This window comes from Anolis sagrei, chromosome 3, assembly GCF_037176765.1.
Source record: "Anolis sagrei isolate rAnoSag1 chromosome 3, rAnoSag1.mat, whole genome shotgun sequence".
Taxonomy (NCBI): Eukaryota; Metazoa; Chordata; class Lepidosauria; order Squamata; family Dactyloidae; genus Anolis; species Anolis sagrei.
The window spans coordinates 177,567,363-177,855,720 of NC_090023.1; the positions used below are offsets into that span (position 1 = coordinate 177,567,363).

Sequence of the window (288,358 nt, forward strand, 5' to 3'; positions counted from 1 at the left end):
TCCATATTAAAGGGAGCCCCCGGTGGCGCAGTGGGTTAAACCCCTGTGCCTGCAGGATTGAAGACCAACAGGTCGCAGGTTCGAATCCGGGGAGAGGCGGATGAGCTCCCACTAACAGCTCCAGCTCCTCATGCGGAGACATGAGAGAAGCCTCCCACAAGGATGATAAAAACATCAAATCATCCTGGCGTCCCCTGGGCAACGTCCTTGCAGACGGCCAATTCTCTCACAACAGGATGCTTCTGACACGACTAAAAAAAACATATTAAAGTTGTTTTGGACTAATTCCCATTTGTTAAGATGAGTATCATTGAAAAATTGAAAACGAAAGTCAGGCTTATGCATGCCATTGTATTTTCTGATTTCTATTGTGGCTGTATAAGTTGAACAGTGAAAAATAAAAAATAGGAAATAAATATTTTCACCTGATATGTGGTGCTAGAGGAGATTTCTGTAGATATCTAAATGAGTTCAAATCCCCAGGGCCAGATCAACTACACCCAAGAGTATTGAAGGAACCAACACTCATTTTGGAACCATTGCCAATCATCTTTGAGAGTTCTTGGAGAACGGGAGAAGTTCCAGCAGATTGGAGGAAGGCCAATATGGTCCCAATCTTCAAGAAGGGAAAAAAGGATGACCCAAACAATTACCATCCGGTCAGCCTCACATCGATACATGGCAAGATTCTGGAAAAGATTGTTAAGGAAGTGGTCTTCAAACACTTAGAAACAAATGCGGTCATCGCTAACAGTCAACATGAATTTATCAAAAACAAGTCATGCCAGACTAATCTGATCTCTTTTTTCGATAGAGTTACAAGCTGGGTAGATGCGGGCAATGCCATGGATGTAGCGTACCTGGATTTCAGTAAAGCCTTCGACAAGGTCCCCCATGACCTTCTGGCAAGGAAACTAGTCCAATGTGGGCTAGGCAAAACTACGGTGAGGTGGATCTGTAATTGGTTAAATGGACGAACCCAGAAGGTGCTCACCAATGCTTCCTCTTCATCTTGGAAAGAAGTGACGAGTGGAGTGCCGCAGTGTCCTGTTCAACAACTTTATTAATGACTTAGATGAAGGGCTAGAAGGCATGATCATCAAGTTTGCAGACGACACCAAATTGGGAGGGATAGCCAATACTCCAGAGGACAGGAGCAGAATTCAAAACGATCTTGACAGATTTGAGAGATGGGCCAAAACTAACAAAATGAAGTTCAACAGTGACAAATGCAAGATACTCCACTTTGGCAGAAAAAACAAATTGCAAAGATACAGAATGGGGGATGCCTGGCTCGAGAGCAGTATGTGTGAAAAAGAACTTGGAGTCCTCGTGGACAACAAGTTAAACATGAGCCAACAATGTGATGTGGCGGCAAAAAAGCCAATGGGATTTTGGCCTGCATGACTTCCAGTTAGGCTGTTAGAGAATCTTTGGCCTCACTTCTGGCTGGTGGAGCAGAGAGCAGCGCAATGCCGCAGGACATGCATCTCTGGGGACCCTGTGATCGCCATTACCAGCAACCACATAACCACAGCAACCATCATCCAATCTACTGTTCTGGGGTGTCGTGGATTTCTAATTGACCATCATTACTGAGATAAGTGAGGGGGAAGCTTGAAGAGGCAAGGGCCTGTGTTATGGGTGCCATTTCCCACCATTAGAAATAGCGGCAGCCATCTTAATTTACATAAACAACGCCATCTTGCAACATAGTACAGACTCCATTTCACCACTATTACTGTTGTGCATCCTTATGAACCCCTATTTCTGCTTATTAACCCTGCCCTTTCCTAAAAGACACTTACATGTGCCATCTTGTGGTCAGTTAGGCTAGGTATCCCCTAATTGCCTAAAGTTATACTATACTACTTTTAAATATTGTGAAATTATGGGGTTTTTTCTCAAAGTGACACACTACCCAAGTTATGCTCAGTTTTTGGGCAAATTTTGACACACCAAGCTCAAATGATTGCCCGTCACTGATCTAGACACTATGCATAGTGTCTAGATCTAGGGAAGTAATGCTACCCCTCTATTCCGCCTTGGTTAGACCACACCTGGAATATTGTGTCCAGTTCTGTGCACCACAATTGAAGAGAGATATTGACAAGCTGGAATGTGTCCAGAGGAGGGCGACTAAAATGATCAAGGGTCTGAAGAACAAGCCCTATGAGGAGTGGCTTAAGGAGCTGGGCATGCTTAGCCTGAAGAAGAGAAGGCTGAGAGGAGATATGATAGCCATGTATAAATATGTGAGAGGAAGCCACAGGGAGGAGGGAGCAAGCTTGTTCTCTGCTTCCCTGGAGACTAGGACATGGAACAATGGCTTCAAACTACAAGAAAGGAGATTCTATCTGAACATGAGGAAGAACTTCCTGACTGTGAGAGCCATTCAGCAGTGGAACTCTCTGCCCCGGAGTGTGGTGGAGGCTCCTTCTTTGGAAGCTTTTAAACAGAGGCTGGTTGGCCATCTGTCAGGGGTGATTTGAATGCAATATTCCTGCTTCTTGGCAGGAGGCTGGACTGGATGGCCCATGAGGTCTCTTCCAACTCTATGATTCTATGATTCTATGATATCGTGGACTGCCAAAAAGATAGATAATAGGCTTACGCACGGATTCAGAGTGGTCCCTTCCCTTAGGCCAATCCAGCTTGTTTGGTTTGGTCAGATGGCCTTTTTTTCATCCGCAACAGGACCATGTGGCAGGCAATCAAGGCTCCTCCCTTATTCGGCATCACACAACCACTAGTGGGTTTATTCCTTATCCTCAAAGCCCGATGGGATCCAGATCTCAATTTAGTTACATAGTAATAATACAAGTAATTTAATATAAGTCCTCTTCTATTGGTATAACTTCCTCCTTTTGTATAGGTTACTTTCTTGTCTTTAACTGGTCACACTATTTTGGTATATGTTAGTCCCATCCATCCTTGCTCTGACATTCCTGTATGTCATCAAACCCTGCTAAAATAAGTATGCTGAAATAATAGACAGCAAATAAATGAGTAGTGAGATGTGTGAGGCCAACCTTATATTGCCAAATGTAAGGATGGAGCATTGAGATATTTGGATTTTATTAGCCCATGGGTTCTCCCCTTTTCTCCAAAATGTTTATTTTGTCTATTTTTGCACTTTTGTGTTGGATTATTTTTATCTTTCCTGTCTGCATTTCATTCCAGTAGCAATTTTGTTTGTTTGTTTGTTGTTGATTTAACATTTCCTAGAGCATGATATGAACTCATGGATTTCTAGTGTAACTTGTTTACCAAAATGTGATCTTCCTAGTTCCTTGACCTCGAGCTATCAATCTTAGAAGCATGTCCAAGCTTATCTGGACTATGCAACCTCCAGTGAACTGCAGACCAGGACTTGCCATGTGTGGCAATTTCACATCATCCGTGATAAGTGTTATTTTTCTTCTTCCTATGTCCTGCATTTTGTCGAAACTATATTTGGTAGAAAAGATTACAGAAAATGAATGCACTCTATGGCTTCCCGTCAAATTGGTGAGTCAAAACAGGATTTGCAAACTTTTCCAATCACACTAGGAGGATTCACTCCAACAAATGACCCTATTTCTTCCAAAAGTGTGCACAGAAATTCAGTGCTTGGAATTACTTGTAATGGGGGTACTCTTATGAGACTAAATAAATCCTTTTTTGGTTACATTTAAAGGAAAATTTAAAGCATTTTGATGGAAAGTTTCAAATTTTATGGCATTCTCTTATCAATTATAACACTCCTTGGCAACTAACAAAAAGCAGTCTGAAGTTGCAAGCAAAACACAAGCAATAAATCCACTCTGTTTAAAGCATGTAGTGACTAAATCGGTGGTTCTCAACCTTTCTAATGCCATGACCCCTAAATGTAGTTCCTCATGTTGTGATGACCCCCAACATAAAATTATTTTCGTTGCTACTTTATAACTGTAATTTTGCTATTGTTATGAATCGTACTGTAAATATCTGACATGCAGGATATATTTTCATAGATACAAATGGAATCTAATTAAAACAGTGATTAATCAGAAAAACAATATGTTTGGGTCGGTATAAACAAGGGATGATAGGATTTGCAGTACCTTCAACAGATTCAGCTCTGACTTCCACAGACAGCTAAGACCCCCCACGAATTACAGACTTGGACCAAACTTGGCATACAGAACTCCCATGACCAAAAGAAAATACTGGAGAGGATTGGGGAAGATAAACCCAGATATTTGGGAGTTGCAGTTGTACCTGCAATCAAAGAGCATTACGAACTGCACCAACAATGGAATTCAATCAAACTTAGCACCTACCTGGCAGGCTGTCACTAAGCTTAGCACTAATCTGGGCCACTGTCTCTTGTATTCTATGAACTGTGGTGCAAATAAATAGGATCCCATGGGGTAAAGTGATTTTAACCTGGGCCCCTGTCTCTTGCATCCTATAGGCTGTGGTGCATACAGATAAATAGGATCCCATGGGGAAAAGTGATTTTAACTTGGACCCCTGTCTCTTTTATCCTATGGGCTGCGGTGTAGATCAATAGGATCCCATGGGGCAGGCATGTAGCTGGGGTGGGGCGCTTGAGGGGCTTCAGCCCCTCCCCCAAATTATCATGGTGGTCCGCGAGAAGGCCTTACTGGTGCATTATTTAAACTGTTATGTTTGTTTATATCATGATCTGATCACCATGCTCAATATATCCCATAAGCATGGGGGTATTGGGGTAACGATACAAAAGGTTTGCTAGGGTAGACCCTCTTTCACTCAGATTCACCCCCCCCCCCCCGAATCAAACTCAGCTCCCCCCAAATAAAAATCCTGGCTATGGGCCTGCCATGGGGAAAAGTTATTTTAACTTGGGTGGTGCATAAAAATAAGATCCCATTTAACCTGGGGCCCTGTCTCTTGCATCTTATGGGCTGTGGTGCAGATAAATAGGATCCCATGGGGAAAAGTGATTTTAACTTGGGCCACTGTCTCTTGCATCTAAGACTCCATCTACACTGCCATATAATGCAGTTTGAACTGCATCATATGGTCAGTGTAGATTCGTGTAATGCAGAGTGAATTATAAGTTAGAAAGTGGCACTGTGGAAACAGGAAATTTCTTGCAGGTTCCCCCCCCCCCCCCCCGCAGTATACTGTACGTCTCTGCTTATATAGACGCATTTCAAACGTTAATCCTTAATACAGAAAGACAAGTCACTGGAGGCTGGAAACTCTACAGTCTTGTGTAAGCTAACAACATATGATGAAGGGTAATGGCTTTGCACCAGTTTCTCTCTTCAGTGCAGACAGACATAAACAAGAGGCCATTGTGATTATCTGGTTTTAATGGATTCCCATTGATCAACCATAGAGGGAGCAACTAATGTCCAAATGAATAACACTAGGCAGCAAACATGAACTGAGCTTGGGAGGAGAAAAAGAAATGGCCAGGAAATATCTTTCTTATATGTCATTGTATTTCACATCAGAAATGGGAAGCTGAAACTTATCACTTTTTTATTTGATCCTGAATGGTGAAGTACACCAGCTTGTAAATAGACAGCACATTGCTTCCCTTGACTGGCTGTACTGTCAACCTTCAGTGGCAGTTTATATTTCGGAAGCACCAAAACCAGCTATTCTCTTTGATAGCTCTGCAGTAAGAGCATCGGTTTTTCATTTGTGTCTGCTATATATCGGTGTTTACTATTTGGCTTTTATTATGTAGCAGTGTGTCCTCTGCTTCATGTGCCAAATTTTAAGATGGGGCAAGGTTTAGGATGAATCTAGAACTCATTCGAACAAGTTTCTGGATTTCTCCCATGGCTTTTATAACATACTGCAAAGTTTCACTTGGCATGGTGTGTCAAAGGGACATTTTAGTTCTGGTCATTACATTGTATTTTTGCTGTCCTGTTCAGTGCAAAATACTTCAACTGCCCTACTTCTGACTACCAAGTTAGGACCAACACCTGACCATCATGCCAGCTTTCTGTACAGTACTTTAACCCATCCTAACTCTTGTTCTTTACCTGATTGAGTTGAGAAGGATATTCCTTATCTACTCCATTCCATATTATTATTATTATTATTATACTTTATTTGTACCTCGCTAGCATCTCCCAAAGGACTCGATGCGGCTTACAAAGGCCAAGGCCTCAACACACAATATAACAATACAAAACCTAAGGCAAATTAAAAACAATTAAAGCAATATAACAACAAGCAATAAACAATACACTAAGACACAATAAAACTGGGCCGGGCCAGAGTGATGGGTACAGGATTAAAAGTGCTGATGTGACAGGTGGTATATAAGGCTTATAGGGCAAGTGCAGTGTGCAGTGTGCGGCAATCTGAGTTTTAATAAAGTGCTTATGGGACTTGGAGATTTCTTATTCTGGGAAGGCACACCGGAACAGCCAGGTCTTCAAGTTCTTTCTAAAGACTGCCAGGGAAGGGGCCTGTCTAAGATCTTTGGGGAGGGTGTTCCAGAGTCAGGGGGCCACCACAGAAAAAGCCCTGTCTCGTGTCCCCACCAAACGCGGCTGCGACGCAGGCGGGATCACGAGCAGGGCCTCTCCAGATGACCGAAGTGAACGTGTGGGTTCGTAGACGGAGATGCGGTCACGCAGGTAGGATGGTCCCAACCGTTCAGGGCTTGTAGGTAAGCACTTGCACCTTAAATTGGGCTCGGAAAATGAACCGCAGCCAGTGGAGCTCCTTGAACAGGAGGGTTGACAACCTCTCTGTAAGGGCCCCAGTTAACATCCTGGCCGCTGCTCGTTGGACCAGTTGGAACTTCTGAGCCGTTTTCAAGGGCAGATCCATGTAGAGCGCATTGCAGTAGTCCAATCTGGAGGTGACCAAGGCATGGACCACCCCGGGCAGATCAGCCTTCGCAAGGTACGGTTGCAGTTGGCTCACGAGTCTCAATTGTGCGCCATTATACATTTATGTTCCCATTTGGAAACTTCAGGACTGAAACTTTGTTCCTTCATGTGCTGTTTCCTCAGAGCAAGAATCTCTCTGGTCACCTTTTCCTCTTTTAAGGAAATAGAATGGAGGGAAATTAAAATGGTGATAAAGATGACCCATCTTTCCTCCCCATCCCCGTTTGCACAGGATGTAGCCCTTTCTTGGTCACACTTTACAGATTAGATAGTAGAGGTGTCACTGGAAATCAAGAGAACAATTGGAGGATGGGTTTGAAAATATACCAAATGGGTGACATTTTTTTAAAAGTCTTTTTTGTCTCTAAAAGACAGAGTAGGTCAAGGCTACAAATGACCCCTCCGTATCCCCTCATCCTTTTCCTCTGATAAAACCCCTAGCATCCTGACTAGTCTTTCTCTGATCCACTCCGAGCTTGGTTCCACATTCAGACTGAAGACACATCACAGCAAATCAATTGAGTGCGTTTAACAGGATTATTCTGATACCACAAGTCGCCCTGGACAAGGAGGGATGTTTCTGCTTCTCCTTTTGTCCTTCTGCCTCCGGGCCAAAGCACAGCCTTTACAGGATAATACAGTGGGTGAGTAGATGCTAAACTATTTATTCAATGCCTGTACATGTCCTGTTAAGTCTCCTTGGCAAGTCAGCTTTTAGTGCAGTAAATACACAGGTGTTACGAAGGATGATGGAATCTTAAAGCAGATCTCGCAAAAATTACTTCTTCACAAGTGTTTTCCAGAGACCACTGTTGAAGCCTGAAAAAGAAACTTTTCCAAAATCGGATATAAAGTCAAGGTTGCAAACCTTATATTTTCACAGTAACACAGAATCCTGCCTGTGTTGGAAAGTATGATTCCCTCTCTCCAGGTATTAAGATTTCCGTGTAAATGTCACAAATATGTAAACCTTTGAATCAGTATCTCCTTACATTATATGCAGTAGGTTGACTTGACATCAGATCCTGTAAATTGATTCAAGTTGCCTCTCAACTGTAGAATTAATGGAGTTTGACCCTATTTTAACTTCTATGGCTCAATGCTATGGAAACCTGAGGTTTGTAGTTTGGTGAGGCACGAGTACAAGTTGGCAGAGAACGCTAAAAACCTCGAAGCTTACGATCCTCCGGGGAGGCCCTGCTCTCAATCCCACCTTTGTTGCAAACACGCTTGGCGGGGATGAGAGACAGGGCCTTCTTGGTGGTGGCCCCCCCACCCCACCTGTGGAACTTGCTCCCCAGCAAAACTGGGTCAACTGCTTCCCTCTTGTCCTTCAGGAAAAAGTTGAAAACCTGGCTATGGGACCAGTATTTGGATAGTAGGTTGATAAATGATGACCATGCTATGGTAAATGGACTGAGGTTTGTAGTTTGGTGAGGCACGAGTACAAGTTGGCAGAGAACGCTAAAAACCTCGAAGCTTATGATCCTCCGGGGAGGCCCTGCTCTCAATCCCACCTTTGTTGCAAACACGCTTGGCGGGGATGAGAGACAGGGCCTTCTTGGTGGTGGCCCCCCCACCCCACCTGTGGAACTTGCTCCCCAGCAAAACTGGGTCAACTGCTTCCCTCTTGTCCTTCATGAAAAAGTTGAAAACCTGTCAATGGGACCAGTATTTGGATAGTAGGTTGATAAATGACGACCATGCTATGGTAAATGGACTATGGACAGGCTTCGCACCAAGTTGTTGATTGTAGAACTCAGATTTACATGTGGCCAACTAATTGAATTTGCACTATTTTAAATGGTTTTAATTTAAATTCAAAAAACTGCCAGGCCATCAAATGCGAATCAAGGTGGTCAGTTGAAACATTCACACCTAGCTCCAGCAGACAAGAGTTCTTTGCCCCACCCTGGTCTTTCCATAGATATATAAACCCACTTTCCTAGTTCTAACAGGCCTCACTACCTCTGAGGATGCTTGCCATAAATGCAGGCGAAACGTCAGGAGAACATGGCCTTATAGCCCGAAAAAACCTACAACAACCCAGTGATTCCGGCCATGAAAGCCTTCGACAATATATTATATTATAGCTTACTTATTGCATACTATGGCTTCTCTCTGAAGTTTTTTTTAGTGTTTCTCAATACCTTCCTCTTGCATATGGATAGTACAGTTTTGGCTTCCTGAGCAAAGGTACTCACGCAGCTTGAACAGCTGAAATAGAATCATGCTGAATTGCAACCAGAATAACTATTGTAATCACAGGCAACCCTCGCCTCTCAAATAATAGGCAGCCAGCAGTCACTGTTCATTTCTGTCCAGGGTATTTTCTCATTAGTTCAGAATGCATCCTTGTTTCTCAACGGTGCTGCCAACAGTGTCTCACATTTCCTAAAATTTAGATTAAGTAATACAACAGTGGGAGAAGCGGCTTGGTGGGAATCCAATCTCAAAAAGAACGAAAAAGCTTTTTGCTCAGTTCGGATGTGCCTAATCAGAGCAATTGGGTATTTTAGTATAACTACGATCAAAAGTAATGAATTGGCCTTAGTCAAGAAAAACATTATCATAAATCCTTCCGCAATGGCAGACCCAGCCAGTTATGGCTAACTGATGCTTAATCAGGTGTTAAATATATGCAAAGATTAAGCTGCAAACTTTTGCTGCAGAAGCCGCTCACAGAAGATTAAGTACAACTCTGATGAGAAGTGAAATGAACATTTTTATTACATTTCTCTCTCTCTCTCTCGCCTCTTCCACTTGTAATGTTTTCAGAGTTTTCCGAAGTTCTGCTTGCTAGGAATAGCTCCGATGCTCTTCTCATCAGCACACAGTTCCTTCTGTTGGCACAGTGCTTCCTTCCTTGAGATCAATCAAGTCTTTTCCTTGAATGCATAATCTCCTCATTAATAGCAATTGGGAAAATGCCACTGTAGGGTGGTATACAGAAAGCACAGAGTTTCTATTGTGCGTTGCTGCATGGTAGGCGGTCGGACTGGATGGGCTTTGGAGTCCCTTCAAACTCTCTCTCTCTCTCTCTCTCTGTATATATATATATCTCTCTGTATATATATATATTGCTTTTACTTACTTACTTAGGCGATCCCTCATTGTCCGAGTAGGATAGTCTTCCAAGATCAGTGTACTGGTGGGTCCGTAGGTGACTGTGGAGCCCTATTTTTGATCTGCATCTTCTCCCGCAGTGAGGGCATCGGTAAAAGATGGTTCTGATCAAGGTTGGCTTGACGCGCCTTCCTCTTGGCACATTTCTCTCTTTCGCCCTCCATTCATGCCTCTTCAAATTCTACAGCACTGCTGGTCACAGCTGACCTCCAGCTGGAGTGCTCAAGGGCCAGGGCTTCCCAGTTCTCAGTGTCTATGCCAGAGTTTTTAAGGTTGGCTTTGAGCCCATCTTTCCAAGACCGTTGCCATCATGTCATCATGGAGGAACCGCAGGATGTTCACAAATCGAGCACCCAATTTTTTGGAGGATGGTCCAGAAAGCACTGCGATTCACTGTATATCCAATAGTTTCTTTGCAGGCTGTGATGATGGAGGTCTTCAGTTTGTTCCAATGTTCCTCAACATTTTTGGGGTGTTCTATGGGTAGATGGTTGTGCCGTTACACCCAGACGTTATAAAAATAAACTAAGATGTGCTGCTCTCTATGTCTGAGCGAACTGCGGCTTGAGGATAGTGGGATCCTAAACAAAGAGACTTAATCCAGTATAGTGGTCTGAGGCTGGATCTACACTGCCCTATATCCCAGGATGTGATCTATTTTGAACTGGATTATATGAGTCTACACTCCCAGATAATCTGGGATCAGATCTTGGAATATAAGGCAGTGCAGTTCCATCTTAAGTGTTGCAGTAGGACTCTGGGAGGCAAGCATTCAAATTTCTGGTAAAGCTTGAGCAGCTCGCAATCTCTCATACAGCCATATAACCCAGAATATCAAGGCAGAAAATCCCACAATATCTGCTTTAAACTGGGTTATCTGAGTCCACACTGCCATATATTCCACTTCAAAGCAGATAATGTGGGATTTTATTCCTCTGTATGGAGGGGACCTCAGTCTAACGGCCCCATTCACACTGGAAAATTATAACACCGTTATTCCACTTTAACTATCATGGCACATCCTATGGAATCCTGGGATTCACAGTTTAGAGCAGTGCTTCTTAAACTGTGTGTCCCAGTCCCAAATGGTGTTCCCATACCTCAATGTTAGTAAGGTAAATGTAAAGGTTTTCCCGTGACATTGAGTCCAGTCGTGTCCGACTCTGGGGGTTGGTGCTCATCTCCATTTCTAAATCGAAGAGCCAGAGTAGTCCACAGACACCTCAAGGTCATGTGGTCGGCATGACTGCATGGAGCGTGGTTATTTATTTATTTATTTATTTCACGCACTTCTACCCTGCCCTTCTCAACCCCCGAGGGGGGATTCAGGGCTGCTTACAAAAGGCACAATTCGATGCCAACATAAACATAAACAATGGATAAAACAAGTATATAGCAATTATAACAATTAAACAGTCACTTTATACAACAAAATCAATAAAATCAATAAAACCAGTCAGTACCAGTTCACCATCTCAGAGTCCATAAATTCATTCCATATTGTCTAGTCATCATTGTCCTTGTCTAATTGCCATATTGCCCGAAAGCCTGGCCCCACAACCATGTTTTTAATTTCCTTCTGAAGGAGAGGAGGGATGTCGATGACCTGATTTCCCCGGGGAGTGAATTCCACAGGTGGGGGGCCACTGCCGAGAAGGCCCTGCTCCTCATCACCACCAATCTCACTTGTGATAGAGGTGGGGTCGAGAGCAAGGCCTCCCCAGAAGATCTTAAACTTCTGGTAGGATGTAAAGGGAGATGCGTTTGGACAGATACGCTGGGCCGGAGCCGTATAGGGTTTTGTAGGTCAAAACCAGCACTTTGAATTGTGCTCGGAACTGGATCGGCAGCCAGTGGAGCTGACATAACAGAGGCGTGGTGTGCTCCCTGTATAACGCTCCGGTGAGTAATCTGGCTGCCGCCTGCTGGACTAATTGAAGTTTCCGAACAGTCTTCAAAGGCAACCCCACGTAGAGTGCGTTGCAGTAATCTATTCGGGATGTAACAAGAGCGTGGACCACTGTGGCCAGATCCGACTTCCCAAGGTACGGGCGCAACTGGTGCACAAGTTTTAATTGTGCAAAAGCTCTCCCGGCCACCGCTGAGACATGGGGTTCCAGACTCAGCGATGAGTCCAGGATCACTCCCAAGCTGCAAACCTGCATCTTCAGGGGGAGTGTAACCCCATCCAACACAGGCTGTAACCCTATGCCCTGTTCGGCCTTACGTCTGACCAGTAGGACCTCTGTCTTGCCTGGATTCAATTTCAATTTGCTAGCTCTCATCCAGTCCGACACAGCAGCCAAGCTGGTTCAAGGTTTGGACGGCCTCCTTGGTGACAGGTGAGAAGGAGTGACAGATTTGAACATCATCTGCATAGAGATAACACCTCATTCCGAAACTCCGGATGATCTCCCCCAGCAGCTTCATGTAGATGTTAAACAACATCGGGAACAGAATTGAACCCTGTGGGACTCCACACAACAACGGTACCTATTGATCTACTCACATTTGCATTTGAGTATGTTCAGTGTTAGGTTCATAAAAATTTGGCAACAATAAAACCTTTCTAAATACCACCCATTTACACAAATCTGTTAGCAGCAATGCGCAGTGTTTACAGTGGTCTTAAGCAATGCTTTTCCATAAAAAGGAAAATTGTCCTATTTAATTTAGCAAGCCTTGCAAATGCTGGTTCATTTTCCGTAAATATTTTTAAGCATTTAGAAAGCCCTGGTTTAGAGAAATCTGAGCTAAAAAGCTTTGTTGCCTCACTAAACTACAAGATCCATGATTCTACAGGATGGAGCCATGGCAATGAAAGTGGAAGCATGGCACTATAATTCTGTAATCTAAATGATCTGTAAGAGAAAGGCAATGACAAGTCCGCTTGCCAAGAAAACCCAATGAGAGAGTCACCAGATAGAGCTGACACAACAAAAGCCAAAATATCTGGCAAAGCAAGTTTCTGACTCTTGGCATGAAGCATAAAACTGGCCACATGAACACAACTGTCTCTCTGACTTTTCCTAATATTAATTTCTTTGATCCCTCTCTACAGATTCCTGGCGTATGTAATAGCATTGATTAACTAGTCGTTCTTTTTCCTTCTTCTGTGCTTTAGCTCTTGATCCCTGCTCTGCTTACATCAGTCTGAATGAACCTTGGAGGAACACTGAATACCAGTTCAATGGTTCGACCGACCAACCTGAATGCGACAGCCATGTTGATGGAGAATGGTACCGCTTCACAGGGATGGCTGGTGATGCCATGCCTACTTTCTGCATCCCAGAAAACCACTGTGGGACTCATGCCCCAATCTGGTTGAATGGCAGCCACCCTCAGGAGTCAGACGGCATTGTTCAAAGGCAGGCTTGTGCAACTTTCAATGGGAACTGCTGCCTCTGGAACACAACGGTTGAAGTCAAGGCATGCCCAGGGGGCTACTATGTCTACCGCTTAACCAAGCCCAGCGTCTGCTACCATGCCTACTGTGGACGTAAGTGACCCTGATGAAACTTTTCCTTACAATATTTTTTTGAACAAAGCTCACGGAGGGGAATGTGGTTGGTGTGTCATGATGTTTTAATGATTTGGGAATTACATTATTATTTATTGGCTGCACTGGGCAATTCTATGTAACGAAAATTTGAATTATATTGTCTTTCGTGTGCCCAGGGGCGGCTCAACCCATTACGCAAAGTAAGCATTTGCAGTATAGTTGATTTTTCCCAGGGGCACTCTTGAGGAGCTCTTGGGGGAAAATAGAACTTGACATATGCGAGTTGTATTTACTGGAATGTATAGTTCACCTACAATCAATGCGCATTCTGAACTCCACCAATGATGGAATTGAACCAAATATGGCACACAGAACTCCCACGGTGAACAGAAAATATATATCAGTGATGTGTTTGGGGGGGGGGGGGAATACTGCTTGTTTACCGTTGAAAATTACCTAGGGCCACCTCTGCGTGTGCCTCTCCTGTACATACATAACAAACGTAATATTCCCCCCCCCCCCAAAGTGTTTGCAATGTGTCTTTTGTTTGGACTTGAGACATTTCCATACAACACAATCATAGTGCTATAGCATACCATGGTTTTTTGCATTATTCTAGGGAAGTCATGCTATCCCACACCTGGAATACTGTGTCCAATTCTGGGCACTGTGATTTAAGGGAGATATTGGCAAGCTGGAATGTGTCTAGAGGAGAGCAACTAAAATGATCAAGGGTCTGAAGATCAAACCCTATGAGGAGCGGCTTAAAGAGCTGGGCATTTTTAGCCTGCAGAAGAGAAGGCTCAAAAGAGACACGACGGCCATGTATAAATATGTGAGGGGAAGTCATAGGGAGAAGGGAGCAATTTTTTTCCCCTGCCCTGGAGATTAGGACATGGAACAATGGCTTCAAACTCCGGGAAAGGAGATTCCACCTGAACATGAGAAAAAACTTCCTAATGGTGAGAGCTGTTCTGCTGTGGAACTCTTTTGTTGTTGTTACAGTTAACGCTTTGTTCCTAAGAAAACATGAAACAGTTACTGTTAAACTTTAAGACGTATCTTCTGCCACCTTAGTGTCTGTTATTTCCTTCCTTTAGAACTTAGTTTCTCTCTCAATCTCCTGAGTCATTTTAGTCTTATGGTTTCTTCACTTTACTTATAATTCAACTGAATATCTACTCCTTAAAGAGCACTTTTCACCCCTGTCCTTCTGATTGACATTAAACTCAAATTCCCACTTTTATTTCTTCAGACTTGACACTGAAGTCACAATAAAAATATCAAGAATCTCTTTTCTCTAGCACCCTAGCTAGCTTATACTTCAAAGTTAATTACTTTTACTATTAAAACACCAAGGCTGAAGATTGAACTGGTTATAACAAACTCCTGAGTCCTGCCCTTACTTATCAAGGACCAGTCTTCCCTTTTAGTGCACTGGCTACAGACTGAAGCCTCTCTTTTTTAAAAGCCCACTATTTCCTTGGCAGTTAGCTCTGCCCCTTCTTCTTCTGCCTGGAGGCCTACGTCACTATGGCAACGCAGCCAACAAACAGCTACATTTCAAACTGGCCTGCTTGCACTATATATCACTCAATAAAACACTAATAAAAACTCCTATAAAACTAACTAATTCGTTACAGAGGCACCTTCTTTGGAGGCTTTTAAACAGAGGCTGGATAGCCATCTGTCGGGGGTGCTTTGAATGTGATTTTCCTGCTTCTTGGTAGGGGGTTGGATTGGATGGTCCACGAAGTCTCTTCCAACTCTATTATTCTATGATTCCATGGAATCCTATGCAATCTGTAGCCAGTCACTTCAAGGATACCATCCATCCATCTTGCCCTTAGTCGGCTCTTCTTCCTTTTTCAGTTCTCAGCCTGATAGTAGGCAGGAAGGCAACCAGGCTGACACCAATGACAAGCCTGACCTTGATGAAGTGGGAATCTTAGATCGGGCTGATCTTTTGGTGTTGGAATTCAGAGTTCGAAGGAGTGTGAGAATAGCCAACAAGAAGGAGGTCAGAGGCCAAAGAAATGGTTTCATGTATTGCAAAGGGTATTAAGTAGTGTGTTTGAAAACAAACCTTTGTCAGAGCAACTTCTCGCTCAACCAAGCAGCTTGTGCTCATTTTCCTGTGTCCATGGTCTTGGGATTTTGTCATGTTCTCATGGGACTTTGTTTCGTTGGTGCCATTTGGAATTCTGCTTTACAGTGCTATGTTTATTAATCTTTGGAACATTATCTGCTTTGCAAACTTTTCATCTTTACTTTTTAATAAACTACAAAAACTTCAGTCTGTGTACAGTTCTGATGATTTTAGCAAGGTGAATCTATTCACTATCTTCCTTCACTCAGCCTTTCCTATGGTCCATATGCAATGCATAAATTTAAATATGCATAAATGCAATGGGTCCTTATGGCCCATGGCCTTTTGGGTCAGAAAATAGTGCAATAAGTGTATAGTTTGAACAGACTCCTTCTGTTGATTTTATAATATGGAGCGAAAGAGATTTTGCTCCAACAGGAGCAAAATGGCATTATGTCCAACCATAAGTCGGAACCACAACTGAAGAGCCTCTTTGGCAAAGGGAGGTTTCTCATAAGCTGCCTTGAGTCCTGCTTTTGGGAAAAAGCAAATACCCTACAATTGTTCTAATTGTAGGAACAATCCCAAATCATTCTCTATCATTATCAGTACTTTGAAAAATATCCCCATTTCTCCTACATGGCCTTGAATATTGGCAGCTTGGCTTTTCTGTCCAGAAAGAGTTTTAAACCACACAGTTGGGGTACAAGGGATGGATCACATACTATTACTCTTGACTGTTTAGTTCAATCCCAAGAGCAATGACTTTTTGAGCTTTGTCAATAGCGCAAGAACAAACCATGTTTTTCCAGGAGAGCTCCGTGGCATTTTTCTTCCACGAGGAGTAAGCAAAAGCCCGTTTTTGCATTTCTGTAATAGAGGTGTCAAAATCCACAGCGCCTCGAGCATAAATCCACTTTCCAAATGGCTCTGTCCTGCTTTCGTTCCCATTACAGTGCTCTAAGGTGCTTTTGGTGCAATGCATGACAAATGCCTTCAGTGAACTGCTGCGGTCGCAAAGGGGATTTTTCACATCTGGCCACCAACAAAGCAAAACATTCAGTACAAAAGAGCAAAGCTTGCTCTGACTTCCCCGAGAAATTTCAAGTTTAAATTTCCAGTTTAGTTCTGCGTCCCCAGGCAATCTAGTTAATGGCTTCCTGTTGGGTGACTCATTGATATTTATAGCTCATAATTGAGAAATCCTTTTAGTAATTTATTTCTTCTGGAAAGTGGTTCCTTCATGAGCATTGCAATCCGCTAAGGAGGCCTTGCTCAAGGTTTCTCGCTCAAGCCACCCCAAGTCCATCTGGGGAGATGGGAAGGGATACAAATAAAGTTGATTATTTATATAAATAAAAATGTAATGTTTGTTTGTGGGATTAACATAACCTAAAAACCACTGGATGAATTGACACCAAATTTGAACAGAATATGCCTAACAACCCAATGACCCAAAAACATTGATTTTGTCATTTGGGGGTTGTAGTTGCTGGGATTTATAGTTCACCTACAATCAAAGAGCATTATGAACTCTACTAACGATGGAATTGAACCAAATTTGGCACACAGGACTTCCAAGACCAACAGAAAACAGTAGAAGGGTTTGGTGGGCATTGTCCTTGAATTTTGGAGTTATAGTTTACCTACACCCAGAGAGCACTGTGGGCTCAAACAATGATGGATCTGGACCAAACTTGGCATGAATACTCCATATGTAAGCACTGGTGGAGCTTGGGGAAAATAGATCTTGACATTTGGGAGTTGTAGTTGCTGGGATTTATAGTTCACTTACAATCAAAGAGCATTCTGAACCCCACCAATGATAGAATTAAACCAAACTGTCCACACAGAACCCCCATTACCAAAAGAAAATACTGTGTTTTCCTATGGTTTTGGTGACCCCTCTGACACCCCTTTATGACCTCCGCTGGGGCCCCGACCCCCAGGTTGAGAAATGCTGCCTTAAGGCCATCCAGTCCAACTCCCTTCACCAGGGCAAGAAAACAAAACCAAAGCCCTCCTGACATAGATATAGAAAGATAGATATGATTCACACACACACACACACATATGTATATGACAGATATAGGATCATGGATTTGAAAGGGACCTCTAAAGAAGGACAATTCTATGTTGCATGTTCCAGAGTAGGCAAACCAGACAATCTCCACATCAACACTGGCAAAGAAACAAGAAGAAATACTGTTTACCCATAATCATAACAAATTACATATATTACAAACCAACACTTTCTCATTACTTTATTATCCAGATCACCAGACTGGGCCACAGCAATGCCTAGCAAGGGACGGCTAGTTGTTGTTGTTGTTGTTGTTGTTGTTGTTGTTGTTGTTATAGCATCATTTTTCAAAAGGCTGTGACTTCTAACAAAGTCAAGCCTTTCCAAAGATCAAAAACATCCCCAAAAGGTTATGGAGATTTCTATTTTCCAAAATATGCACACCGACAGGTCTTCCTTCTTTTTCTCCCTCTCTTTCAATCTCATATACAAAATTTTAAACACTGAGCAAGTGGACTACACTAATTGCTGTTTCCCTTCAATGCTTTTCTTGTTAATGTAACTGATTTAAACTGACACTAAAAAACAGAGGAGTGTGTTTGTTTGGAGCTGAATAAAAATCCCTTTCAATTCTCTTTGTCTATCCAATCCTTTTATTTTCTGTGTCATCTCTGTTTGCGTTCCTTCCATTTTCTCTTTAGAGGCTTTCAATTCTTTCACTTCTCCATCCAATTGTGTTACTTCTTTTCTTATCTGTCCGAATTCCTCTTTTATTTCTGTTTTCATTACTTTAAATTCTTCTGTCATTTTTGTAATTATTCCTTCTTGCTTCTTGTAATATTCTTCATGTTTAGTCTTCACTTCTTCCTTTAATTCTACTCTCAACGCATCTTGTTTTTCTGATATCTTTTTGATCTCTTTTAAAAGGTTATCCATTTTTGGATTTATATCCAGTGATCCTCTTCGTGGCTCTGCTTTACTTGGAGTTGTCATTTCCAGTTACTTCTTATTTTCCAAAAGTCTCTACTCTTATAGTATCTATTTCCAATTAACTTACTTAAGTTCCAAGACAGAGAGCCATTAATTAATTAATAAATTCCATAGTCAATAAAGATCTAAATTAATTTCCAACTTCTTCTATATCTTCAATTCAATTATTTGCAACTTATAAAATTAATTCATTTACTTATAGTATATTTACCCACTAAAATTTAAAATTTAATACTTTGAATACTAATATCAGACAGTCTCTTATTTAGCCCAAATATTATTTTTAATTAATTTTATGTGTTTAATTTGATTTTAATTTTTTCACCCTTATTTAAGAAAAGAGAGAAAAAAAATATGTACTTGATGAGATGACACTATTTTATATAAAATCAATTTCGTGTGGTAATATAATAACTTCACTTCGATTTATCAGTTTATCCAAAAAAGAAATATATAATTTCTAATATAAAATATTATTTTCTTCTTCTTTTCCTCCACTTGGGGACACCCAAAGATCAAATTAATCCTTTACTTATCCAGTTCTCTACTCCTCCGATGATCATTTATCGTCTATTTCTCCTCCTCGTTATAATAGCTTTCGTCTACTTCTCTTCCTTGTCCGATGTCGTATAGGTGGTACCTGACTCCGAGTAAACTCAGTCACATGTACCAAAATGTATCAGACAAATGTTGGAAATGTAGTGAGCAAGTAGGTACTTTTTACCACATGTGGTGGACATGTAAAGAGACATCTAAGTTCTGGTCTATTATTCATGAGGAGATGCAAAAAATATTAAAGAAAAGATTTAAAAAGAAACCCGAATATTACCTTCTTGGACTTACAGATTCTGATTTTAAATTGGAAGAGAATGAAGACAAACTATTCACTTATTGTACAACGGCGGCTAGGATGGTCTTTGCCAAATATTGGAAGAATGATGATGTTCCGAGTACTGAAGAATGGCGGAAAAAAATTAAAGAAATAAGAGATATGGATGAACTAACTTTTTTGTTGAGAAGGAACAATGGAAAAACTTTAAGGAGGACAGATTGGTCCCCTATATATGATTATGAAAAGAAAGTTGAAAAAACATAGGGATGAGAATAGACATCAAGGAGAAGAAATATTTTGAGAAGATCCTGAGGCTGGAGTGGAAGTCATTTTAGAATAGTTTAGGTATGTTTTTCTTTTTTTTTTGTTAGTATTAGGTGTTTGTTATGTATTGGATGTTTTTTCCCTTTTTTTTGTATATCTTTCCCTTTCCTACTGTTCTATCTTCTTGTTTACTGTTCCCCCTCTTTCATTGTGTGGATTTGTGGAAACTTTAATAAAAATTATTTAAAAAAAAATCCCTTTCAATTCACATAATCAAATACAGCTGGCCCTCCGTATCCACGGACTCTGCATCCATGGATTCCACCATCCATGGCTTGAAAATATTCAAACACAAATTCCAAAAAGGGACATCATTTTACTTCACCATTGTATATACAGTGTTCCCTCACTTATTGCGGGGGTTACGTTCCAGGACACCCGCAATAAGTGAAAATAGGGATGCTATATTAATTGTAATGTTTATACATTATTTATACATTAAATATTACATTAATTGTAATATTTCTACATTATTTATATTTATGTAATATTAGCCGTCCCCTGCCACGCGTTGCTGTGGCCCAGTCTGGTGATTTGGAAAAGTAAAAGAGGGCTTTGGTTATGTTTTCTTGCCCTGGTGAAGGGAGTTGGACTGGCTGGCCTTAAGGCAGCATTTCTCATCCTGAGGGTCGGGACCCCGGGGGGTATCGTGGGGGGTGTCAGAAGGGTCGTCAGAGACCACCAGAAAACACAGTATTTTGTGTTGGTCATGGGGGTTCTGTGTGGAAAGTTTGGTCCAATTCTATCATTGGTGGGATTCAGAATGCTCTTTGATTGTGGGTGAACTATAAATCCCAGTAACTACAACTCCCAAATGTCAAGGTCTATTTCCACCAAACTCCATCTGTGTTCATATTTGGGCATATGGAGTATTCTTGCCAATTTTTGTCTAGATCTTTCATTGTTTGAGTCCACAGTGCTCTCTGGGTGTAGGTAAACTATAACTCCAAACCTCAAGGTTAGTGCTCACCAAACCCTTCCAGTATTTTCTATTGGTCATGGGAGTTCTGCGTGCCAAGTTTGGTTCAATTCCATCATTAGTGGAGTTCGGAATGCTCTTTGATTGTAGGTGAACTATAAATCCCAGTAACTACAACTCCCAAATGACAAAATTAATTTTTTAGTGATGGTCACTCGTTGGCCTGATAGGTGTATTGTGTCCAAATTTGGTGTTAATTTGCCCAGTGGTTTTTGAGTTATGTTAATCCCACAAACGAACATTACATTTTTATTTATATAGATTTATACATTGGGTTGTTGTAGGTTTTTTCGGGCTATATGGCCATGGTCTAGAGGCATTCCCTCCTAACGTTTCGCCTGCATCTATGGCAAGCATCCTCAGAGATAGTGAGGTCTGTTGGAACTAGGAAAAAGGGTTTATATATGTGTGGAATGACCAGGGCGAGACAAAGGACTCTTGTCTGATTTATACATTATCTGTACATTAAGGAATGAGCAAAAAAGTGACAGGACATGAGGGGCCACACACCAGTCTCCCTTTCTGAGACCCATTGTAATGTAAATATTTTAATTTTTTTTAAAAATCTGCGAAACAGTGATTCCACGTAAACGAACTGCAAAATTGTGCGGGAACACTGTAATAGCACTTGAATATCCCTGGATTTTGGTATCCACAGGAGGGAGGGCAACTATCTTTCTATTGTATAACTGACAATTGCAACTTACTATTCTGGATCGTGTCTGAAGCAATACACATAGACACAAACATTGCTTCTGTTTGATTTATGCATCATGCAACATCATGGCATAGGATCATAAAATTTGCAAATTCTTCATTTACCCCAAGGCATAGACATTAACTGGGATTTTTTGTAAATAAAAAAAGCAAATAAATCTATATAAATAAAAATGTAATGTTCGTTTGTAGGATTAACATAACTCAAAAACCACTGGACAAATTGCTGCCAAATTTGGCCACAAGACACCTACTAACCCAAGGAGTGATCATCACTAAAAAATTGATTTTGTTATTTGGGAGTTGTAGTTGCTGGGATTTATAGTTTACCTACAATCAAAGAGCATTCTGAACTCCACCAATGATGGAATTGAACCAAACTTGACACACAGGACGTCCATGACCAACAGAAAATCCTAGAAAGGTTTGGTTGGCATTGACCTTGAGTTTGGGAGTTGTAGTTCACCTATATTCAGAGAGCACTGTGGACTCAAACAAATGATGGATCTGGACCAAACTTGGCATGAATATTTCATTTTCCCAAATATGGACACAGATTGAGTTTGGGGGAAATATATCTTGACATTTGGGAGTTGTAGTTACTGGGATTTATAGTTCACCTACAATCCAAGAGCGTTCTGAACCCCACCAACGAGAGCATTGGGCCAAAACTCTCACACAGAACCCCCATGACCAACAGAAAATACTGTGTTTTCTGGTGGTCTTCGAGACCCCTATAACTCCCCCCTTGTGACCCCCCTAGGGGTCCCAACCCCCGAATTGAGAAATACTGCCTTAAGACCACCCAGTCCAATTCCCTTCACCAGGGCAAGAAAACATAATCAAAGCCCTCCTGACAAAGAGCCATCCAGCCATAGATATAGATATATGATTCTCACACACATATATAGGTATATGACAAATATAATATCATAGATTTGAAAGGGATCCCTAAAGGACAATAATATGTTCCATGTTCCAGAGTAGGCAAACCTGACAATCTCCACATCAACACTGACAAAGAAACAGCAAGTAATACTGTTTACCCACAAGCATCAAGAAATTACATATATTAGAAACCAACACTTTCTCATTACTTTATTTTTGAGATCACCAGATTGGGCCACAGCAACGTGTGGTAGGGGATGGCTAGTACATATTAGCTGGAGAAGTTGTTCAGGTTTTCAGAAATCCTGCAGAGAAAGACACAAACTGTATGTCACCTTTAGATAAATGTTTGACCTTGGCAAATGCATTTTGCTCCTTTGCAAGATAAATGTATTGATTTCCTCCCTTCTTGCTCATAGAGTTATCAGACTGAGGTGGCTCAGATCAGGGGGGGTCTGGTGGTGCTGAAACGCAACAAATCAATAGAGTTAAAAATGCTCAGGAATGGCGGGGCTTTTTAGGACAGCTGCATTGTGAACACATAGCTGGGTAAAGGAATTTTATCTGGTACAGCCTTTCAAATCATAATCGTCTACTTCAGATATTCATTAAGGAAAAGGAGGGAGATATTTTCTGTCATTACCCTTTGGACTTCAATGTCCATAATTCCCTAGGATGGCCTTTTGGCTCAAGAATTTGAGCAACCACATCTTTAAAAAAAATCTTCACCTTCTCAGAATGAAAGTACCTATAAAACAACTGGGCGTATAAGACAACCCCCAACTTTTCCAATTAAAATATAGAGTTTGGGATATACGAGGGGTTTTTTTTTAAGTAAGGTCCGTTTGAACATAAGTACACAATGAAAGTTTATTTCAAAAAAGTAAATTTATTTTCAGAAAGTACATACTTCACTCTATTTTTCGACATAGTTGCCAAGTTTGTTCAAACACTTATCATGCCTCTGAACCAATTTTAAAATACCCTCTTCATAAAAACTTGCCGCCTGCTCCAATAACCAAAAGTTCACTGCCGTTTGTAATCAAAGAAGGTGCGGTCCTCATCATGGACGTTGTCACATGCCATCTTTGAATTGTCGTACCCACTTACGCACTTTGCTTTCACTCATAACAGTATCACTGTACACTTCACAAATCTGTCGATAAATTTCTGCAGCAGGCAGGTTCCTTGCTGACAAAAACCGTATCACTGATCGAACCTCACATGCAGAGGGTGAGTTGATAGTCTTAAACATTTTTAAAGCACAGAACAGAACCGTACAGGTTAGCTACAGAGCGGAAACTGAGCACAGTTGTTCCCAAGGCATGCCGCTACATGATGCACGTGCTCGTTGCGATATGCGAGCGAACTACTAGTGTCTACAACAAAACGGACCTTACTTAAAAAATACCCCTGATGCAGCAGATAGAGAAGGACTTCTTAAACCCTTTCAACTCATGACTCCTCTTCATCCAATACATTTTTACATGAACCCAGGTATCTAGATCTATAAAACAGGTGCAAAACTATGATAGTTGAATGAAAAGGAATGCCTCCACCTTCGTAACTCCTCAACAGATGTCAGTACTAGTATGCAGCAGGTAAGGGCTTGTTTAGTAGACTCTCCTCTACAGTTCTATTTTGGCGGAAAGCTTTAGCATTCAACAGTTGTGTTATTAAAGTGTGAAGTATGGAACTCTGCGCAGATGGTCGGTCAATGCGACTTAAGCAACATGCAGTCATTGAATTCTTGACAGCAGAAGGTGTCACCCCAAAGGAGATTCATCGGAGAATGCAAGCTGTTTATTGTGATTGTGTTGATGTGAGTACTGTGCGTCATTGGGCAAGTAAGTTTAAAGATGTTGAGGTGGGAACATCTGACTTGCATGACAAAAAAAGAGTTGGACGTCCTGTGACAGCAACCACCATGTTTCACAAGCAAAAGGTTGACAGATTGATTCGGGACAATCGTCGTATTATTCAGAAAGAAATTTCAAGCATAATAGGCATTTCACAAGAATGTGTGGGTCACATTATTGCTTTGCTTGGCTATCAGAAGATCTGTGCACGATGGGTTGTGGAAACAGTGTGTCGACTTCTTCCATGATGGCTTCAGAAAACATTCATCATTGGCAGAAATCTATCCAATTGTCTGGTGATTATGTTGAAAAGTGAATAGTGGTAGTTAGAGAGCACATTCTAAGGATTATTTCTGCGTTTGGTTTATTAAAATATTCCCATCCAAACCCAAGTAACGAAGGTGGAGGCATTGCTTTTCATTCAACCTTCGTAAAACGTTTGGCTTGGATGAAGTTCTGGAGGACATACTTACCAAGTTTGTTGATTACACCAAATTAGGAGGGATGGCTAATACTCCAGAGAACAGGATCAGAATTCAAAATGACCTTAACAGATTAGAGAGCCGGGTCAAAATGAACAAAATTATTTCCAACAAGGACAAGTGTAAGATACTACACTTAAGCAGGAAAAAAATGAAATGCAAAAATACAGGATGGGTGATGCCTGGCTCCAAAACACTCCATATGAAAAAGATCTTGGAGTCTTTCAACATGAGCCAACAGTGTGATGCCATAGCTAAAAAAGCCAATGGGATTTTGGGTTGCATCAAAAGGAGTATAATGACTAGATCGAGGGAAGTCATAGTGCCTCTTTATTCTGATTTGGTTAGACCACACCTGTCAAACTATGTCCAACTCTGGGCACTATAGTTTTAAAAAAATATTGATAACTTGGAAGATCTCTAGAGAATGGCAACGGTCTGGAGACCATGAATCCCTATGAGGAGCATCTTAAAGAACTGGGTATGTTTAGCGTGCAGAAGAGAAGGTTGAGAGGAGACATGATAGCCATGTATAAATATGTGAAGGGATGCCATAAGGAAGAGGGAGCAAGCAGGATTGTTTTCTGCTGCTCTGGAAACTAGGACTTGGAGTAATGGATCCAAATTACAGGAAAGGATATTTCACTTGAACATTGGGAAGAACTTCCTGACTGTAAGAACTATTCACTAGTGGAACTCTCTGTCTTGAAGTGTGGTGGAAGCTCCTTCCTTGGAAGCTTTTAAACAGAGGCTGAGTGGCCATCTGTCAAGGTTACTTTGATGGTGCTTTTCCTGCATGGCAGGGGGTTGGACTAGATGGCCCATGTGGTCTCTTCCAACTCTGTTATTCTATGATTATATTATTCTAAGTATTTGTTTATTTTTACATAAATAATGAATTATTGGCCGAATATTTGCTACTGCAGGATGTAGAATATCTTCACCATTTTTCACGCCATGCTTGGTTTGCAGCCTCAAGTGGAATATATTCTACTGTCTCTCCTTCCTTCTCCCAGATTCATGTAAATGTCTGAAGCAGCCACTAGGTGACAAGCTACACAAATCTTCCTGGCAGCAGAAGCCCAATTAATTGCATCTGCAAGGAGTTCCTTTCTTTGGTAGTGAGAGTATAATAAAAAGCTGTTTCAGATTGCAATGTAGCTTTGTACGTTTTGTCAGGTTTTCATGCTGTTGCCTCTGTGTTTTCTCATTCCAATTGTTTTGGGGACTATTTGTTGCAATGACTTGGAATAACACTAGGTTTGTCCAAATTCTTTTAAAACCACATAGTTATTTGAGTTGTTTTAGTTTTTTTCGGGCTATATTGCCATATTCTAGAGGCATTATCTCCTGATGTTTCACCTGCATCTATGGCAAGCATCCTCAGAGGTTATATGAGTCTACACTGCCAATATAATCCTGTTCAAAAGCAGATTTTGTATGGCAGTGTAGAAAGGACTTCTGTGGATAACAAAATCCATGCATATTCAAGTCCCATTATATACAATGGTGTAATAAAATGGTTTCCCTTAGATAAATTGGCAAAATCAAGGTTTTACTCTTTGAAGATTATTATTTTACTGACACAAAAGCACAGTATGTCACAGCGAACAAGATCTATGTGCTGGATTTCGTATCACAAAATCACAAGTCGAACACTTCCCAAGTGTCTAGGACTGTGTATTTTCGAATGATGCGCGCAGATCCAAGTAAGATGGCCTTTTGCAGTTGACAGCTCGTGATTTTTGTCAATGTTTATTGTTTCCAAATGTCGGCTGAGATCTTTTGGCACGGCACCCAGTGTGCCAGTGACCACTGGGACCACCTGTACTCAGAGGCGGCTCAAACCCATTACGCAAAGTAAGCATTTGCAGTATAGTTGATTTTGCCCAGGGGCACTCTTGAGGCGCTCTTGGAGGAAAATAGACCTTGACATATGCGAGTTGTAGTTACTGGGATGTATAGTTCACCTACAATCAAAGAGCATTCTGAACTCCACCAATGATGGAATTGAACCAAATTTGGCACACAGAACTTCCACGACGAACAGAATATATATATCAGTGATTGGTTGGGGGGGGGGGGGGATACTATTTGCTTACCGTTGAAAATTACCTAGGGCCGCCTCTGCCTGTGCTGGTTTATGCCAGAGCCGTTGCAGTTTGAGCCGGCGTTGTCCATAGACACCTCCAAGGTCATGTGGCCGCCATGACTGCATGGAGTGCCTTTACCTTTCCACCGGAATGGTAGCTATTGATCTACTCGCATATTTTCGAACTGCTAGATTGGCAGAAGCTGGGGGCTAATAGTGAGAGCTCATGCCACTCTCCAGATTCAAATCTGCAACCTTTCGGTCAACAAGTTCAGCAGTTCAGCGGTTTAACCCACTGTGCCACCAGGGGCTCCAACCCCTATATAGACACCATGAAAGTTCCCTTTTGTCTACTTACCGGGCAGCAGGCATTGTGAATAATGAGAGTATGTTCCTTTGTTGAACGGGCAGCAGTTTCCTCATATTCCCATCCCTCTCTGGTGTGAAGCGGCATTTGTGATGGAGGTCTTGCTACTGCCTGTCACACTGGAGATCACTCATGGGAAAGAGTGGAAATGTCAATAAGCTGCTTTCTGCGCAATAAAGAAACAGACCCCCATCAATCATATCACAGAATCATAGTTGGAAGAGGTCGACTCATCTTGTTGTGTTTCTAATAATAATAATAATAATAATAATAATAATAATAATGTAAATGATAGAAAAATTGCTCTGGTGGAGCAAGGACAGGTAAGGGAAACTTTCCAGTCCCATCTCCCCCCATTTCCACTCTATTACAGGCAGTCCTTAAGTTGCAAACATCCGATTTACAAATGACTCATAGTTAAGAACAGGGGTGAGACAACAGGAAGTGAGAGACATCTATCTCTAGGAAGGGAAATCCACTCTTGGAAGAGTTTTTTTTTTTTTAATAATTTTTTATTGTTTTATCACATTTATTACATATTATTACATTTTATACATCAACCTCTTTAACATGTTATTTTGTTGTTTTGCTCTGACTTTTCCACCCCTTTTCTCTTTTTTTTCCCCCCCTTTTTTCACCACAGTGCTCCCCTCCACCCGCCTCAAGCCACCATTCTTACATTTCATCTGTCCAAAATTTCATTTCTTCTTGTGACGGTAATTTTCCTTCCTTGTTTTTTAATCCATTTACCACAAATCTTCCCCATACAGCATCAAAATCGCTTTGTTTCCATATACCTTTTTTAACCTTTAATATACATGTCAATTTATCATTTATTGCTATTTTCCATGCTTCTTTATACCACTCCTCTATTTGTATATTCATTTCTTTTTTCCAATTCCTTGCTATAAGCAGTCTTGCTATAGTTAGTAAGTTTGTTATCGCTTCTTTATCCTCCTTTTTCAATTGCTTATCTTTATATATTGATAGTAAGGCTATACTAGGGCTTTTATCTAATTCTATATTCATTATAGTTTCTATTTCTCTAAATACTTTCTCCCAAAAATTATTTACATATTTACATTGCCACCACATGTGTATATATGTTCCTGGTTCTTGACACCCTCTCCAACAATTTGTTGAGTTATTTTTATTCATATATGCTATTCTTACCGGTGTCAAGTACCACTTCCATATTAACTTGTAATAGTTTTCTTTAACTCGTATCGATAAATTTTTTAAATGTCTTTGTCCCCATAATTGTTGCCACTCTATTTCACTTATTTTAATCCCTAGATCCTCCTCCCAAATCTTTTTAAGGGTGTACTTTTTTGTTTTTTCATCTTTCATTTCAATTAATATCTTATAAATTTTGCTAATTATACCTCTCAAGTTTTCGTGTTCTTCTACAGTCCTTCCCTTCTGTATTATTTGTTCGAATTGATTGGGTTGGCTTCCACTTCTATTAATTTTTTTCCAGTTTATTAACCATTGTTCTAATTGTATACAATGAAACCATGACAATTTTATTTCTTTAAACTCTTCCAGCATCATTTCCCTCTTCATTTCCACCTTCATCCAATCCCCTATCCTATCTAAGTTTATTTCCCTTACCTTTTTATCCATTACTTTTTTTAAATTTTTTGGGAACTTCTTTTCCATCACTATTGGGGTTATAATTGATCCCTCTTTTATTAACCTCCCCTTATATTTATTCCATACTTTCAGTATGTTGCTCAACATTGGGTTTCTAATTTCCCTCATTTCTTTTCTAGTAAACTGTTTAAAAAATATATTCCAAGTTTCGTCTTCCACTTTTCCTGAGTCATTACTAAGCCAATCTATTCCCTCTTTTTTGACCATTCCTTCTATAACCAAGCTTAATCTACTTGCTTCATAATATTTTTTTATATTAGGTAACGCCAGTCCACCCTCCTTTTGGAAGACTTGGAAGAGTTATCATGGAGAAAAAGTATCTCCACTAATGCTTTCTCACCAAACCTTGTTTCCACAACAAGACAGTTTTTTCAAAATCCAATTGTCACAGGCACAGAATGTGTGGTGTAATCTTTTGAACAGAGGCACAGACAGCAAAACGAACACCACGGGGGTGTTAATCCTTCCATAGGCTATCCAAAGCTTGCATAGACACACACACGCACACACACACACACACACACACACACACAGAAAGTTACACTTAAAATGTACCGGTTCCAACTTACAAACAAATTCAACTTAATAACAAACCTACAGAATCTACGTAACTTGTTTGTAACTTAGGGGCTGCCTATGTATAGGATTTTAGTGCAGGTAAAGTGATAAACTTGACAAGAGGCTTTAAATGAGCTATACTGCATGCTGATCCTATTTTGGATTTAGTATTCAATACTTTGCATGTTTTCCTTCAAGTTTTGAGTAAACCAAAGAAGCAAATTCACAGCCCCACTCATATGGAAGCTTCCAGCTACCATTGTTAGTGATCTGGTTTGGACACACAAGTGTGGTGCGGTTGTATCTACTCTTGTATGCCATTATCTTGACTGGAAATAGTGAATACTGTTATTTTACATTCTTAACCCGGTAAAAAGGGATCGCCAGCCCCAGGATCCATGGAGACAGACAGCAGCAGGAGGCAGCAGCCTATAAAGCTCTACATGGTTCTGGCCCAACTTACCTGTCCGAATGCATCTCCCTTTATGAACCATCTAGGACAGTGGTTCTCAACCTGTGGGTCCCCAGATGTTTTGGCCTTCGACTCCCAGAAATCCTAACAGCTGGTAAACTGGCTGGGATTTCTGGGAGTTGTAGGCCAAAACATCTGGGGACCCACAGGTTGAGAAACACTGATCTATGGCCTTAAGATCATCTGGGGAGACCCTGCTCTTGTTACCGCATTCGTCACAAGTACATTTGGCGGGGACAAGAGACAGGGCCTTCTCAGTGGTGGCCCCTCGGTTATGGAACACCCTTCCTGGGGACATCAGATTGTCCCCCTCCCTTCTAACATTCCGGAAAAAAGTCAAGACTTGGCTTTTTGAGCAAGCATTTGCAAATGCAGTGTAACAAATATAGGAAAATGGAATGACTGGATGATGAGACTGGACAATGTTTTTAACTAGGAGATGCTAACGATTGGTGCTTTTATTGATCTTGTTATGGTTTTACACTGTTTTTAAATGTATTTTATGTTGTTGTTGGGCATTGAATGGTTGCCTTTGTTAACCACCTTGAGTCGCCTCCGAGCTGAAAAGGGTAGTATATAAATACAGTAAATAAATTTATATAACTAAAAATGCAATGTTCGTTTGTGGGATTAACATAACTCAAAAACCACTGGATGAATTGACACCAAATTTGGACACAATACACGTATCAGGCCAACAAGTGACTATCAGTCATAAAAACACAGCAGAAGAGACTTAAAAATCTAAAAAATAAAAAATACATTACAACGTATGCGCAAAACCACATATATATACACAAACACACATATATACACATATACACAAATATATACACACACAAAGCTCATATACACAGGCTGGGCCACAGCAACGTGTGGCAGGGGATGGCTAGTGAATAATAAATTAACAAAACTACTTTATTGTCCTACAGATTTCTATGACATTTGTGATGATGTTGAATGCCAGGGCTCTTGTTTGGATACTGGAAACTGCCTGTGCTCTTTAGGAACAATCATGGGACCAGATGGACAGACCTGCCTGGGTAAGAAAAAATGACTGCATCTTTCACAGAGCACACATTACAATATTTTGATACAACTTTAATTGCTGTGGCCGCACCCAGCATAATCCTGAGATTTGTAGTTCAGAGAGGCACTGGAGCTCTTTGGTTGGAAATTTTAAATGCCAGGGAATGCCATAGGATGGACCTAGTGCAGTAAAAGTGGTCTCAAACTGATTTGTGTATTATGAAAGAGACCTATAAAAAGATGGAAAACAAGTAATAAAAGGGAACATACTGGGGGAGGAGTGGGTGGGAGGGCTGGACAAGATAGATTGCCTCCATCCTTGATCATTTCATAATTCACTTTAATCTCACTGCTTTTCCATTAGCCGTTATTATCAGAGCGGACAGTGGAGGTTGCTAAGGTTGTCCTTGTTCTTCACTGAGCAGAATCGGATAATAAAAGCATGAAAAAGAAGGGAGGGAAAATGATTGGAAAGAGGTAGATATAGGAAAAGGGAAGAGGGAGTTAAGAAAATGAAGATGGACAAAGTACAAAGAAATTGGCTTGAAGAAACACTACTTGCTACTAGGCTTGGTTGATGCAAAAAAAATGGTTCAAAGCTCGTTTCGGATGTAGGGGACGCTAGTGTTTCAATTCGGAATTGAATTCCGAATTTTTCTGAAAAAAATTAGGAACTTTCCGAAATTTCCGAATCGCTTCGTTAATGGCAGACGTGGTTGCGCAACACACAAAAACAGCAAATGGCACTGGGCAAACTTTAGAGGATTCTCTCCCCCTCATTTTTGGACCAATTCTGAGAACACTTGCCACAGTGGTAGAAAACATCCTCTTCTGCAGCATACCAAATTTCAACAATTCTGACTATATGTGATTTCTAGATTTCTAGTGTTTCCAAAGTGGCAACACAAAGCAACTAAGGACACAAATAGCAGAGAGAGGCCTTTTTGGCTTTTGAAGTTGATCTCACAACTTTAGGAAGGGTAATATTTTGACTATTTGGCAACGCAAGGCAGACTGAGGAAACAAATTGTATCCTCACACCCCAATATTGCCCACCTATGCGTCGGCCATCTGTCTCAAACCCCAACAGCAAAAATACACAAGCGGCTGCAAAGCAGCCAGGCAGGCAGGCAACAGCCCTTCTCCCTGCCCTAGTTCTCTGCTGCCCTGCTCTTCTTCCCCACCAACAGCAACAACACACAAGCAGCTGCAAGGCAGGCAGGCAACAACCCTCCTCCCAACCCTTCTCTGCTTGCCCTGCCCTGCTCTTCTTCCAACCGGTCTTCTTCCAACCTCCCTTTCTCTTTCCCTTTCCCTTCTCCCTTCCCTTCCCGGGCTCACAGTGAGCCTCTGAGCCATGTGCTGCCCTTTATATAGTGCAATGGCTGCCGTGCCGAAACCCTGCCCCTCCCCTCCCCAAAATGTCTCCCCTCATTGGCTGGGAGGCAAGCATCCCAGAATGCAAGCTGCTTGCTTCCAGATGCTGAGTCACTTCTAACTCACTTCCTGAGTTGGAAGAAAAATGACGAGAGAACCTTCGGAAGAGCAAATGGACTTCTAGTTTACTTAAATACTTCAACATTGCTTGAAAGGGGTAATTTTTCCAACTTTATTCCGGATTACGAAGTTTCTGATGGTACCTAACCATGCCTACTTGCTACCCTGTTGACCTGTGAAGCAAAATGGGAAGCTTGCTTAAATTCTTGAGATTCTTGATGCTGAGTTTCAAATGCCCTTTATCCCAGGATCTCATCCAAGGTTTTCTGCTTTAATCTGGATTATATCCGACAAGCATCTCGAGCTCTGAGGATTACCCGGGAAGGAATCCCACTGGAGCATTGCAGCGCACCCAAATCCCTGGGAGTCACTCTGGGCCATGCTCTGACCTACAAGAAGCACTGCCTGAACATCAAGCAAAAAGTGGGTGCTAGAAACAATATCATACGAAAGCTGACTGGCACAACCTGGAGATCACAGCCAGACACAGTGAAGACATCTGCCCTTGCGCTGTGCTACTCTGCTGCTGAGTACGTAAGCCCAGTGTGGAACACATCTCACCACACTAAAACTGTGGACGTGTCTCTTAATGAGACATGCAGCATTATCACGGGGTGTCTGCGCCCCACACCACTGGAGAAATTACACTGCTTAGCCGGTATTGCACCACCTGACATCCGCCGGGAAGTAGCAGCCAACAGTGAAAGGGCCAAGGCAGAGACATCTCCAGCTCATCCCCTGTTTGGGTATCAGCCAGCACGTCAACGACTAAAATCTAGAAATAGTTTTCTAAGATCTACAGAGACACTCGCTGGAACGCCTCAGCAAGCGAGAGTCCAAACTGGCAGGCTCAAACCCAGAACCTCAACCAATGGCTGATACCAAATAAGAGACTCCCCCCTGGGCACACAGAAAACTGGGCAACTTGGAAGGCACTGAACAGACTGCGCTCTGGCACCACAAGATGCAGAGCCAACCTCAGGAAAAGGGGCTACAAAGTGGAATCCACGACATACGAGTGTGGAGAAGAGCAAACCAATGACCACCTGCTGCAATGCAACTTGAGCCCTGCCACACGCACAATGGAGGACCTTCTTGCAGGAAAACCAGAGGCACTCCAAATGGCCAGCTACTGGTCAAAGGACATTTAATCAACTACCAAACTCACAAATTTTGTATTCTGTCTATTTGTTTACTTTGTTCTATTAGAAATGTAATATAATTGACTGGTTGCCCTGACACGACAAATAAATAAATAAATTTGGATTATGTTAGTCCACATTGCCAGGTAATCTGGGATAAACAGAAAACCTTGGATCAGGTCCTGGGATATAGGCCCTGTCTGGAAAGGGCCTCATATCTAGGCTGTGTGCCATCTTGGTTAAATATCTGACATTCCCCGTTGAAGCACAGCCATGGTGGGCTGAACAAGCTACAATTTACCCTGAACCAATACACTGAAATATACAAGATATATGATATCAAAACAGATTAATCACTGTTCGTGTATCTGCCCGCTCTACCATTATTCAGCTAGACAAATTCCAGCCTACTTCTGAAAATCGTATTAAAACTCCGTATCTTATGATCAAGACCAACAGGGATAGATAAAGCATTCAGCATGACTCGTGGCAGGATTCCAGCGGATTTAACCAAAGCAAGATATTCATTCAAAGAAGGGTGATAGAAGTCAGGCATTGGATAGCAAAAATGAGAAAATTCATTATAGCTAAGCTCTCTGATCATTTAGGGCATCACGTGGCACATTAGAAATAGTGTACCAATTATTTGTTCATTAGCAGTCCAGTTTCAAAATGTCTTGCTTAGTCCTGGCAAGAAAGGGGAAAACTTAGCAATGTGGCATCAGTTGATAACATGGATTGGATCAGTCACATAGTCGCAGGAACAAATTGGTTCCGCAATATTTAGCAGTCAATTGGAATGCATAATGCTTTACATCTTGAGAAGCTATTTGTTCCTGAAGATGCATTTTAGTAAAAACACCTCTGGGGGTCCGTCCAGGATTGTTTTTATGGTGGTGATTGACGGCAACTCAACATTGCTTAGCAGGTTTTAATTATTTTTGCCTACTTGCAGACAGAGAGCCAGTGGCTTCCCCTACACAATATCTCTGTAATATCCTTATATTCCAAGACTCTTGTAAGCACAGTGTGCACATAGAAGAACCCTCCATGTGTTCAGCGCACATTATTGCCAAGTAAGTGCCCATAAAATAGGCAGACTTTATTGTTCCTGAATGGGATCAATTATAATACTGCCCTTCATAATTTTGAGTGATTGATCATTGAATACACTTCTGGTCGTTCATTTCTGAAGCAGCTTGACTACATAGAAGTCTTCATGGTCCATTTTTGCCAGATCATTGCAAGAGAGAACAGAGTCCCTAAAGGTTTTCCTCTGACATTAAGTCCAGTTGTGTCCGACTCTGGGGGTTGGTGCTCATCTCCATTTCTAAGTCAAAGAGCTGGTGTTGCCCGTAGACACCTCCAAGGTCATGTGGCCGGCATGACAGCATGGAGCGCCGTTACCTTCCCGCCGGAGCGGTACCTATTGATCTACTCACATTTGCATGTTTTTGAACCGCTAGGTTGGCAGAAGCTGGGGCTGACAGCAGAAGCTCACGTTGCTCCCTGGATTCAAACCTGTGACCTTTTGGTCAACAACTTTAGCAACTCAGTGGTTTAACCAATGTACCCGGGGGCTCCCATAGCCTACTCTAAAAGGAATTTGGTAGAAGCCTCTGCATCAGCCCTGTTTTGCAAACTGTGCGACTGTGTGATTTTCAGTCGGAAAATGACTGAGTAGAAAAAGATTAAATCCCCTGCACCCCATAAACCACTATTCTTTTCGTTATTCTTTTTGTTGTGTGTCTTCAAATTGGTTCTGACTTACACTGCCTTTATCATGGAGTTTTCTGAACCCAAGAGTGTGTGACTTGTCCAAGTTCACGCAATGGATTTCCATGGCTAAGCAGGAAATTGAACCCTGGATACCAGAGTCATAGTGCAATGCACAAAACACTACACCACACACTTAGGCTGCATCAACACTGCCATTTACTGTAGTGTAGGAATTGTATTTGATTGCTGTACTCACACAATGCACATATGCTAATGCGATTTAATCTGGGGTAAAACAATCTATCAGGTACTGTTCCATTTTCCAGGCGGAGGCCACTAAAGGGCACTAGAGAGAGAAGGATAGTCCATTTCAAGGAAAGCCATTTTCCCCCTTTTCACTGGTTATTCCCCATCCCTACTTCCCATATCATAAACAAGGGATGTTTCTATGACATGGACATGGGTGGGGGGAATAATTTTTTTTATTAAGAGACGCAAATGGCCTATGTTTTAATATTCTTGTTATGGTTTTAATGTTTTTAAATGTTTTATGGTGTTTTATGGTGTTTTGGGGCATTAAATCATTGCCATCGTAAACCGCCCTGAGTCGCCCGAGACCTGAGAAGGACGGTATAGCAATACTTCCCATATCATGGTTTACTCATGAATTTATAAATAATAATAATTTATAAATAATAATAATAATTTATTATTATAAATTATTAATTACATTATTATTATAAATAATAATAATAATTTATAAATAAATAAATTTATAATAATTTATGAATAATAAATAATAACAGAAAAACATAAATGGTTTTATTCCTTCAACTCACCCTCCACCCCCATAAAATGAACTATCCCTCTCTCTCTAGCTCCCCCTAGTGGCCTCCGTCCAGATAATGAAACCGTACTATCTGTCTTAACCCCGGATTTTAAAAACACTGAGAAAATTCCAAATAATTCAAGGAGATTCAGACCTTTCCGAACCTTTTTGTAGTGGATACTGCCGTCTCGGATCCCAATGCAGGATCCATGATTGTGTTCCCGCAACCATCCCACATTCCCCAGGCTGGGGCAGCCTGAAGAGGTGGGATAGCAGTGAATTCTTGCCGCCCTGCAACCCCATTACACCCTCCCCCCCCCCCAAATAAACTGCAGGAAATTACCTCTTGCCATTGCTGCAAGGTCTGTACTTCCTGATTCTGTGTCATGCAAGACGCAATGCAGCTTTGAAGAAGGGGAGGGGGCTTACTCCTCCCATGCTCCATTGATTCCTGCATGATGTGGAATCAGGAAGTACTGACCCTGCTGCAATGAATTTTGTCATTCAGGGAGGGTGGGAAACCCAACCCATACGCAGCTCTGCCAAATCAACTTTGGCTCACTTACTTTACTTACTTACTTAGGTGATCCTAGTCATTGTCCGAGTAGGATAGTGTTCCAAGATTGATGTACTAGTGGTGGGTCCGTAGGTGACTGTGGAGCCCTATTCTTGATCTGGATCTTCTCCCGCAGTGAGGGCATTGGTTTCCTGGTGGAAAGTGGTCCCAGTCGGGGTTGGCTTGACCCACCTTCCTCTTAGCACGTTTCTCTCTTTTGCCCTCCATTCGTGCCTCTTGAAATTCTAAAGCACTGCTGGTCACAGCTGACCTCCAGCTGGAGCACTCAAGGGCCAAGGCTTCCCAGTTCTCAGTGTCTATGCCAGAGTTTTTAAGGTTCACTTTGAGCCCATATTTAAATCTCTTTTCCTGCCCACCAACATTCCATTTTCCGTTCTTGAGTTCGGAATAGAGCAACTGCTTTGGGAGACGGTGGTCGGGCATTTGAACAACATGGCCAGTCCAGCAGAGTTGATGGTGGAGGACCATCGCTTCAGTGCTGGTGTTCTTTGCTTCTTCCAGCACACTGACATTTGTCCACTTATCTTCCCAAGAGATTTGCAGGATTTTCCGGAGGCAGCGCTGATGGAATAGTTCCAGGAATTGCATGTGATGTCTGTAGGTAGTCCGCATTTCGCAGGCGTATAGCAGGGTTGGGAGAACAATAGCTTTATAAACAAACACCTTGGTATCGCTACGGATGTCCCAGTCCTCAAACACTCTCTGCTTCATTCAGAAAAATGCTGTACTTGCAGAGCTCAGGCGGTGTTGTATTTCGGTGTCAATGTTGACTTTGGTGGAGAGGTGGCTGCCAAGGCAGCGGAAATGATCAACATTTTCTAATGTTGATGGAATCATTCTAGGAGTTGCAGGTGACATCTGTAGATAGTCCACGTCTCGCAGGCATATTGGAAGGACATTAGCTTTATAAACAAACATCTTAGTATCCCTACGGATGTCCTGGTCCTCAAACACTCTCTGCTTCATTCGGAAAAATGCTGCACTCACAGAGCTCAGGTGGTGTCGTATTTCAGTGTCAATGCTGACTTTTGTGGAGAAGTGGCTGCCAAGGTTAAGCTGTATTTCTGGCATTGGAGAGGGATTGGCTGGTGACTGCTGGAAGAGCACTTGGGTTTTCTCAATGTTCAATGACAGGCCGAGCATCTCGTTTGCTTCTGTGAAGGTGTTTAGAGTGGCTTGTATGTCTTCTTCTGAATGTGCACATACGACGTTGTTATCAGCATACTGGAGTTCTGTGGTACAACTGTTCTTTGACACAGCTGAGCTGTCACAGAGGCAGCTTGGGACAGCCTAATGTAGACAACTATGTGGCTCAGAATTGGCATTTCTATGCCAGTTTCAAGTACATTTGTGCCTTTGTGAAAGGGTCCTAACTCAAAACAAAAAAAAGCTAAAAATTAGCCAAATTTCAAATGGTGCGCACTCGCAGTGGTGCCCATTGGATTGCCCTGCTGTTGTTGATCCCTGACATAGGCTTTCAAATATATCTTGAATATGTGAGCACTGCAACCCAACTCATATTCTTTGAATTGCTCGAGTCCCTTACAGTCTCCTTCCAAGACTAATATTCCTCATTCTTTTGCCTCCAAGGCTCATCCATCTTTCTAATTAATTCCCCAAGTTCCGAGCAATAACAACTTGAAATATAGTTCAAACGCAGTCACACTTGTCTTCCCCTTTCTCCCTATGCCAAGCGTTCTTTGCACGCTCCCTGTTCCGTAATTGAAGATCCTGGACAATCTAGTCCAGCTGGAAACTAGCAGTTCTACAGCAACACTAAATGCACCAGCATCTGGGAGGTCTTTCATCAATCATGTTAACTGGAGTAGCTTTTCATTCAGACTGCAGTTGGCTGGCTATATGTTATGAATCGTAATTCTAAGTGGTTATTTCTCCGTTTTTTACATCGCTGCAGTGAGCTTCAAGTTAATGGTGGCTTATAAAATTAGGATTTGCACCACCTGGCCCATTAAAATTGCCCCTGGTAAAATAATATGATTTCCTAATTTTTTTATGATAAGGATTTTAGGAGGTGTGAATTAAAGCTTCAGTCCTTAATTAACTCACTATGCAACCTATTTATAATTCTAAAAAATTAAGTCCCACTTATTTTTATGAACTTACTCCAGGGTAAATGTTCATGGGAGGACATACTCTATATTAGGGTGCATCTACACTATAGAATTAAAATGATATCAAATTTTAACGGCCATGGCTCAATGCTATGGATTCATGGGAATTCGAGTTTGGTGGTGCACCAACACTTTTTGGCTTAAAGAGAAGCTTAAAGACATTTATTTATTTATTTACTTACTATTCTTGTATACCGCTGTATCTCAAGCCCGAGGGCGACTCACAGCGGTTTCCAGACAGCAAACAACAAAGACAATAAAAACAGCAATAATTAATATACCATAACAGTTAAATTACACATTTCCATTACTAACTAATAAACAAACATCAATACACCGTTATCACAAACCCACTCCCGATCGCCTCATCATCCAAGCGTGATCCAAATTCGACATCATTGTTCCGTTCCTATGTTCAAATTACCAGAATTGCACTGAATTACTCAAACGCCTGCACAAACATCCAGGTCTTCAACTTTCTACGGAATGTCATGAGAGATGGTGCCAGCCTAACATCTACAGGAAGGGCGTTCCACAGCCGAGGAGCCACCACCGAGAAGGCCCTATCTCTCGTCCCCGCCAACCGTGCTTGAGAGGCTGGCGGGATCGAGAGCAGGGCCTCCCCGGAAGATCTCAAAGTCCGGGTGGGTTCATAGGCCGAGATGCGGTCAGCTAGGTATCTTGGGCCGGAACCGTTTAGGGCTTTATAGGCCAGTACCAACACCTTGAATTTGGCCCGGTAGCAAATCGGCAGCCAGTGGAGCTGGTGCAACAGGGGTGTTGTGTGCTCCCTGCGCTCCGCTCCTGTTAGAATCATGGCTGCCGCGCGTTGGACTAGTTGCAGCTTCCGGGCCGTCTTCAGGGGCAGCCCCACGTAGAGAGCATTGCAGTAGTCTAGGCGGGATGTGACAAGAGCGTGTATCACCGTGGCCAAGTCAGACTTCCCAAGATACGGGCGCAGCTGGCGCACAAGCCTGAGCTGTGCAAATGCTCCCCTGGTCACCACCGAGACCTGGGGCTCCAGGCTCAGCGACGAATCCAGGGTCACACCCAAGCTGCGAACCTGTAAAATTACAACTCCCATGATTCCATAGCATTGACCCATGACAGTCAAAGTGGTATCAAGCTGCATTAATTCTATAGTGTAGATCAGGTGTCCTCAAACTAAGGCCTGAGGACCAGATATGGCCCTCCAAGGTCATTTACCCGGCCCTCACTCAGGGTCAACCTGTCTGAAATGACTTGAAAGAACACAACAGCAGCAGCAGCAACAATCCTATCTCATCAGCCAAAAGCAGGCCCACACTTTTGAAATACTAATAAGGTTATATTTGTTAAAATTGTTCTTCATTTTAATTATTCTATTGTTTTTAAGTGTGTTTTTTTGCACTACAAATAAGATATGTGCGGTGTGTACAGGAATTTATTCATTTTTTTTTCAAATTATAATCTGGCCCTCCAACAGTTTGAGGGACTGTGACCTGGCCCTCTGTTTAAAAAGTTTGTGTACCCCTGGTGTAGATGCACCCTTAGTAAAAATCAACACAGTGGTCTAAATCCACTTGCTGGCCCCAATTTGAGAGAACCCATTGATTCAATACATGTTAACTAGTTCCTTAGCAAGTTCCCATTGATTCAACGGGCTTGTCCTAATTGGAATAACAACTGGATTTAGACCTACTATCAGAGGCGGCTCAACCTATTACGCAAAGTAAGCATTTGCAGTATAGTTGATTTTGCCAAGGGGCACTCTTGAGGCGCTCTTGGGGGAAAATAGACCTTGACATATGCGAGTTGTAGTTACTGGGATGTATAGTTCACCTACAATCAAAGAGCATTCTGAACTCCACCAATGATGGAATTGAACCAAATATGGCACACAGAAGTCCCACGACTAACAGAAAATATATATCAGTGATTGGTTGGGGGGGGGGGGGGCACCAAAATACTGTTCGCTTACCATTAAAAATTATCTAGGGCCGCCTCTGCGCTACTATTACAACCTATTAGGGGCCCCTGGTGGCGCAGCGGGTTAAACTGCTAAGCTGCTGAACTTGCTGACTGAAAGGTTGGCAGTTCGAATCCGGAGAGCGGGGTGAGCTTCTGCTGTTAGCCCCAGCTTCTGCCAACCTAGCAGTTCAAAAACATGCAAATGTGAGTAGATCAATAGGTACCACTCCTGCGGGAAGATAACGGTGCTCCATGCAGTCATGCCAGCCACATGACCTTGGAGGTGTCTACAGACAACTCTGGCTCTTCAGCTTAGAAATGGAGATGAGCACCCCCACCCCAGAGTCAGACTCGATTAGACTTAATTTCAGGGAAAACCTTTACCTTTACAACCTACTGCCCACTATCTGCCCAACAGTCTGGCAAATACACTTTACTATACAAAACTCAGAAACAGGGATAGCAAAGATAAGGAGCATTAAGATATCCTTGAAAAAATTGTTGCACTCCACATATAGACTTTTTAAGGATAATGCCTGAGGTAGAACATTAATTTGGGGTCCTTCCCCTGAGATCTGTGTGGTGCAGTGGTAAGTATTGGAGTGAGACTTGGAAAATGGAGATTCCCGGTCCTGCTAAACCATGCAGTTAACTATACAATTTTAGGCCGGCCACAGGCTCTCTATTCAACTTTCCACACTGGTTTGTGGTGATCATAAAATGAGGAGGAGGAGGAGGAGGAGGAATACGAGATGGTGGTAGTGGTAGGGTTAGCCATTTTTTCCTGCTTCCTTGAAATTTCCTTGGAATTGAATGCGATTTTCCTGCTTCTTGGCAGGGAGTTGGACTGGATGGCCCATGAGGTCTTTTCCACCTCTATGATTCTATGATTCATGAAAATGTTTTTTCTTGATTTATTTTCCAGAACTGTACGATTTGTGTTGCTTTAATCATTCCGGCAGTCCCATTTCAGTGCCGATATTAATTGAGTTTAGGGCTGGACAAGTTTTATTTAGCCAACAAATATTTCCAAAGCAGAAAATGTCATCCAAGCACCATTATATTTTTGCAGCTTTAGAGCTGCAGCCAAAGGTCTTGATGCATACTCTGCCATAAAACCTTCACCTGCACCATTAATGTTGCTCACAGAGAAACTTTTTTGGGTTCTAGTTCCCAGATTCCCCCAGCCTATAGACATTGGTTATGGTGCCTTGGGCAACCTGGGAAGCAGTCCTCTTTCTGAACACTGCATCAAATACAATGGTCCAGTGTGCATGCGTATTTTGTTGTGCTAAGCGTATTTCAGTCAAGTCCAATGCAGAAGACACAATAACATTTTCCTCTTGCACCCAGGCAAGAGGAAAAAGAACAGAAAAACTTTACTCTTATCAGCAGAGTTAAAACATAAACTTGAAATGTTACAAACAGTGCAACAAACTTACATAGTCTTTGTAAATAATACATAATAAGGCTTCTTCATCTTCATCCAAATGGGAGAGCAGTAGAAATGGTTGAGCAAAATGCCTGAGCAAAGGCTCCTCAGAGCAAAAGTTGAACTATATTCTAAAAACCATAGTTATACCCCACCATGTGTGGTCCAAACTTACTAGTTGACCTACATTAGCAGCTGCATGTAATTAACAGCATAATAATTCTCAGCTTGGGGGTTCTCCTGGATTCATCACTGAGCCTGGAATCCCAGGTTGCAGCGGTGGCCAGGGGAGCGTTTGCACAATTAAAACTTGTGTGCCAGCTGTGCCCGTACCTTGGGAAGTCACACTTGGCCATGGTGGTCCACGTTCTCGTTACATCTAGAACAGACTACTGCAAAGCACTCTACATGGGGTTGTCTTTGAAGACTGCTTGGAAGCTTCAAATAGTCCAACAAGAGGTAGCCAGGTTAATAACTGGGGCGGCATACAGGGAGCATACAACTCCCATGTTACGCCAGCTCCACTGGCTGCCAGTTTGCTACCAGGTACAATTCAAAGTGCTGGCTTTGGCCTATAAAGCCCTAAACGGCTCTGGCCCAAATTACCTGACTGAATGCATCTCCCCCTATGTACCATCACGGAGATTAAGATCCTCTGGGGAGGCCCTGCTTTCCGGCCTGCCATTGTCTCAGGCATGAATGGTGGGGACAAGAGACAGGGCCTTCTCGGTGATTGCTCCCCAGCTATGGAACTTCCTTCCTGGTGAGATCAGGTTGGCCCCCTCTCTTCTGTCCTTTAGAAGGATGGTCAAAACTTGGCTGTGGGACCAAGCTTTCGGGACAGGGCAATAAAGTGGCAATAGGAAAGATGAGCAGGCCAATTAGATTTGACGCAGATGATTAGGATCGTTTTAAAAGGTGTATTTTAATATTTTGATATTTTTTTAAATGTTTATGTATGGGTATGTGAATTTGTGTTTGAATGTTTGCCATGTATATGCTGTGCTCTGCCCTGAGTCCCCTTCGGGGTGAGAAGGGCGGAATAGAAATGTTATAAATAAATAAATAAGGTTTTCTTTAACACACACACATACTTGACCCTGTTACGAGTTACTGTAACATATTTATATCTGGAGTCTACTTGCAGCCAAAACCACATGTTCTTTGATAATGTCCAATAGAAAACAGATCCTTGCTAGCCCATGCCACCTAAAGAGAAATTAATCCTTGATTCCAGCTGCATGAATGGAGCCATTCGCATATGCAATGCAGGTGCTAGTTGCCAAAGGCAAGTTGCTAACTGGGAGATTTGTGACCCATTTCCTACAGATGAAAATGAATGGGAAAGAAACAATGGAAACCTATGTATTGCATGTGTTAGTTGCCAACTACATGTTGCTAAATGGTGAATTTGTGACCAATTTTGCTGCAGATGAAAATGAATGTGAAAGGAACAATGGAGGCTGCAGCGAGTTCTGCATAAACATGAAGAACTCCTACCGTTGTGAATGTGGCGTTGGACGTGTCCTGGGCAAAGATGGAAAAACATGTGAAGGTGAGTGAGAAGACATATGGATTGCTAGGCATATGTTTGGTGGGGACGAGGGACAGGGCCTTCTCTGTGGTGGCCCCCCGACTGGAACTCTCTCTCCAAGGACATCAGACAAGCCCCAACGGTGGCAATCTTTAGGAAGAGCCTGAAGACCTGGCTGTTCCAGTGTGTCTCTCCAGATTAGGAAACTCCTGGCATCATGTTCCAAATGCACTTTGTTAGAGACTAGGATTGTCTGCACATTGCACCTAATTCCAAAAAACCTCTACATACGTCCTGTCAAGTTCAGCACTTTTAAATTTTATCCATTACATTTGGCCCGGCCTTTAGGTTTTTACATGCGTCATCGTGTCATTGTTTTTAATGTTTTATTGTTTTGCTTGATGTTTTATTATTTGCTTATGAGTTTCACTGTTATATTGTATGTTGTTGTCTGTTGGCGGCCTTGGCCATTGTAAGCCGCATCGAGTCCTTCGGGAGATTTTGCGGGGTATAAATAAAGATAATAATAATAATAATAATAATAATAATAATAAGTGTGTAAAACATCTACTCTCAACTGACATGTAGATTCTAATCAATGCACCCATTGAATACAGTACTGTGATTCACTTTCTGTAGCCACACACAGCCTAGGATAGTGTCCAGCAATCTTACACAAATGATCTCTAGCTGTTCACAGAGGCTGTAAACAAAGAAAAGCAATGGTCAACTATGTATTTTCAAAGGCTTTCATGGCTCTGAGGATGCTTGCCATAGATGCAGGCGAAACATCAGGAGAGAATGCTTCTAGAACATGGCCATATAGCCCGAAAAACCTACAACAACCCAATGGTCAACTATTTTGACAATTTCTTATCTATTTTGTATGAAGCAGCCAGCAAATCCAGGAAGTTTATCAGCCCTCCATTGGTTTGCTGCATATGGCTGTTGGATCAAGAAATTGGTGTTGCGTACATCTAGATAATTGTAGAGATTGCACTTCATGGCTTTACAGAGATGGAGGCTGTAAAACAAATTGTATTACTTCCATTCTGAAGTACATAACAAAATCTTGCTTTCTTCTTCCCAGTGTACAACCATTCTATGCTTTAGTTTACAACTGCTTCTAAGTGACATATTTGCTTTCTGATGATTCAATATATACAACCTTTGTGTCATGCACAAAATTGTGACTTCTCACTCAATGCCAGACATCCAGTCCATGTAGAAAAGTCCCTTGAAAAACCAGGATTGGGACTACTGGATTTCCACAAGCCTCACCTTTGCATAGAAGTGAATATTGAAACCAGGCCTCTTCCAAACTGCCATATAATCCAGAGTATCAAAGAAGATAATCCATATTATCTGATTTGAACTGGATTATAAAACTCTACATTGCTATATAAAAGGTAGAGGTTTTCCCCTGATGTTAAGTACAGTCGTGTCCGACTCTGGGGTGTGGTGCTTATCTCCATTTCTAAGCCGAAGAGCTGGCGTTATCCATAGATATCTCCAAGGTCATGTAGTCGGCATGACTGCATAGAGCGCCGTTACCTACTCACATTTGCATGTTTTCGAACTGCTAGGTTGGCAGAAGCTGGGGCTGACAGCAGACGCTCACGCCGCTTCCTGGATTCGAACCTGCAACTTCTCACTGCTATACACCGCTATATACACTGCTATATAAGTCAGCTCAAAGCTGATAATCTGGATTTTGGGTTGTTGTAGGTTTTTTCGGGCTATATGGCCATGGTCTAAAGGCATTCTCTCCTGACGTTTCGCCCGCATCTATGGCAAGCATCCTCAGAGGTACTGAGGATGCTTGCCATAGATGCAGGCGAAACGTCAGGAGAGAATGCCTCTAGATCATGGCCATATAGTCCAAAAAAACCTACAGCAACCGAGCAATTCCGGCCATGAAAGCCTTCGACAATACATTCTGGATTTTATATGGCAGTGTAGAAGGGGCCTTAAACTAGAGCCATCTCCCCATTGTCAACTCCTCCACCTACCAACAAGCCACAGACACAACCCAAAATGATGGATTTCATTTCCACTTTGGCTTTTTTGGCCAAAAAAATATAAGTATTTCCTGGACTTTTGAAAGGTACAAGAAGTTAAACAATCCCAGTTAAATAGTCCATAATTGCCACATTTATCATGGCGTTTTGGAGATTGGGATAAACTTGGTGACTGAAAAGTTGATTGAAAATGGCATATTTTGGGAGATTTGGGGGACTGTAAGAATGGAAGACCAGAACAATGTGAACAATGGGCTGATTTTTAATGTGTCTGGTTGTTATTTCTCCCTTAGAGAATGAAGGCTGTCACAATAACAATGGGGGCTGCAGCCATACTTGCACTACTGTGGGCGACACCTATCAATGTGAGTGCCCACGGGGTCTGGTTCTGTCAGAAGACAAACACACCTGTCAAGGTAAGATAATAAGGATCTTTGCTGTTGACCCAGGACAATGCTACCACGAAGCAAATGCATTGTTTTTCCTACTCTAGGAGAGCTGCAAGGCTTTTTAAGAACAGTTTCCATACAGCTGAAGTCACTCTCTTTTCTGCAGATCAACTCTGTCGCTTCCAGGTCTGGTATGAGTTTCGGGGCAAGACCCCACTTGGGTCTTAGCCGTGGTCCTTCACTTTTTTTGACTGTGTTTCCCTCCCTTTATAAAACAATTCTCCTCTGTCATATTGACCCTCACAACCACACTTCATGTTAGCTGGCTCAGAAGGTGGAATTTGGGATCATCAACAAGAATCCACATTAAATGAAGAGAAACCTTTATTAGTGACAATTGACTATTTAGAGGGGAAAGGGGCTTTGCTATCATGGGCTACCTGACACGGGCATTGAGAAAGTGATGTATGGGGAGAAACGAAGCCAAGCCACAGCCATCTGTCTCATAAGTCAGAAAGCAACAGAGCACACAATACAAAAAGGAAACTCACAAGGAAACTCTAAAATGCCTTTTTCTATATCTTTCACCCTAATGCGAAATACCATATATTCTGGTGTATAAGACTACTATTTAACCCAAGAAAATCTTCTCAAAAGTCAGGGGTCGTCTTATACACGGGAGTCGTCTTATACGCAGAAGTAGCCTTATGCATGGGAGTAGTCTTAGATGTGGGAGTAGTCTTATACGCCAGGAGTCATCTTATAGAGCAGGTTCTGAAACTTCCAGTTCAGATTGGAGAATCTGTGGTTGCTGCATATCGTGGGGGGAGCTCAAAAATGGCAGTGGCCGCGTCCCTCCCGTATGCAGTGACTGTATGAAAGCATTAAGGGTGACGCTGTACAAGTACAGTAGAAGAAAATCAGGATTCGTGGACTTAATGCGGTCCCGATGGTGAGGTGAAGGGACGCCTCACTGGGAAGGTGTAAGTGAAGGGCGGAGCAAGGTGCAGGCATCCGGGGCACCCGGGGTATGGAAAAAAGAGATAGAGTGGCTCTGGGCCCAGAAAAACACACCTCTTTTACCTATCTGGCCCGCCCTTGTATCCTATTATAGAATCATAGAATCATAGAATCATAGAATCAAAGAGTTGGAAGAGACCTCATGGGCCATCCAGTCCAACCCCCTGCCAAGAAGCAGGAATATTGCATTCAAATCACCCCTGACAAATGGCCATCCAGCCTCTGCTTAAAAGCTTCCAAAGAAGGAGCCTCCACCACACTCCGGGGCAGAGAGTTCCACTGCTGAACGGCTCTCACAGTCAGGAAGTTCTTCCTCATGTTCAGATGGAATCTCCTCTCTTGTAGTTTGAAGCCATTGTTCCACGTCCTAGTCTCCAAGGAAGCAGAAAACAAGCTTGCTCCCTCCTCCCTGTGGCTTCCTCTCACATATTTATACATGGCTATCATATCTCCTCTCAGCCTTCTCTTCTTCAGGCTAAACATGCCCAGTTCCCTAAGCCGCTCCTCATAGGGCTTGTTCTCCAGACCCTTGATCATTTTAGTCGCCCTCCTCTGGACACATTCCAGCTTGTCAATATCTCTCTTGAATTGTGGTGCCCAGAATTGGACACAATATTCCAGATGTGGTCTAACCAAAGCAGAATAGAGGGGTAGCATTACTTCCTTAGATCTAGACACTATGCTCCTATTGATGCTCCTATTACCGTGTGAACCCAAGATCCAAGTGACACCAATCCAAGTTTCTGTAGCACAGAAAGGCAGGTGGACTGCCAGTGTGGAGACTGATGCAAAGTTGGGTTCATTTTGCATCTTGTCTATTGCAAAGCTGAGGCACAGGTGTTGTACACTACAATATGGTCACACATTGTGAATGACTAACATCCTCTGGTGTCATGGTATGCTGTTGTAGTGTTTGATGGCATCAGAAAATCCAGAGCTAGCACAGTTCAAAACAATTTCAGGGAATCCAGTTCAGTCCCCAGCCCTAGAATTTTGTCCAGTCCTGTTGTAATAGGATATTGAGCCCTGCAGTTAATAGTGTTTCAGCTTAATTTGAATCTCTGGTTGAGTGATATAAACACACATTTTTGTTCAAGAGGATAATATGTGGAGGGGTCAAGCATTACTCTTTATTAAGCAAATCAAAGTTTATAACCACACATACAACATTTTATTAGGATTTAAAGTATAGACCTGGCTTCCAATTGCAGGAATTTATTTTTTTAATTATTTCTAATTACGGTAAACTCATGGTGATAAAGTAGTTAAGAATGACAGCAGTTAACCACAGCAATTTGTCTGTATCATATTAATACATACGCTTTACAAGTCTTCTGTAAATCTATATATATAAATCTGTTAGGTTGGTTCAACGGGACAGCAAAACTCCACAACCCCCCAACGAAACTGCACCAAAATTCCCATGCCCATAACACAACCCACAAGGTACAAACATATCTACTCAAAATGAAAAACAACACAACAACACACTCACAAAACGGCAAAACAACAAAACTCAAAAAAAACCCAACGAAACTTAACCAAAATTCCCATGCCCATAACACAACCCACAAGGTACAAACATATCTACTCAAAATGAAAAACAACACAACAACACACTCACAAAACGGCAAAACAACAAAACTAAAAAAAACCCAACGAAACTTAATCAAAATTCCCATGCCCATAACACAACCCACAAGGTACAAACATATCTACTCAAAATGAAAAACAACACAACAACACACTCACAAAACGGCAAAACAGCAAAACTCCACAACCCTAAAACGAAACTTAACCAAAATTCCCATGCCCATAACACAACCCACAAGGTACAAACATATCTACTCAAAATGAAAAACAACACAACAACACACTCACAAAATGGCAAAACAACAAAACTAAAAAAAAACCAACGAAACTTAACCAAAATTCCCATGCCCATAACACAACCCACAAGGTACAAACATATCTACTCAAAATGAAAAACAACACAACACACTCACAAAACGGCAAAACAACAAAACTAAAAAAAAAACCAACGAAACTTAACCAAAATTCCCATGCCCATAACACAACCCACAAGGTACAAACATATCTACTCAAAATGAAAAACAACACAACAACACACTCACAAAATGGAAAAACAACAAAACTAAAAAAAAACCAACGAAACTTAACCAAAATTCCCATGCCCATAACACAACCAACAAGGTACAAACATATCTACTCAAAATGAAAAACAACACAACAACACACTCACAAAATGGCAAAACAACAAAACTCAAAAAAACCCCAACAAACTTAACCAAAATTCCCATGCCCATAACACAACCCACAAGGTACAAACATATCTACTCAAAATGGAAAAACAACACAACAACACGCTCACAAAATGGCAAAACAACTGAGCATGCGCATTGGCGCCCAGCCGCAAGTTCCCTGGCGCGCGCACACAGCCTTCCGGCCAACGTTCCCTCTGCGGAAGCCATGCCCACTCTAAGCCCTGCCGCGCCGCTTCCCGCACACACACACACCCTGCCGCACGCACACACACAACCCCACACTCCATCACTCCCCCGCCGCCGCACACACACACGCAACCCCACGCTCCATCACTCCCCCCGCCGCCGCACACACACACGCAACCCCATGCTCCATCACTCCCCCCGCCGCCGCACACACATACTCAACCCCACGCTCCATCACTCCCCCCACCCTGGGGGAATGGGAGAGGTGTCAGGTCCCAGAGACAATGCATTGCATTATTGTTATGCAATTGCATTATTGTTATTGTTATGATGGTGGTGAAATAAAAGGAAATAAAAAGTGAAAGAAGGAAGCAAACAGGGAGGGAAGAAAGGCAAAGGAAGAAAGGGGGAGGGAATGAAGGAAAGAGAGAAGGATGAAACCAAGTAGTGAAAGAAGGAAAGAAAGAAAGAGGTAGAGAAGGAAGAAAGGAGAGAAAGGGGGAGGAAAAGGGGGAAGGAATAGGTAGGGACCTCTCTTTCATAATAGTCCAGATATCTACCTCAACTTTGATAAGTTTTACTATAGGCCACAGCAACGCGTGGCAGGACACAGCTAGTTACTAATAAACATTAATGCCCCAGTTGTGTTCGGCATATTATGGTAAATGATATGCTGAACACATAGGAATAATTTACTTTTTAGAAAGCGCTGTTGAAATCACATATTTCTGGGACAGCTGCACAGAATCTGAAATAATAACAACAGCAACAAAAATTGCCAGAAAAGCAACAGCGAAAAATAAAGTGTAGAGACATGGAGTCTGAAGATGACTTATCCTCGGAAAAAGTGGCAATAGTAAATGGGTCCAAGTGGGATAAGAGCCTCACCGAGTCCCCATTGAGGAGATGGAGCGAGGTACAAATAAAGTGTGTGTGTGTGTGTGTGTGTGTGTGTGTGTGTATATATATGCCCTTCAGGGAGAGAAATAGCAGGAGGCTCATGAGGAAATGCTGCCAATGCCACTTCCCCCAATCTGTTGTCATTGGTGGTTTCACCAGCCTGCCTAATGGTAGGGACACTTTTACTTCAGATCCCCAAGTCTGCTGCTGTACTTTGGCTCTCAGACCTTGGCAAGAGAAGATAGACCAGGACAAATACATAGGGACGACCGAAGGCAGAATTGCCCAAACACGAATCAAGGAACATGAATAGCACAGCAGACTACTTCATCCAGAAAACTCAGCCATAGCAGAGCACCTGATGAACCAACCTGGACATAGAATATTATTTGAGGACACCAAAATGCTGGACCACTCGCACAACCACCATGTCAGACTACACAGAGAAGCCATTGAAATCCACAAGCATGTGGACAATTTCAACAGAAAGGAGGAAACTATGAGAGTGAACAAAACCTAGCTACCAGTATTTAAAAAGACACTAAAATAAAAGCAATAAATAAAGAATAACACTCAAAAACAGGGGAATTCCAGACAAGAAACATTCAGGGTCAGCTAAGCACCTCTCAGGAGCCCCCAGTGACGCAGTGGGTTAAACTCCTGTGCCGGCAGGACTAACAGGTTGCAGGTTTGAATCTGGGGAGAGCATGGATGAGCTCCTTCTATCAGTTCCAGCTCCTCATGCGGAGACATGAGAGAAGCCTCCCACAAGGATGATAACACATCAAAACATCCGGGCGTCCCCTGGGCAACGTCCTTTCAGACGGCTAATTCTCTTACACCAGAAGCGACTTGCAGTTTCTCAAAGTCACTCCTGACATGACCAAAAAAAATCACCTCCCAACAAAGTATCCCCCAGACAGCAACCAGGCAGACCTTGAAACCACAAGGCCATTAAATGCTAATCAAGATAGCCAATTGCGAAATTCACATCTGCCTCAAACAGACAAGAGTTCTTTCTCCCACCATGGACTTTCCACAGATATGTAAATCCCACTTTCCTAGACCCCTCAACCTCTGAGGATGCCTGCCATAGATGCAGATGGAACATCAGGAGAGAATGCTTCTGGAACATGGCCATACAGGCCAGAAAATCCACAGCAATGCAGTGATTCCAGCCATGAAAGCCTTCGACAATACAAATAACATCATTTGTTGTGTATTTTCTTCCCTTTAAAAATGCTTCGAAGGGAAAATACATATTTCCTGAGGCTGTCGCACTTGATTAATGCAAGACAGGCTCTGAAACTGGGATCCAAGCAGCAAAAGAAGCAGTGGGTGTACTCATTTATCAAAGAGTTCATTGAGCAACTTAATAAACATCCTAAACCAAGGCTGGGAGATGATCAATTTGTCTATGCAAAGTTATCTGTCTGCCAGGCATTATTGGAAATGGTTTCCAAATTGCACCTCTGAGGCTCAGATTGTAACGTTTATCTTCTTCTTGTCCTTCCCTCCTCCAACCGGGTTTGCACTTTGCTCTTTGGTAGGCTATCTATCTATGTCGTCTTTCGTTTGTGTATATTACCAGAGCAGAAATAACCCTTGCTTTTCATTGTCTTCTTTTGGTCAAAACTGCAGCCTTAGTGGAGTCCGGAGGGAGGCACACTTCCAGGAATATTACTTTTGTGCGTTTCGGTGTGAGCGCATCAGCATATTGTTTTCTTGACCAGAACTATTCCCTGGGGTGGGCAGATGATTTTGAAACAGATTTCAAGCTCGAACAATAACATTTTATATGAAGGAGAGTATGAAAAAAAAGTGCCTCAAGGTGCTCATTTTATATCTTGGATTTCAAGAAGTCAGGAATCAATATATCAAAATGTGGATGCAGGCAACACCTGTTTCTACCATTCTGAAAAAAGCCAGGGAAATTAATGTCTGCTTAGTGCTGCATTGTTAACAAGATTCATAAATCCACAATTTCCCTGTCTGAAAATAATTTAAAGTCAGCTCATTCCCCAAGCTTGAAATTGACATGTCAGCAAAACAGTGAAGACTATTTTTCAGAGAATTCCTGAAATATGTCTGGAAACACTGTCTTATTTCTCTACCCCACTGAAATGTTTCTATGTAAATAGTAATGGCAACCTAGAAACCCGGTGCAAATTTGGAATGTGGGTACTAGGCATGGTTAGGTACTGTCGGAATCTTTGTAATTTGGAATAAAGTCGGGGGAAAACCTTTTGAAGCGATTTCAAAGTTTTTAAGAAAATCGGAAGTTCCTTTGCTCTTCCGAAGCAGCTTGCATGCTGGGATGTGCAAATCTGTCACTCCTTCTCACCTGTCACCAAGGAGGCTGTCCAAACCTTGAACCGGTGCTTGGCTGCTATGTCGGACTGGATGAGAGCTAACAAATTGAAATTGAATCCAGACAAGACAGAGGTCCTACTGGTCAGTTGTAAGGCCGAACAGGGCATAGGGTTACAGCCTGTGTTGGATGGGGTTACACTCCCCCTGAAGATGCAGGTTCGCAGCTTGGGAGTGATCCTGGACTCATCGCTGAGTCTGGAACCCCATGTCTCAGCGGTGGCCGGGAGAGCTTTTGCACAATTAAAACTTGTGCGCCAGTTGTGCCCGTACCTTGGGAAGTCAGATCTGGCCACAGTGGTCCATGCTCTTGTTACATCCCGAATAGATTACTGCAACGCACTCTACATGGCGTTGCCTTTGAAGACTGTTCGGAAACTTCGATTAGTCCAGCGTGCGGCAGCCAGATTACTCACCGGAGCGTTATACAGGGAGCATACCACCCCTCTGTCATGTCAGCTCCATTGGCTGCTGATCCAGTTCCGAGCACAATTCAAAGTGCTGGTTTTGACCTACAAAACCCTATACGGTTCCGGCCCAGCGTATCTGTCCAAATGCATCTCCTTCTACGTCCCGCCTCGGAGTTTAAGATCTTCTGGGGAGGCCCTACTCTCGGCCCCACCTCTATCACAAGTGAGATTGGTGGGGACAAGGAGCAGGGCCTTCTCAGTGGTGGCCCCTCGCCTGTGGAATTCACTTCAACATCCCTCCTCTATTTTAGAAGGAAACTAAAAACATGGATATGGGACCAGGCCTTCGGGTAATCTGGCAGATAGACAAAGGACAATGACAACTAGAATTGATAGGATTTGACAATGTGGAATGAATTTACGGATTCTGAGCTGGCGAACGTTGAGCATTAGATTGGTTTTATTTATTGTGATGTATAATTGACTGTTTTAATTGTTTTATAATTGCTGTTAATATATGTTTTTATTTTATTGTTTGTGTTGGCATCGAATTGTGCCTTTTGTAAGCTGCCCTGAGTCCCCCCTCGGGGGTTGAGAAGGACGGGGTAGAAATGCGCGAAATAAATAAATAAATGCTTGCCTCCCAGCTAATGAGGGGAGAAGTTTTGGGGATGTGATAGGTGGGGTTTCAGCATGGCAGCCATCATGCTATGTTAAATACAGCATATGGCTCAGAAACCCATTGTGAGCCCAGGAAGGGAAGGGGGAAGAGAAAGGGTAGGGAGGTTGTGAAGGGAGGTTGGAAGAAGAGTGGTTGGAAGTGCAAGATAAGCAGAGAAGGGCTGGGAGCAGGGCTGTTGCTTGCCTGCCTGCCTTGCAATTCGGAAATTTCAGAAAGTTCCGAAATTTCTTTTGTAAAAATTCAAAATTCTTTTCCGAATTGAGCCATCAGTGCCCCCTACATCCAAAATGAGTTTTGAACCATTTTTTTTTAATCAACCAAGCCTAGTGGGTACACGTGTAAAGTTTCTGTTGATGCCTCTATGGCAGGAGTGTCAAACTCATTTTCACCTAGAGCCACATCCGTCTTACATTGCCTTCAAATGGCATGTTGTAATTGTAAGACTGTATAAATGTAATGAGGTTTCTCTGGCACTGAAAACCTTGAAGGCCATATGCAAGGGATGAATGAAAAGGTAATGCCTCCACCTTTGTATTTATTTATTTTATTTATTTATTTATTTATTTATTGCATTTATTGACCGCCCCTCTCAGCCCGGAGGCGACTCGGGGCGGTGAACAATAACAAAAAGACAGTGTACAGCGAGTCTAGACATACAAACCAGACAAATACAACACAACATATACTTATACTAAAAATCCGCTTCGTCAAGTCCTGGGGTCATAGCCAAAATTCGTAGTCCTAATTCATTCCAGTGTCAATTAACTATACTCAATTGAAGGCCTGCTCGAAGAGCCATGTTTTTAGGCCCCTACGGAAGGCCATCAAGGAGGGCGCCTGTCTAACTTCAGCAGGGAGAGTGTTCCACAGCCGGGGGGCCACCACCGAGAAGGCCCGCTCCCTCGTCCCCGCCAGACGTGCCTGTGAGGCGGGCGGGACCGAGAGAAGGGCCTCCCCGGATGATCTCAAGGCCCTCGTGGGCTCGTAGGCCGAGATGCGGTTTGCAAGGTATTTTGGGCCGGAACCGTTTAGGGCTTTGTAGGATAATACCAGCACCTTAAATTGGGCCCGGTAGCAGATCGGCAGCCAGTGGAGTTGGGACAGCAGAGGCGTTGTATGCTCTCTGCGTCCAGCTCCCGTTAACAACATGGCTGCCGCGCGCTGGACTAGCTGAAGCTTCCGGGCCGTCTTCAAGGGCAGCCCCACGTAGAGAGCGTTGCAGTAGTCGAGGCGGGATGTGACCAAAGCGTGTACCACCGTGGCCAAGTCAGACTTCCCAAGATACGGGCGCAGCTGGCGCACGAGCCTGAGCTGTGCAAACGCTCCCCTGGTCACCGCTGAAACCTGGGGCTCCAGGCTCAGCGATGAGTCCAGGGTCACACCCAAGCTGCGAACCTGCGCCTTCAAGGGGAGTGCGACCCCGTCCAGCACAGGCTGTAACCCTATACCCTGTTCGGCCTTGCGACTGACCAGGAGTACCTCTGTCTTGTCTGGATTTAATTTCAGTTTGTTCGCCCTCATCCAGACCATTACAGCGGCCAGGCACCGGTTCAGGACTTCGACGGCCTCCTTAGTAGCAGGTGGGAAGGAGTGACAGAGTTGGACGTCATCTGCGTACAGGTGACACCGCACCCCGAAACTCCGGATGATCTCACCCAGCGGCTTCATGTAGATGTTAAACAACAAGGGGGACAAGATGGAACCCTGAGGAACGCCACAGGTCAACGGCTGCGGCGTTGAACAGGAGTCCCCCAATAACACCTTCTGAGTGCGACCCTCCAGGAATGACCGGCGCCACTGCAGAGCAGTGCCCCCAAGGCCCATCCCTGCAAGGCGCCCCAGAAGAATACCGTGGTCGACGGTATCGAAGGCCGCTGAGAGGTCCAGGAGCACCAACAGGGACACACTCCCCCTGTCTAGCTCCCGGCGCAGATCATCCACTAAGGCGACCAAGACCGTCTCGGTACCATGTCCCGGTCTGAAACCAGACTGTGCCGGATCCAGATAATCCGTGTCTCCCAAGAATACCTGGAGTTGTGAGGCCACCACGCTTTCCATGACTTTGCCCAAAAAGGGGAGATTGGAAACAGGCCGAAAGTTGTCCAATTTAGTGGGGTCAAGTGATGGTTTCTTCAACAGCGGCTTTATAATAGCCTGTTTTAGGCTCGCTGGAATCTTGCCCTCCCGAAGGGAGGCATTAACCACCACCGTTACCCACTGGGCCAATCCCCCTCTGGCCTCCTTAAGAAGCCAGGATGGGCAGGGGTCTAGGATGGACGTGGTGGGCCTCATTCCTCCAAGTATCTTGTCCACATCCTCGGGTTTCACAAACTGAAAAGAATCCAACAAAAACTGACAAGCAGGTGCTTGTGTCACATCCACGGAGACTGCATCTAATGTGGCGTCCAGCTCAGAGCGGATCAAAGCGACTTTGTCTGCAAAGAACCGAGCAAATGCTTCACAGCGCGCTGCCGAGTTGTCAGGGCTCCCACCCGTGGGAGGAGTTAAAAGACCTCTGACAACCCGGAACAACTCCGCCGGACGGTTTTTTGCATACGCAATAGTGGCCGCAAAGAAAGTTTTCTTTGCGGCTTTTATTGCCGCGGCATATGCCCTCAAAAAGGACACAAACCGTGTTCGGTTTGACTCGTTTGGGTCCGATCGCCACACGCTCTCTAGAACCCTCTTCCTTCGCTTCATCGCTGCCAGCTCCTCAGTGAACCAAGGAGCTGGTTTAGCTCGGTTACTTGAGAGGGGACGTTCCGGAGCGATCTTGTCAATAGCCCTGGTCATCTCCCCATTCCAGAGAGCGACCAAGGCCTCGACATTATCACCTACCGCGGTGGCGGGAAACTCCCCAAGAGCCATCAGGAATCCGTCCGGATCCATAAGCCTCCTGGGGCGGACCATCTTAATGGGTCCTCCACCCTTGCGGAGGGTAGGGGGCGCAGTGAGCCTAAATCTAATCAGGAAGTGGTCGGTCCATGGCAACGGAGAGATGGACAACTCCTCCACACCGCCACCCTGCTCCCATCCCTGACAGAAAACCAAGTCCAATGTGTGTCCAGCACAGTGGGTGGGGCCAGTTATTTGTTGGGACAGCCCCATGGTTGCCATGGCAGACATGAAGTCCTGAGCCGCACCTGTGAGGGTTGCCTCGGCATGGATGTTGAAGTCCCCCAGCACAAGGAGCCGTTGGGACTCCACAGCCAGGCTCGAGACCACCCCCGCTAGCTCAGGTAGGGAGACTGTAGTGCAGCGAGGTGGACGGTACACTAGCAGAATCCCTATTCTGTCCCGGTCACCCACCCTCAGGTGGACGCATTCGAAATTTGTGGTCTGCGGGATGGGGCTCCTGGTTAGATGGATGGAATCCCTGTAGACCACTGCGACCCCGCCTCCCCGTCCTCCGGCTCTAGGTTGGTGTTGCACGGAGAAACCTGGAGGACAAAGCTGGGAGAGATTTACGCCCCCCGCTTCATCCAGCCAGGTCTCCGTGATGCACGCCAGATCTGCCCGCTCCTCCAGGATTAAGTCCTGAATCCAAGTTGTTTTTCCGTTGACAGACCTGGCGTTCAACAACACCACCTTCAAGCCAGAGGGCCCGCTCACCTGGTTACACCAAATTCCCTTAGGAGACCTATTGGGAATAGTTAATTTGGGAAAGCGGTCCGAATTAGGCCGAATTCGTGGTCTCCTTCTCCCGCATCTCCTCCTTCCCACCACGACCTCTATGGGGGCCCCTCGGCTAGTGGAACATCTCCCCCCCTCCATGCCGCAGTTATGAGCCATAAGAGTATTTTCTCCTATGCTTGTTAACCTTATTAGTTCTTGCCAGCATCCCCCCTCCCCCTCCTCCCCCCTCCCCACCACACTCTCAATCCCAGGCTCCGGGCCACCTCTTCTTCCGCCCCCTCCACCACACCAGAGCAGTGTAAACAGTATCCAAAAGGGGGCAGGGGGCCACATGGGTAGCGGCGATTCGGATGGTGGTATCGATATAGCCAGTTCTTAAAGTGCAGGTCTTAAAGTGCCAATTCTTGAAGTTCTTAAGTTCTTAAAGTGCAAGAATATCGGGAAAGGTCCGTCAATAATCAAGAATGATCGTAAATCTCTTAGCAGCAACACACATTCAACATTCGACACACATTGATGAGTGCTAGATCTAAAGTGCTCTACTTAACGGTAAAAGTGCGGCACAGAGGGATAGGGAAGGGGTGAAAGTGCTGATGCAATCTAGCAGCAAATAGCAGGCGCCTGGGTGTTCTAAATCGTTCTTATTACAATGATAGCAATGACAACAGGACTACCGGATAGTGCTAGTTGATAATTATACGACTACCCGTATGCGATAATGGTGGTAATTAACTAAAATTGCTATGACCCCAATAGGACTTAGACGGTTGGTAAATCAGCGGATAGGCTTCCGGAGTTGATATCTCGGGGGTGGGGCAGCATAGGTGGTTATTCACACTTGCTCAGTAGAGCACTCGGTCTCTCCTTCCGACCAGTTAGTTGGTACTAATGCAGAGGAGGCCGGCCCAAAAACCTACATGGGCCAACTCGAGGTCTACACAATATTAGATCTACACAATATTAACACAAGGGCCACACAATATTAGGCCAGCGCCAGGTGTTTACACAGGTCTACACAATGTTAAGGCTACACAATCTGAGCACAAAGGTCTACACAATATTAGGCCACAATCTTGTGGCAAGGTGGCAAGTCAGTTGGCGATAGCCGCGATGGAAGGCGGCCGCACTGGCGAGGTCACCCCGGTCGCTGCAGTGATGACAGTAGGACGACAATCGCGATGGAGAGGCGAGGCGTCCAAGGGGCTGCAGCAGGCGGCTCAGCCCAGCAGCTCCGCGATGGTCCGGCTGCGGGAGGGCAATGGTGACCGGAAAGGCGAGCGCCCAAAGAAGCCCGACAACGGCCCACGAGGCCCAGCAGCAGCGGCAGCCGCAACGGGCCACGCCCAGGCCGCAGCGGCGACCAGGCCAAACAAGGCCGCAGCGGCGCCCCGGCCAAACAAGGCCGCAGCAGCGGGCCAGTCAAGCCGGACGCCAGGCAACGCCCGCCCCGGCTCGGCAGTTCAGCCGCGATTCAGCGCTTCGGCGGCTTCGGCGGCGGCAGCAGCAGCGGCCGCAAACGGCAGGCAGCTCAACGACTCACCAGCCCTACGAAGCCAACAGCGGCGGCGGCAACAGCGGCGGTGACAATGGCGGTGGACGATGGGCTGACAGACAGCCCGGAGATCTTCGAATAGTGGCCGCAGCGGTGGTACAAAGCCAAATGGCCGCGGCGGCAGCAGCAGTGGCGGCGGCAGCGGCGGTGGGCCGACAAACAGCCGAGAAATCCACCCACAGTCTGGCGGCCTCTGTAGCGGCAGCAAGCAGCAAGCAGCCCAATAGTGGGCGCCAAGATGGCGGTTCCAGCGGCTCCAGCAGCAAGGTGGCGGACGGCAAAAGCGGCGAGAGCGGCAGCTCAGCCCGGGGGCAGCCCTGCAGGGTCGCCCAGCCACGGCAGAGCAACGATATTCGCCGCTCCTCAGTGGCCAAGTTCCCCAGCCAGGTTGAAGGTTTCCACGGCTCCGCGTCTTGGGTGTTGCAATGGCGGCGGCGGCGTTCACAGCGCTCGCCCGCCCGCCTCCGTCTCCGCCTCCTGGTCTGCACTCCCTTGTGCTCCGGTCCTCCGGACCTCCGATCTTCCTGGCCCAATGGTGTACTGGCCTTCACGTCCCCCTATTCTGATGGTCGTAGGGGGTGAGTACTCCAGGGATTCCCCTGGATTGCCTTTCTTTAGGGGCGCAGCTCCGCGTTGTTGCTGCTGCCCGCCATGGCCGGAACCGGAAGTTTGTAACTCCTCAACAGATAGCAGTACTGGAACTGTAGCAGACTCTTGCAGTGTGATGTACTCTTGTTCAGGATTCTAGGCAGACAGACTTTTTCAGGGATGCTGTAGTTGATTTTCCCTGTACCTTCTCATAGGTTGCATAATGATGCTATTTAGTACAGCCAATTGCTTCACAAGCACAAACACAACCTTCTCCCACTTTGATTCGTGTACACAACTGTTGTATTGATGCCTGCAGTACAATTGGATGTGCAACAGTGAGGTTCAAATTAACTATGCTGTCATATGTTTGGGTACACTAAATGTGCATAGGACTTTTACCAAGGACATTTTTAAAAAAACAACAACACAGGCTCACAATGTTCAAGGTGTTGTCTTGTTTTTGCTTTCTAAATCTGAATAGATGACTACTATAATGCTCTTCTCTTTTTCAAAACCTACATAGGGTACTATGGTGCTCATCCCAAGCTTAAATGTGTCTATCTGTGCACTAGAGGTGTGCATTTTTCATTAGTCCTCATAAGTCATATCAAATTTGTTAAATTAATACTTACGAGGCAATATTTAATTATTATTATTTATTTACAGCATTTATATTCTGCCCTTCTCACCCTGCAGGGGACTCAGGGTGGATTACAATGTACACATATATGGCAAACATTCAATGCCAATTAGACATACAATGTATATAGACATACAGAGAGGCTATTTAACTTTTTCTGGCCGCCAGGGAAGCTGTTGCTTTCATTGTACATCTGCAACACTGATGAAGTACTTCCGCATTCCCCACATGCTTTGCTGGAGTGCTTTTTGCTGGAGTCTTTCTATGGCCTCATAAATTATTTAATTAGCCACCCCACACATAGGTAGTACCTAATTTTCCTACTTGACAGATGCAACTGTCTTTCGGGTTGCAAAGGTCGACAACAAGCTACACAAAATTGGCCAGAAGCTCACTCCGACCCGGACTGGCTTCGAACTCATGACCTTCTGGTCAGAGTGATCTTAATGCAGCTGACACTCAGCCAGCTGTGCCACAATCCCGGTGCAACATATCCAACATGTGGGTGTGGCCCGCGCCAAAACTTAAGAATCAAAACTTACCCAATACTTTTTTGTTTCATCCCAATAGCTGTAAAATGAGGGAGAAAGGAACTTCTGAAGTTTCCTCAGTTATCGTAATTATGCGCAATTACTATAACAAAAAGTAACGAAATTTTGTTACTCTCATTATAGTAACAAAATTTTCATCAACTATACTTTAGAACAGTGTTTCTCAACCTTTCTAATGCCGCAACCCCTTAATACAGTTTCTCATGTTGTGGTGATCCCCAACCATAAAATTATTTTCATTCCTACTTCATAAATGTAATTTTGCTACTGTTATGAATCGTAATGTAAATATCTGATATGCAGGATGTATTTTCACATTTTGCACGAATACCTGATACGCCCAAATTTGAATGCTATTGGGGTTGGGGCGGGGGTTCATTTTGTCATTTGGGAGTTTAGTTGCTGGGATTTATAGTTCACCTATAATCAAAGAGCTTTCCAAACTCCACCAGCGACGTAATTGAACCAGTCTTGGCACACAGAACTCCCATGACTAACAGGAAACACTGGAAGGGTTTGGTGGGTTTTGACCTTGAGTTTTGGAGTTGTAGTTCACCTACATCCAGAGAGCACTGTGAACCCAAGTAATAATGCATCTGGACCAAACTTGGCAAGAATGCTCAATATGCCCAAATGTGAATATTGGTGGAGATTGGGGAAAATAGACTGTGACATTTGGGACTGGTACTTGCTGGGATTTATAGTTCACCTCCAATCAAAGAGCATTCTGAAGTCCACCAACAGTGGAATTGGGCCAAACTTCCCACACAAATCCTCATGATCAAAAGAAAATACTGTGTTTTCTGATGGTCTTTGGTGACCCCTCTGACACCCCCCTTGTGACCCCACCAGGGGTCCCAACCCCCCAGTTTGAGAAACGCTGCTTTAGAAACACTTTACAGATTAAACACCAGTGCCTCATAATTTTGTAATGATTTGGAAACATTTTTAATCGATCACACATGCCTACAGTGTGCACTAGACTGAATGCAACCAGTTCCTACAAATATACAAAATATGCACACTATCAAGAACCCTGCAATAAAAGCCAAAAGCCAATTACACACATACATATAGTTTATTAATACAAAGTAATTAGGTAGGCAAATTATAGTTCTCTGCACACCTGCACATTCATTGTTAAGTCATGTGTTGTATTACCTAAACAAGGTGAAAATACTCTGAAATTAGGGCTTTATCACACAAGTTTGTTATGTCTTCACAATCCTGTTAAAACAAACCCAAACATATGCATCTCAGCAATGCACATCAGTCATTTTTGTGACTGAAGCTGGCATATATTGACAAAATGTCTTAAAGCTACTTACTCCATTTTTCTTGTACTTGTTTTTCTGTTGAACATTTACTGCTTGTTACACTGTGTTGCTTTACAAATGTGAAACCGGATGGTGCCGTCTCATTGTATAGCATTGTAACAGAGCCACCTCGTAAGATGTGTGCCGTTCTTCACCTTGTGCACAGGGCTTAATTGTAAGGCTCTTCTTCCAGCAGGCGGATGTCACAGTTGTGGCTCTAGCAGTTTGATGACAACACTCTGCTGTGACAGGTGAATTGGTGCTAACAAAATGTGAAAACTGTTATCGCAAATACCTGGGGGGAAACACTTCATGGCCTTAACAAATGGCACAATTATGCTTCCTGGTTTGAGGAAGGTTGCTGGGTCACACACACTGATTAGATGCCACTGTGATGTGTGTCCAGAGGTAGCATCAGTCCCTCTCTATATACCTTCAATATCTCAGGCTACATTCAAATCCCGCTTGTGTGGGGATGTCTGGAGGAGGACATGCCCTCTATTGTACGACCACCACACTAAGCAAGTTTTGTGTGTTCGGTGATTCAGCTGGATAATGTGTCACATTCATATGTTTTGTCATTTGGAATGGCTCCTATAACTATTGGAGTCACAGTTGTTTTCTTTTCTCAGAGGCATCGAGTCTCAATACTTGTTTTATCTCTTTTTGATTTTGATTCTGTTTCTCAGAATATTTATAATCCAAGTTTTCCCTTCTTTGTCTGTTTGGTTCTTAAAACCCCAAAGGATTTGTTTGTCTGTTTGAATCTTAAAAGCCTCAAAGGATTTTTACACTAGCATTTTCAACAACTGTTTTAGACTTATGCTCTCACTAGTTCTTTGTGGGTAGTAAATCATGGCTAAAATTCACAGTTGTTGTCATGAATTCATAAGGTAGTTTTGAAAAATGGAAATTTCCATAACCTTTTGGAGATTTTATGAACTTGGGAAAGTTATGACCTTGTTAGAAGTCACAACCTTTTGAAAACGATGCCATATCCTGCCTGCTTCTCAAGCTCGGCTGGCGGGGACGAGAGATAGGGCCTTCTCAGTGGTGGCTCCTCGGCTGTGGAACGCCCTTCCTACAGACATTAGACTAGCACCATCTCTAATGGTATTCCGCAAAAAAGTGAAGACTTGGCTGTTTGAGCAGGCGTTCCAATAATTAGTGCAATGATTGGTTAATGAACACTGGAATGGAACATTGGATGACGAATCTGGAACATGTTTTTGATGACGAGGCGACAGTGAATGGGTATTGTAGTAACTGTTTATTAATTGTGTAATGTGTTAGGTTGTTAACTGTTTCTATACTGTAGCACTGAATTTTTGCTGTTCGTATCTGTTGTGAACCGCTGTGAGTCGCCTTTGGGCTGAGAACAGCGGTATATAAGTAAGGTAAATAATAATAATAATAATAATAATAATAATAATAATAATAATAATAAATAGCCTTTTTGAGAAAATGGCATTCACCCAGCATTCATGCAAGGCAACTAGGTTTTTGAGCTGTTAAACTGATGTACCTAGGTATGTCTTTAACTGTAAGGGACAAAGATATGCCAATGCACAAAACACATATACGAGGGTTGAATGAAAAGTAATGCCTCCACCTTCGTTACTTGGATTTGGATGGGAATATTTTAATAAATCAAACGCAGAAATAATCCTTAGAACAGGGGTCCTCAAACTAAGGCCCGGGGGCCAGATACGGCCCTCCATGGTCATTTACCCGACCCTCGCTCAGGGTCAACCTAAGTCTGAAACTACTTGAAAGCAAACAACAACAACAATCCTATCTCATCAGCCAAAAGCAGGCCCACACTTCCCATTGAAATATTAATAAGTTTATATTTGTTAAAATTGTTATTCATTTTAATTATTGTATTGTTTTTAAGTGGGGTTTTTTTGCACTACAAATAAGATATTGGAGTGTGCATAGGAATTCATTTATATATTTTTTATAATCCGGCCCTCCAACAGTTTGAGGGACGGTGACCTGGCCCTCTGTTTAAAAAGTTCGTGGACCCCTGCCTTAAAATGTGCTCTCTAACTACCACTATTCACTTTTCAACCTAATCACCAGACAATTTGATATATTTCTGCCAATGATGAATAAGTTTTCTGAAGCCGTCATGGAAGAAGTCGAGACACTGTTTCCACAACCCATCGTGCACAGATCTTCTGATAGCCAAGCAAAGCAATAATGTGACCCACACGTTGTTGTGAAATGCCAATTATGCTTGAAATTTCTTTCTGAGTAATACAACGATCATCCTGAATCAATCTGTCAACATTTTGCTTGTGAAACTCGGTGGTTGCTGTCATAGGATGTCCAACTCTTTTTTGTCATGCAAGTCAGATGTCCCCACCTCAACATCTTTAAACTTACTTGCCCAACGACACACCATACTCACATCAACACAATCACCATAAGCTCTACGCGGGGCTGCCCTTGAAACTCCAACTGGTACAATGGGCGGAGCCAGGCTCCTTAGTGGAGCAAACTATAGGGAGCATACAACGCCCCTTTTAAAACAGGTTCACTGGCTGCCAATAAGCTGCCGAGCCAAATTTAAGGTGCAAGTTATGACCTAAACAGTTTGGGCCCGCCTATCTTCGCGATCGCATCTCCTTCTATGAACTGGCGCAAACTTTAAGATCTTCCGGGGAGGCTCTCCTTTCGCTCCCACCACCATCACAAGCACGGTTGATGGGGACGAGAGAGGGGGCCTTCTCGGTGGTGGCTCCCCGCCTCTGGAAAGCCCTTCCTAGAGAAATAAGAGAGGCCCCATTACTCCCCTCCTTTCTTAAGAGCCTGAAGACCTGATGGTTTAAACAAGCCTTTGAGCTCAGCCCCAAATACTGTTGAATATGGCCATATTTTTTCTACCAGTTACCCAGCTTGCTTTCTTCTATTAGGCCCGGAAATGAACAGCCATAGACTCTACCAAATTTCCCGGGCCCTCTAAAATTGCACTAGCCTCGGCCCAGCCTTTTAAATTGCCTTGAACAGGCAGGATTATTTTAAATATATATGTGCTATTGTGATTTTTATGCTTCTATTATCTTGTTAATTTTATGTTCATGCTGTTTTCTTTGTATGTATTGATTATGTTACTTGGAAACCACTCTGAGTCCCCTCGGGGAGATAGAGCGGTGTATAAATAAAGTTCTGTTGTTGTTGTTGTTGTTGTTGTTGTTGTTGTAAGGAACCAGACTCCAACAGGAGCTTTCTAGTCTGGAGGCCCTTGGTATATTAAGGATTAGAATTTTAAAGCAATAGTAAGAGCTACAACTACTGTATTACTGAGTCATCATAAAAGTACCAATGCCATGCTAGGATCCCATAAATACAAGCTCAGCACCGCTGAGCTGACACCCCGAGGGGTGGAAATGTCATTGCACAGAAGACAGACAACTCTTTTGGGAATAAAAGCAGCTGAATTTAGAGCTGAAAATGATAATCACCTTCTACAAGTAGGCAGATCAAAGCAAGGTTTCCATAGGGCAAGCTGAACATGTTTCGGGAAGCATTTGCTGTCGGTGATACAGGCATGAAAGGAGGGCTCAGCTACTTTCTCTAAGTTTCCTCTCAAAGCCATGCAATATTCTTAATGAGATTTATTCTTTCTTACAGTTCCAGTCCTTTGCAAATCCGCCACCATAGAGGTCAACATCCCAAAGGATCTGGTGGGAGGCATGGACCTGTCGCTTCTCAATGGTTCCTGCAAAGGTGTATCCAATGGCACACATGTCAACATTATTTTCTCCCTGAAATCTTGTGGTACCACTATCAGCGTACGTAGCCACAGCAATATCTTTCCTCACTGTCTGAAATGGTTTGTGTCTAGTAGGCATGGTTAGGTCCAGTTGGAACTTTCATTATTCAGAATAAAGTCGGAAAGATTTCCTTTTTGAAGCGATTTTGAAGTTATTAAGAAAACCCGGAAGTCCTTTGCAATTTTGAAGCTTTTTCGCCATTTTTTTAATGACTCATGAAGTGAGTCGGAAATGATTGAATGATTGAGCTTCCCCCTTATAACTTGCTTCTGTGACTTTAAAACTGGCTGGCTTTAATGGCTTGAGGAAGAAGCGGAGCAAATCCATGCTTCTCCCTTACAACTCACTTCTGTGACCTCAAAACTGGCCGCCTTCAATGGCTTGAGGAAGAAGTGGAGCAAATCCATACTTCTCCCTTATAACTAGCTTCTGTATATTCGATAACCTGCTGTATTAGCAAGGTATGCCTGTGATATTCAAGAAAAACTAGTTTACTCTCTTTCCATAACTATAGATTGACAGCTGAAATCTGAAATATAAGAGCCCTTTTCTAAAGAACTACCTGCCAGCCACTACAGATCTTAAGATACATCAGATACATTCATTTACAACCAAATCTTTGCAAATATATGGAATATGATTTTTTTTCACCAGCAAAATTTCTAAGAAACTGGACTCTGATCCAAGCAACACATTATACCTTTTTTCCCTGCATTGTTATAGATTCTCACAAAAGCCTGCTTAGAGCCAAGTTATTTTTTCTGTTTTTGATTTCTCTGCTCATTTAATTTCACAAGAGTTTCTCTTCTCTTTGGTTACAGATAGCCAATGACAAAATTGTTGCCACAAATATGGTGACTGGCTTGCCGAAACAGACCCCAGGCAGCAATGGGGACATCATTGTCCGCACTGGGAAGCTGTTGATCCCTATCACTTGTGAATTCCCTCGCCACTACACCATCTCAGAGGGCTACATCCCCAACATCAAGAGCTCGCCACTGGAGATCATGGGCCGCAACCAGGGCATCTTCCCATTCACCCTGGAGATATTCAAAGACAATGGGTTTGAAGAATCCTACGGGGATGCTCTCCCCACTCTTAAACTCCGAGATTCTTTGTATTTTGGGATTGAACCTTCAGTGCATGTGAGTGGACTTCAGACCTTGGTGGAGAGCTGTTTTGCGACGCCAACATCCGAAGCTGATGAGGTCCTGAAGTACTACTTAATTCAAGACGGGCAAGTTTTGCTGCATTTCTTTTCATTAACCTGACATTCATAGAAAAATAGAATCATAGAATCATAGAGTTGGAAGAAACCTCATGGACCAGCCAGTCCAACCCCCTGCTGAGAAGCAGGAAAATTACATTCAAAGCACTCCCACCAGATGGCCATCCAGCCTCTGTTTAAAAGCCTCCAAAGACGGAGCCTCCACCACACTCCAAGGCAGAGAGCTCCACTGCTGAACAGCTCTCACAGTCAGGAAGTTCTTCCTAATGTTCAGATGGAATCTCCTTTCTTGTAGTTTGAAGCCATTGCTCTGTGTCCTACTCTCCAGGGCAACGGAAAACAAGCTTACTCCCTTCTCCCTGTGACTTCCTCTCACATATTTATACATGGCTATCATGTCTCATCTCAGCCTTCTCCTCTTCAGGCTAAACATGCACAGCTCTTTAAGCCACTCCTCATAGAGCTTGTTCTACAGACCCTTGATCATTTTAGTTGCCCTCCTCTGGACACTTTCCAGCTTGTCAATGTTGTTGTTGTTGTTGTTCATTCATTCAGTCGTATCCGACTTCGTGACCTCATGGACCAGCCCACGCCAGAGCTCCCTGTCAACAGTCACCATCCCCAGCTCCTTCAAGGTCAATCCAGCTTGTCAATATCTCTCTTTAATTATGGTGCCCAGAATTGGACACAATATTCCATGTGTGGTCTAACCAAGGCAGAATAGAGGGGTAGCATGACTTCCCTGGATCTAGACACTAGACTCCTGTAGATGCAAGCCAAAATCCCATTGGCTTTTTTTGCAACCACATCACATTGTTGGCTCATGTTTAACTTGTTGTCCACGAGGACTCCAAGATCTTTTTCACACATACTGCTCTTGAACCATGCGTTCCCCATTCTGTATCTTTGCATTTCATTTTTTCTGCCTAAGTGGAGCATCTTGCATTTGTCACGGTTGAACTTCATTTTGTTAGTTTTGGCCCATCTCTCTAATCTGTTAAGATCATTTTGAATTCTGCTCCTGTCTTCTGGAGTATTGGCTATCCCTCCCACTTTGGTGTCATCTGCAAACATGATGATCATGTCTTCTAACCCTTCATCTAAGTCATCAATAAAGCACTTTTTCTGCCCAGGATAAGTTCAAGCACAGTGCTGGGGGGTACAGAAAGTGCCAGCTCTTCCCAGAGGCCAAATGGCTCTTGGCAGGCAGAGAAAAAATAGATTGCCAGACAGAAAAATCACCAGCTGTCATGACTACCCAAGCAAAACGACTCACTTCATGAAAAAGGAACCAGAGGGAACCATTGGGCAAGCAAAGGGATGACTTATAACAGCATTTGCAGGGGGCATTCTCCTTGTAAATATAATGGTTGATAATCAATTTGGTGTCTGTAGTTAAGGCCATGTGCCCTTCTGCGTGGAGCAGCTGGTGACCCTCCATTCGACTGTATTCAACCAATTAGTACAAGTGTAATCTTTAGTGGGTGGTTTAATCTGTGGGTAGCTTGCCTAAGGCCAGAAACAGCACACAGAATATGCTGGAGTTTTGTTTAGCTGCAATGAGCTGCTTTCAGACCTCATCCCCATTAACTTCAGGGCATGTATCTCATATGATGTTTTCTCTTATCTGGAGATCATTCATGTCATAGTTGTTTCCAACGCCAAGGCTGCTTCCGGCAGCAAAATGGATCTAACCATGGGTGCAGTCTTCTGCTTTCTGAGGTCAGCTTTCTGGGAAAACCTCAGATCCCACAAATTAGAGTAAGGGCAAATGAAGGAGAACACAATCAGGTAGCTGTTTCTCAAACAAAAAAAATGGTTAACAACTAGCAACCTATGCTGTTCATGCAAATATATGAAAGCACTGGGATTGTGGTGCAGCTGGCTGAGTGTCAGCTGCATTCAGATCACTCTGACCAAAAGGTCATGAGTTCGAAGCTAGCCCGAGTTGGAGTGGGTTTCCAACCAATTGTGTAGCCCGTTGTCGACCTTTGCAACCCGAAAGACAGTTGCATCTGTCAAGTAGGAAAATAAGGTACCACCTTAAAGTGTGGGGAGGCTAAATTAACTGATTTATGAGGCCATAAAGACTTCAGCAAAAGCATGCGGGGAATGCGGAAGTACTTCATCAGTGTCGCAGATGGACGATGAAAGCGATAGCTCCCCTGGCGGCCAGAAAAAAGTTAAATAGCTTCTGTCTGTCTGTATATGTTGTATGTCAAAATTGGCATTGAATGTTTGCCATATATGTGAGTCCCCTGCAGGGTGAGAAGGGCGGGATATAAAAGCTGTAAATACATAAATAAATAAATAGTTCCAATAGTCCCTGAGAGTACCACAAACTGGGGGGGGGGGGGGGATATTTTCCAGCAGTGGATGGCTGAATTTGTGGATACAGAATCCATACCTATGGAGGGCCATCTTAGATCCTTCTGGAGTCTGGTCATACTCATGCTCATAAAAGAACAACGTATTAGCAATGCACCATCACACCCAGACCCTATAAAAATAGAACGAAGATGCGCTTCTTTCTTTGTCTGGGTGGACCATGGGGTCTTTCTTTGGAAGCTTGAGATTTTCAGCAGTTGAGGCTACTTCAGTCTTTAAACATCGAAACAGAATATTTATTTCTCAAAGTCCTTGCAGACTTGGCACAGCTTGGCAGAGTTACAAACAAAACGGTCAATTGATGAAGCAATAGAGATGATCTTTCTTTCCTTTCCTTGAGTTACTGAGGCAACTTTTTCCCCAAAAGGCAAATAAGATTCTGGAATCTTTCACCCTAACCCTGAGCTGCTCTGGTTAGAAAAAAGCAGGTTTTTTCCCTATCTATAGCTCAAGGTTAGCTTTGGAGATGAAGTTATGCTCAATATATAACTCAATACCTGTTCTACCTATCTATCTCTATAGTACTCAATAGCTTCTCTATCTAAATCTCAATATGCTTCTATATAGCTCAATATTACTCAATACTAAATTTATCTATCTATTTCTCAATCCTATCTCAATCTTCCTACCTAGTTCTCAATCATTCTTGTAATGGTTTTTTCAAAGTTACCTGTTGACCAACAGCACATCTGAAGCTTTCTTTCTCAACTGAAAGAGGCAGGGAAAATTCCAAAATGGAGATCTCAACCCAGGAGAAAAGGCGGTCCCTAGACCCAAAGAGATACTTTTCTGAACCAATAGCTGCAAAGGAGGCCTGCAGACTGGCTTTCCAGCCTCTAATAATGTTAATTTTAGAGTGCAGCTAAGATTGTAGCAACTCTGGGTAAATGCAAAGGAACACTATCCCATGCAATTAAAGATAATGCAAATGATGCTCCTGGAAAACGGAACAAGCAATGTGTTGTTAAAGGCTTTAATGGCCAGAATCACTGGATTGCTGTGAGTTTTCTGGGCTGTGTGGCCATGTTCCAGAAGCATTCTCTCCTGATGTTTCACCCACATCTGTGGTAGGCATCCTCAGAGGTTATGAGGTCTCACATTAACACAATTTTCTCACATCAATTTCTCACATTGATGGCATGACGGGACACGAGTCAACCACTTTTTTGCCTTCTTTATCCTGCAGAGGGCATCTAGGCCCTGTAAAATGTGGCTAAATATAGTGGGAGAAACTTTGATGTGCACTGGATTGCCAGTGTCAAATAGGTTTGAAATTTTTTTTTCCAAACCTTCAAGTGACTAATTTAATGTAAAAAAGGTAGCCTACAATCCTGCACTCCCTGCACAAAATTACTTGTGAGTAAGGTCTAAGTAAAACACTGAGCTGTGAATGCACCTGACGTCTCTTAGAACAAAGCAGGTTAGTATCTGATCAATTCTGTAAAGATGGGAGAGGAAGCTACGGAGCCATAAAAATGACCTTGTAGGACATTTTATGGCAGTCAGGCTGTTCTTTTGCCTCTCCCCATTAGCTGGACCAGTGTGCCTGTTAAGAGAAATCAAACTTTCAACTAAGTAGATAAGAAAGTAGATTGTCTATCAGGAATTGGTGAATTTTCTACTGCATCCACGGCATTCCCCGCATCTACCCAGCTTGTAACTCGATCGAAAAAAGAGATCAGATTAGTCTGGCATGACTTGTTTTTGATAAATCCATGTTGACTATTAGTGATGATCGCATTTGTTTCTAAGTGTTTGCAGACCACTTCCTTAATAATTTTTTCCAGAATCTTGCCTGGTATCAACGTGAGGCTGACCGGACGGTAGTTGTTTTGGTCATCCTTTTTTCCCTTCTTGAAGATTGGGACCACATTGGCCCTCCTCCAATCTGCTGGAACTTCTCCCGTTCTCCAAGAACTCTCAAAGATGATTGCTAATGGTTCCGAAATGACTTCCGCTAGTTCCTTCAATACTCTTGGGTGTAGTTGATCTGGCTCTGAGGACTTGAACTCATTTAGAGCGGCCAGGTATTCCTGGACGATTTGTTTCCCAATTTGGGGTTGGATGTCCTCTAATCCCTCACCCACTCCATCTTGCTGAGGTTGAAGATGACTCTTTTTGTGAGAAGACCGAAGCAAAGAAGGCATTAAGTAGTTCTGCCTTTTCCCTGTCAGCATTGCCCCATCTTCTCCTCGAAGAGGCCCTATTGCCTCCTTGTTCTTCCTTTTTCTACTGACATACGAAAAGAAGCCCTTTTTATTGTTTTTAATGTCCCTGGCAAGCCTGAGTTCCATGCAGTAATGGCGCTCCATGCACTCATGCTGGCCACATGACCTTGGAGGTGTCTATGGACAATGTCGGCTCTTCGAATTAGAAATGGAGATGACACGACTGGACTTAATGTCAGGGGAAAACCTTTACCTTTACCTGAATGAGTAATTCAGTGAGTTACCTTTTGGACTACAGTATTTCCAACAATCTGTAGGGTGATAAGAATAACAGGTAACATAAATAAAGCCAGAACAGTCCAGTTCTTACCAGATGCTTGAATAATTGCTTGTTTTTCCCATTCAAAGGTCAGCCCTTCTTGAAGACTAGCTGTAAAAGTCTTGTGGCACCTCCAACATTAGCAAATTTATTGTGACATAAACTTTGGATAACAGAAAAAACATCAATCACAGCAATATATTTTCCCTGCCTAGGTGAATCGACAATGGAAACATAATTTATTTCTACATGGCTGTATTTTATTTGGGAAAAAATGAACGGCTGAAGATCTGCATTTATCAGCCGGGATGGGGAACCCCTTTCTTCCCACTCCTGTCTTGGATAAACAGTTCATAAGCTGTTTATTCCAAAAGTCCAAGCATGAAGGATAATCATATCCAAGAGACAAGCACAAGAGTCCATGTGACTTTTCCCTTGCCTTTTCCACTTTACCACATTTTATAACATTCAAAGTCCACATTCCTGAGATTAGATTGTTGGAGAGAAATGTGCTAGGCTGTGTTGCATTTCACCACAAAGCCAGATGTTGTTTTTTTCTCTTTGGAAAGATGGGTTGCTGAAAAATACAAGGAACAGCTATCCACGGCTGCATGTAGCATTATGTCTAAAAGTTCATATATATTTTGTTTTGTTTTTGCAATTTTCACTCTATTTTCTTTAAATGAGTCCCACTCATTTCAGTTATGAAAATCGAAGGCTTTTCGCACTTATAGTAATTTTGTATGTGTGCTGGAAATCAGGGAAGAGAAAGGAGGGGAAGACTTTGCATTATGCATTCCCAACTATGCTTTTGACATTTAAATCGTTGATAGTTCTGATATGGAAACAATGCTGAGATGGATTTAGTAAGGTTGATACTGTTTGTATATCTCTATCCAAAAAGGCGAACTGAGGATATACTTGACTGACATTTGATCTCCATCACGAGGACTGTGTGTGTGTTTGTGTATGCAGAGAATGAGAGACTTTGCTGCTTTGAGCTATTTCAATTTCTGGCCAGGCTACTGACCCCACTTCTCATGGCAATGCATACTGACCAAAGAGCCAATCGGCCTGCCTTTTTCTTGCTGGCATGTGGTTGTGTTTTTCCATCACATCTGGAAAAGGCATTAACACATATCCATCTCTTTCTTCAGCTGCGTGTCTGATGAGTCTGTGAAGCAATTCACATCGAAGGATCATCTTGCCAAGCACTTCCAAGTCCCGGTGTTCAAATTTGTGGGGAAAGACAACAAGGTGAGCAAAACTGGAAGGTAACGGATTCTACAACAGACTAATAATAATAATAATAATAATAATAATAATCTTTATTTATACCCCACCACCATCTCCCCGGTGGGTACTCGGAACAGCTTACACGAGGCCAAGCCCAAATGGTTAAATGGACGAACCCAGAGGGTGCTCACTAAAGCTTCCTCTTCATCTTGGAAGCGATGAGCGGAGTGTCACAAGCAGGGTTCCGTCCTGGGCCCGGTCCTGTTCAACATCTTTATTAATGACTTAGATGAAGGGTTAGAAGGCAGGATCATCAAGTTTGCAGATGACCCCAAATTGGAAGGGATAGCCAATACTTCAGAGGACAGGAGCAGAATTCAAAACAATCTTGACAGATTAGAGAGATGGGCCAAAACTAACAAAATGAAGTTCAACAGGGACAAATGCAAGATACTCCACTTTGGCAGAAAAAACGAAATGCAAAGATATAGAATGGGGGACGCCTGGCTCGAGAGCAGTACGTGTGAAAAAGATCTTGGAGTCCTCGTGGACAAGTTAAACATGAGCCAACAATGTGATGTGGCGGCAAACAAAGCCAATGGGATTTTGGCCTGCATCAATAGGAGCATAGTGTCTAGATCTAGGGAAGTAATGCTACTCCTCTATTCCACCTTGGTTAGACCACACCTGGAATATTGTGTCCAATTCTGGGCACCACAATTCAAGAAAGATATTGACAAGCTGGAATGTGTCCAGAGGAGGACGACTAAAATGATCAAGGGTCTGGAGAACAAGCCCTATGAGGAGCGGCTTAAGGAGCTGGGCATGTTTAGCCTAAAGAAGAGAAGGCTGAGAGGAGACATGATAGCTATGTATAAATATGTGAGAGGAAGTCATAGGGAGGAGGGAGCAAGCTTGTTTTCTGCTTCCTTGGAGACTAGGACGCGGAACAATTGGCTTCAAACTACAAGAGAGGAGATTCCATCTGAACATGAGGAGAACTTCCTGACTGTGAGAGCCGTTCAGCAGTGGAACTTTCTGCCCCGGAGTGTGATGGAGGCTCCTTCTTTGGAAGCTTTTAAACAGAGGCTGGATGACCATCTGTCAGGGGTGATTTGAATGCAATATTCCTGCTTCTTGGCAGAATGGGGTTGGACTGGATGGCCCATGAGGTCTCTTCCAACTCTTTGATTCTATGAATTGACAAAAAACACATCTGAGTATTTCTTGCCTGTGAAAACCCTGTGAAATCTATGGGGTCGTCATTTTTGTGTGTGTCAGGAGCAACTTGAAAAACTGCAAGTCACTTCTGGTGTGAGAGAATTGGCTGTCTGCAAAGACGTTGCCCAGAGGATGTCTGGATGTTTTACCATCCTGTGGGAAGCTTCTCTCATGTCCCTGCATGAGTAGCTGGAGCTGACAGATGGGAGCTCACCCCGCTTCCCGGATTCAAACCGCTGACCTTTTGATCAGCAGTCCTGCCAGCACAAGGGTTTAACCCATTGCACCACCGGGGGCTCTGGAGTCGTCATAAGTTGATAGGACACACACATGTATGGGCCTTTCATCTCTTTGGTGGGGGCCCAAGAAAGTGCAAATCAGAGATGTGTTGTCTTGGCCTGCTCAGTTTTTTTTTCTCAAAAGCAGCTTTTGAAGGGTGTTAGCAAATGACCAAAACTAATCTAAGAGTGTTCTTGGGTTAACAGGGTGAAAGAAACAGTACCTTATAAAATCTCTCCCTGAAGCCAGCAATTTTCTTGTTTGTCCTCTCATATCTTTCCAAGTACTCTGTGTTTGTGTTGCCTGAATATATGTCTGTTTGCACAGATGATCTAATATTGTTTATACTATTCTTCCTCTCATTTTCCTGTTGTCCAGCTGCCCATTTCTCTTCACTTCTGGATCCTCTTAATTTTTATCTATTAATTTAAAATCTGTATAGATTGCTCTTTAGCAATGATCTCAGAGAAGAATCCAAGGAAATGATTAAACTACCCCTAAAACAATGAGTCATAACGTGAAATAAAACACAGAAAAATAATAGTATGAGTTTAAATGGTAACATATAATTTTGAAAATCCTGGGGGATATTTTTATTTTTAAAAAAGAGTTGTAAAAGATGACACCAGAAGAAATTTCTGAGATTGGGTATCACAACAAGGAGCCATTTTAAGGGCTTGAGCACTGGATTGCAGCTCTAGAGACCAGGATTCATTTCCCACTCGTCTGTGCAAACCACTGAGCACACTCTTTCAGCCCCAGAAAATCCAATGGTGCTTCACCTTAGGGATTACCAACTCAAAAACTGCCTGAGGACACACAACAACAACAACAACAACCACCACCACCACCACAACAACAACAGCGAGCTATGATACCTGCTCTCACTACACTCGTGGTTTGTCACATATTCTTGATCCTAGCATTGTTTTTTTAGACAGTAGGTAAAGGTAAAGGTTTTCCCCTGATATTAAGCCCAGTCGTGTCTGACTCTGGGGTGTGGTGCTCATCTGCATTTCTAAGCCAAAGAGCCGGCATTGTCCTTAGACACCTCCAAGGTCATGTGGCCGGTATGACTTCATGGAATGTCAATACCTTCCTGCCGGAGAGGTACCTATTGATCTACTCACATTAGCATGTTTTCGAACTGCTAGGTTGACAGAAGCTGGGGCTGACAGCTCATGCTGCTCCTTGAATTCGAACCTGCAACCTTTCAGTCAACAAGTTTAGCAGCTCAGCAGTTTAACCCACTGTGCCACCGGGGGCTCCTTTTTAGGCAGTAGTATATACTATTTAAGAGTTGACTATACCTGCATGCACACCACACTATTTTTCAATACTCAATACTGTCACCCATAATTGTGTGGACTGACTCATTGGGAAAATTTTGTACATATGGTAGCAAAGCTTTGTAGCGCATACCAGTATGACAAGAACTGTCCTGATTAATCCTCTATTGTCCTACCTTTTTTCAGCTGTTCTTAAAATATTCGGATTTCTTTCTCCTCCTCCCACTTCCCTTCCTTCTTCTGGCCTTATTTCCATTGTGGCAAATTGAACTCTGTGGACGGAGAGAATAGGGCAGACTTGCCCTTTCCAGTGGAGTTGGGCACAAACCAACCCCTTGTCTGTTCTTCCTTGTTGACAGATTTCACTATCCTGACTACACCCTGATGTTGTTTTGTCACACATGCCCCAATTTTCAACTGTGAAATTTTGGAGGGTATGGCAATGTCTGCAACTGCAGTGTCTTTTCCACATAGTCAAGGCACCTATTAATCGCACCATCATCAAGTGATCATAAAAGTGTGCAAATTAATGCTGAGAATACACTTATAACAGTTATAGTGTCTCGAGTTTAATCTTGTTTTGACAGTGGCCATGGCACAGTATTTTCCTGGCCCGGGGAACGCAGAATAAGCAGTTGTCACTTCATTCTGCCTAATGCAGTCTGGTCCTCCTCTCTTCCCCCCCCCCCCCCCCCCCCATCAGCATGAATTGTTCACTTTAACTAGTGAATCCCAGCATCTACATCTAGAAATTCAAATAGGAAGTGCACAACAGAGTTACTAAAATATCTGTAATACTTAATCTATACGTTGGTTTGTTTTTATATACAGGAAGTATTCTTGCACTGCCATGTCCTGGTATGTGGTGTGACGGACGAGAGGTCTCGGTGTGCACAGGGGTGCCGCAGACGGATGCGCAGATGGTCTGAGACAGAAAAACCTGGTCACTTGGCAAATCACATCCTGACAGGGGGGCCCATTAGAATTGACATGGAGGAGTAGATCCGTCGTGTGAACACACTGTCACATAGACACTTACTCTTACTAGTCTCCATTTAATGATGAGCAACATTCACAGATTGCCAAACTTATGAAATTATTGTGATTTGCTTCTCCTACTGACTTTGTTGAGGTCAAAAGGGATACAGTCTACATTCAAATGCTATTACAATACAAAACTTTATTATGGTCACTGATCAGGACAAGCGCCCTGGGAAGGGGGAACAATGCTATTGGATGGTTTCAGCAGTATTTAATGATTCAGTAGTAAAAGCAAAATGGTAACCACTTCTGTTCGAACTCGTTTATTTAAAGAACATCCAGAATACATAGATAATCAAATCTTCATATAAATAGAGAGTTTTGAGATTAACAATCCTACTCTGAGATGAGGGATATTCACGGTGCCTCTTGTGCTGAAGACTAGTCATACTTTGATACTGCTTTAATGGTCATGGCTGCATCCTATACAATTCTGGAATCTGTAGTTTTCTTATGTAGTTAGGATTGTCTGTCAGAGAGCTTTTGTTGTACACCTTTCGGTTTTTGTGCAACTTGTGTTGACTCTAAAGTAAACATATCGCAGGGCTGTCAACAACAACAAACTTTATTTTTTTTATTGAGTTTTGTGAATATATACATCAAAAAGTGAAAAACCAAAAACCATAAACCCAGAAAGCATAATATGTGGGAGACAAAAGGTAAGAGGAGTATAAGGGGTAGAGGGGGAGGGGGAGAGAGGAAGACAGGAGTAGAGAGAGAAAAAAGAGAGGGATAATTTAAAAGAAAAAAGTAGAACACACACAGTCCTTGTGAGTTCATAGTGCTACTTCCCAAAGTCTTTAAATTTTTGTTTATCAGAAAATAAAATAAAATAAGTAATAATTTGTTGCTTCTGCCGACATAGCTTCCTTTGATTTCTTGTTTCAGATGCAGGACAAATCTATCAGTAAAGGATTTTCCCTAGTTCTAACAAAGTCTTTAAAGCCTGACCAATTTGTCCTTTTGTGTGTTCCATTTAGTCTTTGTGAAAGGCAGTCCATTTGAATTATGTCAAAAACTCTTATGATCCAATCTTCCAGACTTGGGATTTCTTTTTGTTTCCATATTCTGGCAAGGAGTATTCTTGCCGCTGTACTGATCAGGAAGAGCATTTTCTCTTGGTTTTTGTCCAGCATTGTGTTTGATATGCCCAATAAGTACGTTTCTGGTCTCTGTGGAAAGCTGATTTTTAAGATTTTTTGAGTTGCTCAATGTATCTCTTTCCAATATTTTCTTATTTGTTTGCATGACCACCATTGATGATAGAAAGTTCCTATCTCCTTCCCGCATTTCCAGCAGCTGCTTGAAATGTTTTTGTTAAATTTGGCCATTTTTTCTGGTGTATAGTGCCATCTGAAGAACATCTTATACCAGTTTTCCCGCAGATCACTAGCTACTGTATATTTTATTTTAATATTCCAGATTTCTTCCCACTGGTTTGTTAAGATGTTCTGATCTATATCTTTTGCCCATTTCACCTGGCAATTTTTTATCTGTTCTTCTTCGGTGGCCCATAATAATAATTGTTGATATATAACACTGTTCTACAAATTTTCAGTTTTTCTCAGTTACGGAAACAAAATGTGCCATTTCTTAATAAATTTAACATGCTGAATTCAAATATAATAATTAAATGTGTTAATTGGCTCTGGTTTTTATGCAACAGCTATTTCAATTTTCTCCACAATAGGTAATTCGTTAATATTATGATAATGAGCCTAACTTTACTGCATGTATATAAACCGTGAATATTTACTAAATTTTAGTCAAATTATATTGCCAATAGTTTATACATGAGAAATATTTATTTAATTAGTCTATTGTTTATGTTTGTGCAGCAAGAAACTATATTAGTAGGCCTAATGCAGTTGAAAAGTCTGAAAGTTTAAATGTCGCTTTAATCGTGACTTTAGTTTATATCCTGTTTGCTTCTCTTGACTTTTCTTTTGTATTCAAGGAAAGGAATGTCTCTTACAATGCTCCAGCAGTAGTCTGACAGCATTGACGGAGTCCATTTACCTTGATTTTTTCCCCCCATAGTGCTTTATTTACACACATGCGAGGCATAACTACAGTAAAAAGAACAATGTAAAACAATGTTTAACGATACTGTCTCAGTCTTCAACTGACTGACCCTCATCATTCAAAAGTCTGGCCTTATATAGGGCTTTCTGGCTTTTGCACACGGCACTAATACTGCGTCATCAAACTTTCTAGAGTATTCTAGAATCTTCCATAGTGTAAGTCGCAACATGCATTTTTTCAACCATACGTAATCACAAGATTGCTTATATCATAAGAACTAGAGCCAATATACATTTTTAAATGTCATTTTTGTTTTCAGCACCCCAAAATCATAAAAGAACAGCTATTTTCAGGCCCGCAACTTTCTAGAATCTTCCATAGTGTAAGTCGCAACATGCATTTTTTCAACCATACATGATCACGATTGCTTATATCATAAAAACTAGAGCCAATATACATTTTTAAATGTCATTTTCGTTTTCAGCACCCCAAAATCATAAAAGAACAACTATTTTCAGGCCCGAAACGTTTTCTCCGTTGAACAGTGTAATCTTAATTAGTTTTCTTTTCATGATTGCTCCCCAGAACCCTTGATCTTGACAAAACCTGAGTTTTTCGTCTTCTTTGAATTCCTGATATATTTGGAAGTAACTCAGCCACATGATTTTTTTATTCAGTTGTTTTATCTCCTCTAAAGATTTCAGTATTAATTTACCATCCTTTATAACAATCCATGACTAGCACAAAGTGGGGCATAAACACCCTGGGAAGGGGAGATGCAGTTCCCCAACTAAGGGTTTTCTCTGTAAGGTTTGTTCATGGGGAGATTTGGCATAAACCACTACACCGCACTGGCTCTCCAGAGAGCTGTAGTGTCTCTCAAAACTTCAAATCCCAGTATTCCATAGGATGTAGCCTTATCAGTTAAAGCAGAGACACTAATAGCAGTTACTCGAGCTAGAAAAATTGTGGTCTTCCAGATGCTTCACCATTGTCCAAGATGACTGGGAGAAATGAAATAAAGTTCAAGGACATCTGTAGGACTACCATGCAACATACAGATTGAGCATCCTAAAAGCTTCCTTTATTCAATTTTCTGTATTTTATTAGATGGCAAGGTTGGACCTCCCAAAGACATCTTCCAAGAGTGAGGTGAGCTAGGGCACAGCAACTGACAATCCAGAGAAATGCTGAAACTTTCTATAACATCACATTGACATGTATATATCCAGATCTCGCCATGGCTGACTTCACCTTGCCTGTAAAAGATGGCTGCATAACCACTGAAGCCAACAGAAAGAGCATGAGTTACTGGATGTACTGAAGAGGAAACTGTGACATTTAGTCCTTCTTCCCTCTAAGGGATTTTTTTTTTAATTCAGTAGTATGAAGGTGAATTTGGGAATCTGCCAGCACAGTCCCAAATATATACTATATACGATGTCCTTGTGCATTTTGAAGGATCCTTGAGAAGAGGTGCAAGTCTAAAGTCTTGTTGGACTCTTTCTCAGCACTGATGCAAGATGTGTACACAGTGCACGAAGTATATAACATCTGCACTTGAAAGAGAAAAGTTGTTTGGAAGCATGTGCTGATGGTTATAGTGAGATGTAGTGAGAAGACCATGGTTATAGTGAGAAAATGGCACATGCAAGTCTTTAGTCAACCCCTCCCCCCCCCAAAAAAAAAAACCTGGGACAACATATCCACAGGTCAGTATGAGTATAGCCATCCCCTTCTCCAAATAGAGTGGGAAAAGTAAGAGCTTACTCCATTCTGCCCCCTTCTACTCTCTCTCCCATCATGCCATTTCTGGCTTTTATTCATACCTGGGTGGAGAAATAGCAAGGCAGCTGACTCCCCTGAGAAGGCATTAGTGCTTTTCTGTCTCTGCAGAAAGACCCTCATCCTATCCATAGATCATATTAATATCTATATTTTTGGCCTCAATCACGGCCCTTGAGTTATACACATGGTCACCTTATACATTGATATGTTTGGTATGTGTTGATATAAAGGACATGTACAATACCATGGATTGTGCAAGAATCCATGGTATGTGGAGGAAATGGGAGAAATGTGCTTTAGTTATGGACTCATGGACTCATGAATTATGGACTCATGGGAAAGAACCAAAGATGGAAGGCAAGTATCATGTAATACACTACTACTACTGTATTGATGGAATCAATGTCCTCAGTTTTAGTTACCCACATTGAGAAATGGTCCCAAAAATCAAATGTAATGGAATGTAAATTAAATTTATAGTTGAGAAATATATGTGTTAGTACCTTTAATCACTTAGATTTTTTATGTTCTGTCACGTTTAATGCCACTGTGCAAACAACACTATTCACTATTATCTGTGGTTTCACCGATCCACAGTAAATATGGGAACATATACCCACAGATATAGGGGTCGGATTGTAGTATATTCCAATGAAGCAGGCATTGTTACTGCAGTTCAATATGGATTTCAAAGTTTTAGAAAATCTAGAGTTCAGCAACGAGGTTGAGATGCAGCAGGTTATGCTTTAAAAATGAGTTTTGGGTCTTTTGAAAAAAAATTACCATCAAAATAGGCAAAATAGTGATGTTTCAGTTCAGGCCAACCGATAGTTTGTTAAAAAGCGAATGTACAAAAGCAGTAATCTGCAATGTCTAGGGGATACATTTTGGATGAATAGTCATTTTAAATATATATATAGTTAGACCACCTGAAGTTGTAAAATAATAGTAATTCTAAGTAGCTAGAACTGACCTTCAAAAATGTTATTGGCAATCTCTAATGCTATTCGAACTATATTATTATTATTATTATTATTATTATTATTATTATTATTATTAAATAAAAATTAGTTTTACAACGCCTGCATGTTAAACATGACTCACAAATAGTCATGGTTCTGTCTTTCTTACTGTTTTTAGGGGTACATCATGTGATTTCTGTATTTTAGTGGTTTTATGTTTTTGTGGAAATAAAATCAATGACCATGCCAAGTCTAATACAGAGTGTTTACTTTCTTCCTTTTTTTCTGAAAAGGAAAATCTCCCCAAACCTCCCTTTCTATGTGCTGTTGAGCAGCCCTGTGATCCCAAATTGCTTTTCCATTAATGTGGGGTGGACACTAAAGCAGAGATATCTCCCTGGTGAAACTGGAAGGTCTATGGGACATGAAATCTGGGCCCTTGATACCTGCTAGGGTTTGGTTCACGATCCCCCATGGATACCAAAATCTATGGATGCTCAAGTTCCATTGTGGGGTATATAAAATGTCAAAATTAAGGTTTGCTTTATAGAATTTACTTTCAAGCCAAGGATGGTAGAATGCATGGATGCAGAATCTGTGGAAAATAGAGGGTTGGCTGTACTTGTAGAGATTATTATCAACCCTGTCACCACACAAGGCCTGTCTCTTTTGTTGTGAGTGCAAAGCTCATTCACATCTCAGTCACTGTGGAGAGTCAGTATTAAGTCGACAAGTTTGCTCTAGGAAGGTGGTAGAAGCCATCAAATAGAACAGACAGGGTGCCTTCCCACTTTCCATTCCAGTCCCGATCTAGTTTACTGCAGAAGCTGCAATTAATACATTTCTGGTAGCAATCAACCACACCTTGAACCTTGCTGTTGTCAAAATTGCACCTGGTTTGAGGATAGAAGACAAAGCTTCTAACCAAGGGCCACGCAAATCCAGAGCTGTCACTGTCAGGGAGCCTGGCGCTCACCTCACAATTCATCTCGTTCTTCTTCATTGCAAATGCAGGCACTTCGTTGGCTGTTCATGAATGGACGGCAACCCAGAGTCCTGATGGTTCTGAATACCGTGTCGGCTATCGATTCACAGGCTGTAGCAAAAGAGAAGCAAGTGCATAATTTCACTATTGTCTCAATATTTGTTAGTGATTTTTAATAATAATAATAATAATAATCCTTTATTTATACCCCGCTACCATCTCCCGAAGGACTCGGTGCAGCTTACAAGAGGCCAAGCCCAAATACATCAGTAAAAACAGCAACAACAGCAATACAGACAGTAAATAAACTCATTAAAAAGCAATAAACGGTAACAATAACATCAAGACGCATTAAAAACCTATGGCAGGGCCAAGTGTAATATTTAAAATTTTAAAAAATGCTGGGCATGACAAGGTGACATATAACTAGGATAGGTATTTGGAGAGAGATGGAGCGAGCAGACAATCCTAGATCATTAGTAAAGTGCGATTAAGGACATGTTGCTTAGGGTTTCCTTATTCTGGGAAGGCACACTGGAACAACCACGTTCTCAGGCTCCTCTTAAGGACTAATACATCCTACTTTGCTCCCAGAACTGGGGCGCAGGCTTAAAGCAACTGAAGCAAGTGTGGATTAAGTCATTTGTTCCACTCATCTGTAGATGAGACAAATGTGCTGTCTGACTGGCAATGCCAAATCAGCCTGGCCTGCTCTCTTAACTGCACATGATGAACTACCATATTTACTTGAATGTAATGCACACTTTTTGACCAAATTACATCACAAAATTAGGGCATGTTACAGTAAGTTGTAGCAGGACTGTGTGTGTGTGTGTGTGTGTGTGTTGAAGAAAAACCTTATGATGGGAAATATTATGTGCAGCTGGTAATGTAGGTCAACCAGCAATTTTGGACCACACCCGATAGGGTATAACTGTATGGGTTTTTAGAATACAGTTCTGGAGAGCTTTTTCTCTGAGGAGATCTATGTTCAAAGGCTCTGCTCTGAGGAGCAGGTTGGAGAGAAGCCGTTATACTGTTCTAAAGGAGGCTATGGTGGAGTAGCTGTTTTGCTTTCTCATTTGGCTTAAGATGAAGACTATGTAAGTTTCTTGCACTGTTTGTTTTTGTATGCAACACTGCAAGTTTTGTGTTTCATCTCTGCTATTAAGAGTGCCTTGGACTGCGAGAAGATCCAACCAGTCCATCCTCCAGGAAATAAAGCCCGACTGCTCACTGGAGGGAAGGATACTAGAGACAAAGTTGAAGTACTTTGGCCACATCAGCAAAGCCTAGAGAAGACAATGATGCTGGGGAAAATTGAAGGTAAAAGGAAGAGGGGCCGACCAAGGGCAAGATGGATGGATGGCATCCTTGAAGTGACTGGACTGACCTTGAAGGAGCTGGGGGTGGTGACGGCCAACAGGGAGCTCTGGCGTGGGCTGGTCCATGAGGTCACGAAGAGTCGGAGACGACTGAACGAATGAACAACAACATTAAGAGTAAAGAGTTTTCTGTTCATTTCTACTCTTGTCTGTGTGTCTTGTGCATGGGACGTGGCTAAGATCCACTTGCTGTGCAACAGGGCACACATTTTTCATCAATAGTGAAGATAAAGAGTTGGTTGTTGAACTAAATTCTGCTCCTCCAGGTGTTTTGGACTTCAGCTCTCTCAATTCCTAACAGCTAGTAAGGTGGCTGGGGTTTCTGGTTCAAAACCCCTGGAGGAGCAGAGTTTGAGAAACACTTAACTACATCCCAGGCAATAACATCAACTACCTCAGCAACACCCAGAAGCAACAACTATTGAGATTGCTGGCCAAACACAAGAGGCTTTAATGCAGGGGTCCTCAAACTTTTTAAACAGAGGGCCAGGTTGCCGTCCCACAAACTGTTGGAGGGCCGCATTATAATTTGAAAAAAAAAACATGAATGAATTCCTATGCACACTGCACATATCTTATTTGTAGTGCAAAAAACCCTTAAAAACAATACAATAATTAAAATGAAGAACAATTTTAACAAATATAAAATTAATAGTATTTCAATGGGAAGTGTGGGTCTGCTTCTGGCTGATGAGATAGGATTGTTGTTGTTGTGTGCTTTCAAATCGTTTCTGACTTAGGTTGACGCTAAGCAAGGGCCGGGTAAATAACCTTGGAGAGCCATATCCGGCCCTCAGGCCTTAGTTTGAGGACCCCTGCTTTAATGGAACAGGCTGAGGAAGAGTTAATTGTGCCTTCCTTTCTGGAACATATAAGAGAAAAATCTCAGCTGTGTTCAGCTGCAGCTACTCTGTGTTCAGCTACTCTGCAGAAAAATTGCTGAGAGGATGGCCAGCAATAGAGATCAGCTGTGAAAGCAGCATTTAAAGTTTTGCAGTCTGCTGCCTGGTTGCAATATTTGAAACCAAGCCTTGGATCCTGTGCTCAAGAGGCCTGTGGATGCTGTTTGGAACTTTGGACAGTTTCTTCAATTGGAAGTTTGGTAATTGCATTGAATCAAGACTGTATTTTAGCTACTTTTCTGCTTGTTCCTTTAAAGTTTGTTGTTATTGAGAATTAATTAGCTGACCTCGGACTGAACAACGACTCTGCAGTGATTCTAGGGTGAGGTACTTGACAGCATTCGATTTGATGGCCCATTAGATTCAATTGCAAAGTTGGAAAATACTGCTGATCATACTGTAGTGTGTCCTTGCTAGTACTACCCCCTTTGAAGTATCTTCATTGTGTTGGTGTCTTATGTACAGCATACAAACACTACTCTGCAGAAAAAGGGGAGGTTGTGTAGTGGTGCTCATCTATTTCGCCCAGAATTTGAGGTTCTCTATAAGACACTATTAGACCTGGGTTTGGTATTTTCACTGAATGGCTCACAGGTATGAAATTATTTAACATTTAACTTTGAACACTATTTAACTTATTTTATTTATTTATTTATTTATTTATTTATTTATTTATTTATTTATTTATCATGTCAGGAGCAACCAGCCATTTGTATTACATTTTTAACAAAGCAAACAAACAAACAGACAAAACACAAAGTTTGCAAGCTTGGTAGATTAAATGTCCTTTGACCAGTCTTTGGCCATTTGGGGTGCCTCTGGTGTTGCCGCAAGAAGGTCCTCCGTTGTGCATGTAGTAGGGCTCAGGTTGCATTGCAGCAGGTAGTCACACTCGCACATGGTGGATTCCACTTTGTAGCCCCATTTCTTAAGATTGGCTCTGCATCTCGTGGTGCCAGAGCGCAGTCTGTTCAGCACCTTCCAACTCGCCCAGTTTTCTGTGTGCCCAGAGGGGAGTCTCTCATTTGGTATCAGCCATTGATTGAGGTTCTGGGTTTGAGCCTGCCACTTTTGGACTCTCACTTGCTGGGGTGTTCCAGCGAGTGTCTCTCTAGATCTTAGAAAACTATTTATTGATTTAAGCCATTGACGTGCTGGCTGATACCCAAACAAGGGATGGGGTGGAGATGTCACTGCCTTGGTCTCACTATTGGCTGCTACTTCCCGGCGGATGTCAGGTGGTGCAATACCGGCTAGACAGTGTAATTTCTCCAGTGGTGTAGGGCGCAGACACCCCGTGATAATGCGGCATGTCTCATTAAGAGCCACATCCACTGTTTTAGCGTGGTGAGATGTGTTCCACACTGGGCATGCATACTCAGCAGCAGAGTAGCATAGCGCAAGGGCAGATGTCTTCACTGTGTCTGGTTGTGATCCCCAGGTTGTGCCAGTCAGCTTTCGTATGATAACTATTTCACTAAATGCTTTGGATTGAGAGGCCTTGTCATAATTGGTGGGTGAGTGGACAAGTGAGTGATGTGTCCTTGCTGAAAGGGGGTGGGTGGTGTTTACAGTATGTAATGCAACGTAATAAAAAAAATTTCTCGTGTCAGGAGCGACTTGAGAAACTGCAAGTCGCTTCTGGTGTGAGAGAATTGGCTGTCTGCAAGGACGTTGCCCAGGGGATGGCTGGATGATTTGATGTTTTATCATCCTTGTGGGAGGCTTCTCTCATGTCCCCGCATGAGGAGCTGGAGCTGATAGAGGGAGCTCATCCGCCTCTCCCCGGATTCGAACCTGTGACCTGTCGGTCTTCAGTCCTACCGGCTCAGGGGTTTAACCCATTGCGCCACCGGGGGCTCCTAGATCATAATATTAGTAATTATTATAATTATTATTATAATGGAGCCCCCGGTGGCGCAGTGGGTTAAAGCATTGAGCTGCTGAGCTTGTTGATCGGGGAGCAGCGTGAGCTTCCGCTGTCAGCCCTAGCTTCTACCAACCTAGCAGTTCGAAAACATGCAAATGTGAGTAGATCAATAGGTACCGCTCCGGCGGGAAGGTAACGGCGCTCCATGCAGTCATGCCGGCCACATGACCTTGGAGGTGTCTATGGACAACGCTGGCTCTTCAGAGTCAGACATGACTGGACTTAATGTCAGGGGACTACCTTTACCTTTACCTAATTATTATAATTATTATAATAATTATAATAATCTTTTTAATACCCTGCCAACATCGCCCCAAAGGGGACCTGGGTGGCTAACATCTTCACACTAAACAATTGCATGTTACTGGGTTATTGTAAGTTTTTTGGGTTGTATGGCCATGTTCCAGAAGCATTTTCTCCTGACGTTTCGCCTGCCTCTATGACAGGCATGCTCAGAAGTTGTGAATGTGAATGTGGCCAATTGAAACATTCATACCTACCTCCAGCAGACAAGACCTCTTTCTCCCACCCTGGACATTCCACAGATATATAAATCCAATTTTCCTAGTTTGCAACAGACCTCACAACCTTTGAGAATGCCTGCCATAGATGTAGGTGAGACACCAGGAGAAAATGCTTCTGGAACATGATCATACAGCCCAAAAAACTTGCAGCAACCCAGTGATTCTGGCCATGAAACCCTTCGACAATACAATTTCATGTTACTCTTCCTGTTTAACTGCCGTGCCAATATCTTCTGGAATTCTGGGAAATCAGCAACAATGAACTCAGATTTGTAAAGGTTGACATTTGATGCACTTTTGCTTCAGAATAAGTTTCACTGAAACTTCAAGAGGGAAGCTTAGCCTTTTTTTTAGGTACATAAAACTGACCACTTTCTTCACCGCGTAATAGTCGCATCCTCCTTTCTTCCATCAAAAAAGGGATAAAAAGTGAGACTATTATGCGATGAAATATGGTACTCCCTCCTAAGCCATTTGGCTTTGATTTGCTATCTCTATGTATCACCAGTTCTTTGTGAAATTACATTATTTGACAACCACTTTCTGAATTCCCTAGCCAGCATGGCTCATGCTCACCTCCCCACAAATAACAAAGCTCTGCATATTCCTTGTGAGACTGCTTCAGAGTCAGTTGTGATTAGGAAAATAGAAAAAAAAGGAAACAACTTGCTTTCTTTTTTGGTTCTTCTTCACTCCTTCACTTTTAATTTGAAAAAGAGATATTTTAATTAGGGATTTTCTGCACTTCTCTCAGTTGAGTCCCAAGTTATGATGGGCTGAAAGTAAATAAATATCTTAAACTGCCGAAGTAGGATACAAAATGTGTATTTTCTCCCATTCTCCTTTACCCTTGCTCTTTGATCCTGCAAGGCTATGTGAAGAATAACTCCTCCTTTTTTGCTTCACATCCTCGCTTCCTCATGCTTTAGACCATATTTATAACTGTAATCACTTTTATTAACTATTAGAACTGTTCTCGAAAATGATCTTTTGGCAATACAGCTATAAAATGTATGGGTCTATAAATTGGTATGGCACTTCATATAAAGGAAGGAAGAACATTTTCTACCAGAGAAATACTTGAAAAGTCAGACAAAAAAGAAGAAAGTAACACCAGGGAAAGAGCGTGAACACAGACACAAAATATGACTGAAAAGCAAGTCAGTGCAAGGGGGTGAGATGATCACAATTAAGATAAAGGGTTATTTTTAAATATATAAGCATATAATTCTCATGGTAATATCAAACACTATCAAAACTTTTCGGTTAATAACTTCTTTAGTCTTATTGTGTATCCATATATGGCTAAAAAGCTCCCAGTGGTGCAATGGGTTAAACCGCTGAGCTGCTAAACTTGCTGACCAAAAGGTCAGTGGTTCGAATCTGAGGAGTGGAATGAGCTCCCACTGTTAGCTCCAGCTTCTGCCAACCTAGCAGTTCAAAAACATGCAAATGGGAGTAGATCAATAGATTATTATTATTATTATTATTATTATTATTATTATTTGCTCATGCAGGTCATGGCTAAATAGGTCTCAAAAGGGGTCTTCTTGTCTTAATGCCACTGTCAACTCAGTATGGACATTACTTTACTTAGGCGATCCCTCGTTTTCCGAGGAGGATTGTCTTCCAATATTTTTGTGGGTCCGTGACTGTGGAGCCCTATTCTTGTTCTGCATCTTCTTCCGCAGTGAGGTCATTGGTTTCCAGGTAGAAGGTGGTCTCAGTCGGGGTTGGCTTGACATGCCTTCCTCTTGGCACGCTTCTCCCTTTCGCCCTCCATTCGTGCCTCTTCAAATTCTGCAGCACTGCTGGTCACAGCTGACCTCCAGCTGGAGCGCTCAAGGGCCAGGGCTTCCCAGTTCTCCTTGTCTATGCCAGAGTTTTTAAGGTTGGCTTTGAGCCCATCTTTAAATCTCTTTTCCTGTCCTCCAACATTCCGTTTTCTGTTCTTGAGTTCGGAGTAGAGCAACTGCTTTGGGAGACGGTGGTCGGGCATCCAGACTACGTGGCCGGTCCAGCGGAGTTGATGGCGGAGGACCATCACTTCAATGCTGGTGGTCTTTGCTTCTTCCAGCATGCTGACGTTTGTCCGCTTGTCTTCCCAAGAGATTTGCAGGATTTTCCAGAGGCAGTGCTGATGGAATCGTTCCAGGAGTTGCATGTGACGTCTGTAGACAGTCCACATCTCACAGGCATATAGCAGGGTTGGGAGGACAATAGCTCTATAAACAAGCACCTTGGTATCCCTACGGATACTCTCTGCTTCATCCGGAAAAATGCTGCGCTCGCAGAGCTCAGGCGGTGTTGTATTTCGGTGTCGATGTTGACTTTTGTGGAGAGGTGGCTGCCAAGGTAGCAGAAATGATCAACATTTTCTAATGTTACACCATTAAGATGTATAACTGGCATTGGAGAGGGGTTGGCTGGTGTCTGCTGGAACAGCACCTTGGTTTTTTCAATGTTCAATGACAGGCCGAGCTTCTTGTATGCTTCTGCAAAGATGTTTAGAGTGGCTTGTAGATCTTTTTCTGAATGCGCACAGACGACATTGTCATCAGCATACTGGAGTTCTATAACTGATGTTGTTGTAACCTTGGTTTTGGCTTTCAGTCTGCTGAGGTTGAATAGGTTGCCATCTGTCCGATAGATGATTTCCACTCCGGTAGGAAGCTTCCCATCAACAAGGTGAAGTATCATAGTGATGAAGATGGAGAATAAAGTTGGGGCAATAACACATCCCTGTTTGACATTACTGGGTTAGCATTAGATGGACAAACGTAATGATCTGTCTTTGTTTCTGGATTCTCATTAGGTTCACACAAGATCTCATTAGGAAGTTCCCCTATACATATCCCAGTACTAAACATGGTAAAAATCACCAGCCTTTAATCCATTAAGCGAAACAGTGATAGCAACGTGACTGATGTATTCTGGACTAATGGGGGATGTTAAAGAATGAGGGAGGAAATTGGATGAGACACCCACACTTTATAAAATATTCAGATTTACTAGCATAGCTTGTTTCTTTGGCTTTTAAGAGGTTGTGTACGCCTTTAAGTGCTAAAACCACACACATTTGATCATCCTAATGAGACAAGAAGTCTATGATGATGCGATGCCCTAATTCAGGAATTTGCCATGAGTCTGCTTCAGCAGCTCTGAAGTGTGAACTCCCTCATTCATCTTAATTGTTACTCTTGGAAAATGAATTAGTGACCCTCTTCGCCATCTAATTGCTGTAGGCTGATCCAGAGAGAAGTAAATGGTATGTTGGAGAGAAAGGATAGGCTGTGCCTGAACAATATGTTCCAAAACAACTCAGTGCAACCCTCAACCCGCCCCCTCTTTCTTGTTCAGCATTTTCTCTCTCTTCTTTTAAAGTTTGGTACTGTTTTCAGTCCCTCACATTTATTTATTTATCGTGTCAGGAGCAAACCAAACAGTTGTATTGCAATTTTTAACAAACAAACAAAACACAAAGTTTGCAAGCTTGGTAGTTGATTAAATGTCTTTTGACCAGTAGCTGGCCACTTGGAGTGTCTCTGGTGTTACTATAAGAAGGTCCTCCATTGTGCATGTAACAGGGCTCAGGTTGCATTGCAGCACGTGGTCTGTGGTTTGTTCTTCTCCACACTCACATGTCGTGGATTTCACTTTGTAGACCCATTTCTTAAGGTTGGCTCTGCATCTCGTGGTGCCAGAGCGCAGTGTGTTCAGCACCTTCCAAGTCACCCAGTTTTCTGTGTGTCCAGGAGGAAGTCTCTCATTTGGTATCAGCCATTGATTGAGGTTCTGGGTTTGAGCCTGCCACTTTTGGACTCTCGCTTGCTGAAGAGTTCCAGCGAGTGTCTCTGTAGATCTTAGAAAACTATTTATTGATTTAAGTCGTTGACGTGCTGGCTGATACCCAAACAGGGGATGAGCTGGAGATGTCACTGTCTTGGTCCTTTCACTATTGGCTGCTACTTCCCAGCAAATGTCAGGTGGTGCAATACTGGCTAAACAGTGTAATTTCTCCACTGGTGTAGGGCACAGACACCCTGTGATAATGCGGCATGTCTCATTAAGAGCCATATCTACTGTTTTAGTGTGGTGAGATGTGTTCCACACTGGGCATGCGTACTCAGCAGCAGAGTAGCATAGCGCAAGGGCAGATGTCTTCACTGTGTCTGGTTGTGATCCCCAGGTTGTGCCAGTCAGCTTTCGTATGATATTGTTTCTAGCGCCCACTTTTTGCTTGATATTCAGGAAGTGCTTCTTGTAGGTCAGAGCACGGTCCAAGTATTTGGGTGTGCTGCAGTGCTCCAGTGGGATTCCTTCCCAGGTAATCCTCAGAACTCGGGATGCTTGTCTGTTCTTAAGGTGAAAAGCACATGTCTCTGTTTTAGATGGATTAGGGATCAGCTGGTTTTCCCTGTAATAGGCAGTAAGAGCACCTAGAGCTTTGGAGAGCTTCTGTTCAACCATCTCAAAGCTCCCTGCTTGAGCAGTAATGGCACGATCATCAGCATAGATAAAACTCTCTGTCCCTTCTGTCAATGGCTGGCCATTTGTGTAAATGTTGAACATGGATGGAGCAAGCATGCTCCTCTGAGGCAGGCTGTTCTTCTTTCTTAGACTCTACAGTCAATAATCTAAAGCATCGTTTCTCAACCTGGGGGTCGGGACCCCTAGGGGTGTCGCGAGGGGGTGTCAGAGGGGTCACCAAAGACCATCAGAAAACACAGTATGTTCTGTTGGTCATGGAGATTCTGTGTGGGAAGTTTGACTCATTCCTATTATTGGTGAGGTTCAGAATGCTCTTTGATTGTAGATGAACTATAAATCCCAGCAACTACAACTGCCAAATGTGAATGTCTATTTTTCCAAAGCTCACCAGTGTTCACATTTGGGTATATTGTGTATTTGTGCCAAGTTTGGCCCAGATCGATCATTGCTTCAGTCTACAGTGCTCTCTGGGTGTAGGAGAACTACAACTCCAAAACTCAAGGTCAATGCCCACCAAACTCTTCCATAATATTTTCTGTTGGTAATGGGAGTACTGTGCGCCAGGTTTGGTTCAATTCCATCATTGGTGAAGTTCAGAATGCTCTCTGATTGTAGGTTAACTATAAATCCCAGCAACTACAACTCCCAAATGACAAAATAAACCCTCCCCCAACCTCACCAGTATTCAAATTTGAGCATATCGGGCATTTGTGCCAAATTTGGTCCAGTGAATGAAAATACATCCTGCATATCAGATATTTACATGACGATTCATAACAGTAGCAAAATTACAGTTATGAAGTAGCAACGAAAATAATTTTATGGTTGGGGGTCACTACAACATGAGGACCTGTACTGATCTAAAGCAACTCTCTGTTCTGAGAGTTTAATAGAGTCTTTGTCTAGTCTGAAAGTCAAATGGAGTCTGAGATCTAAAATGGAGTCTAAGTCCTAAACAAACCCAGATCTAATCACATGGTCTGCAGCCCCTCCCACAACAGTTAAGGAAAACTGCAAACCAATACACACATATACAATACAGTAAACAATCTGAATTATATACTTAATAAATAACTAGTGGAGGCTTGAAGAAGGACGCTATTTCCAACATCCCCAGTTAATATAGCCATTCACCAGTATAAATCTGTTTATACTGGTTGTCATATACAAGTTTGCAGACGACACCAAATTGGGAGGGATAGCCAATAGTCCAGAGGACAGGAGCAGAATTCAAAACTATCTTGACAGATTAGAGAGATGGGCCAAAACTAACAAAATGAAGTTCAACAGTGACAAATGCAAGATACTCCACTTTGGCAGAAAAAATGAAATGCAAAGATACAGAATGGGGGACGCCTGGCTCGAGAGCAGTACGTGTGAAAAGGATCTTGGAGTCCTCGTGGACAACAAGTTAAACATGAGCCAACAATGTGATGTGGCGGCAAAAAAAGCCAATGGGATTTTGGCCTGCATCAATAGGAGCATAGTGTCTAGATCTAAGGAAGTAATGCTACCCCTCTATTCTGCTTTGGTTAGACCACATCTGGAATATTGTGTCCAATTCTGGGCACCACAATTCAAGAGAGATATTGACAAGCTGGAATGTGTCCAGAGGAGGGCGACTAAAATGATCAAGGGTCTGGAGAACAAGCCCTATGAGGAGCGGCTTAGAGAACTGGGCATGTTTAGCCTGAAGAAGAGAAGGCTGAGAGGAGATATGATAGCCATGTATAAATATGTGAGAGGAAGCCACAGGGAGGAGGGAGCAAGCTTGTTTTCTGCTTCCTTGGAGACTAGGACGCGGAACAATGGCTTCAAACTACAAGAGAGGAGATTCCATCTGAAAATTAGGAAGAACTTCCTGATTGTGAGAGCCGTTCAGCAGTGGAACTCTCTGCCCCGGAGTGTGGTGGAGGCGCCTTCTTTGGAAGCTTTTAAGCAGAGGCTGGATGGCCATCTGTCAGGGGTGATTTGAATGCAATATTCCTGCTTCTTGGCAGGGGGTTGGACTGGATGGCCCATGAGGTCTCTTCCAACTCTTTGATTCTATGATTCTATGATTCATGTGTGAGCGTGTGCACTTTCAAGTTGCCTGTCAACTTATAGAGTCTCCATGAATTCCATAAGGTTATTATTTGTTGTTAGCCACCTTGAGAACCCATGCAAAGAAAAGTGGGATATAAATAAAGTAAATAAAACAAATGAAATAAATTTCCTTAGGCAAGGAATACTCAGAAGTGGTTTGCCAGTTATTTCCTCTGAAATATTGCCTAGAGCACCTGGTGTTCACTGTTGGCAACTGGCAAACCCAGAACACAGCCTAGGACAGCTGCAGCCTGCCAAATTATTTACGCCAGCCTACTTCTAACTCATAACTAACTCTGCTCTTCAAACTCCATGGGAAACTATTACATTTGTTAGCAGAAGCCTGCCTGATCATGCGTCTAGAAGTATTTGTCATTAAATATATATATTCTTGTGCTTGGACTCTGTTGATGCTATTGCCATTTTTATTTATTTATTTAGAATTTTTATATACCGGTCTTCTCACCTCCGGAGAGGGACTCAGGCCGGTTTACAACAAGATTCATGAACAGTAGTTTAAAAACATTACACCCCATAACATTCTAATACATAAAATACATTAAAAAGCAGTCATGTACTTACATAAGGCCAAGTCGTCAAAGAAAACAAAATTCATTATTCATTACCATCCATCCGTGTGGTCAAAAGTTATTGACTTACTCATCAAATGCTAAATTCCAGAGCCAGGTCTTCACCAATTTTCTAAAAGTCAGGAGAGAAGGTGCAGTTCTAATCTCCAGGGGGAGAGAGTTCCAGAGCCGAGGGGCCACCACCGAGAAGGCCCTGTCCCTCGTCCCCACCAGACGCGATTGTGAAAGTGGTGGGACCGAGAGCAGGGCCCCTCCAGAAGATCTTAACAACCTTGATGGTTCATAGGGGAGAATCCGTTCGGACAGGTAAACTGGGCCGGAGTCGTTTAGGGCTTTATAGGTCAACACCAGCACTTTGAATTGTGCTCGGAAGCTGATTGGCAGCCAGTGGAGCTGGCGCAACAGAGGAGCAGTATGCTCCCTGTACCCTGCTCCTGTTAGTAATCTGGCTGCCGCTCGTTGGACTAGTAGAAGCTTCCAGGCAGTCTTCAGAGGCAACCCCACGTAGAGTGCATTCCAGTAGTCTATATGGGATGTAACCAGAGCGTGGACCACCGTGGCCAAGTCAGACTTCCCAAGGTACAGGCACAGTTGGCGCACAAGTTTTAATTGTGCAAAAACTCCTCTGCCCACCGCCGAGACCTGGGGTTCCAGGCTCAGCGATGAGTCCAGGATCACTCCCAAACTGCGAACCTGCGCCTTCAGGGGGAGTGTAACCCCGTCGAGCACAGGCTGTAACCCTATGCCCTGTTCAGCCTTGCAACTGACCAGGAGTACCTCTGTCTTGTCTAGATTTAGTTTCAATCTGTTGGCCCTCATCCAGTCCATTACAGCGGCCAAGCACCGGTTCAGGACTTGAACAGCCTCCTTAGTAGCAGGTGGAAAGGAGTAACAGAGTTGGACATCATCTGCGTACAGATGACACCGAACCCCGAAACTCCGGATGATCTCTCCCAACAGCTTCATGTATATCTTAAACAACATAGGGGACAGTACTGAACCCTGCGGGACTCCACAGTACAATGGCTGTGGGGTCGAGCAGGAGTCCCCTAGCAACACCTTCTGGGAGCGACTCTCGAGGAAGGACTGGAGCCACTGCAAAGCAGTACCCCCAAGGCCCATTCCCGTGTGGCGTCCCAGAAGGATACCATGATTGACGGTATCGAAGGTCGATGAGAGGTCCAGCAGAACCAACAGGGACACACTCCCCCTGTCCAGTTCCCGGTGAAGATCATCCACTAAGGCGACCAAGGCTTAAGTTGACTTTGATTTATGGTAACCCTATGAATGAGAGACCTCCAAATTAACCTGTCATCAACAGCCCTGCTCAGACCTTGCAAACTCAGGGGCATGACTTTCTTGCCTGAATCAATCCCCTTGTAGTGTGGTCTTGTTCTTTTCCTTCTACTTTCCTTTTCATCAGGCATCATTGTCTTTTGTACAATCAAGCAATTTTTTTTTCTAAATTTGACATAATCTGAATTAGCATGATCTCACCATCAGTGGCTGGGTAAGCAGAAAACGTACCTTCCACCTTGGAGACAAAGCCAAGGCTCCGTTTAAGGTCAGAGCAGATGGATTGCAAACACCAGCGGAACTTGGCATCACAGCGGTATTTGTTGGCACCGCAGGTGTCATAACACATATCCAGCTGGTTGCAGCATTTAGTCATGGCTGGGATGCCCATATCCAGCTGTACAGAGGAAACAAAAGGGAGCAATGGGTTCTCATGCAGAACGAATCTATTTTTCCTTTTATTGTTCAGCATTGCATTGAAGTATAAGAAGTGGCTTGCATCATCTGATGGTCCACCGACTCAATGAGACTGAACATTAGCTAAGTTAATCATCTTTTTACTCAAGAGTGCAAGGAGCAGGATGTCAAATTCCCTCCCCTCACCCAACATGAAAGTTTCCTACAACCCCCAAATTCCAAGCATTGCAGTAACGATGTATTGTCGAAGGCTTTCATGGCCGGAATCACTCAGTTCTTGTGGGTTTTTTCTGGCTATATGGCCATGTTCTAGAGGCATTTCTCCTGAGTGAGACAAAAGGTGTGACCCAATTGTTGATCTGGTTTGCGGATGACTAGGACATCTAGAAAAGGCAGTCTTCCTTCCTTTTCTATTTCCATAGTGAACTGGATGTTAGGGTGGATGCTGTTAAGATGTTCCAGGAACCTGTTGAGTTCTTCTTCTCCATGGCTCCAAATGGTGCCAATGGTGAAAGCTCTTGAAACAGCAACCAAAAAGCCCACTATATGGTTCAGATATGTGGATGACACTTTCACCATTTGGAGCCATGGAGAAGAAGAACTCAACAGGTTCCTGGAACATCTTAACAGCATCCACCCTAACATCCAGTTCACTATGGAAATAGAAAAGGAAGGAAGACTGCCTTTTCTAGATGTCCTAGTCATCCGCAAACCAGATCAACAATTGGGTCACACCGTCTACAGAAAACCCACACACACAGATAGATATCTACATAAAAACTCCAACCATCACCCAAGTCAAAAAAGAAGCACCATCAAAGCCTTGGCAGACCGTGCAAAAAGAATCTGTGAACCCCACCTCCTCCAAGATGAACTGAACCACCTCAACTGGGCTCTACAGGCCAATGGATACTCCACCTCAGACATCAGAAGAGCTGCAAGACCAAGAACAAGCCACAAGAATAAAGATGAAGATCCACCCAGAGGAAAAGTGTCCCTGCCATACATCAAGGGAACCACTGACCGCATAGGGAAGCTGATGAGGAAACACAACATACAAACAATCTACAAACCCACCAAGAAAATTCAACAAATGCTACGTTCAGCAAAGGACAAGAGGGATCCTCTCACCTCTGCAGGAGTCTACCGTGTACCATGCAGCTGTGGACAAGTCTACATAGGGACCACCAAACGCAGTGCCCAGACACGCATCAAGGAACATGAAAGGCACTGCAGACTACTCCAACCAGAGAAATCAGCCATAGCAGAGCACCTGATGAACCATCCTGGACACAGCATTCTATTTGAGAACACAAAAATGCTGGACCACTCTCACAACCACCATGTCAGGCTACACAGAGAAGCCATTGAAATCCACAAACATGTGGACAATTTCAACAGAAAGGAAGAAACCATGAAAATGAACAAAATTTGGCTACCAGTTTTAAAAAATTCTAAAATTAAAACAACAGAGAGAAAAACAGGCAGGGACATCTAATCACCTTCCATTAAGAGTTTGCTCCAGGCACAGTCAGCCCATTGTATGCTAATCAAGGTGGTCAATTGAAAAGATTCACACCTAGCCCATCTTACAGTAGCCTTTTGTCTCACCCTGGTCTTTCCACAGATATATAAACCCCCTTTTTTCCCAGCTCCAGACCTCACCCTCTGAGGATGCCTGCCATAGATGCAGGCGAAACGTCAGGAGAAATGCCTCTAGAACATGGCCATATAGCCCGAAAAAACCCACAAGAACATTGCAGTAACTTCAAATTTCAGTTGAGTATTTAGCCAGGGCCGGCCCTAGGTAATTTTCAAGTGTAAGCAAACAGTATTTTGTATTGTCGAAGGCTTTCATGGCCGGAATCACTGGGTTGTTGTAGGTTTTTCCGGGCTATATGGCCATGTTCTGGAGGCAATTTTTCTCCTGATGTTTCACCTGCATCTATGGCAAGCATCGTCAGAGGTAGTGAGGTCATTATCTCTGAGGATGCTTGCCATAGATGCAGACGAAACGTCAGGAGAAAAATTGCCTCCAGAACATGGCCATATAGCCCGGAAAAACCTACAACAAAACAGTATTTTGGCACCCCCTCCCAAACCAATCATTGAAAAATAAAAGGTAGAAGGTAGAGGTGAATAAAAGAACTCTTTTACAAACCAGAAGTTTACTTACAACATTATTTTCATATAGTTACATTACGTAGAATTAACACAAATTAACTTTTTTTTAGAATGCAAATATTTTATTAAACGTAGCAACAATTTAAAGTTTTTTTGTTATTTTTTGGTCTACGAGTACTACACAAAGGTTTCCTGATCATGCTGTCTCTTCAGAAGATTTTTCAAACTTCGGGCTTGCTAATAATAGAGAACTCAATCCCATGCTTATTGAGTCTGTCAATCAGTTTTGTTTTGGAAAACGCAGCCCTAGGAGAATAGACAACTCCTTTTTAAGGAGTTTTCTGGGCTGAATGGTCCTGTTCCAGAAGCATTCTCTCCTGACATTTTGCCCACATCTGTGGCAGGCATCCTCAGAGGTTGTGAGGTCTGTTGGAAAACTAGGCAAGTGAGGTTTATATATTTGTGGAATGTTCAGGGTGGGAGAAAGAACTCTTGTCTGTTGGGGGTAAGTGTGAATGTTGCAACTGATCACCTTGATTAGAATTGAATAGCCTGACATGATGGTTGCCAGAGTGGTCTCTACAGGCCAATGGATAATCCACCACTGACATCAGAAGAGCTGCAAGAACAAGCAACGAGAGTAGAGACAAAGATCCATGCAGAGGAAAAGTGTTCTTACCATACATCAGGGGAACCACCATCAAGGAAGTTGATGAAGAAACACAACATAGAAAGTATCTATAGATCCATTAAGAAAATCCAACAAATGCTACGGTCAGAAAAGGACAAGAGGGATCTTCTCATCACTGCAGGAGCCTACCATATATAAGGTAGCTGTGGACAAGTCTACATAGGGACCCTCAAACGCAGCATTGCCCAAACACGAATCAAGGAACATGAAAGGCACTGTAGACTAATTCAACCTGAGAAGTCAGGCATAGCAGAGCACCTGATGAACTAACTTGGACAAGAATATTATTCAAGAACACAGAAATGCTGGACCACTCTGGCAACTATCATGTCAGACTATGCAGAAAAGCCATTTAAATCCACAAGCATGTGGACAATTTCAACAGAAAGGAGGAAACTATGAAAATGAACAAAATCTGGCTATCAGTATTAAAAAAAACTCTAAAATCAGGACAATAAATAAAGAACAACACTCAGAAAGCAGGGGAATTCCAGACAAGAAATAGTCAGAGCCAGCTAATTGTTACAGTAAGTTGTAGCAGGACCGTGTGTGTGTGTGTGTGTGTGTGTGTGTGTCTGTTGAAGAAAAACCTTATGATGGTAATTATTATGTGCAGCTCGTAATGCAGGTCAACCAGCAATCTTGGATCACATCCGATAGGGTATAACTGTATGAGTTCTTAGAATACAGTTCTGGAGAGCTTGTTCTCTGAGGAGATCTATGTTCAAAGGCTCTGCTCTAAGGAGCAGACTGGAGAGAAGCCTTTATGCTGCTCTAAAGGGGGCTATGGTGTAATAGCTGTTTGCTCAAGGTTTATGTTTTGTTTTTTCACTGGACTTAAGATGAAGATGCCTTATTTTGTGTAACTTACAAAGACTATATAAGTTTCTTGCACTGTTTGTTTTTTGTAGGCAACATTACAAGTTTGTATTTCTTTTCTGCTATTAAGAGTAAAGATTTTTCTTTTCATTTTTTACTCTTGTCTGGGAGTCTTGTGCATGAGACGTGGCTAAGATCTGCTTGCTGCCAGAGGCGGCCCTAGGCAATTTTCAACAGTAAGCAAACAGTATTTTGCCCCCCCCCCCCAAAAAAAAAACCAATCACTGATATATATTTTCTGTTCATCGTGGGAGTTGGTGGAGTTCAGAATGCTCTTTGATTGTAGGTGAACTATACATCCCAGTAACTCCAACTCGCATATATCAAGGTCTCTTTCCCCCCAAGAGCGCCTCAAGAGCACCTCTGGGCAAAATCAACTATACTGCAAATGCTTACTTTGTGTAATGGGTTGAGCTGCCCCTGCTTGCTGCGCAACACTAATCATCTCTCAACAAAGGATTCCCCCAGGCAGGAAGTAGCCAAGCCTTGAAGCTGCAAGGGTATTCAATGCTATTCAGTGCTCATCAAGGTGATCATAATTGCCTCAGACATGAGTTTTTTCTCTCACCCTGGACATTATTCCACAGATATATAAACCCCATTTGCCTAGCTTCCAACAAAGCTCACAACCTCTGAGGATGCCTGCCATAGATGTGGGTGAAACGTCAGGAGAGAATGCTTCTGGAACATAGCCATACAGCCCGGAAAACTCACAGCAACCCAGTGATTCCGGCCATGAAAACCTTTGACAACAGAATGCATATTACTATTTCCACAAACTCCCTTTTATATTGCAACTTTTGTACTACAAATACCATCATCCTCCTGCAGTCAAGGTTCAATTATTCTGCTGGAGGTGAGATTCTAGAAGCTGGCATCCCAAAATGTAACCTTTCTGAGGTATGACCCGGACCATCTCCAAATGTCATGTCTCCTCTTGGAAATACTTCTCCGTTGCATCTTGAATTCTCTTTCAGTATAAATATTGCCAGAAGTCGTTCTTGTCTTTCAGTAATAATTAAGATGATTGGAGCTTTACACCCTCCATTCATGGAAATAATTCCCACACAGAGGGTTTATCCATTTGCTGCAGCCGCCAACAACAGTTGGGGGCTACAAGCTCCACTGACCGGCCAATTAAGTAGTAAATTATACAGGCAGCAATTGGATGACACATTATCGTCCGACTTGCCATCGGCAGCCCCCACCTTTGGCATGCAAAGGCAAACAGCTTGTGCTTGATATCATGAGAGCAGTGACAGTCTGGGCAAACTGACCAGGATTGCCTCCTTGTTTGGAGCAAAAATAGCCAAGCATTCATAATCATGCTGGCAACCCATGCCTAGCCCGCCCTCCCACCCGCCCGCCAACATTTGGGTTAGTTAATTATTTCATCAGGAAACTGGTTGTTAGCAGTACATACACTTTCTGGTACCTTGAGACCCAGGAAATAAGAGCTACAGCCATTTGGTTCGGCAGACTTGTAATTTGGTCTGGGCATCGGTGCTTTCCCTGTAAAACAAGCAAAAGAGAAACAAATCTGAATTATTCTATGTAGTAGCCTTGGAAAGAATTCCACTGTCCCAAGTCCTGTCTTAGGTTGCTTAAAAGCTAGTTTACCAAAAAGCACATACATCTAGTTAGGTGTCCCTAGAAATAAAATAATGATTATATATAATGCTAGAGTTGAATGAAAAGTAATGCCTCCACCTTTATAATAATAATAATAATAATAATAATAATAATACTTTATTTATACCCCGCTACCATCTCCCCAAGGGACTCGGTGAGGCTTACATGAGGCCAAACCCACAATACATCAATAATAAAAACAATAACAATAAGTAATACAAAACAATAAAAATAAAACTCATAACAGAAAATAAGTAATAAACATTACAGTAACACCACAACGTTTAAAAACCTATGGCTGGGCCAAATGTAAAAATTAAAATATAAAAATAATGCTGAGCATGAACAGGTGAAATATGACTAGGATAGCGTTTTCAGAGAGAGATGGGCATGCAGACACTCCTAGATCAATAATAAAGTGCATTTAGAGGACATATTTCATCAGGAAACCTTTGTTATTTGGATTTGGACGGGAATATTTTAATAAATCAAATGCAGAATGTGCTCTTTAAATACCACTATTCACTTTCCCACATAATCATCAGTCAATTGGATACATTTCTGCCAACAATGAACAAGTTTTCTGAAGCCGTTGCGGAAGAAGTTGACACTCTGTTTCCGCAACCAGTGTCTCACAATGTCTTCATCAGAAGCATAATGATGTCCCCACAGATTTTCTTTCATTATCAGGAACAGATAGAAGTCAGATGGTGCTAAATCTAGACTATATGGAGGATGTCGTACAGTGGTGAGATCCAACTTCTGAAGTTTCAAGTCTGTGCACTTTCATTTCAGGCGTCAGCATCCTGGGTACTCATCGTGCACAGATCTTCCGATAGCCAAGCAAAGCAATAATGTGACCCACACGTTCTTGTGAAGTGCTGATTATGCTTGAAATTTCTCTCTGAGTAATACGACGATCATTCTGAATCAATCAGTCAACCTTTTGCTTGTGAAACTTGGTGGTTGCTGTCATAGGACGTCCAACTATTTGTCACGCAAGTCAGATATTCCCACCTCAACATCTTTAAACTTACTCACACAATGATGCACAGTACTCACATCAACACAATCACCATAAACAGCTTGCATTTTCTGATGAATCTCCTTTGGGGTGACACCTTCTGCTGTCAAGAATCCAATGACTGCACGTTGCTTAAGTTGCATTGCCCGACTGTCTGCGCAAGATTCCGTACTTCGCACTTTAACAACACAGCCATTCAATGCTAAGGCTTCCCACCAAAATGGAACTGTAGAGGAGAGTCTACTGAACAAACCAGTACCTGCCACATACCAGTACTGCCATCTGTTGAGGAGTTACAAAGGTGGAGGCATTACTTTTCATTCAACCCTCATAAATCTATTTATAATTCGTCTGCAATCAATGAGCACTCTGAACTCTACCAAAGATGGAATTGGACCAAATTTGGCATATAGAGACCCCAGCAAAAATACTGGAGGTATTTGAGGAAAATTCACCTTGATTTGGGGGAGTTGTAGTTCACCTACATCCAAGAGCACTGTGAACCCAAACACTGATGGATCTGGACCAAACTTGGCACACGTACCTGATATTTAGCTTTTAAATGGAATCCCTTTATCATAGACTTTTGGCAGTCTTTGGGAGATAGCAGCTTCAAACACTTGTCAAGTGGAGGTCAACAACCACGGACAAAGGAGAGTCAGGACTGGGTCCTGTTGGCAGGTCCAGATAGAATAGAATGATTGAATCGACTGCAGAATGCTGAGCCAACACTAACGTAAATCTCACAGATTCAGTAGATCTGCTATAGTTGTATAACTAACATAAGGATTCAAGCTCCAATGTGCTGTTCACATAGAGCAATGATTCCCAAACTCTGGTCCTCCAGGTGTTTTGCGTTTCAGCTTCCAGCATCTCTGACCATTGGGCAAAGTGGCTGAGGCTGCTGGAAGCTAAGTCCAAAACATATGAAGGACCAGAGTTTAAGGATCTTGGACTTGGAAGATCTAGGATCCAGTCACCGCCAAACCATGAAACTTACTGGATGATCTTTGATAAGTTAGGTATTTATTTTATTGCATTTTTATACCACTTTTCTCACCCCTGGGGGGGACTCAAGGTGGTGTAAAAGGTAAAGGTAAAGGTAGTCCCCTGACATTAAGTCCAGTCATGTGTGACTCTGGGGTGTGGTGCTCATCTCAATTTCTAAGCCGAAGAGCCAGCGTTGTCCGTAGACACTTCCAAGGTCATGTGGCCGGCATGACTGCGTGGAGCGCCCTTACCTTGCCGCCGGAGCGGTACCTATTGATCTACTCACATTTGCATGTTTTCAAACTGCTAGGTTGGCAGAAGCTAGGGCTGACAGCGGAAGCTCACGCCGTTCACCGGAATCGAAGCTGCGACCTTTCGATCAACAAGCTCAGCAGCTCAGTGCTTTAACCCACTGCGCCACCGGGGGCTCCCTCAAGGTGGTGTACAACATAATAAATGGCAAAAATTCAGTGCCAAACGCTTATATAAAAGCAATACATAACTCTCTCTCTCTCTCTCTCTCTCTCTATATATATATATGGCTTTTATATCCCATCCTATCTCAATCTCCGCAGAGGGACTCAAGACGGCTAACAAATCGGCACCCATGGCGCCCACATCAAAACATGAATATACAATTTAACAACAATATAATAAAACAGCAATATAAGCAGCATAAACAGTATAAAACCATATGAACAATATAAAAGCAGTATAAAAACAGACAACAAACAGTCAGCGGTCACCGATTTAAGCATATCTACATCAATAACATATAACTATGAATTAAAACCATTAAAAACTAAGCAAAAGCACATCAAACATGGACATAAAACATATTAGACCAGCGTTTCTCAACCTGGGGGTCAGGACCCCTGGGAGGGTTGCAAGGGGGGGTGTCAGAGGGTCACCAAAGACCACCGGAAAACACAGTATTTTCTGTTGGTCATGTGGGAAGTTTGGCCCAATTCTGTCATTAGTAGGGTTCAGAATGCTCTTTGATTGTAGGTGAACTATACATCTAAGCAACTACATCTCCCAAATGTCAAGGTCTATTTCTCCCAAACTCCACTAGTGTTCAAATTTGGAAATATTGAGTATTCATGCCAAGTTTGGTCCAGATCCATCATAGTTTGAGTCCACAGTGCTCTCTGGATATAGGTGAACTACTACTCCAAAACTCAAGGTCAATGCCCATCAAACCCTTCTGTTGGTCATGGGAGTTCTGTGTGTTGATTCAACTTCATCATTGGTGGAGTTCAGAATGCTCTTTGATTGGAAGTGAACTATAAATCCCAGCAACTACAACTCCCAAATGACAAAATCAATCCTACACACCCCCCCCAACCCCACCAATATTCAAATTTGGATGTATTGGGGATTTGTGCCAAATGTGGTCCAGTGAATGAAAATACTTCTTGCATATCCGATGTTTACATTACAATTTGTAACAGGAGCAAAATGACAATACAGCTAAAAGACAGTTATGAAGTAGCAAGGAAAATAATGTTATGGTTGGGGGTCCCCACAATATGTGAAACTATAGTAAGGGGTTGTGGCATTAGGAAGGTTGAGAGCAACTGTATTAGACATTGCACTTTTTTTGGGGCGTGTCAGGAGTGACTTGAGAAACTGCAAGTCGCTTCTGGTGTGAGAGAATTGCCCGTCTGCAAGGATGTTGCCCAGGGGACGCCCAGATTATATGATGTTTTTATCATCCGTGTGGGAGGCTTCTCTCATGCCCCCGCATGAGGAGCTGGAGCTCATAGAGGGAGCTCATCCGCCTCTCCCCACATTTGAACCTACGACCTGTCTTCAGTCCTGCCGGCACAGGGATTTAACCCACTGCGTCACTGGGGGCTCCATCACACCGATCCCATGGTTGTCATTTAGCTGCTTCAGTAGTACTATCATTTACCGAACAGCTGCTTGCATAGCAAGTTTTTGAGTTGTTTTCAGAACACTAGAAGGGAGGGGGCCAATCTAATCTCACTGGGGAGGGAGTTCCACAAGCGAGGGGTCTACACCGAGAAGGCCTTGTCTTTTGTCTCCACCAATCGCACTTATGATGATGGTGGGACTGAGAGCAGGACCTCCCCAGCTTATCTTAATGTTCAAACTGGTTCATAAAGGGAGATATATTAGGACAGGTAAGCTGGACTGGAACCATTTAGGGTAGGCCAAAGCCAGCACTTTGAATTGTATTCGATAGCAGACATGCAGGCAGTGGAGCTGACGCTACAGGGGGTTGTGTGCTCCCTGCAGTCCACTCCAGTAAGGAACCTGACTGTTGGCCATTGGATTACTTGAAGTTTCTAAACAGTCTTCAAAGGCAACCCCATGTCAAATGTGTTGCAGTAGTCTATTTGAGATGTAACGAGAGCATGGACCACCTTGGCCATGTCTGGCTTCTCAAGGTATGCACGCAGCTGGTGTGCACGTTTTAATTCTGCAAAGGCTCCCCTGGCCACCACCGAACACTGAGGTTCCGGGCTCAGCATTAAGTCCAGGAGCACTCTGAGTCTCTCCCAGCCTGAGTAACTGTTAGAGAAGCTATGGGAAAACAGTTTATCTTGACTTGAGTTGTCCAGACAAAGATGTTGTATCCGGTTTCAGAGCTTGGTTGTAACAAGTTGACTAGAATAATGTTTGTAACATACATACATGGTATATAAAAGTATATGCATTTTGCAGGATTGTGAAAGAAGTATATTGTACTTCTTTCTGCAACATAATTGGGGTTCTTGGCAGAAAAGATTTCTAGACAGTGTTCTTGTGGCCACGGATTGACTACAGGAGTGAGTCTGGACACATTCTCACTATCCTTGAGCACCAAAGAAGAAGAAATAACCTTACAGAGAGGGTTGTTCACTTTCTTGGGGTGCTTAAGAACAGCTAAAATGCAGCCAGACCTGCCCCCATAGCTGATCAGTGCCCAGGAAAAAAAATGAAGCTATGCCCTCGAAGCCTCCATCCACAAAAGAAAGGAGAAACAGATCATGGGCATAAGTATGTAGGCAAAGATTTGGGCTATGTAGGATCTCAGCCATTACGATATAATGACATTACCAGTTGTCCATTATAGAATCATAGAGTTGAAGAGACCTCATGGGCCATCAAGTCCAACCCCCTGCCAAGAAGCAGAAAAATTGCATTCAGAGCACCCCCGACAGATGGCCATCCAGCCTCTGTTTAAAAGCTTCCAAAAAAGAAGCCTCCACCATACTCTGGGGCAGAGAGTTCCACTGCTGAACGGCTCTAACAGTCAGGAAGTTCTTCCTAATGTTCAGATGGAATCTCCTTTCTTTTAGTTTGAAGCCATTGTTCTGCGTCCTAGTCTCCAGGGCGGCTCCCTCCTCCAAGTGACTTTCTCTTATTACTTATACTATTCTAATTTTCAAACCACCAGTTAGAATTTATTGTATTAAGTTGGGTTATATATTGTAGTAAGTGGGGTTATATTGTATTAGGAATAATAGTGATTGATCACTGGGGGATTATGGTTATTCTTAACCCTCTCTCTAAGCTAGGAGAAAGGGAAAAGGATAGTCCTAAGGGACAGAGGCAGGTTTAACATTGTTAAGTTTAAGTTTGTTAAGTTGAGTTTAAGATAAGAACTTTGCACTGTTGTTTTTCAGAAGAAAGCGGGGAGGGAGGGCTAAGTCGGCCCCGGCCCTGATTATGCCGTCTGGAAATGGCAAGAAAAAACTTTTTCTTTGCCATTCCTCTCCTGGATAGTGGGGAGGGATTGATATCCAGACGGGGGAGGGGGGAAGGGAAGGGAGGGAAGCAGGGTTGGGGATGCGAGGGAACAGTGGGCCAAAAATATGATATAAGGGGAATGGAAAGCACAAAGACCTACAAAGTGAATTAATTAAATGTAATGGCTCCACCAGATTCTATCCACTTGATGTCAGTCAACATTAATGGTCTGAAATCAGAAGTTAAAAAAGATAGATTACGTAAATTACTATCAGAGAATCAGGTAGCAATCGTGTGTCTACAGGAGACTCATCATGTTGGGAGATTAAAATTGTTAAATTTAGTGAATTGGGATGTTCAATATGAGTCTAAGGGTACAAACAATTCTCGGGGAGTTGCTATTATAATTAAAAATGATCTTGCTTTCGTAACAGAGAAATGTATTACAGATGAGGAGGGGAGGTTCATAATGGTATGTGGAAAATTAAATGATTGTAAACTTTCTATCATTAGTGTCTACGGGCCCAATAAGGGGCAAAAAAGATTTATTAATAAAATCTTTAAAAAAATAGAACGAGAGGCAGAGGGGGATATAATTATAGGTGGAGATCTGAATTTAGACCTCTATAAGGGTAGGATCAATAAGAAGACTGGGAAAATGAGGGGAGAAAATAAAATTAACCTTAAAAAATGGAATCTTCGTGATGTTAATGAAAGATTAGGACAAAAAGTCGACACCCCCACATATTACTCTGCTAGGCATAATTCCTTTTCCACTCTAGATTATTTCCTTATTGGTAATAATAATGTGCTACCCATTGTGGAGTCATCAGTTGGGAATAGGTGGCCAGGAGATCATGCCCCTCTTTTTCTTAGAGTGGGTAACATAACTAGGAGAAAGGAATATAAATGGAGATTTAATCCACTAGTAACAGCCAAGGAACAAGATAAACAAGAGTTAAAAGCGGAAATCAAGCAATTCTTTGAAATTAATAGATCCCCTGATTTAAAAGAAAATATAATCTGGGATGCCTTCAAAGCCGTTATTAGAGGGAAATGTATCACAATGGAAATAGGTATTAAAAAAAATTAAAACAAAAAAAAGAGGAGGTAAAACAGAAAGGGGATAAACTATTTCAAAATTTTCAAAAAAACCCAACAGATCAAAATAAGGAAAGATGGAAGGAGAATAGGAAGATAATAGAGGAGTTAGAGAAAATTGAACTAACAAAAAAATACCTGTTTGTAAAAAATGATTTCCAAATTAACTCCATAAATAATACTAAGAGATTAGCTAGCTACCTTAAATCAAGGAAAGGAAGGAATAAGATATTAAAATTAAAAGATGCAAAAGGACAAATGAAAACCAAAGAGGAGGATTTGAGAGAAATAATGGCTAGTTATTATGAAAATTTATATTCGGATAAAAAAAATTGAGAAAGCTGAGGGAATTATCACGAGAAAATTAGACCTCCAAGCACAATCAAAACTGAATAGACCTATCACCAGTAAGGAAATCGAAGAGGTCATTAACAACCTTAAACCAAACTCCTCTCCTGGACCGGATGGCTTTATGTCTAATTTTTACAAAATATTCAATTTAGAAATTACCCCGCAGTTACAAATTTTATTCAATGAGATATTAAAAAACAAAATTATCCCAGGAACATGGAAGAATTCTGAAATAATTACAATTCTGAAACCTAACAAAGACGAAACCAACCCAAATTCATATAGACCAATTACCCTGTGCAATGTAGACTATAAAATTTTTACAAAACTTCTTGCAAATAGATTGGCTGATATAATTCCAAATTTAATAGGTGAAGACCAATATGGGTTTATCAAAAATAGAAGATTAGCTGATCCTATAAGAAATATCCTAAATATAATTAATCATGCTACCAGGGAAAAGGAGAAACTTTTGTTACTAAAACTAGACGTGTATAAAGCATTCGATACGGTCAACCATCAATACTTGCATAAAGTTTGTGAAGACTTTAATTTGGGGAAACAATTCTGCGAAATAATAAAGGAACTTTATAAAGATAACCAAACACAAATATTGATTAATGGGACCAAAACAAGAATTATTAAGATTAATAGTGGAACAAAGCAAGGATGCCCCCTTTCCCCCATCCTATTCGCGCTGGCAATAGAACCCCTGGCAAATCTAATTAGAAACAATGTTAATATTGAAGGTATAAAAATAGGGACAGAAGTAATGAAAATCAACCTTTTTGCTGATGATGCCATGGTGTTATTAGGGTCACCAGAGGACTCTATAAAGGAAGTTATAAATACGATAAAGAAATTTGAGAAATTATCAGGATTGGCCATAAATATACAAAAATCGGAAATATTACACAAAAATTTGACTCCTAAAATGTTAAAAGAAATCCAGAGTATTACAGGGATAAAACTAGGAGAGAAGAAGATAAAATATTTGGGTGTATATATTCCCAAAAACCTTAACAAAATAATCCAATCTAATTATAATAGCTTATGGAAAAAAATAAACAAACAGATGTGTAGTTGGAAAAAACAAAATTGGGATATATCAAGCAAAATTAAAATGGTTAAAATGATGATTCTCCCCAAATTTTTATTCCTGTTCCAAGCACTCCCATGTAGTATCCCCATCAAAATTATTCAAAAATGGGATTCTTCGATTAAAAATTGGATAGAAGGAACAAATAAAAATCGTATTCCCAAATCAGTATTTTATTCCTTAGAAGAGAATGGAGGATGGGGTGCCCCTAATTTACAGAATTATTTTGACGCATGCCAATTAACAAGACTGATAGAACTAGATTTTGATGATTCAAGAAGATGGGCTAGAATTGAAAAAGCAATAAATGGATGGAACTACTGTTTATGTTTAAAAGGACGGGTTGATAAAAAAATCTTAACAGAAACTAAAGAGGGACCATTGATCTCATCTTTGGAATGTTGGAAAAAATGGCAAAACAAACTACAAATTAATAGGGTAGATATACTCCCAATAGGGTTTCTAGACAATAGAAAAGAACAGACATTTGGTAAAGTTATAACAAAGCTGAAACAGAATGGAATGAATCTGATAAAAGACCTCTTGAACTCAGATGGGACAATTAAGGATTGGGAGACAATAAAGGGTAAATGCGGTCAAGGTAATTGGCTTCTTTGGAATGGATTAAAACAAAGGATCATTAAAGAGAAGAAAAAAGAAGGCCCTGAAACAGCCCTAGACCAAATTCTAAAATGGAAAATAGAAAAGGAGAAGGGGCTGATGGGGTTTATTTATAAGAAATTAATTGGAATACAATATAACTTGAAACAAGCCTTGATAGAAATATGGAAAGAAGATTTAAATAATAAAGTTTTAGAAATAGAAAATTGGATTGACTCAATTAAAAGTCTTAAACATATAAAGATCAGAGAAACGCAAAGGAAATTATTGACTAGATGGTATAGAACCCCAATTAAAATAGCCCAGATGACAAAAAACACCACAAAACTTTGTTGGCATGGATGTGGGATAATTGGCTCTTATTCCCACATGTGGTGGGAATGTGATAGAGTACAAGAGTTCTATAGCAAGGTAATGAAGGAAATGGAAGAAATAATAGGATATAAACTGGCTTTGAATAAAATAGAACTTTTTACAAAGAAATTAGACAAAAATGATAACTGCAAAGACTGGGAGGAAATTATAAAATACATGATATTAGCTGCCCAAGCAACTGTAGCGTTGGGGTGGAAAGATTATAGAAAATGGGAGGTTAAAAAATGGTATGAGTATTTAGCAGAATATATGCTCCAGGAGTACATCTACGAAAAAAGAAGCAAATACACAACAAGCCGTCTTAAGAAAACTTGGTTGCAGAAATGGGAAAGACTGATAGAAAAAGTGGAAGGAAATGAAATATATAAGGTGCTAAACCATTCTCTTTATACAATTGTTCATTTAAATTAAGTTCTAAATTAACATATTTACTGTTCCTTGAAGGGTGGGGGAGGGGGGAGGAGGGGTGTAAAATCGTAAGACACAAGGGTAAGGTGAAGGGGAGACAGATAAGAGCATTTGGTAATTATAAGGTGATATGTGTTATATGGTAAGAGATATGTTTCCAGAATGCAATTTAGTAACTGAATTTCTAACAATGTGTGGAGGCGATGGTATTATATTTGTGTCGGAAAATTCTAATAAAACAAAAAACAAAAACAAAAAAAAAACAAATGACTTTCTCTCACATATTTATACATAGCTATCATGTCTCCTCTCAGCCTTCTCTTCTTCAGGCTAAACATGCCCATCTCTTTAAGCCACTCCTCATTGGGCTTGTTCTCCAGACCCTCGATTATTATTTTTCAATGTAACAACAGTGTAACGCTGTGCCTTTTCAAAAGGCTAACCACTAACACAATGGGTGTATGCAGGTTCACCAAGAGACTTACCCACCTTTCTTTTTTCTCTTTTACTTTTAGTGGACTACAATATTTTCAAGGTATGTTTTGGGGGGGGGGGGGAGGTTTTTTCCCCAGTTTCAGGTGAATGCATTTCCTAACAATATGCAGAAATTCCTGTATATCATAAATAGAGAAGCTTGTTGCCAAATGAGCTGTCAGCATTCCAAGGGCATCGGAGGAGCAAGCTGCCCTCAGATTTATTACCATGTCAGATGCCACGTCATCAGGGCCAGTCCCATTATTGGGCAGAAGGAGGCAGCTGCTTCAGGTAGCAGACTTCAGATGACACGGATTATCATCATCATCACCATTATATTTATTTATACCCCGCTTTATCTCCCCAAAGGGGTCTCAAAGCAGCTTGACATAAAAGCATTAGTAAACAATTTAAAATATACAAATAGAATTAAACACAGCCTACTCTTCATGCCTTAAAGTTGGCACACACTCACTGATTCATTACATGCTCCAACATCTTCCAGCTATCATATTCTATAATTCTATGAAATAGAATAGGGGGTACCCACAGGAACACCCCTTACTTCACATCACTGAGCACTTCAACATACACAAATTTGAGAGCTCCTGTCCCACATATTTTTTGCTGTTTTCTCAAATTATATACTGATTACTGAGCTCAGAAGCACGCAGCATGGGATAAAATCCTATGTTGGTGGGAAAGTGAATCCTTATTCCTATATTTGATTACTACATTTTTAAGTAAAGTTGAATTGATCCTGTTAAATTGCTCTAATTCTATGCTACTATTCCTATGCTACTATACCGCACTATCCACCTTATTGGCCATCTTATTCTTTAACTAGTTTTGCATAGTGGCCCCCTCCCTCCCCTCCAAAAATGAGTCTGTTGTTGCTTATTATTGTTTGTGCTGTTTTTATGCTATTTTAATATGTTACTGGTCTGCTTTAACTGTATGTTACTTTGGGCTTGGCCCCATGGAAGCCACTCTTGAGTCCCCTTGGGGAGATGGAGGCGGGATAGAAAAATAAAGTTGTTCCTCTGCCTCCTCCTCCTCCTCCTCTTCTTTTTCTTCTTCCTCCTCCTCCTCCCCCTCCCCCTTCTTCTTCTTCTTCATCATCTTCTTCCTCCTCCTCCTCTTCTTCTTCATCTTCTTCCTCCTTCTCCTCCCCTTCTTCTTCTTCTTCCCTTCCTCCTCCTGCTCCTCCTCCTCCTCCCCTTCTTCTTCTTCTTCTTCCTCCTCCTCCTCCTCCTCCCCTTCTTCTTCTTCTTCATCATCTTCTTCTTCCTCCTCCTCCTCCTCCTGTGTTTTTAGTATGCACTTTAAAGGAGCTATTCAAGGTTCTGAGCTGTATTTCCCCAGTAAATTCAGAATTTTGGACAACATGAAATAAACCCAAGGTAAATTTACTGTCCCATTAACCTGGAAGCTACCAGCGATGTGGCATTTATATAAAGCAGTGGTTCTTAACCTTTGGACTGTGGACCACCAGTGGGCTGCGAGGACAAAAATCTGGTCAGTGAGCCTCCTTCCTCTTTTTTAAAAAAAATATTTTATTTTTGCTCCTTTTGTGCTGCCTGCCACTCCTTCCCTTTAACTGACCAGTCCTGACCCCTTGGATAGCTCTAGATTATTAAATATGGTTTTCTGTGGGCTAACAGATGGCAACTATTGGATGGCATATGTTCTGTATTTATTATTTATTTATTCATTTCCTGCATTTGTACCCCACCCTTCTCATCCCGGGCAGGGGGGAACTCAGGGCGGCCTCACAGCAAGCACCATTTGGTGCATCAGTGTCATAAAAAACATTCAACAGACACTGTATCACAGCGTTTCTCAACCTGGGGGTCGGGACCCCTGGGGGGGGGTCACGAGGGGTTGTCAGAGGGGTCACCAAAGACGATCAGAAAGCACAGTACTTTCTGTTGGTCATGGGGGTTCTGTATGGGACGTTTGTCCCAACTCCTTCGTTTGTGGGGTTCAGAATGCTCTTTGATTGTAGGTGAACTATAAATCCCAGTAATTACAATTCCCAAATGTCAAGATCTATTTTCCCCAAACTTCACCAGTGTTCACATTTGGGCATATTGTGTATTTGTGCCAAGTTTGGTCCAGATCCATCATTGTTTGACTCCACAGTGCTCTCTGGATGTAGGTGAACTACAACTCCAAAACTCAAGGTCAATGTCCACAAACCCTTCCAGTATTTTCTGTTGGCCATGAGAGTTCTGTGTGCAGTTCCATTGTTGGTGGAGTTCAAAATGCTCTTTGATTGTAGGTGAAAAAATCCCAGCAACTACAACTCCCAAATGACAAAATCAATCACCCTCACAACCCCACCAGTATTCAAAATTGGGTCAGGGGAGTTCTGTGTGCCAAGTCTGGTTCAATTCCATCTTTGGTGGAGTTCAGAATGTGATTGTAGGTGAACTATAAATCCCAGCAACTACAACTCCCAAATAACAAAATAACCCACCCACCCCCCATCCCACCAGTATTCAAATGTGGACGTATCAGGTATTTGTTCCAAGTGAATGAAAATGCATCTTGCATATCAGATATTTACATTACAGTTCATAACAGGAGCAACATCACAGTTATGAAGTAGCAACAAAAATAATGTTATGGTTGGGGGTCAATACAACATGACGAAGTGTATTAAGGGGTCACAGCATTAGGAAGCTTGAGAAACACTGCTGTATCAGAAGATAGAGCCAATGTAGTCTATCCAATGCAATTTTCTGAATCGGCACCCCAAACAATTGAACCAAATTTAAAAGTTGACCAAAAACTGAATTATAACTCTTTGGGTACTAATGTTGGGGAGTGGTCCCTGGTCAAAGTGGTTCCGGGTCAAAGTAGTCCCTATCAAAAAAAGGTTGGGAACCACTGATTTAAAGAGATCACATGGCAGTTAGACCAAGTTTGTGCCTGATACTATCATGTAAATCTCACATGCTCAATCCCAGGTCTATGATTATCCTGCTTGTGTCATACACATGTTTTCATTTTCTGTAATGTATTTATTGCCTTAAAAGTTTCAAGGTCTGTAGGATTATGGATACCCACATTTGAAGGCTAAACACTGAGATTTTCGGATGATATCTGGTGATGTTAAAGGGACTATGCTCTGATGATGTTGTAAGGAGGCAGCCCCTGATTATGTCATTAAATCTGATGCAATAATTACTACAGTGGCATGAGGGTGCATTTTTTAAAAAGCACGAGGTCTAACAAATGAGACTTATATATACACACATATTTATCGAGGCAGACAAAAATGGAAGGCCAGAGATTTGGCAACCCATTTGTATCTATGATATGATATGATATGATATGATATGATATGATATGATATGGAGCTCCCGGTGGCGCAGTGGGTTAAACCCCTGTGCCGGCAGAACTGAAGACCAACAGGTCGCAGGTTCGAATCCAGGGAGAGGTGGCTGAGCTCCCTCTATCAGCTCCAGCTCCTCATGTGGGGACATGAGAGAAGCCTCCCACAGGATGATAAAACATCAAATCATCCGGGCGTCCCCTGGGCAATGTCCTTGCAGACGGCCAATTCTCTCACACCAGAAGCAACTTGCAGTTTCTCAGGTCGCTCCTGACATGACAAAAAAAATGATATGATATGCCATGCGCTTCCGTGCTGGAAGGTCGTTACCAGAAGACCCCATACACTGAGAGGCTATGTTCCTGTGACTCAGGTCACATAGAAACAACGGAGCATATGGTTCTGCAGTGCCTGTTTTATAGAAGACATTCAATCTCATCTTATCTCGCCATGGAAAATTAAATACTCAGGACGCTATGGACAATTCTTCACGGCTGCGATTAAATGACGATTGAGGGTCAAAAGACCTAAGCTTTACCTCTGGAACATAGATGGGAAATCAGATATAGACTGATACTTATAGTATTGGATATCCTCCCCTCCCCGGTGCCATCCCAACTACCTCTCTTTAGACTGCCTTCGGATGATCTCGTGGGTTGAGTTGGGTTTTAATAACTACTTGTATGTGGTTTTTAGTTTAGATTTTAAAATTTGTTGAAGTTTGAAGAATATGACCCCTTGGGTTTGATGTGGATGTGTGGAACTGGGTCCCTCTGTTATGATCTGGTCATCGACCGTAATAAAGTTTACTTACTTACTTGGTATGGTATGGTATGGTATGGTATGGTATGGTATGGTATGGTATGGTATGATATGCATGATTTGCTGTGAACCCTCTGAAATACTCAACATCGCTGCGTGATATCCCTCATTTTAAAGATTCAAAATGTCTGGGAATTTTAGATACCAGCAAAGCCTTTCTTGTGAGAATGGAGGATGAATAAGGAAGTTGATTAACAGTTCCTGGAAACTCCATTAGTACCAATTTCAGGGACTAATGAAGTGTGAGAAGGCTCGTCAAAGCAAAATAATAGTTGTAAATCTCAGTAAATTAATAAAAAGAAAAAAGAGAGATATGGAAATATCCTGGCCTGAATCCCATTATTAGTTCATACTAGAGTAGTCCCATTCAATCAGTGGGATTTGCCTACATGTTGATTCAATAGTCAGCAGTTGATTCAATAAGTCTACTCTAGAAACCAGGCCTTTATTTCTAAAGAGATTCTTAGTTATGATTTACTTTTTTTACCCTTTTCCCACTATATTAGACACTTACTTACTTACTTAGGCGATCCCTCATTGGACGAGTAAGATGGTCTTCCATGATGGGTTTCCTTGTGGATTCGTATGTGGCTGTGGAGCCCTATTCTTGACCCGCATCTTCTCCCACAGTGAAGGCATTGGTTTCCAGGTGGAAGGCGGTCCCAGTCGGGGTTGGCTTGACGCACCTTCCTCCTGACGCGTTTCTCTCTTTCATCCTCCACTCGTGCCTCCTCGAATTCTGCAGCACTGCTGGTCACAGCTGACCTCCAGCTGGAGCGCTCAAGGGCCAGGCTTCCCAGTTCTCAGTGTCTATGCCAGAGATGTTAAGGTTGGCTTTGAGACCATCTTTAAATCTCTTTTCCTGTCAATTTTCCGTTCTTAAGTTCAGAGTAGAGCAACTGCTTTGGGAGACGGTGGTCAGGCATCTGGACAACGTGGCCGGCCCAATAAGATGGCAGAGGACCATCGCTTCAATGCTGGTGGTCTTTGCTTCTTCCAGCATGCTGACGTTTGTCCGCTTGTCTTCCCAAGAGATCTGCAGGATTTTCCGGAGGCAGCGCTGATGGAATCCAGATTCACCTGCAAGAGTTGCATGTGACGTCTGTAGACAGTCCACGTTTCGCAGGCATATAGCAGGGTTGGGAGGACAATAGCTTTATAAACAAGCACCTTGGTATCCCTACGGATGTCCCGGTCCTCAAACACTCTCTGCTTCATTCGGGAAAATGCTGCACTCGCAGAGCTCAGACAGTGTTGTATTTCGGTGTCGATGTTGACTTTGGTGGAGAGGTGGCTGCCAAGGTAGCGGAAATGGTCAACATTTTCTAATGTTACACCATTAAGCTGTATCTCTGGCATTGGGGAGGGGATGACTGGTGATTGCTGGAACAGCACTTTGGTTTTCTCGATGTTTAGACACAGAAGTGTTATGGGACACATGGGAAATCATCCCAATCCAGATTCACCTGCAAGAAACTGTGTGCCTACCAACTTCACTAGGTTTTATATTCAAAACAGGGTATGCATCCATTATGAACTTATTTTTCCCAATAATCCTGAGTATAAATTGGAACTGATGTAACACCACAGTCTGTTCAGGTCTGTGCCTTTGTTCCCTCTCCATCTTAAGACTTTGACCTGGCACTCTGAATGGCTTCACCATCAAACCACTCCCTCCATTCTTCCACCTCACAAACATCTTCCCGGCTTTTAGATTTTCTAAAACATTGTTGAGTGCTTAAGAGATCTGAGGTTTATATAACTGCATCGTTTCTAGGTATTTTGATACCACTTTATTTTCTCTGGCTTTTGTAGGGGTTTCTTAGGAAAGGAATATTCAGAGGATATCATCCATTCCTTCCTCTGAAGTATATGGTGTTCATTGGTGGCCTCTCATCCAAGTAGAAACCAGGTTTGAATATGCTTACGCTCCAAGATCAGACAAAATTTTGGTGATTTCAGAGTATTAGGCAAAATTAGTCCCCGGCTGTAGATCAGTGGTTCCCAACCTTTGGGCGTCCAGGTATCTTGGACTTCAGATCCCACAGTTCCTATCAGCTGGTAAGCTCGTTGGGATTTCTGGGAGTTGAAGTCCAAAACACCTGGAGACCCAAAGGTTGGGAACCACTGCTGTAGATAAAATACGGACTGGAAACTACTTTAGTGGTGAAGGTCTAGACCAGTGGTTCTCAACCTGGGGTTCCCAGATGTTTTTTGCCTACAACTCCCAGAAATCCCAGCCAGTTTACCAGCTGTCAGGATTCCTGGGAGTTGAAGGCCAAAAACATCTGGGAACCCCAGGTTGAGAACCACTGGTCTAGATTCATACACAGTGCAGAAGACATAGTCAATTATCTGCATCTCAGTGGTGAAATGGTTCAGTTGTTGATTTTGAAAATGACAATTACAAGCTAGGTCAAATCCTAAAAAGGTGATCTTCATATGGAAATGGCAGAACAGTATCTGGATTGTCGTCGCAAAGCAGCAAATAAGAAAACAAGTCACTAGAACAACAATTTTGGGTCTTGCCATGAAAGAAGCAGACAAAGGACACCATCTTACCGTATCTGCATCTGTATTGACAGACTCCATTCTTCCCTCCGAGCAGCTCTGAGACAAAATCTAAATAGCCATTTACTGCATCAAAGCCATCGCGGATGGTCCCGATTCCCCAGTCGGAAAAATAGCCTTCCTCTGGCGGAGGTGTACTGTCTTGCATTATCTCTTCAGTACATCTCCCTACGGTCAGAGAGAAGCAGAATATCAGCACACTGAATGCTAATCTCATTGTGGAGTCCGACAAAACAAATCCCAACACCAGGAATGTAAATGCAAGGAAACTGAGTGAGGTGAATGAGAAGGGAGCACTTTTGAGCACAGGGCATATGCACACTCCTCTCCGATGGACTTTAAACTCTGCTCTGGGAATAGGATGAGATCACCACACTCAGGGAGCACAAAGTTTAGATACTTTGGTCCAAGCACAACAAACCCAACAAGAGTGCATTGCCCAATATTTAAGCCTCTTTTGTTTACTCCCTGGCTTGGTTCCAGTTAAGAGGTCAACACAGGTGGATATCTGACATGGCAATGATAATCATAAAATGCTGTTGGGAGTGGATAGGGGAATGTGTGCCCATGGTTCCTCGTCATTTGTTCTGCTGGCTAGGGCTGAAAAAATTGCCTACCAACGACACTGGTTTCCCATTCCTGCTATAGGGAGACTTTCACTTGTCCAAGATCCTTGAATTTCTGCCATTTTCCAAAATTTCAGATTTACTGCATTTCTTACCTTTTCTCATAGTTATTCAACATAGGCCACAAGAAAGAATTCTAGCCAATAATTTTAAGACCATTTTTTAAAATATAAAAACATTTTAAATCCAGTATTAAGACTCAAAATGGGATTATTGGACTAAAATAATGAACGGTTCCGACCCAAAATACCTGTCTGACCGCATCTCGGCCTATGAGCCCACGAGGACTTTGAGATCGTCTGGGGAGGCCCTTCTCTCGATCCCGCCTGCCTCACAGGCACGCCTGGTGGGGACGAGGGATAGGGCCTTCTCAGTGGTGGCCCCCCGGCTGTGGAACACCCTCCCTGTAGACATCAGACAGGCGCCCTCCCTTATGACATTCCGCAAGAGACTAAAGACGTGGTTGTTTGAGAAGGCGTTTGACTAAGTGCTACAACAATTGGCAATGATGATTGGAACGGAACATGGATAACGAGATTGGTTTGTGATTCTATGATGAGACGTCGCGAATGATTTAGCGTAATTGTATTATTGATAGTGATGTTGTTATTGTTGTTTGTGATATTGCCTATATTGTAATTTGTTTTTATATGTTGTACACCGCTGTGAGTCGCCCTAGGGCTGACAACGGCGGTCTACAAGTGCAGTAAATAAATAAATAAATAAATAATAAATAACATTATTTATATCCCGCCACCATCTCCCGAAAAGGACTCAATCTCATTAGAGTTTTTTAACATTTTATCCTGTACATGTGGCCCGCCCACTGTTACTGCGATTGAGTTTATTGTAATGTCATTTTGTTACTGTATTCATATGTTTTTTAAAATGTAATTTTGATGGTTTTGCTTGTTGTTTATGTTTTGGTTTTATTTTGCTGTAATATGTTGTCTGGGCTTGGCCCCATGTAAGCTGCTCTGAGTTCCCATTGGGGAGATGGTGGCGGGGTATAAATAAAGTGCAGTGGGTTAAACCCTTGTGCCGGCAGGACTGAAGACTGACAGGTTGCAGGTTCGAATCCGGGGAGAGGAGGATGAGCTCCCTCTATCAGCTCCAGCTCCTCATGCAGGGACATGAGAGAAGCCTCCCACAAAGATGACAAAACATCAAATCGTCCGGGTGTCCCCTGGGCAACGTCCTTGTAGATGGCCAATTCTCTCACACCAGAAGCAACTCGCAGTTTCTCAGGTTGCTCCTGACACGACAATATCAAAATGTTGCAGGTTCAATTCCGGGGAGTGGCGTGAGCTTCCGCTGTCAGCCCTACCTTTTGCCAACCTAGCAGTTCGAAAACATGCAAATGTGAGTAGATCAATAGGTACCGCTCCGGCGGGAAGGTAACGGCGCTCCATGCAGTCATGCTGGCCACATAACCTGGAGGTGTCTACGGACAACGCTGGCTCTTTGGCTTAGAAATGGAGATGAGCACCACACCCCAGAGTCAGACATGACTGGACTTAATGTCAGGGGACTACCTTTACCTTTTACTATATATATATTTACAGTTAAAAGCATATAGAGCAAGCAATCTGTTAACATTCACAGGTGGAGAAAAAACTATTTTATTCCCTTCCCTGGTGTAGCTAACAGGAAAATATCATCGGGCTTATCTTTGTAAGGCATGTGGTAACCTTGACACACACCAGTGAACTTCATGAGTCTTGGGTAGCAATATCTTGTCAATACGAGATGCGGTTCAAAATGATTTCCTGGTTTTTGTGACTCTAAATGTCACAGACGGTCAAGCTCTGTTTTTCTAAGTACTTATCACTTAACTGGGTCTGTTTTCCCCTCCCCTTCTTTTCCCAAGGAAAGATTGTTTACTCTCCCATATCTTGTGCAGGGCCAGACCAAGACATTTTGCTTCCCTGTCCCTCATCCAAAACAAGGTTACCTGTAAGGCTAGATTATCAATGGTTCAGTTGGAGAAAATGCTTCAACCCCCCCTCCATCTGCCCCCAATTTGGCTAAAAAGCCAGTACTGTACCTGGATTCTTCTTCTTTTCCTTCTTGGAATCTCCCAATATGTCTGTTATCATCAACCTTTTACATATTATTTGAATTAATGCATGGGATCAGATATAAGAGAGCTAGGCTAACAGGTAAAGGTAAAGGTTTTCCCCTGACGTTAAGTCCAGTTGTGTCCAACTCTGGAGTGTGTTGCTCATCTCCATTTCTAAGCCGAAGAGCTGGCGTTGTCCATAGACACCTCCAAGGTCATGTGGCTGACATGACTACATGGAGCGCCATTACCTTCCCGCCGGATTGGTACCTATTGATCTAATTACATTTGCATGTTTTCGAACTGCTAGGTTGGCAGAAGCTGGGGCTGACAGCGGAAGATCATACAGCTCCCCGGATTCTAACCTATGACGTTTCGGTCAACAAACTGAGCAGCTCAGCAGTTTAACACGCCGAGCCACTAGGGGCTCTGAGAGCTAGGGTAATGTAGTGATTTGAGCATTTGACTAGGACTGATGGGAATTGCCATTGGACAATGTTTGGAGGATGTATTTCCCATCCCAGTTTGAACAGCACACTGCTTTGTTCTGTCCAGTGGTCCATGTGTCTCATTTTTTGATGCAAGGCCAAACAAAGATGATATCTTTTAATGAACTGGCCAGAGCTTCCAAGTTGCTACAAAGCAGTACTTTGTGAAAGGTTGCAGAAAGTGTAAAATTAGGTTTGGCCGGATAAAAAGCCTTCATCTTCATACATTTTGGTGCACTCCGCTTCTTATCTTCTGTTTATTCACATATTGTCATTTTATGCAGTTGTCAGATCAGCTAGACCTATACACTAAGGATTATGAATGTGGTTTTTTTTCTGCCCTCTGATGCTTCAATCTTTGGATCTTTTATCAGCAAAAGCTGAGACGGGGAAACTGGGTTCAAGGGTCCTGTTGTCCACTCAGCTTTGCTTCAAGAAGCAATTAAAGTCCCACTTAGCTGAATCATCTTTCTCAGCCTGGATTGTGCAAGTGTGAAATGAGTGGGTGTTTTCCCTTTGAACATCATTAGCTTGCCTTACAGGATATATGTGATCTGTCATTTGGGGATCTGGTTGTTAGGCAAGTTACAACTGGGTTTTTTTTCCAAGTTATATTTCTTTTAGTATCACACGTTTCTCTTGCTGTGTCAATTCTCTCCCCAAAGGAACCTTTGCGTTTTTGACTCCTTATCCTTCCAGGTTTCCCCCTCTCTGTGCCCAAGTCTTGCATTCCAAGTCTCTTTTTGTCACCCCGGTGGCACAGTGGGTTAAAGCACTGTGCCGACAGGACTGAAGACCGACAGGTCGCAGGTTCGAATCCGGGGAGAGGCAGATGAGCTCCCTCTATTAGCTCCAGCTCCTCATGCGGGGACATGAGAGAAGCCTCCCACAAGGATTTTATTTATCGTGTCATCAGCAACCATTGTATTACAATTCTAACAGAGCAAAACAAACACACAGATTAAAAAGAAAAAGAAAAAAATCACACAGATTTTGCAAATTTGGTGGTTGGTTAAATGTCCTTTGACCAGTATCTGGCCACTTGGAGTGCCTCTGGTGTTGCCACAAGAAGGTCCTCCCTTCTGCATGTGACAGGGCTCAGGTTGCATTGCAGCAGGTGGTAAGTGGTTTGTTCTTCTCCGCACTCGCATGGCGAGGATTCCACCCTGTAGCCCCATTTCTTAAGATTGGCTCTGCATCTCGTGGTGTTCAGCGCCTTCCAAGTCGCCCAGTCTTCTGTGTGTCCAGGGGGGAGTCTCTCATCTGGTATCACCCATGAATTGAGGTGCTGGGTTTGGGCCTGCCACTTTTGGACTCTCGCTTGCTGGGGTGTTCCAGCAAGTGTCTCTGTAGAACTAAGAAAACTATGTCTTGATTTAAGTCGTTGACGTGCTGGCTGATACCCAAACAGGGGATGAGCTGGAGATGTCTCTGCCTTAGTCCTTTCACTATTGGCTGCTACTTCCCAGCGGATGTCAGGTGGTGCAATACTGGCTAAGCAGTGTAATTTCTCCAGTGATGTGGGGCACAGACACCCTGTGATAATGTGGCATGTCTCATTAAGAGCCACATCTACTGTTTTAGTGTGGTGAGATGTGTTCCACACTGGGCATGCATACTCAGCAGCAGAGTAGCATAGCGCAAGGGCAGATGTCTTCACTGTGTCTGATTGTGAACCCCAGGTTGTGCCAGTCAGCTTTCGTATGATGTTGTTTCTAGCGCCCACTTTTTGTTTGATGTTCAGGCAGTGCTTCTTGTAGGTCAGAGCACGGTCCAAAGTGACTCCCAGGTATTTGGGTGTGGTGATAAAACATCAAAAATCATCCAGGTGTCCCCTGGGCAACGTCCTTGCAGACGTCCAATTCTCTCACAACAGGAGCGGTTGCTCCTGACACGACAAAAAAAACAAACAAAACTGATATACTAAAACTAAGGAAGTAAATTTGGGTTTAGAAGAATGTATTATTTTAACATCTTAGGACTAACAGACAAGACTGACAGATCTGTGTCATTTAATTTATTTATTTAAAGCATTTATATTCCGTCCTTCTCAACCCGAAGGGGACTCAGGGCGGAGCACAACATCTAAATAAAATGATACTATAATTATATATTTTATATTAAATGTAACATTACTAATAATATTGCAGTATAGTGTTATAGTACAATGTAATATATAATATTATTATTGTGCTATGATAATAATATAAAATATATTTACTTTTTACTTATAAGTCGCTCTGAGTCCCCTTTGGGGTGAGAAGGACAGCATATAAATGCCGTAAATCTGTATATATATAAAAACGCTCTGTGCATAATGAGTACCTTACCAAAAAAAAAAAAAAAGAACAAAATCACACCAAATTTGGCAACAAAATGTCTCACAACACAAGGAGTGACCATCACTCAAAAAATTATGATTTTGTCATTTGGGAGTTGTAGTTGCTGGGATTTATAATTCACCTATAATCAAAAAGCATTCTGAACTCCACCAACGATGGAACTGAACCAAAATTGGCACACAGGACTCTCCTGACCAGCAGAAAACACTGGAAGGTTTTAGTGGGCATTGGCCTTGAGTTTTGGAGTTGTAGTTCACCTATATCTAGAAAGCACTGTGGACTCAAACAATGATGGATCTGGACCAAACTTGGCACAAATACTCAATATGCCCAAATATAAACACAGATGGAGTTTGGAGGAAATAGACCTTGACCTTTGGGAGTTGTAGTTACTGGGATTTATAGTTCACCTACACTCAAGGAGCATTCTGAACTACACCAACGAGAGAATTGGACCAAACTTCCCACAGAGAACTCCCATGACCAACAGAAATGCTACCTTAAGGCCACCTAGTCCAACTCCCTTCACCAGGGCAAGAAAACATAATCAAAGCCCTCCTGACAAAGAGCCATCCAGCCATAGATACAGATAGATATATATTATTCACACACAGAGATATAGTATCATAGATTTGAAAGGGACCCCTAAAGAAGGACAATGATATGTTGCATTTTCCAGAGTAGGCAAACCACATAAACAATGACAAAGGAACAACAAGAAATACTGTTTACCCACAAGCATAAATAAATTACATATATTAGAAACCAACACTTTCCCATTACTTTATTTTCCAGATCACCAGACGGGGCCACAGCAATGCGTGGCAGGGGACAGCTAGTAAATCTATATAAATAAAAATGTAATGTACGTTTGTGGGATTAACATAACTCAAAAACCACTGAACGAAATGACACCAAATTTGGACACAAGACACCTATCGGGCCAATGAGTGACCATCACTCATAAAAACACTGAAAAACACAATGGAAGAGACTTAAAAAGCCAAAAAACACATTACAATGCATGCGCAAAACCACATATATACACAAATATACACACATATATACACACACAAATATATACACACATAAAACACATATACACATACTGGGCCACAGCAACGCGTGGCAGAGGATAGGTAGTAAATAAATAAATAAACGGCAAACATTCAATGCCGAAACATACTGGACCATACACATACAAATGCATTAAAATCACTTATCTTGACGTTAAAATCCTCCAGTTAAAATTGTCTCAACAACCATATCGAATTTGGTTGGCATACTAAGGGTTCCTATCGCCGCCTCACTGCACAATCCCAAAGGCTCGGTCCCACAGCCACGTTTTTATCATCCTTCTAAAGGACAAGAGGGAGGGGGCTGACCTGATCTCATTAGGAAGGGAGTTCCATAGCCAAGGGGCAATCACTGAGAAGGCCCTGTCTCTCGTCCCCGCCAAACGTGCCTGTGATGGTGGCGGGACCGAGAGCAGGGCCTCCCCAGAAGATCTTAATCTCTGTGGTGGTTCATAGGGGAGATGCGTTCAGACAGGTAAATTGGGCCGGGGCCATTTTATACAATTCTGATAGGTTGTGGCCAGTGTCACAGTGTGCCCAGTTCTGATTCCCATTTCCCTCTACTCCCATTCCCACAATTATGCAACTGCTTAAAGACCTGTGCCATTAATATTGCACTCCATTGGTGCATTTGAAAGACAACTTGGAAGCTGCAGCTGGTACAAAATGCAGTAGCTAGACGGCTGATCGAAACGCCATCCAGAAATTAGATAGCACTGGTTTCCAGAGAACTATACTGGCTACCAATAGTATGTGTCATGAATTGGAATAATGATGCTTGGGACTTTGGAACCTGAAGAAGTTTCTTCTTTAGTATATGCTACCCAAGTCTGAGAGGTTTTTTTCTTGGAGGGCAATCTATTGTGAAAGGAGAGTATTTCCTTCTTTGTTACCCCATTTGCAGAGGCTCATTGTCTTAAGAACAGACAAGCAATGAAGATTATCTGGGAAGGAATCCCATTGGAACATCGCAGCACACCAAAGTATCTGGGAGTAACTCTGGACCGTGCTCTAACTTACAAGAAGCACTGCTTGACTATCAAGCAAAAAGTGGTTGCTAGAAATAATATCATATGAAAGCTGACTGGCACAACCTGGGGATCACAACCAGATATTTTATTTATTTATTTATTTATTTATTTACGCTATTTCTATCCCGCCTTTCTCAAGGCGGCTCACAAATTGGCAAAAATTCGATGCCATAACAATCCACAATATACAATTAAAACATTTAAAACAATATTATAAAATCCATACAAAAACCATTAAAAACATATAATAACCAATGTCTTCCTATTAATCTCATTTTCCAATAGCATCGTCTAAGCCGTTCCATGTTTCAATCTTACATAATTCCGTGTTTGTCTATTGCACTGCATTTCCAAAGGCTTGTTCAAAGAGCCAGGTTTTTACTTTTTTTTAAAACGTCCCTAATATCCCTAGGGAGGGAGTTCCACAGTTGAGGGGTCACCACTGAGAAGGCTCTGTCTCGCATCCCCACCAGACCCACCTGCGAAAAAGGCGAGATCAAAAGCAGGAACTCCCCAGACAATATTAAATTCCTAGATGGGTCATAGATACAGTGAAGACATCTGCCCTTGCATTTTGCTACTTTGAATACACATGCCCAGTGTAAAATACATCTCACCACGTTAAAACAGTGTATGTGGCTTTTAATGAGACATACCGCATTATCACAGGATGTCTTCTCCCTTCACCGCTGGAGAAATTAATCAGGATTGCACCACCTGACATCCATCAGAAAGTAGCAGCTTGTAATGAAAGGACCAAGGCATAGGCATCTCCGGCCCATCTTCTGTTCTGATATAAGCCAGCAAGCCAATGCCTTCAATCAAGAAATAGCTTCCTAAGATATACAGAGATACTTGCAAGAACACCTCGGCAAGCGAGAGTCCAAAACTGGCAGGCTAAAACCCAGAACGTCAATCAGTGGTTGATACTGGATAAGAAACTCCCTCCTGGGCACACAGAAGGCTGGGCGACTTGGAAGACACTGAGCAGACTGTGCTTTGACACCATGAGATGCAGAGCCAACCTTAAGAAATGGGGCTACAAAGTGGAATCCACGACATGCGAGTGTGGATAAGAGCAAACCACAGACCACTTACTACAGGGCAGTCATGCATAATGCACAATGGAGAACCTTCTTATGACATCAGGGGTACTCAAAGTGGCCAGCTTCTGGTCACAGAAATTTAGTATAATGCCAAGATTTTAACTTTGTTTGTGGTTTTTTCTATGAATTATAACTGTATTCTCAGTTTGCTTCTGACACGATAAATAAATGACTAAATCGGTGGCAGCAAAACTGTCATTTGGACCACAAGTAAAACTTCTGCTTTGTAGGGCTATGTGTAAAGTTTTATCAGATTTTCTGAGTATTAGATGGTTTTATATGTTTTAGCGCAAGGGTCCTCAAACTATGGCTCCCGGGCCACATGCGGCCCGCTGAGGGCATTTATCCAGCCCGCCAAGGAGGAGGCCTCCCTCTCAGTGGAATCACTCTTGGCTCTGCTAATGCAGAGCTCCTTTAATTCTTTCTGTCTCCCCCTCACGCTCTCTCTCTCACCTTGAGATCCTAAATATAGGGTACGATGCAAGAAGGGGGAGAGGGAAAAGATTTTAAAGCATTTTGAGATGCATTCTGAGTAGAGTATTTCAAATTTTATGCCCGGCTCTAATCAATCCTAAGGAATGGGTAACAAAAATTCAGCAAGCCCTGCAATGCATAGAAATAAAGCAATAAAGAATGGAGCTCCAACTAGTGACATAAAATTTACTTGCAGTCAGTAAGTTTCAAAGCCCTGATCCTTGACTTTTCTAGTGCTTTCCTATATCGTTTGGTGTATAATACCTGAATTTCCACGCACCCAGCTGGCATGGTGTTTATCTTTTCTTTCTGTCTCCAACATTGCTCATCATGCACACCTATGATGATCCATACTGAAGGCTGCTTATCTAATCAATATTTCTATTCTGTGCAGAAGTTGCTTATTCTTTTATCTCTTTACATTTTGTAGTAAAATCAATAGCCTTTGATCCAAGCTTTGCTCTGCATCTTATTGCTAATTTCCCCCTCGGCATAAGTGGCTTTCCTGTGATGCTACACATCTCTCATTTTGTGGTTCTGAAACATATGCCTTGATCATGAATGTACATAGACATGATAAATCACATCCTTCATCATTCAGCAGTAATAGTCACACATTTAATAGTCACACATTTTCCTTTCCTGCTTCCCCTTTCAATCACAGATGCCAGAAGAAAGCTCCTTAGCTGGTTGAAACTATTCATTCATTCATTCATTCATTTATTTATTTATTTATTACAGTATTTATATTCCGCCCTTCTCACTCCGCAGGGGACTCAGGGCGGATTACAGTGTACACATATATGGCAAACATTCAATGCTAATTTGACATACAACGTATACAGACATACACAGAAGCTATTTAACTTTTTCTGGCCGCCAGGGGAGCTATCGCTTTCATCGTCCATCTGCGACACTGATGAAGTACTTCCGCATTCCCCGCATGCTTTGCTGGAGTGCCTTTTGCTGTAGTCTTTTTTATGGCCTCATAAATTAGTTAATTTAGCCTCCCCACACAAGGTGGTACCTAATTTTCCTACTTGACAGATGCAACTGTCTTTCGGGTTGCAAAGGTCGACAACAGGCTACACAATTGGTTGGATACCCACTCCAACCCAGGCTGGCTTCAAACTCATGACCTTTTGGTCAGAGTGATCTTAATGCAGCTGACACTCAGTCAGCTGCGCCACAATCCCAGTGCTAACTATGAATGTTTTATCTGCAGAGAGGCCCAAGTTTGAGTTCAGACAACTAAGCCCTTCTAGGAAAAAGGGAAAGGTCATTTTTACTCAGGGACACAGGGGCCAGTCAGGAGAAGCACTGCAGCCAATTCTAATAATATAATAATAATAATTTTTATTTATACCCCGCCATCATCACCCCAATGGGGACTTGGGGCAGCTAACATGAGGCCAAGCCCAACAATACAATACAACACAGTAAAATACAGAAAAACCAAAAGTTACATCAGAAAATAATCACAATAGCAAAATAAAATAACAAAGCAAATTCACACAAAATAAAATCAAACAGGATGGGCAGGCCAAATGGACAGGATAAAATGATAAAATAACAAAACCCTGGGTGAGGTAGGAATAAAAATATGTAGGTGAGGGGAGCCCAAGCATGATAAAAACAAACAGTGGGGCAAGGATTTCAGTTTAGAATGGGGGAAAGTGCATCATAAGGCAACACTAAAGATGGGGCAAACAGGAATGGGATAAATGGTCACTCCTCAAAGGCACGTTGGAAACGCCAGGTTTTCAGATTTTTCTTGAAGTCTGCTAAAGAGGAAGCTTGCCTGATCTCACCAGGTAGTGAGTTCCAAAGATGGGGAGCCATAGTGGAGAAGGCTCTCTCCCTTGTTCCCGCAAGTCTTGCCTGTGATAAATGAAGAGGCAAGAGGAGGGCCTCCCCAGAAGATCTGAGAGATCGTGCAGGTTGGTGGTAGGAGTTGTGGTCACGAAGGTAGGTTGGTCCCAAACCGTTTAGGGCTTTATAGATAATGACCTGTACCTTGAATTAGGACCGGAAGATGAATGGCAGCCAATGGAGCCCCTTAAATAGGGGGGTTGACCGCTCCCTGTAATTTGCCCCAGTTATTAATCTGGCTGCCGAAAGTTGAACCAATTGAAGTTTCTGGGCCATCGTCAAGGGAAGCCCCACGTAGAGTGCATTGCATTAATCCAGTCTAGAGGTAACTAAGACGTGGACCACCATGGTCAAGTCAGACTTCATGAGGTATGGTTGCAGCTGGCATACAAGTTTTAGTTGTGCGCTGACACCTGTGCGTCAAGCATCAGCACTAAATCCAGGAAGATCCCCAAGGCGTGGACCTGTGTCTTCCGGGGGAGTGCGACCCCTTCAGGTACAGGTTGCCACCCAATACCCCGGTCAGACATACGATTGACCTGGAGGACCTCTGTCTTGTCAGGATTGATCTTCAGCCTGTTCATCCTCATCCAGACCATCACAGCAGACAGGCACTGGTTCAGCACCCAAGGGGCTTCCTTGGATTCTGGTGGAAAAGAGTAGTGGAATTGAGTGTCATCTGCGTAGAGATGGCATCGAGCTCCAAAACTCTGGATGACCTCTCCCAGCGGTTTCATGTAGATGTTGAAAAGCATGGGGGACAGAATAGAGCCTTGAGGGACCCCATAAGTCAAAGGCCAGGGTTCCATTCATGTGATCAACCTCCTTACTTGCCTTTCCTAACTGGGTCGCCTTCAAGCAGGACTTGCTACCCTTCCTTCCATCTTGCACATCCCGGCAGCAACATCCATCCAATTTGTGTATGCTCAAGAGTGAATCTAACAAAAGTGGTCAGAACACCTGAAAAGCAGGTTGTATATAGGGAGATGATTTTCCACCATAGCACACCCTAGCATTTTTTTTATTTTTTGGTGCTGTCAGCGGGAGAGAACAGGGACTAGCTGTAATGAAGATATGTCCATCGTTGCCCAAATTGTACTTGACGGAGGCTGCCGTAGCCTGTGGAATTCAAGAAAAATTGTGCTAATGGTGTGGGTTAGTGGTGCCCTTTTAAAAATCTATTATTCTAATTTCCGATCTATTTCTCTATTACGCTCTCCTTCTTCCCTTTGGAGTCTAGGCTAGCCACATCATCATTGTCTGAACTGGGTCTCCTCTCTCTCCCAGAAAAGAAGAGTAGATGACTTTCCCAGGGCTTAAAGCAGCGTTTCTCAACCTTCCTAATGCCGTGACCCCTTAATACAGTTCCTCATGTTGTGGTGACCCCCAACCATAAAATTATTTTTGTTGTTACTTCATAACTGTAATTTTGCTACTGTTATGAATTGTAATGCAAATATTTGATATGCAGAAGGTATTTTCATTCACTGGACCAAATTTGGCACAAATACCCAATATGCCCAAATTTGAATACTGGTGGAGTGGGTGGGGGGAATTGATTTTGTCATTTGGGAGTTGTAGTTGCCGGGATTTCTGAACTCCACCAATGATGGAATTGAACCAAACTTGGCACACAGAACTCCCATGACCAACAGAAAATACTAAAAGGGTTTGGTGGACATTGACCTTGAGGTTTGGAGTTGTGGTTCACCTACATCCAGAGAGCACTGTGGACTCAAACAATGATGGATCTGGACTAAACTAGGCATGAATATTCAATATGGCCAAATGTGAACAGTGGTGGAGTTTGGGGAAAATAGACCTTGACATTTGGGAGTTGTAGTTGCTGGGATTTATAGTTCACCTGCAATCAGAGCATTCTGAACCCCACCAATGATAGAATTGGGCCAATCTTCCCACACAGAACCCCCATGATCAACAGAAAGTACTGTGTTTTGTGATGGTCTTTGGTGACCCCTCTAACACCCCCTAACAACCCCTCCCAGGGGTCCCGACCCCCAATTTGGGAAACACTGGCTTAGAGGCTGCCTGAGATGGGAGGTTTGGATGGGGCGCAAAGGGCCAGGCATGTAGCCAGGGGAGGGAGGGCCTGAGGGGCTTCAGCCCCCCCCCCCCCGAAATTCTCATGGTGGTTCGCGAAAAGGCCTTACTGGTGCATTATTTAAACTGTTATGTTTATTCATATCATGATCTGATCACCATACTCAATATATTCCATATGCATGGGGGTATTGGGGTAATGATACAAAAGGTTTGCTAGGGTAGACCCTCTTTCACTCAGACTCAGCCCCCGTGAAACTCAGCCCCCCCCAAACCCCCCCCAGAAAAAAACTCAGCCCCCCCCTCGAATCGAAATCCTGGCTATGGGCCTGCAAAGGGCTAAAGAAAAAAGTGTATGCATACATAAATCCTTAACAGGGTGGAACCCCACACCCATTTTAGACTACAAATCACTTAACACCTTACCATTGATCATGCTGGCTCAAAGTTGGGTTTTGAAGTCACCACAAACTTCCTCCTGTCTTCCCTTACCGAGAACGTCTAGCTATGAATGTCACAAGACAGCTTTTATTGTCTGCCTACATGTTTATATCCTGTGTATGTATATGAAGCCTATTCAGTTATGTATATACAGGGTTCATTCATGAGCACAGATTATGGCATCAACTGACACCTTCCTTTTGGATTACCTTTCTGAGTTTAGCAGTAATTTTATTTTGGGCAGAAGGATTTTCTAGGCACACAGGCACTTGTTGTAATCCAACATATTAAGGAGTGTTTTGATCTTAAGTGGCAAACCCAATAACATTACAAAAGACCCGTTCCTGAGAGAGGACTATTTTAGACTAGGGGTGCGGCCTGTGGGCCAAATGCGGCCCTCCAAAGTCATTTACCCAGCCCTCTCCCCAAACTTTAGAGTTGCCCTAAGTCTGAAATGACTTGAAGGCACACAACAATAACAATCCTAATTAACCTAACTATTTCATTATCCAAAAGCAGGCCATTGAAATACTGGTAAATTTATATCAGTCCAATTTGTTCTTCATTTTAAATATTGTAAATATTTAAATATTGCAAAGATGAAGTACTTTGGCCACATCATGAGAAGAAAGGAAAGCTTAGAGAAGACAATGATGCTGGGGAAAACGGAAGGAAAAAGGAAAAGGGGCCGACCAAGGGCAAGATGGATGGATGGCATCCTTGAAGTGACTGGATTGACCTTGAAGGAGCTGAGGGTGGTGACAGCTGACAAGGGGCTCTGTCGTGGGCTGGTCCATGAGGTCATGAAGAGTTGGAAATGACTGAACGAATGAACAACATTGTTCTTTCATGTTTTTGTGTTCTACAAAGATATGTGTAGTGTGCATAGGAATTTGTTCACATTTTTTTCAAACTATACGGGGTAGGTTAAAGCTCTGCGATACTGAACTTGTAGACTGAAAGGTTGCAGGTTCGAATCTGGGGAGAGGGGTGAGCTCCCGCTGTTAGTCCCAGCTTCTGCCAACCTAGCAGTTCAAAAACATGCAAATGTGAGGTACCACTCCAGTGGGAAGGGAACAGCTCTTCATGCAGTCATGCCAGCCACATGACCTTGGAGGTGTCTACAGACAATGCCAGCTCTTCAGCTTAGAAATAGAGATGAGCACCAATCCACAACTGGACTTAATATCAGAGGAAAACCTTTACCTATGGTCCCCCAACAGTCTGAGAGGTCCTGAACTAGTCATCTGTTTAAAAAGTTTGAGTGGCTGTCCATATAGATAGCCATTTTTGTACTATCTGTATGGATGTTATGTCCCGGAGAAACCCTCTCCTTCAAAATTTACCATTTCAAGCCTGATTGCACCTCACCTATTTTCCATTTATTTGCTCTGGCTATCCTTATTATATTCACATTAGCTTTGGTTTGGCCAGATGACCAAGTTTCTGCACCCAGTGCAAAGAGTTGGGCACAGTTGTGTGGTTCGGACTCTAAAGAAACAGGCTATATTTCATGGCTATGAAGCTAAAGATAAGAGCATGCCTATACACAGTCGGCAAAAGATACAGATATACAACCACCTCCGAAACCAAGATGAATGATAGCCTTTCTAGGAATGCAAAGATTTGTGAACATTGCACACCTCCATTGCTGCTGGAAAAATACAGGGAAGGTAATGGTTGGTATGATAATCTCGGTGCACCAGCTCCCCCTGCCGATCTTTTGGCAATACTAGCACAGATAATGTTTCCGTGTCCTTGAATTTGCCTTTCTCTGCGATTTCTAAAGATGCTGATACAAAGCAAGCACTTTGGGTATGTAGTGAAAAGAGAAGCATCTCCATTGTGAGGTATATTATATAAACTCTACTACATATCGACTACGTCAGAGGACTTTATCTATATAAATAAAAATGTAATGTTCGTTTGTGGGATTAACATAACTCAAAAACCACTGGACAAATTGACACGAAATTTGGACACAATACACCTATCAGGCTAATGAGTGATCATCACTTTTAAACACAGTGGAGGAGACTTTAAAATAAAAAAAATGCATTACAACACATGCACAAAACCACATATGTCCACAAACACACATATCCTTCCTTCCTTAGGCGATCCCTTGTTAGCTGAGTAGGATAGTCTTCCAGGATCAGTGTTTTGGTGGGTCCGTAGGTGATTGTAGAGCCCTATTCTTGATCTGCATCTTCTCCTGCAATGAGGGCATTGGTTTCCAGGTGGAAGGCAGTCTCATTCGGGGTTGGCTTGACGCGCATTCCTCTTGGCACGTTTCTCTCTTTCGTCCTCCATTCGTGCCTTTTCAAATTCTACAGCACTGCTCAAGGGCCAGGGCTTCCCAGTTCTCAGTGTCTATGCCAGAGTTTTTAAGGTTGGCTTTGAGCCCATCTGTAAATCTCTTCTCCTGCCCACCAATATTCTGTTCGGAATATTGTTCGGAGTTCGGAGTAGAGCAGCTGCTTTGGGGGACAGTGGTCGGGCATCTGGACAACGCGACCAGTCCAGCGGAGTTGATGGCAATCATCACTTCAATGCTGGTGGTCTTTGCTTCTTCCAGCACGCTGACGTTTGTCCGCCTGTCTTCCCAAGAGATTTGCAGGATTTTCCAGAGGCAGCACTGATGGAATCGTTCTAGGAGTTGCATGTAGATAGTCCATGTCTCACAGGCATATAGCAGGGTTGGGAGGACAATAGCTTTATAAACAAGCACCTTGGTATCCCTACGGATGTCCCGGTCCTCAAACACTCTGCTTCATTCGGAAAAATGCTGCACTTGCAGAGCTCAGGCAATGCAAACACACACAGATAGACATATACACAAATATATACACACATATATGCACACACAAAACACATACACAGAAAGGGGGAAGGAAGGAAGGAAGGAAGGAAGGAAGGAAGGAAGGAAGGAAGGAAGGAAGAAGAGAAGGAGGGAGGGAAAGGAGGCGAGAAGGAAAGAAAGGTAGAGAAAGAAGGAGAGAAGTAAATAAAAAAGTGAATGAGGGAAGGAAGGAGAGAAGGAATAAAAGAGAAAGAGGGAGGGAAGGAAGGAAAGAGACAAGAAAGAATGGAAACAAAGAGCAGGGGAAGCAAGAAAAGAAACAGGTAGAGAAGGAAGAAAGAAGAAGGGAAAGAAAAAGAGGGAAGGAAGAACAGAGGGAGGGAAGGAAGGAAGGAGAGAAAGAGGGAGGGAAGGTTGGCCACAGCAATGCGGGGCAGGTACAGTTAGACTATATAAATAAAATGTGTTTTTATCTGTACTGATTTTTTGGAAACCGCCTTGAGTCGCCGATTGGCTGGGAAAGGCGGTATACAAATACAGTAAGTAAGTAAGTAAGTAATGTTTGTTTGTGGGATTAACATAACCCAAAAACCACTGGACGAATTGCCAACAAATTTGGCCACAAAACACCTATTAACCCAAGGAGTGACCATCACTAAAAATTGATTTTGTCATTTGGGAGTAGCAGTTGCTAGGATTTATAGTTAACCTATAATCAAAGAGCATCCTGAACTCCACCAACAATGGAATTGAACCAAACTTGGCACAAAGGACTCCCATTACCAACAAAAAAAATTGGGAGGGTTTAGTGGGCACTGCCTTTGTGTTTGGGAGTCGCAGTTCACCTACATCCAGAGAGCACTGTGGACTCAAACAATTTTTTTTGTCGTGTCAGGAGCGTCCTGTTGTGAGAGAATTGGCCGTCTGCAAGGATGTTGCCCAGGGGACGCCCAGATGATTTTTGATGTTTTATCATCCTTGTGGGAAGCTTCTCTCATGTCCCCACATGAGGAGCTGGAGCTGATAGAGGAAACTCATCCGCCTCTCCCCGAACCTGCGACCTGTCGGTCTTCAGTCCTGCCGGCACAGGGCTTTAACCCACTGCGCCACCGGGGGCTCCTGGTGATGGAACTGGACCAAACTTGGCATGAACATTCCATATGCCCAAATATGAACACAGATGGGATTTGGGGAAAGTAGACCTTGACATTTGGGAGTTGTAGTTACTGGGATTTATAGTTCACCTACAATCAAAGAGTAATCCAGAACTTAACTGACCTGAAGTTCCAAGCTGCATGAATTTGGAATAAATCTTGAAATACTGAGGCACAGTTTGATTCTGGAAATAAATTCAGTCACACATCAGAGTTCAGGGTGGAAGATTTTCCTCCATTAAAGGCCATGGTTTTTTATTTATTACAAAAAAGTAATACAGTAAGGCAATTTCTTAAGTGTAATCATTGTAAGCCAAAATACTTGTCATTCATGTGTTCAAAGAACTGAATTAATAGAAGAGTTAAGCTCGAGATCCTTAAACAACCGAGATGGCAGCAGGCTATGGTTTTACTTGTAGGTGCCAAAGAAAAGTGGGTTTTGTATCATGGATCCAAAATGTTTTCCCCCATCCTCAGAGTGATTTAATCTTTGGCAGAACAGAGATTTTCCTTCCTCTCCCTCAGAATGAAAGCATTAAAATGAACAAACCTTCACATAAAATGGGAAGGATTGCCTTAGGTTTTAAGGATTAAAACATAAGAGTGATTTACTCAGTCTTCATAAGTAATAAATGAGCCAATAAATCAGTCAGAAGAGAATTATACGAATGCCAAAATGCTATGATTTCACTCTGCCCTGAAAGATTCAGAAATATATTTTTTCAGCAATGCACTGCACTATTGTAAAAGCAACCTTCATTAAGCAATAAAAGAGGCAGAAAAAGAGAGTTGTATACAAAGATCTGTATAAAAACATAATCCTGAAAAAGCTGGAATGTGTCCAGAGGAGGGCGACTAAAATGATCAAGGGTCTGGAGAACAAGCCCTATGAGGAGCGGCTTAAGGAGCTGGGCATGTTTAACCTGAAGAAAAGAAGGATGAGAGAAGATATTATAGCCATATATAAATATGTGAGAGGAAGCCACAGGGAGGAGTGAGCAAGCTTGTTTTCTGCTTCCCTGGAGACTAGGATGTGAAACAATTGCTTCAAACTACAAGAAAGGAGATTCCATCTGAACATTAGGAAGAACTTCCTGTGAGAGCCGTTCAGCGGTGGAACTCTCTGCCCCGGAATGTGGTGGAGGCTCCTTCTTTCAAAGCTTTTAAACAGAGGCTGGATGGCCATCTGTCAGGGGTGATTTGAATGCAATATTCCTGCTTCTTGGCAGGGGGTTGGACTGGATGGCCCATGAGGTCTCTTCCAACTCTAGGATTCTATGATTCTATGAAAATCCCTTAACATAAAACTCACCAAATACTTCTGTTGTTTGGCTCTATTTTGCATAGTTTGGCAAAAGCTGAACCAAACCTCAATTCACTATCAAAATATCACAATTCTTAAACTATTTCACTTCCAGATCCAGCCTTATTTTAATTTTCCCTTGATGGATTTTTCAAAAAATTGGGTAGTGGATGGAAATACATCACCTTTGTACAAAGAATTATTCAGATCAGATTCCAGGGGATGTAATTAGTATGTAAAGCAACACACAATGGCGGAAAGAGGGCATTCAATTACCTACTTGCCTTAAACAGGATTCTGGAACTAAAGGTTAGTGCTTGCAAGAAAGAATTGTTCGATTGTAATTTTTAGCTTTTCAATAGCCTTGAAATGTGAGGTCAATCTCCTGTTGCGTCAAAATGATTGTTAACCATCAGAATCTTTTTTTTTAATCCTAGAGAACACTTTCTACTTTACTCCATTGTCTGAAAATGATCCATATCATGTTGATGCATTCCAACTCTCCAAAGACACACTTCAGTGGCATTCCTTGGTTATGTATGGTAATCTTTACTCTTTACTCAGCAGAGATGAAACATAAACTTGCAATGTTGCATACAAAAATCAAACAGTGCAAGAAACTTACATAGTCCTTCTAAGTAACACAATATAAGGCATCTTCATCTTAAATCAAATGAGAGAGCAAAACAAAAACCTTGAGCTATTCCACCATAGCGTCCTTCAGAGTATCTTCTCTGAAGTCACAGGGAGGAGGGAGCAAGCTTGCTTTCTGCTTCTCTGAAGACTAGGATGCAGAACAATGGCATCAAACCACAAGAAGGAGATTCCATCTGAACATTAGGAAGAACTTCATGACTGCGAGAGCCGTTCAGCAGTGGAACTCTCTCCCCTGGAGTGTGGTGGAGGCTCCTTCCTTGGAAGCTTTTAAACAGAGGCTGGATGGCCATCTGTCAGGGGTGATTTGAATGCAATATTCCTGCTTCTTTGCAGGGGGTTGGACTGGATGGCCCATGAGGTCTCTTCCAACTCTATGATTCTATGATTCTCCATGTTGCTCCCCAGAGCAAAGCCTTTGAGCCAGGCCCGTAGCCAGGATTTTGATTCCGGGGGGGGGGGGGGGGGGGTTGAGTTTGATTCGGAGGGGGGCTGAGTCTGGGTGAAAGAGGGTCTACCCTAGCAAACCTTTTGTATTGTTACCCCAATACCCCCATACATATGGGATATATTGAGAATGGTGATCAGATCATGATATTAATAAACATAACAGTTTAAATAATGTACCAGTAAGGCCTTCTTGCGGACCACCATGAGAATTGGGGGGGGGGGGCTGAAGCCCCTATAGCCCCCCCCCCCCACCAGCTACATGCCTGCTTTGAGCATAGATCTCCTTACAGAAAAAACCTTCCTGCTCTCCTGAACTTCAGAAGCTCTCCACCACCCATACTGTAGTCTAAAAAAAACACCATTGAGTGTGATCCAAACTTGCTGGTTGACCTACATTACCAGCTGTACATAATTACCATCATAAGGTTTTTCTTCAACACACACAATTTGGTCCTCTATGACTTACCACAACAAATAGCACAGTGCCAAATAACTGGCAGTAGTACAATGTGGCTTATGCAGCCCATCAAATGTTGTTGGGCTACAACTCCCATCAGTCTTATTCCCCAGAGCCCTAGGTGAGGAATGTTGGGAGTAGCAATTAATATCTGGAGAATCACGCAGTTCTACCAGTTACATTGAGAAAGAAATCAAAGATAGGAACTGAGAGTGAGGGAAAGACATTTACTGGTCACACTGGTCAAACGTCTATGATTTAGAGCAGGGGTCCTCAAACTTTTCAAACAGAGGACCAGGTCACAGTCTCTCAAACTGTTGGAGAGCCAGATTATAATTTGAAAAAAACATGAATGAATTGCTATGCACGCTGCACATATTTGGAGTGGGAAAAAAACTCTTAAAAACAATACAATAATTAAAATGATGAACAATTTTAACAAATATATAAACTTATTAGTATTTCAATAGGAATTGTTGTTGTTGTTGTTGTGTGCTTTCAAGTCATTTCAGACTTGGGTTGACCCTGAGCGAGGGCCGGGTAAATGACCTTGGAAGGCCGTATCTGGCCCTCAGGCCTTAGTTTGGGGACCCCTGGGCTAGATGGTCCTTGGGAGTCTCTTCCAGCACTAGGATTCTATATCAGGACTAGGCAATATGGGATCTAATGGATACACTTTTTCTCTCCCGTCCATTATCTCATCCTGACCAAGGCTAACCCTTTTGGGATCCAAAAGTTTCCTGTTTTTCCTTCACTTTCTGCCTCCGAAAGAGAAGAGAAAGGGGAGGAGAGGGCTTGGGGAGAAGTCAGAAGATTTGCCCAAGCCTGATCTAGATTTTATGGATAGATACAAAAGAAGTCACAAATATTTGTGCAGCGATGGAACCTCACCTTACAACTTTGCTTCTTGCAAACTTTAAAAATACTTTATGCCAAAATTTACAGAACCAATCTGTACGTCTGCTTATGGATAGATACTGTGATCTGATGTTTCAGTTAAAGCATATTTCCCAAAACTATACCTCTGGCCCCTTATTATGTCTGCATTGATTTTTGTGTTGATGTGCGCCAAAAGTTGCCCAGCAGAGAGCGAAACATGATGAGGAATTTCAGTAGAATACAGATGAATTACATAAAATGCAGGAAGGCGCCATTGTGCAAAAAAACAGTATTTTAAGGGGGATAAACACACTGACCTGAAAATATGTTGCACTGAAAATGACTGTTTAACATAGATATAACTTTTCTGAAGCAATGAGACCGGTCAGGAAATGCCCTCGCTGTACGGAATACAAAATATCCCTGTGATTTTCCAGAGGGGAGCTCTGAAGAAAGACAAAATGTTTCTGCAAGCCTCTAGCAAAATTCGCTTGTGCACAGTCTAATCGGTCAATACGTATCATCATTCCCTTTTCCAGTTCTCACAGCAACACTGCCTTTTTAACAAAATACACATTTCCAATTGAGGATGACACAACATACATGTTTATGCAGAGTCATTAAGTGTGTTTATATTTTACAGTGGTGAACAGATGGTTTAGAGCTCTGGGAAAGGAAAGTAATGGACCAGATGAATCAGTTTTTCAGTCGCTGGGACAGGCATGTAGCCAGGGGGGGGGGCTTGGGGGGCTTCAGCCCCCCCCGAAATTTTCATGGTGGTTCGCGAAAAGGTCTTATTGGTGCATTATTTAAACTGTTATGTTTATTCATATCATGATCTGATCACCATACTCAATATATCCCAATATATGCATGGGGGTATTGGGGTAATGATACAAAAGGTTTGCTAGGCTAGACCCTCTTTCACTCAGACACAGCCCCCCCCCCGAAACTCAGCCCCCCCGAAACCCCCCCTGAAAAAAATTCAGCCCCCCCCCCGAAACGAAATCCTGGCTACGGGCCTGCGCTGGGATACATATCTGTCTCCCAAAGCAGTTGCTCTACTCCGAACTCAAGAACGGAAAACGGAATGTTGGAGGACAGGAAAAGAGATTTAAAGATGGGCTCAAAGCCAACCTTAAAAACTCTGGCATAGACATTGAGAACTGGGAAGCTCTGGCCCTTGAGCGCTCCAGCTGGAGGTCAGCTGTGACCAGCAGTGCTGCAGAATTTGAGGAGGCACGAGTGGAGGGTGAAAAAGAGAAACGTGCCAAGAGGAAGGCGCGTCAAGCCAACCCTGGCCGAGACCGCCTTCCACCTGGAAACCAATGCCCTCACTGCGGAAGAAGATGCAGAGCAAGAATAGGGCTCCACAGCCACATACGGACCCACAAAAATATTGGAAGAAAATCATCCTCGGAAAGCGAGGGATCGCCTAAGTAAGTAAGTACAAATCTGTTATTTCACATGCAAAGGTGGGGGAAATTCACTCCATGGCTGAGATCAAATTGTCAAGTGAAAGTAAATGGATTTGAGGGTCTATGTTTTCTTTGTTCAGAATTATCAATCAATTGATAGATCTAACTTTTAAATACACAGCTTGTGGCAATTTAAGAAAGGTAAGCAAAGGTATCATTCATTCCAACGGCTTCTTCTTTGGAGGCTTTTAAACAGAGGCTAGATGGCCATCTGTCGGGGTGCTTTGAATGCAATTTTCCTGTTTCTTGGCAGTGGGTTCGACTGGATGGCCCATGAGGTCTCTTCCAACTCTATGAGCACAGGATCAAAATGTGGAAAGCTAACAGAAACTGATACAGGAAAACACAAAGTTACAATAGTTGTACTCGTGGACAACAAGTTAAACATGAGCCAACAATGTGATGCTGCAGCTAAAAAAGCCAATGGGATTTTGGCCTGCATGAATAGAAGTATAGTGTCTAGATCCAGGGAAGTCATGCTATGTCTCTATTCTGCCCTGGCCAGACCACACTTGGAATACTGTGTCCAATTCTGGGCACCTCAATTGAAAGGAGACATTGAAAAGCTGGAATGTGTCCAGAGGAGGATAATTAAAATGATCAAGGGTCTGCAGAACAAGCCCTATGTGGAGTGGCTTAAAGAGCTGGGTATGTTTAACCTAAAGAAGCGAAGGCTGAGAGGAGACATGTTGAGGGGCATGTATAAATATGAGGGAAAGTCATAGGAGAGAGGAAGCAGGGTTGTTTTCTGCTGCCCTGGAGACTAGGACGCAGAGGTTCACACTACAGGAAAGGAGATTCCACCTGAACATTATGAAAATATTTCCTAACTGTGAGAGCTGTTCAGCAGTGGAACTCTCTGCCCCAGAGTGTGGTGGAGGCTCCTTCTTTGGAGGCTTTTAAGCAGAGGCTGGATGGCCATCTGTCAGGGGTGTTTTGAATGTGATTTTCCTCCTTCTTGGCAGGGGGTTGGACTGGATAGCCCATGAGGTCTCTTCCAACTCTATGATTCTATGAAAACTGCTTCTACCAAGTCTTGACTTGGGGTGTCTGTGTGTGAACATTTACACATTCTACAATAGTGAGTTGCTCATGACTACACCTTTGTAGAGTTGAGTATTTTGTGTAAACCAAGTAATAGCAATCCCAATAAAACTTAGTTTATTTATAGTTTGTAAGCTGCTCAGAGTCCCTTGGGGAGATGGTAGTGGGGTATAAATAAAGTTTTTTATTATTATTATTATTATTATTATTGTTTGTAACACAACAAAATGTGGAAAATTGGTGAATCCTTCCACAAAGCATTGTTTATGTGCTAGAGCATGGGTCCTCAAACTTTATAAACAGAGGGCCTGATCACTGTCCCTCAAACTGTTGGAAAGCCGGATTATAATATGAAAAAAACATGAATGAATTCCTATGCACACTGTACATATCTTAATTGCAGTGCAAAAAACACTTAAAACAATACGATAATTAAAATGAAGAACAATTTTAACAAATATAAACTTATTAGTATTTCAATGGGAAGTGTGCTTTTGGCTGATGAGATACGATTGTTGTTGTTGTGTGCTTTCAAGTCATTTCAGACATAGGCTGACCCTAAGCAAGGGCCAGGTAAATGGACTTGGTGGGCCGTATCCAGCCCCTAGGTCTTAGTTTGGGGACCCCTGTGCTAGAGAGTCCAAATTAACATCCCGAGTTGGGAGGCGGGGGGGGGGGGCGGGATACCACACCATTCAAAGGACACAAAATACCAATGCAGACTAAACATAAAGTTTTGAAAAGATTTAGTATTATAAATATATCACCTTTGTCAGAAAACACTTCAGTTGAAAAACAAAGTTTTGGCATTTTGGGAATGAAATTGTGCATTTTCTCTTCAAACCAACTGTTTCATACAAACTGAGGTTCTCAGTCTAAGGCACAATGCCATGATTATGACAATTACATTCTTGCCTTCCTGGATTCATGGGGATGAGACTTATTATATTACAATGAAAACAACAATCATTACTGAATTGTCAAAGTTGAATCACAATTTGGTTAAAACATGATTCGTAACTGGAAAACAAGATCTTTTCCCCTTTTCCAAGCTACAGGGTGAGGCAGCATAACTTCCTTTTTTCAAAACTTAATTAAACCCATTGTATGAATCAGATTTTTTTTTATAATGTAGGCGCATACCTAAAGTTTTGTTTTACATAGTTTTGAAGATCAAATTAGGTAGGCGACGTCCCCAGTTCTCCATACACTGAGTAAACCGATTTCTGGCATTTGTCATGACTCTTGCCAGCATAGCAGGCGTTCTGTTGGCAATTTCTTCCTGGATGTTGGTCTCCAAATGTTGTAGGGTCCTTGGACGGTTCACATAAACATAGGATTTCAAAAAACCCCATAGAAAAAAAATCACAAGGGGCCAAATATGGAGAGCAGGCCGGCCACTCCAGATCCACTCGAAAAGTAGGCTTCAATGGCAAAAGCACGCTGCTCACTGTTCCAACGCATGATGGCGACTGAACTATGTCAAGACAAAACTTTATACTCCTGCCTCTCGAACAAGACCTCTAGCGCTCCGCTACGTCTTCAACCAACTAAAAAAGGAAGTTATGCTGCCTCACCCTGTATTATCATGCATGTGGCACGTGATTTTTAAAAATGCCACAAGACTGTTGAAGTCAATTATATGTGCGCAACTACTGGCTCAAGATTATCTGACAGTTCCATTTGCAAAAAATCACCAGAAAAAGAGAAGGGTAGAAGAAAGGAAGATTATCTGCACCCGATATTTCGTGGCAGTAGCAATCCAGGAGCAGGCAGCTTGACCTTAAAGCCCATGAGCAAAATCAATAATCTATTCAATGAAGACTTTTGCCACTGATATCAAAAGGATGTGGCTTGCAAATCCATAGTCACAGCGGTATAACTGTATTCAGGCACTCTGAAAACAAGGAACACACAAAGTACCTTCCAAACGAACAAAATCCTTGGCAGAGGAGAGATTGTCCATACTTATTTTTACCACCAGAAAAAGTGTAGTGTGTGTCTACACAAGTTACTTTTGGCCATGACAACTCATAGACATTAAAAATGAAATATATTCTCTCTATAAAAAATTTAAACGGGTATATTAGCAAAGGCATTTGTCCGTAGAGAGGAGAAGAAGGTATTTGTCCATAGATGAAGAACTGGTTGGCACTGGAGACAAAGGTTGTAATGGAGTGTTAGTGTAAACTATCAGTATTAATCAAGGCAACGTGGAAGGGAAATGTAATTTGCCCAAAAAAGAGACAGGAGGAAGTTCCGTATCAGTCAAACTCTGATAATGTACATGGTCTTCGAAATTCTTGCCCACGTTCATGGATCCATTTGTTGGATACTATAAAGAGAAAAAGAAGAAAAAGTGTTTCCAAATTGAAACTTACATCCATCTAAATGAATATATATTAGTTTCTAAAATCAAGCAAAATGATCTGGCCACGGTAGTCCACGCTCTGGTTACATCCCGAATAGATTACTGCAATGCACTCTATTTACACAAATGACCAGCCACTGCCAGAAGGAACAGAGAGTTTCATCTATGCTAGCGATCAAACCACAGACCATCTACTACAGTGTTTTTCAACCTGGGGGTCAGGGCCCCTGGAGGGGTCACAAGGGAGTGTCAGAGGGGTCACCAAAGACCATCAGGAAACACAGTATTTTCTCTTGGTCATTGAGGTTCTCTGTGGGAAGTTTGGCCCAATTCAATCGTTGGTAGGGTTCAGAATGCTCTTTTATTGTAGGTGAACTATAAATCCCAGCAACTACAATTCCCAAATGTGAAGGCCTATTTTCCCCAAACTCCATCAATGTTCACATTTGGGCATATTGAGAATTCATGCCCTTCCAGTATTTTCTGTTGGTCATGGGAGTTCTGTGTGCCAAGTCTGACTCAATTCCATTTTTGGAGGAGTTCAGAATGCTCTTTGATTGTAGGTGAACTATAAATCCCAGCAACTACAATCCCCACAGGACAAAATCAATACCCTCCCCCAATCCCACCAGTATTCAAATTTGGTGTATTAGGTATTTGTGCCAAATTTGGTCCAGTGAATAAAAATACATCCTGCATATCAGATATTTATATTACTATTCATAACAGCAGCAAAATAACAGTTATGAAGTAGCAACAAAACTAATTTTATGGTTGGGGGTCACCATAACATGAGGAAGTGTATTAAGGCAGTGGTTCTCAACCTGTGAGTCCCCAGGTGTTTTGGCCTACAACTCCCAGAAACCCCAGTCAGTTTACCAGCTGTTATGATTTCTGAGAATTGAAGGCCAAAACATCTGGGGACCCACAGGTTGAGAACCACTGTATTAAGGGGTCATGGCATTAGGAAGGTTGAGAACCACTGACCCACTGCAATGCAACCTGAGCCCTGCCACATGCACAATGGAGGACCTTCTTATAGCAACACCAGAGGCACTCCAAGTGGCCAGCTACTGGTCAAAGGACATTTAATAGAATGCCAAGTTTGCAAACTTTGTGTTTTTTTTTTAAATATACAATACAACAGTTTGGTTCACTCCTGACACAATAAATAAATAAATAAATAAATAAAGACCTACAACAACTAGTAATATTGCTTCCTAAGTTAATCAACAATTGAACTGCATTGCTTAACACTACTAGTCCACAGCAGCTTGCTAACAGCACGAAACGTGTGTTCAGCATTATTTCATACACACATCACAACGGGATTATTTTAAGTATCACTCTCAAGTTCCACTTCCAGCTGATATTTCTTTGGGGGCCACATCTTTCACATACACTACATATATTTGCAAAACCTGACAGCCCTGAGAACTGTGTCATATTTTGGGATCTCATACGTACCCCATTTGTTCCCAACCAGTACTGGACAGGCAGCATGCCTTGTGCTATAGTCCCCTTCTCCACTTGGAAAAAGATTGTACCAAAAAACAGCTGTACCCTGTTAAAAATACAAAGCCGTCAATATCCAAACCTCTGGAAACAATGTAGAGTTAAGGCATAATATGTAGTCACAAAAGGTATCACTACTATTTTTTAAGCATGGTCAATTCTCCACATTTACTGGGACGAGAGGACTCCCAAGAAAACGGAATAAAAATATGTGTTTTAACCTAAGGAAACACCTTTTTATTGAAATCTCATTGTGGCTCTATGATCAACTTCCACAGAAAAGTGCTGGAGAACCATGAAATTGCTAGAGATATTATATTAATCAAATTCATAAGACTGTAGGACTACAGAAATATGTTTTGGAGTCACTGGTACTGCTAATGTATGTTCTTTTAGTGGTTCCCCATTTTTATTTTGGATCTAAGCTGGCTGTCATTGACACTACCTGATCCTTGTCATTTGACACTGGGCCCAAAGTGGTTACTTGCCATCTGCACTATACGTAAAAGTGCCAGATGTTAAACAGAAACAAGAACAAGAATGTTTGTTCTAACAACCTTTGGAGGTACATGCGAGAGAGATGAGGGGTGAAAAAACTGGTGTCAAAATGTTGAAGCTCAAAGACAGAGCTAGTAGCCCAGAGAAAAGATGCTCCGTGCAATTGGGTCCTTGGAAAATTGGGCAACTTGGAAGTCCCTGAACAGACTCAGAAGTGGAGTGGGCAGATCAAAAGACAACTTGGCAAAATGGCACTACCTAAAAGAATCCTCCACCTTGTGTGACTGTGGAGCAGAACAGACGATTCCGCATCTGTATGCTTGTCCGCAGTGTCCTGCCTCGTGTACATAGGAAGAATTGTTTGAGGCTACAGACAATGCAGTCGCTGTTGCCCGTTTTTCGTGAGAAGATATTTAGCTGCTTGTGCTCCTTTATTTTTTCAGTTTTATATTAATTTATGTAATGCTTTTGATATGAAATAAATTAACTGGGTCCGGAACTGGCAAGCAAGTAAAAATGAGAGCAAGATGAGTATCAAGTAATTCATCTCTGGGTGCGACCATACCTCGTGAAGTCTGACTTGGCCAGCATGGTCCATTTATTTATTTATTTAAAACTTTTATATCCCGATCTTCTCTACCTCTACAGAGGGACTCAGACTGGCTAACAGCAAAGATTCAATGCTAACACTGAAAATCTAAAACATAATACACAACATTAAGTTACCAATTAATTACATAAATTACATAAAAGCCATTCGCCAGGATAAAATCGTGTCCAACTCAGTCCATATGTCCAGTCCATATAGTACCATTAATCGATTGCCGGTCTCAGACATTATTATCCATGCCTTGGCTACATTCAGATTGGACTATTGCAATGCGCTCTACGTGGCACTGCCCTTGAAGACGGCCCAGAAACTCCAACTGGTACAACGGGCGGCAGCCAGGCTCCTTACTGGAGCAAACTATAGGGAGCATACAACGCCCCTTTTAAAACAGCTTCACTGGCTGCTGATATGCTGCTGAGCCAAATTCAAGGTGCAGGTTATGACCTATAAAGCCCTAAACAGTTCGGGCCCCACCTGTCTTCGCGATCACATCCCCCTCTATGAACCGGCGCAAACTTTAAGATCTTCCGGGGAGGCCCTCCTCTCGCTCCAACCACCGTCACAAGCACGGTTGGTGGGGACGAGAGAGAGGGTCTTCTCGGTGGTGGCCCCCTGCTTCTGGAACGCCCTTCCTAGAGAACTAAGACAGGCCCCATCCCTCCCCTCCTTTCGTAAGAGCCTGAAGACCTGGTGATTTAAACAAACCTTTGAAAACAACTAGTTCAAACGCATCCCCAGATACTGTTGAAATTGGCCATATCTTTTTCTACCAATTAACCAGGTTACTTCCTCCTATTAGGCCCCGGAAATGAACAGCTATAGACTCTACCTAATTTCCTGGGCCCTCTACAATTGCACTAGCCTTGGCCAGGCCTTTTAAATTGCCTTGAACAGCCAGGATTATTTTAAATATATATGTGCTATTGTGATTTTTTATGCTTATATTGTCTTGTTAATTTTATGTTTATGTTGTTTATTCTGTATGTATTGATGATGTTACTTGGAAATCACTCGGGGAGATAGAGCGGTATATAAATAAAGTTTTGTTCTTGTTGTTGGGTGGCAACAGTACTTTCAAGAAAGGTTCGACTCAGTGTACTGAAGAACTAAAAGTAGAGTAGGGAAAGGGTGAGTTATGGTGTTAATCATATTGGGTAATTTTCATGTATTTCTGTCAGCTGAACACATCTGTGAGTCACTGAACCCTATTTCATTTCTCTGTTACTAATTGGAGAAGCATATAATAGATCTGAAACTGTGTGAAAACAGATTGCCTCCAGACACCCCAACTTCTAGACTTTGTTGCAGTGTGCATATGTGGAAAGCCTCCTCTATTCACAGGGAAGATTTAGACTATTTCACGCCAGCTTCCATTTACGATCGAGTATACTGTATTTAAAGGGGAAGAATGGCACAGCAATGAGCAGCTAATGTGCACACATTTCACTTACCTTTCTAGGCCAAACGCTAGCTCCTACTTCTGGAAATACAGTTGCTCCCCCTGCTGACACATCACTCATCTGCAAAGATAAGGTGTGAGACATAAGCTAACCATCTCACATATTATATTTCTGCTATATTTTTTAAAAAGCAGGTTTCACTGCAGTCTTCAAAGAAACTGCACTCTCTTTGCCATTGATGTGATGAACAATAAGGAAGATAACATTTCAGAAATGAGAAGTGTGGGTGCTAAATACATGAAATATATCGATATATAGGCAATCTCTGAGTTACAAACATCCGACTAACAAACAATTGGGTTGTTGTAGGTTTTTTCGGGCTATATGGCCATGGTCTAGAGGCATTCTCTCCTGACGTTTCACCTGCATCTATGGCAAGCATCCTCAGAGGTAGCTACCTCTGAGGAGGCTTGCCACAGATCCAGGCGAAACGTCAGGAGAGAATGCCTCTAGACCATGACCATATAGCCCGAAAAAACCTACAACAACCCAGTGATTCCGGCCATGAAAGCCTTTGACAATACATTTAACAAACAATTCATAATTACAAAAAGGGGTGAGACAGCAGGAAGTGAGAGAAATCTACCCCTCAGAAGGGAAATTCACTCCTGAAAGAGTTATTTTCATGGGGAAAAGGTGTCTCCACCGAAGCTTTATTACCAATCTTTGTTTCCGCAAGTCAATATTTTCAAAATCCAATTTTCACAGGGATAGAAAGTGAGGGAAAATCTTCTGAACAACGGCAGAGATAGAAAAACAACACCACTGGGTTGTTAACCCTTCCCTATGCTATCCAAAGCTAGCTAGCTCTCCCTGTCTCTCTGTACACACACATGCACACACACACGACTGGAGTTTCACTTAAAAATGGACCTGTTCTGACTTACATACAAATTCAACTTAAGAACAAACCCACAGAACCTATCTTGTTCATAACTTGGGGAGTGCCTGTAGTCATATAATTTACATTACAACCAAGTAAAATGGTTGATAAATGTTTTTATATATGTTTATGTCTCACTGTAAACATGGTTTTATAGGTTATTGTTATGTATTAGAGTTGTGCGCGGTACCTATTTCTCCCATTGGACTATGCTTTTGCTTTTTGCCACTTTACACAGAGGTGGTTCCTTTTCTGATAAATTTTAAGGTACAGTACAGACATTCAACCATGGGAAATTCAACCTGGATTTTTTGGATTTTTTTTTTTTTTACTAAAACGTCTAGACTTATACAAAACACACCAAAAAGGATTGCAAAGAGCTCAGTCTGGGTGAATGGACTTTACAATGGCAAATATGCTTCAACATAAGCAAATGTGATGTGAAAAATCCCAAATTTCATAAAATACCACTAAGATCTGAGAGGCAATGAATGATCATGAAAGAAATTCTGGGGTTGTGGTAGATAGTTCAATGAAAGTGCAATCCCACATTAGGCCAATCCCACATTAGGCATCAGGAAAGGAATGCAAGTTAGAACTGCCAATGCCACAAAGCTCTTATACAAATCTATGATGCAACCACACTTGGAATCTATATAAATAAAAATGCAATGTTCGTTTGTGGGATTAACATAACTCAAAAACCACTGGACGAATTGACATCAAATCTGGACACAATACACCTATCAGGCCAACGAGTGACCATCACTCATAAAAAAACTGAAAAACACTGTGGAAAAGACTTAAAAAGCCAAAAAAAAAGTATTACAATGCAAAATCACATATATACGCAAATACACTATATCCACATATACACAAATATATACACACATATATATACACACAAAACACATATACACAGACTGGACCACAGCAACGCGTGGGAGGGGACGGCTAGTAGGATATATATATTTCTAGTCATTGCCCCTCAAATGCAATAACATAAAGTTAGAAAAGGTGTGTAAAGGATGAACCAAGATGATCCAAGAAGCTGGAGCAATTCCATGTGATCTAAGTTTATAATTATGGGGATTTGTCTTACTGTATTCCCACAAAATATGTATTAATTTACTTTTGAAATCCTCTTAAGTTTCTAAAGGGATTTTGTAGTACTTTAGAGACTAAGTGTGAGAATGAAATTCGTAACAAGCTTTCATAGACTAAACCTACTTCCTTAGATGCTGGCAGAGAAAAGCCGATCCTACCAACTTTATTCTTTCAGTCTCTAAGGATTTACAGGATCCTTTTGCATATTGATATCCCAGACTAACAAGGCCATGGCTTGTAAAGCTCTTAAGCCAAAGATAAAGAACAGACTTGCCTTTTTATTGATACATAAGCCACCCTAGAAATCTTTAGCTTTTAGTATAAATGCTGTAAATGCATAGACACATCTATCGCAAATAAGACGACTGGGTGTATAAGACGACCCCAACTTTTCCAGTTAAAATATAGAGTTTGGAATATACTCGCCGTATAAGACTACCCCTCTTCCAACACACACCAAATAAACATTTTAAAAGCATCAGATTTGATTTCAATATGGTAATTTTCCTATTTCTGTACCTCCTTCTCTGCCTCTCAGATCTCACAAATGCGCACCTGCACCACTTCACTGCAGTCTTCAGGAGCAAGATCTGAGAGGCAGAGGAGGAGGTACGGTAATAGGATACAAGGGCGGGCCAGACAGGTAAATGAGTTGTGTTTTTTTGTGCCCAGAGCCACTCTCTCTCTTATTTCCATACCCCGGGCACCCCGGACGCCTGCAGTTTGCTCCAGCCTTCACTTACACCTTCCCGGTGAGGCGCCCTTTCACCTCACCGCATTAAGTCCGTGAATCCTGATGAATGGATTTTCTTCTACCGTACTTGTACAGCGTCGCCCTTAATGCTTTCATACAGTCGCTGCATACAGCAGGGACGCGGCCACTGCCATTTTTGAGCTCCCCCCACAATATGCAGCAACCACAGATTCTCCAATCTGGATTAGAAGTTTCAGCACTCGCTCTATGAGATGACTCCTGGCATATGAGACTACTCCCGCATATGAGATGACTCCCATTCATAAGGCTACTCCCATGTATAAGACAACCCCTGACTTCTGAGAAGATTTTCTTGGGTTAAAAAGTAGCCTTATACACCAGAATATACAGTATCTTGTTTTTCGCTACTCTGGAGACTAGGACTTGGAGCAATGGATTCAAATTGCAGAACAGGAGATGTCATCTGAACATTAAGAAGAATTTCCTAATTGTGAGAGCTGTTCAATAGTGGAACTCTCTGCCCCGGAGTGTGGTGGAGGCTCCTTCTTTGGAGGCTTTTACATCAATGACCATCTGTTGGGAGTGCTTTGAATGAGATTTCCCTGCTTCTTGACAGGGGGTTGGACTGGATGGCCCATGAGGTCTCTTCCAACTCTATAATTCTATGATCTGAAATTTTACAGTGCCATAATGCAAACAAACACGAGAAAGTTCACTGCACTTTTTCAAGAACTCTAATTGTCTCTTAGGCTGAAATGCCGCTGAAAATACAATTTTGTAATTAAAGCATCTTACTTACATAGAATAGCCACGTAGCAATTCTGTTGCCTGTACCCAGTTCTTTAAAGGCATCTGGTTCATCTTTCTGTGTTCAAAAATAAACATGGTTTTACTGTATAAGCGAAACAACACTGGCACAAGAGCCCTAGCATTAGGACATTTGTAAGCAATTTTTCCCCAATTGGATAGATAGGAAATTAGTAGAAATAATCGGAAACAAAGACTTTCTGTATATATTTCAGATTTCAATATTAATGTCAAAATACGTAGTATGATTTTACATAGGATTTGTGCTACATTAGAACAGTAAAGACAAATATCAGGTGCAAGGCATGATATTTTACACCCCCTCAACGTTTTTGGCTAATGGAGTTCGTGCCCTCCAAATAGGATGTTCTGTCCCACAACTCTGTGTGTTTTATAAGTTCCATTTAAACGTCCTGCTCCTATTTTACCTCATCATAGTGTTAATTGTTTTTTATTCGGAATATGTGGCCTGCCCATTGTCATCTCTATTGTGCTTGTGTCTATTGGAATTTTTATATTATTATTATTATTATTATTATTATTATTATTATTATTATTATTAATGTCATTTTGATAATGTTGTTGTCCGTTGTATAGCCTTTGATTTTATTGCTGTATTATGTTGTCCAGGTTTGGCCCCATGTAAGCCGCTCTGAGTCCCCATCGGGGAGATGGTGGCGGGGTAGAAATAAAGATTATTATTATTATATCACTTAAGTTTCAGAAATTATACCAATATTTTACAAAAGTGTGCTTTTGTGATCCTGAGGACTGTCCAAACTTACAGGGGATAAATTTCAATGGGATGTTATATTTATTCATATGTGTCATCTATTAGAATGGGCTACAGCTGCAAAATCCTCATACTTTCCAAGGAGATAATCTGTAGGCACAAAGGAAATGAGATCAAAGATCTATTCTAGTCATTTATTTTTAGTTCTCTTAACTTTTTTGACTTCTTCCAATTAACTCGATTTCTTTGATTCACACTGCCAACTCTTACTGGGATACAGCAAATCCTTGTATCTCCTGGGGTTTGGTACCACGATCACTATAGATACTAAAATTGGTGAATCCCGTTACATTCTACGTCCCGCCTAGGAATTTAAGATCTTCTGGAGGGGCCCTGCTCTTGGCCCCGCCCTTGTCACAGATGAGATTGATGGGGACGAGGGACAGAGCCTTCTTGGTGGTGGCCCCCCGCCTGTGGAATTCACTCCCTGGGGAAATTAGATCATCGTCATCCCTCCGCTCTTTCAGAAGGAAATTAAAAACATGGATATGGGATCAGGCCTTTGGGTAATCTGGCAGACTGACAAGGACAATGACGACTAAAGCTTTGGAAACAGACTATCATAAGTGGAATGAATTTATTAATTACAGAGTTGGCGAAACAATGGTCACCAGGCTGGCTTTTTATTGTATTAATGTAATGTTTTAACTGTTTATAATTATTGTTACTATGTATTTTATTGTGCTGAATTGTAGGCATCAAACATATGCCGGTTGGAAGCCGCCCTGAGTCCCCCTTAGGGGGTTGAGAAGGGCGGGGTAGAAGTACCCAAAATAAATAAATAAATACATGCATACATACAATGGCATAGTAAAATTGTGTCTCTTATATAAAATGGCAAAATCAAGGTTTGATCTTTGGATTATTTAAAAATATATATTTTCAAGATGTGAATGGTTGAATCAACTGATGCAGAACCTGTGGATAGGAAGGACCAACCGTATATGAAATGAGCTAGCTGGGGTTAAGCTCTATTGTATACAATGACATTCTATAACTGTGTCTTTTATATGAAACTAGCTTGGGTACCCAACGTCACCCGGGTTAGTTGAAAAAGTCAATTTTTAAAAATTGTACAAAATGCATAAGATTGTGGATGAACTACAACTGATATCATGCCAGGTTAACCCAGATAAACTCTATCAGTACTTAAAGGCCCATCATCGGTGGAGGTCACAGTTTCTCTGGTTGTGGGTGAATTACAACTTCCAGAGAGGAAGACCAGTTCCTCTCAAACTCCTCCAATAATCAAATTTCGGTATATCAGGTATGTGTGCCAAGTTTGGTCTTCCCTATAAAGGCCTGAATGGTTTGGGATCCGCCTACCTTCGTGACCGCATTTCTGTGTACGAACCCACGCGATCTCTTCGATCATCTGGAGAGGCCCTGCTCTCACTCCCGCCCCCTTCGCAGGTGCGATTGGTGGGGATGAGAGAGAGGGCCTTCTCTGTGGTGGCCCCCAGACTCTGGAACTCACTTCCTAAGGATATCAGGCAAGCCCCCACATTGGCAGTCTTTAGGAGGAGCCTGAAAAGTGGCTGTTCCAGTGTGCCTTCCCTGAATAAGGAAATAATTCCCAGCAAAATGTCCTCAGAAGTACTTTAACTACTCGTTGGGTTGCTCTCCCTTCATTTCTTTTAAAACCCTCCTACCAGATACATCCTACCTCTGTTCATGCCTAGCATTTATTTATTTTTTTAATTTTAAACTATTACATTTGGCACGGCCTTTGGTTTTTAAATTCCCTGCGTGTTATTGGTTATATGTGATTTATATTAATTGTATTGTCTTTGTCGAACAAAGCACAATAACAGAGAGGAAACAAACAAGGACATCTAATCACCTCTCAACAAAAGTTTGCTCTAGGCACTGTCAGGCTATTATATGCTAATCAAGGTGGTCAGTTGAAACATTCACACCTAGCTCCAGCAGACAAGAGTCCTTTGTCTCACCCTGGTCATTCCACAGATATATAAACCCTTTTTCCTAGTTCTAACAGACTTCATTACCTCTGAGGATGCTTTCCATAGATGCAGGTGAAACATCAGGAGAGAATGCCTCTAGACCACAGCCATATAGCCCGAAAAAAACCTACAACAACCCAGTGTATTGTCTTTGCTTATTGATTTTTGTTTTATTGATGTGTTGTCGGGCCTGGCCTAATGTAAGCCGCTCCCAGTCCCTTGGGGAGATGGTGGCAGGGTATAAATAAAGTTATTATTATTATTATTATTATTATTATTATTATTATTATTAGATCCATCGGTGTTTGGGTTCACAGTGCTCTCTGGATGTAGGTGAACTACAACTCCCCCAAATCAAGATGAATTTTCCCCAAAGACCTCCAGTATTTTTTGCTGCTCATGGGGGTTTTGTGAGCCCAGTTTGGTCCAATTCCATCTTTGGTGGAGTTCAAAGTGCTCACTGATTGCAGGTGAACAATACATCCCAGTACCTACTACTTGTATAAATCATGGTGAATTCTCCCCAAACCTCCCTAGTTGCTGATCAATTCCTCTGTTTACCGTGTGCCATAGAAAAGGAAAGGAAAGGGTTAAGGGAGAAGCAGTGGGCGTGGTCATGCAAATTTCACACCAATGGGGAGAGTCAGAAACACTGGGATGTCTGTGGAGGAGGAAACACATTAAACTTATGATGAAATCCTCCCCGTATGAAAGCCTTCACTTGGCTGGTGGGCAATGTTATGTTTGTGGAGGACATTGGCAGGCTCTTGTACATGTTCATGATGCTTACTATAACCTGCAATGTCATTGGAAGGAAGACCATTGGTGTCTCCTGAGTAGTGGGAGCAATAGCTATCTAAGTGGGAACGTGTCTGTATAAGTGGACACCCCAGCCACACACACACATACATATTTTCACTTTTATTAGATGGCAAAATCAAGGTGTGCTTTTTTGATTTTTAAAAAGTTTTTCAAGACGTGAACGGGATCCAAGGATATGAAATTGAATTAGATATGAACATGGCATAAATGATTGCTGATTTAAAGTCTGAGGAAGATATTCCCATTCTAATATTCAAAGGTCAGCACATCCATAACTCCTCGAGAAATAGGACAGCAGCAGTAGTATTTCTCAGAGAGAATATGAAGAATTGGGGGTCATAATTAAGAAGAGGGAGGGGCTTTCACTACAAATCCTTATTGCTTTTACTATAAGTTTAAATTTGACATGATAAGGGAGATCTGGACAAAAATTAAATGTATGCCTTTCTTTTCTTTTATTGTTGCAGAATTAGTTGCTGGAGGGAAAAGATACCGAGGAAGGGAATTGTTATACTTCACAATTTGATTATCTGGCTTTGGATCTATGCACAATAGTCGTCTAATGTTTACATATGTCGTTTAATGTTTTAAATAGTTGTTTCATTGCTTTTAATGGTTTTTGTTGTTGTTTCAGCATGGAATAATGCCGATTTATGTAAGCCACCCTGAGTCCCCTTCGGAGTCAGAAGAGCGGGATATAAATGTCGTAAATAAATAAATTTAATAAACAGAATATTACAAAAATAACGAATAAAAAGCTGCTAGTGCTCAAGTCTTTTCTTGAGAAACTGTCTCCTAAGTCTAAAAGTTATTCAAATAGAACCTGGCAATAAGGAAGTGTACCCCGAACAACTACAATTTAGGGTTGTAGTAGGTTTTTTCGGGCTATATGGCCATGTTCTAGAGGCATTCTTTCCTTAGGAGAGAATGCCTCTAGAACATGACCATATAGCCCGAAAAAACCCACAACAACCCAGTGATTCCAGCCATGAAAGCCTTCGACGATACAACTACAATTTAGATCAACCAAAGGTTTAAAATATACTTGGCAGCTTGAACCATCTATGCCAATAAAAACAAGATTGTCCCCATCCTTACAATTAGAACAGAGCCATTTCCATGCTTTTAAACTCTAATTACTTTCACATGTACAATTGGACTTTCCCATCCATAGATTTTGTATTCATAGATTCAACCATCCACACCTGAAAATATTCCTAAAGATTTCAAATAACAAACCTTGGGTTTGTCATTTATATAAGGAATATCATTTTACCAAGCTTAGCACAGCAGGTTAAACCACCAAGCTGCAGAAAATCCTGCTGACTGAAAGGTTGGAAGTTCAAGCCCAGGTCGGGGTGAGCACCCACTGTCAGCCCCAGCTCCCTGCCGATACCATTTTACCGGGCTTAGCACAGCAGGTTAAACCACCAAGCCACAGAAAATCCTGCTGATTGAAAGGTTGGAAATTCAAGCTTAGGTTGGGGTGAGCACCCACTGTCAGCCCCAGCTCCCTGCCGATACCATTTTACCGGGCTTAGCACAGCAGGTTAAACCACCAAACTGCAGAAAATCCTGCTGACTGAAAGGTTGGAAGTTCAAGCCCAGGTCGGGGTGAGCACCCACTCTCAGCCCCAGCTCCCTGCCGATACCATTTTACCGGGCTTAGCACAGCAGGTTAAACCACCAAGCCGCAGAAAATCCTGCTGATTGAAAGGTTGGAAATTCAAGCTTAGGTTGGGGTGAGCACCCACTGTCAGCCCCAGCTCCCTGCCGATACCATTTTACCGGGCTTAGCACAGCAGGTTAAACCACCAAGCCACAGAAAATCCTGCTGATTGAAAGGTTGGAAATTCAAGCTCAGGTTGGGGTGAGCACCCGCTGTCAGCCCCAGCTCCCTGCCAATCTAGCAGATCGAAAACAGAAATGTGAGTAGATAAATAGATACTGCTTTAAGTGGGGTGGTAATAAAAGGCACCCATAAGGACATGCCAGCGATTTGATCGGGAGGATGTCTAAGGACGACAAAGCTCCTTGGAATGGAAGATGGAGCGACAGCACACACAAACATACACACCCCATGACACAGTCTCCAGATGCTGGACATGGAAAAGATGGGAAAAGATGGCCTTTGTATTGTCTGTCCTTGCTAATTGTATAACGGTATTGAATGTCTGCCATATATGTGCAATCTGCCCTAAGTTCCCTTGGAGAAATAGGGCAGAATATAAATAAAGTATATTACTATGCCATTATATATGCTGGAAGTTAAGAATCCCTAGATTTTGGTATTCATGAAAGGTCCTATAATCAAACCTCAGAGGATACCAAGGATACTATACATTCTTTGTAGGTCTCTAGAGCTCCTTTTGGTGATGCGACTGAGAATTGTCTTGCAGCCCATTTCCAAGCCGAATTCAAAATGCTGATTTTAATGTTTAAAACTCTAAATGGCTTGGCACCAGGTTACCTAAAGGACTGCCTCTTTCCAAGCACACCTATCCAAATCTTAAGGCCACTTATAAAAGTTTTCATTTTTTGCTCTACAGATCTTATGATATTTTCAAAGTTTTGAGATATCAGATGTTTCAGATGCTTTTTAAAACTCTTGCTGTATTTAGATTTTATAGTTGTTGAGAACAGCAACCTTCTCAAGCCTCCACTATTTATTTGTTATGCATATATGAGGGGTATTTTTTAAGTAAGGTCAGTTTTGTTGTAGACACTAGTAGTTTGCGCGCATACCGCAACGAGCGCGTGCGTTGTGTACCGGCATGCCTCGGGAACAACTGTGCTCAGTTTCCGCTCTGTAGCTAACCTGTACGGTTCTGTTCTGTGCTTTAAAAATGTTTAAGACTATCAACTCACCCTCCGCATGTGAGGTTTGCTCAGTGATACAGTTTTTGTCAGCAAGGAACCTGCCTGCTGCAGAAATTCATCGACAGATTTGTGAAGTGTATGGTGATACTGTTATGCGTGAAAGCAAAGTGCGTAAGTGGGTACGACAATTCAAAGATGGCCGTGACAATGTCCATGATGAGGACCGCTCCGGTCGCCCTTCTTTGATTAGAGTGAACTCTTGGTTATTGGAGCAGGTGGCAAGTTTTTATGAAGAGGGTATTTTAAAATTGGTTCAGAGGTATGATAAGTGTTTGAACAAACTTGGCAACTATGTCGAAAAATAGAGTGAAGTATGTACTTTCTGAAAATAAATTTACTTTTTTGAAATAAACTTTCGTTGTGTACTTATGTTCAAACGGACCTTACTTAAAAAATACCCCTTGTAATTCAGATTGCTTACTGTTTTGTATATGTGTATATTGGTATGCAATTTTACCTTTAACCTTTTGTTGTGGGAGGGGCTGCTGACCATGTGATCAGGTCTGGGCTTGCCCAGCACTCAGACTCCATTTTAGAACTATATGTCTTTAGACTTCAGTAAGAACTGTATGTTTGGAGACTTCTATGTAGAAGTATGCTTTAGACTTCAGCAGGAGCAGTACGCTTAGAGACTCCACTGGACTTTCAGACTAAGCAGATACTCTATTAGGAAGAGAGCCTTCTCCTCTGTGGCCCCCTGACTCTGGAACTCATTGCCCAGAGAGATTAGGAAAGCCCCTACGTTAGAAACCTTTAAAAAGGGTCTCAAGACCTGGCTCTGCCGTTGGGCTTTTGGAGAGTAGCCACATAATTTCAACATTCTTGTCTCAGGAGTCCCGTCCCCGTCCCCCCCATGTATGAAGGTTTGTTTATTTTCCTGTCCCGTCCCCCCCCCCCCCCCCATGTATGAAGGTTTGTTTATTTTCCTGTCTCTCTCTGAGTTTTCCCTTACAATTAGTTCTGCCCCCTTATCTCACTCAGAGTTTTAAAATCATTTTATGTACACGCGGCCCGCTCTCTGTCATTATGTTTGGTTTCTATACTCTGTTTATATTGTTTTATATGTTTTGATGTGTTACACTTTAATGTTATGTTGTTTATTTTACTGCAATGTGTATTTTTATATTGGAAGTTGTTGTTTGGGCTTGGCCCCATATAAGCCGCTCCAAGTCCCCGTTGGGGAGATGGTGTCAGGGTATAAATAAAGATGATGATTATTATTATTAGTAGTAGTAGTAGTAGTAGTAGTATTAGACTCTCAGAACAGAGGGATGCTTTGGACTGTAAGAAATGATGCCCTGTGTTATCCACACAGAGAAACTACTGCAAATCCTATTTGTAACTGGACTGATATGCAAAGTACCTGTATGCTGAATCCATGAAGTTTGTGAGTAAACCAACAATCTTATTTTTAAAGAAGTCAGTCTATTTTTGTCTCTTGAGAGTATGATGATTTAAAGGCAAATATATTTTAAGTGAGAGTAGATGTTTTGGGACAACTAAAAGAGCACTTCTGACACTCTGCTACATATGTGTGTGTGTTTTGTGCATTGGCATATCTCTGTCCCTAATAGTTCAAAGACATACCTAGGTACATCAGTTTAACAGCTGATGCCTTGCATGAATATAATTTCCCCCAAAACAGTTTTATCCTATGCATTTGTTCTTTGTTACTGCAAACTGTCACAAGAATCCTTGTTAGTGGGCCACATACAAATGTCAGTAAATATACAGAGCAATGTTATTTTGACATACAATGATCTTTTAAGTGGGTAGCTTGGGGGAAATGCCAATTTAACATGGTGGGAATTAATGTATGGAATTTCACAGGCATGCACAGGTTAGAGCTGCAAAAGCATTGTTTCACAAATGAAAATCGTGCATATAAACACACTCTATTAATTTGCAACTCATATTTTTAAAGTAGGAAAGATGAATCTTAAACTACTACATGGATGACCTGGTTCAAGGGAAAAAAAACCCTGTTAATTGAAAGAATTACTTAACACACACAAGCCCCATAAACCACCATCTGAATTGATCCATCTTATCCGCAGCCTTCAATAAAGTGAATTAAAATATAAGCGGATATTTTGAGATAGCAATGCCTTCAAATACTTTTAAGATTATTCAGTTACTTTGTTCTGTGCAAAATTGAGGTTTAACCTTTTTATTGAATATTGCCTTCCCAACTTTGGATTAAAAAACATAAAATAGCCTCTTATTCCTACAGATATTGCTATTGCCATGTCGTAAGGTAATTTCAATACTACTTTAAAAGTCCCAGATCATTTCTCCCAAAACTGTGTCTATAAAGTGCCCCTCGCAATCTATTCTTTCACTTGATTGCATTCCTCTTTAGCTTTGTTGATACCATTTCTGGTTGCTCTTTCTCTTTTTATCGTTCACATGGTGGTTTAGGAGACTTGATTCATTCAAAAAGATTAGAAGACTTGACAGGTCTGAATTTCACACAGACAGCAAACGTTTGTGCCGCAGGCTTTGAAAAAAGCCCAGGCTTTGGAAGACTTTTGTCTACACATCTCTTTACTTGCCCGAGCAAAGTCATAGTGGGGCTCATACTGTCCTCCCACTCCATAATTTGCTACCTGGAAGAAAGAAATACAGTACAATGTGAAGCACAAAAGCAAAGCAGAGAGGGACTTACCCTTCCAAAATCAAAATGAGGCTCATACTGGCCTCCTACGCCGTAGTTGGCTACCTATAGCAGAGGAAGCACAAATATCCAATCAACCACCCGTGAGGAGACAAGAAATATCTGCTTCATACGTAAAGTGGATTCCCCCCTCCCCCTAAGAGTCTTCAGTCTTGATATGTTACCATCCTCACTAGTGTCAAATAAAGGACATTACTGAACCTTGTTCTCTTTGAGAGCATCACAGATTCAAGTGTAATCTTCATAACAATGTTCAGATTTAACAAATGGTTTAACACATAGTTGTCTCTACATTATTGTTGTTGTTTGTTTGTTTGTTGCATTGTTGAAGGCTTTCATGTTCAGGCTATATGGCCATGTTCTGGCCCTGCCTATCTTCACAATCGCATCTGACTGGGTTAGACTGGATTACTGCAATGCACTCTACGTGGGGCTACCCTTGAAGACAGCCCGGAAATTACAACTCGTTCCAACGTGCAGCAGCCAGATTAATAACAGGGGCAAATTACAGAGAAAGGTCAACTCCCCTGTTTAAGGAGCTTCACTGGCTGCTGTTTGTCTTCCGGTCCCAATTCAAGGTGCAGGTTATCACTTACAAAGCCCTAAACGGTTTGGGACCTGCCTACCTTCAAGACCGGATCTCTCTCCACAAACCAGCCCGAGCTTTTAGATCCTCGGCGGAGGCTCTCCTTTTGCCCTTGCCATTATCACAGGCTCATCTTGTAAACACAAGGAAAAGAGCCTTCTCCTCTGTGGCCCCCCGATTCTGGAACTCATTGCACAGTGAGATTAGGAAGGCCCCCACCTTAGAAACTTTCAAAAGGGATCTCAAAACCTGGCTTTTTCAATGCACTTTTGGAGAGTAGTCATATTATCATACACAGTTGCTCCCCCTCAACTGTCTTTGTCCCCAGAGTATATTCCCCACCTGTATGAAGGTATATTCATGACCCCGTTCCTTTACGAGTCTCTCCCCCACAAACAATCTGCTCCATCCGTATCTCATCCTGATTTTAGTATTTTTAGTATCTTAGTTTTTATCTTGCACATGTGGCCCGCTCATTGTTATGTTATTTTACTGTGTATGATTTTGCTTTGTCATCTTTGTACTCATATGTTGTATGTATTTTGCTGTGTTGTTATTGTGTTTTGGATTTACCTTATTGCAATATGCTGTTGAGCTTGGCCTCATGTAAGCCACCCCGAGTCCCCATTGGAGATGGTGGTGGGGTATTAAATAAAGTTTAATAATTAATAATAATCTCCCTCTATGAACCAGCGCGAATTTTAAGATCTTCCAGGGAGGCCCTCCTTTTACTCCCACCACAGTCACAAGCACCCAGCGATTCCAGCCATGAAAGCATTCAACAACACATTGTCACAAGAACCTTTGTTAGTAGGTCACATAAAACATCAATAAACAAACATATTGACATTTAGTGACTCCCTTATGTTTTTGACACAACCAGCTATATAAAAAAGCAGAACCGAAGATAACCTGAACTGAGATGCTTGCCATTTTTTTCAAACTGCCCATTTTAAAAATTAAAAATATAAATCACTCTGAGATTAGCGTCATATGTCCGTGATGGAAAATTCTCAATAATCAAAACGTGTTGACTGATCAAGAATATATTCAAAACATATTCTCAGACTAAACATTGGTACAGATTGGCATATGTTTATATTTACATATATTAGCTTACCTGGAGCTCTTCTGCCGTGGAAACGTCCAGTCCTGTTAGATCCTGTATTCTTGCATTAATACGTGCCACGATGGGATTCTCATATCCAGACAGCCAGGCACTAAGGCGTGAAATGATATGTTATTATTGATCTGAGAGAAGTTACATATGAAGACAGATAACAAGTCACATATAATTATATGAAAAAGTCTATAAGAAAAGGCTTAGCCTAAATGATAACACTGAGGGCCCTTCCATGCAGCCATACAACTGAGAATATCAAGGCAGGAAATACCACAATATCTGCTTTGAAATGGGTTATCTCAGTCCACACTGTAAATAACAGATATTGTGGGATTTCCCACCTTGATATTCTGGGTTATATGACTGTGTGGAAGGGCCTTGAGTCTCATTTAGGCTAAGCATTTGCCTATAGACTTTTCCATATTGTATCACTTATTGTAAGGTATCAATTAATATTTTTGCAACCATGATGAATTCTTTTGCAGTAATGCAATCTCCTTCAACTGGCGCACATCTACAAAGGACTTAGGTGGTGTAAGTGCTTTGTGAACTCGAGTAGACATTGAGAGAATCATACACACACAGCATTGCAACCACACATAGTGCTCCATTTTGGGTCAGATTTAAGTGCAAACAATTACTGCAATAATTATATACAAATAACTATACAATTGCAATAGTAACTTTCTGCATTGGGTGTCTGGCACAGTCCTGGTGATAAGTGTGAATGACGTGAAAACCTGGTTATAGTCATATCAAGGAAAATGTGTTGACTTATGTTAGGTCAGGTTGGAGAATTGTATACTATATTATGATTCTAGTTTAACCGATATGGATCCATCTTATGGAATTCTGGGGTTTGGAGTCTAGTGAGCCACTAAAGCATCACTTATTCATTTCCTTCTCTGTTAATTCTCACTTCTCCTGTCAAAGCAACAACCTGGCTCTCTTGTTTTTCTTATATGTGTATCACAGGAGTATACTTGTACCTGGATACATCTACATCTGTGAAAAAAAATAAGGTCTTCTCAGAATCCCCCTTTCAGTACTAAATAGTTATATTGTTATGCCACTGTTGTTTTATTTCACTTGTTGCTGTTTTTATGGATTTTAAATACGTTATTTTAACTATGTCAATCGGGTTTGTCCCCATGTAAGTCGTCCCGAGTCCCTTTGGGGAGATGGAGGCGAGATACAAAAATAAAGTTGTTGTTGTTGTTGTTGTTGTTGTTGTTGTTGTTATAGTCTGGTAATTTCAGTAAGCTGCTAATGGTTGCACCAAGACTGTGGCACGGCTGGCTGGGTGTCATCTGCATTAAGATCACCACTGACAGAAAGGTCATGAATTTGAAGACAGCCCAGGTCAGAGTGAGCTTCTGACCCAATTTGTGTAGCTTGCTGTCGACCTTTGCAGCCCAAGACAGTTGCATCTGTCAAGTAAGACAGTTGCATCTGTCAAGCCAGCATGAGACTTTAAGTCCGGAAATTGAGCGCTCTGTGTCTCCTGCAGTTAATGAAAGCAAAGGCCACATTCCAGAGAGGGGCCCATAGAAGTCTTTCTCTAGGCAAGCTAGTTCAGAAGATGAAATGCCAGATGGAGAGGTTAAGGAGCTGATAAGGAGGTGGCTCCGTTTTCGCACCAGGACGGTGGCACAACTGGCTGGGAGTCAGCTGCATTAAGATCACTACTGACCGAAAGGTCAGCCCTGGTCAGAGTGAGCTTCCGACCAATTTATGTAGCTTGCTGTCGACCTTTGCAGCCTGAAAGACAGTTGCATCTGTCAAGTAGGAAATGTAGGTACCGCTTATGCGGGGAGGCTAATTTAACTAATTTACAAGGCCATAAAAATCTCCAGCAAGCATGCAAAGACTGAGGAAGTACTTCATCAGTGCCACAAATGGATGGTGACGTGACAGCTCCCCTGGTGGCCAGAATACCCTCATCAAAAAAGCTGGAATGTTAAATAGCCTCTGTGTGTCTATCTATATATGTGTTGTGTGTTTATGGCATTGAATGTTTGCCATGTATGTGTACATTGTAATCCGCCCTGATTCCCCTGCGGGGTGAGAAGGGTGGAATATAAATACTGTAAATAAATAAATAAATATTATTTATTTATTTATTTACAGCTTTTATATTCTGCCCTTCTCACCCCTCAGGGGACTCAGGGCGGATTACAGTGTACACATATATGGCAAACATTCAATGCCAATTTTTGACATACATATACAGACATACACAGAGGCTATTTAACTTTTTTTGGCCACCAGGGGAGCTGTCACTTTCATCGTCCATCTGTGACGCTGAGGACGCACTTCCGCATTCCCCGCATGCTTACCCGCTGGAATGCTTTGCTGGAGTCTTCTTTATGGCCTCATAAATCAGTTAATTTAGCCTCCCCACACTTTAAGGTGGTACCTTATTTTCCTACTTGACAGATGCAACTGTGTTTCGGGTTGCAAAGGTCGACAACAGGCTACACAATTGGTTGGAAACCCACTCCAACCCGGGCTGGCTTCGAACGCATGACCTTTTGGTCAGAGTGATCTTAATGCAGCTGACACTCAGCCAGCTGCGCCACAATCCCGGTGCTCCCACAATCCTGGTGCTCATGAGTTCGAAACCAGCCCAGGTCGGAGTAAGTTAACAAATAGTTAACAAATATGTTATTTTTAACTATGTTGATTGGGCTTGTCCCAATGTAAGCCGTCCTGAATCCCTTTGGGGAGATGGAGGCGGGATACAAAAATAAAGTTGTTGTTGTTGTTATCTTCTATGTTAATTTCAGTAAGCTACTAATAGTTATCAACAAGCACACTCGTATGTTGAGAACTCCATTTCCTCCCATATATATGTGTCCTGGGACGTGGGATCTGTACATCCAAGCACACGTATACACTCAAATTTAACAGAGCTTACAAGTGGCCGTTTTAATAGTGCGCATTTCACTCATAAGATGAAATAACAGAATAACAGGCTAGCATACTTTAAAACAGCCACTCCCTTGTTAAAACCAAGTGTCCAGAAATAACTTCGATTTAAATGGGGGAAAAATAACACAATAATAGTTATTCCAGACCTAAAACTGGAATGCCTGCAAACTGTTTTGCCTCTTTTCCCGACCAGCTCTTACACTTTCTGACACAAGCAAATTTTGAAGGTGCTTGTTCTAACTCTACATTTTCCCAATACAACTTGTATTTTTTACCACTCCATGAGCACAACTTTAATACTTTCTTTTCATTGTTAAGAGTGCGGCTTTACCCCCAAAGCTTGGCATACTTAAAAGCAGCCTATGTCAGATTTAAACTTGCTGTGTTATGGTGGAAAACTCTGAAGTTTTGTCAGCTATGTGGTGGCAACTACTTTTTGTTGGGTTGTTGTAGGTTTTTTCGGGCTGTATGGCCATGTTCTAGAGGCATTCCCTCCTGACGTTTTGCCTGCATCTATGCCAAGCATCCTCAGAGGTAGTGAGGTCTGTTGGAACTAGGAAAAAGGGTTTATATATCTGTGGAATGACCAGGGTGGGACAAAGGACTCTTGTCTGTTGGAGCAAGGTGTGAATGTTTCAACTGACCACTTTGATTAGCATTTGATGGCCTGGCAGTTGTTTGGTGTGGCTTGTTAGTGTGTGGGACAATCTTTTGTTGTGAGGTGATAAGATGTCCCAGAGAGGAAACAATCAGGGGCATCGAATCACCTCTCAACAAAAGATTGCCCCAGGCACTAACAAGCCACATCAAACAACTGCCAGGCCATCAAATGCTAATCAAGGTGGTCACACCTAGCTCCAACAGACAAAAGTCCTTTGTCCCACCCTGGTCATTCCACAGATATATAAACCCATTTTCCTAGTTCCAACAGACCTCACTATCTCTGAGGATGCTTGCCATAGATGCAGGCGAAACATCAGGAGAGAATGCCTCTAGAACATGGAAATATAGCCCGAAAAAACCTACAACAACCCAGTGATTCCGGTCATAAAAGCCTTCGACAATACTTTTTGTTGATGTTCAAAATGCTAGTCCTGCCTTAAAACCTGCATTTTCAGCAACACTAATGGTCAATCATGATGGTGTGAACATAACAAAAGCAAGGAAGAATCACAAGCTAGAGGACTGGAATTAGCTAAGACAACTCTCAGACATTATCAGTAGCCACAGATCCCATTGAGAAACATATTTGACACCACATCATCCACATTCTAGTAGATTTGTTGTCCTTCTTTCAAAAGGATCACAACAAATTGCTACTCCAAAGACGTGAAATGAGACACAACACTGGTTACAGAATCTCAAAGAGTATGGAGGATGTACACATACAAACGTGAGTAGGATATGTGAAAATAGGGAGATTTAGAAATAAACTCTCTCCCGTTGATAGTGTAAAAAACAGAGCAAATGAAAAAGAACAGTACAAAGAGACTCAAGACACATGAAGTGTTATTCAAAGCAGTAGATTATATTTTAAAGCAATAAATTTAGATCATAGTAAGCAAAGTTAGTTTCACTGAGAATAGGTTGTTAGCCCCTACAACAACTGAATCTGTGGGACATACATAAGTATTTACTAGTTGGAAATGACAAACTTATATTACTGTACATAAAATAGCAAAAACTAATGCTTATTGAGCTCCTGTGAGTTTTACAAGCTGTATGACCACATTCCAGAAGCATTCTCTCCTGAGGTTTCTCCCACATCTATAGCAGGCATCCTCAGAGGTTGTGAGGTCTGTTGAAAACAATGCAAGTGGGGTTTTTATATATCTGTGGAATAATGTCGAGGGTGGGAGAAAGAGCTCTTGTCTGTTTGAGGCAAGCGTGAATGCTGAAATTTGCTACTTTGATTAGCATTGAATAGCCTTGCAGCTGCAAAGCTTGGCTGCTTCCTGCCAGGGGAATCCTTTGTTGGGAGGTGTAAGCTAGCCCTGGTTTCAACATTCACACCTATCTCAAACAGACAAGAGTTCTTTCTCCCACCCTGGACATTCCACAGATATATAAACTTCACTTGCCTAGTATGTGTGTATATATTTGTGCATATGTGTCTGCTTATATATATGTGGTTTTGCGCATGCATTGTAATGTATTTTTTGTTTTTGGCTTTTTAAGTCTCTTCCGCTGTGTCTTTCAGTGTTTTTATGAGTGATGATCACTCGTTGGCCGGACAGGTGTATCGTGTCCAAATTTGGTGTCAATTTGCCCAGTGGTTTTTGAGTTATGCTAATCCCACAAACTAACATTACATTTTTATTTATATACTAGCTGTCCCCTGCCATGTGTTGCTATGGCCCAGGCTGTGTATATGAGTGATAATAATATTTATTTGATCAGTCTGGATCTTTCCTGCCCTTGCAAGAGGGATGTCAGAATATCATTTCTGTTGGGGGACCAGGCTGTGTATATGTATTTTGTGTGTGTATATATGTGTTCATGTCTGTGTATATATTTGTATATATGCGTATATATACGTGTGTATATATGTGGTATAAAGGTAAAGGTAAAGGTAGTCCCCTGACATTAAGTCCAGTCATGTCTGACTATGGGGTGTGGTGCTCATCTCCATTTCTAAGCCGAAGAGCCAGCGTTGTCCGTAGACACCTCCAAAGTCATGTGGCCGGCATGACTCCATGGAGCACCGTTATACGTGTGTATATTATTTGTATTGTGTTTATATGTGTATCTGTATATTGTGTATATGTGTGTGCTTGTGTATATGCATATATGTGTGTATGTATGTGTATAGGTGTATACTGTGTATGTATATTTGTGTGTGCTTGCATATATATGTGTGTCTGTATGTATATGTGCATGAGTATATGTATATTATGTATATGTGTGTGCTTGTGTATATGCATATAAGTGTGTTTATATGTGTATGTATGTGTGTATACTGTGTATGTATATTTGTGTGTGCTTGCATATATATGTGTGTGTGTGTCTGTATGTATATGTGCATGTGTATATGTATATTATGTATATGTGTGTGCTTGTGTATATGCATATATGTGTGTTTATATGTGTATGTATGTGTGTGTGCATGTGGGTATATTTGTGTGTGCTTGCATATATATGTGTGTGTGTATGTATGTATATGTGCATGTGTATAGGTATATGTATATATGGTTTATTTTGGGGGTTTTTTTAAGTCTGTTCCACTGGTTTTTTGTGTGTTTTTAGGGGTGATGGACACTCGTTGGCCTGATAAGTGTATTGTGTCCAAATTTGGTGTCAATTCCGACAGTGGTTTTTGAGTTATGTTAATCCCACAAACAAACATTACATTTTTATTTATATAGACTGTATATACCTGTATACCTGAAGTCGCATTTGCAATGCAAATCCCAGCAGCCATATCCAACATAGCCATTGCTAAGGAATGCTAGGTGTTGCAGTCCAACAATATCTAGAGGGCCCCGTGATTCCCACCCAATTCAGAAACAGCCTTGTACTCAGCTCTGCTTCTGATTACTTTAGCAAATGCATGAAGCTGACCTGGTACTTTCCCTAACTGAGCTATTACATTACTGTATTTCATGGCATTAGTTTCTGAAAAAAACTAATGGCGGAATTTGTTCTCACCGGAAACAGGGCGACCTGTGTGTGTGCCTGCTGCAACACCAATTATTTTGCTGTGCCATTTTTCGATTGCATTTTAAATTACCGTAAGCCATTCTGAGCATTCTTTCGGTAGGAAAGATACAGAAATATATAAAAATAAGTATAATGTGGTGCTTCTCTAGTACAGTATCTCCTCTCATATATTTCCATCTTTTCAATGAAGGCACTGAATGAATGAGACATGACTGAACTTTCCAGTGAAACACATTTTACACATAATGTTGCACCTTTACGGAAAGTCTCATTCATTCAATGCCTTCTTTCATTTCATGCCAGTCAACACAGTTCTATATATTTGGTGTCTATCAGCAAGAGAAAGGTGAGTAGGGGGCAAGGATATGTTATCCAACGGAGGAGGAACTGCCCAACTCCCACTTCCCTTCCCAGGAAGTTCGCTTGTCAACACATTCCCTATCACCTCCGTGTCATATTGAAGCAAAAATAACCCTGCAATGTCTCCCTGTCATTTCTCAACGCCATGCTCTCTGGATTCTCAAATGTGCTGCTCATTACTGTTGACAACTTCTCAAATTTTCAGGCAGAATATTTAAAAGTCAAATTTCCTAAGCATAACAATGTTTATGAAGTTCCCACCTTCTGAAATAAGCCAATAATTGACATTCACTTCTATTCCAGTGAGCCAGAGAGGCACAATGGGTTAAAACCCTTGTGCTGGCTAGACTGCTGACCTGAAAGTTGCCAATTTGAATCCACAAGACTGGAGGAGCTCCCATCTGTCAGCTCTAGCTTGCAGGTACATGAGAGAAGCCTCCCAGCAGGATGGTAACCCATCCGGACATCCCCTCGGCAATGTCTTTGTAGGTGGCCAATTCTCTAACACCAGAAGCAACTTGCAGTATGTTTTAAAGTCACTTCTGACACGATGAAAAAACCCTTGCATTCCATCTTAAGAAGAATATTCCGGCAATGTTTAAATTATCTTTCAACAGATTTGTGAAAGGCCGAGTTTCTCCCATGGTCTTAAGGGCATTACCATAGGTCTTTAAATCCTTGTGTGTTATTGTTTATATGTGATTTATATTAATTGTATTGTTGCTTGTTTTTGCTTATTGCTTTTTGTTTTATTGATGTGTTGTCGGGCTTGGTCTCATGTAAGCCACTCCGAGTCCCTTGGGGAGATGGTGGCGGGCTATAAATAAAGTATTATTATATTATTTGTTATTGCTTATGTTTTTAATTTGCTTTAAAATGTATTGTTATTGTTTTGCTGTTGTTGTGTTGAGGCCTTGGCCTTTGTAAGCCGCATCGAGTCCTGCAGGAGATGCTAGCAGGGTACAAATAAAGTTTAATATTATTATTATTATTATTATTATTATTACCCTTAAGATCGTCTGGGGAAGCCCTGCTCTCAGTTCCACCTTCATCGCAAGCATGGCTGGCGGGGACGAGAGACAGGGCCTTCTCAGTGGTGGCCCCTCGGCTATGGAACGCCCTCCCTAAGGACATCAGATCGGCCTCCTCCCTTTTAACATTTCAGAAGAGAGCTAAAACTTGGCTTTTTGAGCAGGCATTTGCAAATACAGTGTAACGACATAGGAAAATGGAATGGTTTGATGATATGCTTGGATGATGTTTTTAACATGTATACATGTTTTTATTGATTTTATTGATACTGTTATGGTTTTATTATTTGATTGTTTTATGATATTGAATTTGTATTTTATGGTCTTGGTACCAACTATAAACCGTCCTGAGTCACCTGCGGGCGGAGAGGGACAGTATATAAAGGCAGTAAATAATAAACAAACAAACAAATAAATAAAAAAATGCCCTTCCAGCCCAGCCCTCTGATTGTTGCACTTTCCCTTGGCACTACTTAAGAATCATTGCATTTACTCTGAGCCCCTGAACCCAGCATCAACTTGTTGTTCAGCCATGATATTGTTTCTATGATGTTGCCTATTTATGATGTTTTATTGATTTGTTGTTGTTGATTGTATTTTTCTGTGCTTGTTTTAATCTGTAATTCTTGGGCTTGTCCCTTTGTAAACTGCCCTGAGTCCCTTTGGGGAGATGGAGGTGTTGTTGTTGTTCTTGTTGTTGTTTGAAACACAACAAGATGAGTCCAGAGCAGACACTCTGCTGGCTGTTGAATTGGATTACATGTCGGACACTTCCCAAGTGTCTAGGACTGTGTGATGTATCGGCGAATAATGCGTGCAGATCCCTGTAAGGTGGCCTTCTGCAGCTGGCAGATGGCAATCTTGTCAGCGCCAATTGTGTTTAAGTGCAGGCCAAGGTCTTTAGGCACTGCACCCAGTGTGCCGATCACCACTGGGACCACCTTTACTAGTTTGTGCCAGAGTCTTTGCAGTTCGATCTTTAAATCCTCGTATCGTGTCAGCTTTTCCAGCTGTTTCTCTTTCTGTTTAATGTTTATGCTTTTTGTGTATGAGATTTATTTTAATTGCTTTGTATTGTATCTGTTATTGCTTGTATTGCTTGTATTGTTGTATTGTGGGCTCGGCCTCATGTAAGCCGCACCGAGTCCCATGGGGAGATGGTAATGGGGTATAAATAAAGATTATTATTATTATTATTATTATTATTATTATTATTATTTAATCCTGCTGTCGCCTGGGATTGCAACATTGACAATCCATACTTTGTTTATTATTATTATTACTAGCCATCCCCTGCCACGCGTTGCTGTGGCCCAGTCTGTATATATGTTTTGTGTGTGTGTATATGTGTATATATCTATATCTATATCTATGTCTATCTATCTATCTATATATGCAAACACACACATATACACATATATACAAATATATACACAAATATATAGATAGATGGGTGTATATGTGTGTGTGCATATGTGTGCATACGTGTGTACATATTTGTGTATTTCTGTGTATATATGTGTATATGTAAATATATGTGTATGTGTCCATGTATGTGTGTATGTCTATATGTATGTATATATTTGTGTATGCTTGTGTACATGTGTGTGTGTGTGTGTGCCTGTATGTATGCATGTGTATATGTATATGAGTGTATGTGTATATGTATATATAGTTTATTTTGGGGGGTTTTAAGTCCGTTCTGCTGGGGTTTTTTTTGTGTTTTTAGGGGTGATGGACACTTATTGGCCTGATAGGTGTATTGTGTCCAAATTTGGTGTCAATTCCGACAGTGGTTTTTGAGTTATGTTAATCCCACAAACAAACATTACATTTTTATTTATATAGATTATTATTATTATTATTATTATTATTATTATTATTATTATTATTTCCTTTGCTCAAAGAAACACTCTCCCACGATCTTTTAGAAAGACAACTGGGGTTTTTCCCCCCTGGTGAGGATATTGAATGGTAGAGTAACTATCTGACAAATATACTTCATTGGCTGCAGCTTCCTGGAAGTTGTGGTAGACTTGACAAATTATTATGGCACCGAGTATGGCTTGGCTCAGAATTTGGCTTTCCGCCACTGGCCAGAGGCCACCTTGCATGCCACGTACCCCGGCATGAACAGTAGCCTTCTCATAAGCGAGGCGTGCCATAATACAGAAATGTGTTGGCTATGAAAGACTGCTTGGAATGTCTGGGAGGAGGAAGTAGGTTTCTCTTAAAAATGCAAGAAGTGGTATTTTTGGTTGCCAGTAAGAGTGCTTCAAGCAGAAATGTAGAAATCCTCGCAGTACCCCAGAGAAGGACAAAAAGTTATTCCTTCTCCACTAAGTTTCCAATTTTGAAAATATGCACTTGTTAATACAAATGTGCTTTACATATGTAGCTGTGGAGAGACCTATTTTTTTTAAAAAAGAGGGGGAAAAACTGCTTACACTGAATAATCAAAATGTGTATCCCATGTAACTTGACTTTGTCACATGCCAACTGCCTGACAGCAAGCCAGATGGAGGACTGCATAATAAGCAAAGGATGGATTTTAGCTACTGGTTGTTGTGGCAGCTGATGAAATAAATTACCAAATTATTTTGTTGTTAAAAAGAAAACGAAGGTGCCAGTATGAACCCTCGCAACCCATCAATCGAATGTAAAAAGGAGGCAGATTACATTTATTTATTCATCTTGCTCCTCAATTGCGGTTTTGAATGCAATCAATTGTGAAGTTCTGCCTATGTTTCTCCCTGAATCAATTCCACAGTATATTCCAAGACTTAAGAATTTGTCTCTGTACAATTTAAAAGTTGAACTGTACCCAGAAATAATACATTTGGCTCTTGTCCTGAAGTGCTAGTGAACAACACATATGTTCTAACTTTTCTACTGTGTACAGGACCGCAAAAAAAAAAAGACATTCATTTCTTCCAAACAACTGTTTTCCAGACTTAGCTACTGACTTTCATGAAGTTCATACACAGATCCATTACCCAGTTTCCATACTAAGTATATAACAGTGATGAGATCTTTCATATCAGGCCCATCATAAAAATCATATGTTGTTTTAAGATGGATCTAGACAAATTAAATAATTTAGTAAATTTAAATATTTGGGGTTTTTTTGAAGGTAGAAAGTAAGATTAAAAAAAACTATATGAGACTGCCAATAAGTCCTATGGCAAGCTAGGCTACTTAAGAGTAGAATTCCAATTGATTAACAAAAAAAGATAGAAGGGACATTAGATCGGCCTCCTCCCTCCTGACATTTCGAAAGAAAGTTAAGACCTGGCTGTTCGAGCAGGCATTTGCAGACGAGGTATAACTGATAAATTGAGACTCATGGAACGACATGACGATGCGATGGAAAATGATTTTAATGATGAGACACTGAGAACTGTATTTTATAATTGTTTATTGTTATTGTTTTTATATGGATTATACTATACGTAATTGTTTTTGACTGTATTTTATCTTGTGGGGCATTGATTGCCAAATATAAACCGCTTCGAATCGCCTCCGGGGTGAGAGGCGCAGTATAAAAGCATAGTAAATAAATAAATAAATATGTGGTTTTGCGCATATGTTGTAATGTATTTTTGTTTTTTGGCTTTTTAAGTCTCTTCTGCTGTGTTTTTCAGTGTTTTTATGAGTGATGGTCTCTTGTTGGCCTGATAGGTATATTGTGTCCAAATTTTGTGTCAATTCATTCAGTGGTTTTTGAGTTATGTTAATCCCACAAACGAACATTACATTTTTATTTATATAGATACAGATCATGGCTGAGATTCTAGATCAGCTATTCAGTTAAATACAGTCAACCAAACAGCAAGTCTTGCCCAACCTGCCCTCTGATAGATCACTACTATACCTCTGATAGAGAACTGTTATGATACTCAGGCTTTGTAGACCCTGTCAGCTCGGTTAACATCACTGACCACATAATCAACCTACATATTTTAGTGAATGTTCCTCAATGCTTGTAATTTGATATGGATGTTGGATGTTTATATTTTAGGTTAGATATAATTTATATGTATATGTATATTTATATGTGAGTAGATCAATAGGTCTCCGGCGGGAAGGTAACGGCACTCCATGCAGTCATACCGGCCAAATGACCTTGGAGGTGTCTACGAACAACGCCGGCTCTTCGACTTAGAAATGGAGATGAGTACCACACCCCAGAGTTGGACACGACTGGACTTAATGTCAGAGGAAAACCTTTGCCTTTATAATTTATATGATGGATTACGTTTTATTTAATTTTAGGCATCCTGTTATAATGTGTTTTTATATGTTGGATTATTTTGCATTATTATGTTTGTATTTGTTGTTGTATTGAGGCACTGAATGTTTGCCTTTTCATTTGTTGGAGTCTGTTCTGAGCCTCCTCAGTGAGATAGGGTGGAATGTAAATAAAGTCTTATTATTATCTAATTTAATGGACAGCAGCAGCTCCAAGAAACAAGAGTTTTTTTTCCTGTTCGCTGGGATGCCGCAGAGCAATATTCCCTCCCATAAGCCATAATGGGACAATAATGATAAGGAGGATCATTGTCATAATCTTTTATCACATTGGAGAATGGCTGAAGGAGTGGGATAGAAACATCAGTCTGCTGCATCCCAAATGACAGTAAGACTATCGCTTGCAATGGTAGCTGCATGGTAAATTAGAACTGAGGGATTTTTACGAACCCAGCATATGCTTTACACTACTGAATACTTAGAAACTGTGAAAATGAACCACTTATACGTACATAGCTTTTAGTTAGATCTTTGTAAATAGTGTGCCACAAACACCTTAGTGCAAGCAAGGGCAAACTTTTTTGCCCTGGGACCGCACTGTGAATCTGGCCAGGAGGGAGGGTCAGGCGAGGAGGGAGAGTGGGGTGGGCCCAGGAGGAGGCAGGGCTGGGGGCAGGTGAGCTTAGAAAGGGGCCGGGGCAAAGGGCTGGAGGGACGGAACGGGGACGGTGCAAAGGGCTGGAGGGATGGGACGAGGCAAGGGGCTGGAGGGACGTGCCAGGGTGAGGTGGGGCAAGGGCAGATCACCCTCTGGCTTTTCTCTCAGCATAAGGATGGGGCTGCTTGCCCAGTACTTATGCTGGAAGGAGGGTGAGGCTTTGGAGCACCCTCAGCCACCATCTGTCTAATCCTTCTGCCAGCGTCAGGACGGGGCCTCTCCTCTCCCGATGACAGGAGAAGGGAGAGGCAGGTGCCGGTGAGGGGAGTTCCCTCGACCCCCACTTGCCTCCTCCCCAGGGCCGGGATTTTCCCGGCATCAGGACAGAACTGCCCACCCAGTCCTTATGGTAGGAGGAGGGACCAAGGATGCACGCAGAAGGCTCCCAGCCACTGCATGCTTTCCTCCCTTGTCCTTTGGGTATAAGGATGAGGTAAGCCACCCTTCTTCATGCCCGGAGAATGGGGAAAATTTTGGAGGGCTAGACATTAGCACCCAGAAGGCATGGACCTTAGTTTGCTCATGCCTGGGTTAGTGTGTCAGCTGCAGTGCATAGGTTTATTGTACCAACATAATGGGGAACAACAAAAAGCTTGAAAATGTTTGTTATTAGCTTACAAATCATGTTTTTTAAAAATATAAATGAAAGGTTTTCATGAGGATGTTGTGTCTTCACAGATTTCACTGCTACAGTTTATGTATGTGTCCATATCTCTTACAAGGGGTTGGTTTAACCCAGGGGTCCTCAAACGTTTTAAACAGAGGGCCGGGTCACAGTTCCTCAAACTGTTGGAGGGCCGGATTATAATTTGAAAAAAACGTGAATGAATTCCTATGCACACTGCACATATCTTATTTGTAGTGCAGAAAACACTAAAACAATGCAATAATAACAAATATAAACGTATTAGTATTTCAATGGGAAGTGAAATACTAATCAGCACCGGGACTGTGGGGCATCTGGCTGGGAGTCAGCTGCATTAAGATCACTACTGACCAAAAGGTCATGAGTTTGAAGCCAGCCCGGGTCAGAGTGAGCTTCGGAGTAGCTTGCAGCCCGAAAGACAGTTGCATCTGTCAAGTAGGAAATTTAGGTACCACTTATGCGGGGAGGCTAATTAACAACACCATAAAAATCTCCAGCAAGCATGCAAAGAATGAGGAAGTACTTCGTCCGTGTCACAAATGGAGGTGAAGCTAGAGCTCCCCTGGTGGCCAGAATACCCTCATTAAAAAAGCTGGAATCTTAAATAGCCTCTGTGTATCTGTTGTGTGTCAATGGCATTGAATATTTGCCATGTATATGTACATTGTAACCCGCCCTGAATCCACTGTGGGTTTTTTTTTTTTTTTGGTCGTGTCAGGAGCAACCTGAGAAACTGCAAGTCGCTTCTGGTGTGAGAGAATTAGCTGTCTGCAAGGACATTGCCCAGGGGACGCCTGGATGATTTGATGTTTTATCATCCTTGTGGGAGGCTTCTCTCATGTCCCCGCATGAGGAGCTGGAACTGATAGAGGGAGCTCATCCGCCTCTCCCCGGATTCAAACCTGCGACCTATCAGTCTTCAGTCCTGCCGGCACAGGGGTTTAACCCACTGCACCACCGGGGGCTCCCTGCGGGGTGAGAAGGGCGGAATATAAATACTATAAATAAATAAGTAATAAATAAATAGGTGTGGGCCTGCTTTTGGCTGATGAGATAGGGTTGTTGTAGTTGTTGTTGTGTGCTTTCAAGACTTAGGTTGACCCTGAGTGGGTAAATGACCTTGAAGGGCCATGTCCGGCCCCTGGGCCTTAGTTTGAGGACCCCTGGTTTAACCTCTAGTTTGGTAATAAAAATGTATCACTGTGCTGCGAAATGATGCATAGCTGGAAAGTGTGTCTCAAAAGCCCTGCTGTAGATTATGAATCTGTCAATGCGGTTATGAATTTCAGTTGATTTTTTTAAATGACAGTAACTAAAACTTTATGGAAATAGACCTTAATCTGATAAGCAACATTTCTGCCATAAAGAGACAATTCTAATCACTGTTAAGATTTATTTCAAGCGAGAAAAGACAACTGCAATATCTAATCCAATAAACATCTATATAAATAAAAATGTAATGTTCATTTGTGGAATTAACAGAACTCAAAAACCACTGGACGAATTGACACTAAATTTGGACACAAGACACCTAACAACTCAATGTATGTCCTTCACTCAAAAAAATGATGTTGTCATTTGGGAGTTGTAGTTGCTGGGATTTATAGTTCACCTACAACCAAAGAGCATCCTGAACCCCACCAATGATGGAATTGAACCAAAGTTGGCACACAGTTCTCTCATGACCAACAGAAAATACTGGAAGGGTTTGGTGGGCAGTGTCCTTTGGTTTTGGAGTTGTAGTTCACCTACATCCAGAGATCATTGTGGACTCAAACAATGATGGATCTGGACCAAACTCTACACGAATACTCAATATGTCCAAATGTGAACACTGGTAGACTTTGGGGAAAATAGAATCTTGACATTTGGGAGTTGTAGTTGCTGGGATTTATAGTTCACCTAGAATCACAGAGCATTCTGAATCCCACCAACGATAGAATTGGGCCAAACACAGAACCCCCATGTGGGTCACAGCAACGCGTGGCAGGGGACGGCTAGTTTAAAAATAGATTTGGAGCTATTTGGAGCTACTATTTATTACAGAACCTCCTTTCTGTTTCTCATATGTCTCCTAGGAAGTGTTTAAAATTAACACAAGCATGACAACACAGCAAGCAGATGATACAGTGCATAAGTCAATGTGTTAGTTGTACTAGAACCATGCATAACAGAGAGTAAGTGCATCTACCAATCCACTTAGAAGTGCTCAATTTGCATGGAATTCAATGGGAAAGAATGAAGCCCTTGCTCGCAGTACTTGATCTTGATTAGTTCTTACCCAGGAGTTTAAGTTTGCAGTGTCCCCTTTTTAAGCACTCCAGAGGTTCAGATGTTAGTACTCTGTTTCCAGTTAGCTGAAGAGGAAAAATATGTACAGAATCCCACAGCAAGTCTGACGCAAACACGACACAGAGAAATGGGAAGTTCCTTAGACGTACCAATGTCCCCTTACCTCTTTGAGACTCTGTAATGTGCTGTGGTCAGTTTCCCAGTCTGAGGGTCATGCACAGTAGCTCGGCTCAGCTACAAAAAGAGAAAGGACAAGGGCTTACTCTAATAGCAAGCGTCTGGGCCAAGCCACAGGCAATTAAAAGGGTTCTGATTGGTCTGGATATTATGTAATGCTCAGCTCGGAAAGAATGCTTAAAAGCATCACAGTAGCCAGGCTACTAGGATTCCCGTTTTCAACTCAAATCGGAGAGATAAAATTTGCTTTAATTGTCCTTTCACTTTTTCTCCCCCCAAATGGAAAAGTATGTGAGCCATTTGTGTGCAGAGTTTCACAGAAAACTTCTCCATCTCCAGAAGTTAAATGCTCTTTTTTATCTTTGTTGTCTCCTTTCTTAAAAAAAAATCTATATGCAAATGCTAGTGGGATTTTTAAAAATAAATAAATATGCAAACTGAATTTTTTTGGAACTTTGTGAAAAATAGAAGTTGATGTTTAAGTTCAAATAATGCACTGTGAGATTTTTTGGATTAAAAAGTAGAATACTTAAAAAAATGTTAATAAGATAACACAACAAGCACTTCCATTTTTTAAAAAATCTATATGCAAATGCTAGTGGGATTTAAAAATAAATAAATATGCAAATTGAATTTTTTTGGAACTTTATGAAAAAATAGAAGTTGATATTTAAGTTCAATAATGCACTGTGAGATTTTTTTTTCAGATTAAAAAGTAGAATACTATTGAAGCAGGCCTTTCTCAACAACCCTCAATTAGCAGGCTATTTCAGCCTGGCAAGGCTCACATGGCCAACGTTGTAGAGCTTCGTGATTTTTTTAGTACAATGTTTTAAGGACAACCTCAGTGATCTGAGGCCCAGGGATTTTTAATGATAATGATAACAATAAATGGCGTTATTTATTACATTTATTTTATATGGTTTATGTAATACAGTGGTTCTCAACCTTTCTAATGCCGTGACCCCTAAATACAGTACCTCATGCTGTGGCGACCCACCGGATGGAGAAAGCGCAAGGCAGGCGAGGGGGCTTTGCGTGAAGCCAGGCCACGCGACGAGAACCCCTCGCCCGCCTCGCGCCCTCGCCGGATGGCGAAAGCACAAGGCGGGCGAGGGGGCTTTGCGTTAAGCCAGGCCATGCATCGAGAACCCCTCGCCCGCCTCACGCCCTCGCCGGATGGCGAAAGCGCAAGGCGGGCAAGGGGGCTTTGCGTGAAGCCAGGCCACGCGCCGAGAACTCCTCGCCCGCCTCGTGCCCTCGCCGGATGGCAAAAGCGCAAGGCGGGCGAGGGGGCTTTGCATGAAGCCAGGCCACGCGCCGAGAACCCCTCGTCCACCTCACGCCCTCACCCGATGGCGAAAGCGCAAGGCGGGCGAGGGGACTTTGCGTGAAGCCAGGCCACGCGCCGAGATCCCCTCTCCCGCCTCGCACCCTCGCCGGATGGCGAAAGCGCAAGGCAGGCAAGGGGGCTTTGCATGAAGCCAGGCCACGCGTTGAGAACTCCTCGCCCGCCTCGCGCCCTTGCCCGATGGTGAAAGCGCAAGGCGGGCGAGGGGGCTTTGCGTGAAGCCAGGCCACGCGTCGAGAACCCCTTGCCCGCCTCGCGCCCTCGCTGGATGGCGAAAGCGCAAGGCAGGTGAGGGGGTTTTGCGTGAAGCCAGGCCACGCACCAAGAACCCCTCGCACGCCTCGCTCCCTCGCCAGATGGTGAAAGCATGAGGTGGGCAAGGGGGCTTTGCGCATGGCCAGGCCCCGTGCCGAGGACCCCTCACCCGCTTCGCCGGATGGTGAAAGCGCAAGGCGGGTGAGGGGGCTTTGCGCAAGGCCAGGCACAAACGAACATTACATTTTTATTTATATAGATTTGTTGAGTGGGGGGGGGGGGGGGGGGATAATGTTGTGCTTTTGTATTATGGAATTTTTGTTTGACCAATTTGTTTGCTGCTTTGAGTCCCACCCATTGGAGAAAAGCGGGATATGAATAAATAAATAATTGAAGGGAAGACAGGCTATAAAAACAGGGAGCAGGGGACAACCTTGTAGTGCCTAATATTAAATTGTGAAAATTAATTGACGTTAATGGGATCATCCAAATCCATAAGACTGGGTTTAAAAGACTATTTTTAATTGTGTTTTATTTTTGCTGCTCTGATTTAATAGTGTGTCAAAATCAGAGGACTGTGTTGCACTCATTAGAAATTTGTTTGTTATTTAGCCAAGCCCCCAGAAATTTGTAAAAACAGCACAAAATTCTACAAAATGAGCTGCAAAGAGATGTCTAACATAACAATGTGCCTGGCTCCAACTAAACAAAGCTGGAATTAGCGGTCAGGCTAGTCGTTTCTGTTACAATGAGAATATACAAGTGCTCATCCTCTAATACACAATGCCAATGCATAGTCCTGCCAAAGCAACATCTTCTGTAGTTTTTCTGCACAGGGAAAAGGCAGGTCAACTTTGTTGAGTATATTCTAGAAGGACGTTCTTCAAATGCAAAGATTTGCCAGATTTTGATGGAGAAAAGCAGAAAGGAGATCGCTACATTGCATAGGGGGATTATCCACAAGCATATTGCAATAGACTAAAAAAAAACCTAGCAAACAAGAACAGAACTTCTGGTTAGAGAAGGAATCTGGGAAACCCGCCAGCAACAGTTTGTTACACTATTTGCAAATAGTAAGAGATTGTCCAGAAAAAAATAAGCTTCTGGCTATTTTTTTCTCCTGATGAGCACCATAGAGGCACTCATTATATGGACAGCATATATGAAGTCTTACCTTTTGCTAATTCTGTAATGTGCAGTCTCCAAGACTCCCGTTATGGGGTTTGAAATGGTGGCTCGCCTCAGCTGTGAAGCGAACCAATCAGAATAGTTGAATTACAAGGTATATACAGCATCACATCAATCCGACCATTCAGAATCCTATGATGGAGCAGAGGCTCCAGCAGGGATCATGTTCCTTAAGACAGTTTATACACTTACAAGATAGTATCCACCTTTTAGTAACATACAAGGACACAAATTCAACTCACCTGCACCTGAAGAAGCAGGCTATTCCTTATAGTTACTGAAACCACATTAAAAATTAGATAGAACTATTTACTTTGCTTGCGGGAAAGTTTCTTGTACGTATTTGCCATTGGTATTGCAACAGCAAAAATCAGTGTGGCATAGGGTTTATAGGTTGGATTACGAAACCAGAGACCAGGATTCAATTCCTTGCTTGGCCACCGAAATCCAGTGGGAAACCTTAGCCAAGTTGCATACTCTCTGTCCCAGAAAAACCTTTAGGGTGGCCATAAATCAGAAACTGCTTGGAGGCCCACAACAACAATTGCAGTGTGATGTTTGTGTTTGTCCAGATTTACTTGTGTGTGGCTTAAGATAGAGCTCACTTAACTCCTGGAACTGGGTTAAACCCTTATGCTGCTGAACTGCTGAGCTAAAGGTTGACAATTCGAATCTGCGAGACAGGGTGAGCTCCCGTCGTTGCCATCTCCAGTTCCTGCCAATCTAGCAGTTTGAATACAGACAAATGTGACTAGATAAATAGGTACCACCTCCGTGGGGAGAAAAAAAAAGAGACCCTCCAAGCAATCCTGGAGTGAATTACTGGGAGCGGTCAACCCCCCTGTTCAAGGAGCTCCACTGGCTGCCGTTTATTTTCCGGTCTTGATTCAAGGTACAGGTTCTGATCTACAAAGCCCTGAACGGTTTGGGACCCGTCTACCTGCGTGACCGCATTTCCGTTTACGAGCCTACATGATCTCTTCAATCTTCCTTCTCTCGCTCCCGCCCCCATCGCAAGTGCAACTGGTGGGGACGAAGGAGAGGGCCTTCTCTGTGGTGACCCCCCGGCTCTGAAACTCGCTCCCCAGAGATATTAGGCAAGCCCCCACCCTGGCAATCTTTAGGAAGAGCTTGAAAACTTAGCTGTTCCAGTGTGTTTTCAATGAATGAATGAATTCCCTGACCTGACCAAGTCCTGCAAATGCCCTCTTAAGCACTTTATCTCCCCTATTAGTGCAATCAAATCTCACTTATCCCCCGGATCCCCTGTCCAGACACACTAAACTGCTGTCTCGCCTAGTGTTTTTAATTTTTTAACCCTTCGGAATTGGCCCTGCCCACTGAGATTTATCCCTCCATCTTAAAAGTTGCGATTTTATATTGTTGATATATTATTTATAATGTATTGTTTTGTATTTTATTTTATTGCTGTGTTCTATTGCATATTGATGTATTGTATTGTGGGCTTGGCCTTGTGTAAGCCGCCCCGAGTCCCCTTGGGAAGATGGTGGCAGGGTATAAATAAAGTTTTTTTTTTATTATTATTATTATTATTATTATTATTATTATTATTATTATTATTATTTATTGCCAGCCACTCAATCAGGAGGTGACAACATAGGCTCCTTGGCTTGAAAATGGAGCCAGAGATGAGCACCGCCTCCAAACGCCGGCAATGAAAGGAGAAGCTTCTGCCTTTGTTTGTGTTTGTGTGCCATTGTATATGATTGTAAAGGCTTTGAATGTTTGCCTGTGTATGTAAATGCTGTAATCCGCTCTGAGTCCCCAAGGGGAGTTGTTGTTGTTGTTCATTCATTCAGTCGTCTCCGACTCTTCGTGACCTCATGGACCAGCCCACGCCAGAGCTCCCTGTCGGCCGTCACCACCCCCAGCTCCTTCAAGGTCAGTCCAGTCACTTCAAGGATGCCATCCATTCATCTTGCCCTTGGTCGGCCCCTCTTCCTTTTACCTTCCACTTTCCCCAACATAATTGTCTTCTCTAGGCTTTGCTGTCTCCTCATGATGTGGCCAAAGTACTTCAACTTTGTCTCTAGTATCCTTCTCTCCAATGAGCAGTCGGGCTTTATTTCCTGGAGGATGGACTGGTTGGATCTTCTCGCAGTCCAAGGCACTCTCAGAACTTTCCTCCAGCACCACAGTTCAAAAGCATCGATCTTCCTTCGCTCAGCCTTCCCTAATGTCCAGCTCTCACATCCGTAGGTTACTACAGGGAATACCATGGCTTTGACTATGCAGATCTTTGTTGCCAGTCTGATGTCTCTACTCTTTACTATTTTATCGAGACTGGACATTGCTCTCCTCCCAAGAAGTAAGCGTCTTCTGATTTCCTGGCCACAGTCTGCATCTGCAGTAATCTTTGCACCTAAAAATACAAAGTCTGTCATGGCCTCCACATCTTCTCCCTCTATTTCCCAGTTGTCCATCATTCTTGTTGCCATAATCTTGGTTTTTTTGATGTTTAGCTGCAACCCAGCTTTTGCGCTTTCTTCTTTCACCTTGATTAGAAGGCTCCTCAGCTCCTCCTCGCTTTTGGCCATCAGAGTGGTGTCATCTGCATATCTGAGGTTGTTAATGTTTCTTCCAGCAATTTTCACTCCAGCTTTGCATTCATCAAGCCCCGCACATCGCATGATGTGTTCTGCATACAAGTTAAAAAGGTTGGGTGAGAGCATGCAGCCTTGCTGGACGCCTTTCCCAATCTTGAATCTTGAATCTTGAATCGTTCAAGATTGGGAAAGGCGTCCCCAAGGGGAGAAGAGCGGAATATAAATGAAGTGTATTATTTTACCCAACAACTAACTCAGACCAAAGTAGAAGGTGGAACCAGGTTTTTATCTCTCTGGCACCTCTTGGATAATTTTTCAATGTTCAAAGGAAAGATGCTGGGTATTGTGTGAGTCCAAGCCTAACTAGGGAAGAGTTAACCAGAGTGCAGATGAGAGTTACATGTGGCTACTTCCAAGTGTCTTTCCCGTGAAGCCTCAGTGAAAGCTCAACCAGGAATCTCCTGCTGAAGGAACATTTTTTTAATTCATATACTGCTATTGACTATGGCACAGCTATTCAGAAACATGTCTACTTATAGACTGGTACTGACAAAGCAATGCATGAGATAGCAGGAGAAATTAGAACTTACCACTGCACCATGACAGAGACATTTGGGCACTATATGAGGAAATAAAACTGGACTTCTAAATCTGGGTTCCTAGGCAAGCTCATTGGGTGGCCCATCACTGATTTAAAAGTCTTGCAATTTGTTACCTGTTTCCTAAATCTAATCACCTTATATACACAACATGGGTTTTCTTTAAAATCTGCAGCAAGGATGGGCAACTGTTGTTAGCTAAAGGCTGCATGACTACTGCAACGCTCTCTACGTGGGGTTGCCTCTGAAGACTGCCCAGAAGCTGCAGCTAGTCCAACGCTCGGCAGCCAGACTACTAACGGGTGCTGGGTACAGGGAGCACACCACTCCGCTGTTACACCAGCTCCACTGGCTGCCAATTAGCTTCCGAGCACAATTCAAAGTGCTGGTGTTAACCTATAAAGACCTAAATGACTCCGGCCCTGTTTACTTCTCCGAACGTATTCTCCCCTATGAACCATCAAGATTATTAAGATCATCTGGAGAAGCCCTGCTCTCGGTCCCACCGGCCTCGCAAGCGCGTCTGGTGGGGACGAGGGACAGGGCCTCCTCAGTGGTGGCCCCACGACTCTAGAACTCTCTCCCACTGGAGATCAGAACCACCCCTTCTATCCTGACATTTAGGAAACAGGTGAAGACTTGGTTATGGAGACAGGCATTCGACGAGTGAGCCAACACCCTGAGATATGGATGGAGGATGATGAGCAACGATTTTAGTGTAACGACTGACCCATTATAGTTACTGATTGTAATTACTGTTTTAATGTTTTACTGTAATATGTATTCTGATGTTTTAATGTTTTACTGTAATATGTATTATGATGTTTTATTGATTGTATGTGATATTATGGTTGGAAACCAGTCTGAGTCCCTCAAGAGAGATGAGAAGTTCGGTATACAAAACTTTTAAATAAATAATAAATAAAATAAATGAGACCCAGAAGAAGTTGTAGGTCCGTTCCCCCACTCTGGAAAACATTTTGTCCACTACTGGGGGATGATTTTTTTAGGTTACTTGGGAGTTTTGGTTTGCAATCCATGGGCTGCTTTAAGCCCAAGGCTACCCAAACAAACATAAATAATATATAATTTATTTATTTGACCAGTCATATGACCATTTCAAAGTACAACACCAGTAAAGGCTACCGTTTAAAGAAAAAAATTGAAAACAGCCCACACCTCATGCCTTCAAAACAAAATATGTCTGTCAGATTTAAAACAGGTTTGAAGGGGGAAGGACATAAGGTGTTTGAGGCAAAAAAGAGCCACAAAAAATGACCCTTGAAAGCACACATAGGCTCATTTCTCACCGTGGTCCTACATAATAATGGGTTACAGTCTGGGGATCTATTTTTAAAAGAACCAACCATTTTCAGGCAGGGATAACTTTATGGATCCCACACTGTAAATGCAGGGTTACTTTGGCTCTTTCAAGAGCCTGGACTATGTATAAAGTAACTGCAAGGCGCACTGATAAATCACTTACACACAATAACTTCCAACAGCAGAGGAATACAAAATACACGGCCATCTATCTCTGTGATGGGTACTGGGATTCAAAACTGTGTCTGCATCTATCCTTATTAATTTACCTTTGCATAAGTAATATAGAAGAAAAATAGTAGTAGTACACTACAATACACTAGTAGTATAGTGTAAAAATCCTGCATTATGTTGTTTTATAATGTTGCGTTATAAATTTAACTGTGTTATATTTTAAATTATATGTGACTGGACTTGTCCCCTGGTAAACCGCCTCGAGTCCCTTCAGGGAGATGGTGGCAGGATACAAAAATAAAGTCATTATTATATAATATATTGTTCTACTGCCTTCAAGATCGCGTTCCAAACATGCATGCACAAGATCAACTCTACTAAATAGCAGAGAAGAGTGTTATATTTCTCTATCATGTTATTCTGAAACTGTTTATTTTGTTATTTTATGTATTTATTTTGATGTTATTTTTGCTTCTTGTATTATATTTTGCTGTACTGTAATTTTGGGCTTGATCTCATGTTAGCCACCCCGAGTCCCCTTTGGGGAGATGGTGGAAGGATATAAATAATGATGATGATGATGATGATTATTATTATTATTATTATTATTATTATTGAGAAAGTCTAGGAGGCCACGGTGATGCAATGTGTTCAACTCTTGTGCCACTGAACTGCTGACCTGAAGGTTGGCAGTTTGAATCCGTGGGTTGGGGTGAGCTCCCACTGTCAACCCTAGCTCCTGCCAACTTAGCAGTTCGAAAACATACGAATGTGAGTAGATAAATAGGTACTGCTTCTAGGCAAAAGACGCTCCAAGCAGTAATGCCAGCCACACAACCAGGAGGTTACAACATAGGCTTCTCAGCTTAGAAATGGAGAAGAGCACCTCCCCAAGAGCCAGAAATGTGTACCGCCTCCAGAAGCTGGAAATAAAAGGAGAAACTTTTGCCTTTGTCTGTGTATGGGTGTCTCATTGTATTGTAAAAAGGCATTGAATGTTTGCCTGTATCTGTTAATATACAGTAATCAGCTCTGAGTCCCTTCAGGGAGAAGGGCAGAATAAAGTGTGTTGTTGTTATTATTATTATTAACCACCAGTCCAGTATTGCTTACCTGGACAGTCAGTCCCTCGTCAGATACCTATTTTGTAGGGCTGGGCGGTTTCGTTTCGTTAATTCGTTAAAAATTCGTTTTGTTTTTTTTTTATAACGAAGCAATAACGAATTTTTAAATTCGTTTCGTAATTGTTTCGGATTCGTTATGTATTCGTTTTGTTATCGTTTTGAAGTCGTTTCGTTATTATTTCCGCATGTCTGGGGCAAGTTTTATAGTTGCTTTTTGTTTAATTAGTGAAAAAAAATTATAATATCACACCAACAGTCAACAACAGAGGGAGAGGGAAGCTTCAGAAGTTCCCCCTGTCCCATTTGGAGGTTTTTTAGCGTACTTCGCGGTCGCGTCCGCCATTAACGAATCGATTCGTTATTGTTTCGAAATTGATTCGTTATTGTTTTGAAATTTTTTTTTAACATTTACGAAATTTCGTAAATATCGAACTTTTTAAAAGAAAAATTTCGGAATTCTTTTTAAAATCGAAACGCAAAAACCCCCAAAAAACGAATCGATTTTAGAAACAAATTTTTCCGTTGTTACCCAGGCCTGCTATTTTGTTATTTGTTTACTGCAACATACCAAGGATTCAACCTAGGAAGTCTGCAGATACATCATGTGTTCTAACTATGAGCTAAACCAATGGTCAGTTTTTAATGACACAGATATTTTCTTGTAGAATTGCCTGAAGGCACTCCATCACATACCAGGATCCATGCATTGGTATCATCACTTATAATATATGGACAATTTAGATTCTTTACCCTTGGTTTTGCCAGCTCTTTGACAGTTTCGATTTCTTCATCAGAAATGATGTCCACGAAGCGGACAATCCGCGGCCGGTCCCATTCATCTTCTTGTTTGACAGGTCTGAGAATATACCTGGGGTTCCTATTTCCATCATAATAACGGCAAAACAGTTTCTTTTGTCTTCTAGGAGTCTAGAAGATTGAAATGAAGAACTAAATGTTATTAACCAAATGAATACATATCACACAGAAAACAAATGGTTAGCTAAATTATTATTATTATTCATAAATATATACATTTATTACCATTTTGAGACCTTCCCCACGGCACAACATTTCATATTTCTGTCTCTCCGGTAGGTAATCTTTTGACGGTCCTTTTCTACTTTTACTTTCTTTTCCAGTTTTTTCATCTGTCTCAGAAAGAGATTTGTTTGCTTCTTTTTCTTTTTCTTTAGACATTATATACTCAAAGTACTTCAAGTTGCCATTCGCTCGCTGATGCTCTGGGTCTATAGCAATAAGGGAAAAGGATATGAAGACAAAATTTTAGAATATAAAGCCTCTTTTGTAAAAGCTTAATTTTTCTAACCAATCTCTGGCTACCAGTATTAAAAAAACCCTCTAAAATTACAACAGCAAAACAACAGAGAGGGAACAATCAGGGACATCTAATCACCTCTCAATAAAAGATTGCTCCAGGCACCAACAAGCCACGCCAAACAACTGCCAGGCCATCAAATGCTAATCAAGATGGTCAGTTGAAACATTCACACCTAGCTCCAACAGACAAGAGTTCTTTGTTCCACCCTGGTCATTCCACAGATACATAAACCCATTTTCCTAGTTCCAACAGACCTCACTACCTCTGAGGATGTTTGCTATAGATGTAGGCAAAACGTCAGTAGAGAATGCCTCTAGAACATGGCCATATAGCCCGAAAAAACCTACAACAACCCAAACTCATGTTGCTGTTCATGGCAACTGTTTATTTTAAACAAATGATTAAATATGAATAATTAACATATAACCCCCTAAAATCAGCTATTACAGTTAGAAGACATTCCTATTCTCATTCTTTAAGAAAACAACGTCTATGAAGTTATTTTCCTTATAGCTGCTTCCTATGTGAGACTTCCCATTTATAAACTCAGCAAACATCAAGAATGAACATTTCCTAAGTCATTAGAAGATTTTAATTGTCAGTTATGGTAATTTTGAACTAGAATAAGACAATCCTATAGATGCCCATACAGAGGCAAATCCCAGAAAGTTGAATAGAACATAGTTTCAATATTTATAGAACATTTTAGAACACAGGGTTGTTGTAGGTTTTTCGGGCTATATGGCCATACCCTAGAAGCATTCTCTCCTGACGTTTCTTCTGTATCTATAGCAGGCATCCTCAGAGGTTGTGAGACCTCAGAACCTCTGAGGATGCTTGCCATAGAAGCTGGTAAAACATCAGGAGAGAATGCTTCTAGGACATGGCCATATAGCCCGAAAAACCTACAACAACCCAGTGATTCCAGCCATGAAAGCTTTCGACAATACATTCTAGAACACAGTTCTAATGTTTATAAGATTACCACCTATAAAAAGAAACTTTTCACTAAGAAACTGAATTACTAAGAAAAATATCTATTGACCTATAGAAAAATTGGTATGTATACAAATCACTGATCAAACAGATATGATTTTAACAAAAATGTAACACTGCAGCAGTAAAGACCAGATTTACCAACTAAATATTCCTATTATTGGAAAAATTTTAAAAAACCTTGGCACATTTATACTTTTGTTTAAAGGCACTACATAGTCTTAACACAGCTCTACATCTAGGGTTTTTACAATAATCTTTTACTACAGTTAACAAAAACCACAACCAATTAGTAAGAAATTACAGTCAGCCTCCATATTTGCTGTGGTTAGGGCCACAGGAATTCCATGAAAGTGAAAAATCACAAATAAATAAATCTCTGGGAATTTCTGGGTCTTCCAGCATGACTCTATGGCAAACTTTCACTAGAAATTAACCATAGAATCGCATTGGAGAGTATAGAACTGGAGCAGGAATGGGCAAAATGAGGCATAACATTCTTGTTATAGTTTGATATTATGTGTTAATGTTTTTAAATGTTTATGGTGTTTTTGGGCATCGAATCGTTGCCTTTGTAAACCACCCTGAGTTGCCTGAGGGCTGAGAAGGGCGGCACACAAATACAGTAATTAATATACAGTAATTAATTAATTAAATAAATAAATACATAAACTGTCATTGAAATATGTTTCATACAAATCAATGGTGTAGTGTTCAGAAGCATTGCAGATCGTTCAAGGAAGCAAAAAAGATGAAAGAAGTGGCAGGAGGCCGCTGAAAAGTTAAAAATAGAAAACAATGTTGTCTAGACTCCCATAAAATCTATTAATAAAACAAGCCATACATCTAGAATGACCCTATACTACTAATAGTACACTAGGGCCTATGAGTGCCATCTGTTCTTAATGGATCACATTTAAAACTGGACTTGTTTCAAATGCCCAGAGAATTAAATGAGAAAAATAAACAATAGATCTTAATTGAGCGGCATTAAGAAAATGCTTCATTCTCTTCAGAAGGGTGCACGGAGGACAAGATTTTAGGTAGCACAATATAATTATTTAGTAGCCTGGCAGTAGCCAGGCTACTAACTGGAGCAACTTACAGGGAGCGGTCCACCCCCCTGTTTAAGGAGCTCCATTGGCTGCCGTTCATTTTCCGGTCCCAATTCAAGGTGCTGGTTCTTACCTACAAAGCCCTGAACGGTTTAGGACCCGCCTACCCGGGTGACCGCATTTTTGTGTATTAACCAACGCGATCTCTTCGATCATCTGGAGAGGCCCTGTTCTCGCTCCCGTCCCCTCCACAGGTGCGACTGGTGGGGACGAGGGAGAGGGCCTTCTCTGTGGTGGCCCCCTGACTCTGGAACTCACTTCCTAAGGATATCAGGCAAACCCCCACATTGGCAGTCATTAGGAGGAGCCTGAAAACGTGGCTGTTCCAGTCTACCTTCCCCAAATAAGGAAATAATTCCCAGCAACATGTCCCCAGAAGCACTTTAATTACTCGTTGGGTTGCTCTCCCTTCATTTCTTTTAAAACCCTCCTATCAGATACATCCTTCCTCTGTTCATGCCCAGTGTTTATTTTTTTTATTTTAAATTATTACATTTGGCCCAGCCATAGGTTTTTAAATCCTTGTGCGTTACTGTTTACATGTGAGTTATATTAATTGTATTGTTTTTGCTTATTATTTTTTGTTTTGTATTGTCGGGCTTGGCCTCATGTAAGCCGCTCCAAGTCCCCTTGGGGAGATGGTGGCGGGGTATAAATAAAGTATTATTATTATTATTATTATTATTATTATTCATAGCCAGTATTATTTGAAACACTGAAAATCACAAACCAGAGAAAAATACTCTGACATGAAAATATGAACTTGCAGGATAATTGGAATTGCATGTGACCACAACATACCCAACTCAAGTAGCCGCTTCGTAAGCATCATTGCTTTGTCTAGATCCCCTTGTTGGTAAACAGCGTAACTCAAGTAGTCTAGAACAGAAACTTTGTCGATAGAAGACGAAACCTCTCCATCATCAAGCTGTTTCAGAGCTTGCTCCATCCACAGCTCAGTGTGGTAGTAATCCGCTTCGGTATATGCAATTTTTCCTAACTCAAAGCAATCGTCAGCTGTCAGGAAAGTCTTGTGCTTCACTCCTATGGGAAACAAGAGACCCATGAGAACGGTTTGAATGTACTGAATTGCTTCTGAAGTTGTACTGTTCACTTCCCTGGTGATACTACATATTAAGAATGAAAGTTACGTCAACTAGTAGTACTAAACAAAGCTGATTAGACTTTTTTATTTTGTATGGACTTTTACATGGATCCAAACATAATGCTTCAGATAATAGTACCACACTTGTAAAGGTTTAGATTATTTAGATTCTGTACAAGTTTAGAAACAGGCATGTTGAAAAGAATATAGTGGGAGGGGAAGATTCCTAATATTATCTATGGCAGTGTTTCTCAACCTTCCTAATGCCGTGACCCCTTAATACAGTTCATTATGTTGTGGTGACCCCCAACCATCACATTATTTTTGTTGCTACTTCACAACTGTAATTGTGCTCCTGTTATGAATCATAATGTAAACATCCGATATGCAGGATATATTTGCATTCACTGGACCAAACGGCACAAATATCCAATAATACAACCAAATTTGAATACTGGTGGGGTTGTGGAGAGGATTGATTTTGTCACTTGGGAGTTGTAGTTGCTGGGATTTATAGTTCACCTCCAATCAAAGAGCATTCTGAAATCCACCAACAACGGAATTGAACCAAATTTGGAACACAGACCTCCCATGACCAACAGAAAATATGGGAAGGGTTTGATGGGGATTGACCTTGAGTTTTGGAGTTGTAGTTCACCTACATCTAGAGAGCACTGTGCACTCAAACAATGATGGATCTTGACCAAACTTGACACAAATACTCAATATGCCCAAATGTGAATACTGGTGGAGTTTGGAGAATATAGACCTTGACATTTGGGAGTTTTAGTTGTTGGGATTTATGGTTCACCTACAATCAGAGTATTCTGTTCCCCACCAATTGGGCCAAACTTCCCACACAGAACCCCCATGACCAACAGAAAATACTATGTTTTCTGATGGTCTTTGGCGACCCCTCTGACACTCCCTCACAACCCCCAGAGGGGTCCCAACCCCCAGGTTGAGAAACACTGATCTATGGGTACATATAGTGCTGGATGTTTCAAAATACTACACACACACACACACACACAAATATATTCTGATAGGCAGAAGATCAGGTTAACAACCATTTCCTGCTGCATTTTGCCTTTACAAAATCCTACAAGTTACAACCCAGGGGCAACACTACAATATACAGAATGCTACACAAAATTTGGGAATTGGATAATGATAATTGTGACAATTTACATACATGGGCTGATGATGCCTTCCATCACAAAAGACCACAAGGGTTGCAAAGAGAGCAATAAAAAAAAACAAAACAAGCTTATTAAAACAAGAAATCTTTAGGCGAAGACCATAAGAGCTCAATGTTTTCCTGTGCGTTAAAGTCAGAGAGGTTCAAAATACGATCCAAGAGGGCCTCAGTTCATTTAAAAAAAAGAAAACTGTAAAGAGCATGTTGGAAAAAGAAAGGCAGAACAGATTTCTTGAAGGAAGATGTCCCATTAAATCAGAGAAGCAACTACAAATGTATATGAAAAGGTTGTGATGATATAATTTAAGGATCCTTCTACACTGCCATATTATGTGCTTTGAACTGGATTATCTGCTTTTCTGATTTAATCTTGATCTGGATTATCTGATTTGAACTGGATTATATGGCAGTGTAAACTAAGCGCCCTTCCACACAGCTATATAACCTAGAATATCAAGTCAGAAAATACCACAATATCTGCTTTGAACTGAGTTATCTGAGTCCACACTGCCATACATTGCAGTTCAAAGCAGATAATGTGGGATTTTATTCAGCTGTGTGGAAGAGGCCCAAAATAATCCAGTTCAAATCAGATAATGTGGATTTTCTACTTTGATAAACTGGATTATCTTGCAGTGTAGAGGGGGCCCTAAGACACAAATTAGATTTGTGCACATTTTCAGGTGCTGATAGGATTGCCAGTCCAATCACTTCCAATTTGCATAGTTATTGGTGAGGAATATTGGGAGTTGCAATCCAACAACACATGGAGAGCAGTCCAACAACCAGTATGCCGGATTCATTGAAGATTAATTATACTGGTGTAAACAACATGTCAGCATCCTATCAAAACCCAAAAAATTATGACTTGTGTTTGTCCTCTCAAGAAAAATAATAAACCACAGCTTGGCGATGCATTGCAATTCTCATTTGGAAGGAAGGAAGGAAGGAATGAAGATAAGCAAAAAGTCATAGCCTGGTCATTTGGAGATAACTGCAAATTATGGTTTATGCCAAAAACTGTAGCATGTGATGTGGAAAAAGAATTGGAAATTGGGGGAATGTGAGCACGTAATTCATTCCTATAGCAACAAATCAGTTATGCCTGATCTAGCTCCTTCTTTCAAATAAATTCACATTCCTTAAAAGAGTTTTCTCTGTACTTCCAAGATTTCTCAAAGCCTTACCTGGAAGATTTCCCCTAGAGAGGGTGTCTGTATCTAAATTATATGTATCCTGGAGCCGTAAGAGAGCTTTGGCAGCACCCGTTTGATCTTCATCATTCGGAAAATATTGGCGCTGGATAGTCATGTTGGAAATAAACCCTAACAAGAAAAAGAAAAATATTTTCACTTCTCAGTTCCTCTATACCAGAGCTTTCCAATATTTGTGACACAACATGTTCATGTATCAGCTGCAGTGTGTGTGTGTTGCGTGAACGTAACAAGTAACCATGTGGAATAAGCAATAAATTGTGTGTTTTTAAAAAATATAAATGAAAGGTTTTCACGACATATGTTGTGTTCCCATACTTTCAGTTATTACAATTTATGAATGTGCCCGTATCTTTTATAAGGGTTGGTTTAACCTCCGGTTTGATGGAAAAACTGAATTACTGTGTCATGAAATGATGCATGTCGAAAAAGTGTCAGCAACATGAAATGTCTGGAACGTTTTGCCCTACACAAATCCCAATCCTACTCCATTGCTACTTAACATCATCTTAAGTCCTTTTTGCCTGTTTTTGTTTGTGGTCCTCTTCTATTTCTATCTTTCAAATCACAGCAGAGTGTGAGTTTGTGGGAGAATAATAATAATAATAATAATAATCATCATCATCATCATCATAACAACAACAACAACAACATCTCCAAAAGGAACTCAGGGCGGTTTACAGAAAGCACATATTAGTGTTATAAACACATAAAATACAAGTAAAATATATCAATATTAATAACAACACAAGTTCAAAACATAAACAACACTTACAAAAGTAAAACCCAACTCAATTTAGATAAGATATTCAATTACAATGCAGTGATAGAAAATAACAATTTCAATTGCTTATTCATTTGGATGCTGAACAGAATTTTGTTTTAACAAAGTAAATTGGATAACAACATCTTTCATATTCATATATACATATATACATACATATATACATATAAATATATACAAATATATATATATATATATATATAGTTTGTATTATTTAACTGGCCCCAAATATATCTTTCTAATTTTTTCATCAGTATCTATTTCAACTATTGGTGGTCTAATGAGAATTAGAATATATTTTTTGAGCTCAGAGAAACAAATGCAGATATTTTAAAGCAGCATGTTTGGTTTCAACCTCATTTTGGTTCTCACTTCCTTCCTTTTCTGCAAGATGTGTATATTCCTACTCATTACTGGCACGAACTCAAGACTTTTAGGTTCTCAGGTCATTTTATTATCTATTACCAGGGCAGCGATAGAACAGTATGTTAAACTGCTAGCTGCAGAAAAACTTGCTGACTTGAAGGGCAGCAGTTTGAAGCCGCCAGTCAGGGTGAGCTCCCAGCTGTCAGCCCTAGCTCCTGACAATCTAGAAGTTCAAAAATATGTAATGTGAGTAGATCAGGTCTACTCAGTGGAAAGGCAAAAGGTGTCCATGCAGACATGTCAGCAAAAACGACGACAGCTCCTTGGCATGAAAAATGGAACAATAGCGCCTCCTCATGGCCAGAGTTGAGCATCACCTCCAGATGCCAGAGATGGAAAGGGAAACTTTTGCCTTTGTTTGCGTATTGTATATTGTATAAAAGACATCAAATGTTTGCCTATGTAATCCATTCTGAGTCCCCTTCGGGGAGATAGAGCAGAATATAAATAATTGTATCACTATTATTATTATTATTACTACTACTACTACTACCTTGCATGAGTTTTCAGCTGTTCTTTGTAGACTAGAGGAATACCTACCATCAGACATATCCTTTAGCACTAGATTTTCCAGTTCATTCCACTCCGTATTAAGTCTCTTCATTAACTTGAATGCATTCACAGGATGTCCCAAGAATCCCTCAGGATCCTTTGTTGCCGTGTCCGTCAGCTTATCCAACTTCTCTGCCCACCTTGAGAGAGAAAGAGCAAATTAAATTTATTGTCAGTAGGCCTATTCACACAGCGATAATGTCAACTGAAATATGATATCTCGCATTATTTCAAGATCTGAAATGATAGGATTATTTTAAAGATTAGCTCATGAAACATAATTACGTCTTACACCGTTCCTTTTGCTAACATACATATTAAAATCATAGCCCAAAGTAATTTAGACTTGGGAGGAAGTACAGGAAGGATTATGTTTCTCTTGTATGATCCACAACACATATTTGCTTTTGACTGCTTACAAACAATAGCCTGAGGCACTGGCGGGTGTATTCTTGCTTCCATAAAAGCTATGTACTATTTAGCCTAAAGGTAACTTTTATGCACTTAGGTTAGAATCATCAGTAAATATTAGTATTTAAGGCAATACATACTTCTTAATCTGTTCCAGCTTGCTCTCTTCTGCCTTGATGTAGTCTTTCAGTGAAGTCACCAGGTCTTTTTCAGTATTAATCAAGTCAGTCATGTGTCCTAAAATCAGATTTTTTTGCAATTATTACATCTATGGTTACTATTATGAAATCTTACCAATATACTATACAGTGGCACATATTTGTGGGTGCTGGGTCCCAACAAAAGATTAAAAAACACAAATATAAACACAGATTCCAAATGCTATTTTCTTGGGATCTGGGGGGCTGATTATTTGCTTTGTTGTGTATTTTGTCATTGAATGTTTGCCACTTCCTTACTGAAGTCCCTTTGGGGAGATAGAGAAGTATATAAATGAAACAACAACATCATCATCACCACCATTATTATTATTATTATTTGAAACACAAGATGAGTCCACAGCAAACAAGATCACTTTGCTGGCTGTTGTATTGGATCACATGTCGGACACTTCCCAAGAGTCTAGGACTGTGTGATGCATCAGCGAATAATGCATGCAGATCCCAGTAGGGTGGCCTTTTGGAGCTGGGCAGATGGCGATCTTGTCAGTGCCAATTGTGTTTAAGTGCAGGCCAAGGTCTTTAGGCACTGCACCCAGTGTGCCAATCATTACTGGGACCGCCTTTACTGCCTTGTGCCAGAGCCTTTGCAGTTCAATCTTTAAATCCTCATATCGTGTCAACTTTTCCAGTTGTTTCTCTTCAATCCTGCTGTAGCTTGGGATTGCAACATCGATGATCCACACTCTGTTTTTGGAAGTTCCAGAGTACTTTGACGTATTTTAAGGCTTTATTATTGATTATGTTTTAGCTTCATCATCTTTGCTAGATGTTGGAAGGAGAACTGTACAAAAAAATAATGCAATTGTGTTCTCTGTTGTCATTGTGAGCCCTTACAGCTCTATATACTGCTTACCGATTGAAGTGAAGAAATCCGTATAGGCAGAAGAGGAAGGCAGCAGAGCACCAAGAAGTAGAAGACACCATGACATTGTGAGCCCCATAGCTATTATTCTCTCACTTTAACACACACCTTAAAAGAAAAATAAAGTAACATTTTAGCTACAGTGTTGGAATGTGAATACAGTTAAACAACAAGTTAAAACCACGTGGAAGTGATCTGGCTATGAAACCAGAAGAGATGTAAGGACTAAATGCTACATTTTAGAGCAGTGCTTCTCAACCTTCCTTCCCTTAATACAGTTTCTCATTTTGTGGTGGCCTCCAACCATAACATTATTTTTGTTGCTACTTCATAACTGTAATTTTGCTGCTGTTATGAATTGCAATATCTGATATGCAGGGTGTATTTTCATTCACTGGGCCAAATTTGGCACAAACACCCGATATGCCCAAATTTGAATACTGGTGGGATTAAGATGGGATTGATTTTGTCATTTGGGAGTTGTAGTTGCTGGAATTTACAGTTCACCTACAGTCAAAGAGCATTCTGAACCCTACCAGTGATGGAAACGTGGCACACAGAACCCCCATGACAGACAGAAAATACTGGAAGGGTTTGGTGGGCACTGACTTTGAGTTTTGGAGTTGAAGTTCACCCACATCCAGAGAACATTGTGGACTCAAACAATGATAGATCTGGACCAAACTTGGCACGGATACTCAATATACCCAAATGTGAACACTGGTGGAGTTTGCAGAAAATAGACATTGACATTTGGGAGTTGTAGTTGCCGGGATTTATAGTTCACCTACAATCAAGGAGCATTTTGAACTCCACCAACAATTGAATTGGGCCAAACTTCCCACACAGAACTTCCATGACCAACAGAAAATACTGTGGTTTCTGATGGTCTTTAGCAACCTTTCTGACACCCCCTTGTGACCCCCCGCAGGGGTCCCGACCCCCAGGATGAGAAAAACTGTTTTCGAGGAATAAATTAGCAGAGACTCGTAGTCTAATAAAACCATGTGAAAAAAAATTGATGGAGTTGCCGTAAGTCGACGGGAAGCTCAAAGGCACGAATATTCACACGAAACCATTATTAGTATGCAAAAGCACCATGAGTACAGCACATTTCTGACATTTCTGTAAGCAGTACATTTGGAATATAGTCCGAAAAAAGGCGTTGTCATCCTAAGCATTAATAAGCAGTATATGCCCTATAGAATGTTTGTACGGTGAAATACTGCTACCAAATAAACATGTCCTACAATATCAACATTTTCCCAAAACTATGTGCCAAATATCATTCTGGAAGTGCTCGTAGTTCTTCAGTAAATGAAAGAAGCATAGATAATCTTTTTAGAATACTTTAACATTGTCAAGACAAAATACTAAAGGACAAGTAATTATTCTCAGAATGTAATACATATTAAACATTTCACAAGGTTTAATATAGAGGACTAGCTGTCCCCTGCCACGCATTGCTGTGGCCCAGTCTGTGTGTATGTGCTTTGGGTGTGTACAGGTGTGTATGTGTATATACTTATGTATATTTTTTTTAATTTCAATTATTTGTACCCTTCTCAACCCCTGCAGGGAGACTCATGTGTATATACACATATGGAAATGAGTACCAACCCCCAGAGTCAGACACGACTGGACTTAATGTCAGGAGAAAACTTTACCTGTGTGTATATATTTGTGTATATATGTGTGTTTGTATGTATATATGTGGTTTTGCGCATGCATTGTAATGTTTTTTTTAATTGGCTTTTTAAGTCCCTTCCACTGTGTTTTTCAGTGTTTTTATGAGTGATGGTCACTCGTTGGCCTGATAGGTGTATTGTGTCCAAATTTAGTGTCGATTCATCCAGTAGTTTTTGTTATGTTAATCCCACGAACAAACATTACATTTTTATTTATATAGATGTGTGTGTGTGTGGTTTTGCGCATGCGTTATAATGTAATTTTTGTTTTTTGGCTTTTTAAGTCCCTTCCACTGTAGTTTTCAGTGTTTTTATAAGTGATGGTCACTTGTTGGCCTGAGAGGTGTCTTGTGTCCAAATTTAGTGTCGATTCATCCAGTAGTTTTTGTTATGTTAATCCCACAAACGAACATTACATTTTTATTTACACAGATATATGTGTATGTGTGGTTTTGCGCATGCGTTATAATGTAATTTTTGTTTTTTGGCTTTTTAAGTCCCTTCCACTGTAGTTTTCAGTGTTTTTATGAGTGATGGTCACTCGTTGCCCTGATAGGTGTATTGTGTCCAAATTTGGTGTCAATTCGTCCAGTAGTTTTTGAGTTGTGTTAATCCCACAAACTAACATTACATTTTTATTTATATAGATATATGTGTGTGTGTGGTTTTGAGCATGCGTTATAATGTAATTTTTGTGTGGGGGGGGGTGGTTTGGCTTTTTAAGTCCCTTCCACTGTAGTTTTCAGTGTTTTATTGAGTGATGGTCACTCATTGGCCTGATAGGTGTATTGTGTCCAAACTTGGTGCTGATTTGTCCAGTGGTTTTTGAGTTGTGTTAATCCCACAAACGAACATTACATTTTTATTTATATAGATGAGGTCACATATGCCCGAGAATAGTGGTTACCAACCTTTGAGAGACCATGGATCACTGAGGCAAAAACTAAATACATTGTGGAAGACCGAGATCAATCAATTCCTCTGCCCACCACCCATGCACGAAAGAAATAAAATAGATTTTTAAAAATAACTAGAATTTATTAATCATCCTTATTTATTTACTAAGCTTCTATACCACCATTCTCAGCCTGAGGGCGACTCATGGCTGTTTACAAAATGGCACAATTTGATGCCCACAACAGTACAAAAAGAATTTAAACATTAAAAACATTTAACACAGGTAAAAATTCATTACGATTGACATCAGTAACACAATAAAAACCGTAAGTCCTCCGCATTTCATTACCAGTCATTATCCAGTCACGTTGTCCAGCCGTTCCGAGATCAGAGTTTAATAGCTACACTGCGTTTGGGAAGGCCTGCTCATATAGCCAGGTTTTAACTTTTTTGCGAAACATTAAGAGGGTGGGGGCGGATATAATGTCCCTGGGGAGGACATTCCACAACCGAGGGGCCACCGCTGAGAAGGCCCTATCCCTCGTCCCCGCCAATCGAGCCTGTGAAGATGGCAGGGACGAGAGCAGGGCCTCCACGGAAGATCTTAAATTCCTAGAGGGTTCATACGGAGAGATAAGTTCAGACAGGTAAGCAGGGCCGGAACCGTTTAGGGCTTTATAGGCTAAAGCCAGCAATTTGAATTGTGTTCAGTAGCAAATTGGCAGCCAGTGGAGCTGGCGCAACAGAGGAGTTGTATGCTCCCTGAGCACCGCTCCTGTTAGCAACCTGGCTGCCGCCCGTTGGACCATTTGGAACAGTCTTCAAAGGCAACCCCACGTAGAGAGCGTTGCAGTAGTCTATACGGGATGTAACCAGAGCGTGGACCACCGTGGACCGTCCTTAGACTGCTAATGAAAAACATTGTGTGGACCATCCCTAGACTGGTAATGAAAAACAGTGAGACTAGTGCTGCACTTTCTTCTTTCACCAAGCCTATATATTTCCTTTTTGGTATTGGCAGTATAGAAATTAAAACTATTGGCAACTATTCTTGAAGATACACCCAAATCTCTTAATTAAGCTATATCTCTTAATTATGGTGTGTACATCAGAGTATTAAGCTTTCATGTGAAGTGGTTTCTCATCAAATACGGTATCTCTCATCTCCATGCAACTTCCCTTGGCGTGTCATGAACTTTAGAACTCTTCGCCTACTCTTTCCCACTCCACATGTATACATTTATCAGTGGCAGTTGTTCATTCTCATCCTTATACCTGACTCCTTGTCCTTACCTGACCCTCTGTTTCCTCTCAAGCACCAGAACTCTGCTTTCTACTGCCCACGCTTCTCTCCCTAAGAGAAATTCCACAACTTGAAATGGAATATGCATCAGCACAAAACTACGGATTCATATCTATTCCATCTGTTCCATCCATAAAAAAGGATAGGTAATAGAGGCATCTCATCACAGGCCACTCACTAAACTTTCACTAAAGTTCACAAAAACTTAAATATTATAATCTCGGGGATTTCTGAAATCACATATACAATCTGATCTTTCTGAGTAAGGAGGCATATTCATCATGCCAGCAAAGTAACAGAAACTACTGTTTGCAACCATGGTTTTGAGACCGTAGCATTTAACAAGACTGGAAATTACATAAATCTCAATCACACAACGAGAAACAAATATTAAAAATATTGAAATTAAAACAAAAACGAAAAACAACACTTAAGTGAATTCACTTTGATCATAAATGTATGAAAGTAATTTTGAAACTGAGCCAATGTGATATACAGTACTGTTTTGAGCTCCACCTATGACTATGGAGATCACACTGTGAATCTCTCCCAGCCATGGAAACCCAGTAGGTGACCTTGGGTGAGTCACATTCTCTCAGCCTCAGAGGAAAGCAACAACAAACCGTTTGAACAAATGTCAACAAGAAAATGCAAGAATGGATTCACCTTATGATCACCATAAATTGAAAATGACTTGAAGACATAAAACATTGTGAAATGGGTAGTAAAGGCTGATAACTATAGAGCTAGCAGTAGTTGATATGGTTTTCTAATACTATAATATTAGAAGAAATGCAACAGGCATGCTGAAATTTGAAAGTTAACTTGCCCCAACTAGTCAACTCTACAATGGTTCAAGTGCTCAGGGATTCCTCTTTTTGAAAAACAATAAAGCAATATCCACTGAACAAGGTAACCTTACAAGTGCCAAAGTTATGCCTTGAACTCAGTATAAACAGCATCTGCTTTGATATCACAGATATATATTAACATATTTTATGTTAGTGTATAAGGATAAAATATTGGAAGCCGACGGGTAATAAGGCACCTTGAATTTCAGTTTCTGACATCAAGCCTTTTGAATGACTACCAAGCCTCTGATGAATTAGTAGAAAATCTATATAAATAAAAATATGTTCGTTTGTGGCATTAACAGAACTCAAAAACCAGTGGGCGAATTGACACCAAATTTGGACACGAGACACCAGCAACCCAATGTATGTCCTTCATTAAAAAAAAAATGATTTTGTCATTTTGGAGTTGTAGTTGCTGGGATTTATAGTTCACCTACAATCAAAGAGCATTCTGAACTCCACCAACAATGGAACTGAACCAAACTTGGCATACAGTTCTCCCATTACCAACAGAAAATACTGGAAGGGTTTGGTGAGCAGTGTCCTTTAGTTTTGGAGTTGTAGTTCACCTACATCCAGAGAGCACAGCATGATGGATCTGGACCAAACTTGGCACGAATACCCAATATGCCCAAATGTGAACACTGGTGGAGTTTGGGGAAAATAGAATCTTGACATTTGGGAGTTGTAGTTGCTGGGATTTGTAGTTCACCTACAATCACAGAGCATTTTGAACCCCACCAACGATAGAATTGGGCCAAACATCCCACACAGAACCCCCATGACCACCAGAGTGGGCCACAGCAATGCATGGCAGGGGGCGGCTAGTATAAAATAAAATTATTGGAGCACTATTGATATTTATTTTAAGCTAAGTATAAGTGTCTTCTTCAAATTGCTGTACTTGAAGCCAAGGGGAGAATGGGAATAGCACTTTTACTGCAAACAAAATTCTTCTTCTGCTTATTTATATCCTTCTTTTCTCTCTTAATCGAGACCCAAAGTGACTATTTATCTAGATGAGACAACACACTCCGGAACAATCAACAGGCAGATTGATAGGGTTCAATCTTTGCTGAATGAGGAGACCTTCTCCTGTGGTGGTAAGGAGTGAGTTAAAGCTAATGCAGGGTTACAGCTACTACACAACTGCACCCATTTCGGGAGATATCTGATTTGGCCAAGGTGACATACGTTCAAGTTACATCCTGTTTAGATTACTGTAAAAAGCTCTTCATGGAGCTGTCTTTCAAAAGTGCCTAGAAACTGTAGCTTGTACCAAGAGCAGCAGATAGACTTTTAGTGGGACTGGTTACATGAAGCACACAACTCCTTTGCTACATCAGCTTTCACCATCTAGTTTGCTTCTGGGCATAATTCTAAGCACTGGTTATGACTTATAAAGCCCTATACAACTCAGGTCCAGGCTGGCTGAGAGATACAGGTATCTCCTATTTATTCAACAAGTTAGGGACCAAGACACTGTTGCTGTGGCCAACCTTCCCTCCCTCTTTCCTTCCTTCCCTCTTTTTCTTTCCCTTCTTCTTTCTTCCTTCTCTACCTTTTCTTTTCTTGTTTCCTTTGCTCTTTTGTTCCATCCTTCCTTCTCTTTCCGTCCCTTTCTCTCTTTCGTTCCTTCTCTCCTTCCTTCCCTTTTTCACGTTTTTATTTCCTTCTCTCCTTCTTTACCTTTGTTTCTTTCCTTCTCTCCTTTCCTACTTCTTTCCCTCCTTCCTTCCTTCCCCCTTTCTATGTATGTGTTTTGTGTGTGCATATATGTGTGTATATATTTCTGTATATATTTGTGTATATGTGTATATATGTGTGATGGTGTACATATGTGGTTTTGCACATGCGTTATAACGTAATTTTTGTTTTTTGGCTTTTTAATTCCCTTCTGTTGAGTTTTTCAGTGTTTTTATGAGTGATGGTCACTCATTGGCCTGATAGGTGTATTGTGTCCAAATTTCATGTCAATCTGTCCAGTGGTTTTTGAGTTATGTTAATCCCACACATGAACATTACATTTTTATTTATATAGATTTAATTCGTATCAAAAGTACTCATGTGATAACTGATAAAAATAGAAGGAATAAAGGTGGCTAAATATCTTTTGACCAAAAATGGGCAACAGCAACAGCACTGTCTGCAGCCTCCAACAAATCTTCCTCTGTACATGAGGCAGGGCAAAGTGGACAAGCATACAGATGTGGAGTTGTCTGTTCTGCTCCACAGTCACACAAGGTGGGGATTCTTTTAGGTAGTGCCATTTTGCCAGGTTGTCTTTTGATCTGCCCACTCCACTTGGACTGTGGGATTAGCGGTGTTTAGTGACATGGGTTTGAATGAGTGGCAGCAGAGCGTTTTTGAGTTCATCTGCAGTGCAATCTAGCTATTAAATCTATACTGTCCTATATACCAGGATCTGATCCAGATTATCCGTTTTAAACTGGATTATATGAGTCTCCACTGCCATATATCTGGGATAAGAAGATAATCTGGGATCAGATCCTGGCATATAGGGGCAGTATCGAAGGGGCCTTAGTTGTACTTTAAATCAATTGTATTTCAAATCAGCTTTGTCCTAATAATTCAGATGTATTTTAAGTTTGTTTTATCTCTATTAGTGTCAAATGTATGGGTTCTAATGATAATTGATGGCAGTTGAAAAAACAGATTGTCAAAAAGCAGGTGATGCAGATATTGTCTTCATATAGGACCTAACATATTCTGGGAAGCCCCTTTTCATGGTCCCACAAGCCTCAGAGATATATCTAGAGGAAACACAGGTTTCCTCAGTGGCCACTCCCAGGCTTTGTAACTCCTTCCTTAGATCAGATCCTTCCTTGTTTACCTTCTATTAGCAAGTGAAGATTTTATCTATTCGAAGAGTCTTTAGATAAAACTGTTTATAAAGAAAAAAAGTTTAACAATCAGCCCCACTATTTTGAAAGGGCATGTTTTAATTTTATAGACAAGCTTATTATTAATAACAATAACTTGATGTGTGGTTACATATATGTATCATATATGTATGATGTGTGTTTATATATATGTATCATTTCAATTTTTGTGGGCAAATATAACTCCCACTTTTGAGGAAAATTGTGTAAGGTTATGCATGCCTTCCAGTTGCCTGTTGACTAATGTTAAGCCCATTAATTCTCTTAAGCCAGGCGTATTCTGAGGTCGCTTTTCATGGCCCGTCTCTGGAATATAACCCACAGATATTCTTCGGAGGTCTTCTATACAAATACTAAGACGGATCCAATCAATCTTCCAAGATCAGATGGGATCTGGTACCTTCAGGGCACTTAGACTTCTTGGAGGAAAGGCAGGGTGCATTGATAATAATAATAATAATTTATTATTTATTTTAAAACATTACTGTATATACTCGTGTATAAGCCTAGTTTTTCAGTCCTTTTTAAAGCTGAAAAAGTCTCCCTCGGCTTATAATCGAGTCAAGGTTTTTTATTGTTTTACTCTATTGTTATTATTATTATTATTATTACATTAATCATTTTACTCTATTATTATTATTACATTTATTATTTTACTCTATTATTACTGTTATTATTACATTTCCATTATTTTACTCTATTATTATTGGAAGGATATGTAAACACATTTACACTGAAGAATAATGCTTTAATCAGAGGACAGTCTTATCTTAATTTAGTTTTATTCAAAAACATTTAACTTACCGATGCCTCAATTAATGCAATGTTATTGGTATCTATTTTTATTTTGGAATTTACCAGTAGCTGCTGCATTTCCCACCCTTGGCTTATACTCGAGTCAATCCGTTTTCCCAGTTTTTTATGGTAAAATTAGGTGCCTTGGCTTAGATTCGGGTTGGCTTATACTCGAGTATATACGGTATATTCCACCCTCCACATATATATGGCAAACATTCAAATCCAGGACATAAAACCATAAATATATACAGACATTAAAATCACTTACATTCACATTAAAAGTTGCTTTAAAACCCTGTTAGGATACCATTTTGCCTCACTGCACTGCCCCAAAGGCTTGGTCCCATAGCCAGATCTTCACCATCCTTCTGAACGACAGAAGGGAGGGGGCTGATTCAATATTGCCAGGAAGGTAGTTGAGGAAGGGGGCAATCACTGAGAAGGCCCCGTCTCTCGTCCCCGCCAAATGTGCCTGTGATGGTGGCAGGACCGAGAGCAGGGCCTCCACACAAGATCTTAGTTTCTGCAGTGGTTCGTAAAGGGAGATGCGTTCAGACAGGTAAACTGGGCCAGGGCCTTTTAGGGCTTTATAGGTCAAAGCCAGCACTCTGAATTGTGCCGGGTAGCAAATAGGCAGCTAGTGGAGCTGACGTAACATGGGAGTTGTGTGATCCCTTTAAGCCGTCCCAGTTATTAACCTGGCTGCCTCTTGTTGGACTATTTGAAGCTTCCGAACTGTCTTCAAAGGCAATCCCACGTAGAGTGTGTTGCAGTAGTCTATCCTGGATGTACCAAGAGTGTGGACCACTGTGGCCAAGTCTGACTTCCCAAGGTACGGGTGCAGCTGGATCACAAGTTTTAATGGTGCAAAAGCCCCCCTGGCCACTGCTGCAACCTGAGGATCCAGGCTCAGTGATGAGTCCAAGAGGTCTCCCATAATAATAATAATGCATCTATCCTGCTTCTGAGAAATTATCATTCCAAGGCAGAGTTCAAGGAAATAAAGATACATGCACCTAACAACTTACCACCTTGCCACAGTGTATAGCTAGACAGTGAAGGAAACTAACAGGAAGAAAATCGTTGGATTTGAAATGCAGTGCTGGCGGAGGCCTCTACTGAGATCATGGACTGCCAAAAAGACAAAAAAATGTGTACTTGAGTAAATAAGTTCTGACTTCTCACTAGGAACTAAGACAACTAAAGCGAGGCTGTTGTACTTTGGAAATATAATGAAATGATTGGCTGGAAAAGGTAAAAATTGTCAGCGAAGTGGAAGGCAGTAGAATTAATCTGAGAAGCCACAGCTCTGAGTTTGCAAGATGATCACTGGCCAGTTGATGACCAGGGCTGCTGGATGTCTCTCATCATAAAGTTGCCATAAGTTAAAGTCAACTTGATGGCAAACAACAACAACAAATGCACACAATTATCACGACCTTTCTTGCAGTGTCCATTGACCCTCTGCGCATTCAACATGCCTTGGCAGGCGCTGGAATTTTACTGGTCTGATTCCTTTGGAGTAGGTAGGAATGAAAGTACTCAGCTGGAATAAGTTTGTTTAACTTTTCATGCTTTCTTTGCTTGCGTGCCTCAATCTCAGAAGAGTAGTCATTGGACTCAATCTTCCAAAATGAATGTAAAAAGATTCAAGACGACTTACAGTCATGGAGCAGGATCCAATAATGTACCTTATATACTCATTTTTCTTTTTTGTTTTTGTCATGTCAGGAGCAACTTGAGAAACTGCAAGGTGTGAGAGAATTGGCCATCTGCAAGGACATTGCCCAAGGGACGCCCGGATGTTCTGATGTTTTACCATCCTTGTGGGAGGTTCCTCTCATGTCCCCACATGGGGAGCTGGAGCTGATAGAGGGAGCACATCCGTGCTCTCCCCGAATTCGAACCACCGAACTGTCTGTCTTCAGTCCTGCCGGCACAAGGGTTTAACCCACTGCACCACTTGGGACTCCTTCTTATATACTCATGTATAAGACTTATATTTATACATGTATAAGATTATATAAGACTTATTCTTATATACTCATGTATGAGACTTATATACTCATTTTAGTTAAAACAATTTTAGTCAAAATATCAAGCCAAAAACTGGGTTGACCTATCCACAGGTCAATATGAGTACTGTATATTAATTCATGTGTGTGTGTGTGTGTGTGTATTTATGTATATATATATGTATTGTTGAAGGCTTTCATGGCCGGAAACACTGGATTGTTGTAGGTTTTTCGGGCTGTATGGCCATTTTCTAGAATACAGCCCGAAAAACCTACAACAGTGGGTTAAACCACTGAGCTGTTAAACTTGTTGACCGAAAGGTCGTAGGTTCGAATTCAGGGAGCGGCATGAGCTGCCGCTGTTAGCACCAGCTTCTGAAAACCTAGCAGTTCAAAAACATGCAAATGTGAGTAGATCAATAGGTACTGCTCCGGCGGGAAGGTAACGGCACTCCATGCAGTCATGATGGCCACATGACCTTGGAGGTGTCTACGGATAACGCCGGCTCTTCGGCTTAGAAATAGAGATGAGCACCAACCCCCAGAGTCAGACACCACTGGACTTAATGTCAGGGAAAAACCTTTACCTATATATATGGAACCAAACCTGTTCAGCACAGTCCATCCTGGGAGAGCCTAAGAACCACTGACTCTCTCTACTCTCTCCAACACAATGCCTCTTCTGGCTTCATTGATTGCCTAAATAGAGAAATGGTGGCAGCAAGACACATTGTGGCTAAACTGGCACTTTCCCATCCTCATGAATGGCCTTCAGCTTATCTACATGTCACATCAAATCTGTAATTTTGGCACCAAAACCTGTTTTCAATTACACATGAGGCTGACTTATACATTCAAATATATGATACTTCCACACCTTTCTCCAGAATCAGCATCTCTTCTACTGGTTGCTGCAACCCACAGTTTACGCCCTAAAACCCTTTCTGAAAGAAGAGGAAACCCCATGAACCTGATTTTGGTCATTACAAGGGAAGAAATGTGTGTGTGCAGGCATTGGATTTCAAAAGACACCACTGGATCTTGCTCCCATCTGGTAATAAGCAGCCTTGCATGCATTACATGACCATGTGTATGATAAAAGAACAGCTTTATAGTTAGTGCAGGTACAGGAACTTATTTGCTTGTCTCGTTCTCCAAATCTTCTATATAAATAAAAATGTAATGTTCGTTTGTGGGATTAACATAACTAAAAAACCACTGGACGAATTGCTGCCAAATTTGGCCACAAGACACCTACTAACCCAAGAAGTGACCATCACTCAAAAAAAATGATTTGTCATTTAAAAAGCCAAAAAACAAAAATACATTACAACACATGCACAAAACCACAATATAGATCTATATAAATAAAAATGTAATGATCATCTATGGGATTAACATAACTCAAAAACCACTGAGTGAATTGACACCAAATTTGGACACAATACACCTATCAGGCCAATGAGTGACCATCACTCATAAAAACACTGAAAAACACTGCAGAAGAGACGTAAAAAGCCAAAAAAACAAAAATACATCACAATGCAAGTGCAAAATCACATATACACACAAACACACATATATACGCAAATATATACACATACATATTATATAGCAACGCGTGGCAGGGGATGGCTATGCAAACACACACACATATATATATACACACACACATAACACATATACACAGATTGGGCCACAGCAACGCGTTGCAGGGGACAGCTAGTCCAAAATAACCTGAGAAGTTGCACTACATTCCAGTGTATACCATAATATGACTTATTTTTCTTGCTTAAACAGTCCTACTCACTTTAATAAGCCCCAGAGGAGTTTCCTATCACATAATTGGGTACACGATAGTGTCAGTAACACTCTATGGCTTCAGTTGTACATTTTTTCTGAATTGTTTTATGCAAGAAAAAAGTTGTGTGGCTTTAGGAATTTGCCACTCATAAAGGAGATTTGTGAATGGCAAATAAACTCCTACAGAACAGCCTTTTATGCTGCATAGGCTTCAGGAATTTTTTTGCCGCTGAAGCCTCACATACAAACTTTTGAAATGCTTCTGTATTATCCGAAGTGGATGCAGTACTAAACTTTCAGGGGGTGAAAACATAGATAAATCAAATGTTTTAGAGCAACCAACCCGTTATGAAAAAAAAGTAAACTTACATAACCCCATATTGCTAAAAGCTCAAGTTTTTTTGCCACTGTGTGACCTGCTTAAAATGGCATGCTATTCATACTTAGCGAGCATGAGTAAGAGTCAGCATAAATAGCGTCTTTCTAGAAGTTTGTGGAGCGACCGAAAAGGTTGACGAAAGAATGCTACTGCCACGTCTTTGGCCCTCCCCTCTTCACGTAAGGGACACCCGGTTCAAAATTCTTTCCAAGCGAAATCTAGTAAAAAGCATTGCAACTGAAGAAGAAGCAGTTAGGTTTCTGTATAAACAGCGCTCTTTTTTTGGCTGGTTGGTCCCCTCTGCTATTTGCTCCCTTTTATTTGCAAAGAGATCAGTTTACACTCAGAGGGAGACAGAAAAAAACTCGGGAGTGTGCCTTGTTTGCTAGGAATGTCTGCGCAAAGCCATCCAGCTCAAGCCTCACTGCTTGATTGTTAAGAATCTGTCGAAAGCTTTGAAGTAAAGTTTGGCTAAACTTCAAAATACATATTACCTAATTAGATAAAGCACTTTATTTCTAATTCCATTTTAGGCCTCATGTTCTAATATATTGACACAGCATTGGTTTTAATTGGAATGATAAATTTATCATTTAATGAATTGTATAATATGTTTAAATTGTATAATATGTTAATGGCGCTCCATGCAGTCATTTATTTATTTTATTTAGTACACTTGTATACCGCTAATATCTCAGCCTAAAACGGCGACTCATTGCGGTTTACAACATTTAAAAACAACAATAATTCCGATTAAAAATATAAAACACATACATATACATGCTGGCCACATGTCCTTGGAGGTGTCTACGGACAACGCCGGCTCTTCGGCTTAGAAATGAAGATGAGCACCACGCCCCAGTCAGGCACGACTGGACTTAATGTCAGGGGAAAACCTTCACTTTTACCTATAATATGTTTTTTATTATTTTTAATGTTTTAAATGTAATTTTTTTGCTGTTTATATGTTGATAGCATCATATGATACTTGTGTGAGGCTACCCTGACTCTCCCTTCAGGGGGGAGAAAGGCAAAGTAGAAATACATGAAATAAAATTAAAATAATACTTAAAAATAAAATAAAAATATTATATATATATATATATATATATATATATATATATATAATGAAATACATGAAATAAATAATGTAGGGTGCATCAACATCGTCACATTAATGCAGTTTGACACCACTTTAACTCCCATGCTTCAATGCTATGGAAGTTTTATATGATCATTTGCCTTCTCTGACAAAGAGTGCTAGTGTCTCCCCAAACTACAACTCCCATGATTCCATAACACTGAGCCATGGCAGTTAAAGTGGTGTCGAACGGCAATCATTCGACAGTGTAGATTTTAATTATTTATCTATTTACCCTGTTTATTCCCCACCTTTCTCAACTTTGAAGGAGACTCAGGGCAGCTTTATGTATAGGTAGCTATTCAATGCCTTAAAACGACATGCAATTAAATAACAGGGTTGTTGTAGGTTTTTTTCAGGCTATATGGCCATGTTCTAGAGGCATTCTCTCCGGAGGTTTCGCCTGCATCTATGGCAAACATCCTCAGAGGTAGTGATTTTTATTTATATAAGATGTAATATTACAAATAATATTACAATATAATTGTATAATACAATATTGTAATATTTCATACTGGTATTATACTATGCTAATAATATAATACACTAGCTGTCCCCTGCCATGCGTTGCTGTGGTCCAGTCTGTTGATCTGGAAAATAAAGTAATGAGAAAATGTTGATTTCTAATATATGTAATTTCTTTATAATTGTGGGTAAACAGTATTTCTTGCTGTTTGTCAGTGTTGATGTGGAGAGTGTCTGGTTTGCCCACCCTGGAACATGCAACAGATCCTTGTCCTTCTTTAAGGGTCCCTTTCAAATCTATGATACTATATCTGTGAGTGTGTGAATCATATCTATCTATCTATCTATGGCTGGATGGCTCGTCAGGAGGACTTTGATTATGTTTTCTTGCCCTGATGAAGGGAGTTGGATTGGATGGCCTTAAGTATTTTCCGTTGGTCATGGGGGTTCAGTGTGGGAAGTTTGCCCCGATTCTGTCGTTCGTGGGGTTCAGAATGCTCTTTGATTGTAGGTGAACTGTGAATCCCAGTGACTATAACTCCCAAATGTCAAGGTCTATTTTCCCCAAACTCCATCTGTGTTCATATTTGGGCGTATTGAGTGCTTGTGCCAAGTTTGGTCCAGATCTATCATTGTTTGAGTCCACAGTGCTCTCTAGATGTAGGTGAACTACAACTCCCAAACTCAAGGTCAATGCTCACCAAACCCTTCCAGTATTTTCTGTTGGTCATGGGAGTCCTGTGTGCCAAGTTTGGTTCAATTCCATCGTTGATGGAGTTCAGAATGGTCTTTGATCGTAGGTTAACTATAAATCCCAGCAACTACAACTCCCAATTGACAAAATCATAATGTTTTGAGTGATGGTCACTCCTTGTGTTGTAAGACGTTTTGTTGCCAAATTGGGTGTGATTCCGTTCATTGGTTCTTTTGCTTTTATTGCACAGAGCATTTATATATATGTGTGTGTGTGTGTGTGTGTGTGTAATGTAATATTACTAATAATATTACAATATAATTGTATAATACAATATAGTAATATTTAATACTGATATTGTACTATGCTAATAATATAATATATTGTATGCATGTATGTGTATGTGTGTGTGTGTGTGCGTGTGCGTGTGTGTGTGTATATATATATATATATATATATATATATATATATGTAAGCTGCTCTGAGTCCCCTTTGGGTGAGAAGGGTGGCATATAAATGTTGGAAATAAATAATAAATTAATAAATAATGCACCCAAAGTAACCTTTTTCCCTGCATGAACAGCCAAAGCGAGGAAAGGCGCAACTTTCTTTTAATACAATATACATAAAAATAGTCCGTATATAGGAAAAGGAGAAGCTCTCCACTGGTTGTCCTCACTGACCAAGAGATGGAACAAGCGTGGGAGTTAAAATGCAAGTTTCACTTCCACGTCAACTTCTTTTTTTGCCTTTGGAGTACATAAGGGCTAAGGGAGGGACAAAAAAAAAAATCTCGGAATGCATTTGACAAGACTGGACTGGTCTGAAATCTGTGCAACATGCTCTTTGCAGGGAATTCCAGGAAAGAGCGAGAGAGATCGCCCAAATCCACCTCCTACCAGAAACATCTTTCCACTTCTTGATACAAAGCCTCTTTTTAATGCAAAAGAAAGGGAAGAGAAAGTGTCTGATTGAAGCAGGGAGATCCTCCCAACAGGAAAAAAGGAAGGAAGAGAAGACGATTTTACGTAACAACGCATTTCTGGCCTCCAAGCAGAAAGGAGAGAGACGGAGAAACACAAAATGTGACCCTGAGGATGCATCCACACTGTAGAATTGTTACAGTTTGACACCACTTGAACTGCCATGGCTCAGTGCTATGAGATCCTGAGAACTGAAGTCTAGGGGCCCTTCCGCACAGAATATCAAGGCAGGAAATCCCACAATATCTGCTTTGAACCTGGTTATGAGACCACATTGCCATATATTCCAGTGGGATTTCCTGCCTTGATATTCTGGATTATATGACTGTGTGGAAGCGGCCTGATGATACTCTTTGGCACAGAAGGCTAAAGATTTTGTAAAACTACAACCTCTGCCCTAGGATTCCATAGCATAGGAATTAAAGTGGTGTCAAACTGCATGAATTCTTCAGTGTAGATGTACCCTAAGAGGAATTGATAGGCCAGACTGGGTAGAAAGATACCCAAACTGGGATTTTGATTCTATGGGATCAACAGAATCACAGGCCTGGGAAAGAACAACACTCAGAAACCAGGGGAATTCCAGACAGGAAAAAAAATCAGGGCCAGCTAACACTTCCCAACAAAGGATTCCCCCAGGCAGGAAGCAGCCAAGCTTTGAAGCTGTAATGCTATTCAATGCTAATCAACTTTTTTTTGTCATGTCAGGAGTAACTTGAGAAACTGCAAGTCGCTTCTGGTGTGAGAGAATTGGCAATCTGTAAGGACGTTGCTCAGGGGACGCCCGGATGATTTGATGTTTTTATCATCCTTGTGGGAGGCTTCTCTCATGTTGCGGCATGAGGAGCTGGAGCTGATAGAGGGAGCTCATCCGCCTCTCCCCGGATTCAAACCTGCAACCTGCTAATCAGTCCTGCTAATCAAGCTGGCCAATTGCAACATTCACACTTGCCTCAAGGCATTCTCTCCTGACGTTTCTTCCACATCTATGGCAGGCGTCCTCAGAGGTTGTGAGATGTGTTGGAGTCCCCCAGGCAGCAACCAGCCAGGCTTTGAAGCTACAAGGCCATTCAATGCTAATCAAGGTGCCCAATTGCAACATTCACAGTTCCCTCCAACAGACAAGAGTTCTTTCTCCCACCCTGGGCATTCCAGATATATAACCCCCCCCCCCCCCCCGCCTAGTTTCCAAAAGACTTCATAACTTCTGAGGATGCCTGCTATAGATGTGGTAGAATCATCAGAAGAGAATGCTTCTGGAATATGGCCATATGGCCCAGAAAACTCACGGCAACCCAGTGATTCCGGCCATGAAAGCCTTCGACAACACAAAAAACTTAGTATTAGAAGTTAGATTGTAAGTTGGATGGACTTTATGTTATTTTATGTTTTGTTTTGATTGTCTATTTGTTTTTGGGCATTGAATGTTTGCCATTTTGTTACTTTTTTGTAAACCGACCTGAGTCCCTTCAGAGAGAGAGAGAGAGCGGATTATAAATAAATTATTATTATTTAATTATTTATTATTATTATTATTATTATTATTATTATTATTATGGACTTGCTTTTAAATGCCTTTTTCGGTGTTGATTTTTTAAAATGTTACCATGCATGCAGTACAATTTTTTTCTCAACTCAGTTGTGTAAGTGCCGATATTCAACTGCAATTTCTTTTCAAGCTTTTGAATGAACTTTTGCATTTCTTATACATGAAACAAAAGTTTTTCCAAAGTTTGTTAGAAGACTTCCGCTTTCCTACTGTGCACTATTTTTTGACCAAAGAAACCTAACTCAGCCAAGTATTACAACATGAAAACCTGTACGCAATGAGAGTCAATCTGCAGTTATTTCTGGATTTAGGACCCCAAATTACCATTCAGACTCCTTCCCTCTCTCTATATATATATGTGACTCTTAGGGCCCTTCCACACAGCCCTATATCCCAGAAGATCAAGGGAGAAAATCCCACAATATCTGCTTTGAAGTGGGTTAGCCGAATCCACACTCAGATAACGTGGGGTTTTCTGCCTTGATATTCTGGGATATAGGGCTGTGTGGAAGGGCTCTGAGTGTGGATTGAAATAACCCACTTCAAAGCAGATATTGTGGGGTTTTCTGCCTCGATATTCTGGGATATAGGGCTGTGTGGAAGGGCCGAGTGTGGATTCAAATAACCCAGTTCAAAGCAGATATTGTGGGGTTTTCTGCCTCGATATTCTGGGATATAGGGCTGTGTGGAAGGGCCCTGAGTGTGGATTCAAATAACCCAGTTCAAAGCAGATATTGTGGGATTTTCTGCCTTGATATTCTAGGATATAGGGCTGGAAGGGCCCTGAGTTTGCAGTCCTGAGGTTTACAGTTCATTGCATGGGGGTCTCTTGGCAAGATCTGTTCAGAGTTTTCCTCTGAGGCTGAGAGAGTTGAGGGTTCAAACCCTGGTGTCCAGAATCTGAGGCTAGATATAATAATAATAATAATCATCATCATCATCATCATCATCATCATCATCATCATCATCTTTGTATTGTCGAAGGCTTTCATGGCCGGAATCACTGGGTTGTTGTAGGTTTTTTTGGGCTGTATGGCCATGGTCTAGAGGCATACTCTCCTGACGTTTCGCCTGCATCTATGGCAAGCATCCTCACTACCTCTGAGGATGCTTGCCAAAGATGCAGGCGAAACGTCAGGAGAGAATGCCTCTAGATCATGGCCATACAGCCCGAAAAATCCTACAACCCAGTAACAAACTTTATTTCTACCCCGTCACCATCTCGGAGCGGCTTACATGGGGCCAAACCCAAACAACAGATTACAATACAAAAAATACAAAATTACAATAAAATAAACAACATAATATTAAAGTATAAACATCAAAGCATATAAACAATATACATAGAACATAAAAACCAAACATAAGGACAAAGAGCGGGCCTCATGCACATAAAATGATTTTAAAACTCTGGGTTTTGAGATATCCCTGGATCTGATCCCAGATTATCTTCTTATCCCAGATTATCTGATAGTGTAGACTCACATAATCCAGTTCAAAGCAGATAATCTGGGATATAGGACAGTGTAGATCCAGCCTGGGAGTCCCATCTGTAGAATGAATGCAGTCAAACTACCATGGTTCAATGCTAGGGAATCTTGGGAGCTATAGTTTCACAAGGTCTCTGGACTTCTTTGCAAAGAGGGCTGCTACCTCAACAAACTACTGCATTAATTCTGCATTAATGCACACCAATGTCTACCAAGTGCTCTTGGGTGCATGCTATGGCAAATCTGGGAGTTGCAGTTTGGCAAGGTCTTTGCAACATTTTCTGCCCAAAAGTGCTGGTGCTTCACCAAACTGCAACTCCCAGGCGGGCAAGAGAGAGCAGAGAGGAGCTGCCTCATTTCCCCTCTCACTACAAAGGAAGCCTTGCCAAGGCCGCGCGCGCGGGCGCGAGGCGGCGCGCGCCCTCCCGCCACCTACCTGGGGAAAGACGAGCCGCTCAGCCTCGCGCTCCACGCACCGCGGGCCCCTTTCGGAATGCCTGCGAGAAGGGCTGGGGCCCCGCCCACCAGCGGCCTCGGGGGGAGGCGTGGCCTCCGAGCCCGGCAATGGGAAGGCATGCCAAAGGCTCTACGTGAGGACGGTCACATCCAGGAATGCGCATGCGCAGGAAAGGACACACTCCAAGCACTCTAAACCCGCCCCTTCTGTTCTCTTCAATGAAGGGAGGGGGGAGTCAGAGCTCTCTTGAGTTTCCTTGGAAGTTTTCTTGAAAGAAAGTGGAAGAAATGAGACAAAGGGAGTGGGAGAAATGCAGTGTTATTATATTAAGCAGGCTTTGTTGGGTTTTAGATAGTATCCATATGCAAAGGGGTACTGTAGCATTTGAGAGGCAAGGGTTGCAACCCCACCTGAGCTCTGCGAGTGCAGCATTTTTCCAAATGAAGAACAGAGGGGGGGGGCTTGAGGGGCTTCAGCACCCCGACCCCGAAATTCTCAGGGTTTTATTTATTTGTCGTGTCAGGAGCAGACCAAATAGTTGTATTGCACTTTTAACAAACAAACAAAACACAAAGTTTGCAAGCTTGGTAGCTGATTAAATGTCCTTTGAACAGTAGCTGGCCACTTGGAGTGCCTCTGGTGTTGCTATAAGAAGGTCCTCCATTGTGCATGTGGCAGGGCTCAGGTGAAAACTGACTGGCACAACCTGGGGATCACAACCAGACACAGTGAAGACATCTGTCCTTGTGCTATGCTATATAACAGAATAGGTTTCAATAACAAAAAAACAATTCAAAAACAGTAACAATTCAACAATTATTTATAGTCTTGTTAGAGGTCTTCCTTCACAATCCCGACTGGGTTATAATTGTTACTATACTGTAACTCTAGACATGGTCTACATGAATGTTCAAAGGAAAATAGTACACATGTCAAATTAAACACAACAAACACAACAACAAGTAATCCCGGGTACACTATTCTTGTTTCGGGGATCCTTCTTCAGGTTATGTGTAGTCTATAACACTCTTCTGGTGTATATTTTCTTCATATACTCCGTGGTCACAATGTCTCAGTTCTGCTCAAGTTCTAGGCTACAGCATATATTGTCCTATGGTTCAACTCGAACTCTATTGGATCTTTTCTCTTGCAAATGCTGTGCCTTTAATTACACTTGCTCATCCTGTTACAATTCCAGGCTTTCTTGTGTTGCTTGTCTTCTAAACAAAACATAGATACATTCTAATAGTAATTTTACTAAACAAACCAGAATAGATAAATACAATTACCCCTGTGTTCTCCATAACCTTAGTAGAATATATGCCAAACTTGTGCTATGCTACTCTGCTGCTGAGTATGCACGCTCAGTGTGAAACACATCTCACCACACTAAAACAGTGGATGTGGCTCTTAATGAGACATGCCGCATTATCACGGGGTGTCTACAAACCAATCTCCCTGTTGCACCACCTCTACAAAGTTGTCTTCATAGACCTGTCAGCAGCTTATGATACTGTGAACCACCACCTCCTCCTGAGAAAAATGTATAATATCACAAAGGACTACCACCTCACCCGCCTCATAGGAAACCTGCTACAAAACAGGAGCTTTTTTGTTGAATCCAGGGCCAGAGAAGCAGATGGCGGAAACAGAAGAACGGCCTGCCTCACGCGAGGGTGCTTGCTCCATCCATGTTCAACATCTACACAAATGACCAGCCACTGCCAGAAGGGACAGAGAGTTTCATCTATGCTGATGATCGTGCCATCACCGCTCAAGCAGGGAGCTTTGAGATGGTTGAACAGAAGCTCTCTGAAGCTCTAGGTGCTCTTACTGCCTATTACAGGGAAAACCAGCTGATCCCTAATCCATCTAAAACACAGACATGCGCCTTTCACCTTAAGAACAGACAAGCATCCCGAGCTCTGAGGATTACCTGGGAAGGGATCCCACTGGAGCATTGCAACACACCCAAATACCTGGGAGTCACTTTGGACCGTGCTCTGACCTACAAGAAGCACTGCCTGAACATCAAACAAAAGGTGGGCGCTAGAAACAACATCATACAAAAGCTGACTGGCACAACCAGGGGATCACAACCAGACACAGTGAAGACATCTGCCCTTGCGCTATGCTACTCTGCTGCTGAGTACGCATGCCCAGTGTGGAACACACCACACTAAAACAGTAGATGTGGCTCTTAATGAGACATGCCGCATTATCACAGGGTGTCTGCGACCCACACCACTGGAGAAATTACACTGCTTAGCCGGTATTGCACCACCTGACATCCGCCGGGAAGTGGCAGCCAATAGTGAAAGGACCAAGGCAGAGACATCTCCAGCTCATCCCTTGTTTGGGTATCAGCCAGCACGTCAATGACTTAAATCAAGAAATAGTTTTCTTTCTTTTTTTGAAGTAATTTTTATTAAGGTATTTATCTAATACAACGAAAGAGGGAGAACATTTAAAGAAGATAGCATAGTAGGAGAAAAAAAATATATAGGAAAAAGAAGAAGAGGAGAAAAAAAATACAAAAATACAAAAATCCATATAAAAAAGATAAAAAAGTTTGACTTCCATCCCCTCGTCAGGTGTTGTGTCTCCAATAATGTTACTGTTGCTTTCCCAAAGTTGTCTCTTTTTTATTTTTTTTCTTCTTTCTCGTACTTATCAAAAAGTGTCCAGTCTGTCTTCTTTATCGGGTTTCCGGTATTTTTTTTCAAGAAAAAGGTCAATTCATCCATCTCCCTTATTTCTCTAATTTTCCCTAACCACTCCTCCTTAGTAGGAGTTCTTTCCTGTTTCCAAACCTTTGCTAATACAATTCTCGCTGCCATCGTCATGTAAGTAAAAAGTTTGTCCTCATTCTCCTGTAGTTGTATTTCAGAGTCAGTAAAGCCCAGTAAATAATATTCAGGTTTCTTCTTAAATACTCTTTTCAAAAATTTTTGTAACTCTTCATGTATCATAGACCAATATTTCACTATTTCTTTGCATGTCCACCACATATGGTAAAAGGTACCTATCTGTTGACAACCTTTCCAACATTTGTCAGAAGAATTTTTGTTTATTAAAGATAATTTCTTAGGAGTGGTATACCATCTGTGGAACATTTTTACCCAGTTTTCCTTTAAGTCAGTTGCATACACATATTTTAACTTCTTGTTCCACATCTGTTCCCACTCTTTAAATTGAATAGGTCTTCTTATATTTTCTGCCCACTTTATCATACATGGTTTGACTTGTTCACCTTCCGTTAGCCACGTCAGAAGCGTATTGTAAATAACAGAGATAACTTTTTTCTTTACCTTCAAGATTTTATCCCAGATTGATCCTTCCCAGGCAAAACCTATTTTATTATCTTGTTTAATATAGTCTTTCATTTGTAAATAATGTAACCATGTCCTATTCTTATTTTTTCCCTTTAATTGCTCATAAGTCTTAATCTCCCCTGTATTTTCTTTTAAAATATCCTTATATGTTGGCCACGCTCTCCAGCCTAATAATCTTCTTTGATGTGCCTCCATTGGTGAAACCCAAAGTGGCGTTTTATTATAAAAGTAATTCTTGTATTTCGTCCACACTCTCAACAAAGATGCTCTAACAAAGTGATTTCCAAAGTTCTTTTCCTTTTTCTCTCTATCATACCACGTGTAGGCATGCCAGCCCACACGTAGATCATGACCTTCTAAATTCAAACATTTTTCGTTTTCTAACAACATCCAATCCCTAATCCATAAGAGAGCACTTGCGTCATGATAAGCTTTTAGGTCTGGGAAACCTAGTCCACCTCTTGTTTTTTTATCAATTAGATTCACATATTTAATTCTGGGTCTTTTTCCATCCCAAACAAATTTCAATAATTCTTTATTCCAATTTTTAAAAATTATTTGATTTCTAATTACGGGAATATTTTGAAATAAAAACAATAATTTCAGTAGTACAGTCATTTTAATTAATGCTATTCTTCCTAATAAGGATAATTTCAATGTTTTCCAATTCTTGAGGTCTTTCTGTATTTTACTCCAGGCCGATCTAAGATCTATAGAACACCTCAGCAAGCGAGGGTCCAAAAGTGGCAGGCTCAAACCCAGAACCTCAATCAATGGCTGATACCAAATGAGAGATTCCCACCTTGGTACACAGAAAACTGGGCGACTTGGAAGGTGTTGAACAGACGGCACTCTGACACCACGAAATGCAGAGCCAAACTTAAGAAATGGGGTTACAAGGTGGAATCCACGACATGCGAGTGTGGAGAAGAGCAAATCACTGACCACCTGCAGCAATGCAACCTGAGCCCTGCCACATGCACAATGGAGGACCTTCTTGCAGCAACACCAGAGGCACTCCAAGCGGCCAGCTACTGGTCAAAGGACATTTAATAGAATACCAAGACTGCAAACTTTGTGTTTTGTTTGTTTATTTTAAAAAAAAGAAATACAACTGTCTGGTTTGCTCCTGACATGATAAATAAATAAATAAGGGCTTAGGTTGCTTGCAGCAGGTGGTCTGTGGTTTGATCTTCTCCACACTCGTCAAGCTGCATTCCTTCTGCAGTATAAATAAACCCTGAGTCTACTTACTTAGGACCCCTCCAGGCAGGCTCTATATCCCAGGATTACATCCCAGGTTTTCTGCTTATCCCAGATTATCTGGCAGTGCAGACTCATATAATCCAGTTTAAAGTAGAAAACCTGGGATCATATCCTGGGATATAGGGCCTATCTGGAAGGACCCTCAGATGTTGTTGGACACCTTAGACTTGTTTCTGGTTTCTATATTCTCTTTAAGGAGAATTTATCACATTTAAGGTAGTTTTGCACCACTTTAATTGCCTTTTTTTTCTTGTTGTGTCAGGAGCGACTTGTGAAACTGCAAGTTGCTTCTGGTGTGAGAGAATTGGCCATCTGCGAGGACATTGCCCAGGGGACACCCGGATGTTTTGATGTTTTATCATCCTTCTGGGAGGCCTCTTTCATGTCCTCGCATGGGGAGCTGGAGCTGATAGAGGGAGCTCATTTGTGCTCTCCCCGGATTCGAACCTGCAACCTGTCGGTCTTCAGTCCTGCTGGCACAGGGGTTCAACCCACTGCACCACTCGATGCTACAGAATTGTTGGAGTTCTAGGTTTACACGGTCTTTAGCATTGTTGGCCCAAAGGGTGCTAATGCCTCACTAAACTGTAAACCTCATGGTTCCACAGCACTGAGCCATGCCAATTAAAGTAGGGTCAAACTATCTTCATGCTGCAGTATTGATGTCCTCCAGCATCAGAAGAAGCAACCGGAGTGACACATGTCTTCTGTGTGGCCTGGGGCCAAGCCCTTCCACACAAAGCCCCAGCAACACAAAGTGAACTGAATAAACAAATCCTCTGATTTCGTGGCAGCAGGTGAAGCGGAGGCAAAATAAATAACATGGGAGATCATGTAACATTTTGTTATGCTGTAATTCGTCTTACACTTGTTTCTCTATGCATCTGCCCAACCTCACACAAACATTTAGTCCGTATCAGTTGGTGGAGGGCAGAATGGGGTTTCCAGAATGGAACATACATCTTATTCTGCAAGCATGTCTTCAGTTAAATTCACTCTCTCCACTCGACTGAACTGAATTATGTCCTCCTAGAGTGCATCTACACTGTAGAATTAATGCTGTTTGACCCCACTTTAATTGCCACATCTCAATGTTCTGGAAATCTGGGAGTTGTACTTTTGTAGTCTGGGAGTTGTCCTTTGATAATCTGGAATATATGACATATAATCTATATGTGATTATCAAAGCAGATAATCCACATTATCTGTTTTGGACAGGATTCTGTGAGTCTACACTGCTACATAATCCAGTTCAAAGCAGATAATCTGGATTTTATATGAGGCCCATGGCAGCTTCAGGTGCCTTTACACTGGCAAACTATGGGTCCTTCTACGCATGCAGTAAAACCCGGAAATAGCCAGGATTGGGTGGGGGTGGGGGGTAAAAGATGTTTGGGGAAAGAAGTGTGGGTGGAATCTGGTTAACAGCAAAAATAAAGTACATTTTTAAAAGATGCCCTTAAAACCCTATTCCTCCTCTAAAATGCGCATTTTTGTATGGCTGTATGTCCCTGCAGTCATGCAAAACACATGATTTCCTCCACATCCCCCTGTGTGGAGTGCTCCAGTGCATGTGTGCGTTTTAAAAGCTGATCGGGCTGTCAAAAAATGGAGCCATGGACACACAGGTTACTCAAGGGAAGCACAATTGGAAAGCAACTCTCTGCAAAGACCTCATTATCTCTGAGGATGCTTGCCATAGATGCAGGCGAAACATCAGGAGAAAAAATTGCCTCCAGAACATGGCCATATAGCCCGGAAAAACCTACAACAACCCAACTCTCTGCAAACATTTTTTCCTTTAGATATGGAGACCCTGGTGATGCAATGGGTTAAACATTTTGATGGCAGGACTACTGACCAACAGGTCAGTGATTCGAATCTGGGGAAAACGGTTTGAGTTCCCTCTGTAAGCTCCAGCTCTCCATGTGAAGACATGGGAGAATTCTCCCACAAGGATGGTAAAACGTGAAAAACCTGGGTGTCCTCTGGACAAAGTCCTTGCAGACGACCAATTCTCTAACATGAGAAGCAACTTGAAGTTTCTCAAGTCACTCCTGGCAAAAAAAAACCTTTCTTTAGATCTCTATAATATTAAACAGAGCTTGAATTTAGAGTTGGGTGAAGAAAAAGAATAAGAATCCTGCTTGTGCGTGCATTCAAATCTAAGCATATGCGCATATGAGGTCCAGGATATCTCAGAAAAATCTTTTTTAATTTCTGACTATCCCGTGTGTTACAGTAGGTGTGTGTGTGTGTGTGTGTGTGTGTGTTAAAGAAAATCTTATACTGCTGGTCATTTTGTGCAGCAAGTAAGTTTGGACCACACCCGGTGGGGTATAACTGTATGTGTTTTAGGATACAATTTAGCTTTTGCTCTGAGGAGCCTATGCTCATGCTTTATGTTTTTTATGTTCTATGCTGCAATGGATTTAGCTCTGAGGATCTCAGGCATTTTGCTCAGCAATTTGTACTGCTCTCTCATTTGGATGAATACGAAGGAGCCTTATTCTGTATTGCTTACAACGACTATGTAAGTTTGTTCTACTGTTTGTTTTTGTTTCCAACACTGCAAGTTTATGTTTTAAATCTGCTGATAAGAGTAAAGTTTTTCTGTTCTTTTTCCTCTTGCCTGTGTGCAATGTTATTGTGTCTTCTGCATTGGGTCTGAACCTGGGCAATCCCTGCTTAGCGCCAATGGCGGGCCCCCATACAAGTCCAAACCTGGACTGGTCCAGCATAGCACCCATTTGCATACTCCCATTCAAATTCAAACCTGGGACTGCCTGCTCAGTGCCCATAGGTTCACGGCCCTAGTTCAAAATGGATGGGGGACCACTCAAGACCGATAAGCAGGGCATACCTGGTGCAGACTTGTATGGGAGAATGCCAGTGGGTGTTAAGCAGGGCCATCCCAGGTTTGGACTTGGATGGGAGAACGCCAATTGAAGCTAAGTAGGGCTGGCCCAGATTTGAACTTAGATGGGAGGTTGCCAATGGGCAAACCCCATGCTCTGTTTCCAAAGTCCCTTAGTGACTTTAGCCAAGTCACACTCTCTTAGCCTCAGATGAAGGACAATGCATATCCCCTGTGAATGAATCTCGAGCAGAATTACCTGAGGTCGCCTCAGGGCTACCCTAAGTCTTAACCGACTTGAAGGTTCACAACAACAACAACAAATCTAATAAACTGTACCATCCATCTACAGTGGGGGGAAAAAGTATTTACTCAGATACGGATTGTACAAGATCTCCCACTTAAAAAGATGAGAGAGGCTTGTAATTGACATCATATGTAGACCTCAACTATGAGAGACAACATGAGAAAACACATCCAGAAAATCACATTGTCTGATTTTGAACAAATTTATTTGGAAATTTTGGTGGAAAATAAGTCTTTGGGCCATGACAAAAGGTCATCTCAATACTTTGTTATCTATCCTTTATTGGCAGTGGCAGAGGACAAACTTTTCCTGTAAATCCTCACAAGGTTGGCACACCCTGTTGCAGGTATGTTGGCCCATTCCTCCATGCAGATCTCCTCAAGAGCAGTGGTGTTTTGGGGCCATCGCTGGGCAACATGGACTTTCAACTCCCTCCAAAGTTTTTCTATAGGTTTGAGATCTGGACTCTAGCTCGGTCACTCCAGGACCATGAAATGCGTCTTACAAAGCCACTCCTTAGTTGCTCTGGCGGTGTGCTTGGGATCATTGTCATGCTGAGAGATCCAGCCACGTTTCATCTTCAGTGCCCTTGCTGATGGAAGGAGGTTTGCACTCAAAATCTCACAATACATGGCTGCATTCGTTCATTCTTTCATGTATACAAATCAGTCGCCTTGGTCCCTTTGCAGAGAAATAGCCCCAAAGCATGATGTTGCCACTCCATGCTCCCACGGCACTATTATTTTGGAATGGGATTCAGAATGTGACATGAATTGAAGCACATTTGTACACGACGGTGGATGTTGTTGTTCATTCGTTCAGTCGTCTCCGACTCTTCGTGACCTCATGGACCAGCCCACGCCAGAGCTCCCTGTCGGCCGTCACCACCCCCAGCTCCTTCAAGGTCAGTCCAGTCACTTCAAAGATGCCATCCATCCATCTTGCCCTTGGTCGGCCCCTCTTCCTTTTGCCTTCCACTTTCCCCAGCATAATTGTCTTCTCTAGGCTTTGCTGTCTCCTCATGATGTGGCCAAAGTACTTCAACTTTGTCTCTAGTATCCTTCCCTCCAGTGAGCAGCCAGGCTTTATTTCCTGGAGGATGGACTGGTTGGATCTTCTCGCAGTCCAAGGCACTCTCAGCACTTTCCTCCAACACCACAGCTCAAAAGCATCGATCTTCCTTCGCTCAGCCTTCCCTAAGGTCCAGCTCTCACATCCGTAGGTTACTACAGGGAATACCATGGCTTTGACTAGGCGGATCTTTGTTGCCAGACTGATGTCTCTACTCTTTACTATTTTATCGAGACTGGACATTGCTCTCCTCCCAAGAAGTAAGCATCTTCTGACGGTGGATAAAGGAACATTATGAGTTTTGCAAGCACATGCTGAATGGAGAAGATGGTCAGAATGAAAATTGTCAGAAATATTTGTGGTCTCAGGTAATGCAGAAGGAAGTAGGGGCAGCATTGATTTTTAATAATTTTCAAAAGAAAACAGATCAATAAAATTCCAAATAAAACCAAAAATGGTTTGACATGAGTAATATTAATATCCCTAATTTTAAAAAGGTACTTTCAAGTAATTAAGAGCTAGATTTCAAAAGAAACAATGCAGAAAAGAGAAAGAAATAATAAGAATGATTATCCAAGAAAAAAACAATAATTCGGAGGGGCTGTCCAGTGACCGCTTCCTGAGCCGGATTTGAACTCCTACCCTTGAGGGCTCAATCCTGACACTCAGCGCTGGCGCCACCTAGGCACTCCTCGAGATTCCAGCAGAAAAACGGCCTTAAGAGGCAGAAGCCAACAGTTAGAATGTGAAAGAGGGGGGGGGGGGGGGACTCCTCCTGATGTCATCATGCCACTCACTCAGGTGGGATAGAAGGCGGGACTAACTGCAGGAGGGGGCGGGGCTAAGACTAAGCCACCAAAAGGCTGGAAGGCTGGACCCACCCATGGAGGGAGGGATGGAGGGAAGGAGAGGGCGGGGCCAAGGGGCTTATGGACTGGCCCTTCAACAGGAGAAGACAGTCAGGGATGTTTCGGAGTCCTCCCATCCAAGTCTGAACCTGGGCCATCCCTGCCAGCGCCAATGATGGTCCCCCATACAAATCCAAACCTGGACCATACAAATCCAAACCTCTTCCGCAGTCCTGGGGTTCAATCCTCATAGCTATCCTGGTTGTTCGGGCACCTGGAACCCAAATAAGTGGAAGGACATCCACCTACTCCCCCCAAGCCCCCATTTTCCCCCCCTGCTGGAGGGGCCTGCCAGCAGTGTTGTCCAACTACACCGTACTCCTAATGTGCAAAAATAACACATCAGGGAGTGGTGGGGGGGGGGAGGGATTTCCCTCCTGCCTCTCCTCCATCCCCTGATGTCATTTTTGCATGTCAGTACCCCTCCAGGGCCACTGTACGGAAGTTGGAGCAGTCTTTCGCATTTCCCTTTTTTTGGTATGGAGATATAAGTTGATTTTTTCCAGTCTGATGGCCATTCTTGTGTTTTCCATATTTGCTGGCATATGGCATGCATCACCTTGACAGCATCATCTTTTAAGATTTTAAACAGTTCAGCTGGGATCCCGTCGTCTCCTGCTGCCTTGTTGTTAGCAATGCTTCTTAAGGCCCATTCAACCTCACTCCTCAGGATGTCTGGTTCTAATTCATTCACCACACTGTCAAAGCTATCCTCGATATTATTATCATTCCTATACAGATCTTCTGTATAGTCTCGCCACCTTCTCTTGATCTCTTCAGCTTCTGTTAGGTCCCTGCCATCTTTGTTCCGTACAGTGGCCCTTATTTCTCATGCCAGTAAGGTAATGCTCAAGATCCTGCAAGGAAGACTCCAGCAATACATGGAGCGAGAGTTGCCAGATGTTCAAGCTGGGTTTAGAAAAGGCAGAGGAACAAGAGACCAGATTGCCAATATCCGCTGGATAATGGAGAAAGGCAGGGAATTTCAGAAAAACATCTATTTTTGCTTCATTGACTATTCTAAAGCCTTTGACTGTGTGGATCATAATAAATTGTGGCAAGTTCTTGGTGGGATGGGCATCCCAAGCCACCTTGTCTCTCTCCTGAGGAATCTATACAAGGACCAAGTAGCAGCAGTCAGAACTGACCACAGAACAACAGACTGGTTCAAGATTGGTAAAGGCGTACGGCAAGGCTGCATACTCTCAGCCAACCTTTTTAACGTGTATGCAGAACACATCATGCGATGTGCGGGGCTTGATGAATGCAAAGCTGGGGTGAAAATTGCTGGAAGAAACATTAACAACCTCAGATATGCAGATGACACCACTCTGATGGCCGAAAGCGAGGAGGAGCTGAGGAGCCTTCTAATCAAGGTGAAAGAAGAAAGTGCAAAAGCTGAGTTGCAGCTAAACATCAAAAAAACCAAGATTATGGCAACAAGAATGATTGACAACTGGAAAATAGAGGGAGAAAACGTGGAGGCCGTGACAGACTTTGTATTTCTAGGTGCAAAGATTACTGCAGATGCAGACTGTGGCCAGGAAATCAGAAGACGCTTACTTCTTGCGAGGAGAGCAATGTCCAGTCTCGATAAAATAGTAAAGAGTAGAGACATCAGACTGGCAACAAAGATCCGCCTAGTCAAAGCCATGGTATTCCCTGTAGTAACCTATGGATGTGAGAGCTGGACCTTAGGGAAGGCTGAGCAAAGGAAGATCGATGCTTTTGAGCTGTGGTGTTGGCGGAAAGTTCTGAGAGTGCCTTGGACTGTGAGAAGATCCAACCAGTCCATCCTCCAGTAAATAAAGCCCGGCTGCTCACTGGAGGGAAGGATACTAGAGACAAAGTTGAAGTACTTTGGCCACATCATGAGGAGACAGCAAAGCCTATAGAAGACAATGATGCTGGGGAAAGTGGAAGGCAAAAGGAAGAGGGGTCGACCAAGGGCAAGATGGATGGATGGCATCCTTGAAGTGACTGGACTGACCTTGAAGGAGCTGGGGGTGGTGACGGCCGACAGGGAGCTCTGGCGTGGACTGGTCCATGAGGTCACGAAGAGTCAGAGACGACTGAACGAATGAACAACAACAACAACCCCTCCAGGGAAAGCCCGTGGTTTGGTTTGGGGATGGGTTACAGAAACCCGGGAGGAAGCGGGTTATTTTAACCCGCTTCCTTACAGGTTTCTGTCATGTCTGGAAGGGCCCTGAGAGGTTGTGTTCAAGTAACATGGAGAGCATCTACATGGTTCACGGTTATGGAATAATGGGAATTGTAGTTTTACTAGATCTTTCACCTTCTCTGCCAATTTTTTTTTAAAGCATTTCATGCATCAATCCCCTTTCTGATCATCCATGAAAACTGGGGCCGTGATTAATGTGCTTGTCTTAAAAATGCTATGTTCTTGCTTTTTGTGCACATCCTGGTTTCTGTAGTGTATTTATTTTAGTTTAAGCTGCTCTAGGGACGCTGCGGTATAGAAAGGGTGAAAGATATATTTAGAAAAATAAATACATGCATCCTCTTCCCCTGTTAACAACTGTGAAACAGCATGGCTTGTTCATGGAATGATCTGCTTTCTTAATGAGACGAGAGGAGGTTTGAGAGCAAGATGTAGAAAACCCCTGTCTCTGGGTGGAACTGGATGATACATGTAATTATGGGATCCTTTTTTGGGAACATCACTCTTTTACACAAAGCAGATGCTCAGGGTGGAAAGTCAACACTGAGGCAGCTTCTTAACACAGTTTTTCCTCTCACCTGCTTTGATGTCAGAGATGGGAAGATGGTACGGCTTATATCAAAACCATTTGTTGGGGAAGGACGACTTTCAGTAGGAATAAAATACCCATAAAGGTTAATAAATGAGGAAAACTGCTTTCCTCGTGTCTGCCTTGCATTTCAAAATGCAGACCCAGCAATTGCATTAAAATGTGCCTGGAAAAGTATACAACATTAGGTCTTGCCTTCAGGAGACTCCCCCACTTTATACATAACAATTCAGGTTTCCGTTAGACCAGTGGTTCTCAACGTTTCTAATGCCGCGACCCCTTAATACAGTTCCTCATGTGGTGACCCCCCAGCCAATAAATTATTTTCGTTGCTACTTCATACTTGTAATTTTGCTACTGTTATGAATCATTATGTAAATATCTGATATGCAGGATGTATTCTCATTCACTGGACCAAATTTGGAACAAATACCCAATATGCCCAAATTTGAATACTGGTGGGGTTGGGATGGGAGGATTGGTGGGAGGATGGGGTTTGGTGGGCGTTGATCTTGAGTTTGGGAGTTGTCGTTCAGCTACATCCAGAGAGAGCACTGTGGGCTCAAACAATGATGGGTCTGTACCAAACTTGGCACAAATATTCAATATGCCCATATATGTACACTGGTGAAGTTTGGAGGAAATAGACCTTGACATTTGGGAGTTGTAGTTGCTGGGATTTATAGTTCACCTACATTCAAAGAGCATTCTGAACTACACCAACAATGGACTTGAACCAAACTTGGCACACAGAACTCCCATGACCAACAGAAAATACTGGAAGGATTTGGTGGGCATTGACCTTGGGTTTTAGAGTTGTAGTTCGCCTACATCCAGAGGGCACTGTGGACTCAAACAATGATGGATCTGGACAGGCCCGTAGCCAGGATTTCGTTTCGGGGGGGGGGGGGGGAGGGGGCTGATTTTTTTCGGGGGGGGGGTCGGGGGGGGGGCTGAGTTTCGGGGGGGGGGGCTGAGTCTGAGTGAAAGAGGGTCTAGCCTAGCAAACCTTTTGTATCATTGCCCCAATACCCTCATGCATATGGAATATATTGAGTATGGTGATCAGATCATGATATGAATAAACATAACAGTTTAAATAATGCACCAGTAAGGCCTTTTCGCGAACCACCATGAGAAATTTTTGGGGGGGGGGGGGCTGAAGCCCCCTGAGCCCCCCCCCCCCCCCGCTACATGCCTGGATCTGGATCAAACTTGGCACGAATATTCATTATGCCCAAATGTGAACAATGGTGAAGTTCGGGGAAAATAGACCTTGACATTGGGGAGTTGTCGTTGCTGGGATTTATAGTTCACCTACTACCAAAGAGCATTCTGAAGCACACCAACGATAGAATTAGGCCAAACTACCCACGCAGAACTTCCATGACTAACAGAAAAAACTGTCTGTGATGGTGTTTGGCGACCCCTCTGACAACTCCTCCCGACCCCCAGGTTGAGAACCACTGCGTTAGACCTCTAAGAGCGGTTCCAGACAGGGATAAAGTCTGCTTCGACTCATATTTTAAAAACCTGAGTTGGGGTGGACTGTAGTCCGCACACCACCGAAGAAGCCCACGCTTTCTGCGGGCGTTTTCTATATGTTCTATTGGTACCTACTGGGAGAACAGGGAGACAACCCCCGCCCCCTTTCCAAACCCCTTTGAAAAGTGTTAAAAAAAGAAAATTACTTATGGGACCAACTTTTCCCTTCTGCTGGCCCTCTCCTGGCACTTAGGAATGCTGCGCCAGGAGATGTGTGTGTGTGTGTTTGGGGGGGGGGGGGTACGGGGACAGTAGAGGACAATTGCTCCTGAAAATATATATTTTAAAAAATCCAAAATCTAACACTTCTAATCCCAAGCATTCTGTTTGCTAGACACTCAACCTGTAGTTTATTCATGTTTTCCATGCTGTACATATCATGTTCAACCATTTCAAAGCTCCCTGCTTGAGTAGTGATGGCACTATCGTCAGTATAGATGAAACTCTCTGTCTCTTCTGGCAATGGCTGATCATTGGTGTAAATGGTAAACATTGATGGAGCAAGCATGCTCCCCTGAGGCAGGCTGTTCTTCTGTTTTCACCATCTGGGATCCTGGGATCTGGTTCTTTATTTATTTATTTATTTACTAGCCGTCCCCTGCCAGGCGTTGCTGTGGCCCAGTTTGGTGATCTGGAAAATAAAGTAATGAGAAAGGGTTGGTTCCTAATCTATGTAATTTCTTTATGCTTGTGGGTAAACAGTATTTCTTGTTGTTACTTTGTCAGTGTTGATGTGGAGAGTGCCTGGTTTGCCTACTCTGGAACATGCAACATAGAATTGTCCTTCTTTAGGGGTCTCTTTCAAATCTAGGACACTATATCTGTGTTTGTGTGTGAATCATATATATCTATCTATATTTATGCCTGGATGGCTCTTTGTCAGGAGGGCTTTGATTGTGTTTTCTTGCCCAGGTGAAGAGAGTTGGACTGGATGGCCTTAAGTGTTTTCTTTTGCTCATGGGGGTTCTGTGTGTGAAGTTGAGATGCTCTTTAATTGTAGGTGAACTATAAATCCCAGTAACTCTAATTCCCAAATGTCAAGGTCTATTTCCCCCAAACTCTATCTGTGTTCATATTTGGGCATGAGGAATATTCGTGCCAAGTTTGGTCCAGATCCATCATTGTTTTTCAGTCCACACTGCTCTCTGGATGTAGGTGAACTGCAACTCCCAAACTAATCGTCAATGCCCAACAAACCCAGTATTTTCTGTTGATCATGGGAGTTCTTGTGCCAAGTTTGGTTCAATTCCATCATTGGTGGAGTTCAGGATGCTCTTTGATTGTAGATGAAATATAAATCCCAGCAGCTACTATTCCCAAATGACAAAATATTTTTTTCTTTGTGCAGGGTTCCATACTTCGCACTTTAACAACACAACTGTTCAATGCTAAGGCTTCCCGCCAAAATGGAACTGTAGAGGGGAGTCTACTGAACAAGCCAGTACGTGCCGCATACCAGTACTGCCATCTGTTGAGGAGTTACAAAGGTGGAGACATTACTTTTCATTCAACCCTCATATTTGGTAGGAAAGGGTTTTTTTTTTCCTCCTCCAAAAAATCTTAGTATTATTGTTGGTGCACCTATCCTACACTATAGAATCAATGCAGTTGGACACTCCTTTAACTTCCATGGCTCAATGATGTGGGATTCTGGGAGTTGTAGTTTGGTGAGGAACCAGCACTCCTGGGCAGAGAAGGCTAAAGACCTTTTATAACTACAACTCCCAGGATCCTATAGCCTTGACCCATAGCAGTTGGGGCGGGGTCAGTCAGCATAGATTCTGTTAGTTCTACTATTAATTTATCGTGTCATCAGCAACCATCGTATTACAATTCTAACAGAGCAAAACAAACACACAGATTAAAAAGAAAAAGGAAAAAAAAACACAGATTTTGCAAATTTGGTATTTGGTTCAATGTCCTTTGACCAGTATCTGGCCACTTGGAGTGCCTCTGGGGTTGCCGCAAGAAGGTCCTCCATTGTGCATGTGGCAGGGCTCAGGTTGCATTGCAGCAGGTGGTCAGTGGTTTGCTCTTCTCCGCACTCGCATGCCGAGGATTCCACCCTGTAGCCCCATTTCTTAAGATTGGCTCTGCGTCTCGTGGTGCCGGAGCGCAGTCTGTTCAGCGCCTTCCAAGTCGCCCAGTCCTCTGTGTGCCCAGGGGGGAGTCTCTCATCTGGTATCACCCATGAATTGAGGTGCTGGGTTTGGGCCTGCCACTTTTGGACTCTCGCTTGCTGGGGTGTTCCAGCGAGTTTCTCTGTAGATCTTAGAAAACTATGTCTTGATTTAAGTCGTTGACGTGCTGGCTGATACCCAAACAGGGGATGAGCTGGAGATGTCACTGCCTTGGTCCTTTCACTATTGGCTGCTACTTCCCAGCGGATGTCAGGTGGTGCAATACCGGCTAAGCAGTGTAATTTCTCCAGTGGTGTAGGGCGCAGACACCCCGTGATAATGCGGCATGTCTCATTAAGAGCCACATCCACTGTTTTAGTGTGGTGAGAAGTGTTCCACACTGGGCATGCATACTCAGCAGCAGAGTAGCATAGCGCAAGGGCAGATGTCTTCACTGTGTCTGGTTGTGATCCCCAGGTTGTGCCAGTCAGCTTTCGTATGAGGTTGTTTCTAGCGCCCACTTTTTGTTTGATGTTCAGGCAGTGCTTCTTGTAGGTCAGAGCACGGTCCAAAGTGACTCCCAGGTATTTGGGTGTGCTGCAATGCTCCAGTGGGATTCCTTCCCAAGTAATCCTCAGAGCTCGGGATGCTTGTCTGTTCTTAAAGTTAGTTCTACTAATAGATATACTTCCGGATGTATGCTTTTGGAACTACACTTCCCAGAGTTCCTTTGGCGGACAAAGGATTGTGGGAAGTGTATTTTCAATCAGCAGACAAACTGGGCAGAGTCCTCTCGGGTCAAATCCATTTGGCTCATTCCGGAGGAGAGATTGGGAAATGCTTCCTGTGGGCGGAAACTGATGTGTTTTTGAAAACGGTAAGTGAATGGCAGATGCATTCATTCCTTCTTTTCCCTTAACTTCAAAATCTATAGCAGTTTAGTAGATGCCATCTTTGAGAGTAGGAAAATTATAGTCAAAATGTTGATCCTCTCGAGAAAAAGTTCCTAAAAATTCAGAAAAGTTCCCTTTAACCACAGAGATTCATTGTTTGTTTGTTTAGAAGTAGCACTATTTTAACAGATGGCCGGAATCACTGGGTTGTTGTAGGTTTTTTTCGGGCTGTATGGCCATGTTCTAGTGGCATTCTCTCCTGACGTTTCGCCTGCATCTATGGCAAGCATCCACAGAGGTAGTGAGGTCTGTTGGAACTAGGAAAGTGGGTTTATATATCTGTGGAATGACCAGGGTGAGACAAAGGACTCTTGTCTGCTGGAGCTAGGTGTCAATGTTTCAACTGACCACCTTGATTAGCATACAATGGGCTGACTGTGCCTGGAGCAAACTTTTGTTGAGAGGTGATTAGATGTCCTTGTTTGTTTTCTCTCTGTTGTTGTGCTGTTGCAATTTTAGAGTTTTTTTAATATTGGTAGCCAGATTTTGTTAATTTTCATGGTTTCCTCCTTTCTGTTGAAATGTTTTATTTCACAAGCAGTTCAGCAGTGGAACTCTCTGCCCCGAAGTGTGGTGGAGGCTCCTTCTTTAGAAGCTTTTAAACAGGCTAGATGGCCATCTGTCAGAGGTGATTTGAATGGAACATTCCTGCTTCTTGGCAGGGGGTTGGACTGGATGGCCCATGAGGTCTCTTCCAACTCTTTGATTCTATGATTCAATGGCTTCTCTGTGTAGTCTGACATGGGGGTTGTGAGAGTGGTCAGCATTTCTGTGTTCTCAAATAAAATGCAGGCAGGGACATCTAATTACCTCTCAACAAAAGTTTGCTCCAGGCACAGTCAGCCTAATGTATGCTAAACAAAGTGGTCAGTTGAAACATTCACACCTAGCTCCAGCAGACAAGAGTCCTTTGTCTCACCCTGGTCATTCTACAGATATATAAACCCTTTTTCCTAGTTCCAAAAGACCTCACTACCTCTGAGGATGCTTGCCATAGATGTAGGCGAAACTTCAGGAGAGAATGCCTCTAAACCATGGCCATACAGCCCGAAAAAACCTACAGCAACCCACTTGTGTCCTTGTCTCATCATGTCCAGTGAAACAAGGGCCTCTTCTACACGGCTATATAATCCAGATTATCAAAGCAGATAATCCACATCTACTTTGAACTGTATTATAGGAGACTACACTGCCAGATTGGATTACTGTAATGCACTTGAAGACGGCTTGGAAATTTCAGTTGGTTCAGCGGGCGGCAGCCAGGTTACTTACTGGGGCGACTTACAGGGAGCGGTCTACCCCCCCCCTCCCCCGTTTAAGGGACTCCTTTGGCTGCCGTTCATCCCAATTCAAGGTGCAGGTTCTGACCTACAAAGCCCTGAACGGTTTGGGACCCGCCTACATGCGTGACCGCATTTCTGTGTACGAACCCACACGATCTCTTCGTTCATCTGGTGAGGCCCTGCTCTCGCTCCCACCTCCCTCGCAGGCGCAATTGGTGGGGACGAGGGACAGGGCCTTCTCGGTGGTGGCCCCTGACTCTGGAACTCACTCCCCAAGGATATCAAACAAGCCCCCACATTGGCAGTCTTTAGGAGGAGCCTGAAAACATGGCTGTTCCAGTTGAAAGGGACCCCTAAAGAAGGACAATTAATGTTGAATTTTCCAGAGTAGGCAAACCAGACCATCTCCACATCAACACGGACAAAGAAACAGCAAAAAATACTGTTTACCCACAAGCAGAAAGAAATTACATTTATTAGAAACAAAGACTTTCTCATTTTTTCCAGATCACCAGTCTGGGCCACAGCAATGTGTGGCAGGGAACGGTTAGTGTGTGTGTGTGTGTATGTATACATACACACACACACACATACACACATGTGATACACACACATAATATATCTCATCTATCTATCTATCTATCTATCTATATCTATCTATCTATCTATCTCACTATATCATGTTGCCATTAGAGCATTGCATTACAACTGGAGAACAGGTTTCAAATCCTTACTTTGTCATGAAACCCCCCTGGCAGACCTTAGCCTCAGAAATCCCATAGAATCATAGAGTTGGAAGAGACCTCATGGGCCATCCAGTCCAACGCCCTGTCAAGAAGCAGGAAAATTGCATTCAAAGCATCCCTGACAGATAGCCATCCAGCCTCTGTTTGAAAGCCTCCAAAGAAGGAGCCTCCACCACACTTCCAGGCAGAGAGTTCCACTGCTAAACGGCTCTCACAGTCAGGAAGTTCTTCCTAATGTTCAGATGGAATTTCCTTTCTTGATAGCTTTGCCTTAGGGTTGCCATCAGTCTGAAACAACATGAAGGCATAAATATACTGTAGTTGTGTGTATGTGCGTGTGGAAAAACTTTAACTGAAACTATTGTGAGCTGCCTTCCACTTAATGTTCTCCGGGGCAAAGTGCAGAGTATTCTCAAATGCCTTTTCTCCGACTTCATGCATTCTTTCTCCTTTGGATGAGACAGTTCTCTAGCAGTCATGTGGGAAAAATTAATAATTGATCATTAAAGCTCCTTGTTATATTTAAATACCTTTATGTTCTTTTTAAAGCCCATAGGATGGCAGTGTTTTTGGTGTGTCGGACCGGATATAGAAGCACATCATTATGTTGCAGGTTCAATTCAAACTATGTCAGGAGAATGCGGTAAGTTATGACTTCATAGAAAGATGGGTTAATCCTTTCAAATGCTCTCATTTTCTTTTTTCACCCTCATACTTTTTTGCTAATATGATGAAGTATTAATCTCATATTTTGGAAATGTTCTATCACTTTATTGCTTATGGTTTTTTTTAAAGGGTAGGAACATAAATCTGGCTACCAGTCTGTTACTGAATAATCTGGGAGCCCTCGGTGGTGCAGTGGATTAAACCCTTGTGCCAGCAGAACTGAAGATCCGACAGGTTGCAGATTCGAATCTGGGGAGAACGTGGATGAGTTCCCTCTGTCACCTCCGACTCCCCATGCGGGGACATGAGAGGAGCCTCCCACAAGGATGGTAAAATATCAAAACATCCAGGCATCCTCTGGGCAACGTCCTTGCAGACGGCCAATTCTCTCACACCAGAAGCGACTTGTAGTTTCTCAAGTCATTCCTGACATGGGGAGGGAAAAAAACCTGGACACAACCTATAAAGCTCTTCATAGCTTAAGTCCAGACTATCTGAAGGACCATATTTTCCTACCAGTGTATGAATGTGCTGATTTTGAGATCCTCAGACACTGAGTCAGCTCCGTTTAGTACTTGAATGGGAGGTAAATTACCTTGGGGAGCCGTACCTGCACCCCCCCCGGGCCTTAGTTTGGGGGGCCCTGCTCTAAAGGCATTAGATTTTCTGATATTGGAAGTTAAACAGAGTCAGCTCTTGTTAGTACTTGAATGAGAGGTAAATGACCTTGTGGGGCCGTATCTGCCCCCCCCCCCGGGGGCCTTAGTTTGGGGGACCCTGCCCTAAAGGCATTAGATTTTCTGATATTGGAAGTTAAACAGAGTCAGCTCTGGTTAGTACTTGAATGGGAGGTAAGTGACCTTGAGGGGCCTATCTGCCCCCCCCCCCCGGGGCCTTAGTTTGGGGGCCCCTGCCCTAAAGGCATTAGATTTTCTGATATTGGAAGTTAAACAGAGTCGGCTCTGGTTAGCACTTGAATGGGAGGTAAATGACTTGGGGGGGCCGTATCTGCCCCTCCCCCCAGTGCCTTAATTTGGGTGCCCCTGCCCTAAAGGCATTAGATTTTCCGATATTGGAAGTTAAACAAAGTCAGCTCTGGTTGGTATTTGAATGGGAGGTAAATGACCTTGGGGGGTCGTATCTGCCCCCCCCCCACGGGGGGGGGGGGTTAGTTTGGGAGCCCTGCCCTAAAGTCATTAGATTTTCTGATATCTGCCCCCCCCCCGGGGGCCTTAGTTTGGGGACCCCTGCCCTAAAGGCATTAAATTTTCTGATATTGGAAGTTTAACAGTCAGCTCTGGTTAGCACTTGAATGGGAGGCAAATGACTTGGGGGGCCATATCTGCCCGCCCCCCTAGGGCCTTAATTTGGGGACCCCTGCCCTAATGGCATTAGATTTTCTGATATTGGAAGTTAAACAGAGTCAGCTCTGGTTAGCACTTGAATGGGAGATCACCAATGAATGTAGGTTATATGTTAAAGAAGAGAACGGGGTCACCTCTTAATATTCCTTGCCTTAGGCCCCTTCCACACTGCCCTTATATCCCAGCATCTGATCCCAGATTATTGTCGTATCCCAGATTATCTGGCAGTGGAGACTCATTTAATCCAGTTTAAAGCAGATAATCTGGGATCAGATCCTGGGATAAAAGGCATTGCCATATAATTCAGTTTTTCAGAGTAGATAACCCATATTACCTGCTTTGAACTGAATGATGTGAGTCTACGCTGCCATATAATCCAGTCCAAATAAAATAATCTGGATTTTATATGGCAATGTATAGGGCGCAGCAGCATAACTTCCTTTTTTAAAATGCGCGCCATTCAGTCGGTTGAAGACGTAGCGGAGCACTAGTGGTCCCGTTCGAGAAGCGAGAGTATAAAGTTTTGTCCTGACACAGTTCAGTCGCCATCATGCGTTGGAACAGTGAGGAGCATGCTTTTGCCGTTGAGGCCTACTTTTCAAGCGGATGTTCTATGATCGCAACCCAGTGCACCTTTCGGAATTGCTTTAATTTAGCCCCATTGGCCCCTGTCCCAGACCAGAAATCAATTGTGACGTGGGTCACTACATTCAGACAAACTGCAAGTGCGACAAGACGAAGAATTGGAGTCCCTCGGCCCATTAGATCACCTGAGAACATTGAGGCAGTGAGAGCTTCAGTGTTGCGATCACCACGGCGTTCTGCACACAGACATGCGTCTGCCTTTGGACTTTCCGATCGTTCTGTGAGGAGAATTATTCATGATGATCTTCATTTCCATCCTTACAAGATGGCGATTGTGCAGGAACTTTCTGAGCGTGACTTCAATTTTCAGAGGAATGCGTGTGAGGTTCTTCTCGAAGTCGTTCCTGAGGACGCTATTGTTTTGGGTTTTTTTTAGTGATGAAGCCCATTTTCATTTGTGTGGATCCATCAACAAACAAAACATGCACAACTGGGCTGACAACAATCTTCAAGAATTGCATCAAAGGCCTTTGCATTCACCTAAAATCACAGTGTGTAATTTCTTCAACTGGAATTATTGGTCCCTGGTTCTTTGAGGAAAATGAAGTTGCAGTGACAGTAAATTCGGACCGGGAGGTAAACATGTTACAGGAATTTTTTTCCCCACGGCTAGATGGGTTGGACTTAGGGGACATTTGGTCCCAACAAGACGGTGCAACTGCACACACTTCAAGAGCATCAATGGCTGTTTTGAGGGAACACTTCCCAGAGTGCCTCATCTCAATTAGGGGGGATTTGGAGTGGCCGGCCCGCTCTCCAAATTTGGCCCCTTGTGATTTTTTTCTATGGGGTTTTTTGAAATCCCGTGTTTATGTGAACCGTCCAAGGACCCTACAAGATTTGAAGACCAACATCCAGGAAGAAATTGCCAACAGAACGCCTGCTATGCTGGCAAGAGTCATGACAAATGCCAGAATTCGGTTTACTCAGTGTATGGAGAATGGGGGACGTCACTTACCTAATTTGATCTTCGAAACTACGTAAAACAAAACTTTAGGTATGCGCCTACATTATAAAAAAAAATTCTGATTCATACAATGGGTTTTATTAAGTTTTGCAAATAGGAAATTGTGCTGCTGCACCCTGTAGAAGGGGCCTATGAAAATCCTATGAAATTCACAAGGTTGCTGCAATAAATTGATAAGTGATTTGAAAGCATACAAACACATACATAAACTGTGTTCATCCTATGTAATTCTGTTTTTTTTTTCTCCCATTCTTTTATCACTTTCTTTGTAATTGTACTTTTTTAGAAACCCAGTGACATTTGCTTTAAAAGCAGAATTCTATGTGATCCTTTTCCTCCTGCAGGTACATGTTCGAATTGAAAGAAAATGATAATGCTTGTCATCAGGCCTATAATTCGGGAGCTTTTTTCCTGTTTCACAACCTCTCCCCCCTCTTGCGGCCAAAGGAAAAAATGTTCTGGGCCCCAAAGATAAATGCAGCAGGTAATTCGTTTCCTTATAACCGACATTTTCAAGAGTAATGAACACTTTATTTTTAGAAGAATTACCATACACTAAGGTATAAAAATGCTTTTATTGCATGGTCTTAAATTTAAGTGATGAATGTGGAAAGAGTGCTAAAGAAAAGGTATCAGGGGCTCATTCACACTATGCAGTTTTAACATATTTCCACTTGAACTTCCATAACAACATCCCATAGGATCTAGAACTGGGAGTTTAGGGAGAGGCATGAACAATTCTCACCGTGTTTTTCAACCTTCCTAATGCCGCAACCCCTTAATACAGTTCCTCATGTTGTGATGACCCCCAAAAATAAAATAATTTTCATTGCTACTTCACAAATGTAATTTTGTTACTGCTATGAACCATAATGTAAACATCTGATATGCAGGATGTATTTTCATTCACTGGACCAAATTTAGCACAAAAACCTAATATGCCCAAATTTGAATACTGGTGGGGTTGGGGAATTGATTTTGTCATTTGGGAGTTGTAGTTGCTGGGATTTATAGTTAACCTACAACCCAGTGATTCCAGCTATGAAAGCCTTTGACAATACATTGAACATCTCTCTAAACACTGTTCACTAAATTTGGACACAAGACACCTAACAACCCAATGTATGTATTTCACTAAAAAAAATGTTTTTGTCATGTGGGAATTGTAGTTGCTGGGATTTACAGTTCACCTACAATTAAAGAGCATTCTGACCCGCACCAATGATTGAATTGGGCCAAACTTCCCACACAGAACCCTCATGACCACTAGAAAATATTGAGTTTTCTGATGGTCTTTGGCAATCCCTTTGACACCCCCTTGCAACCCCCCCAGGGGTCCCAACCCCCAGGTAGAGAAATGCTTTCTTAGAAAATCTGGTTCTGCACTACAAACCCTGGGGTTCATAGCACTGTATTTGTATAGTGCGAATGTAGTGTAGTTTGTAAGAGTCAAGCACTGACCTCTGAACAAACTTCTGAGGATAGATGCAGGTGAAACATTAGGAGAGAATGCTACTGGAACATTGCCATACACCCTGAAAAACTCACAGCAACCCACTTATAAAGTGGCTGTTCTTTTGACTATTTTAGGGTGCATCTTCATTGTAGAATCAGTGCAGTTTGACACCCTTTTAAATGCCTGACTCAATACTAGGGGATTGTGGGAGTTGCAGTTTGGTGAGACACCAGCACTCTTTGGCAGAGAAAGTGAATGACTTGTAAAACTAAACTCCCATGATTCCATAGTGTTGAGCCATAGCAATTAAAGTGCTATCAAACTGAATTAATCTTATAGCGTACCCTTAGAGAGCCAGTATTGTAAAATTGTTCATCGTTGACATTCTGTGCTCAACATCACTTGTGGTTTGCAGTTTGACCAAGTCAGTGTGGGCCACCACCCTTTGTCTTATTAAGGTCACAAGCCACCTATGGTATGAACTTGTGTCGTGACTGTAGGACAGCAGTGCTGTAACAAAGACCCACAACTTGGTCGTTTATGTAGCTCTTTTTAAACCTTTCCCTCTGTTCTTCTGGTTTTTAGAAATTAAACAGTTTTTGGTGGAATTTAATCAGGATGAACAGAGGATAGAGAATTCCATGCTTGTCGGCTGTTCGGAGGAATGCACACCATATTTTGCTCTGGATCTAGGTTTGTATTACATTTTATATCATTTTTTCAGACCTCAGCCTTCTGTATTCTGGATAGCACAAAGCTGAATCCCCCAAACTTTGGTTATTGTGTGCCTTCAAGTCATTTCTGATTTATGGTGACCTTACCAACACCCATGGATACACATGTCCTATTATATACAATGGAGCAATAAAATGGTGTCGCTTATATATATATATGGCCTTATTCGGGATTGTTATGTCAGTATTGTTTGTTTTACTGAGGCATTGAATGTTTATAATAATAATAATAATAATAATAATCCTTTATTTATACCCCGCTAACATCTCCCGAAGGACTCGGTGCGGCTTACAAGAAGCCGAGGCCCAATACAACAAAAAACAGCATAACAAATACAACAATAAATAACTCATAAAACATGAATGTTTGCCTTTTTGTATGTTGGGATCCACCCTGAGTCCCCTCGGGGGGAGAGAGCGGAATATAAATTATTATTATATTGTATTTTGTTGTAAACCGCGTTGAGTCGCCAGTTAGGCTGAGAAACAGCGGTATACAAGTACAGTAATAAATAAATAAATAATATTATCATTATTGTTATTATTATTTATTTTACTGACACAAAAGCACAGTATGTCACAGCAAATGAGATCTATATGCTGGATTTCGTATCACAAAATCACAAGTCGAACACTTTCCAAGCATCTAGGACTATGGATGTATTTTCGAATGATGCATGCAGATAATAATAATAATAATAATAATAATAATAATAACAACAACACTCTATTTATACCCCGCTACCATCTCCCCAAAGGACTCGGTGCGGCTTACATGAGGCCGAGCCCAAAATACAACAATACAAGCAATAACAATAACAATACAAGCAATTTAAAATAACAAAACAATAAAACAATAACACATGCATTATCAATAGGACAACACACTTTAAAATCTATGGGTTTTTGTTTTGTCGTGTTAAGAGCGCCTTGAGAAACTGCAAGTTGCTTCTGGTGTGAGAGAATTGGCCATCGGCAAGGACGTTGCCCAGGGGACGCCCGGATGATTTGATGTTTTATCATCCTTTTGGGAGGCTTCTCTTGTGTCCCCGCATGAGGAGCTGGAGCTGATAGAGGGAGCTCATCCGCCTCTTCCCGGATTTGAACCTGCGACCTGTTGGTCTTCAGTCCTGCCGGCACAGGGGTTTAACCCACTGCGCCACCAGGGGCTCCAATCTATGCGTAGGCCAAATGTAATTAAAATTAAAAGATTAAAAAATAATGCTGGACATGGACGAAAAAGTGATAGGGCCATTTGTGGGAACATACAAGCAGACCTAAATATATAAAGTGCTTTGGAGGACAAAGTGCTATGGGATCATTATTCTGGGAAGGCACACTGGAACAACCACATCTTCAAGCTCCTCTTAAAGATCCAAGAAAGGTGGCCTTTTGCAGTTGACAGACTGTGATTTTGTCAATGTTTATTGTTTCCAAATGCTGGCTGAAATCTTTTGGTACGGCACCCAGTGTGCCGATGGCCACTGGGACCACCTGAACTGGTTTATGCAAGAGCCTTGTTGTTGTTGTTGTTGTTGTTGTTATTGAACTGGTTTATGCCAGAGCGTTGTTGTTGTTGTTGTTGTTGTTGTTATTATTTTACTGACACAAAAACACAGTATGTCACAGCAAATGAGATATATATGCTGGATTTCGTATCACAAAATCACAAGTCGAACACTTCCCAAGAATCTAGGACTGTGTGATGTATTTTCGAATGATGCGTGCAGATCCAAATAAGGTGGCCTTTTGCAGTTGACAGATCGTGATTTGGTCAGTGTTTATTGTTTCCAAAGATCTCAGCCAGCATTTGGAAACAATTATTATTATTATTATTATCATCATCATCATCATCATCATCACACTCTCACAGCCTTTGCTTTTCTTTGAGGTGGAGAGAGTATTGAACTGCATTATTTAGTATACACTGACCATACAATGCAGATTCTAATGGCATTATATGGCAGTGTAGATCCAACCTCTGGCTTCTCCAAGGTCGTCTTCCCAGCTCCCCATGTGGGGACATGAGAGAAGCCTCCCATAGAATGGTAAAACATCCGGGCATCCCCGGGCAACATCCTTGCAGACGGAAAATTTTCTCACACCAGAAGCGACTTGCAGCTTCTTAAGTTGCTTCTAACATGAAAAAAAAATCCAATGAGTTTTGTAGCCAAGCCATCCAACATCCAAACATATACACAAGAGGGAAATCCCAATGAGCTATAAGGTACGTAGTCTCAAAAATATGTGAATAAAATGAATGTTAGGCCCCGTGTAAGCCGCTCCGAGTCCCCATTGAGGAGATAGTGGCGGGGTATAAATAAAGATTATTATTATTATTGTTATTATTATGTTTTATTGCTTCCTTATTTAAATTCTATCTGACCTTTTTATCAAAACCAGACTAACGGTGTCTCTCAAGAAGGTAAAACAGATAGAAAGTGTATGGATAAAAGAAATTAAACTGTGATCCATTCCAATCTGTTTTCATTCCTGGTTGTAGAACAGAGACAACTGCAGTTGCCTTGGTGGATGATCCCCCACCCACAAATGAAAATATGCATGATATCAAGTACTTCCATGTTTTATTTTATCTTGTTTGGTTTTTATATTTACATTTCATTCTTCACATATAAAGTCAGTCCCACTCCTCTTAAGTCAGTTTAAGCTAGCAGGTCCCTGAACTTGGTTTTCTTTGGAAAAATGCTTGTGACTTTTTGTAAGCTTTGTATTCATTTACAAAGGAATTTATTTATTTATCGTGTCATCAGCAACCATTGTATTACAATTCTAACAGAGCAAAACAAACACACAGATTAAAAAGGAAAAGGAAGAGAAAAAAACACAGAGATTTTGCAAATTTGGTATTTGGTTAAATGTCCTTTGACCAGTATCTGGCCATTTGGAGTGCCTCTGGTGTTGCCGCAAGAAGGTCCTCCATTGTGCATGTGGCAGGGCTCAGGGTGCATTGCAGCAGGTGGTCAGTGGTTTGTTCTTCTCCGCACTCGCATGCCGAGGATTCCACCCTGTAGCCCCATTTCTTAAGATTGGCTCTGCCTCTCGTGGTGTCAGAGCGGAGTCTGTTCAGCGCCTTCCAAGTCGCCCAGTCTTCTGAGTGCCCAAGGGGGAGTCTCTCATCTGGTATCACCCATGAATTGAGGTGCTGGGTTTGGGCCTGCCACTTTTGGACTCTCGCTTGCTGGGGTGTTCCAGCGAGTGTCTCTGTAGATCTAAGAAAACTATGTCTTGATTTAAGTCGTTGATGTGCTGGCTGATACCCAAACGGGATGAGCTGGAGATGTCTCTGCCTTGGTCCTTTCACTATTGGCTGCTACTTCCCGGCGGATGTCAGGTGGTGCAATACCGGCTAAACAGTGTAATTTCTCCATTGGTGTGGGGTGCAGACACCCTGTGATAATGCGGCATGTCTCATTAAGAGCCACATCTACTGTTTTAGTGTGGTGAGATGTGTTCCACACTGGGCATGCATACTCAGCAGCAGAGTAGCATAGTGCAAGGGCAGATGTCTTCACTGTGTCTGGTTGTGATCCCCAGGTTGTGCCAGTCAGCTTTCGTATGATGTTGTTTCTAGCGCCCACTTTTTGTTTGATGTTCAGGCAGTGCTTGTTTGATGTTCAGGCAGAGTCTAAAGTGACTTCCAGGTATTTGGGTGTGTTGCAATGCTCCAGTGGGATTTCTTCCCAGGTAATCCTCAGAGCTCGGGATGCTTGTCTTTTCTTAAGGTGAAAGGCGCATGTCTGTGTTTTAGATGGATTAGGGATCAGTTGGTTTTCCCTGTAGTAGGCAGTAAAAGCACCTAGGGCTTCGGAGAGCTTCTGTTCAACCATCTCAAAGCTCCCTGCTTGAGCAGTAATGGCACGATCATCAGCATAGATGAAACTCTCTGTCCCTTCTGGCAGTGGCTGGTCATTTGTGTAGATGTTGAACATGGATGGAGCAAGCACGCTCCCCTGAGGCAGGCCATTTTTCTGTTTCCGCCATCTGCTTCTCTGGCCCTTGCGATGTGCAGCTTTTGCCTTTTCTGAAACCAGCTTACAAAGGAATAAGTTAAGGATAGATGAAGGTACAGCTATAACACCATCAGGAATAATAATAATAATAATACTTTATTTATACCCCACTACCATCTCCCCAAGGGGCTCGGTGCGGCTTACATGAGGCCGAGCCCACAATACGTCAATAATATAAACAATAACAACAAGTAATACAAAACAATAAAAATAAAACTCATAACAGAAAATAAGCAATAAACATTAACAGTAACACAACGATGTTTAAAAACCTATGGCTGGGCCAAATGTAATAATTAAAATTTAAAAATAATGCTGAGCATGAAACAGGTGAAATATGACCAGGATAGAGTTTTCAGAGAGGGATGGGCATGCAGACACTCCTAGATCAATAATAGATCAATAATAAAGTGCATATTGCTGGGAGTTTCCTTATTCTGGGAAGGCACACTGGAACAACCACGTCTTCAGGCTACTCCTAAAGACTGCCAGAGTTGGGGCATGCCTGATGTCCTTGGGGAGTGAATTCCAGAGTTGAGGGGCCACCACCGAGAAGGCTCTCTCCCTCGTCCCCACCAATCGCGCCTGCGATGGAGGTGGGAGTGCGAGCAGGGCCTCCCCAGGTGATCGAAGGGATCATGCGTGTTCGTACACAGAAATGCAGTCATGAAGGTAGGCGGGTCCCAAACCGTTCAGGGCTTTGTAGGTAAGAATCTGCACCTTGCATTGGGACCGGAGAATGAACGGCAGCCAGTGGAGCTCCTTAAACAGGAGGGTTGACCGCTCCCTGTAAGGAGCACCAGTTAACAACTTGACCGCCGCCTGTTGAACCAATTGAAATTTCCGGGCCGTTTTCAAGGGCAGCCCCACGTAGAGTGCATTACAGTAGTCCAATTTATTTATTTATTATTTCCCGCATTTCTACCCCGCCCTTCTCAACCCCCGAGGGGGGACTCAGGGCGGCTAACAAAGGCACAATTCGATGCCAGCATAAACATAACAATGGATAAAACATGTAAACAGCAATTATAACAATTAAGACAGTCAGTTCATACATCAAAATCGATAAAAACAATCTAAAACTCAGCGTTCGCCATATCAGAGTCCGTAAATTCATTCCACATTGTCAGTACCATCGATTCTGGTCGTCATTGTCCTTATCTAGTCGCCAGATTGCCCGAAAGCCTGGTCCCACAACCATGTTTTTTAATTTCCTTCTGAAAGAAAGGAGGGAGGTCGATGACCTAATTTCCCCGGGTAGTGAATTCCACAGGTGAGGGGCCACCACCGAGAAGACCCTGCTCCTCGTCCCCACCAATCTCACTTGTGATAGAGGTGGGGTTGAGAGCCGGGCCTCCCCAGAAGATCTCAAACTCCAAGGTGGGACGTAGAGGGAGATGTGTTCGGACAGGTACGCTGGGCCGGAGCCGTATAGGGTTTTGTAGGTTTTGTGCTCAGAACTGGATCGGCAGCCAGTGCAGCTGACATAACAGAGGGGTGGTATGCTCCCTGTGTGACGCTCCAGTGACTAATCTGACTGCCGCCCGCTGGACTAATCGAAGTTTCCGAACAGTCTTCAAAGGCAACCCCACGTAGAGTGCGTTGCAGTAATCTATTCGGGATGTAACAAGAGCGTGGACCACTGTGGCCAGATCACGATTTCACCTGGAGGTGACTAAGTCACTTTCAAGTGGCCTTCTATGTGGATTTCTGCCATGTGGTCTATTTTTTGAAGCTAGATGCAGAGATAGGGAAGAGAATGGGCAACCCATCCCAGAACAGTTTCTATGTATTCTCCAGGATACGATGCCTTATCTGCAGTATCCAAAGCAAAAGGAATATTTTCAATGACCATTACTATAATCTCTAACAGTTGAGTTTAGGCAAGCCCCAAGTGATCCCAAGATCCCAGTTTAAAACACTCAGCTGTATGGTATTGCAACCTTTGTGATAGCAACAGAGATGTAATTATAGTTATTGATAGGACATCAAGGGTGTGGGGCGGGGTAATAACTGCGTAATCTGATTCCTACAGATTTATTGAATTCCAGGATGGTTGGACAAGGCTTCCGTTGAATCAAAATTCAATGGGTGATTCACAGACTTTCGGAAGGCCTTCTTCCAGTTAGAAGAAGAAGATGTATCTTTGATTTCAACGGTATGGTTTTACATATACATTCTGAGAGCATGTTTGCACATCCTGCTAAACCATGGTTTATGTCAGTGTTTCTCAACCTTCCCAATGTCGGGACCCCTTAATACAGTTCCTCATGTTGTGGTGACCCCCAACAATAACATTTTGTAATTTTTGTTACTATTATGAATGGTAATGTAAATATCTGATATGCAGGATGTATTTTCATTCATGGGACCAAATTTGGCACAAATACCCAATATGCCCAAATGTGAACACTGGTGGAGCTTGGGGAAAATAGACCTTGGGAGTTGTAATTGCTGGGATTTATAGTTCCCCTGCAATCAAAGAACATTATGAACCCCACCAATGATAGAACTGGGCCAAACTTCTCACACACAGTGTATTGTCGAAGGCTTTCATGGCCGGAATCACTGAGTTGTTGTAGGTTTTTCGGGCTGCAGGGCCACGTTCTAGAAGCATTCTCTCCTGACATTTCGCCTACATCTATGGCAGGCATTCTCAGAGATTGTGAGGTCCCACACATAACCCCATGCCTTGTATGGACTTGCTGGCGCGAGTCTTCCTCCAACCTCACAGGCTCTCCCTCGCCCGCACATGCGCCCCAAGCTGCTATGCACCAAGCTTGCCTGCTCTCCTCTGCCCCGCTTGGAGTCTCAGAAGCAGCCCTCCCCTTGGCTGAGAGGCCAGCCAATCACAACGAAGGAGGGCTTTTGGTGGGAGGATTTGCCATCTGTTTCCAAAAAGGAAGAGAAGGACAGGCGGAGAGATCTTCAGCCTTCTCTGCCAAAGGGGTTCCTAAGACCATCAGAAATATGTTATTTGACTGTCTTTGGTGACCCCTCTGAAACACCCTCACATCCCCCCCCCCCCCGGGGTCCCAACTCCCACGTTGAGAAACGCTGGTTTATGTTAACTATAGTTTGTTACTAAATTCATGAATTATATGATTTGAATGCTTCCTCACCGTTTCCCTTCATGGAGGAGCTTTGTGAAAGATGGCACCAACATTTTTGTGCAGGTTTAGTTTTCCGGGCTGTATGGGCATGTTCCAGAAGCATTCTCTGCTTCTGGTATGTGGCCATACAGCCAGGAAAACTCACAGTAACTTTATATGTCTGCTTTTGAATGTGTTATTGGTTTTAATGTTGATGCATTGTATTTTATACTAGCTGTCCCCTGCCACGCATCGCTGTGGCCCAGTCTGTATATATGTGTTTTGTGTGTGTATATATATATTTGTGCATTTGTGTATATATGTATGTTTGAGTATGTGTGTGTGTGTGTCTATATATATATATATATATATATATATATATATATACACACACACACACACACACACAGACACACACACACATGGGTGCATATGTGTGTGCAGATATGTAGATATGTGTGTATATATTTGTGTGTTTATACGTGTATATGTATATTGTGTATATGTGTGTGTATATTGTGTATATGTGTATATGTATGTGTGCATGTGTATATTTGTGTGTGCATGTGTATATGTGTTTATATGAGTGTGTGTGTGTGTATGTATGTGTGTATATATATGTGTGTGTGTGTATTTAGGGGTTTTTTAGTCCATTCTGAGGATTTTTTTTTTGTATTTTTAGGGTTGATGAACACTCGCTGGACTATTAGGTGTATTGTGTCATAATTTCGTGTCAATTCATCCAGCGGTTTCTGAGTTATGTTAATCCCACAAACAAACATTACATTTTAATTTATATAGATGCTGTGTGGTCTTTGTAAGCTGCCCTGAGTCCCTATGAGAGATGGTGTCAGGGTATAAATAAAAGATTATTATTATTACTATTACTACTACAAAGTAGAGTCCAGAGTGCATCTACACTGTAGAATTGATGCCTTTTGACACCAGTTTAACTGCCATGGTTCAATGCTGTGGAATCATAGGAGTTGTAGCTTTGGTGAGGCACCTGCACTTGTGTACAGAAAAGTTATTGTGAAACTACAACACACACAGTTTGCTAGACTGAGTCCTGGCAGTTTTTAAAAAAAATATTTTAATTTTCCCTTGCAGCAAAAGCTGTGTTCTGGGATACACGGAAAAGGCCTCAGCATGCTTTGCATTGCTCGCTCAGAGTTTTTCCTCCTACACAGCTGCTGCTCAAGCACAACAGACCTGAGGCATATACAGCAAAGCAGTATATTGATATAAAACACACACATGCACACACAAAAGTGAGAGATGAGTTGGCCAGAGATAAGAAGCTCAACTTCATTGTTTGCAGCAAAACTCTTAAGGATACCCTTTGGCTACACTTCTGCAGTATGGGGCCTTACAACACAATCACATACTCACTTAAAAATCTGGGTGAAGATAGTTATCCAAATGATACAAACGAGGATGAGTATACACTGCCTCAGAGTGTGTAGTTGTCTCCTTCTCTGGAGGTTTTGAGGCAGAAGCTGGATGACCATCTGTTAGGGTGCCATCTGTGGGTGGCCCTCTGCATGAGGTTGGACTGCATGGCCTTTGTGGTCTCTTCCAACTCTGTGATTCTATGATAGCTCTGAGGAGGAAGAGATGTAGAAATGGAAACAAACCCAAAAGAGAGAAAGATATAGAGTAGATGTCCACAGATTAATATCCTGTGGCACTCTGTTTCTGGAACAGTGTAACTATTGAGGAGAATGGCTGAAAAACCTGGGCAGATTGTGGTTGTAAAACAGATTTAAATATATGAAATGAGCAATATCCAAAGCTACTTTTCTACAACTAATATGTGAAAACTGCTGTGAATGATGTAAAACAGACTGCATGTTGTATATGAACGGCATCTGCTTTCTAAAATGGTCATTGCTGTCATATTATTTCCAAAAATAATATTTTTGGGGTATTTTTAAAGTAAGGTCCGTTTTGTTGTAGACACTAGTAGTTCGCGCACATACCGCAGTGAGCGCGTGCGTCGCGTACCGGCATGCCTTGGGAACAACTGTGCTCAGTTTCCGCTCTGTAGCTAACCTGTACGGTTCTGTTCTGTGCTTTAAAAATGTTTAAGACTATCAACTCACCCACCGCATGTGAGGTTCGCTCAGTGATACGGTTTTTGTCAGCAAGGAACCTGCCTGCTGCAGAAATTCATCGACAGATTTGTGAAGTGTACGGTGATACTGTTATGAATGAAAGCAAAGTGCGTAAGTGGGTACGACAATTCAAAGATGGCCGTGACAACATCCATGATGAGGACAGCTCCTGTCGCCCTTCTTTGATTACAGAGAATTTGGTTATCGGAGCAGGCGGCAAGTTTTTATGAAGAGGGTATTTTAAAATTGGTTCAGAAGTATGATAAGTGTTTGAACAAACTTGGCAACTATGTCAAAAAATAGAGTGAAGTATGTACTTTCTGAAAATAAATTTACTTTTTTGAAATAAACTTTCGTTGTGTACTTATGTTCCAACGGACCTTACTTTAAAAATACCCCTCGTATTTTCTTAAATAAAAGAAAGTACACAATCTTGTAGAGCCGGTATATGTAGTGGATGTAGGAGTCTTGGGTCACCTTTTGGCCATGAAGCTGAACTTCAGAAAATCATTCCTTCTCCACTTAGCTGGAAAGATATAGTTTGAGTAGAAGAATATGTCAAGTGAACAATTTCATTGTCTTTTTGTGAACGAATTGAAGTTTGATTTACATGAGGGAAAGGAAAAACATTTTCAGAAGGAGCTTACAGTAGTTTCTAGAGTCCTTCACGACCTGACTATGTCTATCTGTGTTGAAAGGCAAAGGCTCTCCTTCGCTGGCATGACAGCCACAAGTACTGCAGCCAAACTGGGATGCCCACAATGAAGAACCTGGCTGGGAGCAAACGGGTTTGTGACCACAGTGGAACCATCTATTACCCACAGGTGGGCATCCGACAGACGGGAAAGGGAACCTCTCCCAAAGGCACCTTTCCTAACCTGGATACCTTGTTGTTGTGTCTTCAAATCATTTCCAACATATGGTGACCCTAAGGCAGGGGTCCTCAAACTTTTTGAACAGGGGGCCAGTTCACTGTCCCTCAGACTGTTGGAGGGCCAGACTATAGTTTACACGGGGATATTGTTAAACATTTATTTTATATATTGTGAAACATTTATTTCTAATTACAAATAAATGAAATTTTGACTTCAAGCATGTCAATTGATCCTGATGTAACTACCTTACAGAATGTCATCCCTCTTTTTCTTTGGTTACTTTTAGATGTCTCCAGTAGTTATTACTTTGGTGTCAGATGGAAGTCGATGCCTTCTTGTACGGCAAGCATCATTTCCCAAAGGGATGTACAGTGCTCTGTCTGGCTTCTGTGATGTAGGTAAGGAATGAGGTGACAAATGGGTTGATGTCGTATTTAATGATGGATTATGGGGCAGTGCTAAAAAGGAAGGAAGTTAGGAAGGAAAAGTAAATGAGGTCAGTAGAAAATGTTTAATCTATCTGTTGAGGGTCTGAAGAAAAAAAACATGGGATATCAATTAAAAAGTTAATGATTGTAGTTGTTCTTCACTCAATGCAAGGGTTCATGTCTTCATTTTGAGATGTCATGAGATAAATTTCAGTGCTTATCCACAAACAACCTTGATAACCCTCTCTTGCGATGTCAAGTTTTCCTTTTCTTTGCTCTCTGCTTCCAGGTGAAACTTTGGAAGAAACTGTGCGCAGGGAAGTTGCTGAGGAGGTGGGCTTAGAAGTGGCCTCTCTGTGGTATTCTGCTTCCCAACACTGGCCATTCCCACACAGTACCCTCATGATCGCCTGCCATGCTCAGGTGCCTCCGCAGCAGAGCGAGGTACAGCCCAGCAGCAGAAGGACTTTTTTTTTTGGTTTGGTTCATTTATTTTACTGTAGGGGCTACAAAAGCAACATTTGTTGACTGGACGATTTATCTAAATCAGGGGTCCTCAAATTAAGGCCCGGGGGCGGATACGGCCCTCCAAGGTCATTTACCTGGCCCTCGCTCAGGGTCAACCTAAGTCAATGACTTGAAAACAAACAGCAATCCTATCTCATCAGCCAAAAGCAGGCCCACACTTCCCATTAAAATACTATTTATATTAGTTAAATTTGTTCTTCATTTTAATTATTGTATTGTTTTTAAGTGGGTTTTTTTGCACTACAAATTAAGCAGAGGCTGGATGGCCATTTGTCAGGGGTGATTTGAATGCAATATTCCTGCTTCTTGGCAGGGGGTTGGACTGGATGGCCCATGAGGTCTCTTCCAACTCTTTGATTCTATGATTCTATGATTCTATGTGCAGTGTGCATAGGAATTCATTCAAGTTTTTTTCAAATTATAATCCAGCCCTCCAACAGTTTGAGGGACTGTGACCTGGCCCTCTGTTTAAAAAGTGTGAGGAGCCCTGATCTAGATCATGTTGGGCTCCAACTCGAGTCTTAGGCAGTGTGGCTAATGACTGAGGATGATGGAAGCTGTAGTCCAGTAACATCTGGAAAAATGTAGGGCCCCATCCTTGATTTAAGTGTGTGGTTTTGGGTAACTAACCTATTCTTGATTTTTCTGTGTGGGTGGGTGCTGACTGTTTTGAATTGGGTTCCCCTTAAAAGAGCACATCACAGCCCAACTATTTTTAAAAATCCTTTAACAATATTCTTCCTAGCCCAAAGATTGTGGTGATAGCACTAACTTTGGTGGAGTTAATGATGTTCCTAAGGCCTGCACTGGACTGGACTGGAGCCACATGCAACCAGTGAGCTGCAGAATAATATGTTGCATTTCACTTGGTTGGAGCACAGGACCTCGGTGATCATTGCAACAATTCCATTTTTTTTCATGTCAGGAGCAACTTGTGGAACTGCAAGTCACTTCTGGTGTGAAAGAACTGCCATCTACAAGGATGTTGCCCAGGAGATGCCAGGATGTTTGATATTTTACCATCCTTGTGAGAGGCTTCTCTCATGTCCCTGCATGGGGAGCTGGAGCTGATAGGGAAAGCTCGACCTGCTCTCCCTGGATTTGAACCGCTGACCTATTGGTCTGCAGTCCTGCCAGTACAAGGGTTTAACCCATTGCACCATGGGGGTTTCAGCCAGTCCATCAAATGGGCTCAGAGCTTTATTCTTCATATTGCATGTGGGGATGGGAACAGATATAGTAGTGTAAAGTCTAGTCATTGGTTGGATTTTTGTCAAAAGTATCTCAATCTCAGCCCAAACGCTGCTTTTACTCTCATTAGGCTACTGCAGGTATTTGATCTTGTTATTTGATTTGAAACATTTCCTTTGCAGATTAGTATCAACAAACAGGAATTGGAAGCGGCCAGATGGTTCAGCCGTGAGGAGGTGGTGGAGGCCCTTGGAAGGAAACCTTCCAAAGCAAAGGACAACGGCCTCACCTTTTGGGTGCCACCAAAGCGAGCCATAGCCCATCATTTAATCCGGGAATGGATTAAGCAACAGGACTCTCCACCATGTCACAGTTAACTACTTAGCGGATCAAAATCTGCTGGTTTTACCATTGGTGTCTTTGTGTCTTTGTTCGGTGGAGTGGTTCTTTCTTTTATGCAGAAGATCGGTTGGCAGAAGAAATTGTACCTCTTAGCACTTTTGCTGAACAGACTGCCTGTCTCCCTGTTTCTCATGTTCAACAGTTAGGCAATAAAGAATTTGATACAATCAATAAAACAACAATTATTTATTTTACAGATACAGAGTTCAGTGCCTTTGCGTGAGTTGTATCATCTGCATAGAAGACTAAGCTATATTTTCCAAGAAGTTAGATTTTAAAGCTTTGAAAACTTATTTTTAAAGGGAGGAATCAGATGCTCTCATGGACAGTCAGCCGTTCTCCATGTTCCCTGAAATCCTATTTAGGAAGTTGAGAGTCGCTGACTTGTTCTGGCCCTACAGTGAAGACCCAATAGTTGAGAAATTCTGTTGCTGCCACAAGCATCACATTGGATTTCAACCAGGATTTTTAGGATACAGACTACCATGAATACTAGTTCTGAATCTGAATTTTGTTGGAAATTGCAACCTTCTTCAAGCCTCCTCTAGTAATGTGTTAGTTTGCTTACTGTTTTGCAAGTGTGTTCTGGTATGCAGCTTCTTTTGCTCTTATGTTTCCTGAGAGGTTGGGGGGTGGAGACCACATGATCTGATCTGAGACTCCCATTTTAGATTCTTAGACTTTGGACTGCTCAGACCAACACTTGCTTGATGTTTGTAAGAGATATGTTCCTGGCCAGAAGAGACAGAAATTATTTTAAGCATATCTGAAACTGAACTGATAAGCTATGTACCAGTGTCACAATGAACATATGAAGTTGTGAGTAAACCAAATATGTTATTTTACCAAAGCCTTCTTCATTTTTGTCTATTGAGTGCATGATATAAAATTAGTTGTTTCATGGGAGAGTAGATATATATTTTTCAGTATTAAAGAACACTTCTAAACTCTGTTGTTTTTATACACTGGCATATTTTCTGCTTTCCTAACAAATCAGAGACAATAGGTTTAGTCTTAACAACTGAAGCCAATTGCCTTGCATATTACATTTGGTTGTATACCATATGAGAAGATTCTACTCAAACAGGTTTTTGGCTTTTCTCTGAAAGATCAAACTTTTTTTTGAAATAGATTTTTATTAAACAGTTTAAAACATATATACATGGAAAGAGGGGGAATATTCAAGAAGATAGAAAAGTAGGAAATACAGTCAATTAAAGAAAAAAGAGAAGAAAAATAAAACAGCAAGAAAAAAAATACAAAAGTCAAAAATAAAATAAAATGACTTTCATTCCAATCTCAGGATCTTGTTGTCTTTTATTTCATTACTATTTACCTCTTCTTTGTTTCTTTCTCCTTTCTATTCTTTTCATAGTCATAAGAGAACCCAGTCTGTCTTTTTTATAGATTTTCTGGTATTTTTCTTTAACAAAAAAGTTAACTCATCCATGTCTCTTATTTCTTTTACCTTGTCCACCCACTCATCCACCGTGGGAATTGGTTCTTTTTTCCACAACTTTGCAAAAATAATTCTAGCCGCTGTTGTAACATAAGTCAGGAATTTATCTTCATTTTCATCCAATTGTAGTTCCGAGTCAGTGAAACCCAACAAATGATACTCTGATTTTTTCTTAAACTTTTTGTTTAATTTTTTTTGTGTGTTTCCTCATGGATTAAAGACCAATATTTGGTTGTTTCCTTACAGGTCCACCACATATGATAGAATGTACCTACTTCTTCACCACGTTTCCAACACCTGTCCGATGTAATTTTATACATATGGCTTAATTTTTTTGGAGTGATGTACCATCTGTGGAACATTTTAAACCAGTCCTCCTTCAAGTCCATAGCATACGTATATTTTAACTTTTTGTTCCGCATTTGTTCCCACTCCCTAAATTGAATTGGTCTCCTTAAATTTTCCGCCCATTTTATCATACAAGACTTGACCTGTTCTTTTTCTGTAGCCCATAATAATTTATTGTAAATCGTTATGACTATTTTCCTTTCCTTTCCTTTTTCAAGATTTTGTCCCATATATTTTCTTCCCAGTCAAATCCTGTTTTTTTATCTTGTTTATAATAATCCTTAATTTGTAAGTAATGAAGCCATGTTATATTTTCATAGTTTGCTTTCAATTGTCTTAATATCCATTGTGTCCTTAATTAGAATATCTTTATATGTCAGCCATTTTCTCCAGCCTAAGAGTCTCCTTTGGTGGAAAGATCAAACTTTTCAAAAAGGTTATGATCTCGAAATGGTGGTGAATGCCGTTACAAAAATCCCCCTTAAATGAATTTCCAAAACAGTTCTGTTTGGGGGAACTAAGAACCATTCAGGCTCATGCAAGGGCTTGCATTAGATTAGTGATGCTTTTGATTAGATATTTTAAACAACTAGCCACCATGCTCCTACCACAGATATGTTTGAATTGCAGACAGTTTCAGAATTTTTCATGAGACAATGGAATGCTGTAATGATATGAGCTTTCAAGCAATCAATAGAAGCACCACATTAGATCTTTGGAAGAAATGGGAGCAGCACTGCTTGCCTCTAAATAGGTTCATCCCTTATTTCTCTCAGCCTGTTTCCAAGAGATTCACTCCCTGGAAGGTTATATTGGGGCATTCATCAGAGCCAACAGCATTGGGCTTTTATTGCTTGGAGGTTTCAGAGGAAGAAAACAATTATTTTTCAGAACGATTTCAGTAAGACTATGATGTAAACTGAGTTATAATTGCAACTATATATTTTATTTCATTTTTAAACATTCCCTGCCTAGCAGTTCGAAAACATGCAAATGTGAGTAGATCAATAGGTACCGCTCCAGCGGGAAGGTAATGGCGCTCCATGCAGTCATGCCGGCCACATGACCTTGGAGGTGTCTACGGACAACGCTGGCTCTTCGGCTTAGAAATGGAGATGAGCACCACACCCCAGAGTCAGACATGACTGGACTTAATGTCAGGGGACTACCTTTACCTTTACCTTTTACTATCAGTCTGTTCTGTTTATATGTCCAGGTAGATATGTCTGATTGCTGCTATAGAAGAACAACGAGTAGCAAAATGCAGAGGTCAAAAACCCCATTTTAAAAAATACTGTGAGGATTCCATTTGAAAAGGAATTTCAGATGGAAGTTCAATCAGTGTCCTGGGCTCAGTCAAAATGTGACAGCCATAGTAGGCTGTCTTTTTCTCCAAATCAACCAATGTTTCAGTCCAAATGAAATTGAACAGTTGCCTTTAAAGGAAGAGATGCAGCTCCCTTGCTCCCAAGCCACACTGTGCAATAGTTTTGTATCCTGCCTTCAATGTAGTTTTTTTTAATGAACTGTTCAGATTTGTTTCAGGCTCTGATTTAAGCCTGACTCATTTCCCCACATAGCAGTTATTGATGTTGGCAGCGATGAAAGGGAACATGGAAATATTTTAGATGCATTGGGAGCAGTTAGGAGCAGCTGCAGTCTTTTGTCTCTTGCACAACTTTTCTCCCTCCAGGGATGTTTTATGTTCCAACCGATGTGAGGATTTCTATCTTACAGTGAATGCAACCCCCACCCCACAGTTTTCATGAATTGTCCCTTTGGACCAGGATGAAATTAGGGTTTTATTGGTAACCAAAAGAAAGACAAATAAGCCTGGCACAGCCTGCCAAGAAAGAGGAAGGAATAATACTCGAGCCAGTAAACGTAATACCCACAGTAAATCTTTAAACAACCCAAAACAATCTGCATTTTACAGCTTACAGGAGAAACACCAGCTGCTCTACGGCTGGCAAAGTTGTCCTAAAAGAGGAAGGAATTTGATATCCAAAAGCCTGTGAGTCCAGGAGTTGATCCTGGAACTTTTCTTTTCAAAAGACTATTGTTTATAACAAGGTTTTCTTCTCTCTTTTTTCCACTCATGACCATTTTCTGCTTGAGAACTTTTTACACGATCCTGGCTATATCTCTCTCTATATATATATGCTCTGTGCATAATGAGTAGCTTAAAAACAAAAGAACCAATGAACGAAATCACACCAAATTTGGCAACAAAACGTCACAACACAAGGAGTGACCATCACTCAAAAATTATGATTTTGTGATTTGGGAGTTGTAGTTGCTGGGATTTATAGTTCACCTACAATCAAAGAGCATTCTGAGCTCCACCAACGATGGAATTGAACCAAACATGTCACCCAGAACTCCCATGACCAACAGAAAATTCTGGAAGGGTTTCATGGGCATTTACCTTGAGTTTGGGACTTGTAGTTCACCTACATCCAGAGAGGACTCAAACAACGATGGATCTGGACCAAACTCTACACGAATACTCAATATGGCCAAATGTGAACACTGGTGGAGTTTGGGGAAAATAGAATCTTGACATTTGGGAGTTGTAGTCACTGGGATTCACAGGTCACCTACAATCAAAGAGCATTCTGAACCTCACGAACGACAGAATTGAGGCAAACTTCCCACACAGAACCCCCATGACCAACAGAAAATACTTAAGGCCATCCAATCCAACTCCCTTCATCAGGGCAAGAAAACGTAATCAAAGTCCTCCTGACAAAGAGCCATCCAGCCATAGATATAGATAGATAGATATGATTCACACAGAGAGATATATAGTATCATAGATTTGAAAGGGAGCATTAAAGGACAATATCTTGCATGTTCCAGGGTAGGCAAACCAGACACTCTCCACATCAACACTGACAAAGAAACAGCAAGAAATACTTTTTACCCACAACTATAAAGAAATTACATATATTAGAAACCAACACTTTCTCATTACTTTATTTTCCAGATCAACAGACTGGGCCACAGCAACGTGTGGCAGGGGACAGCTAGTAGGTATATAAATAGGTACAAAATCAAGCAATAAATCAGCTTTTGCAAGGCTTGGTAAGCAGGCCGATTCTCTTTTTTTACGAAGCACAGCTGAAGCATCTCTGCAGAGTCCACTGTAACTGCACATTGTTGCTAGCACTGTAAATGTCTAAAACAGCCACTGGGTGGCAATCAGAAAACTTTTACTGTTGCTACAATTTTCGCAACCTTCATTTTCTCTTACTTTAACAACATCTAAAGTTGCAAAGCTAACAGCAACTTCTAATTCGTGATACCTGAATTATGGTGGATGATGGTGAGAAATGCCCTGAACCTCAGGCTTCACATTCTGCCACTGGCTGCTATTGTTGGACTGGAAATACACCATTTCATATTCCAAGTGTGCCAAGAGCAGCTAGAAACTTTTCAAGTTTGCATTTCGTTTTCAGCATTTTGAGAAGTCCTTAGGTCTCACCTATACGTTAAATTAAATTCCATAAGATGAATTTCTCCCCTCCTACAGTCTCAAGTTATTTATTTTATTTATTTATCATGTCATCAGCAACCATTGTATTACAATTCTAACAGAGCAAAACAAACACAGCGATTAAAAAGAAAAAGAAGAAGAAAAAAAGGGGGGGGGGGACCACATAGATTTTGCAAATTTGGTATTTGGTTAAATGTCCTTTGACCAGTATCTGGCCACTTGGAGTGCCTCTGGGGTTGCCGCAAGAAGGTCCTCCATTGTGCATGTGGCAGGGCTCAGGGTGCATTGCAGCAGGTGGTCAGTGGTTTGTTCTTCTCCGTGCTCGCATGCCGAGGATTCCACCCTGTAGCCCCATTTCTTAAGATTGGCTCTGCATCTCGTGGTGCCAGAGCGCAGTCTGTTCAGCGCCTTCCAAGTCGCTCAGTCTTCTGAGTGCTCAGGGGGGAGTCTCTCATCTGGTATCACCCATGAATTGAGGTGCTGGGTTTGGGCCTGCCACTTTTGGACTCTCGCTTGCTGAGGTGTTCCAGCGAGTGTCTCTGTAGATCTAAGAAAACTATGTCTTGATTTAAGTCGTTGACGTGCTGGCTGATACCCAAACGGGATGAGCTGGAGATGTCTCTGCCTTGGTCCTTTCACTATTGGCTGCTACTTCCCGGCGGATGTCAGGTGGTGCAATACCGGCTAAGCAGTGTAATTTCTCCAGTGGTGTGGGGCACAGACACCCTGTGATAATGCGGCATGTCTCATTAACAGCCACATCTACTGTTTTAGCGTGGTGAGATGTGTTCCACACTGGGTATGCGTACTCAGCAGCAGAGTAGCATAGCGCAAGAGCAATGTCTTCACTGTGTCTGGTTGTGATCCCCAGGTTGTGCCAGTCAGCTTTCGTATGATGTTGTTTCTAGCACCCACTTTTTGCTTGATGTTCAGGCCATGCTTATTTTAGGTCAGAGCATGGTCCAAAGTGACTCCCAGGTGTTTGGGTGTGTTGCAATGCTCCAGTGAGATTCCTTCCCAGGTAATCCTCAGAGCTCGGGATGCTTGTCTGTTCTTAAGGTGAAAGGCACATGTCTATGTTTTAGATGGATTAGGGATCAGTTGGTTTTCCCTGTAATAGGCAGTAAGAGCACCTAGAGCAGTGTTTCTCAACCTGGGGGTCGGGACCCCTGAGGGGGTCACGAAGGGGTGTCAGAGGGGTCGCCAAAGACCATCTGAAAACACAGTATTTTCTGTTGGTCATGGAGGTTCTGTGTGGGAAGTTTGGCCCAATTCTATCATTGGTGGGATTCAGAAGGCTCCTTGATTGTAGGTGAACTTTAAATTCCAGTATCTACAACTCCCAAATGTCAAAGTCTATGTTCCCCAAACCCCATCAGTGTTCACATTTGGGCATATTGAGTATCCATGCCAAGTTTGGTCCAGATCCATCATTGTTTGAGCCCATAGTGCTCATAGTGCCCATACTCAAGGTCAATGCCCACCAAGCCCTTCCAGTATTTTCTGTTGATCATGGGAATTTTCTGTGCCAACTTTGGTTCAATTCCATTGTTGGTGGGGTTCGGAATCCTCTTTGTTTACATGTTAACTATAAATCCCAGCAACTACAACTCCCAAATGACAAAATAAATCCCCCTGCCAACCCCACCAGTATTCAAATTGGGGCATACCAGATATTTGTGCCAAATTTGTTCCCGTGAATGAAAATATATCCTGCAGATCATTATTTACATGGTGATTCATAATGTTAAGGTTATGGTTGGGGGTCACCACAACATGAGGAACTGTATTAAGGGGTCCCGGCATTAGGAAGGTTGAGAACCACTGACCTAGAGCTTCGGAGAGCTTCTTTTCAACCATCTCAAAGCTCCTTGCTTGAGCGGTGATGGCACGATCATCAGCATAGATTAAACTCTCTGTCCCTTCTGGCAGTGGCTGGTCATTTGTGTAGATGTTGAACATGGATGGAGGAAGCACGCTCCCCTGAGGCAGGCCATTCTTCTGTTTCCGCCATCTGCTTCTCTGGTCCTGGCACTCAACAAAGAAGCTCCTGTTTTGTAGCAGGTTTCCTATGAGGCGGGTGAGGTGGTAGTCCTTTGTGATATTATACATTTTTCTCAGGAGGAGGCGGTGGTTCACAGTATCATAGGCTGCTGACAGGTCTATGAAGACAGCTCCTGTCATCTGCTGCCTTTCAAAGCCATCTTTTATGTGCTGAGTCAGGTTCAGCACTTGCGATGTGCAGCTTTTGCCTTTTCTGAAGCCAGCTTGCTGTGGGATCAGACAGGGGTCTATATTTTCCATAATTCTATGCAAAATAAGTCTCTCCAGAACTTTGTAGAGGTGGCACAACTGGGAGATTGGTCTGTAGCTTTTTGGGTCATTACGGTCTTTGCCTAGCTTCAAGATGGCGATGACTCTTGCTTTCCTCCAGATTTTGGGGATCTGACAGGATGCAGTGCAGTTGTTCATCAGCTCCAGCAGCCAGCACCTTGCTTTTGGACCAAAGTTCTTGATTTGTTCCATCCGTAGATCATCCAAGCCAGCTGCTTTGCCATTCTTACATTTGTTGAGAGCCATGTCCAATTCAGTAGATGTAAAGGGTTCATGGAGGTTGTTGTTCTCAATCTCTTGTTGTCTGGCTATTGGTTTCTTTCCTACTTTGGTGGCAAGTTTGGGTTTCCTGTTCTTCAAGAGTTGGTGTGCTATCTGATCTGCCTTTATGTTGGCATGGGTATTAATTTGTGAGGGGTCACTGCTCAGCCGTCTTAGCAACCTCCATGCCTTGTGGGAGCCTTCTCTCATGTTCCCGCATGAGGAGCTGGAGCTGATAGAGGGAGCTCATCCGCCTCTCCCCGGATTCGAAGCTGCAACCTGTCAGTCTTCAGTCCTGCCGGCACAGGGGTTTAACCCACTGCGCCACCGGGGGCTCATCTTTATACCGCGCTACCATCTCCCCAAGGGACTCTGTGCGGCTTACATGAGGCCGAGCCTGCAACACAAAATACAAGCAATAACGAAAATACATACAATTAAAATAAATCACATAGAATAACATAAGCGAATGACAATAGTACAACACACTCTTAAAATCTATGGCTAGGCCAAATGTAATTAAGATTTAATATGATGCTGGTCATGGACGAGATAAAGAGGTGCGGCATTGGTGGGGGCATCTAGGCAGACTTAAATCAATGTCAAGTGCTTTAGAGGACAGAGTGCTAAGGGTTCATTATTCTGGGAATTCACACTGGAATAACCACGTTTTCAAGCTCAAGACTGCCAGAGTTGGGGCCTGCCTGATGTCCTTAGGAAGTGAGTTCCAGAGTCGAGGGGCCACCACCGAGAAGGCCCTCTCTCTCGTCCCCACCAATCGCGTTTGCGATACAGATGGGAGCGCGAGCAGGGCCTCTCCAGATGATCAAAGAGAAATGCTAATAGACATCCACTGAGGTTGGCCTTTCTAGTAATCATAGAATCACAGAATCAAAGAGTTGGAAGAGACCTCATGGGCCATCCAGTCCAACCCCATTTTGCCAAGAAGCAGGAATATTGCATTCAAAGCACCCCTGACAGATGGCCATTCGGCCTCTGTTTAAAAGCTTCCAAAGAAGGAGCCTCCACCACACTCCGGGGAAGGCAGAGAGTTCCACTGCTGAACGGCTCTCACAGTCTGGAAGTTCTTCCTCATGTTCAGATGAAATCTCCTCTCTCATAGTTTGACAAATATTTACTTTATTTACTTTATAATGTTTGAAGAGTATTGACTTTAGACAAATCCCGATGATGCCATGCCTGGGGCCACACTTTCTCAGCCTCGGCCGATCTCCTCTAAAGAAAAACCAGGCCAAATCCCTCCCCACAGAGAACTGCCCTCTTCGTCTCTGGTTCAAATGGGGTTGTTGCTCTCCACGGGGGGAGTCTCCTGCTTGGTCCTACTTTTCGGAGAGCTAAAGCGGGGCAGAAAGAAAGAGGGCGAGAGAAATAACCACCACAATACTAACAGAATAGTCATAGGATAATTGTGGTGACGCCAAAATGGCGGGGGAGTGGTAGCTGAGGCGAGCGCCGAACCCTCTATCTCACGGGTAGTGCCTAGCGGCGTTCAAGCACTCAGCGCCACCTACTCCCCCCGGCGTTCTGGCGAGAAAAGCCGCCTTAAGAAGAGGAGGAGGCGGGGCCAAGCCTGAGCGACGAAACTGAAAGTGACGTCACCACGCGACGTGGGGACTGGCCTTGGAGGCGGGGCCAAGGCTGACGTTGGAGGAGAGGGCCGTATCCGGGTGATGTCATCACGCCACGCAGGGAGGGCGGAAGGAGAGAGGGAGTGGGCGGGGCCAAGGGGCTCTTGCAATCTGCCCCTGAGCCCCATTCAGGCAGGAAAGAAAGAGGGAAGGAAGAGAAAGAGAAAGCCAAGGATATAAATGCATTATTATTGTGACTTGGCTGTGTGGAAGGCCCTCAGTGGCTTCAGAGACAGAGTCTGAGGTAAGAACCACTGAGTCACCCTTTCTGAATGTTGAACTCCTTCCCTCTGTGCCTCCTCCTTGGCTTTCTCTCTCTCTTCCTTCCCACTTGTTTTCTACCTCTCTCTTTCCCTCTTTCCTCCCTCCACCCTTTCACTTTCTTCTCTGGTGGGCACCCTTTCCTTTCTTCTTTCCCTTGTTCCTCCATTCCCTCTTTCATTCCTTCCCATTCCCATTCCCCTCCCTCCTTACTTCCCTTTCCGGTTTCCCTTTTCCCTCCTCCCCTTCTTTTCTCGGTGAATGAATTGCAACTTTGTTTTTTATCAGGATCGTGAGGTCAGGAGTATTGGGATCCAAAACTCTGTCTGTCTGAATTCGGAAGTCCGAGATGAGTTTCACGTAATTGTTGTTGTACTGGTTTATGCCAGAGCCTTTGCAGTTTGATTTTGAGGTCCTGACAATGGTTGAGTTTTTCCTGTTGTTGTTGTTGTTATATGGGACATGAATAATAAAAAGTAATAATCGGGCTGTGTGGAAGGGCCCTCAGTGGCTTCAGGGACAGAGTCTGAGGCAGGAACCACTACTAAGGCACCCTTTCTAAATGTTGATTTCCTTCCCTCTGTGCCTCCTTCTTGGCTGTCTCTCTCTCTTCCTTCCCACTTTTTCCTACTTCTCCCTTTTCCCCTCTACCCTTTTACTTCCTTCCTTCCCTTGTCCCTCCATTTCCTCATTCATTCCTTCTCTCACGTTTTCCCACTTTCCTCTTCCCTTTCCGCTTTCCCTTTTTCCTCCTCCCTTCCCCTCTCCCTCCCTTCCTTTTCTCTCTGAATGGCAACAGCCTGAATGGGGCTCAATGGCAGGAATGGGGGCAACCATTGCACAACTTGCAAAAGGCCAGGGCACATTTCTAGGCCCCGCCCACTCCCTGTCTCCTTCCTCCCTCACTCCGTGGCGTGATGGCACCAGGAGCTCTTCCCCCGCCCACTGGGCCCTCTCCTCCAAGGGCAGCCTTGGCCCCGCCCCCAGCGTCAGTACCCACGTGGTGGGATGACGTCACTTTCAGTTCCGTCGCTCAGCCTTGGCCCCGCCCCCTCCTCTTCTTAAGGCGGCTTTTCTCGCCGGAACGCCGGGGGGAGTAGGTGGCGCTGAGTGCTTGAACGCCGCTAGGCACTACCCGTGAGATAGAGGGTTCGGCGCTCGCCTCAGCTACCACTCCCCCGCCCTTTTGGCGTCACCACAATTGTCCTATGACTATTCTATTAGTCTTGTGGTGGTTATTTCTTTCGCCCTCTTTCTTTCTGCCCCGCTTTAGCTCTCCGAAAAGTAGGACCAAGCAGGAGACTCCCCCCGTGGAGAGCAACAACCCCATTTGAACCAGAGACGAAGAGGGCAGTTCTCTGTGGGGAGGGATTTGGCCTGGTTTCTCTTTAGAGGAGATCAGCCGAGGCTGAGAAAGTGTGACCCCAGGCATGGCATCGTCGGTATTTGTCTAAAGTCAATATTCCTCAAACATTATAAAGTAATGGGCGGGGGATGTCATCACGCCACGCAGGGAGGGAGGAAGGAAGGCGACAGGAGTGGGCGGGGCCAAGGGGCTCCATGGGGGAAATGGGCTCCGGCCTCTTGCAATCTGCCCCTGAGCCCCATTCAGGCTGGAAAGAAAGAGGGAAGGAAGAGAAAGAACAAGCCAAGGATATACATGCATTATTATTATTGTGACCTGGCTGTGTGGAAGGGCCCTCACTGGCTTCAGAGACAGAGTCTGAGGTAAGAACTACTAAGCCCCCCTTTCTGAATGTTGGATTCCTTCCCTCTGGGCCTCCTCTTTGGCTTTCCCTCTTCCCCCTTCAGACTTGTTTTCTACCTCTCTCTTTCCCTCTTTCCTCCCTCCGCCCTTTTACTTCCTTCTCCGACGCTCCTTCTTTCTTTCCTTCCTTCCTTCCCTTGTCCCTCCATTTCCTCATTCATTCCTTCTCCTCCTTCGTTCGTTCTCTCCCTTTTTCCCTCCTTGCTTCCTTCCCTCTTCCCTTTCCGCTTTCCCTTTTTCCTCCTCCCTTCCCCTCTCCCTTTCTTTTCTCTCTGAATGGCAACAGCCTGAATGGGGCTCAATGGCAGGAATGGGGCAACCATTGCACAACTTGAAAAAGGCCAGGGCCCACTCCTTGTCTCCTCCCTCCGTGGCGTGATGACATCAGGAGCTCTTCCCCCGCCCACTGGGCCCTCTCCTCCAATGGCAACCTTGGCCCCGCCCCCAACGTCAGTCTCCACGTGGCGGGGTGACGTCACTTTCATTTCGTCACTCAGGCTTGGCCCCGCCTCCTCCTCTTCTTAAGGCGGATTTTCTCGCCAGAACGCCGGGGGGAGTAGGTGGCGCTGAGTGCTTGAACGCCGCTAGGCACTACCCGTGAGATAGAGGGTTCGGCGCTCGCCTCAGCTACCACTCCCCCGCCGTTTTGGTGTCACCACAATTATCCTATTCCTATTCTATTAGTGTTGTTGTGGTTATTTCTTTCGCCCTCTTTCTTTCTGCCCCGCTTTAGCTCTCAGTCGGTAGAGCATGAGACTCTTAATCCCAGGGTCGTGGGTTCGAGCCCCACGTTGGGAGCCAAGTGAAAGGGGTGAATAGAGCTTATTAGGAAATTATTAGTGCCTATTGGGAAAATGCTGAAAACTATAAAAGCCTAAGGAAGAGTCTTGTCCTTTGCCATAGAAAAGGTGCAAGCACAAGAGGAGAGACAGTTTTGGAAGAGAACAGGAAAGAACAGGATGCAGGGCTGAAGGACGTAGGACAACATGACATCCAAGGATCTGCAGTCATAACATGAGTACGAGACTCTAAAGTGGGTGAAAGGGCTCTGTCCTCGTAGAGTTGAAAGGGAAGGAGGTGAAAGAAGATGTTTTGAAAGGAAGTTTGGAAGAGGGGTGGATCTCTTCATGACATGGCAGAAGAAGGGTATAAGAATCAGATTGAAAAGATCAGATGGGGCAGGCAACCTTTTTGACAGACATCTGATTTATTATTTATTTATTTATTATTTGCACTTGTTAACCGCCACTCTCAGCCCGAGGGCGACTCGTGGCGGTGTACAGAACATAGAACATAGAAAAGACAACAGTTTACAATAGATCAAGACCATAACACAACATCTTACTAATACACAACTAATTAAACTAAAAATCCACTTCGTCTTGTTTTGGGTCATAATCTCATAGTCATAGTCCATTCCGGTGGTCATTCCAAAAACATAGCACTTAGTTGAAGGCCTTTTGTCTAGTTGCCCCTGTCTCAGTGCGGCCGCACTTGAAATAAAAAGAGATTTTTGCTTCAAACCTCATGGAGACTAATTGTCTTTTTTTGCCTATTGAAATAGTTCCCTTCACATTTGCCTATTGAAATAGTTCCCTTCAGTAGGACCAAGCAGGAGACTCCCCCCGTGGAGAGCAACAACCCCATTTGAACCAGAGACGAAGTGGGGAGGTTCATAAGATGGGGAGGGATTTTGCCTGGTTTCTCTTTAGAGGAGATCAGCCGAGGCTGAGAAAGTGTGATCCCAGGCATGGCATCATCGGGATTTGTCTAAAGTAAATATTCTTCACACATTATAAAGTAAATAAAGTAAATATTCGTCAAACTACAAGAAAGGAGATTCCATCTGAACATGAGGAAGAACTTCCTGACTGTGAGAGCTGTTCAGCAGTGGAACTCTGTTCAGCCTTTAAAGCCCTAAACGGTTCTGGCCCAACTTATCTATCCGAACGTATCTCAGCCTATCAGCCTGCCAGGACCCTAAGATCTTCTGAGGAGGTCCTGCTCTCTATCCCGCCGGCTTCACAGGTGCGGCTGGCGGGAACGAGAGACAGAGCCTTTTCTGTGGTGGCCCCTCGGCTTTGGAACACCCTCCCTATAGAGATAAGGTCAGCCCCCTCGCTGATGGCGTTTCGGAAAAAACTAAAGACACGGATGTTTGAACAAGCATTCGGATAATCCGACGAAACGAATTTTGACGATTAAGGATTGGTAATTACAGACGACGAATTTGGATTGTGATTCCAGTTACGAGATGCATTTGGATTGTTATTGGTGACCCAATAATTCTGTATTTTATATGTGTTTTTATGTTTTTAAATTGAATATTGTTGTTTTAGATGTTGTAAACCGCAATGAGTCGCTGACTTAGGCTGAGATATTAGCGGTATACAAGTGTAATAATAAATAAAATAAATAAATAAACTCTCTGCCCCGGAGTGTGGTGGAGGCTCCTCCTTTGGAAGCTTTTAAACAGAGGCTGGATGGTCGTCTCTCAGGGGTGCTTTGAATGCAATATTCCTGCTTCTTGGCAGAATAGGGTTGGACTGAATGGCCCATGAGGTCTCTTCCAACTCTTTGATTCTATGATTACTAGAAAGGCCAACCTCAATGGATGTCTATTAGCATTTCCTGAGGAAAAGACTGTCCAGAAGCCTTTCCTGAGTCAAACCCTGGCAGCTGGACTGTCCTTTTGCTCTGTTACCAATGTGTCCAGCCCTATATTGCTCTCATTAATATAAAATTAGGACAATTTAAAAATAAACACAGTTCTTTGGGAATTAATCTAAACAGCTCCTTCCCATTCTTTAAGAGTAAGAGAAATATTTGAAGAACAGATGGAGAGCACAGTTACCCATGGGTAGGTATTTTTCATGGTTTTGGAAATGTTAACCCAGGCTGAGAAAGTGTGGCCTCAGAAGTCACACCTTGCAGATTTTGGCAATAATTTGACTATTTTCCAAACATGATCAGAGAGACCAACCTCAAGGAGGGTCAAGAAACATTGCCTGAGTCAAAGGCTCCCAGTTGTATTGTAGTCTTAGTCTATTAAACATTAACTATTGTGTTGTCGAAAATTTTCATGGCCGGAATCACTGGGTTGCTGCTTGTATTCTGTGCTATATGGCCATATTCCACAAGCATTCTCTCCTGACATTTTGCTTGCATCTATGACAGGCATCCCCAGAGGTTATGAGATCTGTTGGAAATTGGGGAAATTGGGTTTATATATCTATGGAAGAATGTCCAGGGTGGGAGAAAGAACTCCTTGTCTGTTGGAGTAAAGTGTGAAAGTTGCAATTGGCCACCTTGATTAGCATTTGATGGTCTTGTAGCTTGAAAGCCTGGTTGGTTGCTGCCTGGGGAAATCCTTAGTTGGGAGGTCTTAGCTGGCCTGCATTGTTTCCTGTCTGTGATTCCCCTGCTTTCTGAGTCTTGTTCTTTATTTACTGTCCTAATTTTAGAGTTGTTTTTAATACTGGTAGCCAGATTCTGTTCATTTTCATGGTTTTCTCCTTTCTGTTGAAATTGGCCACATGCTTGTGGATTTCAGTGGCTTCTCTGTGTAGTCCGACATGGTGGTTGTTGGAGTGGTCCAGCATTTTTGTGCTCTCAAATAATATGCTGTGTCCAGGTTGATTCCCATTACTATTTTATATGCTTTTGATTCCTTCTGTATTGTATTTGAAGGGAACTCTCTTTATAGCTTAAAGGTGAATCTTAAAATGCCAGCCAGACTCCATAAGGATAGAAGCCAAAAATTCCTTTATTTCAAGTGCGGCCGCACTGAGACAGAACAGCAAGACAATCGGATGTCTATCAAAAGGCTGCCTGTGCCATCTGATCTTTTCAATCTGATTCTTATACCCTTCTTCTGCCGTGTCATGAACAGATCCACCCCCCCTTCCAAACTTCCCTTTCAAAACATCTTCTTTCACCTCCTTCCCTTTCAACTCTACAAGGACAGAGCCCTTTCACCCACATACATAGTCTCGTACTCATGTTATGACTGCAGATTCTCGGATGTCATCTTGTCCTGTCCTTCAGCCCTGCATCCTGTTCTTTCCTGTTCTCTTCCAAAACTGTCTCCCCTCGTGTCCTTGCCCCCTTTCTACGGCAAAGGACAAGACTCTTCCTTACAGTTTTCAGCATTTTCCCAATAGGCACTGATAATTTCCTAATAAGCTCTATTCACCCCTTCAAAGGTTTTCTCCTTTCTGTTGAAATTGGCCACATGCTTGTGGATTTCAGTGGCTTCTCTGTATAGTCCGACATGGTGGTTGTTGGAGTGGTCCAGCATTTCTGTGCTCTCAAATAATATGCTGTGTCCAGGTTGATTCCCATTATTATTTTATATGCTTTTGATTCCTTCTGTATTGTATTGTGTGTTTATTTTATGCAATGTTTTAAAGCACATTGAGCCATATGTAAGCTGCCCCGAGTCCCTTCAGTGAGATGGAGCCGGGGTACAAAAATAAAGTTGTTATTATTAGTAGCATTATTACTATTGCGTTAAACGTGTTCTGCTATGGCTGACTTCTCTGGTTGCATTAGATAGCTGATGAAAGAAACACAACCTACAACACAATTGCAAACTGCCAATTCTCTCACACCAGAAGCAGTTATTTCTGGATGTTATTATGCTTTGTGTGATTTTTGTCTTGTATTTTAATTTTACAGCTTTAGATATTTTATGGTTTTGAGGATTATTGTTCCTTTCCTCCTTTCAATTCCTTTCCTCCTTTTCCTTTCTTTTTAAACTTTCCTTTTCTTCTTTTCCCCTTTTCCTTCCTTCCTTTTCTTCCCTTTCTCCCTTCCATCCATTCCTTTCCTCGTTTCCTTCCCTCGCTTTTTCCCTTTCTTACTTTCCTATTGCCCTGCCCTGTTCTTTCCTTCCTTCCATCCATTCGTCTCCTTCCTTCTCTTCCTTCCCTTCCTTTTTCCCTTTCTCCCTTCCTTCTTTTTATTTCTCTCTTACCTTTTTTCTTTTCCTAGTTCACTGCACTTCCTTCCATTCCTTCCTCTTTTCCTTCTTTCTTTTCTAAGTCTTCCCTTTCCTTCCATACCTTCCTTCCCGTCTCCTCTTTCCTTTACTTGCTTTCCTACTACCCAGCTCTTTCCTTCCTTGTATTTATTCCTCTTTACTTTCTTCTTTCTTTTCTTTTCTTTCCTAAGTTTTCCCTGTCCTTTGATTTGTATTGTATTATGTTGTGAACTGCTTTGGGTCCTGTTAGGGAGAAAGGCGGGATAGAAATAAAGAATTATTATTGTCATCTGGCTGTGTGGAAGGGCCCTCAGTGGCTTCAGAGACAGAGTCTGAGGTAGGAACTACTAAGCCACCCTTTCTGAATGATGAATTCCTTCCCTCTGTAGCTCCTCTTTGGCTTTCTCTCTTCATTCCCACTTTTTTCTACCTCTCTCTTTTTCCCTTTCCTCCCTTCATCCTTTCACTTCCTTCTCCGGCGCTCCTCCTTTCCTTCCCTTGTCTGTCCATTTCCGCATTCATTCCTTCTCTTTCCTTCCTTCTCTCTCGTTTCCCCTTCCTTGCTTCCTTCCCTCTTCGCTTTCTGCTTTCCCTCCCCATCTTCCTCCCTTCCCTTACACTGTGAATGGCAACAGCCTGAATGGGGCTCAATGGCAGGAAAGGGGGCAACCATTGCACAACTGGCAAAAGGCCAGGGCCTATTTCTTGGCTCCATCCACTAGCTTCCCAAGCATCTAGGACTGCGTGATGTATTTTCGGATGATGTGCGCAGATCCAAATAAGGTGGCCTTTTGCAGTTGACAGATCATGATTTTGTCAATGTTTATTGTTTCCAAATGCCGGCTGAGATCTTTTGGCACGGCTCCCAGTGTGCTGATGTCCACTGGGACCACCTGTACTGGTTTATGCCAGAGCCTTTGCAGTTTGATTTTGAGGTCCTGATAATGGTTGAGTTTTTCCTGTTGTTGTTGTTGTTATTATATGGGACATGAATAATAAAAAATAATCCAGCTGTGTGGAAGGGCCCTCGGTGGCTTCAGGGACAGAGTCTGAGGCAGGAACCACTACTAAGGCACCCTTTCTGAATGTTGAACTCCTTCCCTCTGTGCCTCCTCCTTGGCTTTCTCTCTCTCTTCCCTTCCCACTTTTTTTCTACTTCTCTCTTTTTCCCTTTACCCTTTTACTTCCTTCTCCGTCGCTCCTTCTTTCCTTCCTTCCTTCCCTTGCCCCTCCATTTCCTCATTCATTCCTTCTCCTCCTTCTTTCCTTCTCTCCCTTTTTCCCTCCTTGCTTCCTTCCCGCTTTCCCTTTTTCCTCCTCCCTTCCCCTCTTCCTCCCTTCCTTTTCTCTGTGAATGGTGCTCAGTGACAGGAAAGGGGGCAACCATTGTACAACCATGGGACAGCTTGCAAAAGGCCAGGGCCCATTTCCCCCATGGAGCATCTTGGTCCCGCCCACCACGTGTCTCCTTCCTTCTCCCTTTTCCCCTCCTTGCTTCCTTTCCTCTTCCCTTTCCGCTTTCCCTTTTTCCTTCTCCCTTCCCCTCTCCCTCCCTTCCTTTTGAGCCTGAATGGGGCTCAGTGGCAGGAAAGGGGGCAACCATTGCACAACTTGCAATGGCTGAGATCTTTTGGCACGGCTCCCAGTATGCTGATGACCACTGGGACCACCAGTATTGGTTTATGCCAGAGCCTTTGTAGTTCGATTTTGAGGTCCTGACAATGGTTTAGTTTTTCCTGTTGTTGTTGTTATTATATGGGACATAAATAAATGAAAATAATCATCGAGCTGTGTGGAAGGGCCCTCAGTGGCTTCAGGGACAGAGTCTGAGGCAGGAACCACTCCTAAGGCACCCTTCCTGAATGTTGAATTTCTTCCCTCTGTGCCTCCTCCTTGGCTTTCTCTCCTCTCCCTTCCCACTTTTTCCTACCTCTCTCTTTTTCCCTCAACCCTTCTCCTATGCTCCTTCTTTCCTTCCCTTGTCCCTCCATTTCCTCATTCATTCCTTCTCCTCCTCCCTTCCTTCTCTAACTTTTTCCCACTTTCCTCTTCCCTTTCCGCTTTCCCTTTTTCCTCCTCCCTTCCCCCCCCCCCCCCCTTCCTTTTGAGCCTGAATGGGGCTCAGTGGCAGGAATGGGGGCAACCATTGCCCAACTTGCAAAAGGCCAGGGCCCATTTCTTGGCCCCGCCCACTCCCTGTCTCCTCCCTCCCTCCCTCCCTGCGTGGCGTGATGAAATCAGGAGGCCTTCCCCCGCCCACTGGGCCCTCTCCTCCAATAGCAACCTTGGCCCCGCCCCCAACGTCAGTCTCCACGTGGCGGGGTGACGTCAGTTTCAGTTTCGTCACTCAGGCTTGGCCCCGCCTCCTCCTCTTCTTAAGGCGGATTTTCTCGCCAGAACGCCGGGGGGAGTAGGTGGCGCTGAGTGCTTGAACGCCGCTAGGCACTACCCGTGAGATAGAGGGTTCGGCGCTCGCCTCAGCTACCACTCCCCCGCCTTTTTGGTGTCACCACAATTATCCTATGACTATTCTATTAGTCTTGTTGTGGTTATTTCTTTCGCCCTCTTTCTTTCTGCCCCGCTTTAGCTCTCAGTCGGTAGAGCATGAGACTCTTAATCCCAGGGTCGTGGGTTCGAACCCCACGTTGGCCCTCTTTCTTTCTGTCCCGCTTTAGCTCCCCGAAAAGTAGGACCAAGCAGGAGACTCCCCCCGTGGAGAGCAACAACCCCATTTGAACCAGAGACGAAGAGGGCAGTTCTCTGTGGGGAGGGATTTGGCCTGGTTTCTATTTAGAGGAGATCGGCCGAGGCTGAGAAAGTGTGGCCCCAGGCACGGCATCATCGGGATTTGTCTAAAGTCAATACTCTTCAAACATTATAAAGTAAATATTTGTCGAACTACAAGAAAAGACATTCCATCTGAACATGAGGAAGAACTTCCTGACTGTGAGAGCCGTTCAGCAGTGGAACTCTCTGTCTTCCCCAGAGTGTGGTGGAGGCTCCTTCTTTGGAAGCTTTTAAACACAGGCTGGATGGCCATCTGTCAGGGGTGATTTGAATGCAATATTCCTGCTTCTTGGCAGAATGGGGTTGGACTGGATAGCCCATGAGGTCCCTTCCAACTCTTTGATTCTGTGATTCTATGATTACTAGAAAGGCCAACCTCAGTGGATGTCTATTAGCATTTCTCTTTGATCATCTGGAGAGGCCCTGCTCACGCTCCCATCTGTATCGCAAGCGCGATTGGTGGGGACGAGAGAGAGGGCCTTCTCGGTGGTGGCCCCTCGACTCTGGAACTCACTTCCTAAGGACATCAGGCAGGCACCAACTCTGGCAGTCTTGGAGCTTGAAAACGTGGTTGTTCCAGTGTGAATTCCCAGAATAACGAACCCTTAGCACTGTCCTCTGAAGCACTTTACATTGATTTAAGTCTGCCTATATGCCCACACCTCTCTATCTCGTCCATGACCAGCATCATTTAAAATCTTAATTACATTTGGCCTACCCATAGATTTTAAAAGTGTGTTGTACTATTGTCAATCGCTTATGCTATTCTATGTGATTTATTTTAATTGCATGTATTGTTGTCATTGCTTGTATTTTGTGTTGCGGGCTCGGCCTCATGTAAGCCGCACCGAGTCCCTTGAGGAGATGGTAGCGGGTGAGCTCCCTCTATCAGCTCCAGCTCCTCGTGCGGGGACATGAGAGAAGCCTCCCACAAGGATGATAAAAACATGAAATCATCCAGGCGTCCCCTGGGCAACGTCCTTTCAGACGGCCAATTCTCTCACACCAGGAGTCACTCCTGACACCACAAAATAAATAAATAAATTATTATTATTATTATTATTGTTATTATTAATCGGGAGTTATTTTTCATGTTTTCTCTTTGGAGGAGATCAGCCAAGGCTGAGAAAGTGTGACCCCTGGCATGTCATCGTCCGGCTTTGTCTAAAGTGAATACTTTTCAAGCATTCTTAGAAAGGCCAGCCTCAAAGACTGTCCAGAAGCCTTTCCTGAGTTAAACCCTGGCAGCTGGACTGTCCTTTTGCTCTATTACCAATAAGTCCAGTACGTACATATGTGTGAGCAGTATTATAAGTCTCATTTCCTACCTTTTTGGAATCCATCTTGTAAAAATAAGTTTTCTCATGCTTACAGGTGTAATGATGTAATGAAAACTGAACTCAGAAGTTAGGATGATTTCAGAAAATGTGTTTTGAATATTATTTTTTTAAAAAAATACTTTTATATGCACTGAACATTGCTAAGAATGCCTGTAGGCATTAAACAAATATTTCCTCAAAATAGGAAAAAATGTGTTTTCTTGCTGTTTTTTCTCTCTCAGTCTTGCAGTTTAGTGATGGTGGGAAATGCCAAAGGACATTTTGTTTAAAAGGACTGCGATTCTGTCCATGTTTGCTTTGCCTCCTAAGCTCTCCCCAAAAATACAAATCCAATTTTAAATGATTTCTATAACATTAATCACCTCAAATTGTACAAGAAAAGCTTTGATAGCTGAAGATAAAAGATATTTATTGGCCGAAACAACATGAGTCTGTCCAGCTGACTGCTGTTGAGGATTTATTTGTGCTCTTTGTACAAGAAAAGTGTGTGTAATACCCCACTGGACTAAACGGGCATGTCAGCCTTTTGGCTTCTTCTAGCAGGAGGTTCAGGCCTGCGTTACTCAAGAGGTTGCTCTGGATAGGAAACCAGATGTTGCTGATTCAGGTGTGAATTCTGCCCTAGGCCTGAAGACATCCCTTTCCAAACAGCCTTTGTCTTCCCCATCAGTGTTATTACAAAGATATTTTGTGCCTGATAAAAGCTATGTAGGACAGGGTAGAATTTGTTGTAGAGGTATATATGTGTGTGTGTGTGTATATATATAGAGAGATATAGATTATTGTTTATATTGTGTTTTGATACATTTCAAATGGTCCTCTATAGCAGTGTTTCTCAACCTGGGGGTCGGGACTCCTGGGGGGTCATGAGGGGGTGTCAAAGGGATTGCCAAAGACCGCCATTAAACACAGCATTTTCTGTTGGCCAAGGGAGTTCAGTTTGGGAAGTCTGCCCAATTCTATCGTTGGTGGGATTGAGGTTGCTCTTTGATTGTAGGTTAACTATAAATCCCAGCAACTACAACTCACAAATGTCAAGGTCTATTTTTCCCCAAACTCCACCAGTGTTTACATTTGGGTATGTTGAGTATTTGTGCCAGGTTTGGCCCAGATCCATTATTGTTTGAGTCCACAATGTTCTCTGGATGTAGGTGAACTACAACTCCAAAACTCAAGGTCAATGCCCACCAAATCCTTCCAGTATTTTCTGTTGGTCATGGGAGTTGTGTGTGCCAAGATTGGTTCAATTCCATTGTTGGTAGAGTTTGGAATGTTCTTTATTTGTAGGTGAACTATAAATCCCAGCGACTACAACCCCCAAATGACAAAATCAATCCCCCCCAACCCCACCAGTATTCAAATTTGGGCGTATTGGGTATTGGTGCCTTATTTTGTCCAGTGAATGAAAAATACATCTTGCATACCAGATATTTACATTACAATTCATAACAGTAGCAAAATTACAGTTATGGAGGAGCAACAGAAATAATGCATGGTTGGGGGTCACAACATGAGGAACTATATTAAGGGGTCGCAGCATTAGGAAGGTTGAGAACCACTGCTCTATAGCAAAGTCAGGGAGAAATCCAATGCCTGATACAATAGCTATGTATGCATGCCCAGGATGATGCAAGGACTGACCAACACGGGTGAGGGAATGAAGGCCATAATGAAGGCATAGACACCGAGAACTGGGAAGCTGACCTCACCTTATGAACCTGCCATAAAAGTATACAAACAAACCAAAACAGAATACAACCAAAAGCATATTAAATAATAATATAAGCCAACCTGGCCACATCAGATTATTTGAGAACCCAGAAATGCTGGGCCACTCTAACAACCAGCATGTCAGACTACACAGAGAAGCCACTGAAACCCACAAGCATGGGGACAATTTCAACAGAAAGGAGGAAACCATGGAAATGAACCAAACCTGGCTACCAGGATGAAAAACAACTCTAAAATCAGGACAGTAAATCAAGGAAAAGAATTAGGAAACAGGGGAATCCCAGACAGGAAAGAATCAAGGCCAAGTAACACCTCCCCTTTTCGGAGAGCTAAAGCGGGGCAGAAAGAAAGAGGGCGAGAGAAATAACCCCAACAATACTAATAGGATAGGAGTAGGATAATTGTGGTGACGCCAAAAGGGCGGGGGAGTGGTAGCTGAGGCGAGCGCCGAACCCTCTATCTCACGGGTTGCAGCCTAGCGGCGTTCAAGCACTCAGCGCCACCTACTCCCCCCGGCGTTCCGGTGAGAAAATCCGCCTTAAGAAGAGGAGGAGGAGGCGGGGCCAAGCCTGAGCGACGAAACTGAAAGTGACGTCACCCCGCTACGTGAGGACTGACGCTGGGGGCGGGGCCAAGGAGGAGAGGGCCCAGTGGGCGGGTGATGTCATCCCGCCACGCAGGGAGGGAGGAAGGAGACCGGGAGTGGGCGGGGCCAAGGCGCTCCATGGGGGAAATGGGCTCTGGCCTCTTGCATTCTGCCCCTGAGCCCCATTCAGGCAGGAAAGAAAGAGGGAAGGAAGAGAAAGAACAAGCCAAGGATATAAATGCATTTTTATTATTGTGACCTGGCTGTGTGGAAGGGCCCTCAGTGGCTTCAGAGACAGAGTCTGAGGTAAGAACTACTAAGCCCACCTTTCTGAGTGTTTGATTCCTCTGTGCCTCCTCCTTGGCTTTCTCTCTCTCTCCTTTCCCACTTGTTTTCTACCTCTCTCTTTCCCTCTTTCCTCCCTCCACCCTTTCACTTCCTTCTCTGGTGTGCATCCCTTCCTTTCTTCTTTCCCTTGTTCCTCCATTACAGCAGGGGTCCTCAAACTTTTTAAACAGAGGGCCAGGTCACAGTCCCTCAAACTGTTGGGGGGGGGGGGGGGGATTATAAATTGAAAAAAAACATGGATTAATTCCCATGCACACTGCACATATCTTATTTGTAGTGCAAAAACACCTGAAAACAGTACAATAATTATATTTATTAAAATGAAGAACAATTTTAATAAATATAAACTTATTAGTATTTCAATAGGAAGTGTGGACCTGATTGTGTGTGATGAGATAAGGATGTTGTTGTTATTGCTGTTGTGTGTTTTCAAGTAATTTCAGACTAAGGTTGACCCTGAGCGAGGGCCGGGTAAATTACCTTGGAGGGCTGTATCCAGCCCCCGGGCCTTAGTTTGAGGACCCCTGCCTTACAGCTTCAAAGCCTGGCTGGTTGCTGCCTGTGTGTTAGCTGGCCTTGATTGTTTCCTGCCTGGAAATCTTGCAATTGGCCATCTAGATTGGCACCTTGAAGCTTGAAAGCCTGGCTGGTTGCTGCCTGGGGAAATCTTTTGTTGAGAGGTATTATTATTATTGTCATTATTATTATTATTATTATTATTATTATTATTTTACTGACACAAAAGCAAAGTATGTTACAGCAAACGAGATCCATATGCTGGATTTCGTATCACAAAATCACAAGCCAAAAACGTCCCAAGCGCCTAGGACTGTGTGATGTACTTTCGGATGATGTGCACAGATCCAAGTAAGGTGGCGTTTTGCAGTTGATAGATAGTGATTTTGTCAATGTTTATTGTTTCCAAATGCCGGCTGAGATCTTTTGGCACGGCTCCCACTGTGCTGATGACCACTGGGACCACCTGTACTGGTTTATGCCAGAGCCTTTGCAGTTCGATTTTGAGGTCCTGGTAACACTGTTCTACAAATTTTCAGTTTTTCTTAGTTACGGAAACGAAATGTGCCGTTTCTTAATAAATTTAACATGCTGAATTCAAATATAATAATTAAATGTGTTAATTGGCTCTGGTTTTTATGCAACAGCTATTTCAATTTTCTCCACAATAGGTAATTCGTTCATATTATGATAATGCGCCTAACCTTACTGCATGTATATAAACTGTGAATATTTACTAAATTTTAGTCAAATTATATTGCCAATAGTTTATACATAAGAAATATTTATTTAATTAGTCTATTGTTTATGTTTGTGCAGCAAGAAACTATATTAGTAGGCCTAATGCAGTTGAAAAGTCCTAAAGTTTAAATGTCGATTTAATCGTGACTTTAGTTTATATCGTGTTTGCTTCTCTTGACCTTTCTTTTGTATTCAAGGAAAGGATTGTCTCTTACAATGCTCCAGCAGTAGTCTGACAGCATTGATGGAGTCCATTGGCCTTGATATCTTTTTTCCATAGTGCTTTATTTACACACGTGCGTTGCATAACTACAGTAAAAAGAACAATGTAAAACGATGTTTAACGATACTGTCTCAGTCTTCAACTCACTGACCCTCACCGTTCAAAAGTCTGGTCTTATATAGGGCTTTCTGGCTTTTGCACACGGCACTAATACTGTGTCATCAAACTTTCTAGAGTATTCTAGAATCTTCCATAGTGTAAGTCGCAACATGCATTTTTTCAACTATACGTGATCACGTGATTGCTTATATCATAAAAACTAGAGCCAATATACATTTTTAAATGTCATTTTCGTTTTCAGCACCCCAAAATCATAAAAGAACAACTGTGCTGGTACAGCTGTACCAGGAGCTCCTATTTTGTTTGCTTTGCAGTTAATGTTTGTTTGCAATCCCAGGTTTGGGATTTTGCAGCAGGGTAGCTTCCTGATATAGGCTGCAACCATAGGGTAAGCCACCTGCCAATTATAGTTAGGATCCCTGGTCCCGCCTCCTTTTTGCCTTTTGGAGGGAAAGGGCCATTTTTCAGTTAGTTACAGCAAGAGAAGCCAAGGCAGAGGATGCATACAGGCATTCCTCCTGTCCAAAAGCTTCGTCTTTTAAGACTTCCTGGGGAAGAACAGATTGAAGGCTTCTACGGATTCCCAAAGGGTTCCAGGGAACAGCTTCACAGCCCTGAGGACCTGCAGAGGGAATAACAGCTCTTCATCTTCAGCTAAGTGATTTCAAGCCTGATGGTACGTCTGTTTCGGTTCTGAGACGCAGTTCAGCCGGTAGCAGACTCAAACCAGTTAGGTTTAAGTTCACAGCAGTTTGGGAGGAGCTTTAAAGGGGAATTTTTCTGTTAAAGTTTTCTTGAAGATAGTGCCTGTTTCTTGCAAACAAGACTGCAAAGCCAATAGACTTTAGAAATTTTACAATTCTTGCTTGTTCATTAATAAAGACTGTTGTATTTAAGCTCCAAGTCTCCTAAAGCCTGTTTAATAGGAGAAATTCCTCTAAAGGTTCTTTCTTGGGCCCCCAGGCTTCCCGCTGGACGCAAGCCTTGCATCCTCTTTTAGAAGCATTTAATTTCGGCTCCAGCGGCGACAGCACAACTATTTTCAGGCCCGCAACTTTTTCTCCGTTTAACAATGTAATGGTTGAGTTTTTCCTGTTGTTGTTGTTATTATATGGGACATGAATAATAAAAAGTAATAATCGGGGTGTGTGGAAGGGCCCTCAGTGGCTTCAGGAACAGAGTCTGAGGCAGGAACCACTACTAAGGCACCCTTTTTGAATGTTGAATTCCTTCCCTCTGTGCCTCCTTCTTGGCTTTCTCTCTCTCTTCCTTTTCACTTTGTTGTACCTCTCCCTTTTCCCCTCTACCCTTTTACTTCCTTCTCCTTCGCTCCTTCTTTCCTTCCTTCCCTTGTCCCTCCATTTCCTCCTTCCTTCCTTCTCTCCCTTTTTCCCTCCTTGCTTCCTTTCCTCTTTCCCTTTTTCCTCCTCCCTTCCCCTATTCCTCCCTTCCTTTTCTCTGTGAATGGCAACAGCCTGAATGGAGCTCAATGGCAGGAATGGGGGCAACCATTGCCCAACTTGCAAAAGGCCAGGGCCCATTTCTTGGCCCGCCCACTCCCTGTCTCCTTCCTGCGTGGCGTGATGACATCAGGAGCTCTTCCCCCGCCCACTGGCAGCCTTGGCCCCGCCCCCAACGTCAGTCCCCACGTCTCGTGGCGACGTCACTTTCAGTTTCGTAGGTCAGGCTTGGCTCCGCCTCCTCTTCTTAAGGCGGTTTTCCTGGCAGGAATGCCGGGGGGAGGCGGTGGAGCAGTGGTGTGAGCGCTTGCCTAGGACCCTTGAGGCACTGGGTTCGATGCTCGAGTCAGCCACCCCTCCCCCGCCCTTTTGGCGCTCTCATAATTATTAGGGGATTATTATCATAATATGATTGATATTTTTTTCTTCCTGTTTGCCCCTTTTCCTGCCACAGAGCCCCATTCAGGCTGTGGCCATTCAGAGAGTGAAGGAAGGGAGGGAGGAAGAGGGGGAGGGAAGGAAGCAAGGCTGGAAAAGGGTTCTGGAAGGGTTTGGTGGGCATAGACCTTGAGTTTGGGAGTTGTAGTTCACCTACATCCAGAGAGGGTTTCAGTGGCTTCTCTGTGTAGTCTGACACGGTGGTTGTTAGAGTGGTCCAGCATTTCTGTGTTCTCAAGTAATATGCTGTGTCCAGGTTGGTGTACATTATTATTTTAGATACTTTTGGTTTTATTCTGTATTGTATTGTTTATTTTATGCAATGTTTTCAAGCACATGGTGCCATATGTAATCCACTCCAAGTCTCTTTGGGAGGATGGGGTACAAAAATAAAGTTGTTGTTATTATTATTATTGGTTTATCGAGTGTTCTGCTATGGTGGACTTTTCTGGTTGAATTAGATAGCAGAAGAAGAAATGCAACCTAGAACACAATTGCAGACGGCCAATTTTCTCACACCAGAAGCGACTTGCAGTTATTTCTGGATGTCATTATGCTTTATGTGACTGTTATCTTGTATTTTATATTACATGTCCTTTGATTTGCATTGTATTATGTTGTGAGCTGCTTTGGGTCTCGTTAGGGAGAAAAGCATATTTAAAAAAGGAATTTTAAACCTCCAGACTGGATTACTGCCATGCGCTCTACCTGAGACTGCCCTTGAAAACAGCTCGGAAACTCCAATTGGTCCAACGGGCAGCAGCCAGGATGTTAACTGGGGCCCACTACAGAGAGAGGTCAACCCTTCTGTTTAAGGAGCTCCACTGGCTGCCGTTTATTTTCCGAGCCCAATTTAAGGTGCAGGTGCTTACCTACAAAGCCCTGAACGGTTTGGGACCACCCTACCTGCGTGACCGTATCGTTGTCTACGAACCCACACGTTCACTCCGGTCATCTGGAGAGACCCTGCTCGTGATCCCGCCCGCGTCACAAGCACGCTTGGTGGGGACACGAGACAGGGCCTTCTCTGTGGTGGTTCCCCGCCTCTGGAATGCCCTCCCGAAAGACCTCAGACAAGCCCCTACATTGGCAGTCTTCAGAAAGAATTTGAAGACCTGGCTGTTCCAATGTGCCTTCTCAGCCTAGGAATCCCCAGTACCAAATCCCAGAAGCACATCAGCACTTTTAATCTTGTACCCCTACTCTGGCCGGCTCAATTTTAATAATGCTCGGAATTGGATCGGCAGCCAGTGGAGCTGACATAACCGAGGGGTGCTATGCTCCCTGTATGGCGCTCCGGTAAGTACTCTGAACAGTCTTCATAGGCAACCCCACGTAGAGTGCGTTGCAGTAATCTAATCGGGATTTATTTATTATAATCGAATAAATTAATAAAAATAATGACATTGCTGTGTGGAAGGGCCCCCAGTGGCTTCAGGGACAGAGTCTGAGATAGGAAGCACTAACTAAGCCACTCTGTCTGAATGTTGAATTCAGGAAGTTCTTCCTCATGTTCAGATGGAATCTCCTTTCTTGTAGTTTGAAGCCATTGTTCCGCGTCCTAGTCTCTAGGGAAGCAGAAAACAAGCTTGCTCCCTCCTCCCTGCGGCTTCCTCGCACATATTTATACATGGTTATCATATCCCCTCTCAGCCTTCTCTTCTTCAGGCTAAACATGCCCAGCTCCTTAAGCCGCTCCTCATAGGGCTTGTTCTCCAGATCCTTTATTATTTTAGTCGCTCTCTTCTGGACACATTCCAGCTTGTCAATATCTCTCTTGAATTGCGGTGCCCAGAATTGGACACAATATTCCATTCCATTCATTCCTTCTCTTTCCTTCCTTCTCTCCCTTTTCCCCTTCCTTGCTTCCTTCCCTCTTCGCTTTCTGCTTTCCCTCCCCCTCTCCCTCCCTTCCTTTTCTCTGTGAATGGCAACAGCCTGAATGGGGCTCAATGGCAGGAATGGGGGCAACCATTGCACAACTGGCAAAAGGCCAGGGCCCATTTCTAGGCCCCGCCCACTCCCTGTCTCCTCCCTCCGTGGCGTGATGACATCAGGAGGCCTTCCCCCCCCCACTGGGCCCTCTCCTCCAATAGCAACCTTGGCCCCGCCCCCAGCGTCAGTCCCCCACGTGGCGGGGTGACGTCAGTTTCAGTTTCGTCACTCAGGCTTGGCCCCGCCTCCTCTTCTTAAGTCGGATTTTCTCGCCAGAACGCCGGGGGGAGTAGGTGGCGCTGAGTGCTTGAACGCCGCTAGGCACTACCCGTGAGATAGAGGGTTCGGCGCTCGCCTCAGCTACCACTCCCCCGCCGTTTTGGTGTCACCACAATTATCCTATGACTATTCTATTAGTCTTGTGGTTATTTCTTTGGCCCTCTTTCTTTCTGCCCCGCTTTAGCTCTCAGTCGGTAGAGCATGAGACTCTTAATCCCAGGGTCGTGGGTTCGAGCCCCACGTTGGCCCTCTTTCTTTCTGCCCCGCTTTGGCTCTCCGAGAAGTAGGACCAAGCAGGAGACTCCCCCGTGGAGAGCAACAACCCCATTGGAACCAGAGACGAAGAGGGCAGTTCTCTGTGGGGAGGGATTTGGCCTGGTTTCTCTTTAGAGGAGATCGGCCGAGGCTGAGAAAGTGTGGCCCCAGGCATGGCATCGTCGGGATTTGTCTAAAGTCAATACTCTTCAAACATTATAAAGTAAATATTCGTGGAACTACAAGAAAAGACATTCCATCTGAACATGAGGAAGAACTTCCTGACTGTGAGAGCCGTTCAGCAGTGGAACTCTCTGCCTTCCCCGGAGTGTGGTGGAGGCACCTTCTTTGGAAGCTTTTAAACAGAGGCCGAATGGCCATCTGTCAGGGGTGATTTGAATGCAGTGTTCCTGCTTCTTGGCAGAATGGGGTTGGACTGGATGGCCCATGAGGTCTCTTCCAACTCTTTGATTCTGAGATTCTATGATTACTAGAAAGGCCAACCTCAGTGGATGTCTATTAGCATTTCTCTTTGATCATCTGGAGAGGCCCCGCTCGCGCTCCCATCTGTATCGCAAGCGCGATTGGTGGGGACGAGAGAGAGAGGGCCTTCTCGGTGGTGGCCCCTCGACTCTGGAACTCACTTCCTAAGGACATCAGGCAGGCCCCAACTCTGGCAGTCTTTAGAAGGAGCTTGAAAACGTGGTTGTTCCAGTGTGAATTCCCAGAAAATTCCCACTCTGTCCTCTAAAGCATTTTACATTGATCTAAGTCTGCCTAGATGCCCCCACCAACGCCACACCTCTTTATCTCGCCCATGACCAGCATCATTTGAAATCTTAATTACATTTGGCCTAGCCATAGATTTTAAGAGTGTGTTGTACTATTGTCAATTGCTTATGTTAATCTATGTGATTTATTTTATTGCATGTATTGTTGTCGTTATTGCTTGTATTTTGTGTTGCGGGCTCGGCCTCATGTAAGCCACACCGAGTCCCTTGGGGAGATGGTAGCGGGGTATAAATAAAGATGAGCCCCCGATGGCGCAGTGGGTTAAACCCTTGTGCCGGCAGGACTGAAGACTGACAGGTTGCAGCTTCGAATCCGCAGAGAGGCAGATGAGCTCCCTCTATCAGCTCCAGCTCCTGATGCGGGAACATGAGAGAAGCCACCCACAAAGATGATAAAAACATCAAATCATCCAGGCATCCCCTGGGCAACGTCATGCAGACGGCCAATTCTCTCACACCAGAAGTCACTCCTGACACGAAAAAAAACCGAATTATTATTATTATTATTATTATTATTATCAATCGGGAGTTATTTTTCATGGTTTCTCTTTGGAGGAGATCAGCCAAGGCTGAGAAAGTGTGACCCCTGGCATGTCATCGTTCAGCTTTGTCTAAAGTGAATACTTTTCAAGCGTTATTAGAAAGGCCAGCCTCAAAGACTGTCAAGAAGCCTTTCCTGAATCAAACCCTGGCAGCTGGACTGTCCTTTTGCTCTATTACCAATATGTCCAACCCTACATTGCTCTCATTAATGTAAAATTAGGACAGTTTTAAAATGAAAATAGTACTTTGGGAATGAATCTAAACAGCACCTTCCCATCCTTTAAGAGTAAGAGAAATATTTGAAAAACAGATGAAAAGCATGGGTAGGTATTTTTCATGGTTTTGGAAAGGTTAACCCAGGCTGAGATTTTGGCAATAATTTGAGTATTTTCCAAACATGATCAGAGAGACCAACCTCAAAGATGGCCAGGAAGCATTTCTTGAGTCAAAGACTCCTACTTGTATTGCAGTCCTAATTATTAAAAATTGATTATTGTGTTGTCAAAGGTTTTCGTGGCCGGAATCACTGCGTTGCTGTTTGTTTTCCGGGCTGTATGACCATGTTCCAGAAGCGTTCTCCTGACATTTCACCCACATCTATGGCAGGCATCCTCAGAGGTTGTGAGGTCTGTAGGAAACTAGGAAAGTGGGGTTTATATATCTGTGGAATAATGTCCAGGGTGGGAGAAAGAACTCTTGTCGGTTTGAGGCAGGTGTAGATGTTGCAATTGACCATCGTTGATTGGCACCCTGAAGCCTTGCAGCTTCAAAGTCTGGCTGGTTGCTGCCTGGGGTAATCCTTTATTGGGAGGTGTTACCTGGCCTTGATTGTTTCATGGAAAGAAAAATGGGTTCCCCTAACACTGTGGAGACCAAAATCCACTGATTGTGGCAATATGAAAACAGCCAAATTAACTAAATGTATATATTACACATACACATATAAAAAAAAACAGGACTGCCACATTCATATGAAGTAGAAACAACTGGTCTTCTCTTGAAATAAAAAACACAGTCTTTGTGTGAGTAAATGTCCTAGTCTTAGTTGAGCAATATACCCTGCAAGAAGTTTTATTCTGTGGCGAGTATAGAATAAAACTTCTTGCAGGGTATATTGCTCAACAAAGACTAGCTGATCCACCCCTCCAGAAGACACTAGGTGAATTGCTCACCTCAAAAGTTCAGCTTTTCTTGATTGTTTCCTGTCAGGGACTCCCCGTTTTCTGAGTCTTGTTCTTTATTTACTGTCCTGATTTTAAGAGTTGTTTTTAATACTGGTAGCCAGATTTGGTCCATGTTCATGGTTTCCTCCTTTCTGATGAAATGGTCCACATACTTGTGGATTTCAGTGGCTTCTCTGTGTAGTCTGACACGATCGTTGTTAGAGTGGTCCAGCATTTCTGTTTTCTCACACAATATGCTGTGTCCAGGTTGGTTTACATTATTATTTTATATGCATTCGGTTTCATTCTGTATTGTATTGTGTGTTTATTTTATGCAATGTTTTAAAGCACATTGAGCCATATGTAAGCCGCCCCGAGTCCCTTTGGGGAGATGGAGGTGGGGTACAAAAATAAAGTTGTTATTATTAGTAGTACTAGCTGTCCCCTGCCATGTGTTGCTGTGGCCCAGTCTGGTGACCTTGAAAATATAGTGATGAGAAAGTGTTGTAATATATGCAATTTCTTTATGCTTGAGGGTAAACAGTCCTTCTTTCTTTGTTAGTGTTGATATAGGGAATGTCTGGTTTGTCTACTTTGGAACATGGAACATATTATTGTCCTTCATTAGGGGTCCCTTTCAAATCTATGATATGACATCTATCATATACATGTGTGTGTGAATCATATATCTATCTATATCTATGGCTGGATGGCTCTCTGTCAGGAGGGCTTTGATCCTGTTTTCTTGCCCTGGTGAAGGGAGGTGGACTGAATGGCCTTTAAGCAGTATTTCTCAAGCTGTGATTGCGTTCATTGTAATGTTATATTGTTAATGTATTCATATGTTTTAATGTAATTATGATGTTGTTGCTTGTTGCTTCTGTTTTGTTTTTGTTTTGCTGTAATATGTTGTCTGGGCTTGGCCTCATGTAAGCCACCCCGAGTCCCTGTTGAGGAGATGGTGGCAGGGTATAAATGATGATGATCATCATCATCATTATTATTCGTATGGTTTTGCGCATGTGTTGTAATGTATTTTTTTGTTTGTTGGTTTTTAAAGTCTCTTCCTCTGTGGTTTTCAGTGTTTTTATGAGTGATGGTCACTTGTTGGCCTGAGAGGTGTATTGTGCCCAAATTTGGTGTCAATTCGTCCAGTGGTTTTTGAGTTATGTTATTCCCACAAATGAACATTACATTTTTATTTATATAGAT

The 288,358-nt window shown here is 42.4% G+C and overlaps 4 protein-coding genes across 7 annotated transcripts; 2 read left to right on the plus strand and 2 right to left on the minus strand.

Moving 5' to 3' along the window:
• The first annotated feature begins 7,272 nt into the window (after positions 1-7,272).
• OIT3 (oncoprotein induced transcript 3) lies at positions 7,273-77,967 on the plus strand. Its single transcript, XM_060768818.2, has 9 exons — positions 7,273-7,519; positions 13,126-13,500; positions 30,764-30,874; positions 43,571-43,693; positions 45,987-46,109; positions 65,861-66,021; positions 66,825-67,240; positions 73,264-73,363; positions 76,963-77,967. The coding sequence occupies exons 1-9, from the start codon at positions 7,450-7,452 to the stop codon at positions 77,131-77,133; spliced, it is 1,650 nt and encodes a 549-aa protein (XP_060624801.2). The 5' UTR covers positions 7,273-7,449; the 3' UTR covers positions 77,134-77,967.
• Positions 77,968-82,738: 4,771 nt separating this feature from the next.
• PLA2G12B (phospholipase A2 group XIIB) lies at positions 82,739-119,097 on the minus strand. 2 transcript variants are annotated; one of them, XM_060768817.2, is made up of 4 exons: positions 118,751-119,097; positions 101,670-101,758; positions 96,367-96,532; positions 82,739-83,043 (listed from the first exon to the last, which is right to left on the minus strand). In XM_060768817.2, exons 1-4 carry the CDS (start codon positions 118,974-118,976, stop codon positions 82,925-82,927), a joined length of 600 nt encoding a protein of 199 aa, XP_060624800.1. In that variant the 5' UTR covers positions 118,977-119,097; the 3' UTR covers positions 82,739-82,924. The 2 variants fall into 2 exon arrangements, with proteins under 2 accessions (XP_060624800.1, XP_060624799.1); XM_060768816.2 differs by having other exon boundaries at positions 101,682-101,758; positions 118,751-119,059.
• Positions 119,098-143,289: 24,192 nt separating this feature from the next.
• Positions 143,290-217,766, minus strand: P4HA1 (prolyl 4-hydroxylase subunit alpha 1). 3 transcript variants are annotated; one of them, XM_067465702.1, is made up of 15 exons: positions 217,646-217,766; positions 198,239-198,355; positions 197,305-197,401; positions 196,742-196,893; positions 194,965-195,102; positions 192,273-192,515; positions 189,063-189,268; positions 188,772-188,948; positions 182,221-182,291; positions 163,369-163,468; positions 161,541-161,594; positions 152,519-152,584; positions 149,006-149,074; positions 146,399-146,495; positions 143,290-144,895 (listed from the first exon to the last, which is right to left on the minus strand). In XM_067465702.1, exons 2-15 carry the CDS (start codon positions 198,324-198,326, stop codon positions 144,825-144,827), a joined length of 1,629 nt encoding a protein of 542 aa, XP_067321803.1. In that variant the 5' UTR covers positions 198,327-198,355; positions 217,646-217,766; the 3' UTR covers positions 143,290-144,824. The 3 variants fall into 3 exon arrangements, with proteins under 3 accessions (XP_067321803.1, XP_060624795.1, XP_067321802.1); XM_060768812.2 differs by lacking the exons at positions 161,541-161,594; positions 182,221-182,291 and adding exons at positions 161,654-161,707; positions 179,427-179,497 and having other exon boundaries at positions 217,646-217,764; XM_067465701.1 differs by lacking the exon at positions 161,541-161,594 and adding an exon at positions 161,654-161,707 and having other exon boundaries at positions 217,646-217,762.
• Positions 217,767-234,590: 16,824 nt separating this feature from the next.
• NUDT13 (nudix hydrolase 13) lies at positions 234,591-255,523 on the plus strand. The gene is given in 9 exon segments (XM_067465703.1): positions 234,591-234,726; positions 237,381-237,474; positions 240,818-240,957; positions 242,515-242,622; positions 248,746-248,852; positions 252,602-252,727; positions 253,065-253,176; positions 253,496-253,650; positions 255,108-255,523. Coding segments are annotated over 8 exon segments (1,029 nt in total). The 5' UTR covers positions 234,591-234,726; positions 237,381-237,388; the 3' UTR covers positions 255,303-255,523.
• The last annotated feature ends 32,835 nt before the right edge of the window (positions 255,524-288,358 follow it).

Bases quoted from the DNA above. Each gene is read 5' to 3' on its own strand.
- OIT3 (XM_060768818.2), top strand. From the start codon at position 7,450: ATGTTTCTGCTTCTCCTTTTGTCCTTCTGCCTCCGGGCCAAAGCACAG. The intron at 30,875-43,570 runs GTAAGAAAAAAT...ATTTTGCTGCAG, and splicing joins AGATGGACAGACCTGCCTGG to ATGAAAATGAATGTGAAAGG. The intron at 67,241-73,263 runs GCAAGTTTTGCT...CTCTTTCTTCAG, and splicing joins TACTACTTAATTCAAGACGG to CTGCGTGTCTGATGAGTCTG.
- PLA2G12B (XM_060768817.2), bottom strand. From the start codon at position 118,976: ATGAGATTAGCATTCAGTGTGCTGATATTCTGCTTCTCTCTGACCGTA. The intron at 101,759-118,750 runs GTAAGATGGTGT...CTTGTTTTACAG, and splicing joins TCAATACAGATGCAGATACG to GGAAAGCACCGATGCCCAGA. The intron at 96,533-101,669 runs GTATGTACTGCT...TCCTCTGTACAG, and splicing joins GTCTCAAGGTACCAGAAAGT to CTGGATATGGGCATCCCAGC.
- P4HA1 (XM_067465702.1), bottom strand. From the start codon at position 198,326: ATGGGGCTCACAATGTCATGGTGTCTTCTACTTCTTGGTGCTCTGCTG. The intron at 197,402-198,238 runs GTAAGCAGTATA...ATCTGATTTTAG, and splicing joins GGATTTCTTCACTTCAATCG to GACACATGACTGACTTGATT. The intron at 149,075-152,518 runs GTAAGTAAGATG...TTATCTTTGCAG, and splicing joins TTGCTACGTGGCTATTCTAT to ATGAGTGATGTGTCAGCAGG.